Source organism: Phyllostomus hastatus, unplaced genomic scaffold (genome assembly GCF_019186645.2).
Source record: "Phyllostomus hastatus isolate PE091 unplaced genomic scaffold, TTU_PhHast_1.1 phas_contig_40, whole genome shotgun sequence".
Lineage (NCBI taxonomy): Eukaryota > Metazoa > Chordata > Mammalia > Chiroptera > Phyllostomidae > Phyllostomus > Phyllostomus hastatus.
In genome coordinates, this window is record NW_025333872.1 from 57621308 (window position 1) to 57909665 (window position 288358).

General features: G+C 38.4%; 2 protein-coding genes, 1 long non-coding RNA gene and 2 pseudogenes across 6 annotated transcripts; 4 read left to right on the plus strand and 1 right to left on the minus strand.

Annotated features, from left to right (window-relative positions):
• Positions 1-4234: 4234 nt before the first annotated feature.
• SESN1 (sestrin 1) lies at positions 4235-110968 on the minus strand. 3 transcript variants are annotated; one of them, XM_045842784.1, is made up of 10 exons: positions 110675-110968; positions 19653-19718; positions 18692-18892; positions 17880-18062; positions 15901-16143; positions 11387-11534; positions 10250-10362; positions 7752-7942; positions 6040-6184; positions 4235-5401 (listed from the first exon to the last, which is right to left on the minus strand). In XM_045842784.1, exons 1-10 carry the CDS (start codon positions 110951-110953, stop codon positions 5315-5317), a joined length of 1656 nt encoding a protein of 551 aa, XP_045698740.1. In that variant the 5' UTR covers positions 110954-110968; the 3' UTR covers positions 4235-5314. The 3 variants fall into 3 exon arrangements, with proteins under 3 accessions (XP_045698740.1, XP_045698741.1, XP_045698742.1); XM_045842785.1 differs by lacking the exon at positions 110675-110968 and adding an exon at positions 27066-27309; XM_045842786.1 differs by lacking the exon at positions 110675-110968 and adding an exon at positions 19860-19883.
• LOC123821404 lies at positions 27442-29405 on the plus strand. Its single transcript, XR_006786120.1, has 3 exons — positions 27442-27539; positions 27781-27857; positions 29286-29405. It is a non-coding gene; the product is annotated as an uncharacterized LOC123821404 (long non-coding RNA).
• Positions 110969-111239: 271 nt separating the features above from the next.
• On the plus strand, positions 111240-171247 carry CEP57L1 (centrosomal protein 57 like 1). 2 transcript variants are annotated; one of them, XM_045842789.1, is made up of 12 exons: positions 111240-111321; positions 139243-139353; positions 140306-140471; positions 141924-142103; positions 143467-143588; positions 155789-155905; positions 156936-157013; positions 157498-157584; positions 164937-165014; positions 165128-165372; positions 166478-166622; positions 168744-171247. In XM_045842789.1, the coding sequence occupies exons 3-12, from the start codon at positions 140309-140311 to the stop codon at positions 168960-168962; spliced, it is 1434 nt and encodes a 477-aa protein (XP_045698745.1). In that variant the 5' UTR covers positions 111240-111321; positions 139243-139353; positions 140306-140308; the 3' UTR covers positions 168963-171247. The 2 variants fall into 2 exon arrangements, with proteins under 2 accessions (XP_045698745.1, XP_045698744.1); XM_045842788.1 differs by lacking the exon at positions 111240-111321 and adding an exon at positions 112336-112450.
• A 31563-nt stretch (positions 171248-202810) lies between these two features.
• Positions 202811-203640, plus strand: LOC123821288 (annotated as a pseudogene).
• Positions 203641-229434: 25794 nt separating this feature from the next.
• LOC123821839 lies at positions 229435-257430 on the plus strand (annotated as a pseudogene).
• Positions 257431-288358: the final 30928 nt, after the last annotated feature.

Consider the following 288358-nt stretch of genomic DNA (forward strand, 5'->3'; position numbering starts at 1 on the left):
TTCTTGCTGCTTTTAAGATTCTCTCTTTGCCTTTAACCTTTGGCAGTTTAATTATGTTTCTTGTTGTGGACCCCTTTGGGTTCATCTTGTTTGGGACTCTCTGCTCTATCTATACTTGAGTGTCTATTTCCAGTAAAAATGGCAGAGTAGCTAAAACTCTGTGCAGCCCTGTCTTCCTCAGATGCAACCCTTCCTCCCACCTCAATTTTCACAGTCAGATGTCATGGGGATTCCTCTTCCTGGCGCTGATGCCCCCTTTGGGAGCCTGGTGAGGGGTGTGGTCCTTTGATTCTCAGGCAAGTCCTCTGCAGCAGAGATATCCTTCCCGAATCTTAATTAAATCTTAATCACCACACCATGGGTGTGAGACCTGCCCATTCAGTTTCTCCCCCCATCCTATTCAATGTGGCTGCCTCTTTATATCTTTAGTTACAGAAATTCTGTTCAGCTAGTCTGCAGGTAGCTCTTAATTTTGTTGATTTTTTCGAACAATTCTGTGTTATTTTTCCTACTGTTCTTCTATTGTCTGTTTCACTTATCTGTGCTCTAGTATTTCCTTCCTTCTGCTAGTTTGGGGTTTAGACTGTTCTTTCTCTAATTCTTTGAGGTTGTTGATTTGAGGTTTTTGTTTTTGTTTTTTTGTGAAGACCTTTTATTTTCTTTTATCATATTTTTTCCATTACCATTTTTCCCCCTTATACTCCCTTCCCCCTTTGCAGTCACCACATTGTTGTCCATGTACATGAATCCTTTATCCTTTTTGCTCAATCCCTCCACCCCCTAATATTTCCTTTTTAATATAAGGATTTATAACTGTAAAATTCCTTCTTATCATTGTTTTCACTACATCCCACAAGTGTGGGTATGTTGTTTTTAATGTTTGAAGATATTTTCCAATTCTCTTGTGATTTCTTTTTTGATTCATTTGTTGTTTAAGAATGTGTTGTTTACCACATTCTTGTGAATTGTCCAGTCTTTCTTTCTGCTGTTTATTTCTAGTTTCATTGCAACATTATTGCAAGATACTTTGCGTGATTTCAATCCTTTAAAATTTGTTAAGACTTGTTGTATGTCCTAACATGTGGTCAATCCTGGGGAATGTTCCATGCCTACTTGAGAAGTGTGTGTATTCTGCCATTGTTCAATGAAGTGTGTATGTCTAATCAGTTTAGCTAGTCTCTAATATTGTTCAAGTTCTCTGTTTCCTTATTTCTGCTGCTTGTTTTATATACTTGCTTCACATATTTAGCTCTGGTGTTTTGTACATTAATAATTGTCATATCTTCCTAATGAATTGACCTTTTTTTTCTGATACTAGCAGAGCTGCTTCTGTTCTCTTTTGGCTACCATTTGCAAGTAAATAGCTTTTGACATCCTTTTTACTTTCAGACTATGTGTCCTTGGATCTAAAGTTAGTTTCTTGTAGACAGCACATAGTTGGATCCTCTTTAAAAACAAATTTATTGATTTCTCCAATCTATATCATTTGAATGTGGAATTCAATGCACTTATTTACTGTAATTACTGATAGGGAAATATTATTGCCATTTTGTTTGTTGTTTTATGTTTCATAGCTTTTTTGCCCCTCATTTCCTCTCTTACTCCCTCCTTTGGGTTTTATTATTTTTTTTTTGTAGTGACATCCTTTTATTTTTTTCTCATTTCCTTTTTGTATAATTTCTAGAGATATTTTCTTTGGTTACCATGTGGACCATATAAAAAATTAAAATTATGACAATCTATTTTAAACTCCTATCAACTTGAATTGCATACAAAACTCCACTCCTTTATAGCTCTGCCTACCTCCACTTTGTAATTGATGTCACAAATTATACTTTATATATTTTGTACCCATCAACATAGATTCAGTTATTTTTTATGCTTTTGTCTTTCAAATTCTATACAAAAAACAAAACTGTTAATTCAGAGATCTGCATTTTTTTAATCTAAAAAAATTTATTTTTTTCAGTTACAGTTTACGTTCTGCATTTATTCGTGGTTGGTTTCTTAGGTTGGAGCCATGTTCACCTGCTTTATATGCCTTGTGTACTTTGTTGAGAATTCCATGTTTGAAAAATAGGCACTTCTTCAAGCTTTTACAGCTTTGCCCATCAGCCTGGCTAGAAGCTCTGGGACCTCCCAAACTTTTTCTGGGGATGTATCTTCTCTGAGCTTGTGTGTATACTTTCATTCCAGGATATACATCTGCTTTTAGCTGTCTCAATTTCCCTAAGAGAATTGCCTGGGTTTCTTCTCAGGAGCTCTCCGTTTGTTTCTATTGTATTCCTGTCTGTATTATTTTGCACCCTCTGCCTAAAGAACTCTTCCTCTAATGCACCTCTGTGCTCCCTTCATTTCAGGGGCCTTCAACCAGCACCCAAACCATGCCACCACTCCCACTAGCACTCCAAGTCACTTAACAATCTCGTCCCTCAAGCAGCCCTCATAGAAGCCAGAATGTTAGACACAAGTTCCACATTTTCCTTTCTTTCTGTCATAAGGGAAGAGCCTGGAATTGGGAGAGTTCTTTCAATTGTGTCACACTCTGCTGAGTAGGGGGAGGGGCTAGGATGAGCAAAATGCCACAATCTTTTCTGTGCAGTCTCCTCCTGGCTTTGTGTTCACCCCTCCTGGGTGCTGTAACTTCCCAACTCTTTTCCAAAGTTTTGTCCTTATATTGTTGTTAACTCACTGTAACCATGGGGAATGAGGACATGGAGCTGCACTGGCGATATAACTCTCTATCCACCTGATATTCACTAGTCACAAATATGCTAACAAAGCTTTCAGGGTCTCTTAATGATGAAAGATGTTTAGAAAACATAGTCATCCAATAGGTTTTATTTATCTACTTATCTACCAATGGTCTGTTATCAAAATTAATTTGAAACAGCTAAATCATTTGAAGAATAAAACTCTTAGCTTTTAAATGAATTTTAAGTTTAAAATATCACCACTGTTCATATGAAGTTAAACTTAAAAATTACAAACACAAAAGTGTTTGGAACTTAATCTCATTCTTACAGTAAGAGTGAATTAAGTTTGGCCTAATATAAAAGTTCCCCAAACCTCAGATTTTAAGAATGACATCCTGGAACCATCAACCATAATTATTTTCATGATTATTTAAGAAAAAATTTTCCTCTTGTGGGGTGAGGTTTTGAAAGCCCCCAGAGTATTTATTCTATTTCACCTTCCCTAATATTTTGGAAACTATTAGTTTCAAAGATTACAGAAACATTAGAAATCCAGTGTGTTTAGTTTTAAGCAAACATTCTCATTAACAGGAAGCACCTGTTAAATGGGAGGCACTGAAACATCAACTTTGTATCACATGCATGCCTTTATTACCTGAGGTATAAGAACACTTTTTTACTCATTAAAAATTTCATTCTGACTTGTGATTTCTTTAGTGAACTAAGGTAATGTATTCAGTTTATCTTGTTTTGTGATCAATCTCTATTAGAAATTTTATATTTTCAAAACAAGGCAGAAAGAGAATGAGTAAATATCTGTTATATTCTGATAGTTAAAGGGTAATTACCTCACTTGTTCGGTTCACCTGTATTGCTATGAGGAAATGATCAGCAGCAGACAGAAGAGATCATAGACACGATGCAACTTCAATGAGTAGGACCACGTATATGTTACTGTTAGCTAACTAAAAATGGACTTTATACATTTCTTTAAATGTAAAATGTATTGAATAATCAAATTCTGTTTAATTAGTGATAGTGTTGTCTTCTTACTAGGGTATATTTCTTTGGAGCAAATACCACCTCCATTCAAAACTGTGACTGCACTCTTACTCCCACCCCCACATTATAAATTTGTAGGCAATAGATTGAGTTCAATATGTTTTAACGAGTAAGAGTTATTAATTACAACAGGAGTTATTTCTAGTTTGTCATTTCTTATGTCATTCCCTAATAAGTTCTCATTTCTAATAATTTGTTGTAAGTCTATTTGAACTCTAACACACTCAGTTCCAACGGGACAAGGCATGGAACCATGCCAGTCATTTCCAAGATAAAAAGCCTTACTTAAGATCCTGAAGTCCACTTTTCTTTGTATACTTCAAGACATAATAACTTCAAGTCTGCTATTTAATAGCAGCCTCTCCTCTGAGACAGCTTATTTAAGTGTGAATCTACTTGGCTAATGAAAGTAAATAGAAACTCAGAATTGCTACTGACTGTGAAGTCATGGCTTTTTAAAGAGATTAAGACACAAATAAAATTGGAGAAAATTTATTCTTTATTGAAAAATACCAATAATACTGACAGACTTCAAAAGCAATTCACGCTTCCAGAATACAAAGTACTTAATACATTTTTTGAACCAGTTTGCATTTCAAAGTTACCATTTTTGTAAATCAAATTTGGTAACCTTACTAAAAATATTTTCCAGCTTTATTATTTAAGGAGTGCACAATCTTTAAAGTGGGGACAATGAGGTGGGCAGGAGCAGAATGCACCTGGAACTGTGCAGCAGTCTACAGCAACAGTTCCCGCAACTTCCGTGCTGGCAACAAAAACACTGCACAAGATAGCTGCCCTCCAGTGTCAGAGAATCTTGGGAAGCAGCGTATTAAGAGACAGCCAGCTTTTCTTATAATTTACACATTTTCACGTAAGACTGCTTTTTGAAGAAAATCTTTAAGAATGACACTATAATTCGGTGTCTTCCAATAACTGAATTTAAAAAACAACTATAATGAAAGAACTGAACTGTTACCTTCAAAATGGTCTTTGCTGAGCTATGAGTAATAATTCTATGCTTTTTTAGATGCAACAAAATTAACATATGCAAGTCTAATTTGAAACCACACGAATTATGTATGTAGGCTCAGATAGTAGCAGTGTTCACTTTTATTACTAATAGCTTAACTGAAACAGCCTCTCTATTCATTCCACCAGCAGGAATAGCAGCACCAAGATCTGAAATTCTTTATGTAAAAAAGCTTATGTCATTATCCAAGTCCCATTCTTTGCATGCTCCAATTCTTGTTATCTTATTTAACATAAAAGCAACAGGATTTGGAGTTACTATTTGCTGTATTAAAAACAGTTGTACAGCATCATATTCTTCAAAAAGCAAAATACTGTGAATGGCAACCCTTCTTCACAGCTCTAAACTTTGAAGCTGCCAAGCATTCACTGCTCGTGCCAACAGTGGTATTTCCACAGTAAAATAGCAGAAACTAAAGGAATCATGGCACAATGTATTTGAATTCTTTAATCTACCATTGGTCCTGGGGGCTTAGGACCTCCCCCTTGTAGATCATTCCATCATCTTTAATGGAGGGAAGGCATCAGGTCATATAGCGGGTAATGGCTCTCAGAGCATAAAGCAGTTCTGCTTGCATCCTAGCTTCTATAAGAAGCAGATTAACGTGAACCTGCATATAAAACACAACATCATTTAAAGCAGTGTTATAATCATTCACAATCAGTTTTTCAGTGCATCGCATAAACAAACACCAAAAATCAAGTACATTTTCAGTGTGTCACTGAATAACTTAGAAATCTTGGGTTTATTGAACAGAATACCAGTTTCTCAAAACAAAAGCTATTTGATGTTCTTTTTGAGCAGATGTTTTCAGCTTATATTTATGTTTGACCATATCTCTTCTTGGAGGTTTGTTATATTTCAGAAAATATAGACAGTCTTTATTAGAATACCAATTTCCCCTGCCAAATCATCATTCAATAATTTCTATAGAGATGAATCAAAGACCAGACCAGATATTTCTATCTAAAAACAATTTGAAAGAGATCTTATAAAACAGTCTTCTCCCTCTTAAGTAATGATAGCCATGCCACTACTTTGAAGGTGGGCTAGACCGCCTGTTCTTCCTGTCTTTACTCCTTTACTCTAGTATCATGAGGTTCTCTCCCCAGGGGCATCTGAGACAGCCATGCTGGAATGTATTCTGGATTGGCAGAGGTGATGGAAAGGTCTGAGATGCTTTAGATTAGGTGGAGACTAAGAATCACTGCTCAATTACAGAGTAAGCAAGCCACAATAAGTGCATACCTTCTCAGAGTGCTTGAACTGCCTCCAGAAGCTATCATACATTCTTTTAGTAACCTTTTCAGGAGTGCAAACAATAGTTTTGATATAAACTTTAAAGCTTCGATCCAATAGCTGGTTAATTTCACCATAGTCATAGTCATCATATCTGTTAAAAAGACAAAATGAGAATTCTATTTTCAATGTATAATCTGTTTTCTTCTTACAGAAGTACAGACATCACTAGTAAATGCTACACCCCTTCTCCTGCTTTGTGTAGGCAGCTGTCCCCCCAAGCTAACAACTTTACCACATTTAAATGTGAGTGGATGAGTATAAGGAGATAAGAAACAGAAAAGTTAGGGAGATGAACAAAAAAATTGCCAGCGCCCAAGCAACAGTACATATTTACAGTTATAAATAAATAACCATGCCAACAAACACATTCTGGAAACAGAGTTTATGAATATTGCTGAAATTAAGAAATTAATCAGATAATAATGTTTAATATTGGTACTATTACATGATATAATTTGCAGTCCACTTGTGTAAATGAAAATAATTAGAATTATTTTTCTCACTTTCCACAAAGTTCTAAGTTCAAATGAATTAAAAAACAGGGGTAAGGCATCCCAGAGGAGAGGATGGTCTACAGAGGGCCTCACAGTGTCTATCACACTTAGGAGACACTGTTCTGCTTGACCATCTTGGCTTAAAAGGCACTACTGTCTGTTCCAACCCCCTGGGTGATGATTTCTAGAACATCCAAAGGCTTAAATCTCCCATTTGGTTTTCAGTGGAAAAGGAAGAAAGTTCTTGCAAAGCTGGTCCTAACCATTGAAGGCTGAAGTCAATAGCCTGACCACTGATAAATAGAAAGACAGAGTCTGACTTTACAGCTTAAAATAATCAAAGTACTGTGGCATGGAGTTTGTGTGTTTATGTTAGAAGATGGCATACAATGGCTGCACTCCTATATAACATAATAATGTGGCTGAATACCTAACAGGACATGAAAGTTTTGCATTTTGATGAAGTATCATGGGAGTCAAGAGCAGCTTCAGAAGGAGCGTGAATATAGCCAGAGGGATACAATAAGGGTACTAAGTTCAAAGAAGGTAGAACTATCTATTAGTTGTGTCAGGAAACAGAAGATGATACATAGAGAAAAGATACCAAAGCTGTTCAATACAAACTTTATCTCTTTTCCTCTATGATTTAGGACCAGCTTGCTTGCCCGCCCTCCCTCCCTTCTCTGGAAGCATCTTGTCAATGTCCCTAACTCTCCTCCCTGCCTAGCTAGGAAACAGATCAAGCTGTAATAAATTGGTTCTCTGAAGCATAAGCATAAAATAAGTTACTGGATTTTTTTTTTACATTACCTTTTAGTCCCCTTATACCTCCTTACCACCCCCCAGCAATCACCACACTGTTGTCCATGACCATAAGTCCTTTTTCTTTTTTGCTCAATCCCTCTACCCCCTAACTACACCCCCACCACTGACTGTCATCCTGCTCTCCATCTATGAGTCTGTTCCCATTTTCCTTGTTAATTCAATCTGTTTGTCCATTAGATTCCACAATAAAGATTAAAAGTAATAAAACAATTTTTTTAAAAAGCTCCTGGAGAGGGAATTATTTCAAGTTTCTGTGTCTGCGAGCATATGTTTCCAAGCACCTGAATAATTTAGTCCAATTGAAAATACTTCTTTATAAACAGAAGAAAAGAGACTAACCTTATTCCAAACATGCAGTGAATATAGTTCCAAATAGCCCGTCTGAGCATTGAGGTATCAACATCTTTGTGCATTGCCATCGTATTATAAGTGAGATTGTAAGCAATGTGAAATTTTTCATCAATCAACTGTCCCACATCTGGATAAAGGCGATTTACCAAAGAATAACCATGGTCTTCCCAGCAATAGTCCTAAATACAGAGAAGAGAATAAATGTGAATAATTAAAATGTGGCCAAGTATAGTTTATGCCTACCACTCTGCAGGGGAGTTGGCTATCAGTTGAAATCCACTGCTGTTCTAGTACATTCCTAGCTCCCAGCTTCCAGTCTGATATTTTCAATTTCTATACTATAAAATACAAAAAATTCCTTTATAACTCAGCAAGTTTAAAAACCAATGGATTTTCTTCCCCTTACATACAGACCACCATTTTCAGCTTTCTCTCTCTGTCTCCTCACTCAGCATCCAGAGGTGACCATCTTGGAGCCCACTCTCCTTTTCCATTACTGCACCCATTTAAATAGTTCTCAATTTTTGTTTCAACACATCCATCCCTCGTTCCTTTTCCTCTTGCTCCTTCTTCTGACTCTAGCTCTATTAACCAAGTCTCCTCATTTATTTCTCCCACATTAAATCTCCCTGCTTCCTTTCTTTCTACTTCAAACGAAATTTTATAAGCCCCCACTTCTATGTTGCTTCCATATTACCTTTCCTAAAACACCTATTTGATTTATGTAATTACTCTGGTCAAAACCTACAAACCTGAGCAATTTAAACTAATTTCCCACTAGTCAGAAGTAGGAACACTGCTTAAAGCTCTCAGGAGCCCAGCCAGTTTCTTTATGATTTCCTCCCTCACTATAACCTTTAAACCTAAGCTCAATTATTGCCCTCTGTTTATGATACCCATACTTTTGGATCCTTCAACTATCTCAATTCCTAATCTCCCTTCATACAATTTCCAGCCCTCACAATTTCTTCAATTCTAATTTATTTCATGACAATTTCACTATCAAGTAGAAATATTCTATAACCTTTTGTGTCTATTTTTGTCCCCTTAAATAATCTTAGTTCCTTGAGCAAAGAAATAAAATCTTACAGTTCTCAAATATTTTCATAATTCTGGTAAAATAGTTACTACTTAACACAGGTCCTTTACAATAATTGGAAAAGCTGGTAATATTAACTCATCTGACTTCAATATTTACCTACCTAAATTAAATACTTATACCATAGATTGTTTTAAAAATACCTTTAAGCTACAGTATATTTCTAATGATGGATTCAAAGCAGTCTTACAAAACTAGAACACAATAGATAAATCCATTTGCTAATTAACTGATGACTGTCAACTTTTATTCTGTTACTAAAGCAGAGGTGTCAAACTCATCTTCACCAGGGGTCACACCAGCCTTGTGGTTGCTTTCAAAGGGCCAAAATAATTGTAGGGCTGGATAAATGTAACTACTCCTTAACTGTTAAGGAGTTGAATTACATTCAGCCCTTTGAAGGCAACTGAGAGGCTGGTGTGGCCCCTGGTGAAAAAGAGTTTGACACCCTTGTACTAAAGATTACAGCTACTGTCACTTCTGATGTGTGTTTGCAAAGCACTTAGCACAGTATCATCTGCAAAACAAAGACAGAGAAGGAGCCTGGTATCCTGGAGGACCACCAGGTCCTTAAGTGTCCATGGACTCAATGTATATAGAAATGTCCTGGGGACATTTACTGTGTATTTAAAAGTTAATAATTTGGAAGCTAAAGGAAACTGGACCCACCAACAATAATTCTATTCCCTACATCACTAACTTTATTCACTCCAAGAGACACGTGTTAAGAAATTTTGGAATAATATTTATGTGAATCCTAAGGTTTAAATTTGAAACCCTCAAAAATTCTCATAGCTTCAAATAGCATTCAGTTTGTATTTTAAAGGGAATTGGAACACTGTAATTGTCATGCTTTATTTTACTGTGATATCTGTATTTAAACCAATGTTTCACCTCTGATTTTTCTTATCCTTTTCCCTCCACCCACACATAATGCATGATACACTGAGGACATTTTTCTTGTCCCTCAGACCTGGTGCATATCAGGGCATAAATCACCTCACTTTAACACTGAGGATCAATAGGAGAAGGGTACAAAAACCAATGCTATAAATGCTAGCTACGTTCAAATACAACTATTATTTATTATTTAGTAATATTAAAACTTTAAGTGAGTTTTTAATGCATCATCTGGGAACCCAATCACCATTATCATTTTGTTTTATGGGTAAATATGTTCTGAATTCTGAGCTACTGATTTATGAACTTTAACAATACAATAAATACACCTTCAACAATACAATAAATATACCTAAGGGAACTGCCTATATATAGAAAAGTGACTTCTTTCTGCAACATTTTATAGCTCTCAAATCCAAGTGGCTCTTATTTTCAGTCAAACTGAGTTATTTCAAACCAGTCATGTGCATACAACATGTGATTTTACCTGGACTCGAAATGTTGGAACGTGCATCCCGTGTCTAGAGAAATCCTTATAGCCATAACTAGTATCCTCAAAGTGACGAGCTATATCTCTTGCTGGTGTCACTTCTTCATCATCTGAAATAATTTAAAAAGCCACTGAAAACTTTCCGAAACAGGATGCTAGTTAAAATTCGTTTTACATATGACAAATAAAAATAGAATAATCCTTTCTTTGACCCTGAGTAAGCAATATCAACTAAGATAGTCTTAAAACTATAAAGAGAAATAGCTTACTTACCAGTAAATTGAGTATAATACAAGTAGATTCTCTATTATTAAAAATACTCGTGGTTAAATTTTTTATGCTTTTCATTCAAACTCATTCTCTGTCTCCATTCCAATTTACAGATATTAGGTCCTACTTAAGTATGTACTCTAAGCATGAACACCCTTTGGATAATCTTTATGGTGATAACAAATCAGCTATGCTCTAAACTTTGGCACTTGGATTGTTTTTTTGAATGTTAATGTCCTATAATATATTATTTCTCTAACAGTTCAAAGATTGTAGAGTGGTGGCTAAAGGAAAGAGGTGTGTGTGTATCAGCATTTTTACACTGTTTCCTGCACTGTTCTAAGCCTTTCTGAACTATCTTTATATTTAGGAGTTGATGAGATTATAGTTTCAAGTAAATAGAAACAAAAACATTTCCTCAAGGAAAAACTAACATCCAACCTCCATTCAGAGACATACTTAATTGTATTGCATTTCACAGGTGTTTTTTTGTTTTATTTTGTTTTGTTTTTTTACAAATTGAGAACAAGACCCTCCACCTACAAAAGTACTGTGGCTTATGTTGTGAAGCTTGCTTTACTACAGTGGTCTGGAACAGAACCCACAATGTCTCTGAGGTTTGCCTGTATACAAATTAGATTTTTTCCAAATGTCCTTTCTCCTAGCCTAGAGCTATTTTCACTGTAACTGCCTTTTCCAGGTTGCCTGCTTTATCTGTAAGTAGGAACAGCTATGCAATAGCCTCTCCAAAAAGAAAAGAGATATTTAGATTGATGTTTAAAAAGTTTAAAATTTTCAATTAAAAAATTGGTCTATTTTTTGTAAGCTAGAGAAATTTTATTGGTATGTAACAGTTGTTTTTACCTGAAGAGAAAACAAACATGCTCTCTCTTTTTTCTATCTCAAAACGTGAAGCCATCTCTTCCTGACTTGCCTCTTCTTCATCTCGACATTCCTGTAATTGCCTCATCTTTTCCATGAGGGCTTCAACCTCAAAGAAGGAATCACTTACCTGAAGAGAAAATACAATTAATGTTACATGTCTTAAAGATGAAACTTAAGAATTTTCATTTAAGGCTACCTCATAAGAATTTGGATTTCAACAGAATGTAAGAAAAATAAATCTTATAATTTTAATATATATGAATAAATAAAAAACTGGTTTTGGCCTATTACACATAGATATGCAGATTTTAAAATATAAAAGTTATTTTTAAGAACACGGTCTGTTTTTACCTTAGAAAATAATCTCATTACTGTTAATGCTGTTTCAAAAGTTAGAATTTATTGTCAATTTAAAACAGAACCGAATATTTCAAAGTTAACTTCTACGTATGCAGTTTAAACAAGACACACAAAGTATAAGTGGTTTTGCATCAGTTGTGTACATTGTGCACATTGTCAACATATGTCTATCATCGTTAAATTACAGTGATCAGCTCTTTCTTTCCAATTTACCAATTAAGAATGAAACATGTCTTTATAGGGCTGGAGACATACACTTGACCTCTGCAAATGGGGCTGGCAGCTGTCACTTGCTGGTATGACTACAGCAGTGGCACATTTGTAATGCCAGGTCTGACATAAGATGACCTGCCAAGTGGTCCTGAACTAGCCAAACAATTTATACTTCTCTACCCTGCTGCTTCCTTACTATGAAAACTGGATCAAATCTGTGGAATTTGTATCTTATAAAATAGATATAGTAAGAAACCTTAAAATTTCAAATCATAGTTTCAAATACAAAACACTGTTTTTCCCTTTATAAACTTCTTTTGCTAGGAATGTTCTTCCCCCTCCTCTTCCACTCTCTTCCTGGCTTACACCATTAGTCCTTCAGGTGTCAGGTCAGGTTACATGCTCCTCCAGAGTCCCCAGTCCCAACCCAGCCACCCTAACTAGTCTCAAATAGCACTCTGCTCTTTCCTTCAGAAAGCCAACCACAGTTTGTGTTTGTAATTGTTATTGCATGGTACTGGTTTAATGTCTGCTTCCCTAAGACCAAACCTTTATAAGGGCAGGGGAGCTGTTTAATTTATTAGTATATATTTAGAACTTTGCATGGTGCCTGACACATAGCAGATATTCAAGAAATATCTACTGCGCCAGGATTGTATGCAACACAATCACTGTGTTACAGACTGTCAGAATAATTCTATATTAAGAGAAAAGTGTGTATTATTTGTATTTTATATTTTCACATGATCCTAACATTTACACCAAAGTGCCCTCCCTGTAACTAAGTACTTTCTTTCAAAATTTCATGGTGGGAAGTGTTTCTATGATGTACTGATGGTTTTTCTGGTGCATGCATACCTCTGTATAATTATTCCTGAGACAGCGTCAGCAGCCAAACAAAAATTAAAATGGGGCTGAAATTTAAGAGACTGACCCAGTGTTTTGTTTTTTTTTAATTTCAAGATCTCTGTCAACTCACATTATCCCTCATTATGTAAATTTACCTATTTTATTTACCCATTTTCCTCTAAAATAAACTGTCAAATTTTAAGTAATTCTTAAATTCTTAGGTGAGATAATTCTTGATAGCAATAAGAGGGAAAGGAAATAAAGTGTATTTCTTTTGCTCCTTGAAAAATCTGTTAAAGTTGTCAGTAGTGTAAAAAAAATTATTATTATTATTATTTTTACCATTTGTATCTGACATGTACCTGAAGAATAAGCTACATCAGATTACTGTCAAGTCTCATCAGTGTGGGCCATAAACCTTCCAAAAGTAGCCAATTCAACACCTGAAAATAGGAAACTTATCCAGTAGAGAAAATTTTTCTGTTCTTTCATTATTATTTAATAGAAAGATGACTAAAAACAATCAAGTACTTTTTCTTTAGTCTTGTACTATATCAAAGGTGGGGAAGGACGACAATATAATTCCAAGCATCCTAGCAACTGACATACTCTCCCTCAGATCATCTCATAATCTCTAAGCTTTGACAAGTGATCAGTGGCCACATGCAGACCTATAACATGAACCCCACTAGCTCAAGAGGGTGAAAATGATGGTCTTGGGCCTTGTCAGCACAGCGCATTGACCAACCTTGGGAAAATGATTTTCCTTCATGTGCTGATCTCATGGTAATGTAATTGCTACCTCTTATTTAGCACCTGATAAATACCAAGTGCTGTAATAGGCCTTTTACCTCTTTAGAGATATTTTCTTTTCTTTTGATGTTCAATGATCTCTGAACTTTTTAGTGGCCTCCTGACCCTCCAAAGGGTGCCCCACCTCTGCCTCTAATGCCTCAGAATTTCAGTGTTATTGACCTCAGACACCATTTTGCAGACCACAGTCCTGTGGGAGGTGGTCTTTTGGATGGTTTGTAAGGAGTGGCTGTTGTCCAGGGCGTCAACAAGATCAAAATCCTCCCCTTCTTCCAGCCTGACCTTGATGTTCAGCAGAGCCTCATTCTCCTGTGCCTGGCACTGCCCCTCTACCCAGATCTGGGCCAGCTCTGACTCCAGGTGCAGCAGGATCCCATTGAGCTGTTCCATCTGTGTGGCATAGTGTGGCTCCATCTCCTTCAGGCAGTTCTCCAAACTGGCCTTCAGATTTCTCATGAGTTCAGGTCAATCTCCAAGGACTGGACCTTATGTCTCAGCTCTGTGAGTATCCTCTCAGCAGCTCCTATCTCAGCGGTCTGTGAGGTGACCACTGTAGCACTCTCCTCAGTCTGCTAGGACCGGTACTTGTCTAGCTCCTCTCAGTTCTTCCAAGTCAGCTTGTCATACTGGGCCCGGATATCCACCATGATCTTGCTGAGGTCCTGAGATTTGGGGACATCCAACTCCATGGTCAACCCAGAGTTGGCAATCTGGTTTTATAGACCATTTACTTCCTCTTCGTGGTTCTTCATGAAGAGCAGCTCCTCCTTGAGAGCCCCAATCTCTGTCTCCAGCTGCAGCCAAGTGATATTGGTGTCATCAGTGACCTTTCAGAGCCCATTGATGTCATTCTCCAAAGACTGGTGCATGGCCAGCTCTGTCTCATACTTGACTCTGAAGTGAGCCAGATGTGCAATATCAATCCGCAGAATGATGAGGGCACTGTCCACAGAATTTGCAAAGATCTGAGCCCTCAGGTCCTTGACAGTCTTGAAATAATGCCCCCAGTTTCTGACTTAGAGTCCCTTCTTCTCCAGGTGTCCCTGGATTCTCCTTTCCAATCTCTGATTATCAGCCTCTAGGCTTCTCACCCTCTCCAGGTAGGAGGCCAGGTGGTTGTGCAGGCATTGCATAGTTTCCTTCTCGCTCTGGATGTCTGCTATGCCTACCAGATCCCCAGCCATCCCTGCAGTCCAGGCCCCAGATTCCCAGCTGCCCTGCATGCTGGTGGAGTAAAACATCAAGATCCAGGAGCCCGAGCACCCAGCATCTGCATAGATGCTGGTTGTGCTGCTGGCCGACTGGTCCCAGTGGCTGGGCCTGAAGAGCCCAGGGTCCAGTAGTTTGTAGAGAAGCTGGAGTGGGTGCTGAAGCTCATGTTCAGGGAGAAAGGCAAGAAGCCAAGACTCATGTTGAAGCTGCCTAGAGATGTTTTATTGAAACCTCACAATAACCTTGTATTGACCTTTAATTAGACATAAAAGAACAGAAGTGCATAGAGGCTAGATAACTTGCCCACAGTCAAATTTATATTAAAGGCAATTCAACCCATCCAAATCTGTTTCAAAGGAATAATACAACTGAGAAAAATCTGTGAAAAGTATGCAGAAGGCTATGATGCTGTTTCTCTGATTTCTCTTTGGAAACATAAAATAAACCTTTACACTCTCACTATTGCAAAAGAATGTAGAGGGAATTTTGACTCATTGTATATAGGAAGTAAAATTCAACTTGTTCTGAGAAAATATAAAAGCCAGAAAAAAGAAGGAATAGAGGTGAAAGCATTTTAATAAAATTACATTTGCTTTTATATTTATTTGTATCAAGTTAAACATGAATAAGAATTTTAAAAGGAGAAACTTCCAGATCAAGAATAATTAAATCTTCTAAAAGATAAGCAATTAAGAAGCCAGTCTCTTTTGTGCAAAAGGGAAGAAAGGGATGTGATTGGCATTAGGAAGTTACTGCCACCACTAGCACTATTCTCAGCCTCCCCCACTCCCAAAACAGTAGCCATCCAGTACTAGCTGGCTCTGATAGGGCATATTCTGATAGCTCCTGATCCTAAAATTACTCAAGTATAACTTCCCAGAAAGTCTTATAATTGTGTATATCCCTTAGTACTAGAATGGTGCCGGACATCTGAGAAAGTCAATAAATACATGCTGAATGAACAGATATAGTGACCAAATTAAAAAATATAAGAGCAATTATTGTGATTAGCCTTATGACAATCCTATAACAAATAAGATACTTACTGAAACATTTCCTGCTGAGTTGACCTGATTCTCTTCCACACTGTGATTGCCATTTGTAATGTCACAGATGCAGTAGTTATTAACAGAAGGAGGTCTGAATGTGTGGCCACCATCACAATGAATTTCTGGACTGATTCCACAGCCAAATGTGAACGAGGCAAGAGAATGATAGTGTGTGAGTAGAACTACTGCATGTACCAGTTCTGCAAGGGACCAGCTGTGCTCTTCAGCTTTTAAAAGTTGCTTAGGGGGGAAAAAAATGAGATATTTTTATACTGGGATATGGTGTTGGTGAAACTATATAGTTCGTCTTGGTATTTAATCTACTGAAAACAAAATTAGTCATTATACAAAACCTTATATAAAATAATTTGAGACACATAGAACCCAGAATTTCTAATTTGTATGAACATGTATTCACCAGTAGAGCTCACGTAATCTTGTAATGACACATCATCATTTTTGATTTTCTGAAATCCTGATTTAAAAATATAACAGAGTTCATTTTTCAGTAAAAGCATATTAAAAGCAGTTGCCATATTTCACATATTAGATTATGAATGGATTAACTATGTTCTTCAAAGTTTCAAGCCAAATATAATTTGTGTTTAAAGGGGAAGCTACTGTATAAAATATGCCTATGTGTGAAAATTCTTTTATTATCAGGCCTCCTCAAGAATTTTTGAGACAGTGGTCTAAACAATTTGACTCTGAATATTCCTAAATCAAATTAAATTTTCAAAATTATGACCAAGGTAAAGTCTACAATTCTTCAAAGTTTTATAATCTGTATCCCTTCTGCTTATCTATTCTTGTATAATTTTTCATTACTACACAATATAATAGATATTGTATTAATCACATTCAAATCTTATATTTTCTTGATGTTTCAATTATGTAACATTATCTAAAATGTTCTATAAAACAGATAAGACCAAAAAGATGTATTTTCAAGACTTTCTCTTGCATGGTAGATACTTTTTGAGAATGTCAACCTACTTTTATTCTATTATCTTTTTAAATAAATAGAACCAAAAGGAAGTAGTTTAAGATGGTATTGTGAAAAGATATAAAACAAGAGGCCACTTCACAGCTATCAGAATGGCTAAAATCCAAAACACTGATAACACCAAATGCTGACAAGGATGTAGAGCAACAGGAATGCTTATTAACTGCTGGTGGGAATGCAAACTGGTACAGCCACTTTGGAGGACAGTTTCTTACAAAGCTAAACATAGGCTTACCATCCAACCCAGGAATCGCATACCTAGTTATTTACCCAACTGAATTTAAAACTTAGGTCCACAAAAAAAATCTGCACATGAATGTTTGTATCAGCTTTATTCATAACTGACCCAAACTGGAAGTAACCAAGATGTCCTTCAATAGGTGAATAAATAAACAAATGGTGATACATGCACACATTAAACCATTTTCTCAGCAATAAAAATAAATGAGCTATCAAGCCATTTAAAGGCATATAGGAACCTAAAATACATACTGAGAAGTGTAAGAAGCCAGTCTGAAAAAGCTATATACTGTATGATTCCAAGTATATGTCATTCTGGAATAGGCAAAACTATAGAGACAGTAAAAAGATCAGTTGGAGGAGTTTAAAGGGAAGGGGAAAGAAATGAATGTGACCTTTAGAGCAGTGAGAGTGTTCTGTATGATACTGTTATGGTGGATACCTGACATGCATTTGTGAAAATCCATAAAACTATACAACTCAAAGAATGAACCTTAATGTAAACAATAGACTTTAGTTAATAGTAACATAATAATACTGATTCATTAATTATAAAAAATGTACCATACTAATAATGCTAGTTATTCATAATAGGAAAACTTGGCTGTGTGTGTGGGAGGGGGAGGCTAAGAAGGTAGAATATGGGAACTGCCATTTTTCTGTAAACCTAAAACTGCTCTAAAAATAATCTATTAAAAAAATTTAATGGTCCTCTAGATATATTACTTACCTCAATGTGTTCTTTGGTAATAAGCCAAGGTCTATGGGCTAACAATTTGTTGAGTTCTCCTAAATTTTGTAGTTTTTGAGGAGCATTCTCTAAGCCATTAAGCCACTTGGGGTCCCCACCAACATGAAGGAAATCATTTACATGGAGGTTCACTAAGTAGGAGCACTGATGTCTTGCTGCAGCCTTAAGAGAAAACAAAAAGATTATTCTAACTATAATGAAATCTTGAATTACAAATCCTTTTCCTTTACAATGTGCAAAACAGCTAATTAAGTTTTTGATTAGCATGTTTTCAAATTTTCCTAAACTATAGAAATGAAGTTTTCATACAAACAGTTTAAAAATTCATATACCATAGAAAGCACCTCAGAAATATTTTAAGAACAAAATATTTGATAAAAGTATTTGCACATTAGAAACCTTATTTATATACAACTTTCAGAACCTCAGATTAAGAAGAAAACTTAATTAAGGTGCCAACCATAAAATGATGGGATATTTACAAATTGAATAGGAGTAGCACTACTTATGTAATGTGAACTATTTATATTAGTGAAATAGATATTGTTCTACTTTATTCTCTTATTTACTATTACTCTATTATTATTCTCAAAAGTATGTAAATACATGTTTCTTTTTCTGTTATACTTGAGAGTATTCTTATTTATAAGAAGGAAAAACAGATACTACCTAATAGAAACCGAGGTAGCAATCACAATATAAGTATCTATCCCTGTTTTTAAAGTATTAATCATCTCTTAAAAAGATTAATAAAGTAACCAGGCAAAATTCTTCACTGAATGTTCACAAACCATTATTCCGATGTAGTGCCGGTAATGTAGGGGTAATGGCCCATCCATCTGCAGTAGATAGTGTTGAGTTTTTAAGAAACTTTCCAGATACTGTGGGTGAAAAACCATCACTAATGTAATGTTATCCAAACGACCCAAAGCAGCAAAAGAATCTGCAAATAAAGCATGCATCTGTGCGTCTTCACTCCCAACTTGAAGAATCTGTATAAAAGAGGAAAACCATGGTTATGTACTGAAAATCAGCATTAAAGAAAATATGTATGCACAGCATTGTGTCATCTAGAAGCAGACTAAATTTGTCTTGATAGAATAGAAAGGTTATAATTCTACAAATTTAACTCAACTGGGAGCAAATAGAAGAATAAACAGTCACATATTATGTCGAAGGGAATAAACAACAAAGGCTAAACATTAAAGGCCATCTAGATAGCCTGCTTGCAGACTTAGCCAGAATCCAGATAAGCAAATTTAGATTATCAAACTTGCAGTGCTTGCAAGCAGATACTAAAGCCCTTCCTTACAACAATGCCTATTCTCAATTTAAGGAGAACCAAAATTGACTAAAGCAAACAATCTGTAAACAAAGTATAAAGTATTTATATACTTAAAATTAAAGATCCAGTCAAGCATTGATGCCAACCTGTGGAGATGGTTAAGACCAAGTAACTCAGCTATGGGCACACACCTAAATAGCATCTAAATTTAATCAGACGGATTATCATTGGTCAAAACAAGTCTTGCCTTTCCTTGATTAAATATGGGTGTTAGAAATACTAAAAATCAACATGACTACAACAGCTTTCTAATCCAACAGACTCACTGCCAAAGCATGATGATTAATTGTGATCACTCTGCATAAAACATGTTTTTCACTAACAGTTATTCAGATGCCAAGATGTGGGTCAAGAAAGCTTTTCCTTAAAAACACACAGTTCACTATTTACTTTCACAAACAACATACCTCCTTTTCTGGGATAAATCTGCTTGGTCCGTGTCCTAGTGGTCGAGGAATTCTAATTCCAAGTTCCTAGAAAAGAAAATTACACCATCTCAGGCCTCTAGCAGTAAACAACATGAACTGAGGCTACAGGAACGAGGTGGGAAAACAACTAGCTGAACAGAGACACGCTTGTTTTGGTGGTTTGTTTTCACGGCCATATATACATACCAGCTCCTCTGTTTGCATCACATAGCTGACAACAGCTCACAATATGACTCTGACTAAAAACAATGAAACCTGTTTCACTTAAACCAGAGTTTTGCATAAAGCACTTGGCAAAATGTCTAGAACAGAAAGTTCAGCACATAGCAGCCAACCCTGTGGACTGTCAGTGATACAAAATCAGCCCAGTGTGTTTGTACATCCAAAATACAACCAACCAAAATATCAATTTCAGTGCATCTTGTCAGGAAATGAAAAAGCAGTAACCTCTACCTAGATATAATACTAATTATACTTCTTTCAGTTTAAGATACCTATAATCAACAGTTCACAATAATGAACTGAAATAGAAATATACTATTAACAGAAATATTATAACAGAAATATTATAACAAATAAAAAGTTGTTTAAATCTACAGAAGAGAAAGTACTCAAGGACACGTTTTCTCTGTGGTTGAAAAAACAATTTTAGAGAAATTAACTTTGTTGTGAGCCTTAAATTAAGTTTTTTTATTTATAAGATGTCATCAACCTTGCTCATATTTTAGGGAAGTTTAAGTAATTGAGAAATAAATGGTTTTCTGCTTTTTGACACAGTGCATCTAGAATTCTGTACCTGGAATCAAGAATTCTATACCTTAAGTGACACTGTAGTGTGATTACCAAAAACCAAAAAATCTACTCTTAAGACTTCCATTCCTGGTGCCACCCCCTGCCCCGCCAAATACAGTACGCTTATAGAAACAAAATCAAAATAATTCAACCTTTTTTTTTTTTTGAGACTCCTCAGCCTGGTATCTTAAAAATTCTTAGCATTTTAAGATTAACCCTTGCTTAGATACAAATTATATACAAAATTACAAATAGCATTTCTGCCCTCTCAATACTGCTTCAAAAAGTCCTTCATGATATAAACCAGACACTATCCTTTTAAAGAAAAAAAAAAGGGGGGGTGGATAAAGAAGGGCATATGGCAGCAATTCAAGAAATTTGGTCCAAGTGAATGAAAACCTTTCAAGCAGAATGGAGTTTCAAAAATTAAGCAAGCAGGATAAAATTGAAGAGAATCTTTATTAGAACTCAGGATTTAGATTCAAAGTAAGGTATATTAGACAAATGAATCTATAATACATATATATGTATTACAATACAAATATATGAAATATTATTCAAATAATCTTGTATTGGAGGTCAGTGATTTCTTAATCTGGTTATTCCACAGTTATATTGAAGTCAGTAATGTTCTAACAATCATACACTTCATTAGAGGAGGCACTCAGTTCACTAGACTATGGATGTGTCTTAATTTTAATCTTACAATAAATGCAAGAAAAAAACCCACATTCCTGCTATTCAATATATCATCTTGGTATAGCTGCAGCCATTTATATAAAATGATGACTCTATTAGCCTTTTTAACTGCTGAATTTCTGATCTAATTACACACAGCTCAAACAAAATATACTGGGTAAAACTTTAAGGCGAAAATCAGTATTTACCCCTTCTCATTCCTTTACTATCTTATTTAAACAAAATTCATTTGGAGAAAATATCCATTTCAAGAGTTTATTATTCTTTTATAATAAGAGACATTATTCTTAGGACTTTAGTATATAAAAAGGTGGCATGTCAAATGGAGCAGAGTATTCAACATATGATCTTGGGACAACTAGATAGCCACTCAGAAAAAAATGAAGTTGGAGTTCTAAATCATACTTTACTCCACAATAAATCAGAACTATGTATTTAAATAAAAAACCCACTGCAGTAGAAAACATGCATGAAATAAATAGGCCAAAGAATGTCTCAAAATCCAAGTCATAAAATATAAGATTGATAAATTTGATGGCAAAAATACTTTCACATGGGAAAAACAAGCATACAAAGTCAAAAGCAAACAGAAAATGGAGACACATATTTGCAATTCATATATCAAAGGGCTAATTTTTTTTAATACATAAAGACTCCTACAAATCAATAAGAAAACCCCAATAACCTGATAGAAAAATGAACAAAGAACACAGACAATTCAAAGAAAAGGAGATACAAATGGCTAAAAAAACTAAATAACAATGAAACAACGGCAACTTAACTATACTAAGATACCATTTTTCACCTAAAAGATAGCTTAAAATCAAAAAGTTTGATAACAGGCTATGAAGAGGGCATGGAGAAAAATATCATCCATTCCTTATACAATTCTGATGGAAGTATTTTGAAGTGTGGGAAAAAAGATAAAGAAATACATAAGGAGTATAAATGACTACAACTTCTAGGGAGGGCAATTTGCAATAATGATCAAAATGAAAAAGTCACATACCCTTTGAATCAATAATTCCATCCTAAACATTAACTTACAGTCATATAGGTTACATATGTGAAATATTATATGTAAAAGGACAATCACTGTAACATTGTTTTACTAGAACAAGATAGACAACCTAAGTGTTCATCAACAGAGGACTATTTAAATACAGTTTAGTATGACCATAGACTGAATAGCAATTTTCAGTATTTTTCGTTTCATGGCACACATAAACTAAATGCTGAAATTCTGTGGCACACAAAAAATATGTATTTTTTGCTGCTATGACAAAAAAACAGATATAATTTGGATTCATTCACACCTGATAGCTATTGTTGTGTTGACTGTTGTCTGGTATCTGACAATCTAAGGGAAAAGAGGTCAGTGCCTGTGACTATACAGTCAGGTACTGCATGTTTTAAAAATTCTTGTGGCACACCAGTGTGCCTCTTGCACACAGGTTGAAAATCAACAGACTATAAGAACATGCAGTCTTTACAAAATGAAGTGGTTCCATACAGGTTGGCTTTAAGAGATCTCCAAGATATATTATATGGGGGCAAAAAAAGCAAAGTGCATAATATGTATAATTATGTTACTCTTTGTAAGGAGAGGGCAAAAAAAACTTGCCAATTCTATTTCTAAGACATTATTCTACAAATACATTAGCAGCATGTAGATAGCATATACAAAGTTTTTTAATGAGACTAGATTGATTACACATAAGCCTTAAATAAATATGCTGAATTGTATTATTTTTGTTTTTTTATACCAAATGTATAGTTTATATAGCAAACTATTATAAAACAATAGTTTTATAATTCTAAGACAGTTCATAATGCTTGAGAAACAGAATATTTTCCTATAGGTATGGCAAGGGTCTTTCTCAATAGTCCTATGTAATTCTCAAATCCTTGTAAGTTCATTCCTACAGCTGTAGGGATTTAGTGGCCGTATCAGTATCACTATCTCCCCTCTTCCTTGCTTTCATCAGACAAATTCTTTCTTCCTGTTCCTTTAGAAATATTCTTTTATTTTTATTATTTTAAAGATTTTATTCATTTATATTTAGAGAAGAGAAGGGAGGGAGAAAAACATCAATGTGTGGTTGCCTCTCAAGTGCCCCCTACTGAGGACCTGGCCCACAATCTAGGCATGTGCCCTGACTGGGAATCAAACCCAAGACCCTTTGGTTAACAGGCCAGAATTCAATCCACTGGGCCACATCAGCGAGGGGTAGAAATACATTCTTTTAAAGTGAAAAACGGTGCATTTTAAAACAGGATATTAAGGAAAACCAAACATTTTTGGAAATGGATTATAGATCCCTATGCTAATAACCTCTTAGTGTAAGATCACATTCATTCCTTGATGAGGTACCAGTCTAGCAAGAAAGCTGAATCTATAAAAAAGAAGAATAGAAAAACTGGGAGGGGAGGGGGAGTAAAGGAGTCTCTGACATGATTTCATGTTTTACCTAAGGCTAGTTCTAAGTAAAATAGAATTTTACCCAAGCTCACCCTTAAGCTACCAGGGTCAATTTCCCACTGAGTTGAAGAGGTTGTGAGATGTTTGTGCCATTCTGTAAAAGCAGAAAGGGAAATGATAGGAGAGAAGAGAGGAAGTGAAAGAAAAGATGGGGGAGGGGTAGGAGATGGACAGAGTTTTAAAGAGCAAGTACTTTCAAAAAGAAAGGGTCAATATCAAGATTAATGTAATGGGGAATATAGCAACTGCTGTTCTAGACCTCACACAACTTGTTCTCCTATATTTGGAGGCAGGATTCAAAAGATAACCTTTCTCTCTCTCTTAGTTAATAGACTAGGTATATAAGAAGGATACAAGAACATATGATCTTTTTTTACTTAATTTCATGCCCAAGAGAGACAGAGGGTTGACCTGGGGTGCTCTTGATGAGCCATGAGATTGCATCACAATTTATCCCAGTCCAGATACTAGCAGGAAGCAGATCACTGATTTCATCTAGCCTCTCATTACACACAAATTAAGTTCTAACTTCTGGGGAAAGCAAGCAGGTGACAATTATCTTGAAAACAGCCAAGAAGTCTGATTTTAGAGGTAGTGTTTTTTTGACCCTTAGGTTTTCTGATACCTTAAAGGTCCTTTTAGTTACCATTATTAAACAATAGTATTCTAGGTTTCTAAAAGGTTAAAAGTTTCAATTTTCTGAAAATCTTACTTTTGAAACACTGCTTTTGCTAGTCACAGGACAAATTAGTTAGTATCCTATTTCATAACAGGTGTTTATAAAAAAAAGGCACTGAAGGTTTTCAATGGGGTTATCATAAACCAAACTAAGTGGATTTCATAACTTCCTCAAGTTTACTTCAATAATGACTTCATCTATATCTGTAAGCAACTGACTTACACACTATGATCAAATTTTGACCAATCTAGATTCTAGGAAGCAGAACTGACAACACAAAGTAGCCTTTTTGAAAAGCAGATGTAGATGTTAATCACAGCATAAACGTCATTGGCTCTTGGTGAAGGTGTGGCTGGAAAACACTAACATGGGAACTAACAGTCCTCTTTCAACAATCCTCCTAATCAGCATTTTTGAAAGAAATAGCAACAGCTTCCACTATCAGAACATTGCTGCAAATCTCTGACATAGTATCATTATTGTATAATACTAACACACTAACTTTCACACTGTGAAAATTCTTAGCCAATGTTGACGGTGCCACAGAAAGACTACAATTCACTGTATGTATCACTGTATGAAAGTACTGTTCTAATGAGATTTTAGACATTTGTTAAACATATTTATGAATCTATATAAATATCTGTAAGTGAAAGAATGAACAATTTACCACAAATGCAATATGAAAGCATTTGTTGGTTTATGGCATCTACCTACTTGCAAAGCTACTTAAAAAGTAAAAACACTCATATCATTTGAATCATATTTTTCTCACTGCAGCTGGTACATTTTAAAGCTGTGCAGATGTTTTAATACTGATAACTACAACACTGATATTAATTAGAATATGTGTTTTTTGAAGCATTTCAAGAAGGAATGATATACTGTGTAAAAGTGAAAGTTCCGTCCCACTCCTCCTCAAGAAGAATCATTGACTATAAATGGGTGCTAGCCTTCTGATATTCAAAAATTTTATATAGAAATAAAGAAATCCAGAGTGTTATAAAGAAATATTCCTACTGTAAGAAAATATACCAGTATTGCCTTTAAAATTGTCATTAACTCAACTAAGGAATTTAGAAAGTTCAGGTGCCTCATTTTTTAGTATGTGGTCTTTTATGAAACTATATTCTAGAAAAATAAACACTCACGACCTCAAAGTACAATACTAGATTTGTAAGGCTGACTTTGGTCCTAAATGTGCCCTATATTTTAGTGAGGAGTTTCATTCCAGTAAAGTGTTAATATAAAAGCATTATGGAAGTTTACCATTTGAAAGAGTTCTTTTGTAAAGTAAATTGTCCCTATAAAGCATGGCTTCCCAATTTATCTTCTCACATGTTAGGTGTGTTAAAAATTAAATACAACTATACAAAGCTTCCTGGTTTCCTGAACACAGTCCCAAGGGCACAATCCCATGGGTAATCAATGTGCAAGCTAAAATGTATCTCTCTACCTTCCACTTTACATGGCTATATTTAGAGAGTCTAGACCTGGGCAAGAACCGGGATTCTGCAACACAAATATAACCAGAAATAACAAATCTATTCAGGTACAATATTTGGGGTTCACTTCTTAAAATGAAAAAAGATCTGTATGGCTGCAAACAGAAACTGTAAATGATATTTCAACATCTTCACAGTGTTTTTCTTTAGTCAAGTTTCCAAAGCAAGTTATAAGAGACTTCTTTTAAGGTTGTTGTATTAATTGCAAACAAGGAGCGTATTATATATCCATGAGTGTTAAAATCTAGAAAAAAGTATTTGCTGTTACACAACCTTCAAGACAAACTGTCTTCATTTAAGTTTCTATGAATATACAAGTATTCTCATAATGTATATCCCATTTAAAATACTATGAATGCTAAAACTGAGCCATGTTAGTGGGCAAAGCTTCAAAGAAATTACTTCGTATTTTGATTTCTTGAACTAAGGCAATACAGCATTCTGATTTCAAATTTTAATGACTATTTCTCTACTTCGGTCCTTGTTACTTTCTGAATCAAAGCCTTTCAAAGGTTCAAAATTTAAAAATTATATTAGTAACACTCAAATGGTTCCCTATTTGCAACTACTTAGTAAACATACAAAATGTTACAGTTAGCTCTTTCTGAAGGCCAATTCAGATACAAAAGGGAAGGTAATAAACAAGAGAAAATGTGCGTAATGTCACGGAGGTGGCAGAACATACCTATTCTAGGCAACAGCATCTTTTAACGGACTCAAATGTATTTTTTCTTTCTCTTTTTTAAGTAGGAGGCAAAGGAAGTGAGGGTCACTGAATAATCTGGTTTGACAAGACTCTGAGGAGAAAAAAAATCCAGTCTGTTCTACCGTGAGACTAGAGCTTTGTAAGGTTTCTGACTTGTGGAGACTTGTTCAGAAGGCAACGTTATTTATGTTTTGGAGACTTCCATTTAAATGACCGAGACAGCTGTTTCCTCTAGCCTCAGCAGTTTCTGCTCAGGGACTCGCGGTGGAAAACGTCTCCCCACCCATCCATCACAGGCCGTCCCTTCACCTGAGCGGACGCAAGCCAGCAGGAGATGCCCCTGCCGGGCAGTCGCTTCAGGGGGCTCCCTCCTAGAGGGGCATTCTCCGAAGCTGTCAGGGTGAGACGGTGGGGAGCAGCACGGCCACCAGGCAGTTGCCGGCAAATGGACCAGGTACCAACCTACCAACCGCCTGCCCGGCCCCTCCCCGGAGGCATCCGCCCGCCCGCCGGACCCTCGCCAGGGTACCTCTTCCTGGCCGTGGCCCCCGCCACACTGCTTGCAGCCAAGCAGCTCCGAGACGGCTAGTGAGGCTGTGTAAGCCTCGTCTGCGGCGGTGGCCAAGCGCATGTCCGACGCGGAAAGGGCAGCGGTCGCGGAGAGTAGCAGCGCCGTTCGGAGGAGGATAACGCTGAGCAGCCTGCCGGGTTTTGGGGTTTTGGGCTTTAGCGCCTCAGTCAGCGCGAACAGCGGGGACTGAGCAGCTCGGAGGGGGCGGGGCGAACAAACAAGCCGCACAGCCGAGCCTTACGGTCACTCGGTTGGGTCCGAGGCCACTCACACCAATCAGAAACCGCGGCGCCCGGAGCCCCGCCCCCTTGGCGCGGAGGGGCGGGCATTGGAGAGCGGTTCTGACGCGGACACAGCGAAAACAACCTCTAGAGGCCCAGCTCCCTAAAACAGCTGATTCTCAGGTCCAGAACAGGCTCTGTCGGTTGGGAGGTGAGCTAGCTCTGCAGCGCCGGCGGGCCCTCGGGGCTCCATAGAAAGGCGATTGTGTCCCTGCCCCCTTCCCCCACCCCCAGAATACCAGCAGCAGATGGCCTGCCTTCTCTCCACCGGCTGGGGTCCATTCACCTAGACTCTAGGTCCTAGAGCCAGACAGCAACCAACACACTACCAGGAGGAATCAAGTTCGTTTTACATTTTATAAACTATTGAAATTTCCCATCTTCCTTCCTAGTAATGCCCAAACGACGCAGAATGGGCCGCAGGATGCAGGAACATGGCCTGCCTATATTCAATGTAAAGTTATTTTGGGTAAGCTACATAGAAACTATAAATATCACTCTTACAAAAATAAGTTTTGGTAGCAGATTTCTGAATTTTCTTTTTTCAAGTATATTCGAAGGATTTAAAATGTCTAATGTTCCCTCATAAGTGCCTTGGGTTCTAAAGAAAGAATTTCTCTCTGAAATCTGATGAGGAACTTGAGAAAATATAGGTTATAAAGGACCAGAAATAAATGACATTGCTGGATACAGAATGTAGATCTCTCAAATCCTGTGTCAACACTATTTCCTTACATGGCTCCATTAACTTTTTAAAAATCAACTCCTAAATTAGATCTTTTTGCATGTTTGCCCTTGTGTTTTCAAAAGCTTCTGTGCTCACGTTAAAAAAAAAAAGCTGAAACATTCTCTCTGAATGAAACAAGTGGAGTTTAAATCAATAAATTCTGACAGGCACAGAGCCAGGACTTAAAAATGAAAATAAGTTTCGGTCTTAGAATTGAAGTTACAATGTCTCAGATAAGACTAAGTTACTCTTTTGCTCAAACTCATTTTAAAAGTAGCAAGTAAAAATGGTTATTTTTTACTTATGTTTCCAGATAAAAATGTTTGCTCTCATACACTACTTTTATAAGTTGTTAAAACATCCAAAATATTTTCAGTGGTCAAGAAAAGCAATTTTGAGCTAATAAAATGGAAGAAAAGTCTATAGAGGCTTCCAAGCTCTCTCCCTGAGTATACAGCCACAACAACATACATTATCAGATGCCCACTCAGCCACAAATAGACAAGAAGGACAATGACAAAAACAACATGTAAATCATCCTATTTGCAATACAATATACCCTCCAAGATAAACTGATCGTAGATGAATATTGGAAATAAATGGTCTTGTTGTATGGGGTCGTGAGCTATAAAGCCAGTTAGATAATGAAGGAAATATGTGAAAAATGATAGCTGGTTCTAGAAATGCTGGTCTGTGATTTTACTTTCTGGAAGGAATAAAATACTAGGGTTAGTTATCTAGTATGGTGTATTCTTGTTTGTGACATTAAAATTATGTCATTTGCAACATGGAGAATGCTTACCATCCTATTTTTTTAATGAGAGGCATTGGAGAACCATGCATTTAGCTAACCCCAAAATGGTTTAAAATAATTAAATGCAAATGAAAACTGCAAAACTATACATATAAGTAATGTTTGATACTTAGTGCTTAATAAATATTTATTGAAGAACCATACATTGTATAGGGATCTCCAATTAAGATTCTTTTTTAAAAAAAAGTTTCAGCTTATTTTGGAGCTGCCTTAAGTAAAAAGAAAAAAAATAACATTCTAATTCAATGATTTACTGAGGGCTTTCTAGCCATTAAATGACAAGATTCTTTTATAGTGGCTATAAAGACTGACTTAAGTTCTTCAAAGAATGCTAATTTCTGCTCTTTTTGATACAGCACTACTGTGAATTCATCACTCTATTCTCCAACATAGAAAAGTTGCCTCCAAATAAATCTATAGTAACCAAGAATTCCAACAAATGTATCGACCTAAAAATACCACTGTGTCAATTTCACTTCTGGAAAGGTTTTGTTCCAAATCATTCAATAAAAAGTGTGTCTTTTCCAAAGGTTTCACTTTTTGAGTAGTCCAGATGTCCTGCTGGTGCTTCTCCTACCTATCCCCCAAGTGCTAGGCATGTGACAGGCACACAACAAACATCTGCTGAAAAGATGAACATCCTGGGTACAGAACAGTAACTGAAAAGAATTAAGCTTTTAATATTTACCAGAGGTTATCAATACAGGCTGGCAGGTATTTTATAAAATCTGCTATTTACCTGGCTGGCATAGCTCAGTGGATTGAGCTCGGGCTGCGAACCAAAGTGTTGCAGGTTCGATTCCCAGTCAGGGCACATGCCTGAGTTGCAGGCCACGGCCCCCAGCAACTGCACATTGATGTTTCTCTCTCTCTCTTTCTCCCTCCCTTCCCTCTCTAAAACTAAATTTAAAAAATCTTTTAAAAAATCTATTTAAGCATTTCAAAATTTTATTTTTTCTAAGAATTCTGACATGTTATACAAGATGTAATATCCTAAAATACTTCCTTTCCTCCAACAATGTTTTGATAAACATAGCTGTACCAAAGTGAGGTTTCTGCATCTGTCATCAGCAGTAACGGTCTCAACTCTAACCTTCTCAAGTACAAGCTGATATACCCACTGAAAGCAGAATGATGTTATTTTGAGCAGAGAACTATAAACCATTAGAGAGTCCAGATTTGAAGTGGTAGCTCAAGGTAGGCTTCTTGAAGGAAGAAACATCTGAGCTGGGGCTTAGGGAATTGGAAGAGAGGCCTTAGCAAAAATATTATGTGTGGGGGCAGGGGGACAAGGGGTGGGGGGCATGGAGTAAGACAGAGTTCTAAGCAAAAAACAAACAAAAACCCAACAGCATGTGCAAAGGCCCAGAAGTGGGGAAGTGAGAGTGGTCCATTAGGGAAGCAGAATAAAGGAAGTTCATTCCCTCTGGAGCAGAGGGTATTGAGAGTAATGGATGGAGTTTAAGTAAAAGAAATAGTAAGGGGAGACCTTGTTAAAGAGTTAAGGAAAATAAGTTTCATTCTTAAGTGTACTGAGGATCAAATGACATCAGATTTACATTTCAGGAAAGGTTTATAAAAATATATCGGAAAAGGCAAAGCTGGAGGCAGGAAGACGAGTTAAGGGTGTCTCAACACAATTTTGGCAAAGCAAGAGGGTGGTTTAAAGAACAGTGTGAATGAAGCAAAGGATAAGAAAGAATGAAGGTGGATTTTGTTTCTTCAGCAGAAGTTTCTAGAGAAAGGAAATCATGCCTCATTCCCTTGTTTTTGAAATTTAGGAGATAAGTCTCAAATTATCTGCTCTCCTGAACAGGTGGCTTCCTCTATTCATTTGATTTAAAGAAATACGGCCAATTCATAGAAAAAGAATACATATGTTTTAGTAGAAAAAATTCTTACCAATCAGGCCAAAAGTCATAACCATGCCTTCATGAACCACATTTTAAACCTTAAATTGTCCTATTAACCCAAGTAATTACTTTAAAGTACTATAGGTTTGTAGATCTATTTATTAGAGTAGGAATTGTATTTAATAATTGATTAGAAAACACAAATAGCAATGTTTTCAGCCATTAAACCAAAGAGCTTTAAGAGTAGATTAGTTTATGTGGTTTAAGCATTCAAGAAAAATGCCCTATTGTCATTTAAATATTTAATTAGAATGAATACTGGTTTGTAAGATTACTTCTGCTTACTAATTTTGTCAAGATATTTCTCCTCTAGCTGATATCTTCCTGTTTTTGTATATATAGCTTGTCTGCTAAGCACTTTTTTCCTCTCAATACCATGTTTTGAGTACATTGAGATCCTTTTAGCACTGAACTTCAATTTTACATTGTTCTTATTGTCCTCTACTTTTTTCACTTCTTCAATTTAATTTTTAGAATTATATGACTTATAAGGGAGCAAGAATGTTGACAAATCTTTGCTCTCTTTCCTTTAGGATTTCCTCATTTATTTATTTCTTTTTAGGATTCCTTTTATTTATTTTTAATTCAGGTGTAATTGACAAACAGCATTATATTGGGTTAGCCAAAAGTTCAGTTGTTTTTTCCCCGTATGATGGCTCTAATAGAGCTTAATTGTCTTTAACTTCATTTGGAACAATTTTGTTAGATTGTATTGTGACAGCTGTCATATCACCATGCATTTAAAAAACAACGTATCAAAATTGGTGAATTCTTGTGTAGCCATTTTAATATTAAGATAGAAGAAAATATGCAATATTTTTGGCATATTATGCTTTATTATTACAAGAAAGGTACGAATGCAGCTGAAACTCAAAAATAGATTTGTGCAGTGTATGGAGAAGGTGCTGTGACTGATCAAACATGTCAAAAGTGAAGTTTCATGCTGGAGATTTCTCTCTGGATGATGCTCAACAGTCAAGTAGACCAGTTGAAGTTGATTGTGATTAAATCGAGACATTAACTGAGAACAATCAATGTTATACCACGTGGGAGAGAGCTGACATACTGAAAATATCCAAATCAATAAAGTTATTGGTAAAAATGAAAAATGTGCCTAACATGATTCGATGTTTGTATATATTGTAAAATGATCGCCATAATAAATCTGGGTAACATCTGTCATCATAGTTTTTTTTCCTTGTGATGAGAACTTCTAAGATTTACTCTATTAGCACAGGGTTTTTTCTTTTAGAGATGAAGTTTTAAATCTCCACATAGGCTTTCACAAAAAATAGGCCATCCATAACCCATATTGTAAATAAGCAGTATTCTAAACAATGTCAGTGGTTGTAAATTAGAAAATCACTTTCCCCCAAGAATAAGTGTGTTCAGCCATGGTCAGGTTTTCCAAGCTAACAGTAACAAGACTAGTAACTTATGATTTCTTACATATCAAACACTAAGCACACACCCATAATGCAGACAGGTAAATTCATAAAGTATGGGTAACTTGTCTAAGGTTACAAAAGTAGTAAAATGCAGCCTGAGATTATAACCAGATCTGTCTGAATCCAAAGCAGAAGCTGGGCTGCTTCTTTTAAGGCATATTTTCAAAATTTTGATAACTGCATAGCCTCAGTTCTTGACTGTGAGGACAAGCAAAGAGGACAGGAAGAAAAAAAAAACTCAGCTTCCTTGTTTATACTCAGGGTAAGATCTGCTAGGTTAAAAAAAAAAAGATGGAAATCATGGAATGAGTGGTCTTGGTCTTTGAGAGCTTCTCTTCTTTATTTCTCTATCCTCATCACTCTTCTGTGTCTCTTCTGAGGTGTTTGGTGACTTTATGCTACCCAAAGCTTCTTCAATAAGGAACACACCTGAATCTACCCAACCTCTTAAATGCTCCTCTCATTATCCCAATTCCTCTTAGAATAACTGATAGGTGTTAAAAAGAAAACAGGGCTCTTAAACTAACAATGGTTATTGTATGAAGGCTGGTGTCTCATACTAATTTATTTAGTCTGTCTCAATAAATATAAGCTCCATTAAATCAGAATGTTTGTCTTTTGTTCACTGCTATATTTCCATTGCCCTAATGCCAGCACACAGTGCTGAATGAATGAACTCTGCAGAGATGTTTCCATTAAAAGAAGAAAAAAAAAGGCCTAACTCAATTGAAAGTTAAATAATGAATTTCAGGTTCAATATTCAGTTTATAAAAGATGTGGGCCATCTACACAAACATTTTTGAAGGCTTTGGGACCACTATGTAAGCAGGCAGGTTCTCATGGGAATCAGATTGGGTTTAGGTTCAATTCTGCTAAGCAGCTTCTATTTTTCATAGTCTCTTCCCACCTTCTTGGGAACCCAGAGACACTCCCAAGCTTCTTTAATCTTTTCTGTGCCTGCTCTCTGTCACAACACCAAGACAGCAGATATATAGGTCAGACACTGCCCGTATACATACCATTGTTTGGCAAGATTCATAAACATTTTGTAAACTAGATTGGCTTTAAACACCCTCCAGCCTATCTAAGGTGAAATGACAGGAAAGTGTCTGTTGAGATACCAAAATTAAATGGGAGAATTAATTCAGAAATATTGTAATTTTTAGAGGCAAATTACTTTTAGCATCATTATTGAGTTAAATAAGGGGAAATAGGTTTAATTTGGAATAAAATAAGGTACAAAAAAAGGTGAATGTAGTAGGAAATTGAAAGTGCTTTTTCCATATTTTCTGAGGAGCTACTGAAGGTTTTAAAGGAGAAAAAGGAAATGATACAAACTAAAAAAATAAGGCATTTCTCAGACTATGCATATATACTAAATATGTTGTATAATTTTAAAAATAATAATCAAGGGGCTGCATTTCATCTATATCTAAAAACATGTGAAACTATTTTTTAAACTATCAAAGTTCTGCTAGTGGGCACAAGAAAGAACTAGTTTTAATAAAACATATACTTTTAAATATATAAGGAATATATTAGTCTAGCATAATATTAAAAAATTATCTTTTCAAAATAGGTTAAAACCAAACCTAATATCTTCAACTTATCCTGAGTCCACAGACTTGATAGAACTGAACATCAAAGTATGTTTCCTTTATAAAATTGAATTTACCCATGATTAATTTGTTTAGGCAAAATGTATATTAATGAATCCTTTGGCTTAATCATATCTAAATTTTTAATGTTTTATTCATATAAAGATAATTTTGATTCAAATAACAAAATCCCAATGATGGTATCCTAAAATCTTTTAATCAAGTTATTTTGTATTTATAACAGCTATCCTGACCTCCCTACCCATGACCCCCCGCCGTGATTATTACTGCCAAGCAGTGAATAGGCTTCTATAATATGTGCTTTTCTTACAGAGCTCAAAGAACCACCACTAAGTTCCTTTGTGATAATCTTTAGTTATAGGTTCTTTAATCCTTTAAATCACCTTATTTTTCTGCCTCCTTCTTAGATCTTGCTTTACAAGAGGGTATTACGTTGTAGATCCTTATTCTGGTCACAAAGTACAAGGCCATATCTGGAGGCTACTTGCCTGTCATTAAGCATCTTAGAAATAAAATGCCATCACTGAACTTTCCCATCTGTTCTGCCTTTCAAATCCTCAATACATCTCTGTGAGCCATTTTCCTCTTTGCCCAAAAGGTGTGGGTAAATTCAGGGCACTGTAGTTCAACAAATAAAGAAACTTACTTTTGCTTATCACTACTATCCTTTTGTTTAGCTAACCATACTAAAAAAAGAGAAATAATGCTACTTTTAAAATTACATTTTTTACATGAGCTTAAGTTTGAATAGAGTTCAAAATCATTTCATTTGTAGTATTAGGAAATCTGATTTTCCTAATTTTTGGCAAATAATTGAGAAATATTAAAATAGGATTTTATTTAGATATTACAAACTAGAGAAGATAGCATTCTTCCTTAATTTGTTATAACTCTAATTTAAAAAATATATTTGGCATAGGTTTATGTACAGATACCAACTATTATTTTACCAATGAATAGAAATCTTAGTACTATATAATGACTTAACATTCAATTATGATTATTTTTTAGGAAATACAAATTATATGCATTTAATTTCTTGAATCCTATGAACAAGGAGTAATATCTTAATTTGAGATTAGGCTTTTTTATTTAGACTTAAACCTCTCAAGTCATAGAGATTAGGACTCTGTTAGAGAGCATTACATGGGAAGTCATCTAGTTTATTGCTCCAATAGGCAAAACAACAAAAATCCCCCCAAAACCAAAAATCCAAACCCAGTCTGGAAATCTCTTAACAACCCTTCTAGTTTTAGTTCTTTCAAATGTAAAATGATGGGCAACAGAAATTCATAATATCTCAAACTTTATTTCAGCTCTAAAGTGCTATCTCTTACAATAATTGCTGATTTTATCAAGAGTTATATGCTTTAAACTAACTAGAACCTGGCCTCCTCCTATACCAGGCTTCTTTGTACATTTCAAATAGTTTGTTAGGACCCATTTCTTACAAGTACTTTAGAGATATTATAAAGTATTAGATTTGAGCTTTTTTAAAGGTGACCTACAAATGTCTATAAATATTAAATACATTAAAACCAACAAAATAATAATTTGTTGCCACTAATAATTCAGCTATCATACTAAATAAAGCTTCTTCCACCATTTCTGTGAACACATACTTGAATATTCTTGGAATTGTGTCAGTGACTAAGAAGAGTATAGCTGGTGTATTCTATCTAGCCTTTAAAAAAATTCATGCTTGTCTGTATTTGCTGGAGTAGAACTATACTAGTGAATGGACTGCTACAGCATAGAATGCAGATTTCTTTGATGTTATGCATACAAGAAAAAAATCAGAAATAATAATTATAATCCAGTATTATCATTATAACCCTTTAACTTCAAGTTTGTTTAAAACATAACATAGCCTCACTCTTCTCACCAATTGACTCAATAAATAGTTTAACTTTATTTATTTGAACTCCTGGGCATAAATAGAATGCCAGTTTTAGATATTGTGTATATCAGAATTCTGATTATTGTTTGACTACTAACAAAAAATGTAGTAACATACTTGAATATCACTGCTATATATATGTGCCACATCTCTTGATCTGTACACTAGAACCATAACAGTAGGCTTGAAGCATCCACACTAGTCTGTAGCTCCCTACATTATTCACCCAAGGCTTGCATCAAGCTTTTTAAGGTTCAGGAATGCTCTAAGGATTTTGTCTGGCTTTAGCAGAGTGCTAGGGAAATCTGATTCCCGTCAATGCCAAATAGAGTCTTAAGAGAGGAGAGGCTCTTAGAATCACAAAGTTTCACAATGGTATACTGAATTACAGACCAAACTTGCCCTCCAATAGAACTTTGATTTAGCCTACCCTGGATCTGGTCTATAGCTGAAAGGATTATCAAGTTTTCTATCCCTTCCCCAGAAAACATAAGGAAAATCAATTTTATCCTTCAGGGATATACATGACAATATGATCAATTAATAGCTTTTATCCAGGATCACAAAAAAATTGACCTAATAAATTTTTCAGTGAAGTAACTTGGAATTGTTTTTTAATAAAACCAAGGATATTATTGATAGCCAAATAATCTTTTGTGTTTGTAACAGGTAGGTTTTGAGATAATGTATTTGTTCTCTACAATTAGAACTTGGTTTATGTCAAAAAATTCAACTTTCAAGTACTCAACTAGATTATAAAAATTAAACCACAGTACTTTAATTTGTAAATTAGAAATTATAAAATTAAAACTTTAAAATATTGCACACTAACTTTATAAATTAGTAGTTTAAAAAATCTAAGCTTCAAAAGTAACAGAAAAAAGTATGTGGATCAGGAGAAAGGGCAAAGCAGAGTTGAAAGCAGCAGGATGTAGTTCAAATAGGTCACACTCAACTTTTAACTTTCCCTAAGAAGAAAAAAAACAAGCTTAGCAACAGCTTTCAGCCAATCATAAAGCAGACAAACCGGTAAGGACTCAACTGCTCCAGATACCAATGAGGTCCAACCCTCATTCAGTGTTTTTTTTTTTTAAATTTTATAGTGTTAGAGCAGAACAGAAGTTATAAAACACAATGACTGTACTAGGTTAAAAGTAACAAAGATAAAATCTCTTCACCAACCCTTATCAAAATATATCAGATTTTAATAACACACTGATAATCCTATTTTCATCCTTACTGTGTCACATACTATATACATTAAAGTTATGTTTAAAATATTAGTGTATTTCTAATAAAATATAGAATTTTGTGGGAAATTTTCTTTCTTGTTTGTGGATAGAAGGTAAGGGTGGGAATATCTATTTTAAAAGATTCTTCACTTTTTAATTCCCTAATATTCAATTTCTAAAATCCATGAAGGGGAGATCCCCCCAAAAATGCTACAGTCTGAATCAAAAAATATAAAATATGAGTAAAAACAACCACATATAAATACAACCTTCAATACAAGCAAGCAAACTGTACAAATTGCATAGTGTCATTCTATGCAATTTTTCCTATTTAATTTTTTAATATATTTTATTGATTATGCTATTACAGTTGTCCCATTTGCCCCCTTCACACCCCTCCACCCTGTACACCCTCTCCTACCCACTTCCCCCCCTTTAGTTCATGTCCATGGGTCATACTTATAAGTTCTTTAGCTTCTACATTTCTCATACTATTCTTACCCTCCCCCTGTCTATTTTCTACCTACAATCTATGCTACTTATTCTCTGTTCCTTTTCCCCCTCTCTCCTCCTCCCACTCCCCTGTTGATAACCCTCCATGTGATCTCCATTTCTGTGGTTCTGTTCCTGTTCTAGTTGTTTGCTTAGTTTCTTTTGGTTTTGATTTAGGTGTGGTTGTTAATAATTGTGAGTTTGCTGTCCTTTTACTATACATGTTTTTTTAAAATCTTTTCTTAGATAAGTCCCTTTAACATTTCATCTAATAAGGGCTTGGTGATGATGAACTCCTTTAACTTGACCTTATCTGAGAAGCACTTTATCTGCCCTTCCATTCTAAATGAAAGCTTTGCTGGATAAAGCCATCTGGGATATAGGTCCTTATCTTTCATGACTTGGAATACTTCTTTCCAGCCCCTTCTTGCCTGCAAGGTGTCTTTTGAGAAATCAGCTGACAGTCTGATGGGAACTCCTTTGTAGGTGACTGTCCCCTTATCTCTTGCTGCTTCTAGGATTCTCTCCTGCATTTTTAGCTTGGCTAATGTAATTATGATGTGCCTTGGTGTGTTTCTTCTTGGGTCCAACTTCTTTGGGACTCTCTGAGCTTCCTGGACTTCCTAGAAGTCTATTTCCTTTGTCAGAATGAGGAAGTTCTCCTTTATTATTTGTTCAAATACGTTTTCAATCTGTTGCTCTTCCTCTTCCCCTTCTGGTACCCCTATAATTCGGATGTTGGAACGTTTAAAGATGTCCTGGGGGTTCCTAAGCTTCTCCTCACTTTTTTGAATTCTTATTTCTCCATTCTTTCCTATTTGGTTTTCTTTCTTTCTTTCTTCTGGTCCACTCTATTGTTTTGAGTCCCAGTTTCCTTCCCATCACTATTGGTTCCCTAAGCATTTTTCTTCATTTCTTTTATTGTACCCTGCATTTGTTCATCTAATTTGTGACCAAAATCAACCAATTCTGTGAGCTTCCTAATCACCATTGTTTTGAACTGTGCATCTGATAGGTTGGCTATCTCTCAGTTGCTCAAAAGGATGAGTTCTGGGGCATTGATTTGTTCTTCTGTTTGAGCCATCTCTCTTTTTTTTTTTGTCTTGTTGTGCCTGTTATGTATGAGGGGTGGAGCCTTAGGTGTTCACCAGGGCTGGGCACCCTAGTCGCTAGATTGTGATGCTGTATGTGAGGGCAAGGTCAAGAGGGAACAATGGCGGTAGTTCCGTTCTCCATGGGACCTCGGTCCCTTCCCTGAGATCCTGGATTGTGTGCTCTGCCCTGCTCCACAATCACTGCCTCACTGGGTCTGCCAGCTGCCGCTTGTGTACTCAGGGTCCACCTGCTGCGATCTTGTGTACCCCAGATGCCTTATACGCCCAACTCTGCCTGTTCTCGGCGCCGCAACCCCCGCCTGGCTGCTCGTCTCTGCCCCTCCTACTGGTCTGGATGAACAGGTCTATTTTAACTTCTTGATTGTCCAACTTCCATTCAGATCAATTTTCTATCAGTTCTGGGTGTGATTCTGCCTCTAAATTGTTGTTGTTTCAATCTTGGTTGTGCATGGAGGTATGGTGCGTCCACCTATGCCTCCATCTTGGCCAGAACTGCTATTTATTTTTAACACTCAATACATATCCTTCTTCTTTGAGAGAAGAAAGTTTTCTGAGACTGTAGAAAGGGTTTTCAAAGAGTTACAGCTTTCATCCATCCATTGTTTAATGCAGCTCTCAGTATTTGCTTACACTGACAGTGTTACTTGCAAGAAAGACACAAAAACACTGTAAAACAAGTTAACAATTTTCTTCATTTTGCTTTTGGCTTGACAAATTTATAAAGTGTTCTAAGGCAGTTTCCAATATTTTTGTAAAGATCTTTAAGAACCACCTTTTATTTTTTCTTTAAGTACTGCTTAAACCATTTGCTGCTTTTACTTCCTCAAAAACTAACTATTTTAAGTAGATCACCTTGATTTGTTATATCATCGATTATCTCCTGAACTCAGTATGTAGTATTAAACACAGATTTGCTACTAATACTGTAGGATGCTGTCAGTATTTTTTTGTATTCCATATACCCCAAGGAAGGTGGGGGGAAATTAAATAATGTTTAGAGACTAGTTTTAGGTTTTATTTATTGGTGATAACCTTACTTCATTATTTTCCTCTATCCTCAGTTGTCACAGATAACTAAACTATGGTGAATCAAGGAAAAGGTAGATTCAATACATGATTTTGAAAAGAGATACTGTATATCATGCTCATGTTTCCCTTGGGCTCTTAAGCCTTCATAGTTTACAACCTTTACTGAAAGTTTCATCAAATTGCACATACCTGAACGCTATGGGTTTGTGCAATATGTTTCTGCTAAATTTATGGATTTATATTTATATTTATATTTATGGATTTATCCATATTTACATGGATATAAATATATCCTCTATATTCATGGATAGAGTGAACCTATTCATTCAGCATTCATTCAACCAATATTAATTAAGCATCTACTATTAGCCAGTAATTTTTTCTTCCTAGTCTGTCATTGAGAACAATATCCATATCTTCTTCCTTTCTCCTCCCTCTTCTTCCTTCTAATTTCCTCCAACTATTGTCCACCCACTGCAGTCATTTTGCTGCTCCTAAAAGGGTATCTGGACTGAAAAATGCCTTAAAAATACAATGGCAAAGAGGTACGATGCACTTGGAGAGCAGAATTCTGTGTTATGCTGAACATCTGATTGTATTGTAGTAGTTACATAATCCAGTGTCAGTTGATGGAGAGCTTTAAAATAACTAAGATTTTAGTCTAACTTTTGATTCTGTAAGTAGATATTCCACTTCATAGTTTCAAATTTGACATTATTAATATAATAGCTAACATATAGTTAGTCTGTGGCTTGTCTTCCTTTTGGTAACTGTATATTTTAAAGATCTTAATTGTTTTATTTTGATAAGGTCCAATCTATTGATTTTTTCCTTTAATGTTTTAGGCATGTGTATTCTAAGAAATCTTGCCTAACCTAAGGTCACAAATTTTTTTTCCTGTTTTCTTCTAGAAGTTTTACAGCTTAGGTTTTACATATTTAATAAATAGATCATATAAATTTTATTACATCTGAAAACCAAACTGTTAAAGTGTTTCTCTGCACAGGATGGGATTATGAGTGGGTGCTATCACTTTCTTATGTATCTATTATATCGGACTATCTTCTTACTATAATGATGAAAAACTCCACAGTACAGAGAACCTTTTAGGTGGGGGCAGAATGGAAGGGAAAAGTGTATTTCTAACAACAAACAGGGCTAACTTTGTTTTCTTTTCTAGGGACCAAATCTGACCCTCACATCTGCTGGTATCATGCATGGATGTAGTTAAATTAAGTATTTTGTGGTGATTTTCTAGTACATTAACTCCACAGAGCAAAAAGTGAAGTGGTCTTTCTTCCACAGACCAGAACAGGCAAAAGTACTGGAGTAAGAAAGGGTTAAACAACACGGTTTCACTTCTAGTAGTCTTGGATCATTAAAAAAAACAAAAACAAAAAACATTTCTTAAAAGTATTATTAGCTGGTGCCACATGGAAACCTGGGCAGCACACACCATAAAGACAAAGAGAGTCCACTATCTAAAATGACTCCCCCATCCCAGGACCTGGCACAGAAATGAACTGGGCCATGGAAGCAGTGCTTGGACAAGGAGATCCTTTTAAAAAGCTTCCTAAATCATGGCTCTATGTATCAGAAGATAACAACCCCTGAAACATTCCAAAATATCTACAGCTGAAGAAATAAAAAAACAGCACCAGATCACACAATGGTGCATATTGGTGACATGAAAGGTGTTTTGAACTGGGTTTGAAGACGACCTTGAAAAAGGTGTACAGTGTCTCATATAGATTTAGAGTCTAAATTGTTCACTTGTTAATAATCTAAAATTCTTAAGTTTAATGCGTACTTTGAAACAGAGCTTTAGTGTATAAAGATAATGATTTTGGGATACTTTTCTACCCTCTCTGATTAAGTAAATTATTATTTTTTAAGAAAATTATTTACAATAGAAATTTGAAATAATGTCAGCAGTAAATGGGGAACTCAAGTAGAAAGAATGGTCCTAAATATCTACAAGCAATTTCAGAGAGTTGCTAGTTAAGGATTATAGAGCTTAATGGCCTAGAAAGACTTTTTACTAGCAACTGATGACTAAAAGACCCTACTAGGAACAATGGAAACATAGTTTAAAGCACAGTAATTGTACCAAAAAGGTGGTCTCCAGAATAAATGCACTTGATTCAGGGCATGTTTAGCATTCAGAACAATTCTTATGAGTAGCAGGGATGATTTTGCTTTATTAAATCTTTTTTCTTGAGTGAGATTTCCTAAAATGCTGTGAATATTGAAGTTAAAATGTTGCTACCTTTCTAACACCTTCCCTTCCTCAATCTTCTCCTTTCCCCCAATAACAAGCATGTTTGCCTACTCTGTATTTTCTTAGCGAGGAAGGAGATGTCTTTTATTTTCCTATATAAATTGGTATTTAAATAAAGCCTGTTTTGCTGAGCTTCTTCAACACCTCAGTAAGGTTGTTAAATTGAGTCAAAAACTGACTGACAATGTAAGTGCTTAGATATTAAGGTAACCAATCCTTGGAATGTTGGTCTATCTCCTCTCTCTATTGTAAGCAGTAGGTAAAAATTAATAAAATGGCCTTTTAACTTGGCAACAGCTTTTCCTGAAACTTGGGACTTAGAGGCATGTGTCTGCTTCCTCTGATTCTCCGTTTTGCAGTCCTGCATTAGCATGAACAAGATGTCCACCTCTGGAACCCTCAGAATCTGAGCTCTAGTACTTGATAAGAAGTCATTGCTAGGACCCTCTGCTCTGAGAATCTGGTCTAAGGAGAAGTATGAAAATCAAGAATAAGAAGAATGGGTTCTGGAGAAGCAAGGGTATCAGAAAAACTGCTTAGAACTCTGAATGCCCATTAAGGAATGAAGGGCATTTATGTACTGCAGTAATATGTTCTTATGCATGCAGAGTACACTGTGGGAGAAAGATAGTGGGAAATGTGTTCAGTGTATCAACAGATTAGGCAACTAAATTTTTTCATGTCTCAAAATATTTCCTCAGCTGCCTAAAATGATTTCAATCAGAAGTTTGAGGATAGGGTAGGAACAGGTGAAACAGAGGAAGAATAAAAATAACTAGGGCCTGGCCCTGGCTGGTGTGGCTCAGTGGATTGAGTACTGGCCTGTGAACCAAAAGGTCACCAGTTTGATTCCTGGTCAGAGCATATGCCTGGGTTGCAGGCCAGATCCCCAGTTGGGAGCATGCAAGAGGCAGCCAATCAATGTTTCTCTCACACTTTGATGTTTTTCTCCCTCTCTTTCTCCCTCCTTTCCCTTCTCTCTAAAAATAAATCTTAAAATAAAAAATAACCAGGACCTGGATTAGAGAAAAATGTCTCAAAGAAAAAAATGTCTGAAATTCTCAAGATCCTAAGATCCTGGAAGGAACCATGAAAATTTCACATTATATAATAAATATGACTCTACATAGGAACTGTGGAACAAAATGTAAAATGTATATAGAGCTTTACAAGCCCACAAATTTTACACAGGATGACTTGTGTAATTTCTCACAACAACCTTGTGAGATGAATCTCATTATTCCTGCATTACCCAAGAAGAAACCTGTCGTGCAACTGGTAAGTGGCAGAGCTACAAGTCAAATGCAGGTCTGTCTGACTTCAGGTCCACTGCCTTTTCCTTTCCTCAACAGTTTAACATGCATCTTCAGATCCAGCCCTCAGGGAGCTTACAACCCAATTGATCATAAAATACTCAGAAACAGTCAAAGGACAACACTAAGCGATGTGTAATTTTGTGTTAAATCGAATGCCATAAACTGCAAATATCCAGGGATAGAGAACCAGTAACGACTTGAAAGATGGGTAGAGGGAAATAGCACAGAGGAGAAAATAAGCTGGATGAACTCGAGACTGTATGGAGATTGCTGTGGCTCTGGCAGAGGGATGCGAGTTAGTAAGTAGTGGGAAATAGGTCAGGGTCAGTTTTAGGGAACCTAGAAAACCAGTGAAAGAGGAGACTGGACAAAACAGGCAATAATGGAGCCCTAAAATATTTCTTAGTAGCATAAAGTAATAAAAGCAGTGACTTTCACAAGTGTGCAAGATGAGCTCAGGCAAAGGAAATCTTTGTATATTAAAGAAGAGAGAGTGAGACTTACCACTCCCCTTCATTTACAGCCTCACGATGTTACTGGACTTCACAGTCCACCCACAGACACCATTCCTGGACATGCGTAAATGCTCTTCCCTTTCATTACAAGTCAGTGCCCTCTAATCCTGGCTCTCTTCTCACCTTCAGTTTGAAGTTAGAAGTCACTGCCTTGGAGAAGCCTTCCCTGACCCCTTCCTACCTGGGTTAGATAGCCCCTTAGCTTACTTCCCATGCTATAGCACTTACCTCTCTACACTAATTCCTAGGGGGCTAGCCAGTTTCCCTTATTAAACTGAAAGCTCCAAGGGTAACAAATGGCCTGATTTTCCAGCAACGAATCCCTTGGCAAATAATGGGTAAATGAGACAAAGTAAAGAGGGGTATAAGATGAAGAAATAGATTTAGGTGTTATTTTCCCTAAGATTATATGAACCAGGAAACAAGATAGATACATATACAGGCATGCTAAAATGGGGAATGACATCATTTGGAAGGTGGCCTCAATCTCAGGGAAAGAGTTATTCCAAGCTCTTTAATGAAGAGGAGGGTTGGATCAGGGCCATGGCAAAGGTAGGAAAAAGATATACTTTTTATAACCACTGCTTGAGGATAATAGGCTGTAATTTTTTAGACCGCGTTTTGGCCTTAAATGCAGCAAAGAATTTAACAACTTTCATTTAACACCTATCTACAGAAAGCACAGTACTTTGCAAGAACCCACACAAGGTATTTCAGAGTATACAGAGATGAAAGAAACATAACTGAAGCCCAAGAAGGCTTATAATCCAATAAAGAACCCCATATGGTGAAATTATTTTAAAGGTACAAGCAGTGCTATGGATTCAGATGAAGGAAAAAAGTCAAGGGATCATTAAAAACGTTTCAAGCAAGGAAGCTATGTGAATGAGCTTTGATTTTTAGAAGATTAGGAGAGACCTCTAGGATGGTCTGATTTGTGGGGAGAACCTAAAGGCAGTTAGACTTTAGCTTTAAGGTAGTGCAATGGTCTAGTTAAGAGGTAACTAAAGTATAAACCACGGTGATGATGGTAAAAATGAAATGCAGGGGACATATTCAATAATTTAAGAAAGTAAACCCTTAAAATTGATAACTAATTATAAGAAGAAATTTTACTTCCCAAAAAGCCTTTTGTTTCTTTCCACTTCACACATAAACAAACATAAAGCAGAAGTGGTGTCATCAAAGACCGTGTGATGGAGCTGCTTATTGACAGGATACTGAGGTTACTTTTATTTGTAACTGGACACTTGTGGATAGATGCCTCCAGCAGTTTTTATTCCATAATGCCCATCTGCACCTATCTTTAGAGCTTAAAGCAGCATAATTAAGTAAAATGAGAGTTACTTTATGGGATTGTTGTAAGGATAAAAAGTGATAATATGAAAACTGTTAGAAACAAGTAAGTTACTATACTGATGGTGCCAACTTTTTGGCCCTTTCATACTATCAGGTTGCCATATGGACAGGAGAAATAGTCATGATAAAAAAAAACATTCAGTTGGCACTATCTTTCAAGTGATTCTAGCTGTGTTTCTATGTAGATTTAAGATGATAATCAGACAGACTATACTATTAAACATTTATAAAGAAGAAACAGTAAAGTATAATGGCATTGGAATTAGGTCCAAGCACCCTGGGTTCCAAGGATAAATAATCTTTCTGAACCTTGATGTTCTCACCTGTACAATGGGAATGCTAATATAGTGAGTGACCATAAAGGATCACAGGATTACAAGAAATCATGCACAGTGACTGTACTAATAACTGGTCAGTAAATAGTAAGTTGTCAGTAATAGTAGCAGTGGGAGATACATTAGAGCTATAATACATTCAACTGGCAACCCTGTTTTACTTGGAATATAAATTAAACAACTCTTCAGCATAGCATTTGTGGAATACTCAATTTTTTTCCCTCCTTATGGTGTTTTGGGTTTGAACAATGTGTATTTAGAATAAAAATGATTAGGTATTGGTGCACTTTTTAAAATGTAGTATCCATACTGCTATAATTCTTCTAATTATAATATTTACTAAGTATCTGCAAATAATGTAATGTTAAACATAACCTAGCAATGGTGTTACAAATTATAATAGAATCTACATTTTAAAACCAATATTGAATATTTTTCTAGTTCAACAATTCTTTGACTACCCTTTTATCACTGATAGTTTTCCAAGAAAACCCACTGGTCAGTGTTGTAGAGATGACTAGTTGTCCTAGCATCTGTTCTCTGCTTCTTCTACAGTTAAAAAATTCCCAAATTGTTAGCTGGACACACTTCTTTGCAGCTAGGTGTTACCAAATTAGTACACTTTGGCCAATGTGATTATAAAAGGAAATGTCCTGTGCATAGTAAATGTCAGTAGAATGAGGATGTATATGTTCATTCTTCTAGTAAATTCTTTCTCTCTCTGGAATGTGGATATGATTCTAGAGCTGAAGCAACCATCCTAGACATCTACCTTAGAGATAAGAGCTGCATCTTGAGGCTACTGGAAAAGCAGAAGGGACTTGGGTACTATAGAGTCCCTAAATCAGTCCTGGGCTGCCTTCATTTATACGAGAGTGAAACTTTCCTGCATAAAAACGCATATTGGATTTTCTCTCACTGGCAGCCTAATTTAATCTAATCTAAAAAACACAAACAGAATGAAAGACAAATTTTAAGTTCACTCGTTAATAAATTTGTTTTGAACTTATATATGCCTGGTCTTTTTATGCCCCTTTTCTTCTTATTTCTTCTTATTTCCACTTCTTATATAGGTTTCTGGGCCCCTGTAGATATAACCTTTGATTCATTTCTATGGTATTAAGTGAAGGAGAGAAAAGGGATGAGTTCATTCAACTGTTCTACCACTAACAGTTCCCATCATATTCTTAACTTATCCTTTAGTCTACCTCCACCCACTCTAGGGTCCACTTTTCCCTTCATTCTAAAATTTCTTTCTTTTTTTTTTTTAGCCTCACCCTAGGAATTGTTTTTATTAGTTTTAGAGAGAGAGGAAGAGAAGAAAGGAAGGAGTGAGTGAGGGAGAGGGGGAGAGAGAAAGAAACATTGATGTGAGAGAGAAACATCCATCAACTGCCTCATGTACATGCCTCAACTGAGCATCTACAACCTAGGTATGTGCCCTGACCAGGAATCAAACCCACAACCTTTTGGTGCATGGATGATGCTCCAACTGAGCCATCTTGTCAGGACTCCTTCATCTTAGAATTTCAATTTCATAAAATAAGTAAAAATAAAAAATAAAAAACTGTTCTCAAAAACAGCATTCATTTGTTAATCAATCACTCAACAAATTTTGTTGAGTGACTACCACATGCTAGATATCGTTAGATGATAAATAAAACAAACCCTGTCTTCAGAGAGCTAAGTCAGGCCACATTTTAAAATGTAAATGGGATTGTATATTATTACTTGTGCACTATACTACTGTATTCTCAAATTTTCCTATTGGATAAGAGTAAAAGATACATGAATGTTAAAGATGGGGAGAAAAGCAGATATATGGAGAGGGAGTAGGAAGTAAGGACGTATGGAGGGGGACTTTTAGGGTCAAAGGCAAAGATATAACAAAGGAAGAAGGGAGAAAGAAAAAAACATATTCATTGAGTTTTACTGGACTTCATATATCCTCACCTCTTTCATTTATTAAGATTAATAAGGACAAGCTTACTGTTAAACTTCTGGAACTTATACAGCATAGCAACTGACCTCATTATTATACCTACCTTTGCAATGCTAAAAGCAAAGACCTTCAGAAACCCTCAAAAGGCTCCCCACTATTCCTTCCCAATTTTAGCTCCCATTCACATTTCTGTGCCTTCCCACCTCTCACTGAAACCTTCTTCTCCCAGTGTCTCCTGAAAGAGATTGATTCAGTAGAATGCAGAAGGAGTGTGTTGAAATCCCTAGTAAAAATTTAGTTTTAATCTTCTTATAGAAGTACTGCTAAAATAGAATGTAAAAATCATGTATGCTACTAACTCTATAGTTCAACAACTTCATGCAGTTAAAATTAACTGGGTTGTCAATGGATTTGCCAAAGTGAGAAAATAAGTTCCTAGTTTCAAACAATTAATATGAATTTAACTGGACTGTGTACCCTTTGTGAGACAGAGAAAACCTGAAGATTATTCTTTACCTAAAATGTAAATATGTAATTCTATTGCTAGACATAATGGCTCCAGAAGAATGGGAAAAAAACAAACAAACAAACAACTCAGCTACTGATTTTGGGATTAGGTGTTTTTTGTTTTTTGTTTTTTAATCTTAGGTAAGGGAAAGTATATTTAATAAATATTACTAAACCAATTTGTGACATTTAGTTCTTAATACTACACAATATGACATTATGAAAAGTTTTTTTCTTAGATTGTGGTTTTAACACTTCACAAATAGTTTCTTTTCCTGTTAACTTTCAGACAACTGCTGAAGCCTGAGCTAAATACCTGGAGGAAGTGCTACCGCAAGTTTAGCTTTCTTATTTCCATTTGAGCAATACTACTCTCAGCTTTTCTCTATGAGGAAAGTAGCATGTGTTCACTTACAGTTTTTTCTAAACTAATAAAATGCTCTTACATTAATTATAGTAAAATAATAAAACAATTAAAAACCCGAGACAAAGAAAAAGAGGAATATTGCCTCACCAGTACTAGCCAAAAGGCTTAAAAACTTTCTTTGGCTTTTGTTCAACACCTGAAGTCAGGAAACTGATCATGATCAAGGTCCCTTGTCTTTTTCTACAAGGTCCCTGCCCATAACATGCAGCCAAAATGTAGCTTTTGTTACATTCCTGATACAGCATAGAAGGGCACAAACACATTCTAAGCGATAAAGACAATCTTGCCCTCCCCAATGGGCCATAAGTCCAGAAAAACAAGTTACCTCATTTATGAACCATGCTATTTTAAGACTCTATGATGCAACAATATTGCATTACTTTTTTCTATAAAAATGTATTCTGTCAATCAAAACCATAGCTCAAATGTTGTCCAGCAAAGATTCTAAAAATCTAGATTTTTTTCTTCTCTTATTCTTTCAAACTGAATTTAGAGCAAAGAAAACAGTATTTTCATTTCATACAGTAAACAGTCCCTAGAAACTATAAATCTCTACTAATTGGTATCTTTGCTTAATAATAATTATGAAAACCTTAATGCATAGGGATAACTTTGAAGTACTGTAAGATGTTTAAATACCCTCTAATTAAATGATGCAATTATACTCAGTTCATATCTGATGCAATAACCATAGAATTTCAGAGCTAAAATATTATTAAAATAAACTAAGTGGAACTAGAATAGGAATTTGGAGAATGTCTAAAAGCACTGGTACTTAGACATTGAGAACTAACTTGACTTGGGGCATTGAACACACATACAATATACAGATGAGGTATAGAATTGTACCCCTGAGACCTATATAATTTTATTAACCAATGTCACCCCAGTAAATTCAATAAAAAGTTAAATTAAACTTTTCCAATGCAAAAAATTGAGAACCAGAGGTGAAATATATTGTTTTAATTTTGATATATTTACCATATTATAGTTTTGAGAAACTTAAGTAATCTGTGTATAAAATCAGGCCTGCCTTAGGATTTCATAGAATAAGTAATTGCTTATTTGGTATAATATTAGAAGTGCTATAATTTTTTTCAAATCCACATAAAAATTTGTCACCCAAATTCTTCCTCAGAGATGAAAATGGTAAAATGATACCTAGTTGTCTTTCTTTTATATATTTAGCTGAAGTTCAATTATGCCTAGACTTCTATAATCAAATTCCATTATTTTCAGTTAAACTGTAAATACCCTATAAAAGAGAAACTCATTAAACTATGTAATGGAGTCAAACTTTACATAGTCACGTAAAGTGAAAATCATTTAGAAACATTGTCCTTGAAAATCTCTTTGGAAGTTACCAGACGAGACTGACAAGCCACTTCTTAGTAAGTCCAAAGCAGTCATTTTATCATCCAGCGTTAGAGCAGATGACTGTTTATTTGGTTCAGCACTAGTTGGGGTAATTGGCTTGTGTTTAGGAGCCTTGGATAAACAAGCACATGTCTAACACCTGAAATTCCCTCGGAACGGTGAGATGCTCACTCTATGAGAACCAAGCAGGAATTCAGAGCAGTGGAGAACAGAGTAGATTTGTTTCTTATTGCATACTCACTTGGGAGCATATGTTCTCTGAGTGAGATGTTGGGCAGAACTGCCTATGATATTTGCATTAAAAATAGTTTCTGCCTCACATTTAAAAATGTTTGATGAGCAAGCATAGTTACATTTGCAAAAGTTAAATGTATGAATGGTGCAACCCCATTATAGGGATCTTTTCCCTAACAGTGGGTTGTGGGCACATTAAGGCAGAAGAAGGAAGAACAGACTCTGTGCCTTTCAGCAAGGAAGGGCTCCATGGGGTGAGAAAAGACCATGGCCAAAGTTAAGTTTTGCCCACTTCAAAAATTTGTCTAGAGAGTGAGTGTGTGTGTGTGTGTGTGTGTGTGTGTGTGTGTGTGTGTGCGCGTGCGCGCTGCATAAAACTTTAAGCCATAATGGCTTATTAAACATAACCTCCTACATTCTCAACCTGGCAGATTACTGATAATTTACTGTAGTTTCCCTTCACTTTTGCAAACAGTAACTATTAGTGTCAAAGTGTCATCTCTTATTTTTCTATTTTCAGTTCAAGATGAGATTCAATTTAAAGTAACTTAGAGACGAGGACATCAAATTTGCAAATCAGAAAGCTGTCTTGTGACTTCTTTTACTGAGTACTGCCAGCAAGTGCTGGCTATCTTTATCTTGATAAGCACTGCTAAAACATCTCAAGTGGAGGGGTCATAGTCCTATCACTACTATTAAAAATCCTAAATCATCAAATTATATAAAGATAATTTACATTTACAGATTCTAAATTGGTCGACCCAAATGTCAAAATAAAGTTGCTACAAATAGGAACAAGTGCTGTCATGAATTTACAACATAAGTATCTATTAAAAGTTCTTTTCCATGAATTCAGTTTTCATATTGAATATGTTTTCATATTGAATATGAAAACTTGTTGATATTTCCTTTTTTTAATGAGGGTCTTATTCATGCACAAAAAAGGTTATTCAAGAGAATTATTGTGGCTTCAAATCTAAAAAAGAGGCACAGATGGGAGAGAGGAGAAAGCCCAGCTGAGGTGGGTTATTTCATGGCCACATACTGCACCACAGCTGTGCCTGGGGCTTAACAAATGTGTACATACCTCAGTCCAAGGGAGGACTGAGCAAGAATATGGATGGCTGAGCTCACTTAGGAATCATGACTGGGAATATAACTAAGTGGAAACACATGGCCTGTTGATACCAAAGTATTATCTTTAGCATGAAAACCCCAGTAATGGGATCAGAGATTATTATTGAATTATTAGTCTTCAGCTATAGAACTAATGAAGGTTTATGTAAACAACAACAAAGCAACTCTTCTTTCATGAAAAAAAATTAGTTTTTCAGGTCTCCTCTCATTTATATTGTCCTTTTTCATTATATTGAAATATACTTCTTTAAATATACTCCTTTATATGACATCTCTTTTTATTATATTTAAATATACTTCTTTATGAATCAGACTAAAAGTTTTTGTGGGGGCCAGTAATGGGGATTGAGAAAGAATGAAAGGGTTATATTTAATGTTTAGTCTTTTGATTTCTCTGTCAACTTAGTTGTTAAATGTGGGAAAGTTATAAATTTATCATTTTAGTTGTACCACTCCATTCTTTGAGTAAACATTTGTTCAAGGACTCTTGGGGCAATGCCTGAAAATTACATCAGGTGCTTTTGATCAGGTGCTACAATGATTAAATTAAAACAGGACTCCTTGGGATCACTTCCTTGATTTTATTTTAATGTCTGAAAATCAAATAAATGTCAGCCATGCATGTGGCAAGCTAGTATAAATTTTAATGACATTCCTCAGTTTGCAGAGTGTGCATCATTTTAAATTGAAATATAAAAACAGCCAACATTTTACCATTTCTTCTCTCCAAGAAGAACTCAGCATTTACCTACACAAATACTTGTGCCACTAACATGTAACCATTGAGCCAAAGAGGGGATTTTAAGTGCAATGAAAAAGGGGTAAAAGTTTCCATAACATAAGGAATCAAAGTTCAATCACAAAAATTCTTCATGTCATAGGACAACAATAGGCATAATCAATGTGAATAATACAAAATTTCCATAATGTAGCAGTGGTCAATTTATAATTGATTGTTTAAGAATTGTGGTATCTCTCCTCTCTAAAACCATGTCATAATTCCTGAAATATTTAAAAATTTCATTAAAAAATTTCAAAATAGCACTGAGAAATGATCTTTTAAATGGTAGCAGTAAGAAAAAGGCATAAGTCCTGGGGTATAAATTAATCAAATTAGGACAATATAGTAGATGATTTTCCAAGCATCTAACATTCTTATGCTCAAGAGCTTATGCAGACCATTCAGGATACTGATGATGATTATATGAATGCTTAGGTAGGTAAATACTCAAATATTTCTAGTTTCCCCTGAAAAAGGGGAAGATGATGGTGCGTAAGATCTATTTTATTAAACATGCATACATAGTAGATAGGAAATCTACCACAGATGATATATGTGCAAGTATTTAAATTAAGACTTATTTGGAAAGGATTTTTTTCTAACATGTTTAAATCAATTATTACAGACAAGAAACATAAAAGCCTGCTAAAGGACCAGGAAAGGGACAGCCTAGCAAGACAAAACATTTTTTAACAATAGTCAGTACTGCAATCAAACACTACCACCATCACTACCATCACCACCAAACTGTGGCTCTGTTCCACTCACACTAGAAAGGGCTAAATGGAGAGATTAGACTTCTACCCTTGCCAGGCCAGAACAAGGTACCCTAAACTGCCTGCCAGGGTAGTGTGAGAGAAGGCTGAGTAGGGAGCTAGGACTTTTATTTCCACTGGACAGTAATGCTCCTCACCCTCCAGCGCTGGCACTGTTAGTGGAGGACATGACCTGGACGTCCAGTCACACCACAATAAGAATCCCTCCTTCCCTGCTTCAGTGGTGTTGGAAGAGGCCTAGGGGACAGTCAGGACTTTCAATGTAGCCCATACATTAACAAAGAGGAAATTTTTTAAACATTAAGTTTCTACCCTCAAAAATCTAGAGACAGAAAAGCAATATAAACTGAGATGCAAGAAAAAAGAAAAGAATAACATTAAAGGCTAAATTCAATGAAATTGAAAACAGAATAACAATAGAAAAAAATTCTTAAAACTAAGTGCTGGCTCTGTGAAAAGAAAAAAAAATAAAATAAAAAACCTCTAGCAATGCCCTGACCAGTGTGGCTCAGTTGGTTGAACATCATCCTGCAAAGTGAAAGGTCGGACAGTACACATGCCTGGGTTGTGGGTTTGGTCCCTGGAGGGAGTGTAGGAAAGGCAGCTAACTGACTGATATTTTTATCACATCGATGTTTTTCTCCCTCTGTTTCTCCCTCCCTCCCCATCTCTCTAAAAATAAATAAATAAAATCTTTCATAAACAAAAAAATGCTAGCAAGACTAACAAAGAAAAAAATAGGGAAGACACAAATTGGCAATATCAGGAATGAGACAGATGAAAATTATCATTAAAGAATCTGCAGAAACCAAAAGATAATAAGGGAATACTATTGTATAAACACTTACACTCATAAATTCGATAATTTAGATGAAATGAATAAATTCCCACCACAACTCTTGCTATGAAATAGACTACCTGAATAGTCCTGTAACTATTATGAAAATTCATTGTGATTTTTTTAACTGCCAAATAGACATTTCCAAGTCCAGGTGATTTCACTAGACAATTCTACTACTAACAATTTTTAAAAAATTAATACCAATTTTACAGTCTCTTCCAAAAAATAAAAGAGGAGGGGAGGAGCACTTCCCAATTCATTTTATGAAGCAAGTATTAAATACCAAAACCAAACAAAGACAATACAAAAGAAAAAAAAGGAAAAGTACAGCCCTCATGACTATGAATGCAAAAATCCTTAACAAAATATAAGCAAATATAATTCAGTAGTATTTTAAAAGCATTATATACCATGACTCAGTGGAATTATTCCAGGAATGTAGTAGAGCTGGATCAATATCTGAAAAGCAATTGGTATGCCCACCATATTTACAGTCTAAAGAAGAGAAACCAGATGATCATATTAATTGATGTAAAAAAGTATTTGAGTAAATTGAACCCTGAATCATAATTTAAAAATCTTTCAGAAAAGTAGGAACAGAGGAGAGTTTCTTCAACTTAATGAAGAGCATTTATAAAAAAAACCCTATAGCTGATTTTATACTTAGTGGTGGAAGACTGAATGCTTTCCTCCTAAGACTGGAAAAAAGACAAGGATGTCTCTTCTCACCATTTAGGAATAGTAGTACTAATAGTTCTAGTTAGTATAATAACATAAAAAAATGAAATAAAAGTCATAACAATCAAAAAGTAAAAAATAAAACTGTTCCTATTTGCAGGTGACATGACTTTCTATACAGAAAATCCCAAGCAATTTACAAAAAAAAAGGATACAAAATTGATATAACAGTCAACTGCTTTCCTATATATCAATAATAAACTATTAAATTTGAAATTAAAATGTTATAATAGCATAAAAAATAAAATGGTTATAAATCTAACAAAATAGCAAATAGCAATTGGCTATAAATCTAACAAAACAGGATCTAAATGCCTAAAACTACAAAACTCTGATGAAAGAGATCAAAGATCTAAATAAATGGAGAAATACTCCATGTTCATGGATTACAAAATGCAATACTGTCAACAAGTCAGTTTTTCCCATCTTAATCAATAGGTTCAATGCAATTCCAATCAAAATCTTGGCAAGCTATTTTGTACATATCAACAAACTGGTTCTAAAGTTTATATGAAAAGGCAAAAGGCCTAGAATAGCCAACACAGCACTGAAGAACAGTCATATTACCTGATTTCAAGACTAAATATAAACCAACAGTAATCAAGAGAGCATGGTATCAGTGAAAGAATAGAAGATACATCAATGGAACATAGTACAGAGCCCAGAAATAGACCCACACAAATAGTCAACTGATCATTGGCAAAGGAGCAAACGTAATTCAATGAGGAAAGGGTATCCCTTCCAACAAATGATGCTGGAACAACTGGACATCCATATGCAAATTTTTAAAAGGCCAAAAGAAGACAACTTAGACACAGACCTAATAATACTTTTCACAAAATTAACTCAAAATGGATCATATATCTAAATGTAACACACAAAACTATAAAAAAAAATTCTACAAGAAAATCTAGAACATGAGATGAGTTTGGATTTTGCAATGACTTTAGATTCAACACCAAAATCATGATCGATTAAAGAAAAAATTGATATTAGACTTTATTAAGATTAAAACTTTGTTTTAGGAAAGGTACACTAAAGAGAATGAAAAGACAAGCACAGAATGGGAGAAAATATTTGCAAAACACATAGTCATTTGCTGCATAACAATGTTTTGGTCAATGATGGACCACATATACAATGGGAGTCCCATAAGATTATAATGGAGCTGAATTTCCTGTAAGAAATGGAAGGATATGCAGTTCAAGAGCAAGTTTTTCTCTGATGGAGCAATATTTCTGAGGCTTGGCAATAGATTTTCTCTCACTCACAGCACCTCAACTTAAGAGTGCACAGATTATATCCCAGTCAGTCAGCCACTAACCTGTTTTTCAGCACAGGAGCCTGGCCCCCCAGTGCTATATATTCATATGGTCCCTACACCCCTCTCAGATCTAGTTTCACAGTCTTCAGAGTACATTTCTATACATTTTTTGTTGAGATCCTAAGATCCTGTCAAGGACACAGGTCCACAGAAGCTACCTTAACAAGTATCAAGTGCCATTGCCATTGTAGTAAAACTTTCTGTGGTAGTGTGGAGCCAGCCTGTCCCTGACTTTGGAAATATTTTCAAACTGTAATGATGTAAAGCATAAATAAGTTTTATTTCTTCCATTAATTCAGTGCCAGAGAAACCATTCTGCCAGATGGGGTCAATGGGACCAAAACCAAATGTCTAACATCAACATATTGAGTCCTCAGTTGTGCACCTCTGCATGTTAAAACACCCCCTTTTTTTAAATGAATATCAACCACAAAGTTTCTTATCTGACCACTGCCCCAACGTGCAATAGCCAGAACCACATTGCCATGACAATCCCCTATGTTCCTTTGTTTCTCCATCATGATTTGTTATTCCCACCAACCTTTAGGCCAACTTGCACTTGCTCCTGACCATCACTATTATGGTGATCTATGCCTCACTCAGCCAGTTTCTCTTTGCAGTCAATCCGGCCCACAACCAGTTCAGGCAACAGCATTGACAGCTTCAATGTTCTATTTCTGACCCTGTTGGATGGAAGGCGGGGGGATGGATTGTGAAACAGTGTTTCTAAATTGACAGTAGTGTACAGCAATGTCCTAGGCCTTCACATTCACTCTCCATTCACCCGCTGACTCACCTAGAGCAACTTCCAGTCCTGCAAGTTTCATTCCTGGTAAGTGCCCTATACAGGTGTACCATGTTTTATCTTTTTATTAAAAAAAGATTTTATTTATTTATTTTCAGAGAGAGAGGAACGGAGGGAGAAAGAGAGGGAGAGAAGCATCAATTGGTCACCTCTCACATGCCCTCAACCAGGGACTTGGCTTGCAACCCAGGCATGTGCCCTGATGCAGAATGGAAACAGCAACCCCTTGATCCAGGGATGATACCCAACCAACTGAGCCACACCAGTCAGGGCCCATTTTTTAGCTCTTATACTTATTTTTACAGTATTTTTACTATACCTTTTCTAGGTTTAGATATGTTTCCATGTTTAGATACACAAACACTTGCCATTGTGTTACAACTGCCTCCAGTATTCAGTAGAGTAACATGCTATACAAGTTTGCAGCCCAGGAGCAATAGGTTGTCTCATATAGCCTAGGTATGTAGTAGGCTATATCTAAGTTTGTGTAAGTGTACTCTATGATGTTCACCCAATGATGAAGCTGCATAATGATGCATTTCTCATTACATATCCCTGTCGCTAAGACATACATGACTATAGTTGATAAAAGACATATCTAAAAAATATATTAAAAAAACTCTTATTAAAGCTCAAGAATAAGAAAACAAACAATCCAATTTAAAAAATGGACAAAAGACCTAACATACACCTTACTAAGGAAGATAAAGAGATGGCAAAAAGCATGTGAAAAAATGCTCATCATTTGTCATGAAGGAATTGCAAATTTAAAGAGCAGTGACATATCATTATATACCTATTAGAGTGACTAAAAATTTTTTTAAAATTTGCCAATTCCAAATATAGGTGAGGATGTGGAACAATAGAAATTCATTCTTTGTTGGTGGGAATGCAAAATGGTACAGCCACTTTGAAAGACAGTTTCTTAGTTCTTACAAAGGTAAAGATAATCTTACCTTATGATAATCATGTGCCTTGGCTTTTATGCAGCTGATTTAAAAACCTGCACATGAATGTTTATAGCAGCTTTATCCTTAATTGCCAAACACTGGAAGCAACCAAGATGTCCTTCAATGGGTGAATGGATAAACTAAACTGCAGTACAACTATCAATGAAATATTAAGTGATGAAAAGAAAGTGATCAAGACACAGAAGGGCACAGAAGAACCCTAAATGTAAATTGCCAAGTAAAAAGAGCCAGTCTGCAATGGCTACACTGTATGATTCCAGTTGTATGACACTCTGGAAAGGTAAAACTAGAGAGACAGTGCAAAGAGCAGTAGATGACAGGGGTTTGTAGGAAGAGGATGAGGTTGAATAGGTAAAGCAGGATGGTGAAATTATTCTGTATAATACTGCAATGGGAGCTATATAACATTATGCATTTGTAAAAACCCAAAGAACTTTACAGCACAAAAAGTAAAACTCAATACAAATTTCATAAAATCATTTAGAAGGTTCGGAGATCCCAGGAAGGAATGCAAACTATGACAAGAGAATCTAACAGAATTACAAATGTGTGAAACCACCTCACTTAAGGGAATAGAGGAAAATGTGCTGACCTAATTAACTTTGAAAATGAGTCTATAAAACTAAAGCAAAACTAAAGCAAGAACTGCATGCAAGCACTGTACTCCTATTGATAAAGTTTCCCGCAGGGGTATGGGTTAACAGTTTGACTACTGCTATACATGTGTACTGAAATTGAGTAAGTAAAAGAATGGTGGGTGGTGTGAGCCATATTCCTCAGTATTGAAGTGGGAATTTACAGATAAGTAAGTAGAGGACTCTAGAATGATCCATGTGGACATGGATTAGAAGTAGAAATATCAATACAAACTCATAATGAGCGTAATATAGAAGTGGTTACATATAGAAATATTTATATGTAACCACATATAAATAAAGTAAAGTCTACAGAAAGTGATCATTGGAGATAGATTCTTTGAGCTCTTACATATTGATAACGGTTTCTTATTTACACTTGAAAGTTAGAAAATCCTTGGCTCAAACTTTCTTGCAGCATGTTAAACATGTTGCTCTGGTTTCTTCTGCTATTGTTATTGAAAAGTCTAATGATTTAATTTTTTCCTTTGTAAGTTAATATGACTGTGTCTTGGTAATGTCATTTGGGGTCAACATTCTTTGGTACATGTTATATTCTTTCCATATGTAGTTTTCTATTTTTTAATTTCAGGAAAGCTTCCTTGAAGTGTAGTTTTTAGTATTTATTCAACATCATTCATTATATAGGAGCTTCTCTGCTTGCCCTTAATATGTCTCTTCTCATAAATCCTTTTGAATGTTTTCTTCATTTCTTTTCTATTTTAAAAGTTTTCTTCTCTGCCCCCCGCACCCGACACCTTGTATTTTTCTTAATGCATTACTTATTTGGCCCTGTGTTCCTTCTAGCTTAATTCATTTCTTGAAATGATTTTTTTCTTTCACCTGTATTTCAAACATGCTTTCATTTTCTGTAGAGATATTATTTAACTCATTCTCTTTTTTCTTATCATAACTTTGTATATTGCTCATTTTTATGTGAGATTGGCTTTCTTGAACTTTTTGAATGAGATACGGTCAGGACAGATTTTCTAACGTCACAAAATTTCTTTTTCTGGTTTTTTTTTGTTGTTGTTGTTTAATAGTGTTCAAAACTATGGCAGCTTGCTTCCTGCAGTTCTTTGGGCTCTATTCTCCTCTCCCATAAACTTTCTTTTCCTTTCATCTATGTTGTCCCCATTCTGCTCAATTTTTATTCATGCTCAGCAACTTTCCCTCAATATGGAACACTGACCTAGAAAGAAGATACTGAAAAGTTGGTTTTGTAAGTTCATAAAAGCTATATTGCTCCAACCTCTTTGGGTCTTCTTACAGTGAACCCCTTATACTCAACTGCTTTTAGAATGAACAAAATTCCTCCCAATTTCAACTACTTTTTGCACATTGGCATGTCATATTTTCAATGAATATCTGTTGGCTATTTCAGCCTTTTCCTCTTCTTGGGTCTATCAGACACTGCTCCACTGCTTCCTTCTTTTACCTCCAGCCCAGAGTCTTGACTTAACTTCATTCTCTTCTCCCACAATTGACAATGTTGATCACTCCTTTTCTGCAATCTATCCTACCTTAGTAACTGGGATAATATCTGCTTTCTGGTTTCATCCTCTGTTTCTGCCCACTCAATATCAGTCTCCTGTATGGATTCGTCTTTCTCTATTTGTTTTAAGTAGATGCTCTCCCATGTTCCATCCATCATCAGCCTTCTTACTGTACATCTTCTCCCTGGGTGATCTCACTCTTGCATAACTTCAACAATGAACAATGATCAAGGCTGTAATTACATCTCAGTCCCTTTTTCTGAATTTGAGGCCCATTTATCCAACTACCTAATATATTACACTTTGATATCTAGTAGCCATCTCAAATTCAACACATTAAAAGCCAAACTCATCACCTTCCCCCTACCCATCCCTTTATATTACCTCTAATATTCTCTGTCTCCATGAAGGCCTCACCATATATCTGGTTGTTCAATGCAGAAACCTGCAAGTCCTTTTCTAGACTCCTCTGACTCCCTTATTAATCTCTTGTCAAGTTCTGAATATTCTACATCCTAAAAACTGTCAAATTTATCCCCTTATCAACCCAACCTTGTCACTTTGCTCCCTGTCCTGATCTCTACTGGATTATATCAACATTGTCTGTGCCACCTCCTAGCTAGCCTATTCTCCACACTGTAGCAATCTTTCTAAATTGTGGGTCTGAAGACATTACAATCCTTCACAGGCTCCCTCTAACTTTCAAATTAAACTTAGATTCTTCACAGGGCATACAATTCCCTTCTGGATCTCCTCTCTGCCTACCTCTCCAATCATACTGAGTTCAACTTACAGTTTCTCAAACATGGTACCTCTCATGACTCTGTGCTTCTACACATTCTAATCTCTTTGATGAGAGCACCTTAACTCCCACCTCTTCAACTGGCTACTCCTCAGTCAGGCTTCAGGAGCCAGTTGAGGCTATACTTTTCTCTGCAGTCTTCCAAGACCATTCCCTTTGTGTGGCCTCTCATTTCCAACCATCCAAAGCCCTCTGCACAACCTTATTCAGAGCACTTATTACTATGTAGTACAACAGCCTGTTTACCTGTTAATTTTTTCTCCACCCACCTGTCTGTGAGCTCCTTGAGAGTAAGGCCTTTGCCTGTGGAAGAACTCTAAATGAAAATAAGAATTTGATTTTGAATCTGTATAGATTGAAAAAAGTGTATTGTATCCTTTGTTCTAAAAGAAAAACCAATGCCTTGACATTCAATAATTTACACACTGTGGTACATAGGAGTAAAAAATGTATTTACAAGGTTTAAAAAGCTTGATGCAATATTTTTGCTCTCAACATTTACTAACAAAATGACAAGAAGAATGTCCTTCAAAAATGGACCTCTCACAGGGATGTAAAGTACAGCACAGGGAATACAGTCAACAATATTGCAATAACTGTGTATGGTGTCAGCTGGGTACAAGACTTGAGCTGTCGCTTTGTAAGATATATAAATGTCCAATCACTATGTTGTACACCTGGATCTAATATAATAGTATGCCAACTTAACTGAAAAATAAATTAAAATAAATAAATAAAAGAAAAAAGGAAAACGGGCCCTTTTCTCCTGGACAAAAGGCCCCACTTCTCAGACTTGGGCTGAAATAAGGAGGGCTGCTTCAGGGGTCAAGAGACTGGGGTAAGAGGCCTGCAGACACCGGACTTCTGGCCCCTTTCTTTGCTCTCTATCATTCATGGGGCCCTTCAACATAAAACCTGAGATAGTTTTAATCAAAAGAGGGAAAAGTAAAACCCATAGTTCTAGTTCCAAACAAAACAAAAATTAGTGTCCTTCATTGTATGTTCAGTCATGTTTAAAAGAAAAAAAAACTGTGCAGTTTGTAATTTGACAGTGCAAGCTCCCAGAAGAGCAAATAAGCTTTTTAAAAAATGTTTAAATTATTCAAAAGGGAGGAGGAGGACATCATTTAATCTTTTGTCTTCCAAGATCAACATATCTCTACAACATTTTGAAAATTTGGCACATCAGGGTAAGAAAAGTTGGTATTAAAAAAAAGAGAGTGAATATTTATTACTTATGTTAACATATTACATATTAATATATATTGATACATACATATATTGCAGTCACTTGTATATTATATTAATATAGATATTTTAACAACATGGAACTAAAAGGAAGTTAACTTACATAAAACTTAATTTTTTAAAATTTAATCTTTATTGTATTTTTACCATTACCATTTAATCCCTTTATACCCCCTCCCCAAAGGCTCCCTTTAACTCCCCTCACCCCCCGGCAATCATCATACTGTTGTCCATGTCCATGAGTCCCTTCAAAATTTTTTTTCCAACAAGAAAATTGCAGCACAGGAATTAAATGTTAAAACAAACATAAATACCCAGAGAAGAAGTAATATATAAAACTGTGTGTCTGACTTTCATAAATGAAAGAGTTGTAAAATATAACAAACAAAAACAAGAATAAAGGAAAGGTGGTAAGTATAGGAAAAACTGATTTTTTAAACTCTGTGTACCTGAAGTAAAAATATTGGCCAATTCAATGAAAAAGCCAAACTGGTTATCAAGCATCTGATTTAACTACTTTTTTAATATTTAACTGGTTGTATGGCATGTCACAACCTTGCTCTAATCACATGACAGCCAGTGAAGGGTGCAACTTCAGATCTAAAAGTGCTCAAATAGAGCAATAACTGGCCCAACTGGGAGCCGTTCATGGACTGACTGGCTGTGCTATCAACTGAGTGGTGTCTGTCTGCAGCAGCATCTATTAGACAGCAGTGAACACGCTCCCAACCTAGACAAGACACATGGAATATTTTTTATAATGAAAAAAGTCATTCCAGTTTATAGTGAGTCACATTTACCATCTTGCTAATTATAGAGACATTATGGCAAGTCTTTAAATATTTAAAATAGATTTTAAATATATAAATATTATTGCAAAAGGAATAAAATTATTTGGAATTGTCTAAAAGGTTGATAAAATTAGCTTCCTAAGAGAGGCAGACAAATATGAAAGTAGTCTCCAATGTTCAAACAACCTGTCCATAAAAATGGGCAAACAGAACTTCTCTCCCATCTCCCAAATTATACTACCACTCTCACACAATCCTTAACTCAGGTTTCTAAGCCTAAGGCCAAGTGCTGTTTTCTAATTTTGACCATAGAGTAATTTTCCAAGAGAGCTATCTTCCTTTAATAAGTATGCAAAATTACTAAAATACTGGTGCCAACAGTCACCACTAGCCTTCCTTCCTTTCCATACCCACTTTCCATTCTCTGAACCGCAGTCTAGAATGGGAAGGCAAGAAGGAAAACAACACAGCTTTTACTGCTTAGACAGGGGAGATGTGGTCCTTAAAATACACATAGGAATTTTCATAGGAATAATATTACAAATAGTAGCATGTTATGGTCAGAAAGGGCTGAATGATATCCACTTCCAACCCCGAAGCTGATCCTTGAAGCTAATCAACAAGTATTTTTAAATATATTTTATTGATAATGCTATTGCAGTTGTCCCATTTCCCCCTTTTTATTCCCCTCTGACCTGCACACCTGCTCCTACCTGCATCCCTCCCCCGCTTTAGTTCATGTCCATGAGTTATACATATAAGTTTCTATATTTCTACATTTCTATACTATTCTTCTACTATGACTTCTACATTTCTGTATTTCTATACTGTTATTCTACTATGGCTTCTACATTTTTATACTATTCTTAACCCCCCCCCATCTATTTCTACCTACCATTTATGCTACTTATTCTCTGTCCCTTTCCCCCCTCTCATGATAACCCTTCATGTGATCTCCATTTCTGTGATTCTGTTCCTGTTCTAGTTGTTTGCTTAGTTTGTTTTCTTGTGTATTTTTTTTTAGATTCATTTGTCAATAGCTATGAGTTTGTTGTCGTTTTACTGTTCATATTTTTTATCTTCTTTTTCTTAGCTAAGTCCCTTTAACATTTCATATAATAAGGGCTGTGTAATGATGAATTCCTTATCTGCTCTTCCATTCTAAATGATAGCTTTGCTGGATAGAGTAATCTTGGATGTAGGTCCTTGCCTTTCATGACTTTGAATACTTCTTTCCAGTCCATTATTGCCTGTAAGGTTTCTTTTGAGAAATCAGCTGATAGTCTTATGGGAGCTCCTTTGTAGGTAACTGTCTCCTTTTCTCTTGCTGCTTTTAAGATTCTCTCTTTAATCTTGGAGAGCTTAATGATGATGTGCCTTGGTGTATTCCTCCTTGGGTCCAACTTCTTTGGGACTCTCTGGGCTTCCTGGGCTTCCTGGACTTCCTGGTAGTCTATTTCTTTCACCAGATTGGGGAAGTTTTCCTTCATTATTTGTTCAAATAAGTTTTCAATTTCTTGCTATTGTTCTTCTCCTTCTGGCACCCCTATGATTCAGATGTTGGAAAGTTTAAAGATGTCCTGGAGGTTCCTAAGCCTCTCCTAATTTTTTTTGAATTCTTGTTTCTTCATTGTGTTCTGGTTGAATATTTCTTTCTTCCTTCTGCTCCAAATTGTTGATTTGAGTCCTGGTTTCCTTCCCATCACTGTTGCTTCCCTGTAGATTTTTCTTTATTTCATATAATGCAACCTTCACTGCTACCCTGGGTCTTTTTTATACTATTGAAGTACCCAGGGACTTCCTAGAGCATCTTCATAACCAGTGTTTTGAACTGTGCATCTGATAGGTTGGCTATCTCTTTGTTGCTTAGTTGTATTTTTTCTGGAGCTTTGAACTGTTCTTTCATTTGGTCCATTTTTTTGTTTGTTTGTTTTGGGGCACCTGTTTCATAGTAGGGGCAGAGCCTTAGGTGTTCACCAGGGTGGGGCAACCCACGTCACTGTGTTGTGACACTGTATGGGGAGGGGTCCAAGAGGGAACAGTGCCACTTGCTCCGCTCTCTGCTGGTTTTCAGTCACTTCTCCTGCTTTCCACAATCAAATTCGGCCCTTCTGGTGCTGATTCCCAGGTGGGTGGGTTTGTGTACGTTCTAGGACCCTGTAGGTCTCTCCAACGAACTCTCCTGTGAGGCTGAGAGTTTCTCTCACTGCCACCTCAACCGCCACAGATGTTTCCAGTCACAGGCTTTGAGGTTTTATTTCCCTGAGCTGGAGCCCTGGGTTGCACAGTCTGTCTCTCTTCCCAGTTGTTCCTCCCAGTTTATCTGCACTCGAGTTTGAGATCTCCCAGTTGGCCAGCCACTGCCTCACCCAATCTGCCAGCTACTGCCTTGCCTCAAGTCCTCTCCACCCCACTGCCCATCTCTGTCCCTCCTGCTGGTCTGGGTGAATATTTCTTCTTTAACTCCTTGGTTGTCAGACTTCCATACAGTTTGATTTTCTGTCAGTTCTGGTTGTTTTTTGTTTTTAAATTTCTTGTTGTCCTTTTCGTTGTGTGAGGAAGCACAGTGTATCTACTTACACATCCATCTTGGCCAAAAGTCCAACAAGTATTAATACTTGTTCTATGTGTACAGGAATATAACCTGAGTCCTAAACAACTGATTTACAAACTAAGTTCTATTAAGAAACAGAGGAACTCACTTCAGAGACCAGTTTCACAATGGTTTAAAAGTTCTTTTGAATTAATGGCTTTCAAGTTGGTTTTCTAAACTAGCAGTGTTCTATGAAGTTTTAGAGAAACAGGATCATTTTAAAGAGTCATTTATTAGAAAGATTGAAAAGTTTTATTTACTTAATATGTGAACTGAGTGGGACTTTAGTGGTGCTACTTTAGTGATAATACAACAAATAAGCTGATTATTTTTAACATTAAGGGAGCTGGACCAGCTGCAATATTATATGAGAAACACTATCTGAATTGACTCTTTGAAAGGGAAAATGTAATCCTTTAGGAATGTTTAAATTGAGTCCCCCTTATCACCTTTACCCTGGACTATTAAGTCAAAGAGGATTTAAGGTATAAAACATGAGTTGGGTTGAAGAACTGCAAACAGTTTAGAAACTGCAGTTATTGGTTTTCTTTTTCCAGTAACTAACAGAAGATGAAAAGGAGAAAGCACTAATGTGACAAAATGGTTTTTAGGAAAGATGTGGAAGAGGAGTTTCAAACCAAAGACACACAGGTAGCTGCAATATACCAGAATGGCAATTCCAGAAAAACAGGGATTTTTGCTATTTTATTATAGCCTCATTCTGTGGACAGCTGCTCAATAAATACTTGTAGAATAAATGAATGAATGAATGAAAAGTATCCCCCCATACATTTCAGAAATATTTAAGAAAGTTTTAAGAATAATTTCTGTGGACTTCCAGTTAAGATGGCAGCATAGGCAGACATTACTCACCTCTTTGCACAACCACTTCAAAATTATAACTAAAATATAGAACCATCACTCAGAACCATCAGTAATTGAATTGAATGGAAGTCTGACAACTACAGAATTAGAGAAAGCATGACCATCCAGACTGGTAGGAGGGGCACAGACATGGAACTGGCTACACCTACACCCATGTGTGCTGGATAAAAATTCAGGAACGATATCTCTGGAGCAAGGAGTCCCAGTCCCCCACTACGCCCCCCAACCCAGGGTTCCAGTGCCAGGAAGGTAAGTCCCCACAACTGGCTATAAAACAGAGTGGGGATGGAGTCAGTAGAAGAAATTGCTGGAGCCTCAAGCAGAAACTCTTCAAGAATCCACATATGGACTCACCTGCTCAGACTCACTCCCTCGTAGCTCTAGCACCAGGGTTGCAGCTTGAAAGGCACCAACAGCATACTGGGACAAGCTGAGGTATCTGGCATCAAGGCAAGCAGAGACCATTGTCTCTTTTCTAAACCCTCCCCACACAGAGCCACAGAGCCACAGAGCCAGCAAACTAGTACCATATCTGAGATTCCATCAACCTGGCTAACACTATTTGACCTACCACAGAGATCCCCAGGTACTCAGCTCCATTCAATTTATGGGCCCACCCAAATTCCTTTTCCATATGAATGGCTGGTATTGGCAAATGCTACGCAACTTCCTAAATCCTCTCAAACAAGCAACAGCTGCCCTCAGTAAGCCCCAGGCCCATCAATAGCAGCAGCCAGCCTAGATTCAGTTTGGCTTTGCCTGGGAACCTCCAAGCCCAGCACAGGTAGCAGCCATCTCAGATTGCTTTATAGTTCAGGCAGGATGGCCCTGGGAAAAACACAGCTGGGGTCTGACCTTGGTCTGCACCACCCAGGAAACCCCAGGGCCAGTGCATCCAGTGGATAGCTACAGACCATGTCAGAGCACCACCATCCTGCCCCTGCACAACTGATCCTCCATGGGGGCAGAGGTTTGTGGTAAATGGTCACAGCCAATCCTTGCAAATGACTGGCCTGGGTAAACCCCTCCCATTGATCTGCCAACAGCAACCAAGTTTCAACTACAAGAGTAGTTGAGTACAACTACAAGAACCTTGAGTACCCGGCTTGGGTGACAGAGGAAGCTGTGCCACTGGACCTTTACATAACACCTACTACATTAAGTCATACTACAAAGACATGGAGTCAAAGCTACTCTACCTAATACAAAAATGCAAACACAGGGAGGCTGCCAAAATGAGGAGACAAAGAAACATGGTTCAAATGAAAGAACAGATCATAACTCCAGAAAAAAACTAAACAAAATGAAGATCAGCAATCTATCAGATGCAGAGTTCAAAACCTCAAAGAACTTAGTGAGGACTCAGCAGCATAAAACAGATCCAGTCAAAATTAAGGAAAAACTAATGGAAATAAAGAACAATTTGCAGGGAAACAACAGGAGAGCAGATAAAGCCAAGAATCAAATCAATGATTTGGAAGATAAAGAAGCAAAAATCAATCAATCAGAACAAGAAGAAGAATAAAGAGCCCCAAAACATGAGGTTAGTATAAGCAAGCGGTGGGACTACTTCAGGCAGTCCAACAATCATATTATAGGGATACCAGAAGGAGGAAAGAAAGAGCAAGAAATTGGAAGTTTATTTTAAAAAACAATGAAAGAAAACTTCCCTAATTTGGTGAAGGAAATAAACATGCTAGGCCAAAAAGCACAGTGAGTCTCAAACTAGATGGATGCGAATAGGCCCAGTCTAAGATATATCATAATTAAAATGCCAAAGATTAAAGATAAAGAGAAAATCTTAAAAGCAGCAAGGGAAGAACAGTTAGTTACCTATAAAGGGGTTCCCATAGGACTGTCAACTGATTTCTCAAAAGAAACTTTGCAGGCTATAAGGGATTGACAAGACATATTCAAAGTCATGAAAAGCAGACACCTATAGCCAAGATTGCTCTACCCAGCAAAGTTATCATTTAGAATCAAAGAGCAGATAAAGAGCTTCCCAGACAAGAACAAACTAAAGGAGTTTATCCTCAACAAACCATTATTATGTGAAATGTTAAAGGGACTTATTTAAGAAAAAGAAGTTCAAAACTGTGAACAACAAAATAGCAAAAATACATATATATCAACAATTGAATCTAAAAAACAAATGAAGCAAACAAGAACAGAGACAGAATCATGGACACTGAGAGTGTTTTGAATGTTGCCAGATGGGAGGGAGTTTGGGGGGATGGGTGAAGAAGTGAGGGGATTAAGAAGTACAAGTAGGTAGTTACAGAATAGTTATGGGGATGTAAAGTACAGTATAGGAAATGGAATAGCCAAAGAACTTATACACAGGACTCATGGACATGAACAGCAGTGAGGGATTGACTGAGGAAATAGGAGGTACTCGGTGGAAGGGGCCAAAGGGGAAAAATTGGAACAACTGTAATAACATAATCAATGAAATATAATTTAAAAATATTTTTGTTAAAAATCTTGGTTTAAGAAAGTAAAAAAATTATACCTATAAATACAAATATAAAGTTATTAGAATTAATCATAATTTTACTACTCAGAGAAAGCCAACACTAACATCAATAGAATTACTTCCAGTTCTTTATCTCATGGATATTTTTACATAGTTGAAATCAAACAGTACTTAAAATAATCTGTCTAGTCTTCATTGTACACTTAAGTTATTTGTGTTAAACTTTTCCAAGTTATTGAAAGCAAGGGTCTTCTTTAAAGCCTATGAAATATTATATTCAAAAATTCAAAAAGACCTAAAAACAATTTTTAGTGACAAATAAGTTTCATATAAGGTACTGATACTAGAGTACTCACTAGTTATTGGCATTGAATTTGTGATTTATAGGCTTGGAGGCAAGACTATCCTATAGGAAACATCATTACTATCAAGTATGTTGTTTTGATAGGAGATAGTATACTTCTGGTTCATTCATTTGTTCATCTACTCAACAAATATTTATTATTGGTGTACTGTGGGCTAAGTACTGAGGATATGGGAAGAAAAACTACAGAATTGCTAATCCCATAGAGTTTATAATCTAGTCCAGGGAGACAGACATAAGTTGACCAATCAAGAAAAAAATGAATTTAAAATCACAACTGTAGTAAAGTTGTAAATGTCAGGAATAAGAGGCATCTGTTAATGTCACTATACAATAAAAGGAACTGGTCTAGGCTGTTTGGTAGTAGGAATTGGGGTTAGAAGGTAAATTGGAAATAATTTTATCTAACATTTACCGAGTACAACATTCAGTGCTAGTCAGGTCTTGTATTGGGTGCTTTACATGGTCTATCTCATTTTCTCATTTAATTATCATAGTACCTTCATGAGTCAAAATTATTTCCATCCATTTTACAGATAAAGAATTTGAGGCTCAGAGAGAAATCAAATAATTTACTTAAGATCAAACAGCTAGTAAATAACAAGCCATGGGGGTAAGTCAGATAATAAAACAGCTAATCTAAAGTTATATGTGACATATCCCACTTCTGAGCATAATTAAGATTTATACTGACATATCAGAAGGTGTTAATAAAGCATGAAGAGGGGTAGGCAGAGTACAGGGGCAGTACATTCCAGGTAGACTGAGAGGCATGAAAAAGGATCTGAGATGGACAGACTTCCCAGGAATCAAAGAGAGAACAATAACAAAGGCAGTAGTAAACTAAGCAGGAACACAGGGAATAAGGGGACACGGGAATGAGACTGGAGGAAGAGGCAGAACAAAGGCAGTGAAAAAGCCATCATAGGCCACATTAAGGATGTTGGCTTCAATCGTAAGTGCAATGAAAAGGCACAAGACACTTTTACTGCTTCTATTTGAAATTCAAAAACAAGAGGAAGAAAATTCACAAAGGTTGGATTCAATGAAGCAAGAAATAGAAGGATGAATATTTGCTCAGCTTTGAATATATTTTCTGGAACCTATCATATCTATGTCTAAGTCTGAACACTCTAAGAATAAAAAGTTGCAGGATTTAAATACCTTTTAAAACAAAGTCAAATGTAGATAAATTCAAGAGATTTGGTTTTATTCTTTATGGGTCTAATGTACAACTACAGAAGAAGGTTCTATACAGTTCTGGAAAATGGCTTTGGGCAAGGTTTGTAAAAGTATGGGTTAATTAGCTGATATTTAATACGAAGGTATGTGGAAGCCTCAGGGCTGAGCAAGAAACAGGGAAAGTTGACAAAAATTTCAGACATAGCAGTAGTCTAGGAAGGAGGGTATCACAAAGGTATGAAAATAGAAACAGTCAGCATACCATTGAGAATAAGCTGGAAAAACCTGGGCTCTTCATGACACTGTGGGAGATGGGTATACCGGGACTACAATGCAGTCCTAAAACATCCTCCCTATATGCCAACAATCACAAGACTGTATGTCATGTAGACACTGTGTTATTTTCAGTGTATTGGACCTTTGGATAACAAATCCCTTGTAATCTCTGTTAACATACAGATCAGTAGCTATATATTCACTTATGCAGTCCTTTGAATCTCATAGGTTTAGAATGTGTGACTCTGTATTTCTTAATTATACGTAATTAAGCCAATAATAAATTTCATCTAGAATGTATTTTCTGAGGCAACTGAATTCTATGATCAATTATCTATACAATGTAACTACATTATAATCAGTTTTTTTCCATTTTCAGTTTCCTCAAATTATTTTCATTAAAATAAATTCTTTCCCCATAAATTTTATAATAAAGATTTGATTTATCCATCAGGTTTTTCTCTGTATCAAATTTGATCAATGATGGGTTCTGCCATTGTGAGTCTTTTTGTGGCTATTCTGTATTTTGTGGCTGCTATTTTTACCAAGCCTAATTTTCTCAAAGAAAATTTGATTTGCTTTTCTTTTTAATTGGTAAACTTACTTTGTTCAGTTTTAGTAGTTTTCATCTTTATTTGGGGATTATTTATTGCCCAAATTTTCTCCTTGTCAACTTGTAATGTTGCCAGCAAAATGCTTCTTTTCTTTACTGTTGGGTTGGTTGGTTTGTTTGTTTTTATTTTGAGGAGGGGTCTGGCTAAAATTCCATGAACAGAGTTCTAAGTTATTATTAATTTAATTTTCTGTTGATTATTCATATTAATGATGAACCACAAATTCACCAAAGTATAGAACCAAGATTAACTTTAAGAGTTATACTTGGCAAATAAAATGTAAATGTTATAAATCTTAGGAATGTGAAATAGTATTTGACTGCCAAAAACAGGATAGAAGAGAAAGGAATAGTGTATTTATTAATTTTCTCAGTTTAATAGAAGAGAGTACAGTGTAAAGTTCAAACATACAGTTTTAACAGATTTTTTTATATCTTATTTTTATAATCTTTAAAAAGACAGCTAAAGCATTCCATTAGAGATTTACAGTGAATATTTTTTTCTAAGTGCAATGACAATTACAAAGGTATGAAAAATTATAAGTTACATCAATTTACATGTAATGTATCCTGACCTACTTGAGGAATCTCTTTTTAAAAACCTCCAGTATAGTGGGCAAAAAAATATCACTTAAAAAATTTCTTCTATTATTGTGAAGTTTACCTTGTAGCACATTTGTTGGCAATTTTTGCTTATTTGTAACTTATCTATTTTTGTGTTTTGCTTTTCCTTATTGATTTTTAAGAGCTTTTAGTAAGTTAAGAATGTTAATGTTTTTTGTACCTGATACAACTTTCGTTTCCAATCTGTGGTTTATATTTTAATTTTATGGTATTTTTTGATGTACTTAATTTTTAAAAAATATTTTATTTATTTTTAGAAAGGGGAAGGGAGGGAGAGAGAGAGAGAGAGAGAGAAACATCAATGTGTGGTTGCTGGGGGCTGTGGCCTGCAACCCAGGAATGTGCCCTGACTGGGAATCGAACCTGCGATGCTTTGGTTCGCAGCCTGCGCTCAATCCACTGAGCTATGCCAGCCAGGGCAGTTGATGTACTTAATTTTTTTATGCAATCAAAGCTATCTTTTCTGTGAAGTTTCTTCCCTTGTCTGTATTCTCTAAAAGACCTTCCCTAACTCAAGGTCAAATTAAATATCAGTTATATTTGCTGGTGTGAGGTAGGTTCAAACTCTATAATTTTCCTCAAGAAGTTGAACAGTTAGTTGTTCTAGCACATTTATGGAACAAGCCTCCTTTCCCAGTGGGATATATTTTTGATGCTCTAGGTACCAGTCCTCACCTCTGCATGTCAGTGGCTACATGGTGCCTCTTGCTCTTCAGCTTTATTTACAGCAGAGAGAACTCTTTTCCTATCCAGTATCTGGGTAGAAAGGAGAGTGAGGGGTAAGATAGTCTGGTCCTAATCTCCCTTTAATTTATTTTTTGCATCCAACTTTCTCCACTTTCCTCTCCAGTCCCTCTTAGGTCCTCAGTTTATATCAGATTTTACTCTCATGTTTTCTAGTTATATGGTATTTTTCAAAAATGTAATTTAATACTGACTACTAAAATAACATGGGAAACAAATATGGTTATAAATCATAAAGTGAAAAAGTGCCTGGTAGGGATTCTTTCAAATTTTATAAAAAATGTATAAGTTACTAATCTAATTACATAGGACATATGATATCAATAGAACATACCCATAACTGTTTATTATAGTTTAAAAAACTATTTTTAGGTCTAAAAATATAAATATTGAGTGAAGTTTCAAATTTTAGAATATTTTTTTGCAAATAGTATAAAAGAATACAGAGAAAAAAATAACCCAAAATTTCTGCATAGTGAACCACCTTGTGATTCATAATTAAGTAAACTTCAGATATTTTCTAGTATTTAGACACCAGTAAGAGCTTTGTTTCTATAACAACTAGAGCAGGGGTATCAAACTCATTTTCATCGGGGGCCACATCAACCTCACGGTTGCTTTCAAAGGGCTGAATGTAATTTCAACTCCTTAACAGTTAAGGAGTAGTTACATTTATATGGTCCTAAAATTATTTTGGCTCTTTGAAGGCAACTACAAGGCTGGTGTGGCCCCTGATGAAAATGAGTTTGACACCCCTGAACTAGAGGAATCACTGCATTTTAAAAAATTAATTCTGTCATTATGGTGATGTTAGATTTACTACTGTGATCCTTTTGCAATACATACAAATTTTGAATCCTTATTTTGTATACTGGAAACTAATATAATGTTGAATGTCAATTATTTCTCAATTGAATTTTTTTAAATTTAAGGGCTCCTCTTAATCATACTACTATTGATTAGATCTCCCAGAGAGCTAAATGTTACCCTAAGAATAGCTAATACACACAAATTAAAATTAGTTACATCATCAAATACCTTGGTAGTGGCAGACAATGGACATTGGGGAAAAACTCCATTTCCCACAGCCTTCTCCCCTGCATGTCTCTATGACAGAAGCTGTAAAAGCTAAGCACTTGACTTCTGAGCCTCCTTTGAGAGGCCACATTACACAGTTCTGGCCAATGAGAAACAAACAGAAGTCTGTTAGCATTGTCTCTTTTCTCTTCTACTGACAGACACATATTTGTGATGTACAAGGGGTGGACCCAAAAAAAGCCCTGGAATTATCTTCTGGAGGGCAGGCTCCTTGTAGTATAGGTTTCTCCCACCAGGTGAGTATTCTAGGAACCCATTAATATCAGTATACCAGCTGGCTTTGTTGTGAGAGGCTGCATTCGACTTCAATGAATTTGTTTTGAAGACTCTTTCAATGCATTTGCCGATTTCATGATGGGTGATCTACAAGCACACATGGTCCACACTGTACTGAGTGTTTATTAGTCTTTGACCAAAAACGGCATGACCCCTGTGCCCCACCCTCCCTATTCACCCAGTCTCTGAGTGACTGTGTATTTCCCTGGATGTAAAAGTCCTCAAAGAAGAATGTTTTGCTGATGTGGAAGAGGTGAAACAAAAAATGGCAAAAGCACTAAAAGGCACCAAGATCGACAAGTTCAAAAACTGTTTTGAGCAATGGAAAAAACTTCTCAATAGGTGTATTGCATCAAATGGAGAGTACTTTGAAGGTGACTGAAGTTTAAACAAGTAGGAAGAAACACACAACTTTTTATAAATAAATTCCATTTCTTAGGTCCCCCCTAGTACAGTAGGAAGCCTCCAAGATGGCCCCAGTGACCCCTGCCTCCCATTATTCACACCTTTGGGTAGTCCCCTCCCATATTGTATCAGGGTGTATAACAGTATAATATAGCAGGGTGTGTATCAGTATAATATAGCAGAAGTGATGATATCATACTTCCAAGATAAAAGACTACTTTCCCACTGCCCCTTTGGACCATTTGTAATGAGGAAAGCCCACTTCCATGTCATGAGGACCCCTATGTGGTAAGGAACTAAAGCCTTCAGCCAATAGTCATGTGAATTAGCTTAGAAGTAGATCTCCAGTTCAACCAAGCCTTTATTGGACTACAGTTCCAGCTGTTATTTTGACTAAACCTCATGAGAGACGTGAGATAGAACCTCCCAGCTGAACCACTCTTAATTTACAACCCTCAGAAACTTTGGAGATAATAAATGTTTGTTTTCATTGATATGTTTTGGAGTAATTTGCTATTCATCAATAGATAACAAATACAGTGATGCCTGAAGGTATAAGAGCCACTTGGTGACCATGAGAATGAGAACCACACTCTAAGGGTGATTATTAATATACTTGAACATTACCATCAGCTCTGGAGTACCTAAATTAAGGTTTCTTATAGAGGGAGACCTCTATCTAATTTAAGTCACATAGTAAAGTTTTCTGTTATTTGCAGTCAAACACATTCCTAACTAACACATTCAATAATTCCAAAGAGAGGTTCCTTTTACTCAAAGATCTGCCTCTGCTCAGAAGTTCGTATTTCTCTTATCTTCTGGAACCCAGCTATTCATTTCCGGACCCAGAAAAAAATGCCCAGGCTGTCCTGCAGGCACTCCTGGTATTTAAAGGCAATGGCTTAGATTATTCCCTTCACTCAGCTAGCAATTACATTTTTTTTCAGTAGAATACCTACTTCTTAAAATATGTCTCCCTCTGACATATTCTTTTAAAAATTAATTTGGTTAATGACTTGAGGTGGTCATTTATTACCACTGCTAAAACCATACAGATTATTGGTTTATCCCAGGAAAAGGGCATTTGTTCTGTTTGTAGGCAAATAGTCATTCAGGATCAAAGTGTATTAGCAGGATAGTGTTCAGACCTGTTCAGGTAGAACTTGGGGAATACCATGAAATACTTGCATAATGAATTCAATTACATGAACTGAGCAATTTACTAATGAAAATGTTGTATATATGGAGGTCAGTTTTTTAAAAGCTGAGAAAAATTTAGTAGAGAAAATCCTTCCCATTAATTTTCTTTTCTGGGTGAAAAATAACCCAAACATTTTTTTTTTTTGGTAGCTCCATAGGTTCAAGATTTTGGGAACCATTTCTATTAGGGTATTGAACAGATCAGCCCCATTTGTGTAGAAATGCCCTCATCATTTAAGAAAAGAAGAAAATGTTACGTGTTATCTCTTCAGCTTGATTGTGGGCACTTCTAGAGCATGGACCATGTCATACTCATCTTTGCATCCCTGACACAGTGCATGAGACATCATAAATACTTAATAAATGTGGTTGAATGGATGATGATTAGTGTTATTTATGGATTAGGAAAGCATGTATCTATTTAAGTAAGCTATACAAAACTATTAAATATTTACTATAAATATATGTTAACATAAAAAAATAACTCAGAAGGTCTGTGTGTCCCTGGTATATTATCATCTTTATGAAAACCCATTTTGGTTTCTGTTGAGGGATTAGAAAACTGAAAAAAAATGGATTATCTTAAGAATTTGAAGAAGGTGTTCTTTCTGTGTTGTCACTTTGTTCAACAAAATTTTATTTTCAGCGTTCCTGCTCTGCAATTTTTACATTTTTGAGGATTTTAAAAAATCACCTACAATCTGTAAAGAATGTATATATTCTCTTCAGCATCTCAGTTTTGAAAGACATACAGTTGAACTCGACCTTTTGATAATCACTCTTGTAGGTCATTATCTGTTCTAACAGTAAATTGTAAACATGTGCATCATGGATATGTGGGTCCCAGTCATCAGTTTGTCCTATGGTATTTATTGAATGTCCATGTACTAATGGTGCACAGAGATTTTTTTCTCTAAATCTTTTGACTGTTCTGTAATTCATTCTTAAGGTTTAACTTGAAAATACCAGGGTTGCTGGCATTTTATGTATAGAAATAGAAATAAATAAATGAGTACCAGCATTCTAAAAAATAAAAATTAAAAAATTAATTTGGCTATATCTCAAAACACAGAGAATTCAGAAATGGATTCTAAACTGCTAAATTATATAATCCATAGGATTCTAGAATATGTTTCAGCCAAAAAGCAGGAACTGGCTGTGTCTACCCTGACTGAAATACAGGAAAATGGGAGGCTTCAGCCCCCAAAAATCTCCTCTTAAAAACCCCACATCCCCCCTCCTAACTGCAAATCTCTCTCTAGATGCCAAAAGATGCCAAAACTGTAACACATAACAGAAGGAAAGTTTAATTTGGCACAGAAGTAAAAGTAATTTAGATCCAGTGACCTTGCTTTGTTTTTTCATTCCAAGTGTACAGTTGCTCAGAGATAGAGGCAACATGGCCCAGAAGAGGAAGAAAAATTACAGGAAATCCTGATCCACACTTGTCCAAAATCATTAAACAATCTAGGCAACTGATATTCACTCATATGATAGCTTTTAAGTTGTCAGCAATTCCTGGCAAATACAAGAATAGAAAATAACTTCAGCAACTCTGAGCTCTAAAAGGCTTAGCGTTCTCATGGGTCTTTTGCCCTTAGGAAAGCGGGTGGGGTGGGGAGAACATAAGTAAAAGGACATTTAGCTAGAAAAATAAACCTTCTGCTCTAAAGGATTACATGAACCAAGATACCAGGAATACTGTATTTCAGGAAATAACAAATTGAATATAGAGTTTTCCAAAATGTATGTGAATATGTGTGTGTGTGTGTGTGTGTGTACACATAAACATATAGATAACTTCTTCACATTTAACCAACCCAAGGAAGCCAGTTCTTAAAATTTCTAGGATCTGAAGCCAGCTGAAGTATACTCCTAGATTCCAAGAGTAGCTTAATCATACATAGTCAAACAGGCACAAAATGGTATTTCATAGAAATGTGATAGGTACTATTCCAATAATCAGTAACTAGATTTGCTTATAATATTTAACCAGTTGCCTATGTTCAAAACAAACTGACATGAATTGATGAACCTGGAAGAGCTCCTTCACTCTACAACATGGTCACTTCTACAGCAACTCTGCATATAAAAAAGCAGAACAGGCAAGCAAATTTTGAAACATTAGTTCCCATTTCACAGAGATCTACACAGCACTTCTTATGTTATACTTAGAGAAGGTATCGTATTTATGCATAATTTTACATGGAATTTAGGATTAAATTCAGTTCTAATTTTTATTCTACATTTTGCTGCCCTACCAACCCTCCTGATAACAGACTATATCTTACTGTTTTAAAATGTTACTTATGGTATTATTCCCCAGACTTTTCTGCAATTTGAGTATTTCTTCCATTCAAAGGAAGACAGGCATAGCCCCTAACAATGAAAGTGAACTCCACCAGAGGCAAGACAATGTGAGTAAGCTCAGGGACTTCCCCTTTGCTGCACCATGGTACTCTTTGACCTACTTTGGTCAAATCACCCCTTTAATTCTCAGCCTGAAAGCACCAAAGCTAGGCCACTGTTAAGCATTGTGCATTTAAAGCACCAAAACAAGACCTCTGTTAAGCATTGTGCATTAATAAACAGTAATAACAACATGCATATACATTTATATTAAAGAGTAAACATCACCTAATCTGTAGAAAAAGTCACATTACTAAATAAAACATTAAAAAGGGTAATTTGTTGTATATTTTTTCCTGAAATAGATTCTAAAACTATAAAATGATACTTCTAAGAGAGGTATTATAAGAAATGTTGTAATAGCATTTTTAAACTAATGCTTCATGTGTGCATCCTTGATCCATAAATCCCATCTATGCTTAAACTCTTTTACTGAAAGAGACTGTTTATAAAACTTTACAATTTCTAATTGGAGTGGGAGAGATCTGACCTGCCAAATCTTCTTTCCTATGAAAGAAGATGCAGTATACCTTCTCTATGGATTAGTTCAGTACTGTGGAGTTTCACAAAGATCCTAGAAAAGTAATATGGAAATAAATTGCAATGACAGCAAATGAATCTCTTTTACAGGGAAAACCCCTTAAAGCCAAAGACAATTCCCTCCTTCATTTACCTTTTTAGGTCAGAAAAAGTAGGCCATTAATAACTATAATTAGTACAGCATCTGTAGGATGCTCCATTCTAACTACATAGGATGATTTAATATTATTGAAATTATGATTAAATGTGATCAGAACTGATTGTGTCATGGAGCAACTAGTAAGCCTCAGAAAATTTGTCACTGGAAAGAAGCAATTTTCTCACCAAGACAAGTGACCAACAAAACCAGAAATAATCACATGTTTTTCCTATCTCTCCCTCTTTAAATTTATGCCTTTCGGTATCTCAAGAGGGAAAGTATACACTACTCTTTCTACCTTCCCTCTCAATCTTTCTGTCAGGATAGGCTAACTTATAATCAAATTAATTTAAATGATTAATTCAACAAATGGATATGAGCATTGATTCAATTTGTGATTAAAACTGCTATAACAAAAGTTAACATTTTCTTTAAAAATGCATTCAATTCACAAAAATATCTTATACATATTACTCACAACTTAGATGTATCTATCTGATTTTAAAATATGCATAATCTAAAATTAAAACAGCAATAATTTTTTTCTAATTTAAAGTTCCCTTAGAAGGAAAGAATAATGAGCTAACTAATATAGAGATTTGTGAACCACATGTGAGTCCACAGATTGTACTGAAATAAAAGAGAGGCATGTTAAATAAGAAAAAAGTAGCCTTGACGAAAAAAATTTTTTCAATAAATTTACTGTCTTGGAACCTTTTATTATTTGTATAATATAAAATAAAAAAATCTGAAATTTTATGTACTTTCAATTACAAATATAAATGTATTATTTATTCTGAACAATAATAAGACATATCAGAATTGACTTCACATAAATATTTTGGGTTATGCAGTAAACTTGATCTTTATCTTCATCTTTTAAATGAATTATCTAGCAAATATTTATTTAGCTTTTACTAGGTACCTACTGATTGGAGAAATAAATGATGAAAAAACCTGACATGGCCTCTACTTACAATGGAGCCTCACTCTAATGGAGGAGAGACATCAACCCAAGAGTGATCTAAATGTGGTACAGTGCTCTGAGAAATAATGACAGAGAGAATGGATCTAGTCCAGAGAGTCTGAGAAGGCTTACCTGAGGAGGTTACAACTGAGATCTGAAAGAGTAGGAGTTTATTAGGTGAAAGAGAGAGAAGAAAAGCTCTGTCCAGGGAGAAGGACAGGCATATATCAAGACTGTCTAAGATTAAGCACTAAGAAGCACAGAACACTTGAAAAAGGAACTGCAGACAGATTGTGAATCTGGGACATACAGAGCAAGAAAGAATACACTGCAAGGCAAGACTACAGTGGTAAGCAAAAACCAGACCATGTAAGACCTTATAGGGAAGGTGTCTATTCCGCCTGGTTTACCCTTGTTGACCTGGCATAATCAAACTGTCCCAGTTTGAATGATAAATTTTGTGATGCCATGTACAGAATTTTGTGCTTGACCAAAACACCAATGGAAATTATATGTAAGAATTTTGAAGTTGTGTGTATGTATGTGAGAAATGACAGAGCAACCAAAAATAACATTATAACATGAATCTAAACATGAAGGTAAATATACAATTGCTAGAGATCCCTTCACCTGAAAAGTCTGAAATGCACTTCACAGCCAGTCTCAGGGAATACAAGATGTCTGAAATTGTACCAAATGAATGAGCATTAGAACCTTTCTGCAGACTGAAGCAGCCCTTGGGTGCTTGGTCACTGCCTTGTTTGAGTCCCAGTTTCCAGCTACTCTACAGGGGTTGGGTGGACTTCTGGCCTGAAGGTGGGGGCAGGGATACAAGGTCTGTCAGGAAAAAGTCCAGCCATTGTTAATATAATGAGAATGGTTTGCCTGACATCAATGTAACCTGGCAGCCAAGGAGAGTGGACTGGAATGTGCATGTGTGAACAATGATGACCTCGCTGTATTAGTCAGTGTGGGTGGTAGATGCCACTGAGTGAGGATATGTGCTGTGTGGTGGTCTCATTCAAGATGACTAAATGAGTGGAGCAACGAATCTGCATCAAATTTTGCACATTAAGCTTCAACATTCCTCCACGGAAATTATTTGGATAATTCAGAAAGCTGCAGCTATGGGCAACTGGTGATTGGCAGCTTCATCACGACAATATGTCCACTCATGCATCACATCTCGTGTAGAGTTTTCTGACAAAACATCAAATCACCCAGGTGACTCAGCCTCCCTATAGCCCAGAATTGGCACCCTGTGACTTCTGCCTTTTCCCAAAACTAAAATCACCTTTGAAGGGGAAGAGATTTCAGACCATCAGTGAGATTCAGGAAAATACGACAGGGCAGCTGATGGCGACTGGGAGAGCTGTGTGAGGTCCCAAGGTGCCTACTTTGAAGAGGACAGAGGCATCATTATCCTATGTACAATGTTTCTTGTATCTTGTATCTTCTTCAATAAATGCCTCTATTTTTCTTACTACATGGCTGGATACCTTCTGGACAGAGCTCTTATGTCTGTCAGCAGGTGGGGAGAAAGACATATGAGATAGAGGAGGAGGAGGCTGCCAGGACAGGCCCAGGAATAAGTGTTTAAAGTCTGTTCATCCCAAATTCCCCACGGGCCTTCCCCAGGGACCAGTTCAATGACAATGATGGATAGGAGGAGATGAAGATAATGAGTAAATGTTCATGAGGGAGATGAATGTAACCAAGGGAAAGTTTGGGGTACTATCGCTGAGGAACTCACTATCATGACATTTGTCTAAATCCTTGAATCCTGATGTCTCCCCTAAGATTAACACTGTGACCACTGCTGTTTTCCCTTCACATTTTTCTGGTGTACCTTGGCTGATTTAACTTTTTGATGATACTTTGTATAATGTGCATCTTGTATTACATCTTCTAATCTGATTATTTTGCCACTGGTTTATAAATTCCTCAGTAAGGGAATTGGCAGTAGTTTTCCCATTTGCATAGAAAGATATTCATTGTACACTGTGAATTTAATAAAGCATTTTAACTAGGCATCAGCATTCAATAAGGCATTGACTACACAATTATAGCTCTGTTTTTTTGCTCTTAAAATAAAGAATCAGACTTAATGGATAAAAATTAAAGCATTTTAAGGAGGGGGAGAAACTTCACAAGTCATCTGCTATCTAAAAATATCTGAATATAGTTGTACTTTTAAAGAGAAAAAAACTCTTAATAACCTAAAAAATTTAGGTTTTCTTCAATTTCACCCCAACTTTCAGCCTTTTACTTTACTCATGTCAATGCTAAATTAAATAGTAGAAATAAAATTGAGCCATGTGTATAATTCTGGATCCAAAGAATTCAAATTCATGACATGGAAATCAATAATAAATAGTAAAATAACCATGAAATAGTCTTAGAATCTTAGTGAACTAATATTTAGCTTTGCCACTAAACTGGCTTGATATCTGACAATTTCTAGGGGTCTGCCACCCCATCATCTATTTCCCATGGGCTATGATTATTCCAAATCCTATAACAGCTATACCTGTATATTCTTGAATTATATGCCAAGATAATATACAAAGCTTATGGATGACCACAGAGTTAACTCAGAGTCAGTGAATGTAAAGGTGACTCAGGCCACATGCCAGGCTATAATTGGAGGTCGTACACTTGACCCCAAAGTATCATGGATTCAGCTCCATAGATGTTCCATGATGTACTAATTGACAACAACATAGAAAATGATTTAAGGACAGGATATACTTGAGAACAAAACAAGATCTGAAAGTCACATTCATCATCAATCACCAAATCAAAACATGGGTCATAATCAGTTTTTTAAAATAGATTAGGGAATATCAAATATTAGAAAGAAAAAAAAGAGAAAACTACAGAGAGTGTATCAAATGTAAACAAATCTACATCACTGATAATATACTTTAATGTTGGCAAAGCTGTGTGGTGTTAAACTAGTAACACTTCAGCAATCACTACATGTGTAAGGAGGCAAAATAACAACAAAGAGCCCTTTAACTTCCACTTTCTACATCTACCAGTCTATAAACCTTGAGACTGCCAAACATGCTGTGACAATTTAAAAAGTTACCAATAATACTAGTGTGTACTCTTAGTTTTTTCATCTAGTGCAACATATATATATCCTTTCACATAAGAAATTGTGTTACTTGAATAAGACACATGAAATAACTGGGGTACTTATTTACCTTAATATTTACCCCAACCCCTCCTGCTATGGGACAAAACTCTTATCAGCCAAACTTAAAACTTTACAGTTATTTTCAATATCTCTCTCCTCCAGTCTCCAAATTTAATAGCTCATAGAATCTTTATAATTCTATTTTCTTATTACTTCTTATATTCACATCTGTTACCTTAACTTTTATAAGGTTGTATTTTCCTTAACTATAGGCATATTTGAGAATTCTTATCATCATTGGTGTTCTTATAGATTTATAAAAATATTATTTTCCCCTAATGCTGTTACTATTATTTATTATGATGCTTCTTAGCTTTATAAGAATGAATGCTATTATTTAGTTTTTCCTTTTCCTACTTCCATTCACCCATTCAATCTTCAGGGATCTGTTTCTTTTTATTATTCAATTTTGAAAGAAAGAATAATCCACTGTGCTTTAAAAAAGTAAAACATAACTAATTTAGTTTTTAAAATCATTTCATTACCCTTCTCACACCTTCCAATCTATTTGATTGTGAAGACATGGGGAGGAAACTGTAAAACAGTGCTGTTCTTCTTTCTAAAGTAGCTTCAAAGATGGAATGAGATGACTAGAGGATTTAAAAAATAAAAGAAGATTATCGTGCCTCACATAAACAAGGCTACAAGCCAAGAAAATAAAATACATGTGTACTCAGGTGTAGAAAAGGCTTTGGATCACACACTTGTCTTTCAGGCATTTGTGGACATAGTGATAGTAATATTCTCAGCATCACAAAATACTGCCCATTTATTAAAGACAAAAAAGTACAAAATTTTATAAATTATTTTCTTTAAAATGTAGTAATATATTTTACCTATTATAACACAAAATTCTATAATAATTATAGTCTAAAACCAACACATTGAAGGCTTTTTACAGAGATTGGAACTTCTTTTAGTCTAATGTAAGGTAAGAACCTGAAGTAGCTAAGAATGAGAATTGTCCCCGAAATTTTGAAAGACACACCAATGGAGGGTAAAGTTATGAAACTAATATAAAACTCTAGAAATCCTGGTTTTACATTCAAATTAATTCTCTCAAACTAATATTCATATTGACAGGTAATCCTTTCTTAAATCCCATATCTTGATTTTTGGCTTAATAATATATCTATAAACTAATTATAAAAAGACACAAACCTACAATTCCTATCCACATCCCTTTCTCCCTAGAGCCTTAGGTCTAGCTTCCTAATAGTGGGAGAAGCAAGCACAAGCCTGTTTAGAAAGCATAGATTTAAGTCACCAAGATATTTTTTTCCTTATGGGGTAGGAGTTACAATCTCTCTTTTTTTTCTACAGTGAAGGTAAGGGAGGCGTGTCAATCCTTCTGGAATAGGATGAAAAAGATAGTAGGTAGGACTCACATAGGAGTCTAGTCTATTTCCCTTAGGAAAATTTGAGTAACTAAAATCTGGACATGTTATAATAGTACTGATATTATCTGATGGTGTTTAAATTTAACAAAAGATGAAACCAAAGAAGCCAACTAGATCATCTATTTTCAGGAAGGTGTGATACAAAGTGAAGAAAAGGCTCTCTGCCTGGAGGAGACTATGAAGGAACCACTGATGAAAAATAACAGCAAAGTACTTAAATCACAGCAAAGTGAAAACCCCCAGAATTTGCCAAATACTAATTTAATTTTAGGGAGGAAAAGCCAACGGGATTTTAGGAATATGATGGAATACATTAAATGCTTTTTCTTATGAAATCTATCCAGAACAATCAAACCCTCAGATTCAATGAAAAGAAGACCCAAAACCTAACAAGATAAAGTAAATGGTTATTCTTAGAAAATCTATCTAGAACAACCAAACCATCAGTATCAATGAAAAGAAAACCCAAAAGCTAACAAGACAAAATTAAGAACAGGATACAACTCTAAATTGATTAACTTAAGTCTAAGGAACAAGTATTAAAACCACCAAAGGGGAAAAGAGGCTGCAAGGGGATCATGGAGACAGGTAAAAAGGTAGAAACTCCTAAACCACTTGAATAACAAAAAGATATAAATATTTTAAAATATAAAAGAAGAAATAATCGCTGCCCCCAAAACAAATATATTGCAATAGTGAAAGTATTAAACTTAAAAGTTTGAGAGCCCATGCAGAGAAAAATTGATTTGCCCAAGTCAAGTGTCAATGAAGACTTGCAGTACAGCAAAAGTCACATTTGACATATTGTAGCAAAGAGATGCCAGAACACAAAATACACATGCAGCTCTGGACAAAGGATGTAAAAGCCTATCATCATCCCATTAACTCATTGGATATGATTATTCTGGTGCAATATTAACAAAATTAATTATGTTTCCTAAGACAGGTTTATTTAAAATACATTTGTTTTAACCTTCATTTGAATACCATTTAATTTAGTTGCCTGACTGATGAATAAAAGATCATATAGCTTCAAGAGCCTGAAGTCTGGATGCCCCCGTGTCCTGCAGCCTTTCTTACTCAGCAAAATAAATTGAATGCCAGTATCTCCCCACTTATCACTCCCCCCATCCTAAAGATCTAGCCTATCTGGGCACAAGGGAATTGTGTCACTGCTGGTTCCTCCACACTGTACACACTTCCTTGAGCTTCCGTGGCAGTCTCCCTGCACAAAGCCCTCTCCACTGTCATTTTCCAAAGCCATCACTAATATGTAGCCAAGTGTAAAAGTCTTGTGGATATTTTGGATGTAAGTCTTGTGGATGTTTTACCTCCAATATGGGGAGAGAAAAAACCCTAAACTGGATGCTAAATATGACTGTCCTCCAAATTAAAAGAAAATAAGAACAAATGTACACACTTCAAAGGAATCCATTTCATTGGCAGACCCTCATTCCAAGGGCTCTATCCCTATCTTATTATCATTCCTCTCTCTAGACTTCTCCATCTCACTTCCCTTGTTTCTGAGTCCTCAACTCTTGACTCTCCCCCAACCCCTTGACTGCTCTCGTTTTGACTCTTCACCAGAACAATTTATTTTTGCAGCTGCCTAAAGTGCTATTAGCCAATTAGCCTAAAGTGCTATTCTTCTCACATCTCTAATCCACCCACGAAGATGTATTCCTAAATAGCATGAAATAGGCACAAGAGAGGTATGCTAAATATTCTCTACTTGCCTCCTCAATTTGTCTCTTTGACCTATTCTTTGTTTTGTGCTTCAAAATGCTTACCCCTGTGGACACTATCATTGGAGTTCCCTTGCCATCTGGCTTATAATTAGGTCCTTCTAATGGGAGGCACTAACAGACTGAAGGACAGGAGGAAGAAGGTCAGGATACTATTCCTCCACTTCCTTTCCAGCAAGGCTGAGGGCTAGCAGTGAGTATATTCCTCTATTGAAGGCCACAGCTCCTATTGGGCAGGCAACCTTCTCCTACAGCTGTAATTTCATTGGCTTCAGAAACTACTTCCAAACCTTGCCTCTTGAGATTTACAGCTGTTACTATTTTAAAATGCTTTTTATCCTTGGTTGGTTTTCTCTCAACTCCACCCACACCTTCATTAAGTCTCTTCAGGCACCCCAATTTAAGTATGCATCCATTTCCTGCAGGACCCTGGCTGGTTCAACAGGGAGGGAAAAAAACCTAATTAAAAATTATATTGAGCTTCTTGAACTACAGAGAATAACATACTCATAATACAAGTATCAGTTGTTCTGAGAAAGGAACAATCAGAGAATAAGAGTTCTTGCAAATTAAAAACATGACTGCTGAATAAACATGTAAATAGAAGCACTATATAATGGAACCAGGGTGAAGAGCAAATTTGTAATTTGAAAGATAAATTCAGGACACTCTCCAAGACATAGAGTAAAAAGAAAAAAATGAAAGGACATATGGGTGATGATTAAGATGGAGGTTTAAACACTTATATAACAACAGATGGACAGATATAACAGTGATAATGGAGGAAAAGAAGTAACAGAAGAATAAGTTGAGATTCAAATCTTTATATTGAAAGAGCCCAAGTGTAAAGGATTAATAATAAAAAGTAGATGGGGAGAGACATGCCCTGACATATACCAATAAAATTTCAAAACTCTAAGAATAAAAAGATCTTAAACTCCCAGACTGTCCTCATTCTTAACAAATACATAATAAAGTATTTAGGGGGGAAGTGTTTATAACTTTCAAGTGGTCAGCAAAAGGAAAGAAAAAAATTAGAGAAAGCTATTATGACAAAATGTTAGTATGTGAATCTAGGTAAAGAATATACGGTATTTACTATATTATTCTTTGAACTGTTCAAGAGGTTAAAAAAACTGTAGAACAACAACAAAACCCACAAGCCTCCCAGAGAGGTAAAAATAAAACAAACAAAAACAAATTTTATTAAGAAAAAAAAGAATGAGATTCAGAGTGTCATAAGACTTCTCACTATGAACACTAGATACTAGAAAATGTAACAATGTCTTTACATTTCTGAGAGAAAATGATTATAACTTAGAATTCTAGTGAACTATAATGAAACCTGAGGGCAAAATAAAAATACTTTTAAATATTCAAGGACCAGAAGACTTAATTCCCACATAATTTTTAGGGGAAAAAATACTTAGTTTATGCAACCTAAACAACATAGAAGTGAAACACAAATGGAAAACTAGTTGAAATTGTATCTTTGTTACTATTATGCTAGTCCAAGCATTGTATCAATCACTGCTGAAACACTGCAATAGCCTTTTAACTGGGTGTCCACTGTTGTACCCCTCCTATACATTCCCACGCAGAAGCCAGTGTGATTTTATGTCATTATAATTTAATGTCTCATTGTATTTATTTATTTTATATAGCTAATATATTCATGTTGAACAATACACATTCAATGATTTTAAACAGAAGGTGCAAAAGGCAGTACATCCCTGAGACCCAGACAATGGGGTCCCTGAACATTAAGAGGGCCCACTGTAGGCCTCTTCCAGTTGTCTCTTAAATGGGTGAAGAGTCCACAGAGTCTAGAGCATGCACCCATCCAGACCATATACTTGAACCCTAGGAATCTCTGTCTAAATGGGCTAAGCCCACTCCCAGGGCCTCCACTTGGGTTGTCCTCCCTTTGGCCAAATACAGGGACAACTGACCCACCAGTAAGTCCAGGAAATGGGCAAGAGGTAGCTACAGGTAGTGTGTGCACAGAGTCCCAGAGTGAGAGCAGGGTGTCCATTCTTCATTAACAGGTCTGAGAGAGGTTTGGGCTAAGCTGGGAGAACACGGTGAAGGGCCACATGCTGTCCAGAGTCCACCCTACCAGAGTGGGCCTGGGAAAAACCTCAGTCCCATCTCTGTCCCCAGCCAAAAGCTTTCTCTTTCCAGAGACGACTACTGTTTCTAGCACAAAAGTGATCATTTAAAACCACTGATAATGTAATTTCTAACCTAAAATATTTTAGTGGCTCTCCATTACTGTTAGGATAAAATCCTTAAAATGGCCATTGTGGTGCTGCTCAGACTATAATGTATGCTAGTCACCTGGGGATTCAAGTCTGATTCAGTAGGACTGGGGTGAGGACTGAGATTCTGCATTTCTAACAACCTCCTATGTGATACAGATGCTGCTGGGTCTGCAGGTCGACTCTGCTTGAGTAGAGAGGGCCTGTGAGATTAACATGCCTTTTGAAGCTATGATTTCAGCTATTCCAGCTAGGAAAAGAGACTTTCCTCTTGGCCTCCCCATCTCATTTAAAAAGCTGTAGCAGCTGGTCTAAGGTAGATTGGAGTAGTGGTAGGGGGTTGGGGGGAGGAGAGGAGTTGTAATCAGAAATTGCGAAGTAATAATAATAGCTAACATTTATTAATTCATTTAACAAATATTTGTTGGATATCTGTTTGTATCACTAGTACTGGTCTAGAAAGCCCAACAATGAATGAACAGGAAAAAGTCTTCATCGTTATGGAGCAGAGAGAATCAAAAGTAAATAACACTATCAGGTAGTATTTGGGGCTAAGAAGAAAATCAAGATAAGGAACTAAAAGCTAAGAAGTGTATATTTCAGACAACTGAGACATAGGTAAGGAAAGATTTAAGGTTTTTTGCCATAAGTACTAAGGCAGGCATTGTACTGAGAACCTTACAGAGAGTGACATTATTATCTCATTGATATGAGGTACAACTGACTTATTTTACAGGTGATAAAACTGAAGCTTAGAGATGTTAAGTAATTTGCCCAAGGTCAGACAGCTAAGCAGAACAAGAATATGCACCCTGGTAGTCTGGCTAGTACCAATTTCTATATTAATTTTATTTTGCTGAGGAAAAAACACAACCCTAATGTCTCGGTGGCCCACAGGTGTATAGTGATCACATTAACACGAGGGTTGGAGCTCTGCTGTGCTTCAGCTGAGCTCTGTGTCTTCACATTCTTGATGCAAGATTTGAACTTTTAACCTCTAAAAGTGGATTTGACAGTTTATGATAAATATCATAAATACTTCAAGTACCAATATCACCCGGCACACCACAAAAAGATCAGCAGGACAAGAAAGATAAGCTAATGTTGAATCAACAAAATTTTCCCTTTGTTGGTTTAAAATTCCCAAATTTCAATCACTAAACTTTTCTTGAAAGTTTACGGAAAATAATATGCAGTAGGTCATTCTAGTTTTAGGAGTGGTTCTTAATATTTTAGGGTTACAATCTCTTTTAAAGTCTGATAAAACTTGGGCTCTCTCCCAAGAAAAATGCTCTAAGTCTACACAGTTTTGCAGCCACCTTAGGAGCACACAGGCTCCTAGAAAAGCCATAATCCTCAACCTGAGAAAACTTACATTATAGCATCTGCCAAAATAAATTTCTCCTCCAAAAACCTCCTTCTATTCCCTGGTGAACAGAGTGATCTTCTTTTACTAATTATTTCATTTAATTAAAAGACAGTTAACTCTAATTATTAGCATAGTAAAAACATACTTTTGTTATCTAAAATAGTTCTGTAGCAAAAAAAGAATAAGGCCTAGACTAGCTGGCTGTTAAGAACTATTTATTTCAGCTTCCTTGAAGGCAAGTTATTTATTGATTACCTATGTATGAATTAGTCATCAATATTTTTAAGTGGCTGGTTTCCCCTCTGTACTCAGTAGCTTAGAACAAGTATGCTATTGAATACAATTCTGACTCTTGAGAGATACAAGTATAAATATATATGTTTAAGATCATTTATAATTATATATACTTGTACTTCTCAAGAACCAGAATTATGTAAGTCATAAAATTCATATATGCATTTTAGAGTAAGGTAGATTTGCTCCCTCCTCCCCCAAATTATGAAACATATTCCTAGACTACTATGAAATGATTTAAGGGTCTGGGTAATTTTCCAGTTACATAGGGTATTGTTGGCCTTACTCTATTTTTTATAAATGGTACAGTACTACTAAAATGTAAAATGACATAGTGTAGGAAGTGAAAGTAAAAGCAAGTAAAACAGTAACTTTTGATACTTGATTCCCATGTTTCATTATACAACAACTGAATCACAATCTGGTAGAGTTCTCATTAACACAACATATCCAAATTACTACATGGCTAATACAAGGGCTATAAGGATGATTAAATGTACTTGAACAAGGCCAGCTATGTTTGTACTTAATCTACATTATCTTAGAAGAGCTAAGACAATATGCTAGTTGACTACAGAATCATTTTTTAAAAGCACTTTATTTATATAGTATTTTTTCAATAAAAATGGGAATATTTAAATTGAAGAGATCTAAGAACAATTATAAATAGGTGAATTTATATTATTTACATTCAACAGAATCAATAATAAAATATTCTTTAGTTTGAGAGGTAATATAGTGTTGAGATCACTAGAACTCCAAAGACCAAATGCCTGAGTTTAAATCCCAGCCCTTCCACCTACAATTAGCTAGGTGAACAGGGACAAGTTAGATAACCTCTCTGTGCTTCAGCTTCCTCTTATTAAATGGGTGAGTTAATGGATAAGTGCAAGTATGAGCTTAGAATGGCACCTGGAAAAAAATCCAAGCATTGGAATGTAAGCTTTATGAGGGTAGAGATTTTTATCTCTTTGCCCACTGATGTATGCAGTGCCTACAATGCCTAAATATATATAGTGGGTGCATGATAAATAGTGGGGGATTGAATGACTAATATCATTATCATTAATATGGACCATGGTTTATGCTTTTCTCCCAAAGAAAAGTGATTTCAGTATAGATGGAAAAATTGAACCAGTTAAGCTCTGCTATTTAAACTTGGAAATTTCCCCTTTCTCCCCAAACTTCTTCCTTTAAGACAAAAATGGGAACATAAGCATTTATAAGTTGCACCCTCAATTCTTCTATGGCCCATAGCACCAAAATATGATTGATAAACTAGATTTCAGTTGAGCAAGAGTGCCATCTAGTGCTCACAAAAGCTATAACAAGCTGAGAATTCGAAGTAAATTTTCATCCAGTGTGAAGTCAAAGAAAAAAGAAATGAAATTCATTAGGAAAGAAATCTGCTCTATCAACAGCCAAAGCCTTGAAAGAAAGGCATTTCATAAATAAAGAATTTCAGCTTTTAAAATCATATACTGTATTAGAAGAAATTTATTTTACAGAGTATACTGAAGTTCTACTTAAGATAAGTCATTCTATGAAAAGAAAGTGGTGTATTGTGCTGACTTTCTTTTTCTCTGGACTTTTATTTCTCTCATTTTTTAAAGATTTTATTATTTATTTTTAAAGAGAGGGAAAGAGAAAGAGAGAGAGAGGGAGAGAAACATCAGTGTGTGGTTGCCTCTTGAACAGCCCCTACTGGGGACCTGGCCCACAACTCAGGCACGTGCCCTGACTGGGAGCCCACTGGCAACCCTTTGGTTCACATGCTGGTGCTCAGTCCGCTGAGCCACACCAGTCAGGGCCAGTACTTATTTTCTTTTTAATAACATGGTATGGTCTTATTAGGAAAGATAGAGGTACCCATTATGAAAATTTTGGGAAAATTCAGAAAAGCATAAACCATGATCCAGAGATTAATAGTTATCATTTGGAGATTATATGTATTTTCTAGATTTAAAATATGTGTGGGAAAAAATAATTTAATTTTTATGAAATATTTGGCCAACATATTAAAAACAAAATACACGAACATAAATTATATACAAGGTATACTGAGGTCTGCCCAGAAAGTATCCATCCATGTAATAAGGAAAATAGACACATTTACTGAAGAAGAAACAATGACACCTCAGACCCCTTCAAAGTAGGCACCTTGGGACTCCACACAGGTCTCCTCTCTTTTCTACTGTTCAAAACACTCTGCAAAAATTCTTTGTTGGAATCACTATCTGCTGCCCCATCATACCATCCTGAATCTCGATGGTCTGAATCTTTTCCCTTTCAAAGGTGACTTTAGTTTGGAGAAAAGCCAGAAGTCACAGGGTGCCAAATCCGGGTGGTAGGGAGGCTCAGTTACCTGGACGACTTGATGTTTCACAAAAAAACTCTGCAGGTGACCCGATGCATGAGTGGGCATGTTGTTGTGATGAAGTTGCCAATTACCAGTTGTCCCTAGCTGCAGCCATTTTTGTCATGTTGTATCTTTCAACCAACGAAGAATACTGAAGTAGTACTCCTTATTAACTGTTTGGCCTGGAGGGGCATACTTGTAATGGACAACACCTTCCCAATAAAAAAAACAACAACACAGTTATGGTCTTGATCTTGCTGCAACTTTGCCACATCTTCTTCGGTCATAGAGAACCAGTCAACTTCCACTGGAGATAATTGAGCCTTTGTTTCTGGATCATAGCTGTAGACTCACCATTCATTTCCAGTTATGACCTTCTTTAGGAAATCTGGTTCATTGGTAGCAGTTTGAGTCAGGTCATTAACAATGTTCCTTCCGCTCTGGTAGCAGAAGCCACAGAACAAATTTTGCCATGACACATTTCATGCCAAGAACCTGCATCAAAATCTTGGACACAGTAGTTTTTGAACCCCCAGATCAGCTTCTAGTTCTCACACTGTCAGTCACTGATCTTTGTTGACTGCAGTCTGTACACATTCAACATTCTCAGGTGTTCTGTTTGTTGCAGGCCTTCCGGAATGTGAATCACTTTCAACAGATTCTCAACCACCTTTGAAGTGTTTGTGCCACTTTTATTTGTGCTACTCTAATTATTGCATCATCCCTGAAAGTCTTCTGAATCATCTGAATAGTTTCTGTGGAGGAATGTTCAAGCTTAACACAAAATTTGATGCAGATTTGTTGCTCTACTTGCTTAGTCATTTTGAATGTGATGACCACACAGTACACATGCTCACTCAATGGTGTCTACTGACCCCACTGACTAGTACAGTGAAGTCATCATTGTTCACATGTGTGCATTCCAGTCCACTCTCCTTGGCTGCCAGGTCACATTGATATAACTGTTCTCATTATAATAGCTGGACTTTTTCTAGAAATATATATATATATTTCTAGATATATATATATCTAAATATATCTATATCTATAATATCTATATAATAATATATATTATATATATATATAGTGTGTGTGTGTGTGTATCTTGGTTCTTTATACATAGTTCTTGATATAATGTTCTTGATAGATAGATATATATCTATCAAGAACTTTCCTAGCCTCAACTTAACACTGCATTCAGTGTGGTAAAATTTTTAAAAATTGCTATCAGATATGTAATCACTTTGGTCTGGGTCTACAATAGCCAAAATTCATAAAGATTGGAGCTTATAAAATGAAAAAACATATAAATTATTTCATCTGTTCCCATTCAGATACTACTATATTGATAGTAAAGTATACCAACTTGAGTTGGGAAATTTGAATAAAAATTTCGATTTGCAATAATGTTTTTGAAATTTTTTAGTTCTTTTTTTAAGTATTTTTAATTGATTATGCTATTACAGTTTTCCCAATTTTCCCCCCTTTATCCCCCCTCCACCCTGCCCCCCACCCCTCCAGCATCCCCCCCTTAGTTCATGTCCATGGGTTGTACATAAAGTTCTTTGAGTCCTGTTTTCTATACCATTTTCTTTATCTATCCCCATTTATTTTATGCCTATTAATCATGCATCTTCTTCCCTGTACCTTTTCCCCCTATGTCTCCCTTCCCCTTCCCCACTGAAGTCCTTCCATGTGATGTCCCTTTCTCTGATTCTGTTCCTGTTCTAGTTGTTTGCTTAGTTTTTGTTTTCATTATTTTTTTTTAGGTTCAGTTGTTGATAGTTGCAAGTTTGTTGTCATTTTACTGTTCATATTTTTGACCTTCTTTTTCTTAGGTAAGTCCCTTTAACATTTCATATAAAATGGCTTGGTGATAATGTACTCCTTTAACTTGACCTTATCAGAGAAGTGCTTTATCTACCCTCCCATTCTAAATGAAAGCTTTGCTGGATAGAGTAACCTGGGATGTAGGTCCTTGCCTTTCATGACTTGAATACTTGTTTCCAGCCCCTTCTTGCCTGCAAAGTATCTTTTGAGAAATCAGCTGACAGTCTTACAGGAACTCCTTTGTAGGTAACCCTCTCCTTTCCTCTTGCTGTTTTTAAGATTCTCTCTTTATCTTTAATCTTGGGTAACTTAATGATGATGGCCCTTGGTGTGTTCCTCTTTGCGTCCAACTTCTTTGGGACTCTCTGGGTTTCCTGGACTTCCTGGAAGTCTATTTCCTTCATCAGATTAGGGGAGTTTTCCTTCATTATTTGTTCAAGTAAGTTTTCCATTTCTTACTCTTGTTCTTCTCTGGCACCCCACAATTAGGATATTGGAACATTTCAGATTGTCCCAGAGGTTCCTAAGCCTCTCTTCACTTTTTTGAATTCTTGTTTCATCATTCTGTTCTGGTTGGATGTTTATTTTTCCCTTTTGTTCCAAATCGTTGCTTTGACTCCTGGTTTCCTTCCTGTCATTGTTGGTTCCCTGAATAGTTTGCTTTATTTCACTTTGGGTATCTTTCATTTTTCGACCAAGCTCAATCAGTTCTGTAAGCATTTTGATTACCAGGGCTTTAAATTCTCCATCAGATAGGTTGACTATCTCATCGCTTAAGTCTCTTTCAGAAGTTTTGCTCTGTTCCCTCATTTGTGCCATATTTCTTGGTCTTGGCTTCCCTGATAAGTTGTAAGGGGGTGGGGCCTTCAGTATTTACCAGGGCAGGGCAACCCTCCTTGGTGCGCTGCAGTGCTGCCTGTGAGGGAGGGGCCAGAGAGGAAACAATGCAGTTCACCTGCTGGGCTCTAGCCTTACTTTCCAATGGACTGTCATGTGAGACTGGGAGTTTCTCCCACCTCAGCAACCCCCGCCGTAGTCCACAGTCAGCTCTGAGTCTCAGTTTTCTGTTCAGCCAGCCCTGCCCGCACAGTCCACCACCTCTCCATAGTTTTTCTCAGCCCGCCCCACCCACACAGCCTTGCTGCAGGTTCTTACCAGTCTGGTTGTTCTGGTTTTTTTCTTTAATTCCTTCATTGTTGGAGTTCCATTCAGTTTGATTTTCTAGCACTTCTGGTTGTTTATTCATTTTAGATTGCTTGTTATCCTCCTTTTGGTTGTGGGAAGAAGTGAAGGGTTTCTACTTACACTTCCATCTTGGCCAGAACTTCTGGATTTGCAATAATGTTAATCTCATTCATTATTCATTTTGAAAATGCTCATAAAAGTTTTGGGATTTCTTTTTAATATGCTTTTCCCTCAAATTATAGAGCTGCTGTGATTTGATTCACAGCTCATTAGATAACAATTGTATAATGAAAAGAAAGCTGTTGACCATCTCTTATCTTTTAAACAAATGCTATTTTACTGTTAATACAAGAATGGGAAGCAGGAAATTTGCTAGGGTCACACAGGAATAATAGGGAACAGAAGGGTCATGGGGGAAGGTAGAAAAGAAAGAGAGAGGGTCAAGAAGCTGCTATAGGCAGGTGGGCTGGCCTCTCCAACTGAGCCTTGATTGGCCCCAGACAGTGAGGCAGCAGGACCTGGGAAAGGGCATCCATTGGCCAGGCTAATGTAAGGTTCCTTTATATGGAGATTGGTTGCAAGGTGGGGAAGGAACAGAACTTGGGTTCATACTGTCACTTGCTGGACCACAGTCCCTTCTAGACATTAATTAGGGTCCTGGGCACATACCCTAAATCACAACTCTCTTCACAATCGGCAATGAAACCCACTCTACCGAACCTCTAGCTTCAGGAGATATGTTGTGGCAGGCTGCCTTTAAAATGGTTCCCAATGATCCCTACCTCCTGGTGTTTATTCCATGTGTAATATGCTCCCCTTGAGTAGGGGCTGGACCCAGTGACTTGCTGCTAATGAACAGACTAAGGCAAAAGTGATGGCATGTCTCTTCCAAGATTAGATTATAAAAGACTAACTTTTGTCTTACTGGCACTCTTTAGTCTCTGGCTCTTCTCAGGTGCTTTCTCTGGAAAAGCAAGTACAGAAGCCCACATGACAAGGAACTGAGAGCAGCCTCCAGTTAACGACCAGCAGGGAATTAAGGATCTCAGTTCAACAACCCACAAGAAATTGAATCCTGCCAACAACTACATGAGTTTGAAAGCAAACCCTTCCCCATTTGAGCCCTCACATGAGACCACAATCCAGCCTTCCATTTTAATCGCAGCTTCATGAGAGACTCTGAAGCAGAGGTCCTAGCTAAGTTATAGCCATATTCATGCTGCACAGAAATTGTAGGATAACAAATGCGTATTGTTTTAAACCATCAAATTTGTCATGAAGCAACAGATGATTGATTCAATTCTTAAACAAAGAAAAGCTGCTTAAGCCCACCCCAGAGACTGTATTTCCTGAGGGTCCTTCTGTTTCTGGCTTGTGGCAGACTCCCCAGTTACCACCAGGCCTGGATCCTGGGCACAACTGGGCACTTCTTTTGTGGATTTACAGATTGTGTTCTCCTCAGTTCACTTGCCTGATCTCTCTCTCCCATCCAAAAGCTTCTGTACCTCAACCTCTGAAGTAAGTAACAAGGTGGAGAAACTTCCTAGCTCCGTGCTTCAGTGACCAGACCAATTTGGAACCTAAGTGCCTATGTGATTTCTAAGATAAACCATTCATCTCAACTATGTATTATTAATTTTATTGCTTTTGAAGTTTCTATTTACCATATGCCAGCTGGTATGAAACTACTTCAATATTTTTACATGAATTGCTGTGCCTATAAATACTGGCTGAACACCAGCCCTACTTTATGCTAAGGTTAATTCATCATACAGACTCAAGATCCTACCTAGCTCTACCTCATTTCAATGAGCTTTAAAATGTAATTAATGTAAATTTTACAACTTCTTTTAGCCCTCTCAATCTTTAAATTATGATGGTGTTAGCACATGGGAACCACCAAGCTGGAATTGTTTTATTTATAATGCCCAACACTGTAGTGAGAAGAAGCTTTGATAAAAGTCATAGTTACATGTTCACACATGCACTGACAGACGGTGAAAGAAAAATAAAAGAGGGCCACAAAAAGGAAACAAAGATGAGGCCAAAACTTAGTCTGCAGGAAAGTACAAAAGAGCATTAATTACTTCCAGCCAGTTGTCTGAGGTTTGGTTTGGGCATGTTGGGATAGAAACAGTGTATACTTGCATAAACACATAGCTGAAAAAGGAAAGTTATTTATTACATTAAAACTTATTTGCTCCATTAAGCTGCCTTCATTGTCCTGATGCTTCCTGACCTTCCCTTGCTTTGAATTACTGTAACACTCCATGTATCATATTTTTCCACATTGATTTTTAAGTCATTTTCAAAAATAAAACAAGTATATGACCCAAAACAAAACAAAGAGGCTACTACAGGAAAACAGATTAGTGATTAAGAACATAGCATTAGCAGTCAGACATGCATCCTGACTTCCAGTATTCACTACTTGAGTTGAGTTACTTATGTTTTCCTCACCTATAAAATGTAAAACTTACCTCACAGAATTGCTGTAGGTAAAAAATAAGTATTATAGGTAAATGGGCCTTCAAAGAAAATACATAGTTTGGAAAAATTCTTCCACAACATGGATGTAAACCCTCCAAATACTAAGAACTGTGTTTTGCAGATCTGGCATGACCCAGGCAATGTCACCAATAGTTGCAACCCCTTTTAGGAGACTTGAGGGCCAAGGAAAGATGCACACTCGGGCTCGCTGCAAGTGCTTCTTCTGAATGAGAAAGATTAGGTGTTGAGAAGTTCCTATTTCTTTGGCTAAATAAACCAAAAACTTACAGTGAGTGCTTGCATTCATATTTGTGTATTTGTTTTGTTTTGGGAAGACAGCTTCCACAAAACCCACTTAAAATTTCACAAATGTTATATATAAAATGCTTTTAATAATGCCTGGCATATAGTAAGGACTCAATAAAATTAATATTTAGTCGTAATTATTATTATAAAAATAAAAATTTGAATCTCTAGTAATTCTATCTCTAAAAGAGAATTATGGTTAATATTTTGGTGAATGTAGGTTTCCTGACTTTTTTACCCTCTCTATAAAAATATATATAGTTGGCATATTGCTTTAAAAGTTGCTTTTCCATTTACATATATAACTTTTTATTTTCTTATAAATATATTTTAAAACCAGTTGTAATAACTGTATAAATAGTCCTTTATACAGATGTACCATAATTTAATTGATCCATAATTTACATTGGGTGTTTAGATGATTATACACTTATATAAAAAATGCATACAGATAATACATTTATATTATAAATAGTATAATTATCATCATATATAAATCATTTCAGAAGATTTCCTAAATGTAAAATTACTATGTATACACTCCTCCACCAACAGTTACACTATTGTCAACTTATTGCCATAAAATTTAACATTTCTAGTCACAATCTTAATTTGCTCTTAAAGTTTTTCCTCTAAGTCATTGCAAAAGTCTTAAGGGCAGTGGTTGTCTCTACTTCTTTTTATATCCCTCACAATGCCAGAACAGTGTCAGGCACAAAGAAAAATTTTAAATAAATTCTTACTTTAAAAAGCTATACTCATTTTAGTCTTAGATGTAGAGGGAAGTCAGCTGGTGGTGCTGTGGGATTTGGGGAAAAAATACACCCATTATTAAATATTTTAACGAAGGGAAAAAAGTAACCATAACTTAGTTGCATTCCCATCAACAAAAAACATTTAATATAAATATAAAGTATCAAAATGACAGAATATTTAATCTCAAGGTTTGACTCTTAACATTTTACTACACACTTTCTTCCAAATTCAAAGAGTGATCCATCAAAGACAAAAGATGATTAGAATTAGACATCTCTCAGTCTGAATAATTACCACTAAGGAGATAATAAAATGCACTAAAAGAAATAAAAAAATAAAAGGAAGACTAAAATACCCACTGACTGGTGAAAAATCCAAATACATCTCTAGCTTGTGGGTCAATTTTTTGTTTAGAAAGTTATTTTTATACATTAAACTGAAAAAAAGAAAGAAAAGAGCTTGCCTGACATTCATACTCAATTACTTAGTACAGACCCAATTGTGCAAGATTTGCTGACATCAGCATCTGAGAAAGATGAACTAAGCTTTTAATGCAGAATTTAGGAAAAAAGCAAATGCAAAAGCATTTGCAGAAATTGTCACTAATGAAGGAAGTATAGAATTAAATTTTTCATTCCTTGATAAGGTTTGTTGTCAAAATCACTGTTTCATCATGCTATTCAATGCACATGCCATAGATATCAAAACTCTGAAACTAACAAATGGTATGCAAGCATACAAACTGGCACTTACTATTATGAGTTTGAAAATATTTTCTATTTAACAGTGTAGTTATAACAGGATTTACAATTAGAAAATATCAGTGCAGTACTATAAAACACCTCAACAATTGTTAGTTTAAGTACAGTTTTAAAATTGGGTAATTTATTTAAATTGTTATATAACTTGTTACTTCACAATTTAAGGAAATCAAAATTAAAATATTCAAATTTGATCAGATAAATGTTGAATTACAGGAAGAAGAAAAAAGTACTTTTCTACACAGTTTAAATGCAATTTATGGCTCTAATGTTAATTTTCCACAATAAGTGAATAAAGAATCCAAAAACTTTAAAGTATGCACAGTAATGACATGCAAATGGAAAAATGATTTCTATATGAGCTCAATGTATGACAGACTCCAGGGTTGATTTCTGAAGACAGTTGAGGCCCCTTTTCTTTTTAGCTGTAAACAACTTGCTGTATGACATGTAATGCAATACCATATTTTGGGAAATTTCAAACACTCATAATCCACAGGAAAAATACTCGACACTCCTACACTATTTTTTTAAGACCACAATAGTGCAGTCTTTCAGCTACAAAGCCAGAAGCCAGTTATAAAACCAGTACTTTTCCACTAGAGTTACTGGTAGGGCAGGGAAGGGGATGTTCAGCATTGCAAACGTTAGGGTCTAAAATAAGATCATTGCAAGGAGTTACTACAACACTCACCCTGCCAGCACTGTCATGGCAACAATGAACGAGCTGGGAGAATGCTCTTTTAACATTCAAAGCTAATCTTGACTCTATTACTCATGGAAATATACCAAATTTTCTTTTAGGCAGTTCACTAAAGAAATCATCTTACTTGATAATCTCTTAAAAGATAAGCCTTTTGTATACCATACTTCTAAGATTACAGTGCGGAGCCGCCTCACAATCGGGTGAAATTTATAATGACAACATAATGAAAATTAACACACCACAGTGAAAGGTGAAGATTTGACAGGGTTCAAATGCAATTTCAAGATGTATGAGGGTCTGAATAAGAATTTGATGTGCAATTTAATAACATCTGAGAATGTGGTTTCCCCTTGAAAGATTAAAGTTTTACATTTCACTCTGAAGGAAAAATAACTTAGAAAAGAAAGTAATACATATTTTCACTGTTAGGAGCCTTAATATTAAATTTTTATCCAGATAGTGCAATATAATGGTGAAACTTGCAGACTGTGGAGTCCCATAGCTTAGGTTTGAAATCTGGCTCCTTTTCCTAGCAATGATACCTTGGGCAAGTTATTTAACCTATCTGAGCCTTGATTTTTTTTTCCTGATATATAAAATGGAGATAATAATACCTATTTTTATGGTGGTATTGTGAAGACTGAATTAATGTGTGAAAAGAGCTAAAACTAGGCTTTACAGTACATACAGAATGCCTATTCTTATTACATTCAAAAGTATACATTCTGCAAAATAGAAAGATTAAGAGATTGCTGAAGACAATTTAGAATAACCTGGTTCCATTGTCATGGCAGATTATAATGGGGGCAGTCATACAAGCTCAGGAGGAGTCCCAAAGACACCTGTCCCACAATCAAACAAATTCAAGAAATTATCTCTGGCTGGTATGGTTCAGTGGATTGAGCACAAGCTTGTGAACTGAAAGGTCACTGGTTGGATTCCCAGTCATGGCACATGCCTGGGTTGCGGGCCAGGTCCCCAGTTAGGGGCATGTAAAAGGCAACCGATCACTGATGTCTTACACATTGATGTTTTTCTCCCTCTCCTCCCTCCCTTCCCCTCTCTCTAAAAATAAATAAATAAAATCTTTAAAAAAAGAAATTGAACATGGCACAATCTCTCTTTAAACCCTGTTACCTCTTCTGGGTTATTTTTTTGACAATGTAATTTTTGCTTACTTTGTTCTTAATCATACCAAGCTGTCTAGGCTGGGCCAGTTATTTGGCAAGAGAGAAAGGACTGTTTTGGGGCTTTCTGCTTAATATGTCATTTACCCAGTTGGGGGAAGCAGAGTAGGACCAATGATAGCACAGCTCTAATCTCCTCATTAGATCTTCAAGGCAAGCAGTCTTCATGGCAGATAACTTGCCTGATATATCAGACACAAATTAATCAGGCACAGAGGATTCAGTTGCTTACTGACGACACTGGCATCCAAGCCATCCATCATTTTCTTTCCTATATGAAGTGTCCCTGAAGGTTATTTCAAAGTCCAATGTTCACAAATGGAATAATAGACTAACATGATGTCAAGGGAGAAATCCAGTTCCCAGAGAACTGCAACAAATGTTTATAAAATACTTAATTTGGTTCCTAGAGGTGTCATTTCCTCTAGAGTGCTATTCCCTAGAGTCAGGGAATCTGGAAAGTAGGTGAAAACTTTCCCAGTTGTCCAGAGATTCAAGGTACCCTAAAAATCATATGAGTTTTGTGCCATTGTACTGTGTGGGCAGAACATAATACTAACAGTTAACATTTGTTGAGTGCTTACTTGGTTCCAGTAAGTATTACACATGTCACCTCATTTAATACTCACAAATTCTGTGAGGGAACTGAGACTGAAGGAGGTTATATAACTTGCCCAAGGTCACAGTTTGGCAGAGCAGGATTTAAAGCCAAGTCTGACTAACTCCAGAGCCTATGGTCTTGACCATTATCCTCCAGTGGTGTCCATGTACTGAAGCACAGGCCTTGGCCATGGACCTCTCCATGTGCACCCAACCACTTGGATGGCATATGTGGCTGCCTGATTACAACCCCTCCCTGCTGCTGCCATGCTCACATACCAGAATGGTGTTGGACTCCAAGAAGGGTATAGATGCTATATACGTACCACTGCTGGGTAGAACAGATAGCAAACCAAGGCAGGAAGGAGGGAGACATGTCCCACCCACTAGCTCAGCAGTCCTAAGCCTGGTCTGATTATATTGCCAGATGTTACAACATCACAAGAAACACCATGCTAACACAGGAGGAAAGCAGACCTTGAAATTCTATGTATCGTCTCCACCACCTGGGAAAGAAAGCCTTTGAAACTGTGCTTTCTTCCCAAGTTCTGAAAGGAGGAAAAGGGCCCACAGTGCCCAAAGGAAGAAGCCCATAAACACCTTTGTGTATTCACACACCCCCACCACCAGGAAAGCTGGCACCATCTTCATCTGTCAATCAATATATAACTTCTTCACCTCCATCCCACCTACTATATAAGTCCTCAGAACAAAGGACCTGGAGCTCTTGTCACCCTGGGATATTACCACCCCTTCTCTTGCCTTTCTCCCCCACCTCGACAAGGCCTATTCTGTTCCATGAGAACATATCACAAATATATCCTGCTTGCACACTAACAGACTTGCTGATCTGTACTTCTTTACTGCGCTGGCAAGAAGAACCAAGTTTCTCCTGTAACACCACCAATTCTCAGGCAAAGCTCTGAGCAAGTCCAACACTTACCCTGGGGTGATGGCTGGTTGGAAGAACCCTATGATAAAGTTGGACATCCTCATTAATCAGCTAACATATGCAAATTTAGTGTACAAACAGCAAATTTAGTGTTAATACATGGAGATACAAAGTGTGCCATGTATGAAAATCAATTACATAAAAATCTGAAAGTAATGTTAGTTTGGAGTTTGACTCTTTAGCTTAATGAGCTAGATCATGTTCAACATCCTCTTCATCATCACCAATATTAGTGAGCACTTCCTATGCACCAGGCCCAATTCTACATGCTTTTCATGTTATTTGATTCTCAAAACTACCCTGTGAGATTAGTATTATTATCCTGATTGTACAGATAAGAAAAAGTTCCAAAGAGTCTATTCATAATTAAGTCTGTACAGTATATTGAAGTTTACAAAATGCTTTATCAATATGATCTCCTTTAATTTTTATAATCACATCACAAGGTAGATAGAAAAGAAAATGCTTCTTTTTTTAAGTAGAATAATTATTAAAATTAAGCAAAACTTACATCCTTTCCTTGGGCATGTCAAAAGACAGATAAGCACAGTGTAGGCATACATAATAGGACACAACACACACCTAATGAATGGAATGGTAAAAAATAATTCTCTAGGTTCAATGGTAAAATCTACACTGATTCAATACAATTTTAATTATTTCTTATATTCATGAGCTCTGTCATCAAAAAACAGAGTAAATTTTGGTTATATTTAATAATCTAAATCTGCAAATACATATATTAGTTGTTGAGAAAGTAGGCACACCTTAATTTGGTGAGGTGTAATCACTATCGGTGACTTCAGGAGACCTATTTTGTGAGAAAACCTGTCTCCCTCTCATGTTTTACTTTTGAAAGCCTTCTCCTAAATATGTCCTTCAGTACCACTGAACATATCACTCTAACACTATTTTGCAAGACTTGGTCTTTACCACATGATCGGAATAATTTCTTGCTGTGTTTAGGCTATGAATAGCATTTGAAAAATTACTCAGTTATAATTATAGACAGCTAACACCTGCCAACTTGCTAGAAAATGAAATCATGTAAAATTTAAAGATGTGTATGCAATCTTGTCAAACACTGAAGTATCAAAACAGTAAATGCTCACTTTTAGTGGGGAAACTAAGATTCTAATTAGACTTTACTGAATATTACACACAGAACTGACAAATTAGCTAATTTCTTAAAAAGCATATATATGTGTGTATATATACTTGACAAGATTATATATGTAAATAAGTATATATAAGTATATACATAAGTATAAGTATATACATACATGTGTAAGTATATACAAGATTAAACAAGTTAAAAAACTAAGTGAATACTATTCATTTAATGAATACTTAAATATGAAAGTTGATTTAGGTAATATGACTCACAAAACTCATATCAAATTTTATTTCCATTTAGTATAATTTAAAAAGCTTAGGAAGTTGTTTTAAGGTAATTTTATAAGTAATAATTTATAAACCCATTTTAAAAAATCTTCCCCTTTTAAAATTAAAAATAGGGTAAGATTTAAATAAAATGTGAAACTAAAAGGAGTTTCATTTTTCTAAGGTAATTCCATATTTCACTGCAATCTAATCAGATTTTTCTATAAGTAGTTATATAAAAGAGATTAGAGCATAAGAAGACAGATAATTCTTGTGTTGCCAAATTTCACGAGTTTTTTTATTAACTGAGATATCACAAATTGTGACAGTCTACCAGTAATACAGACATTTAACAATAAAAATGCCAACTGGGAAAATCCAATAAATGATCCTAATAGTTATCTTACAAAAACTCCCTAAAACCTTCTCATTTATAAACCAAACAACTATGTTAGAAAACTATTTTTTAAAGTAATCATTCCGGGTTCTTTTTCATGCTAGACACTATTTGAATAACATGAATAAAATATTTAAAATATGAAAACTTAAAAAAAAATACCGTTAGTGCCAATCTTTTTGAAAAGTCAGAACAAAGGAGGAGGACAGGCTGTATTTATGTTATAAAGAAGATACTCAGGGTAGATAGTGCAGATATGATTCATCTTGTAAGCCAATAGGTTTTTTAAAAAAGAGGCTCTTTACTTGTTCTCAAACCAGAGAAACTAAAGTTAAAGATTTACCTTCCATTTCTTTACATCTTCCATTTAAAGAAGCCCACACAAGCTGCAGGTAAATAGCATTCTCTTCTGAGCTCAAAAGCAAGAAAAGACAGTGGTCAAAGAGGAATGAGAGGAAGCACTGAGTACAGAGGTAAGCCCAGAGTTCTCAGTGTACCAATAAATTAAGAAAGGCCAGAATATAGTGGATATAGAAAACAGAAGTTTAGTGTAAATACTGAAAGAGGAATCTCATATTTACTGTGATCCCAGAGTCAGCAGTGAATATTTGAATGCACTACCTTAAATTGTGGGATTTGACTAAACATGGTAGTAAAAAAGAAATAAAAAACAAGCATTTTAAAAGGTCAAATCTACCTCCAGAATGTCCCTAATATGTAATATTTTATAGCATCATTATAGATTATTTCTTATCAAGTAGAATCAAGATTATAACTAGACCAAAACAATATATTATCTAGTTAGATATAAGAACAGTTTTAATTGCAGCCTCTGGCTAAACCTTCTTCCTCACCAACAGAAATTCTTTGTTCAAGTGATAGGGTTCTCCCTGGCTCTTAGGGGCTGAATTTGGATTAGTCTGAACCAAAAGTAGAAATGCTCAATTTCCTTGCCAATGCCTGTCTTAGAAAAGGGCATGGGACCCAATCCTAGTCAAGAGAAACTGAGAGGAAGTCTGCTGGAGAGTTTCTGGGAAAAGCTTTTCTTCCCTAATAGATACATGGGAAGAAATTCTTCTTAGCTGCAGATAGTCATGCTGCCTGTATCCATTGTGGCAATCTTGCAACCCTGAGCAGAGACAGTACTTGCTGTGTTGAGGAAAGGAGACAAAAAAATGGAAGCAAAAAGGTAATGTAGTTCAGTTAATGAATCAATTGCCCAACCTCCAGACTTATTGGGTTAGTCAAAAATTTCATTGGTTTTTCCTGTACAATGGCTCTAGTAACACTTAGTTGTCTTTAACTTCATTCAAAACAATTGTTAGATTGTATTGTGACAGCTGACATATCAGCATGCATTAAAAAAATCTAAATTGGTGAATTTTTGAGTAGCCATTTTAATACTGAAGATGGAAAAAATACTCTACATTTTTGGCATATTATTTTTTTTTCAAGGAAGGTAAAAACACAACTAAAACACATAAAAAGATTTGTGCAGTGTATGGAAAAGGTGCTGTGACTGATCAAACATGTCAAAAGCGGTCTGTGAATTTTCATGCTGGAGATTTCTTGCAGGATGATGCTCCATGGTTGTTGGGTTGATGTGTTGAAGTTAATAGTGATCAAATTGAGACATTAATTGAGAACAATCAATGTTATACCACACTGCAGATAGCCAACACTCTTAAAATACACAAATGAAGAAAGTTATTCATGAAAATGAGAAACGTGTCTTTTATTTTATGGAAAAAACCATACGGACTTTTTGGCCAACCTAATATTATGTAAAAGAATAATGCTCTTACTGTTAAACCTACATACTATATATTCCCCAACTGAATACCAACTGGATACTCCAACTGCAACTCTAACAACTGTAAATGTACACCATACTTGACAGCTTAAGTTTCATTTCTCACTGGGGTGTAACAATCACTTCACTGAAGGAAAGCCTCCTCCATCACACTTAAATACTTTGTTACTTGGTCTTAATTTTCTTTTAAACCAAATTACTTTCAAATGAAAATTATCAAATGACCATTCTTGGAAACATACTTGGCTATTTTTACTACTCCTCATAATTTTTTTTAAATCCTCACCTGAGGATATGTTTAGTGATGTGAGAGAAAGAAACATCAATTGGTTGCCTCCCATATGTGCCTCAACCAGGGATTGAACCAGCAATCTTTTGGTGTATGAGACAATGCTCCAACCAACTGAGCCACCAGGCCAGGGCATAATATTCTGATGTATACACATACACTCACATTTCCCCCTAATTACATGTAAGGGGGAATATACATGTAATATAAGACTATAGTTTACCAATAGGCTTATCAGTGTATTGGGCCAACGTATTAATTCTGTTCATTTGTTTAGGGAATCAAGCATATCAAAAGGTATTATGGAGTTAAATTTTTAAAGAATAAAATAAAATAAAGCCTCTTATGAGAATAGAAGACTTTTGTCAAAAACAGAAAACAAATCTTACTGATCTTCCAGTCCTGAGTACAATGCCTGGCACAGAATAATTCTCAAAAATGTGTCAAACAGACTTAAATATGTTGACGTGAAATCAATAAATTCAGAACAGGAATAAAAACAGAAAATGCTATCTCCTAGTGTGTGTATATGTGTGTGTATTTCACAGGTTTAGCTATTTTAAGTTGAATCCACCCTACCTTTGCCCTACCATCCCTCTCTTCCTAACTACAGTCATCTGAGCTGGTATAAAGAAGTAAGGGTCTTCGGGAATACCTGCGGCAATTGCAAAGGCAGTTCATCCTTTTCTGCTTTACTAACAAATAGGAAAAAGCATTATGGAATACTACTTTGAATTATTTGGTTTCCCATGTGAGTCTGAGAGTAGTGGGTGGTGAGGCTAGGATGGTAAGTGGAAGCCAGAAGATGCTAGAATTCTTAAGAAGTTTATATTCTGTCCTATTTTAGAAGATTTTAGGGAGGAAAGTAACATGGTCAGATTTTCATTTTAGATAAAAGGCTCTGCAGTTACATGAAGGATATAAAGGTAGAGGATGGGTTAAGTCTGGAGAAATGAGAGATAATGGCAGAAGTAGAACAGTAATAGCAGGGGCAGAATCCCTTTGTGAGCTATTTCTAACAGGCTGTAACATAGGCAATATAATCTCAACATGTCTAAAACAGAACTCATCATTCCCCCTAAGCTGACCCGCTACTGCTCTTCTGTCTCAGGAAATGATTTAACTATTCACCAAGTAGGTAAAGCCAGAAACTTTCAAGCTGTCCTTGATTTTGTTATTTTCCTCACCTCCTATATCCAATTACACATTATATCCTAGCCCCTTTTTCTTTTTCCACTATGTCCTACTCCACCACCATTTTTGCTTTGGGATAGTGGATAAACTCTTAACTGATGTTGCACATCCACTTTTAGACCCCTGAAGTACATTTGGGATACATTCTTCCAAAGCAATCCTTCTAATACACAATGGATCATGCCACCATCTTGCTCAAAACCCCTCAGTGGCTTCCCATTGTCCCTAGGATAAAGTCCACATACTTCAACATAGCTTACAAGATCCTCTGTTATCTGGTTGTCTAAGGTGAGAGGTGGGGGAGCTGAGGTTGGGGGGAGTGGTGAGGGGAAAATGGAGATGACTGTACTTGAACAATAAAAAAATAAATCTCAACAAAAAAAGAAAAAAGAGACTGGAGGCAAGGGTGGAGTCAAGTTGTGAGCAAATAAAATATTTTTATTTTGCAAATAAATTGAATTAAGCATTTTCAAAAAAAAAAACAACAAAACATAGGAATCCTAGCATTACTGAGTGTTTATGTGGTAGGCACTGTGCTATGTTTTGCAAGCTTTTATTCTCATTGTGAGGCAGAACTACTATATTAGCATTATCCTCAATTTGCAGATAAGAAAAATGCGATGATGAGAGATTATGTAAGGCTGCAGAGCTATTTATTAGCTCTGTTGGAGCCAGGTCTGACTCCAGAGGATGAGTTTAAGCTTTCACACACCCATCAAACTGTATGCTCCAACCACAGTGCATTACTTTCAGTTACTAGAACTCATCTGCTCTTTCTGGCCATGAGGCCTCGACACATATTGTTCCCTATGTCTGTAATGCCTCCTCAAAAAATCTTGTTTTTGCCAGGATAATATTTATTCATTTATCAAATCTCTGCTTAAATTGTCTTCCTTTACTATCTAAAATTATATTATTTGTTTATTTCTTTTCAATAGAATGTCAAAGTTGCTCACCACTGGTTCTCATTCTTAGAAATGGCATTCACCTGGGGTTCCATAAACACTCTTTGAATGAAGGCATGATTGAATGATGGATGTGGGGGTGGAAACTCCCTAGTTTGGGACTTCAAATATTCAGACTGATAAGAAACAAAAAGAAGCCAAATATAAATTTGTTCACCCACTGGATATTTATTTAGTAGCTTCCAAATCCCAGCCAATAATCTTGAGAACTCATAGCTTTCCCTGGAGGAGACAGACACACAAACATGATTATAGCATGATATAAGTAAAGTGTCTGTTAAAATTGTGGCAGGAATAAAGTACAATAGATACAGAGATGAAAAAGAGTATGAAACCTAGGCAGTCGAGGAGATTCTTGAATCATTTTTTAGGATGAATGAGTCTTGAAATATACTATATCACATAGTCTATACATGTTACTTAGGAAAGTGGAGAGAAAAATCCACTACATAGTGGGACACTTTACATCACATTAATTCACACAACAGCTCTATGTTATTGTTCCCATTTTACAGATGTGGAAAACCAAGCTGAAACAAGTCATTTGACTTACTTGTGCAAGGTTACGTGGTACAATAATAAAGGAGATAATTTGAGCACAATCTGTCTGACTCCAGTATCCATTTACTCACCATTATATTACAGTCTTCTGGTCCTGTACTCCCCAGAGCCTAATTACTTTTGTTTTCACTGTAACTCTTAACAAAATTGGTTGTTTTCCCATTTTAACACAAATAAGTGGCAAAATAAAAGGTTAAAGAAGAAACCAAAGTGAAGTATACTGATAGCAAGGGATAGAACTGAACACAAAAATTCAAAAAACATGGATCATATAGTCTTATATACTCATCCTTAACTATGCAACAGCACTTAATGTACATAATGATGACCCAATTACAAAAAAAGGTTGTTGTAGTCACTATAGTCTATGAGATAAGTAACTGAAGCTTAAAAGGGCAAATTTCAGGTATATAGAAAATAAATTACTTTCTGGTAACTCTAGATAAATGAATTTTAATGATTATTGTGAAAGTGTTTGTAAGAAGAAATATCACAAGATAGTGAAGAGTCTTCATTTTATGAACATGATTGTTTTTTCTATTGCTTTAAACTAAATTCAAGCCAGAATAGAAAAACTGTCAATCTTGACTTCCATATTTACCTAATTATAAATTTTAAAAACTACTCACACTGTGACTTTAAACAACACATGTGGATTGAGTAATTTGGACTGACAAGTATAGAGGATTATGAGCATTCTTAATATCTAAAGACAACCTCTCTTTTTTTTTTAAGAAAAAGAACACTTTTAATAAATCTAATAAAGTAGGATAAATTGATTATGTACAAAACAGGAGGAAAACTATAACGTTTAACCTGTTGCATTCACAATTTAAATAGGTATGCATGTGAAAATGAAAAGAAACAATTTAAGCAAACACAGAGAAAGTTGGTTGAGTAATTTACCATACAAGTGTTTCTACCATACACTCCATCTGGGCCCAAATTTTAAATCTGAAGATGTCAGCTTTGATAACATAAAGCTTTTATTATTTTGTGTCTTTTTTAAAAAAAAAATAAAGGTTACATTTAGAGAACAAACCCTGGATTTTTTGTTTTGTTTTTAGGAACAAGAGAAAATTGTTCTACCGATTATCTTGAACAAGCTGACGAGGAAACATTTGATATCCTTTATCATTTTAGAGACTTTCAAATGTGAAAAGATTCCACACAGAACAGTTTGTAACAATGTGAATAGCATACTGGCTACACTTTCCAACAACATGTAAAAATGAATATAAGGAAAAGCGAGTCTTTATTTGCAATCAAGTGTAATTTTCATGTGCTTTTTCCAGGAGGAATGCAGTTTCTGCTACAAATCTCTAGAAAGATAATACTTGTTTACTCATATTTGAAAAATTTCTTTTACTGTAGCTCATCTTGTGCAATTTTGGTCCCACATTCAATTTTTTACAGAACACTCTAAATTTAAGATATAGAATGAATTCATAATAGGAGTTCATATAACAGCCTATCAGAAGTAAATACAAAGTGAATTTAAGTGCACGTAAAATTTCACTACACTTTATAAATGATTGTAATAATAATACTCTTCCTTACCTGGACGCTCTTCAAAATAAATTCACTTTTCTCTCTTACATCTTTAAAGGGACACCTTTTAGAGAGCATCAGCAGATGAGCAAGAAGCTTATTCAACCCATCCAAAGAAACGGCATTTGAAAGCCCGTCCGATGGACGATAAGGTGTCTCTTTCACCGAACGAAGATACTCAGTTTTTCTCAAAATGATTTGCCTAATGTTTTCCAGTGCTGTCTCTCTAGTAGTTGAATCCCTACTGCACAGTCCATCCCATCTCACTTCATTCTCTCCTTCAGCCATGACAACTGGAGAATTTTCTTTGCAGTCTTCAGTTGCCTTTTAGCATGTCCCCAAAAGCACTTTGTATTTTTAATACGAGAAATGTAAGAATAAAATCAGAGAAATCGAATCTTCATGAGAACACACGTCTGGGTGACACTTGGAACCAGAGTGTCTTTTATATTGATGTCTTTGAAACGATCTATAAGGTAGAACTCACCCTCTCCCATACGAAGGGGCGGGCTTCTGATCAGACTGAAAAAAAAGTTGGAAAGTTGAAACCTTACAATGTTGGCTTTGCAGGACAGGGAAGTGTTTGCCTCCGTCTTGCAGGATCAGCGGATATCCTCACGTTGTGGAGCTGTCAAATCCGAGCTCTGCCCCAAAAGGTTGGTAACAGTTGAATGCCCTCCAGCCATTCGGGGTTTTGGTTTTTTTTGGGGGGGTTTGTCTTGCAGCCACCCAGTTCTCCCGAGCGTTCCCACCCCGCCCCTCCCCGGCACCAGTCCCCGCCCTCCGCAGCTCCTCCCTGCGCCTAGGCGGCGGGTTGGACGCTGACTGGGAAAGCTCGCCCAACCCTGGTTCACTGGCCGCCGCAGCCTAAGATCGAGGCGCTCCCGAGGGCGGCAGCTTCTAGCTGTCGATGTCTCCGCAGCGACGTGTAAGGAAAGCGTCACCTGCCCGGTCGGTTCCAGACCCTGGAGCAGATACTATTTCTTTTCCGAGCTCTGCGTCCTTGTCCACCGCCCACTAAACCAGAAGACCATCGGGCTGCCCCGCAATCCTCGAGTGCGGGGTTGGGCCTCCGCGCAGGGAAAGCCGCTGGGCCCGAGGCGTAGAGCCCGCCCCTTCGCCCAGCCCGACGGTGGGGCTCGTCCCACAGGGCGGGGGCAAGGAGGGGAGATGGGGTCCTCACCCCCAGCCCCTCCCCTTTCCCCGCCCGGCACTACTAGGAGCCGTCGCTGCCCTAGCGCCCTCTTCCCCGCCCAGGCAGACGCGACCCGCTGAGGCAAAGCCATTAGAAAAAACCCCGCCCTCCGCAAGCTACCTCTGGACCCCGTCCGCGCACAACCGCCACGGGTTGCCGGCTACTACGCATGCGTGATGGTGAGCGGGGCGCATGCGCTTTAAAAGACAGCCTGCGCCTTGGGGCGTTTTCTATACCTTGAAGTTTGGATTCTGTGGACTGGAGGAGAAAGAAAAGTAAGGATGAGTTGAAGTACTGTAACTTTCCCAGATAAGGCAATCACAGCAAAGAGGGCAAAGACACACTCCCGGAAGAAACTTAACCTAATTTTAAGATTAGCCTAGAAATACTGACGGTCTCTTTATTAACCCAAACCCCTAATTTAAGAAGGTAGGGCGTCATCTCATTGACTTCTGGGAAATGTAGTTTTGAGGCTGCTGGCGCCTTCTGTTTGCGAAAGAAACTACAGGCACCAGGAGCTCCAGCAACGTTTTAAGTGACGGCCTTCTAGTCAACGGTTAACGCACACTGAGATTGAGAGCGTCGGCTGGGTGAGAGAACTGTAGGCTTGGCTGCCACTCTTCCCTTGATAGGATTTTCCCCACCTCCATTCCCTCTGGGATTTTGGAAACGAAACCACCTAGGGCTGTCCTCCTTAGTCCAGGGACTTTTTCCAGTAATTTGCGTGGAAGGACTGGTCCGGGTACCCAAGCCCGAGGGCGTGTAGGCGCAGATGTAGAAAAGGTGGCTATCTGCAGGTTCAGGGGAAGCAGCAAGGGCCAGGCCAGCGGGATGCTGCCTCTGCTTCTGCTCTTTCTGGTGGACTCGTGCCGGGTGAATGAGGGCACCCTAGTGCAATTGCACCTTTGACATTGCATGAGGGGTGTTCTGTGTTTGATTTGCTCAGTGAAATGACATCCCAAGCAGGGCTTGGAAATTGAGTTGTTAAATCCTTTGTGCATAACACCCAGCATTCCCTGGCATGAATTTTCCCAGGGTTTAAGGTTACTTTGAAAAGAAGATCAGTAAAAAATCTATTTTACTTAAAGGATTCAACCATTTGTCTACAAAGTAGTTGGTTTTTTCAATCACTCCTTTTAAGAAATTTGTGGTTGTGAAAGATCATCAGTAAACTGATAACCAAATTAGATTTTAATTCTTCATGTTGCAGGACAGATGTGTTTAAAAAAATTAGCTTTGTTAGGTACTGAGTATACAACAGTGAAAAAGACACTACCCCACCTATCTAAGAGAAACGAATGGTTAAACATATAATTACAGTACTGCATGATATCATTGGGATGGCTAAAAAGATCGCTTAGCCCAGTATTGGAAAGTCAGGGAAATTCTCATGTCAGGCAAGCGAGGGCAAAAAGAACAGCATATAGTGAGACCCAGAAATGAGAGAGAGGTGGTATTTTCAGGAAACTATAGCCCAATCATGTATATTTGGGCGGGGGGGTACCTTTTGGTGTATTAATGTACTTTGAAGCTGCAAAGAGACAGGTACTATCAATTTTCCACATGGATGCTGAAAGTGACCTATTGATGCAGACACCGGCCCGCAGTGTCCGTGTCATTATGGATGACATGAGACATTCACACGGACTACTGAGTCTGGTGGAGGAAAAGGGACAGCATGGATTTTCTCTCAAGGGGAGCAAAACCCTCAACCCTTGTTCCAATGAGCTTTTATTGTCTTACTGGGCACATTACAGGAAGATCCTCATTAACTATGCACAGGTTTGCTTTAGGTGGTTACCTTTTACAGAAAACAAAGGAGCCAATCCACTAATCACATCACAGAAAAGAGATATTTGCAAATGAAAAGGCAAAAGCAGTTGAACGCATTACACTCATCCTTGGAAGGTTTAGCGTGGATTTTTAGGAAGTTACTTTGCAGTAAATGTCCTCAATTCAGGGTGAGGGAGTTTTAGCAAAAAGCAAGACTCATAGTGGCCTAGGTACATCGCAGGCCTGATTCCCCACAGGAGAATCTATCCATGTGTGTGGGTCCTGTGCATCTCCAAGTGGGAGCAGGGCCCACACCATGCAGAACAGTCTACTACAACCTATCCTTTTTTTTTCTTTTTTAAAATTTTATTTGTTTTTAGAGAGATGGAAAGAGAAGGAGAAAGAGACAGAGAGAAACATCAATGTGTGGTTGCTTCTTGCATGCCCCCCACTAGGGACCTGGCCCACTACCCAGAGATGTGCCGTGACTGGGAATCAATTGGTGACTGGTTTGCAGGCCAGCATTCAATTCACTGAGCCACACCAGCCAAGGCCAAAGTGACCTATTGAACAGATTTATAATTTCAAAGAATTGGTCTTATTTGGAAAACCTTGCTGCATTCTAATGCTACCAGTTTAAAATAGAATTTAAAAATGTGAACTTCTTATGATTTCATAAAACAGATAAGCATAAAAGCCATTCCATTCTTGTTGTGGGTTCATCATCTTTTGCCCAACCCACAAAAGGTAGGGTAGCTTTTTGAGTCTAAGTCTGTTTTTCACTGTGTAGTTGAATCTGATCTCATCCATACCCATGCTTTCATCACCATCCATGACAATTAACTATAGTTCCATCCAGCTTCCCTTTCTGCCTTCAAATATCTATCTACTTGATATTTCTTCTTAAATATCTCAAAAAGCCTGCAAATTCAAATGCCTAAAACCAAATGCAAGCATCTCCTATGAATCTGATACTTTTTTGTGTTTCAGTTAAGGACACTTCCATCCATTTGTGGTCATTTGAAACCTAAGCCTTATTGATTTCTTCCTGTCCTTCATCTATAGCCAAATTAATTCTGTAGTCAAATTATTATGCCCTATCAAATCTTACCTCCCAAATACCCCTCAAATTCATCCCTATCCCTCCATCTACGTGAGCTCTGAGAACTGCTGCAGTAGAGCTTTACTTGCCTCCATTTTTGCCTGAGATGTTTTTTTCTCTTTTTTCATTCCTGACAAATCTTTTTGATGAAAATATTCTTTCTTTAAATATGTTAAAACATGTATATTATAGCCTAGTTTGTGGTCTGAGCCATTCTATGTCTATAAGCTAACTTTGCATATATCTGATCTGGGCCATTATACGAGTATACTGCTTTATAGTTTAGTTCTCAGAGGATAATCTTATTTCCAAGTTTTTCTAGGTCCCACATCATATGGAGTACATTGATCTGAGCTCAGCAATGAAGTCTGAACAAGAGATATATCTTTGGAAACAGCCTATTGGAATATTTTGTTTTCAATATTTTGTTTTGTTTTGCTTTCATGTTACTATGCCTAAGTGCTTACTGTGTTTCAGGTACTTTGTTAAATGCTTTGCATATACTTTTATCTTTACCTAGCTTAAAAAAAAAAGGTAGAATTGATCCAAAGCTAACTCTTAACCGCTGTTGGCTATGGAGACTATGGAGAGAATAAGAAAAAAGCCAGGTAGTCTGAAATTAACCAGAGAAGGACAGTAACCAGGAGATGGGCAACCAAAGGATTTGAAAACTTCAAGAACGAATGGCTAGTAAATACACCGAATGCCAACAGCATGTCTAGAAAGCTGAAGTTTCTAGATGGTTTGATATTAGTAGTTCCTATTGCAGTGTAATATATATGCATCTGGCATATATTCCCATATAAACATTGAATTGCTATGCTATATTGAGATAAAGATTGATTGGTTTGGGGTGGCCTGTAGGGTAAAACCATGATGATGCCTGAGGATTGGAGAGTCTTTCCTAATGGCCAGGCATTTCTCTTGTTCAACCTTTACCAAGAAAAGTAGGTTCCAGGTCAGGAAGCTATGACTTGGATAAGCAGATTTAAGTGGGGATGGATAGATGTCAGGATCTCTCTGAGCTTCTCTGTCCTAGTCTTAGTCTCTAAGGAAGGAATGAGATGGGAGCTTAAGTAGTGCTCAGCAGTTAAAAGTAGATCAGGAGCTGGGATAGAATGGGGTCTAAATGCCCCAGAGACAAAATCCTGACTTTTCAGATTCACTGCCTGGTTTCCTTTTGGTGTCTTCTCTTTTCTTATCCTCTAGCCTTGCTAAAGTCTTATTTAAGTATTATAGCTTTATCTTTGCTGTATCAAGACATAAAGGAAAGAGTCATATAATTATAAGGCAAGAGCATTTTAAACTAATGGATTTAACTTGTAAGTTCTGCATGTGGATATTCTTCCATTGTCGACCTCAGAGAATCTGAGTTTTAATAGGGAAAGCAATGCAATTTTCCTATTAGAAATTCATCAAGGACCTTTTTCATGGCACTTGCAGGGGAATGGAGGGATGGGAGCTAGATATTTGCATTCTTTGTGTGCAGTATTGGAAAGCTATTATGGACAAGTTCTGTGATTGACACTAAGTATACAGCAGCATACATAAGAAGCTGCCCTTGAGAACTACCCTTAAGGAGAATACAGTGTGGATTATTGGCCATTTTTTTTTAAATTTAGCTTAACAGTAAGGGATAGAGATAGCATAGTAGCTAAAGGTCTATATGAGAGAATGAGAGAAGGAGGTAGAATCAACAGGATTCAGTGACTATTTGGATGTGGGAGATAAAAAATGAAAATGCCTGGGGTGAGTACTTATCAGATGAAGAGTAACTCCTTCCATTAATCAGAATAGGAACTATACTGAGTATACCAGGCTGGGGATGGAAAGATACTAAGTCCAGGTTTCAACATGTTCATCATGTTTAATACTGCTGGACAGCTTCTGCACATGAAACCCCAGCTGTTGTGAAATGTTGCCAGAAGTTCAAATTATGAGAAGACTATGGATCTCTGAGTCAGAAACTTGGGTTTGAATTCCAACTGCATCCATACTAGCAGTGTGAATTCGGTCAATTGTTTCAACTCACTAATTTTGGATGTGGGAGATGAGATAGTCTTAGTTTTCTTACCTGAAAAGGGGGATAGTACTTGCCTTCCCAGGACTGGTGTGAAGATTTAATCAGATAATATTTGTAAAGATTTTAGATTAGCATTTGGCATAAATTGGCTCTCAGGAAATAGTATTTTTTTAAAATGAGCATCTTTATATAAGATAGTATGTCCTTCAATTTGATTGAGATTAAAGAAATATTTATAAAATGCTTTATAGTTGAACAGAAAAATGCTATTGTTGTTAGCATTCACTAAGGTTTGATAATAAGATTCTTTTAGTTTTCACCCTGGCTGGTATAGCTCAGTGGATTGAGCACGGGCTGCAAACCAAAGCATTGCAGGTTCGACTCCCAGTCAGAGCACATGCCTGGGTTGCAGGCCACGGCCCCCAGCAACCACACATTGATGTTTCTCTCTCTCTCTCTCTTTCTCCCTTCCTTCCCTCTCTAAAAAAATAAATAAATAAAATCTTTTAAAAAAAGATTCTTTTAGTTTTCTCAAGCTTGCAACTTAGCTTTAACAATGTTTTGCATTTTAAGGTTTAATTGGGGGAAGTTACTATAAATAAAAATATGACAATTAGGATTTTTCTCCTAAAACAGCAGCATAAGAGATTATATTTCTGAGCAAGGACTCTGTACTCAGCTTTGTTATAGAAATTATTAAAAACACCATAAACACCATATATCACACCTATATGATATTAAAAGAATGTGTAGTTTAGGGACATTTAATTAACCAATCACATAACATTTTGTTTACTGTAATATAGTCTTACACTTTTGGACTTAGAGTTCTTATTTTTTTTAAAGATTGTATTTATTTTATTTTTTAGAGAGAGGAAGGGAGGGAAAAAGAGAGAGAGAGAGAAGCATCAATGTGTGGGTGCCTCTTGCACGCCCCCCACATCAGGTACCTGACCTCCAACCCAGGCAAGTGCCTTAGAATGGGAGTTGAACCAGTGACCCTCTGGTTCATAGGCCAGCACTCAATCCACTGAGCCACACCAGCCAGGGCTAGAGTTCTGATTTTAATAATGTCTGCCTTACTTTTGCTGCAACAAATAAAGTAATAGATGTTACAGAATTTTGAAGAACTTCTTTAGGTTGGTAAATTTTCATAAGTACATTTATTTTATTATTTGCAATCTTGAGGAGAAATACATAAGGAAGTAGAACAGTTGTAACTATGATTTTTTAAATTTTTAACTTATTTTTCAATTACAGTTGACATACAATATTATATTAGTTTCAGGTGTACAACATTGCAATTAGACATTTATCATAAGTTCATTTGGGAAACAGGATTTTTCCATGGCTGAGAACAGGTTAAGATGTTTTGCTAACTTTGAGGAGAAGCAACATAGCATTTCCATGAGACCATTGACTTTGGAGTTAGACCTTCAAATCTGTGCCTCTGCCATTTACCTTATAGATTGCTAACCTTTCTAAAACCCCATTTTCTTCATTTTATTCCTTTTCCTTTTCCTTTTCCTTTTCCTTTCCCTCACCCCAGGACATGCTTATTGATTTGAGAGAGAGAGAAAGAGGGAGAGAGAGAAACATCAGTGTAAGAGAGCAACATAGATCAGTTGCCTCCATATGTGCTCCAGCCAGGGATCAAATGGGCAACCTTTTGGAGTCTGGAATGATGCTCACACCAGGGCTCTTCAGCTTTAAATTACAGTATATATTATTATCCATTGTTATATCTGCAATCTTTGAGTGTACCAAATTTAAGATCTTTGCGTGTGCTGAGCTCTTTTTTTCTACTCACGGTAGTGTTACCTAAGATTTTCACGTGATTATCTTCCTCACTGTTTTGGACTCATCTCAAAATCCCTATCCTCAGAGATGTCTTACCTAACCATTCTAGCTAAAATAGAACACCTATTACACTTTATAATCTTTTCAAAGCAATTCAGTTATCCACTTAAGTGTATTTATATGTTCCATGTTTATTATGTGTTTTTCCACATGAGGATATAAGCTCCTTGAGAGCAAGGACTTTGTCTTTTTTTTACCACTAGATTCCCAAGGCCTCAGTGATTCACACATAGCAGATGTTCCCCAAATACTTAACTCACTGGCTGACTATCTCATAAAATAATGTATTTTTTAAGAAGACTCCATAAAATAATGTATATAATGCACTTAAGTGGTTGGCACCATTTCTTCTGTTTGTGTGTTTGTTTCTTTGTTTTCCTATATCCTATCTGATTTGAAAGTTTTGGGACCTCTGTTCAACACACACACACACACACACAATCTAATAGTTATTATTACTAATGATTAATATGCACGGTGTGTTTACTCTGTGCCTGTATTATGCCATGATCTATGTGGATTTTTTTAAAGCCTCATAATAACCCTATGAAGTAGATATTTTTATCCCCATTTTCACAAGTAAGGAAATTGAGGGCCAGAGAGTTTAAACAACTTTCACCAAAACACATAGCTGCTTAAATGGAAGAATCGGGATGGGGAAAACATCCCTCCTAACAAAGCTTGTGTTTATTCCTTATTTGCCCTATCAGTTCTTCAGAAACAGGGTGGGTATGCAGTAAATGGGAGATATTAGTGTAGTAGTTTTTTTCTCATTACAGGTTTTTTTTGTACCAAGTATAGAGCTCCAATACCAAGTTATAGAGTTCAAATGTTCATTCTTTTGCCTTCCCTGAAGACAGGCTTTCTGCTTCTTGTGGTGCCATTTCATCAGTTCCAGTCGCCTAGCTTCTTCTTTACATTTGTTTTTAAAATGAAGAATCAACTTAAGCTGAATTCTTTAGTATTATTCCTTTATTGTGTTTAATGTGTCGTAGTATCAGAGAATCTCAACAGTCTTAACTTTTAATGGTCGTCCACCTCAAGCATTAACAAGGCTAACATAACTCCTGACATCCATCACAGCCCTATTTGCAAACTTTATCCATAATAACTGGTTGCTTATACTCTGAGCTCGTCTTCTTCTGTGTAACTTTTGGCAAATCTCTTGATCTTTCTGTGGCTCAGAGTTTTCATCTGTGAAATAAGGTGAATTGGACTAGATTTTTTTCTTTTTCCTAACTAAAGTCCGTAATTTGTATTAGGGGTCACCCTCGTGTTGTACATTCTATATGTTTTGACAAATGCATGCCATGTATCCACCATTGCAGTGCAGTATTATGCAAAGTTGTTTTACCGCCCTCAAGTCCCCTGTGTTTCATGTATTCATGCGTTTCTCCCTTTTCCTGAATCCCTGGGATACACTGATCTTTTTAATGTCTCCATAGTTTTGCCTTTTCCATAATGTCATATGGTTGCAGTCATACAGTATATAGCCTTTCAGACTGTCTTCTTTCATTTCACAATACACATTTAAGGTTCATCCATGTTTGTTCATGGCTTGATAGCTTATTTCTTTTTTGTCACTGAGTAATATTCCATTGTATGCATGTAGCACAGTTTATTCACTTTTTGCAGCATATCTTGGTTACTTTCAGTTTTGGGGCATTTATAAATAAAGTTGCCATAAACATTTATGTCCCAGTTTTGCATGGACCTAAAGTTTCAACTTATTTGGATAAATAAATAAGTGCACAATTGCTAGATCATATGGTGATCATATGTTTAGCCTTCTAAGAAGTTCCCAGCTGTCTTCCAAAGTGGCTGTACTATTTTGAATTCCCACCAGCAATGAATGAGAGTTCCTGTTGCTCCACAACCTCATCATCATTTGGCGTTGTCAGTGTTTTGGATTTTAGTCATTGTAGTAGGTAAATAATGGTGTTTTATTTTAATTTGCAATTCCCTAATGACATATAATGTTGAACATTCTTTCATATGCCTATTTGGTGAGGTATCTATTCAGATATTTTGCTCATTTTAAAATTGGTTCATTTTCTTATTGTTGAATTTTAAGAGTTCTTTGTATATTTCAGACACAAGTTCTTTATCAGATATATGTGTTTTACAAATATTTTTCTTTGAGTGTATGGCTTATTTTGTCATTCTCTTGACCAAGCTTTCACAAAGCAGTTTTTCTATTTTAATGAAGGCAAACTTATCAGTTTTACTTTCATGAATTGTGCTTTTGGTCTTACACCTGAAAAGTCATTACCAAGCCCAAGGTCACCTAGATCTTTTCCTATGTTACTGTCTAGAAGTTTTATGGTTTGCATTATAAGTTTATGATTCCTTTTGAATTATTTTTATGAAAAATATAAGGCCCATGCCTAAATTTATTTATATTTGATTCAAGTTTCAGCTGAATCTGAAATTATTATTTTGATCAATAATACTGAAAGGTTAAAAAAAACAGTTTATCGAATCTTTACAACTATTTAAGCATTGTTCTTCAAAACTACTCCTTGGAAAAGAGGCCTGAAATCAGCCAAAGATGGGGCCAAGGTGAGCTTTATCTGGAACACATCAGGCTAGATCATATGGTGACAATATGTTAACAATATGTCAGCAGTGCTTTACATATTGTTAACATAGACATGCAAATTGTTAGGGAGACTTCCTACAATTAGGAATATTTTCTTCAATTGAAACACCCTGTTATTTATCCACATTGCCTTTTCTTTGCTACTTTTCTGCCTAGTCATACAGGTTTGCAAAAATCTACCTTTGGCTTCTCTCCAATAGTTTTACCCTTTTATACTGTGAAACACTGAAGCCAGTGTTATATAATGCCTGGCTTCAATTTAGTTTTTAAAGGAAAATTTCCTAATTGTCTACCATTTAGTAACATTGACTGATTGCCTCCAAATGCTTACTACTTGGTTTCTCTTATTTTGGCTTGTTTTTCTAACAGCTTGTCAACCAAGTATTGGGTTGGCCAAAAAAGTTCGTGTGTTTTTTCCAGAAAATAAAAGATGTTTTTCATTTTCAACAATAACTTTTTTGATTTGGATATTTTTGAGTATGTCAGCTATCTCCCTCATAGTATAATGTTGATTATTCTTAATTAATGTCTCTATTCGATTGCTCTCAACTTCAGCTGTTCTACCCAACCAAGAAGCATTGTCCAGCAAGAAATTGCAAGCACAAAACTTCAGAAACCACTTTCCATACACTGCACAAATCTTTTGTTGCATTTCAGGTGTATTTTTACATTTCTTGAAATAATAAAGGATAATATGCTGAAAATGTGTACTTTCTTCCGTCTTCATTATCAAAATGGCTACACAAAAATTCACCCATTTTGGTCAGTTTTTTTTTTAAAACGCATGCTGCTATGACAGCTATTACAATGCAGTCTAACAAAATTGTTTCTAATGAAGTTAAAAACAACTAAGTGCTACTAGAGCCATCTTACAGAAAAAACAAAAAACCCAAACTTTTTGACCAATCCAATATTGTGTGTGTGCCTTAGTGTGGATGTATGTATTGCCCAGATGAATCATAAAGGCTTTTAAATTTGATTCTTTACATTTTATTTTAAGATGTTCTTAACAAAATTGATTTGAATTCATCCTCTCACAAAATTGATTTCAATTGTGTTCTTTTCAGTCTTTAAGAGATCTACTTTCTAAAACACCATCATACATTCTATTCACAGAATACAGTCTTTCTCCTTTTTTCATGTTATTTGCTCTGTCTTTCATGAAAACACCACTTAAATCAAGTTTATTTATAATATTCTCTCCAGTTCTTCCATCTTTGGTGTATCCATATTTACTGGAATGTGCTTAGAATGTCTAAACCAACAGTATTTCTTCATATTTCTCAATATTTTTTAAAACAATAAAATTAGTTAATCTAGTTTGTCCTTATTGATAGATTTGTGAGCCAACTCTAGCATATATACACAATTTATGCCATAAATGCTATTAGCCAGTCTCACTGCTATCTTCATTCTTATTTTCCTTCTCTTGTTTTCCTTATCCACATTATTTATATGAATATATATAGAAGATAGTAAAATTTTGTGTAGTTTTTTAAAAAATGTTAAATATTTTAAGCAGAAAGAAAAATAAGGATATAAAAAACAGCCTTTTACCTACCCCTGGAATGAACAAATGTTACCATTTTGCCTTATTTGGTATGTTTTTAATGCAATAAAAAATTACGTGTGTGGAAGTGCCCTTGGTACCATAATATGGTCTTCGTGTTTTAAAAGAATTTTATATAAAAGACATCTATGATACCTATCATTCTATAATTTGTTTTTTTTTTTACTTGACAGTATAATTTCAAAGCTTATCTGTGTTGCTAAATGTAAGTTTTCTTTATTTTAGCTGGCATATGGTGTTTCATTTTATGAATATGACACAATTTATGCATTCCCCTGTTAAGTTACTTTTTCTTTATTTTTTTGGTTGCACAAAGGAAGGCCTACAATGAAGATCACTGTACAAGGGGAGATTATCTTTCAGAGGGTGGGCCCCTTGTAGTACAGGCTTCCCCCACTGGGTGAGTGTTCTAGGAATTCATCTGTACCAGTGCACCAGCTGGCATTGTTGTGAGAGGCTGCATTCTGCTTCAGTGAATTACTTTTGAAGACTCTTTACCTGTGTTTGCCCGGTTCATGATAGATGATTTACAAGCACACCTGCCCACCTTGTTGAGCATTGAGCAGTTTTTGACCAAAAATGGCATGATCCCCATGCTGCACCCATTATATTCACCAGATCTGGCCCTAACAACTTTGTTTTTGTTTCCCTGGATGAAAAAAAGTCCTCAAAGGGAAGCATTTTGCTGATGTGGAAGAGGTGAAACAAAAATAGCAGAAGCAATAAAAGTTACCAAAATCCATGAGTGGAAAAAATGTCTCAGGTGTATTGCATCAAATGGAGAGTATTTTGAAGGTTATGGAAGTTTAAATATGTAAGAATAAATACATAATTTTAAATAAATTCTGGGTTTGGGGGGTCCCTAAATTAACATGTGCCATGTTCTCTAGGGTTCATTCATAAATACTAAAAAGTGGAATTTCTGAGTTACAGGGTATATACAGCATCACAGTTTTAAAGTTGTCTTCCAAAATTTTTCACAAGTTTACACTCCCACCATCAGTTAATGAAAGTTTTTATCTCCCCACATTCTCGCAAAATATTGACAGGTTTTTAAAAAAGTTTTTGTCAACTAGTAGGTGTGAGACAGTTTTCCATTGTTGTTTTAACTTGCATTTTCCTGATTACTTTGCATTTCCTGAAGTTGCATATCTTTTCGATTTTTCGTTATTTATATTTTCTCATCTGTTAGCTACTGTTCATGTCTTTTGTTCTTTTACTAATTGAGCTGTTTGTCCTTTTCTTAATGATTTGTAGAATAGGAGTTGTTTCTGTAACTTGGATACTAAGCTTTTGTTACCTATGTTGATTTTTAAAATGAACTTTGTCAATGGTGTCTTTTATTGTATATAATTTTAATTTTAAGATTGTTTTATCACTTTCCCTTTTCCTGTTTTTACCATTGTCTTATTTAGTACAAAACCTTACCCAATACTTTACATTTTCTTCTAGAACAGTTAAATATTTGCTGTTTATATGTAGGTATTCATTTATTTTTGTGTTTGGCATGGGGTAGAGATATATGTTTGTTTGTTTTTTTCATTATAAATTGTGAATAGTTTATCCTTTCCCCCATGAAAATGCCCTCCTTTTCATTCACCAAATTCCCATTTATATCAGTGTCAGTTTCTAGACTCTTCTGGCCCATTAGTCCCTTTGTCTTACCTTGTGCCAGTACCTCTATTTTAATTACTACATCGGTATAATAAATCTTAGTAGCTGGAAGAGCAGTCCCTTCCCCTTGTTCTTTTCACAAAGATCTTCCAAATTTTTATTTGAGATTATCACCATGGTTCTTTTGGCTTCTGATTATTGTGTGAATATGTTTTAAAATTACATTTTTTAGATAGATTACCAGATTATCTTGGATTTTCTGTGTAGATAATCATACTCCCTACAAATAACAATTTATTTCTTCCTTTTAAATTCTTAACCATTTTTTTTCTGTTTTATTGCTTTGACAAGATTTCCAGTTCAGTATTGAATAGTACTGTAACAGGGTGCAGCCAAGAGGGGGGACCCCAAATAGGGATTTGGAATGGAGTCCAGAACTCAAGGTATTCAGGAAATATTAGGATGTCCTCACCGCCCCCCACTCCTGCCCACAGGTGTGGGTTGGGGGAAGGGACAAATGGAGCAGGGCCTTTGAGAGCTGTTTTGCATAGCAACAGCTTTGCAACTAACTCTGGCATGGTCATTTACCATATCTATAACCTTTAACTGATTACATAGATATGTTAAATAGCTGTGGTCATGCTCTGAGCAAGGGGAGTGGAAGAACTTCCCCACCAAGATGTAACTGGGGGGGCAGGTCCCCTGAGTTACAGCGCCTGTGTGGGAGCTTGGAGAAGATTGGCTCCATGACATGGGGCCACACCTGCCCAGACTTACGATGGCAGCCCAGTAAAGCTGGAAGGCTTTGAGAGTCCTGGCAGGTGTAACTGACTGTAGGAGGAGTTGGAAATGGGGCTGCAGAGGAAGATTGGTGTAGGGATTTAAACCCAGACGTGGCAGCCATTGCCGGGAGAACCACACTGCTTTGGCAGAGTGGAGTGGCGACCCCCCTCCTCACAGCCATTGAGGAGGGAGAACCATGCGGCTTTGGCAGAGTGGAGATTCCTGCGGCCATTTTGCAGAGAGGACCGTGCGGCTGGGGCAGTAGAGGGAGAACCTCGCAGCTTTAGAAGGGGGAACCACCACCCAGCTTTAGCAGAGATCCTGGCAACACAGCTGATGGTGCCGGGAACCGAGGGAGGCCTACCAGCCGAGACGGATTACTGGGAAGAACTGGGGGCTGCCTCAGCCACGGACTTCTCTTTCTTTCCCTGAGATACGGTACCCCAGAGTGGGCAAAGGGGGAAGGAAGGACTGTGTGTTTGTGGGTGTTTTAAGGGACTCTGGAATTTTGATGAAGACATTAGGTCACTATTTTAAGTTGGTATAGCATTAAATAAACATTTTCTTTCCTTTTTACGAATCTCTGACATTGAGCGATGTCTTTCCTATAGGCAGCGGACATAACGAACCTGGGGGGGTTCCTTTTGACTAATAGTATATCACCCTTAGGCCCCCCTTCACCCCCCCTTTGTTCTGTAACAGTACTGATAATGAGCATCTGTTTCAAATGGTATTTTTGGTATCTCAGGTGGACTTTTGTTCTTGAAAAATAATACTTTGAGTTTGTTTTAATTAATGTTCTATTAAAGCTCTAATTTTGTAAGTTTAGTGTTTCCCAAACCTTTGAGTTTAAGCAAGTAGTTTTGGCATGGAAATAAGGTCTTTGATTTTTTCCTTTGATTAGTATTAGGTTAATTAGTTAATGTAGCAGATTAACTTTTTTAAACATGTAATAGCTTTTATAAATTTTAATTACTTCTGCATTCCAAACTACATTTCTCAATTTAACCTATCATGTTTTCTGAAATACTTTAAACAGCTATGAAGACAGACCTTCAATTCTAATAAGTAACATCTTCCTAAGATGATTATGCAGCTTAAGGTGATTATGCAGCTTTTCTAAATCTAATAAATTAGATTTATACATTTAATAAATCTTATTTCTAAAATTAAAAACCCAGCTCCCATTTACCACTGTGGTTTCAGTGTTGTCCTTTTTATTTATTTATTTTTTTGCATCTGGATATTTCCTTTTTTTGCATTTGAGCTTGGCTATATATTTTTTTAATGTTGTGTATCATTCAGTATTTTTGTATTTAGGTTGGAGGGGAAGTTTTCTATTTTACGTTAATTAAATATTTTGACCAGAATTTTTATATTTTATTTTACCTTTTATTGTACTATTATTTAATAAGTTACTTAAGTCTTTTTAGTATAAGACTGTTGTGAATAAGTAACTGCTGAAATAATTAAAAACATGTGTTCCTTCAATTTCTAAAATCTTCACTGAGGCTGTCTAAGTAAGATCAAGTATTCATAAGAGTATGTATTCACTGTAAAGACAGAACTACTGTTATTATCCGAAGTTTATAACTCAAGAGTTATGGCAGAAGCTTCAATAAAATTTCTTGTTTCCCTTTCTTTTAGTAGAATTTTAGAAATAGATGAAAACTTGAAGATTACTTAAGTCAACCCTTTTACTTTATATAGAGAGAAAGTTATGGGGATGTTAAGGCACTAATTAGAATAACTTTGCAGAACTAATCAGAGCTCGCTTATCACCACTACACCAGTGAATTCAAATGTAATGCCCCACCAATAAGCAGTAGTGCTTGGGAGGATTCTCTGACACCAGGCATTACTTGATGGTCCTCACTTATTTTGGTTCAGCTTAGTTGCATTTTCTTAAATTCCTCTGTTCAGGGAGGGACAGATGATGGCTGTGAGACCTTCTGTTGTGGTATGTTTTATTTTCAGACCCGATTCATTTAAAACACATGAGACAAATTCTATTTCTTGCTCCAAAATAATTTCATGCCAGTTGTTTGAATTCTGTTGCTCAATTTTACTCTTTAATGAACCATCTTTATTTCATATGTTAATGAGAAACTATTACAGTATCTACTGAATAATGTGGCTATATTTTATAGATTCTATTAGGCACTTTTGAAGATATACTACAATTCTTTTGTGCCATTTAATCAGATTTACCAGAGTGGTTATCTGTAACACTAAATCAAGTGAGTTTATTTTCTGCTTTTCTATGCTGTTTAAGTTTTGTTGCCTGTCCATGTGTTAATAGGAGTTTCTGAATAATGGGATTATTAGGCACTTTTAAAATATTTTAGTTAAGTATTATATAGTACACAAACTGAACTAACAAATTTCATTCCAAGAGTTACTGAGTAGATTGACACTGACATTCAGATTTTTCCACACATCCACATAGAAACCATATTTTTATAACATGGTTAGAATAGCAGTGGCACTATAAAACCATTATTTCCTTGTTTCTATGGGAAAGTGAATATGAAATTATAGGTATGTGGGAAACTTCACTTTCTATAGTCTTAGAAAATCCCTATACTCACATACATACATACATACATACATGTATACGTTCGCTCCTGGGATGGGAAGAATCTTCCCTGAGTGAAAGAAGTGCTCTGCCAGGGAGTGGCAAGAGTGGGAATCAGGTTGAGTTCTTACATCAATTGCTCTAGATGGGACAATGCTGTGAGAGGGACTTGAACACACCCACTCCAAGCAGGGAGAAGCTAGCAGCGGTTGGTTGTATAACTGGTTTATTTCTAAATTTGAATTATGGAACTCTCCACAGTGATCAGTTGGTGCTTATTTTCACTCTAAAGCCATTTTAGGCCTCTAATGATCTATTTGGATGATGTGCTTACTATATAATGATACTGCAGTTTTATATGATCCTAGAACAGCTGTGGTGTGTTATTTGTGCAGTGTTTGTATTATTAACCTTGGAAAAGATGGAAAAATGCATGTCTGCACTAGGAATACATTGCCTTACTGGAAAATTATGAAAGTGCTAAAATAATTTTTTCATGGTGGAATTGTTGAAAAAGTGTTAAGTTTACTCACAAAGAAACAATACTCTAAATATCATAAAAACATTAAGTTAGTACGGTTGTGGCCTGTGAGTGAAAGAAGGAACACAGAGTATTGGTCTGGGATTGTACATCATCATCCTGAAAAGGAGCCAAGTTTGCTCTTCCCCTGATGTGTCTGGATAGTTACCAGGGCCTGTGTTCAATTTTGCAATCTACTTTGCTAAGTCCCAGAGAATATTGAAGTATTTACATAAACTCTGGGGTACAAGTGGTCTGATCCCAATTTGGCGGGTTATTTTTGTTTTGTGTTTTTATCAGTGACACTTTATATTTACAAGAATTATTAAACAATAGATGTGATGGGGAGGAAAAGTGTTTTTAATAATCTGCCTTTAATTCATAGTTATTTTAAAAAACAAATCAACATCTATATGAGATTATGTGTGAATACATTTTAGAACCAGAAAATGGCCTTCCCACCCCAAGTGTCTAGGCGTTCAGAATTGCTTGGTGTACCTTCAGTTTACTGTATTTCACTGATTCTAAGACTTTTTTTTCCACATTTAAAAAATTTTTCTAAAGTAGGGATACATTTTGTAATCTTTATTGGCCTGGATTGAAGTCAGAGTACCTCAGAGAGGATTTGCATTTGCCTCTACCAGTCATTTGCACTACTAGCAAACTGAGACCATTTTCAGTGGGAGGGTTGTTTTTTGTTTTTGTGTTCACCCCACTGGTAATGTGAATTCAGATTACGAAGCTATGTAAGAACTGTCTTCTAGTTAAAATTCGCTCTACCCAGTGCCCAGCACTTGAAAGATACTTTCATGTTTTCTTGTTTCCTTCTGCATGGTGGTTTTATTTTCCATTGATCCTCCAGTGCATGTTGTTCCAGCTTTATATGAGAGGTCTCCTATTTTTTTTTCTTGTGATACATAAAAGAATAACTCAACTTGTAGTAGTGGCTTAGATTTGCTAAAAGACCCACCAGACACTTCCTTAGGCTCTTACCATCCTTCTTCAGAACTTGTTTACTCTTGTTGTAGAAACATTTCCAATAAACTCAAAGTCATTGTTACACATTTTCTCGCTCCTTCCTTATCAGTGATTAGTCTTTAATTTTCATAAGAATCAATTGGGGAGTTAAACTCTGTATTTCTGGGACTTATCTCCAAAGATTCTATTTCTGTGGACCTGGGTAATGCCCCAAAATATACACTTTTAATAAATACACTCAAGGTATTGGTACCTAAGTGATTGAAGGACCATACTTAGAGAATAACTGCACAGTCTGTGTCTAAGTGAATACTCATGGCTTCAGCAGCCAGCTCTGTATACTGGTGACTTCCAAATCCTTGTCTTTATTCTTCTTGGATGCCAAACTCATCTGCACAATTGCCATGCCTCTGTTAAAGGCAGAATACAGTCACCATACATATGCTGCAATGAACAAAGGGTACATATATCCTTAAGAATAAACATTTTGAAGTATTTTGGGTAGATACCCAGAAGAGAGTTGCTGAGTCATATGGCAACCCTATTCTTTTTTGTTTTTTTCCTGGTCCTGCATGTTCATTTATTTTGTTTTTTAGATTCAATTGCTGACAAATATGTATTTATTACATTTTGTTATTCACATTTTTTATCTTTTTTTCTTATTAAAGAAGAACTTTTAATATTTTATGTAATATTGGCTTGGTAGTGATGAACTTCTTTAGCTTTTTCTTGTCTGAGAAGCTCTTTATCTGTCTTTGGATTCTAAATAGCTCTGCTGGGAAAGCGGAGCAAGCGTCATTGTTCCCTCTCGGACCTTGCCTCCACGTACAGCATCACAACCCAGTGACTGGGCTGACCCGCCTTGGTGAACACCTAAAACTCTGCCCCTCATACGTAACAGGTGAGACATGACAAAAAAAAAAAAAAATGGCCCAAATGGAAGAACCGATCAAAGCCCCAGAGCAAATACATTTAAGCAACGAAGAGATAGCCAACCTATCAGATGCACAGTTCAAAGCACTGGTGATCAGGATGCTCACAGAATTGGTTGATTTTGGTTGCAAATTAGATGAAAAAATGAAGGCTATGCTAAATGAAATGAAGGAAAACGCACAGGGAACCAATAGTGATGGGAAGAAAACTGGGACTCAAAACAATAGAGTGGACCAGAAAGAAGAAAGAAACAACCAAACAGAAAAGAATGAAACAAGAATTCAAAAAAAATGAGGAGAGGCTGAGGAACCTCCAGGACATCTTTAAATGTTCCAACGTCCGAATTATAGGGGTACAGAAGAGGAAGAGCAACAAGTGGGAAAGTTATTTGAACAAATAATAAAGGAGAACTTCCCCAATCTGGCAAAGGAAATAGACTTCCAGGAAGCTCAGAGAGTCCCAAAGAAGTTGGACTCAAGGAGGAACACACCAAGGCACATCATAATGACATTACCCAAGATAAAAATGAAGGAGAGAATTCTAGAAGCAGCAAGAGATAAGGGGATGGTCACCTACAAAGAAGCTCCCCTCAGACTGTCAGCTGATTTCTCAAGAGAGACCTTACAGGCAAGAAGGGGCTGGAAAGAAGTATTCCAAGTCATGAAAAGCAAGGACCTACATCCCAGATTGCTCTATCCAGCAAAGCTTTCATTCAGAATGGAAGGGCAGATAAAGTGCTTCTCCGATAAGGTCAAGTTAAGAGAGTACATCATCACCAATCCTTTATTATATAAAATGTTAAAGGGATTTATCTAAGAAAAGAAGATAAAAAACACATGTAGAGTAAAAGGACAGCAAACTCACAATTATTAACAACCACACCTAAAGCAAAACCAAAAACAAACTAAGCAAACAACTGGAACAGGAGCAAAACCACAGAAATGGAGGATTAGCAACAGGGGAGTGGGAGGAGGAGAGAGGGGGGGAAAAGGTACAGAGAATAAATAGCATAAATGGTAGGTAGGACATAGACAGGGGGAGGGCAAGAATAGTATGGGAAACGTAGAAGCTAAAGAGGTTATAAGTATGGCACCTAGACATGAACTAAAGCAGGGGAATGTGGGTTGGAGGGGGTGTGTAGGGTGGAGGAGAATGAAGTGGGGAAAATGGGACAACTGTAATAGCATAATAAATAAAATAAAAAATAATTACAAAATAAAATTAAAAAAGAAAAACTTTTCTGGGTAGAGTAATCTTGGTTGTAGGTCCTTGCTTTTCATCACTTTGAATATTTCTTGCCACTCCCTTCTGGTCTGCAAAGTTCCTATTGAGAAATCATCTGACAGTCTTATGAGAGCTCCCTTGTAGGGAACTAAGTGCTTTTCTCTTGCTGCTTTTAAGGTTCTCTTTGTCTCTAACCTTTGGCAGTTTAATTATGATTTGTCTTGGTTTGGGCCTCTTTGGGGTCATCTTGTTTGGAGCTCTCTATGCTTCCTGGACTTAGATATCTGTCTACTTCCTTCACCAGGTTAGGGAAGGTTTTGTCATTTTTTTCAAATAGGTTTTCAATTTTTTGCTCTCTTCTCCTTCTTGCACCTCCCTGATACAAATGTTGTTATGCTTGAAACTGTCCCAGAGGCTTCTTACACTATCCTCATTTTCTTTTTTCTTCTTGTTGTTCAATTGGGTGGTTTTTGCTTCCTTATATTCTGACTCACTGATTTGATCCTTGGCTTCATCCACTCTACTGTTAATTCCCTGTAAATTTTTCTTTGTTTCAGTTAGTGTGTCCTTCATTTCTGACTGGTTCTTTTTTTGGTTTCCATGTCCTTTTTTATGCTGTTGAAGTTCACTCTGAGTTCATCTCCTCCTTCCCTGAGTTCATCAAGCATCCTTATTACCAGTGTTTTGAACTCTGCATCTAGTAGATTGTTTGCTTCCATTTTGTTTAGTTCCTTTCCTGGAGTTTTGTTTTGTTTAATTTGGAACATGTTTCTTTATCTCATCTTGGTAGCCTCACTGTGTTTGTTTCCATGTATTAGGTAGAGCTGCTTTGACTCCATGTCTTGGTAGTGTGGTCTAATGTAGTGGGTGTTCTGTAGGGCCCAGTGGCACAGCCTTCCTGGGCACTCCCTTGGGCATCACCCAAGCTGGGCATTCCAAATGCACCCTCCACACCAACTCTGTGTGAGCTATGTATACCCTCCTATTGTACTTGAGCTGTTTTTGCTGTTGGCTCATCAATAGGAGGGATTTACCCCCAGGCTGATCAGCTGCAAGGACTGGCTGTGACTACTGTGGAAGATCAACCCACAAAGCAGGACTTACTTTGGCCAGGCTCTGGCATGCTCGGTGGTTGAGTGGTGGACTGGAGCTGTCCACTGGGTGTGCTAGCTCTGGGGCCTTTCAGGAGGTGCAGGCCAAGGTCAGCTGCCTCCTCAGTTCTGCCTGGGGCCACCTGGCATGAGTTACAAAGCTATTTCCAGATGGCTGCTACTTGTGCTGGGCTTGGAGGAGCCCAGGCCAGGCCAAGCTGCAAACCAAGGCCAGCTGCCACTAATGCCAAGTCTGGGGCCCCTTAGCAAGAGGTACAGGGCATGCCAGAACCAGATGCTGCTTGTTCGAGAGACTTTGAGAAAGTCTGAAACATGAGCCAAGGCAGGCCATTTGTATGGATAAGCCACTGGAAACAGCCTGCATGGGCCTGCAGGCTGGGTGAGGTAGTGTCTCAGGGACTTACCAGAGCAGGGCAAACAGTGATAGCCAAGTTAATGGAAACTCAGATACGGCACCCAACTGCTGGCTCTGTGTGGAGAGGGCTCAGAAAAGGAACAATGGCTTCTGCCAGCACTTTCGTCTGGCAGAATGCTGCCCTTCCAGCTCTCACCCTAATACCAGGCAGTTCAATTCCTTCCCATATGTCCCTGGTTCCTTTCAAGATGCTGCCCCAGCACTGGAACTCAGAAGGAGTGAATCCGAGTAAGTCCGTGCATGAGCCCTTTTAGAGGAACTGGCTGAGACTCCAGAATCGCTGTCTCCCTCAGCCACGATCTTCACTGGTTTTTATAGCCAGAAGTTATAGACACTTCTCTTCCTGGCACTAGAACCCTCAGCTAGGGGGGCCTGGTGTGGGGCTGGGACTCCTGTCTTTTAGGGGGGGGACCTCCACAGCAGAAATATCCCTCCCAATTTGCATCATCTACAGAGGAATGTGGGGACCTGCCCATTCCATGTCTCCACCAGTCTCAGTGTAACTTCTTTATATCGTTAGTTATAGGGCCTCAGTTCAGATAGATTTCAGGTGGTTTGGAATGATAATTGTTCTATAATTCAGTTGTAATTTTGATGTGGCTGTGGGAGGATTCAAGTACTGCATTTACCTATGTTGCCATCTTGACCAGAAGACTTTATTCCCACTTCTGTTGCTTTGGTTCAGGTCTTTATTGCCCCTCACATAGAGTTCTGGAATAGCCTCCTACCTGGACTTCTAGCCTCTAGTTGTTTTTCTCCTTTCTAATCTCACAGACATCTTTATCAAAGGTAATGTGATCCTGCTGCTTTTCAGCTGGATGGCTCTTATTGCCTATGGGATAAAATCCAAACACCTATGCCTGGCAGACAAGGTTCCTCAGATCTGGTTTCTGCCTCCTCCTCTGCAATACTCATGCACACTTGCAATCTTTCTGCTTTATACATTACTTGTAGTAACTTGCCTAAAACACCAGATCTTCTCTTGCTTTCATAACTTTGTATAAATGAGCAATATAGCATAGTGGTTAAAAGTGTGAGCTTTAGAGCAGGGGTCCCCAACCTCTGGGCCACAGGTCCGCACTGGTCCGGGCCTGTTAGGAACTGGGCCACACAACAGGAGGTGAGCTTGAATGTAATGCACTTGAATCATCCTCAAACCAACCCCCCACTCCCTCCGTGGAAAAATTATCTTCCACGAAACCAGTCCCTAATGCCAAAAAGGTTGAGGACCACTGCTTTAGAGCGTACTGCCTGAGTTCAAATCTAACTTTGCCAGTTAACTAGTTGTGTGTCTTTGGGCAAAATATGGTTTCTCTGTGCCACGGTTTCCTCATTTCTAAAATGGAAATAATTGTGTTTCATAGAGTTGTCATCGGGACTTTAATATGTTAATTCACATAATAAGTGTCCAGTAAATGTGAAGTATCATTATTACCATGCTATTTCTTTTGCTGTACACTTGATCTACTTCCCTACCCATTCTTGCACTTTCTTTGGCCTGTATTTTTCATCTCTGAATGGCTAATGAGTGAAACTTGATTGTTTTTGTTGTTTCTTATTTGCTATAAATTGGGAAACCAATTAGAAAGGGGAGGGATGTTCTACTGTAGACAAGTAAACAGACAGCTCAGTTAGCAGCCTGAAAGGGAAGAGAGCAAGAGGTGAAAAGGTGACAGAAAACAAAGTCTGTAACAGTCTGGAACTTAACAGTGAAGGAGCAAACAATCCAAGTATCAGTGTGGCTCTCTAAGTATCATTCATTGTACCTGATTAAAATACTGTGATGGAATCCTTAAGTCATCCCAAAGGTTAAATTGTGTTGAGTGTATACTGCCTAAAAGGAAGGAAAGTAGGTTAAATATTACAGAAATAGTTCTCTTAAAACTAGTTGAAATACATTTTGACAGTTAAACAGGTAAACGTCAGTTATTTGTCATTGTCCAACAGCCCATTCCTTTTGCGCTGCCTGAATGATCAATACACTCCCCTCATGAATTCTAGCTATTAAGTGTACTCAGTCTGTGGGTGAAGAACAGGTAAAGGCCAGGGAGGAGGATTTGTAGCAACTGTTAACAGTTAGCTGTTAATCTGAGCACTGTTAACTTTAATTCATTATTTGATAAATTTCTGAATCCTTTCTATATTTAATGTCTGCCATCAGCCATTCTAAAGAGAAATTGTTAGAAGCAGAGTGAAAGACTCTGCTCAGAGTCCTGAACTCAGTTAAGTACAACAGGTAAATGTAGTAAACATTAGAAGAATGTTGAAACCCTTTCAAAATCACAGGAAGTTAGACCTTTCTGATGACAGAAAGGTACCAGTACCAGTAGTGCCAGTAATATTTTAAAATTTTAATAACTAGCATTTACTTAAATAATACATTAAATTACAACACTGTATACAAAGATACAGACCATGGTATAATATGTGATATTTTTATAACTTAGGACAGTATTTATAAAATTGTTGGGTTTAACCATAACAAACATTAGCATAGGGGAGGGAGGAAGAAAAAAGTTGTTCACCTAAGATATTGGTTTCAGGGGATTCATTTTACAATTTTGTTTTTTTGGGGGGGGATTAGGCCCAGAGGATACAATACCTCTTTGCAGAGCATAGCAGCGTGGACTGTAAGCACTTATTGAAGAAATGAACACAATTGCCCCCCCTGAGTTTATATCGATATAGGAGGCATAAGGCCCTTAAAAATGAAAAGATATAAGTGCCCCAACAAATATCCATATAAGTTTTTGATACCATACATCTTTAGCTGTTTTCTACCTCTGCAAAAACCTAGATAAGAGGAAACTAGTTTAGTACATTTTTGTTCCTTATTATAAAACTAATATATTTATTATAGAGAATGGTTAAGATGTAGAAATAAGAAAATGAAAATCTGTTCTTCATCAATTAACATTTTAATACCTTTAGTCTTTTGTCTAGGCTTATCTTTGTCCTTTTCTAAAGTTGGGCTATAATTATGTACCTTTATATTCTTCTGTATTCACTTTGTGTTAAACCAGGAGCATTTTCTCATGAACTGTAGTTTATTCAAGATAAACTATAGTTAAAGATGATGGGGAGTCTAATAATTTAAGTAATATCAGGTATTTTAAAGTTTTAAACCTACTGGGTTCAAGTTCAATAAGAAAAATTCAACTTTCTAATTATTAGATATAATGTTTATAAGTCTATTCAGGATGATTTTTCTTTAATTTAGTTGTAATTCCAGTTTGGTCCTGGGAGGAGGTCAGTGTAGCCATCTTGGGTCCAGTGTTTATAAGTCTAATTACTTTAAATTCAGCAATTGATAAGCTTGCTTGGAAATTAGGTAGCTTGGTAGCATGCACTGAGTTGAATTAACTGTACACATAATATGCTATATTATAATTTATACAACATTAGTTAAAAATGGCTTTACTTTGTACTGTTTAAAAACTAGGTATTGTACTCATGTAATCACATTCTATTCAGACTCATTTAAGATAATGAGTTTGAAGGATGCTCAATAAAAATTTAGTAGTTATGAAATAAGATAACCAGTTTTATTGGATATACTGCTGAGTCACCCCCTATGTCCTTTTCTCCCCTCTCATTGCCTCCTTTTAGTCATTTTTCAGTTGAGATTGCAAACTACATGACAGCAGAAGCCAGACCCTGTGTGTTTCTTATTTCTAAAAGGCATAGCATATAGGCTATAGATATTAAATAATTACTTCTTGTTCTCACTTTGACTCTTTTGTTACTGCCTTCTGTTTTTTCCTCCCAGCTCTCTGATCATTCTTTTTGATATCTATTGAGGGTTTTTATTCCTTCATTTGCCTTGTAAATGCTAGTGGTATGGTCTTTAGCATTCTGCATTCAACCCTCTTTTCTCCTAAATCTGTAATTCTGAACCTTTTAAAACCTTGCCTTAACAGGTCTAAGGGGCATCATGATGACTGGACAAAATATAGCTAGCTCTCTAATGGTCAAAGGCATTGAATGTCAGCACCCTGAAAATTCTGATCTTTCCAGAGGTGTCCAGCCTTTTGGCATCTCTGGGCCACAGTGGAAGAAGAAAAGTTGTCTTGGGCCACACATTAAATACATTGCGACATGTAATCACAAAAAAATCTCACAATATTTTAAGTAAATTTATGGTTTTGTGTTGGGCTGCATTCATAGCCATCCTGGGCTGAATTTAACATTCATGCTTCCTGCCTACATCAGTCTTTATAATGATAGCTGCAAAGTGATTATTTTTTTGAATCTAGCAAGAACTGTATTTAAAAGCAATTATGAATTATGTTAAATAGGTCAGTTTGAATGTCAAATGACAATATATTAAATGCAAATTTTGCTTCTAGTATTAATACATTATGCATGATCAGTCACTGAAGCATAATGATTAAACTGCTTATAAATTTCTTGAATTTAATTATAGTACTCCTATAAAGTCATTGCATAGTTTTAAAAGTTGACTGTATAGTATGCTATTGCAGTTTCAAGCAATATGGCATACTGAACGTTCAAAGAAATCTTTTCTAGTAAAGAACACAATAGTGCTCTATAAAATGCTTGCAACATCTTTTTTAAAGTATGGCTGAGGTAGCAGCAAAGTAAGGGGCAAATATTGAGACTGTACATGAGAAAGCCCAATTTCATAGGGATAAATGAACCAGAGAATCTCTTTTATCCCAGAGAGCCCCTGCTGTTTCCTCCAGGCCTCCTACCTGGGCCTTTAAGATGGCATTCCTGATTGCGTGGGGCAAAAGACAAATCTGTGCCTAGACACGGTGAGTGATAAGCTTAGACACTGCAGTGTAAAGTTGGGATCCCCAAAAGGTTCAACCTTGTGTGAATGACAGGAAAATAACCTGCCCTTCAGAATGACCCTGCCCTTCTGGATGGCAACATTGGAACGTAGAAGACATAATACCCTGTCATATGCTAAAGGAAAACAATTGGTGATCCAGCACTACACATCCAGCAAAATTATCTTGTAAGAAAAAGAGTGAAAAGAGAGACATTTTAATAAGGCAAACAAAACTAAGAAAACTTACTACAAACATACTCATTGAAAGAGCCTGTAAAATATAATTGCAGAATGAAAGCCTTATGAAAAAAGGTTTGGTAATAATTGCAGGTTCAGCTGATTCTGAGGCAGAGATTAGCATACACATTTATTAGAGAGTATTCTTGGGATCAGTACCTGTGGAAGGGAGGGGAAAGAGAGCAGTGTTAGGCAGAGAGAGAGGCTAAGCTGAAATGAAGACACAACAAAGGTTTCACTGGTGCCACAGATGTTTAGGAGATGGGCAATCCTTTAGAATTGTCTTGAGTTGGGGGAAGAGGGTCAGGCCTTTAACCCCCATTGGATGTGGGCTGCCCTGTGAAGAAGTCTTGATCTTGGATGAGGTAATGTTCTTTAGGCAAAGCAATCCCAAAGAGAGCTCTAGCCAAGGGCTTCCTTCTGGCTGCACTCCTAGCAGCTGTCAGAAGAGTCCACATTCCTGAAAGGAAATCCTAGCAGTCCATCATAGTGTCCACAATGAGCAAAGAATACTTGTAGGTGGACATAAACATTAACCTTATAAATTAAAACAATATTGTCTCATTTGTGTGGTTAAAATAAAAATAGAGCCAACAATCCCAGACATCCATAGCTTCATGAGTCTGGAAAAGACTGATTGGAATTAATGCATTCTAAGATTTGTGTTATATAGTAGAATAATATACAGCAATGAAAATGAATACCATACAACTTCATGTACCAACATAAATGCCAATTCATACTTTGAATGAAAAATATGATTTTGTTTATATAAAGTTTAAAAACCACCAACAGTAAACAATATTTTGTTAAGGATACATAGATGTAGGGTAAAACAACAGGCATTAGAATGAGCAGCACAAAGTTTAAAGCAAGAGATAGGAAAAGGCACACAGAAGGTTTGCACAGAACAGGGTGGTACTCTCTTAAGTTAGGTGTGGATACACGGAAACTATTTTATTATAATTCCTTAAACTATACATGTGTGTACTATATATATGGTAAGTTATTTAAAAAACAAGTTCTTAAGGTATTAAGAGGGAAGAAATCTACTGGTATTGGTGATTAGTCAGTAGACACATGCTGAAGCTATCTCCTAATTAGTATTCAGCTGTCCTGATCTGGATCTACTCAAGTCCACTGAGGTTTAATAAGAAATTAACTATCATTGATTTTATGATTGAGTCATTTCTGTTTGATTTCTCCATTTTGCCCTTAATCAGGGGATGGGATTTCATAAGTCTTTTACATGCATTTCAGATGCTGTGAATGATGAAATTTGAAGTTTGAAAATGATTCTAAATTTTGCAGCAAGATTTTACTAGATAAATCCGATACGTAGAGCAAATATTTAATTCAGCATCTACATCAGTAAGTATAGAAGTTATTTTTATTTCCTTCCAAATCTGTTAAATTCATAAAAATCATAGAAGGAAGCTTTTGGATTCAGCCTGAAGACAGTGAGCTCTGTCTTTCTGGAGAGGACCAGCAGAGCTTAGGTGACTGTGCAGGAGTGCGTGAGGGCAAGTCGATGTTGAAAGGAAGGGTGAGAACAGATGGCCTCTAAGAGCCTCCTAGACTTTAGTAAGATTACATGATTCTGGGTTTTAATTCAGTGTATCTTACTTCCCTTTTCTCTGACCATGAGGACAATTGGGTAAAAATTTACCCGCTAAAATGATTAAAAGAGCTCTCTTACAAACAAACAACCAAATAAGACTCCCCCCAAAAGCCCAGAATGACCAAAAAAAAAACTATTTTAGAGTCTTCAGATTTGAAAACTTCCTAAACTAGATGATTGGAATGCTAATACATTAAACGGGTTAGATTTACAGATTGATGTATCCAAAATTCTCTCAGAAATCCCTTCGGAAGCCAGTACATTGAAGCTCAATCATAGAGAATTCAATTATGTGGGTGGCTTGTTTTAAAAGCTGTGTTGTATTTTAGAATATATACTTTCTCTTGGAACCCTAGAGTCACTCTTTTTATAGAGAGGTGCTCAGACAATGAGACATATATGGACTAATGATACACTGAGAAACCAGAAAATTCATACCACCCATGCAGTGCTCACTCCAGGGCATATGCTCATTGCAAATCAGGTAGAATTGTTCACACTGTTTACACAGTAAATCATCATTTTTTTTTGTTAAGCTTATATTATTATAGTTGAATTTGTGACAATTGAGTTCATAAAGATATTTCACAGTATATGAGTTTGTATTTATGTTAAAGTTTCACCTGGATATTTGTCTAATGTTTTTATGATCCAAATAAGAATGAATGATGCTATACTATATAATTTCTTTATTCTGTACAGATAATGGATTCCGAATTAATGCACAGTATAGTAGGAAGCTATCTTAAACCTCCAGAAAGAGCGTTTGTTCCACCGTTCACCCAGAATGATGAATTATCTCAGAATCACCACTCTGGGAACTTTGAAGCTGCCTCTTCTAAAATGCTTCGTAGTCCAAATAGCCAAGGTAATATTAATACAAAAATCTTACTTAAAATTAGGGGAATGGTACAGAGTATGTTATATAAATCTTTTCATTTTTATGTGAAAAGAATATAATTGCATTTTTAACTAAATCTTAATTAAACTAATTTTGAATCTGTTATTAAAAGTTTCAGTAAACTTAGGCCAGTTATTTAACATTTTTTATTCTGGTTTCAGCTGTAAGGTGACATATATTATAAAATATGACATTCATTATAAAAAATGTCATAAGAAAATCGAAAAATTCTATGAAGAATAAAAGGTCAGATTTCGAGTCCTTCTAACTAGATTATTGCAATGCTAGTGAATTAAGTAGAGTTGTGTCTTATTCAAGGATTAAATTCAGAAATTGCCAAAATTACCTTGAAAATTTCTCATGAAGCCAGTATGTTAGAGTAACTATAAAATATAAATATTGTCACTTTTAAAGTGTAAATTTAGAAGGATCTTAAAACTGAATTAGGAAAATATTTATGACTTAGTCATACCTTGTACAATACAAATTACTTTCCAAGATGCTGAATATTACTTTGATTTTTAATATTCTGATAGTGGTTGCTAATAATAAATAGACTAGCCTTAGGGAGTAAAGCAACTGCAAGAAATAATCCAAACCAGTGAGCCAGGCACAGATACTATATAAAGAGAAATAAATATAATTTCTTTATCTCATTTGTTAAAAAAAAGATAATCTCTAGCTAACATCTTTCTAATTGAATATATAGAACATATATATTCTAAAAGACAACAAAGCTTTATGAAATATAACATTTACTTGTATTCTATTCATCTCTAGTTTTATAGTTTGAAGTAACAGCTCAATAGAAAGTATAAGATAATATAAATCTGAACTTATCTGAATTATGAAGATATTAACGTAGCTAAAAAAAATGTTAGTGGTTCAGGTGTACTACTTATAATCTTTCTAGCCTGATAACAGGTAAACCACTAGGATCTAATTTTTTCCAGTGGAGGAAACTGTGTTCTCCCTCTTATGTCCTGATTATTAACACTGTATCTTGGACAAAGGAATAATAAATGTTTGTGGTTTGATTGAACCTGAACACATCAATAACTGAGAAAAACCTTTACCTTTAAACCTAAATTTCCACATTAGTGGATACTGTATTTTAATTTTCTTTTCAGACTCAGATTCTTATGCCTCCTAGACTGTATGTTATCTTTAAGTCTTTGATCATTAGCTTTCTCAAACCTAGAAAATCACTAAGTACAATCATAAATATATTGTTTTTATAAGATATGTTAGAGAAAATGTGTTCCTTTTTAGACTTTTAGGTATTATTTTCCATTTTTATGAGAAATATATATTACACATTTTTCTGATTCACTAACAAAAATATACTGCTGTCTTCCATATGATTATAAGTATTCAAAAATTCTCATTTATACTATCAAGCAAATTTTTTTTCGACAGCTCTTATTTTAGCCCTAAAAACTCTTCAGGAAAAGATTCATCGTTTAGAGTTAGAGAGAACACAGGCTGAAGATAACCTCAACATTCTTTCCAGAGAAGCAGCAGAGTATAAAAAGGCCTTGGAAAATGAAACTAATGAGAGAAATCTGGTACACCAGGAACTGATAAAGCAGAAAAAAGGTAAGAAAGTTCAATAGTTCTCAGAAACAAAAAGTTACTAAAGTTTACAGTTTGAAAATAAGCCCAGTTTAAGCAGATTTACTCAAATATATTTGTTCTTATATATACATTTAAACTCCTAAGCATTTTTCTCAAACATTTTGATATTTGCAGGAAATGGATGTAACTTTGAACTTATTTTTATTATATCTGTTTTATCCCAGTTCATATGTTTTTGAGATTTAAAGAAAAATTAAGTTTTTAGCCCTGGCTGGCGTAGCACAGTGGATTGAGCGCGGACTGGGAACCAAAGTGTCCCAGGTTCGATTCCCAGCCCGGGTACATGCCTGGGTTGCAGGCCATGACCCCCAGCAACTGCACATTGATGTTTCTCTCTCTCTCTGTCTATCTCCCTCCCTTCCCCTCTAAAAATAAACAAATAAAATCTTAAAAAATTAAGTTTTTAGATAAACTATATTTAGAAATTAGAATATCTTCAGAATTCCAACAAAATCCAGTTTAACCTATATATAATTGGGATACTTCATAGTTTCAAATATCATGGTTTTAAAATTTTAAAATGCAACACTAGTAATTAAATAATATAAACACCATAAAATGAATAAAAAGGAATTTTATTTAACTTGGGAGGTTAATTAGATGAAATGGATACAAAGGTGGAAGTTCTGTGGAAATTATGAAAAAGATACCTAGACACAGGTTTTAGAGATTTAGAACATGGGTACTTTATATAATTTCACATCAAAACATGTGGCTTTGTTTTGATCCTCACCCTCACCCTTAAAAACAGTTTCAAGTTTGTATTTCAACTTATAAATAGGATGAAGAAATGGGGAGGAATATAATATTTTTTCTGAAGTAATTGGACAGAGGTGGAAGAAAGAGCTTGAGGAAAGTAAGAAATTAAAGGTTTAGAAAGAAGTTGTTTACACATTATAAGTTGAACTGTGCTGCCATAGTCAAGAGCAAAGGAAAATGGAAATGGTAGAATGCATATATCTGAGTTTCTTGAAAGAGAAGAAATGCATTGATGGAGGACTTTGGGTCCTCTGTTTTCCAGTTAGTGCCATTTCCCAGGGACAGCCGGGATTTTTATCATCCCACAAGTCACTGATATTTTCCCCTTTCAGATGTATGCCTTCTGTGTCTCTAGCGGGAGATCATGTTAAGCCAGTTATATATCATTAATGAAATATTCACAAAATGGGTATTTATAACTGGGAGAGTCAATACATTGGAATAAAGAAGGCTTGAACTTTTAATTCTTGATTGAATTCATATAATGTATTTCTTCTGATAACCAAATGTCTGGTCTTGTGATAAATCAACTAATTTACTTTTCATTGCTTTTTCTTTTTCATAGATATAAGTATACAATTAAGCTCAGCTCAGTCTCGCTGTATTCTCTTAGAGAAGCAACTAGAATATACGAAGAGAATGGTGCTCAATGTAGAGCGAGAGAAGAATATGATCCTAGAACAACAGGTGAATATATTTTTCTGTAATTTAATATGTTTTTGAAGAATATTTAATGTTTGGTGACACGGTACTAGACTTATTGAGGTGATTGTTTCACAGTGTGTATACAAAGATGGAATGACTATATTGTACACCTGGAACTAATAAAACATTGTATGTTAATTATACCTCAGTAAAAAAAAGGTAAGATGTAAACTAAATGACACAAATTAAATATACAATAACAGCTGGTAAATTTGCCCCATGAAAAAAGAATATTTAATGTCATGGGAAGATTGTTATATTATAATCTTAAAGAAAAATTAAGATATAAAGCTGTATATACGTTTTCACTTAGAGTGATGCAGACTAGGTCATTTGGGCCAACCTTTCTATAGAGGAAAACAAGGAAAACTGTACAGAATATTAAAAAGAGAGATAGAATAAAAGAGGAGAAAGAAAAAAATACACAATGGCATTGGAGAATTAACTAGTTGATTAAAAATCACCAGTTCAAAATCTGTGTGTAGACTTAATTCCAGAGAAGTAGGCCAGATATTTCAGGCTCCTTCTGAGGGCTGATTCCAGAACTGTCCATTGAGAGGCTAAATAATGCTTTTAACAGCCATCCTTTTGGGGCCAAGGAAATTAAAGTTAGAATCCAGAGCCTATCAAGAATAGGAATGCTAGTAAATCCTCTGGGCAGAGTACTTTGAAAGGGTGAGCTGTAGGGGGAAAAAAACAGATTACAACTCTGCTCTGGGTTATCAGAGTAACTCAGAAAATCTTGGTCCCTGAAATTGAATTAAAGTGATTCTGGACTGCTAATATTCTCAGGTACCCCAAATTATTTGTACAAACATTTGTTTGACACAGCAAGAAACTTTCAATCAAAGTAAGTGGGCAGAAGGAGATAAGACACTAGGAACAAGATACAGCATACTTAATAGACTATATATATAAACATTTTCACAAGTTAGCTCCAGCTATGTACTGGCCCTAACAAACACAGACTGTAAAATTATTATGCTTGCTATAATCAAGGAAGTAAAAGGAAGGATTGAAATTTTCAGCAGAACATTGGAGAGCATAAAAAATGTCAACACATCTGAAAAAGAACCATATAAAAATTATAGAACTGAAAAGTATAATAACTGGAATTTAGAACTCAATGGATGGATCTAATAGCAGACATGAAGAGATAATTAGTGAATTGGAAGTGAAACCATCTAGATCAATGAAGAAACAAAATAAAAGTAGTTTCAAAAAAGAGTGGGAGAAATAAGTTTAGAGTGAAAATGTCAAAATTTATGTGGAAAAGCAAGGGTCCAAGAATAGCCAAACCATTCTCAAGAAGAATAAGGTGAGACTTTGCTCTCTCCCACTGGTAATTGGAGGTCCGAAAGGAAAGGAGAGGGAGAATGGGATGGAAGGAGTATAAAGAGATAATGGCATAGATTTTTCCAAAACTGATTAGAAAAACATTGCACCACAGATTCAAGAAGCCCCATAAAACCAAAACAGGATTAATAAAGAATCTAGACACCTTGGAATAAAATAAATAATGGAGCATGCAAAAAATCTTAAAAGCTTCCTGGCACGGGGGTGGGGAGGTGGACTACTTTCAAAGGGACAATAAAATGATAGCTGCTTTCTCAACTAAAATTACTGAGTCCAGAAGACAATAGATTAATACACTTATGATATAAAAGAAAATAACTGCTGATTGAGAATCATGACTGGGAATAATATCCTTTAGAAATAAAGGTGTAATAATGACATTTAAAACTAACAAAGACTGGAGTAATTTGTTACTAGGAAATTCATCCTGTAGGAAATACTAAAGGATATTATTCAAATAGAAGGAAAATTATTTCAGATGGAAGGTCAGAGATTCAGGAAGGAATGAAGAACAAAAAAGGTGGTAAATATATGGGTAAATGAATATTTATTATATTAGACAACAATAATAATGTTCTGCCTGGTCTAAATGTTACAGAACAGACTGGGGTGGGGGGCAATTATTGGCCCACCCAGGGACAGCAAAAACTGTTAACCAAACAAAGGGGCCAAGGAGGATGAGGACAATATACTATCACTGAAAGAAACCCCCCAGGTTCGTTATGTCCATTGCCTTATAGGAAAAACAGCTCTCAATGCCAGAGATTTATGAAAAGGAAAGGAAATGTTTATTTAATGCTATACAGACTTAAAGTAGTGACCTAATGTCTTCATTTAAATATCAAAGTTCTTTAGGATACCCACAGACGCCCACAGTGCTTCCTTCTCCCCCTGCCCTAACTCAGGGTACCGTAACTCCAGATTCAGGCCGCTGGCACCATCATCTCTGTTGCCATTCAGGTAGGATCTCCAATTAATCGAAAGCCATGTGGCACCTTCTCATGGCCCATTGGCAAGAGTTCTTTCACCCTTCTTCCAGGCAAAGTCTCTCCTGCTTCCCAGGCCACGTGGCCAAAGGGAGCACCCCAAAGCCGCGCGGTCCTCTTCTACCAAAGCTGCAGGGGTCTGCACTCTGGCAAAACCACGTGGATCTCTCCACAAAGCTGCAGGGAGCAGGGGTCGCCACTCTGGCCAAAGCCGAGTGGCAATTCTCTGCTAAAGCCGCAAGGTGGTTCCCCCTACTAAAGCTGCAGGGGTCCCCAATCTGGCAAAACCACGTGGCTTTCTCTGCACTGCCACAGCCACGTGGTCCTCTCTCCAATGGCTGCCGTGTCTGGGTTTAAATCCTCATGCCAATCTTCCTCTGCAGCCCCATTTCTGACTCCTCCCACAATCAGCTACACTTGCCAGCACTCCCATATCCTTCCAGCTTTACTTGATTGCCATAGTAGGTCTGGGCAAGCGTGGCCCCATGGTGTGGAGCCAGTCATCTCCAAGCTCTCACACAGGCGCTGTAACTAGGGGGAGTTGTCTCCCAGTTACATCTTGGGGGGAAGTTACTTCCATCCCCCTGGCTCAGAGCATGGCCACAGCTATTTAACATATCCATGCAACCAGTTAAAGGTTAGAGATATGCTAAATGGCCGTGCCATGGATTAGCTGCAAAGCTGTTGCTGTACAAAACAGCTCTCAATGGCCCTGGTCCATGTGTCCCTTTCCCCAACTCACACCTGTGGGGGGAAGAGGCTAGGACATCCTAATATTTCCCGGACACTTTGAGTTCTGGGCCCCATTCCAAATCCCTATTTGGGGCCCCCCTCTTGGCTGCACACTGTTTCATAAATATAGATAAAGGGTTAAAATTAGTGAAAGTAATAGCTTATAAATTAGGAAGGGATAAATGTAGTTTAAAGTGTTCTAGGGTCTCTACATTGTCTTGGAAATGGGCAAAAGTACTATAAATATTGGGTTTTAATCAGTTAAGTATTTAGTAGATTTCTCAGGGAACTAGAAAAGTTGAGTCTAAAATTTATGTGGAGGACTTACGGCCAAGATGGAAGCATAGGTAGATACACAACCGAAAGAAGAACAACAACAAATTTAAAAACAAAAAACAGCCAGAACTGCTGGAAAGTCAAACTGTATGGAAGTCTGACAACCAAGGAATTAAAGAAGAAACATTCATCCAGATGGGTAGGAAGGGCAGAGACAGGCAGCCAGGGCAGAGAGGACACGTGGCAAGGCAGAGCCTGAAGGACTAGGAGAGCAAGGCAACTGGGTAGTGAAACAGACTACATAACCTAGGGTTCCAGAGCAGGGAAATAAAGCTTTGAAACCTCTGGCTTTAAAAACCTGTGGGGATTGTCACAGCAGGAGAAACTCCCAGCCTCACAGGAGTTTGTTGGAGGGACCCACAGGCTCCTAAAATGTACACAAGCCCATCCACCTGGGAATCAGCACCAGAAGAGCCCAATTTGCTTGTGGGTAGCCAGGGAAGTGACTGAATGCCTGTGGAAAGCGGAGCAAGCAGTTTGTTCCCTCTCAGACCCCTCTCCCTCATACAGTGCTACAGCTCAGCAATGTGGGTTGCCCCACCCTGATGCACCAGGGTAACATCTGGAACAGCACAAATGGCACATGGGGAGAAGGGGAGAAAGTAAAGTGACTGACAAAAGAGTGAGAACCGGGAGACAGCTTCTTCCTGGGCATCTCCAGAGGCCAGACAGTAGCATTGCCCCCTTCCTGAGCTTTACCCCACAAAGAACCACAGAGTGGTGAAACAAGTTGTCCCACCCTGGTGATTACCTAAGGCTCCACCCCACACAATTTACAGGTGACTTTTCTATAATAGGCCATGCTGCTAAGACAGAGTCAAAGCAGCTCTACCTAGTACACAGAAACAAACACAAGGGAGGCTGCCACATCAAGGAGACAAATATGGCCCAAATGAAAGAACAGTTCAAAGCTCCAGAAAAGATATAACTATGTGACAAAGAGATAGCCAATCTATCAGACGCACAGTTCAAAACACTGGTAATCAGGATAATCACAGAAATGGTTGAGTGTGGTTGCAAAATAGAGGAAGAAGTAAAGGCTATGCAAAGTGAAATAAAGAAAAATATACAGGGAACTAACAGTGGCGGGAAAGCAACCGGGACTCAAATCAACAGTTTGGAGCAGAAGGAAAAAATAAACATTTAACCAGAACAGAATGAAGAAACAAGAATTCAGAAAAAAATGAGGCTTAGGAACCTCCAGGACATCTTTAAATGTTCTGACATCTGGATCATAGGGGTGCCAGAAGGAGAAGAGGAAGAGCAAGAAATGGAAAACTTATTTAAAAGAATAATGGAGAATTTCCCTAATCTGGCAAAGGAAATAGACTTCCAGGAAATCCAGGAAACTCAGAGAGTCCCAAAGAAGTTGGACCCAAGGAAGCACACACCAAGGCACATCTTACCCAAGATGAAAGATGAGAGAATTTTAACAGCAGCAAGAAAAAAGAAGACAGTTACCTACAAAGAAGTTCCCATAAGACCGTAAGCTGATTTCTCATAAGAAATCTTACAGGAAAGAAGGGGCTGGGAAGAAGCTTTCAAAGTCATGAAAGGCAAGGACCTACATTCAAAATTACTCTTTGCAGCAAAGCTATTATTTAGAATCAAAGGGCAGATAAAGTGCTTCCCAAATAAGGTCAAGTCCAAGGAGTTCATCATCACCAAGCTCTTATTATATGCAATGTTAAAGGGTCTTATCTAAGAAAAAGAAGATCGAAACTATGAACAGTAAATGACAATAAACTCACAACTATCAACAACTGAACGTAAAAACAAAAATAAACTAAACAAACAACTAGAAAAGGAACAGAATTAGAGAAATGGAGAGCACATGAAGGGTTATCAGTGGGGAGAGGGAGGATGGGGAAAAAGGCACAGGGATTAAGAAGCATAAATGGTAAGTACAAAATAGACAGGGGGAGGCTAAGAATAGTATAGGAAATGGAGAAGCCAGTGAACTCATATATACAACCCATGGACATGAACTAAGTAGGGGGCAGAATGCTGGTGGGGATGGTGCGGGGCAGAGGGGAATAAAGGAGAGGAAAAAAATGGGACAACTGTAATGGCATAATCAATAAAATATACTTTAAAAAAATAAATAAGATTTACATGGAAAAGCAAGGGTCCGAGAATAACCAAACTATTTTGAAGAAGAATAAGGTGAGGCCTTGCTCTACTATATACTGAGAGAAACTATAATGTTATCAAAATTAACATGATATTTGTATGGATGGACGACAGAATAAAGGAGTAGAATGTAGTCAGAAACAGACCCACTTATATGGAAATTCAATATATGACAAGGTTACCATTGCAGATCATTGGGGAAAAGATAGATTTCAATAAATGTTCCTGGAAAAATTTATTATCCATATGAGGGGAAAAAATGAAATTGGATCCCCACCTCATACCATATACAAAAATCTGTTCCGGAGGGATTAAAGGTGGAAACACAAAAGGCAAAACTTTGAAATTTTTAGAAGCAAATGCAGAACAATGTCTATATGATCCTGGGGTAGAGAGGAATAAACACAACAAAATGACAAAGACAAAAGGACAGAGTTGTAATGAAACATTTTTCAGAAAAAAAAAGGAATCACAAATGGACATACATCTGTAGAAAAAATGATCAACCTCATTAGTAACCTGGGAAATGCAAATTAAAAACACAGTAAGATACTACTTTACATCTACCTGATTGGAAAAATTTAAAAGTCTGACAGTTCTATGAGTAAAGGAGGACACAACCCCAGGAGAGCAACCACTTTATCTTGCAAAGTTCAGCATGCACATTTCCAATAACCTAGAAATTCCTATGCTAGCTAAATATTGTAGACCACTGACTTATAACAGTTTTTAAAATGTTTTATTGACATATAATTTATATGTAGTGAAATGTATATACAGTTCAGTGATTACAGATAAATATATATTCTTGTGTAACCACAGTCCTATCAAATAATGGAACATTTTCATCAGAAATCATTTTATATTTCTTCCAAGTTACTCTCTGGTCTTTCCCCACCTCCAAACAAGACGACTGCTACTCGGACTTATTTTACCTTAGATTAATTTTGCCAATCCTAGAACTTTTATATAAATTGAATCACAGAAAATGTACTCTCTTGTATCTGGTTCTTTTTTTTAGCATAAAGTTTTTGAGATCCATGCTGTTGTATGTATCAGTAGTTCATTCCTTTTTATTGCTATGTAGAAGTCATTATATAGAGATGCCACAATTTCGTTGTCCACTTTCCTGTTGATGGACATTTGCCTTGTTTCCCAAGTTTGTGGGTATTATAAATAAAGCTATTATGACCATGTGGGTATTATAAATAAAGCTATTATGACCATGCCTATACAAATCTTATTTGTGGACATATGCTTTCATTTGTCTTGGTTAAATATGTAGCGGTAGAATTGCCGAGCCGCAGGGTAGGTATATGTTTGACTTTAAAAGAAACAACAAAACTGTTTGCTAGAATATTTTCTTTTAGAAGCTTTTTATCTTCATTTTTTAGGCCTGTGATCCACCTAGAATTAATTTTTGTGTGGTAAGATAAAATGTTCACGATTAAAATTTTTGTCATGTGGATTTCCATTTGTCCCAGCACTATTTTGTTAAAGACTTCTCTTTCACCAATTGAATTGTTTGGTACCTTTGTCAACAATCAATTGACTGTATAGATAAGGTCTATTTCTGAGACTCTGTCTTCTCTATTGTGATTGTTATAGATCCCTTGCACTTCTACTTAAATTTTATAATCAATGTGGCATTTTCTACCAAAAGTCTTCAGGGATTTTGACTGGCATCTTGTTAAATTTATACAGAGTGGGGGAAAAGTAGGTTTACAGTTGTGGGTACACAAAACGTAGAGTTTATTCCTGTATTATTATTCATTCATTATTGTGTTATTTTCCAGATGAACAGCTGCAAACCTACATCTCAGTCTTCTTTACTTTCTCTTCCCAGTGGTTTGTAATTTTAATGAGAAATCTTGCACATCTCATGTTAAATGTATCTCTTAAGAATTTTATGTTTTCTAGTGAGCAGTATTGGATTTTTCCACTTTTCTGATACTAGTACATAAAATATATTGGTTTTGTATGACTGTGTCTTTTGGCTTTGCTAAGTTTATTACTTCTAGTAGTTTTCATATTTTCTAAGGATTTTCTGATGTATTTTTGTGACTGTTTTTCATGAGGGATCTTGGTTAGTAATTTTCTTTTAATGTCTGGTTTTGGTGTCATTGTTTTACTGGCCTCATAAAATTAGGTGGAGAAGATTTCCTCCTCCTTCTGTTTTCCGAGAGACCTTGTACAGTACTAGTGTTATTTCCTTCTTACACGTTTGCTAGCTTCTATCAAATTTAAATTCTGAGACCGGTGTTTTCTTTGTGGAATGTTTTTAAATTGTGAATTCAGTTTATTTAACAGATATAAGGCTACTCGGATTTTCAGTTTCTTGTGGCTCTAGTCCCTCTTTTATTCCTGATATTAATAATTTTGCATTTTTACTTTTTAAAATTACTAATTTGCAATATCATTTTATCAATTTTATTGATCTTTTTACAAAGAAGTTTTTATTTTTTAATTTTGTTTCATTAATTTTCACTTTATTATTTCCTTTCTTCTACTTACATAGAATTTAATTTGCTCTTTTTTTCCTTAGCTTTATATGTTGGAAGCTTAGATTATTGATTTCAAAACTTTTTTGTTTCTCTTTATATAATATATTTTCTCAGGAAAGCTACCAATTTCCCCCTAAACAGGGTTTTACCAGAATCCCAAAACTTTTGATGTTTTGTATTTTTATTGTCATTCAGTTAAAAATATTTTCTAACTTCTCTATAGAGATTTCTTTTAAAATTGTATTGACTTCTATTCCTCTTCCTGGCCTCCCTTCTTCTTCTTCATTTTAGTAGCTGCTCTAGGGTTAAAATATATATTCTTAACCACAGTCTACCATGAATTAGTGTTAAAACACTTCACATGTAATGTAAGATCCTTGAGATAATGTACTTCCACTTATCCCTTTGGCTTTACAGTTTTCATACATTTATTTCTATATATGTTAGAAACCACGTTATTATTTCTGCTTTAAATGGTTAAATTCGGTTCACGGACCCAGTTTCCATGTGTGTGGGTGGGAGGCTTAAAAGGGTGTCCAGAATTCAACTCAGTTTTAACAGTACCCAGAGATAGCATCAGATTCCACAGGTCAAAGGTTCAGCCCTGCAAGACGTGCTGCCCCCATTCGTCAAACTTCAGACTGCCATCACAAATTCAGACTGTTACACGAACTTCTGACTGACTCTCTGTGAATCAGAGGTTCGCTTGACCCCCCACACAGGTTCAATTAATTTGCCAGAATGAATCTCGGAACTCAGAAAAACATTTTACTTACTAGATTACTGGTGTATTACAAAAGGATATAACTCAGGAACAGCCAGATGGAAGAGATGCATAGGGAGAGGCATAGAGTCCCCATGCCCTGTCCAGGCACCACCCCTCTATCTGGATGTGGATCTGTCCTTCAGCCTGGAAGTTCTTTAAGCCCCACCCTTTTTAGGTTTTGTGGAGGTATCATTACACAGGTATGGCTGATTGAATCTTTTGCCACTGGCATTTGATTCAACTTCCAGCCTCTCTTGCCTGCAAAGGAGGGGGTTGGGACTGAAAGTTCCCACCCTGTAATCACTTGATTGGATCTTCTGGTGACCAGTCCCCATCCTTAGGTGCTTTCCAAAAGTCCTCCTAGTAACAAAACAAAAGATACCTTTACTGCTCTCAACACTGGAAATTCCAAGAGTTTTAGGAGCTGTGATTTGGGAACTGGATGAAAACCAAATATCTTACAAATCTCATTATCATAACAATCAATTATTCTTTAAAGGAAATTAAGAAACAAGAAAATATGTATTTACCTGTATTTTTACCTTTTGCAGTGCTTTTTATTTATATAGATTTGATTTCTATCTGGTATCATTTTTGTTTAGTCTGAAATACTTCCTTTATAACAAGTTTGCTGGAAATTCTTTCAGTATACATTTGTCAGAAAAAAAGTCTTTATTTTTCCATCATTGGTGAAAGATATTTTCACTGGATGTAGAATTCTAGGTGACAGCTTTTTTTGAATCAGTTCATTAAAGATGCTGTCTCAGTTGTCTTCTGGCTTTCATGGTCTTTAATGAGAATTATCTTTACTCCTCTATGCATAATTCCTCTATGCACATTCTCAGGTTCTTTTAAGATTTTCTGTTTACCAGTGGCTTTCAACAGTTTAATAATGATGTACTCAAATATGGTGTTCTGTTTATCTGCTTGAGTTTGTTTTGGGATTCTTCAATGTCAATATTTTCATCAAATTTGGAATATTTGGGCCATTATTCTTCAAATAACTAACTCTTATTTGACCTCACTCTCCTGTGACTCCAACTGAATGTTAGACTATAGGTCACCAAGACTGTTGATTGATTGTTTCAGTTTTTTAAAATATTTCATTGTTGATGCTATTACAGTTATCCCAATTTTTCTCCCTTTGCCCCTCTCCATTCAGCCCACCTCCCCATTTCCATAGGCAAACCCTACGACATTGTCCATGTCCACGGGTCCTTCATATATTCTCCAACTAATCCCTTCACCTCCTTTCCATCAGCCCCGGCTTCTCCTCTCCCCTCTTACAGTTGTCAGTCTCTTCTATGATTTCATGCCTCTGGTTCTATTTTCCTTATTAGTTTATTTTGTTCATTAGATTCTTCTTAAAAGTGAGATCAAATGGTACTTGTCTTTCACCAACCTGCTTATTTCACTTAGCATAATGGTCTCCAGTTCCATCCATGCTGTTGCAAAAGGTAGGAATACCTTCTTTCTTTCTTCTGCGTAGTATTCCATTGTGTAAATGCACCACAGTTTTTTATCCACTTATCTACTGATGGGTACTTAGGTTGTTTCCAACACTTGGTTACTATAAATTGTACTGCTATGAACATGGGGGTGCATAATTTCTTTTGAATTGGTGTTTCAGAATTCTTTGGGTACATTCCCAGTAGTGGAATTGCTGGGTCAAAAGGCAGTTCCATTTTTAGTTTTTTGAGGAAATTCCATACTGTTTTCCACCGTGGCTGCAGCAGTCTGCATTCCCACCAGCAGTGCACTAGAGTTCCCTTTCCTCCACAACCTCACCAGCACTTGTTTTTTTATTTATTAATGATACTCATTTTGGTGAGGTAATACCTCATTGCAGTTTTAATTTGCATCTCTCTGATAGCTAGTGAGATTGAGCATTTTTTCATGTGTCTATTGGCCAACTGTATGTCCTCTTTGGAGAAATGTCTATTTGGGTCCTTTGCTCATTTTTAAATTGTATTGTTTGTCTTCCTGGTGTTGAGTTTTATAAGCTCTTTATATATTTTGGAGATTAAACCCTTATCTGATGAAAGAAATTGAGGAAAATACAAATAAGTGGAAACATATACCATGTTTATGAATTGGAAGAATAACATTAAAATGTCCATACTACCCAAAGCAATCTATAGATTCAGTGCAATTCCTATCAAGACACCAATGGCATATTTCACAGAATTAGAACAAATATCCAAAAATTTATATGGAACCTAAAAAGACCCCAAATATCCTCAGCAATCTTGAGAAAAAAAAAGAACGAAGTTGAAGAGATCACAGTACTTGGTATCAAACTATACTACTGGCCATTGTAATCAAAACAGCCTGGTACTGGCACAGACAGTGGCAATAGACACATAGATCAGTGGAACAGAATAGAGAGCCCAGAAATAAACCCACATTTTAATGGTCAATTAATATTTAACAAAGGGGGCAAGAGTGTACAATGGAATAATGACAGTCTCTTCAATAAATGATGTTGGGAGAACTAGACTACCCACTTACACCATAAACCAGAATAAACTTAAAATGGATAAAAGATTTAAATACAGGTTGTGATACCATAAAAATGCTAGTGGAAAACATAGGCAGTAACATTTCAGATATCTTGCATTGCAGTGTTTTTGCTGATATTATCCCCTAGGACAAGGGAGAAAAGAAAAAAAATAAACAAATGGGACTAGATCAAATTAAAAGCTTCTGCATAGCTAAAGAAACCATCTCAACTGCATGGGAGAACACCTTTGCCAACAATGCATTGGACAAGAGTTTTATGTTTTTTAATAGACTTTATTTTTCAGAGCAGTTTTAAGTTTCTAGAAAATTGAGTGGATAGTACAGAGAGTTCTCATATACCCATTGCCCCTCACAGTTGCCTTTATTATTACCATCTTGCCTTAGTGTGGTAATAAATACCATTATAAAACAGTACCCTGTACCTAGGTTTGCATATGTATGTGTAACTTTCCTTTTCTCTATGTTCTCTGTATGCTATTCCTCTGATAGCTGCTTTTCTTTTTTGTAGAGAGAGGGTAAGTCAATGAGTAGGCTCAGTCACCCTGTGTACAACACTGTATTGAATACAGGTTTCACTGATGGTGGTTTCCTTAGTTGAAATGTTATATAAAGATGCAAAGAAGCATTTGTTCCATTGGTATTGATATAGCACAACTTTTTGCACATTTTAGTTCTTTAAAAATATTTTATTTTCTTGGCTTTTGCTCATAAGCACCTAAAGTAGGTGCATGTATGTACATGTTTCTTATGACAGATTTATATTGTGCTTTGAGTCCTCTGAAATTGTATTATTCTTGAACCACTGGCAGCACTTACCAAATTCAGGCTTGTTTTTATCCTTTCCAGGCCCAGCTTCAAAGGGAAAAAGAACAAGATCAGATGAAACTTCAAGCAAAACTTGAAAAGCTTGATGTCTTAGAAAAAGAATGTTTTAAACTTACAACAACTCAGAAAACTGCTGAGGTAAGCTCCCATTTATTTTTTGAAGTGGTGATGCCAGGAATGAATCTTTAGTGTTAGGCATAATTGGCTCTGTATGTGAATATACAGTAAATCTTAGATTTATAAAACTACTTTAACAACCTTTAGTAATCCAGACATGAATTCCTGCCTATGAAGGTGAAAAGTTAATATATTCTGTCACAGCATGAATGAGCTTGCCTGTTGATGTGAAATTGTAATTTTGGCTGCTTCTGAGGTGGCAGAACATTTTCATTTCAGATGATTTACCTAAAGGGTATTAAGAATATTGTCTTTCACCACTTGCAGTTCACTTAAGCCTATCCTAGATCCTGTCCTGAACTGCTCTCTCCTTCTTCCAGCCAAATCCTATTCATTCCATACGACTTTCTCCAGATCCTGCTACCTCAATGAAGCTGTCCTTGAGTTCTCTGACACTCAGGAAACTCTTCCTTTGAAATAGCACTGTCCTCCTAGTCTGAACCACACCAAGGATATAAGATGAAATACTTACATGTATAAGTATATACATGGTCTGGGCCAAATCACGTTCATTTCTCTGTTGTTTGTTCCGTGTTTATTACTTTTTATTTCCTAAATGTAAGATAAGCTCTTAAATAACAAGGACCATATCTTAACACTTCTAATGTCTTCCTATCCCTTCCCTGCTCCAACTGTTCACATGATGGACATTTATTGTGATTTGTCTGTGTTTTTAATGAAACATGGATACCCAAAACTATAATTGCTTGACCTTCTAGACCTTTAACACATACCCCGTCCCCGCAAAGTTTTGTTCCTGAAAGAGAATAATGCCTATGCATGTACATTCTTTGCTTTCCCTTTGTTCTTATGTGTAATAGCAGGGAAAGGAGCATAGGTAGACAGCCAAGAAAAACCTTAGCGTCTTTTGCCATTCCTTCTCCTTACTTTCTGCTTTAATTTGCTACACCATTAATAACCCAGGCTCCAAGGACTCTATTTGGAAAAGGAACAAAGGATATTTGGCTCTAGTGGTTTTATTCTTTTGCAGGACAAGATTAAACATTTAGAGGAAAAACTTAAGGAAGAAGAGCATCAGCGTAAGCTATTTCAAGACAAAGCTTCTGAGGTAAGTAGAGCACTATATCATGTATCACAGTAAAACACATATGTTTTATTCTACTTCAGTTTCTTAACTGAAGTTTATATTCTAAACTCTAGTTTCTGCCTCCTAGCTTGTTAGTTTGGTCTTTTTATGCTATAAAAATGGACTTCTCAGTAAGTCATCCAGTACATTCATATACTTCAATGCATTGCCAAGAGGTCTTCTGGTGTTTTGAAAGTTTAACATAATAAATACACACACACATATATATAAAAACTCCTGCTTATAGATTATTTTCAGTTTGGTTGATATATACATTAAATTATTCATTCTCTTATAAACAGAAAATGACTGTAATTACCAATAGATTTAGTGACTTTCACACACATAAAAATAGTATTTTGGGTTTCCTTTGTTTTTTTCAAAAAGTATTTTTATCTTTATAAACCGAGACTTGATCTTTCATTATAAAAATCAATGTTATAAAGTTTTATCTTAAATATTGTAGCTTCAAACTGGACTTGAAGTCAATAGAATTTTAATGTCTTCAGTATCAAATCCAAAACAATCTAAGGAAAAGAAGAAATCTTCAAAGGTATGCAAACACTTTATTTTTATTTGCTAATATTTACCTATTCACTCTTAACATTTATACCTATCCATTTCCAAAAATAATTTGAAGTGATTTATAATAAAAGACATGCAATGCTGCTATGAAATGAAGATAAAAATATGAATCAAGTGATGATGGGTTGGGGTGTAAGGACAGAAAATTTCGTAAATTTTCTCCACAAAACGTCCACAGCATTTGAGCGCACAACTTAGTGGAGTTTGCCTGACAAGGAAAGCAAATAGAGCATATAATGGGCAGTGTGTGTGTCTTTGTGAAATAACAATAAGCATTCTGTTTTTTCTAGAAAGATAAACATTTTCCTAGTACTCAACTCTCAAAGTAATGTATTTTGTGACACTTTATATTATAAAAGAGTCAATTAAGCAACACAATAGATGCAAACAACACAGTAAATCCTGGCAGCAGTTTTATAGAATAGATGCACAATAAAAACAGTAAGCCATATAGTATTAAATTATAGACCTGTGAAGTAATTTCTCTAGAGAATTTATTATTATGTTCTTTTTACGCTTGTATCCTTTGGTGTTGCCTAAAAATAAGAAATGGGAAGTTAGTTTATAGATTGACCAATATTTTATTTAGATTAGTTGGTGTTTTGGATAAATTGTATTAAACCTTCTTTAATATCTGTAATGGTAAGAAATTATAATCCCTTTTAATCTTACGAGTCTGAAATTATAGTTTTGATGACCATTATTACTGTTTGTTCAATATACATGTAATGAGTATTTCTGTGTGCCATTTGCTGTGGGAGCAGAGACACTTTCTGAGAATTCTGGCCACTGCCATGGGTTCCCCTATGGATACGGTAATGGAGAGAACTTTATACTTAACTTTGACTGCTCTTCTATCGCATAGATAAGAGTTACTGTGCAATAATAGTCTGGTTGTGCTTTTCATAATTTTTTCTTTCAGAGAATTTGCAAACTATAATAATGAAAAACAATTTTCCTAGTGAAACTTTACTTTGATTTTTTTCATTTCACTTTTTCTTTTGCTTATTTTCTTCCTTAAATATTTGATCTGTATCTTGTTTGTAAAATGAGATTAGAAGCTGCAAAGCCAAAATCACTCTAAGTAATTTGCCAGTGGAAAAATAATGAAATATTTTTATATTTGTTTTATGGCATCCTTTGATGAATTAGTGGAAATTTTTAAACATTTTTCTATTCAGTGTAAAAGTAACAAAAGTAGAGGGAGAAAAAAGGTAAAAGAAATGAAGGAAAGAAAAGGTAGCTCCTAGAAAAGAAAAAAAATACTAATTAACAGCAAAATCACTTTATAAAAGTAGTTAGTTCCAATCCCAAATTCATAGGGCCCATGAGAATTAATGCTTCCCTTTAATAGAACGGCAGGAACAACATTGTTGAAGGTGGAATCGTATCTTAGGAGACCTGTGTGTGAGTCCTGCTTATCTCACTGGCACTTTTTCCATATCCTGCATGGAGTTCATTCAACCCATGCGTCTTGATTTGCATAGACTGCTGTCTCTAGGTGGTAAAGATAAATGAGACAGGAATTTATAGAAGCAGATAAATATACAAATATTAGAGTAAAATAAAAACAACAGTGGTGTAAACACAGTGTTGTGATTCTGTACAAGGAATATGTGAAGGGGTCATACAAGAAGCAGCATTAAAGGCAGCCTTGGAGAATTAATAGGCATTGATAGAGATGAGAAGTGTATTATGGTCTGAGGACATAGTTGGTTTTTCCTCAAACTCATAGATAATTGTCCAGTACTGAGGATGAGGTGGTGTCATGGTGAGAATTAAAATGGAAAATATAGCTTGAGATGAAATTATGGCTGACCTTCAGTGCCATATTAATAATTATAACTTTTATTCTGTAAGCAGTTGGGAAACATTAAAGGCTTTTGGGATGAGTAAAGACATGGTCAGAGTTGTACTTCTAGATGGTAGCTGCAGCAATGTGAAGGTGAGTGTGGAAGCAGTCAGTCTGAATATTATAAGCAATGATGGAAAACTTTGCTATGAAGTTTTCATTCTTTTCTTAAAAGGTTAGATTGTAATCAACCAGAGATCTCATTCAGTGTGGTGAATAGAAGAATTAACCTAAAATTCTTTTGCTCTTAATTATAACTGCTTGAAATAGCCTTAGATGAGGCCATTATTTCTCATTACTTGAAATTCCTATTACTAAGATACAGAGCTTGAATGATTGATTGCCCAAGGTCACCAAGCAACTCTTAAGTGAATAAGAACTGACTCAAAACTGTTGTGATTTATCTACCTCTAAGTCATTTTTATTTCTTTAATTCTTTTTTTAAAAAGTGAATGCTTATAATATTTATGATGTCTAAATTTCCACCTAGAACTGGGAATTTTTTTTTCATTGTGGAATATGGTCATTTTGTTGATTATAGTCTCTTGCTGAAGTGCTAACTAAAGTTGGCTAATTCACCCCAGTTTTCCTTAGACTTTCCTTGTGTTCTATGAGCTCCCTCGTCATGGACAAATCGAGAAGAATGGTCACCCTAGTTCAATCCCTCCAACAAAAATAGTGAAATAATGTAAATTATTCCTAAGAACTTACAAATTAGTTTAGCAGTATGTTTTTTAATGTTTTATGAAAGAGTATATGTAACAAAAAAATGTCTGCTTGAAAGATAACAGTAAAATTAATGCTGGTATACTCACCACCTAGCTTAAGAAATACAACATTATCAGCACTATTGAGCTGTAAACCAAAATTAATTTTAGATTGTAATAAAGGATAAAAAGGATTTATTTGAAGCAAGAAGGAGCTGCAGCCTGGGAGACACAGATTCAGGTAGCAACCTAAACTGTGTGCCCACAGAAACAAAGGAGAGGCTGTCTTTTATAGTAGAAATTCCTGCCCATATTCACAATTAGGTTCATTTTATGTAAATAAGGTATCCAAATCATGTAGTTCTGATTGGACAGGGCAAGTATCAGCAGAAAGATGAAACCAGCGTTTCCATGCAGTGACTGAATTATCAGCATTCCCCAAGCTTTCTGCTGCTCACCTCCTCCTGTGGAGGGGGCGATGGGGTGAGGGGGGTGGAGACGGGAGGTGGAGCTCAGGCTAGCTTTGCTCTGCCCCTTAATACAGGCCAAGGTAGCCGAGACCAGAAGGTTGGGATAGATGGCATAAACAAAAAGGTTGTAGTATGGAAAATGAGAGTTCAGGCTATGGTTCTTTTTTTTTTCTTTTTTAATTTATTTTTAGAGAGAGGTGAAGGGAGGGGGAAAGAGGAGAGAAACATTGATATGTGAGAGACACATTGATCAGTTGCCTCTTGCACACCCCCAACTGGGGACCCAGCATGTGCCCTGACCTGGAATGGAACTAGTGACCTTTCAGTTCACAGGCTGGCATTGAGTCCAGTGAGCCACACCAGACAGGGCAGTCTACACATCTTTCTGGCATACAAAGTATGTGAGAAGCCCATCAGCAAATGGCTGCTAGACTTTTATTATTTATAAAATTTCGGCCCTCAGTTAACTGTATGGAGTCTCTTTCAGGAGATGAATTTCTTCTTGGGGTTCACATCAAATGAATCTTTACAGGGTCCACAAAGCCCAGCATATTCCCCTCCTAAATTATATCCTCTCTCTCCCTTCCTAGGGCTAAACACAATTCTGATTTTATGTTTATCATTCACTGGCATTTATTAAGATAAATCACTTTGTAAAATAGGTATTTCCAAAAGATATAGTTTTATTTTTTAATTATATTTTATTGATTATGCTATTACAGTTGTCCTGATTTTTCCCACTTTGCCCCCCTTTACCCAGCACCCCTCACTCCCTCAGGCAATCCCCCCACCTTTGTTCATGTCCATGGGTCATGTGTATAAGTTCTTGGGCTACTCCATTTCCTATCAGGTACTTTACATCCCATGGCTATTCTGTAACTACTTAGTTGTACTTCTTGATCCTCTCACCTCTTCACCCATTCTCCCACACCCTGCTCCCATGTCTTTTTCTTTAACCTTTGGCATTTTAATTTTGACGTGTCTTGTGTGGGACTCTTTGTGCTTCCTCAGCTTACATGTCTATTTCCTTTACCAAATTAAGGAAGTTTTCTTTCATTATAAAAAATACAATGTTGAGAGTTCGGCCAAGATGGAGGCGTAGGTAGAGACCCTTTGCTTCCTTGCACAACCAAAAGGAGGATAACAACCAATCTGAAATCAATAAATAATCAAAAGTGCCATAAAATCAAACTGCATGAAACTCTGACAACAAAGGAATTAAAGAAAAAGTCAACCAAAACAACCAGACCAGTAACACAGCGAACCACGTAGGCCGACTCAGAAAAAATGCAGCTACCTGGGGACCTTGGGAGCAGGCTGGCTGCCAAGCTCCACGGACTGCATGGGAGGGGCTGACTTAAGGGGACTCAGAGATGGCTGTGGGCTACGCCTGGGGGTGCCATGGTTGGAGAAACTCCCAGTCTCACAGGAGAGTCTGAGAGACTGTTGAAAAGTGCACTAGAGATGAGCAGGCTATCCACACTGTTCCCTCTCTGGCCCTTCCCCCCAGGCAGCACTGCAGCCCTAGTGAATACCTAAGGCCCTGCCCCCTACAACCTATCAGCTGCACCAAGACAAAGAAATATGGCCCAAATGAAAGAACAGAGCATAACCTCAGAAAGACAGCTAAGGGAGAAGGAGATTGCCAACCTATCTGATGTGGAATTTAAAGCCCTAGTAATCAAAATGCTGACCGATCTGACTGAGCTTGGACGAAAAATGAAAAAACAAATGAAGGATACCCAAAGTGAAATAAAACAAAATGTTCAGGGAATAACAGTGACAGGAAGGAAACCAAGAGTCAAAGCAACTATTTGGAACAAAAGGGAAAAATAAACATCCATTCAGATCAAAATGAAGAAACAAGAATTCAAAAGAGTGAAGAGACTCTTGCAAACCTCTGGGACAACCTGAAACATTCCAATATCCAAATTATAGGCGTGCCAGTAGGAGAAGAGGAAGACCAAGAAATTGAAAACTTATTTAAAGGAATAATGAAGGAGAACTTCCCCAATCTGGCAAGGGAAGTAGACTTCTAGGAAGTCCAGGAAGCCCAGAGAGTCCCAAGAAAATTTGGACCCAAAGAGGAATTCACCAAGGCACATCTACATTAAGTTACCCAAGATTAAAAATAAGGAGAAAATCTTAAAATCTGCAAGAGAAAAAGAAAGAGTTACCTACAAAGAATTCCCATTAGACTATCAGCTGATTTCTCAAAAGAAACCTTGCAGGCAAGAAGGAGCTGGGAAGAAGTATTTGAAGTCATGAAGGGTAAGGATTTATATCCAAGATTACTCTATCTGGCAAAGCTTTCACTTAGAATGGAAGGTCAGATAAAGTGCTTCCCAGACAAGGTCAAGTTAAAGGAGTTCATCATCACCAAGCCAGTATTACATGAAATATAAAGGGATTTATCTAAGAAAAAGAAGATCAGAAATATGAACAGTAAAATGACAACAAACCTACAACTATCAACAAATGAACCTAAAAGAAAAGAAAAAGAACAAAAACAAAAACTAAGCAAACAACCAGAACAGGAACAGAATCAGAGAAATGGACATCACATGGAAGGATTTCAGGGGGTGGGGAGAGTTACAGGGAAGAAGCATGGTTAGTAAGCATAGGGTAGACAGGGAGAGATAATAAATGGTATAGGAAACAGAGGACTCAAAGAACTTATATGTACAACCCACGGACGTAGACTAAGGAGGGGTAATGCTGGAGGGTTGGAGGGTCAGGGCAGAAGGAGCATAGAGGGGGGAAAATTGGGAAAACTGTAATAGCATAATCAATAAAAATATTAAAATATATATAATAATAGGTTTACATAACTTCAAACTTTATATAAATAGTCTTCATTTTGTTTCTGTTCTTCAGCAATTTGCTCTTTGCACTCAGCATTAAGTTTATGAGATCCATCCAATTGATTCATATACCTATGATTCATTGCATTTTATGACTCTAAAAGCTTTATTCTTCCTCCTTTCAATGATCATGTGGATTGTTTCTCATTTTTTGTTATTATAAACAACACTGTCATGAACATTTTGTCCGCCTCCTGGTACATATTTACAGGAGTTTCTCTTAGATACTGGGCCATAAGAGTCGTGCATCATTAACTTTACAAGATAATGTCCAAAGTGATTGGACCAATTTGTGTTTTCACCAACATTTATTATTGTTCTATGTCCTTATCATGTACTTTTTGTTTCCTTTGTTTTTACTTTTTACTTTGAAATAGTTATAGAATCCCAGGAGATTACAAAAATACATGTAGGGAGCTGCCCTCTATCTTTAACCAGTTTTTCACAATGGTAATATCTGGCATAAATATAGTATAGAATAGTATAGTATAGTACCCAGGGAATTGACATTGGTGCAGTACACAGAACTTATTCAGATTTCACCAGTTTTATATTCACTTATTTGTGTATGCAGATGTATGTGTGTGTGAGTTTGTATAGTTTTATCACATGTGTAGATTCATGTAACCATCACCACAACTGATAACAGAACTATTAGACCACCATAAGGCTCTTTCCACAATCCTTTTACAGCTATACATGCCCCTCCCTAATCCTTGGCAACTTCTGATCTGTTCACCATCTCTATAATTTTATTACAAGGATATTATATAAAGGGAATCATACAGCATGTAACCTTTTGAGATTAGCTTTTTCACTCAGCCAATTCCCTTGATAGCCATCCAAATATTAACACAGTCTTTTTATTTCTTTGTGGTAGCCCATGTCATAGATGTAACACAGTTGAATCATTTACCTATTGAAGGAGAGCTGGGTTGTTTTCAGTTTGGGGTTATCACAAATAAAGCTGTTATGAACATTTGTGTGCAGTTTTGTATGTAAAAATAAGTATTTTTCTGGGAGAAATGTTGAGGAGTGCAATTGCTGGGTCATAATGATAAGTATATATTTAGTTTTACAAGAAGCTTCCAAAGTTGCCATATTATTTTGTATTCCCACCAACTCTGTGTGAGCAATTCAGTTCCTTCACATCCTTGCCAGTATTTGGTGTCATCAGTAGTTTTTATTTTATTTTAGTTTTTATTCTGATAGGTGTATAGTGCAATTTCCCAACGACTAATGATAGTGCATCTGTTTATCTGTTTATTTGCCATCTTTATGTTATCTTCAGAGAAATCTCTGCTTTTTGCCTATTTTCTCTTCAGATTATTTACTATTTGAGACTTCTGTTTGAGGCTTGAGACTAGTTCATGTCCTAAATGTCTTTTAAAATATTTTTGTTTACTTTTTCTCTTCTCAATATTTAGAAAACTAAGTGTTTAAAAAGAGAGCCACCTCAGCAAATTTATTCGAAGTTTGGATCACTGCCTATTGTGGCTGAGAAGGTGAGAGGGGGGAAAATGAAGATACTCGTTCAAAAAAAATTCCTGCTTTTACGTTGTATTTAATTGCCATCAGTCACTTGAAATTGTTCTCAGCTATTTGTTTTCCCCTAAAGTCTGCTGGTGCCCGCCATTCTGTAAATGCAAGTATGCAAAACCTCCTGCGGATGATGCAACATTACGCGCCACGTATTCTTCAGAAACCTGCTGAAGCCACTGAGCCTAGATGTCTCTACAGGCCCACAAGGACAACTTCCCAGTGTAAAGCAGTACCTCTTGACTCAGAAAAATCTGTTTCCATTTGCGACAATTTGTCTGAACTTTTGATGGCAATGCAAGATGAACTGGACCAAATGAGTATGTAAGTATTTTTATTCTTTATCCAAAGAAGCAGCAAAATATTTTGGAACTTTTTTCCTTCTTAGTCTTAAGAACAGTGCCACTTATAAATTCTTAGTGGCCTTACTTAGCCATTTGGACTTATTTCAATCTGCACATTTTTGTCACTGATTTTTCATTGTATTTATTGATACCACTGGATTTAAATTTTCATCTCTGTGTAATTATACCTGTTTCAGTCTAAGGAGTCTCTGTATTCCCAAGATCTGAATATATACACCAATATTACCAACAGTCAAAAAAATGGGGTCTGGTGATCTTAAATTATAACTCATAAAAGCTTTTATGAGAAAGATTTTGTTTTTTATAATCTTTTAGTTAAGTAAATGATTTCACTTGATAAGTAGGAATGCAATTTCTTCTTTTAGACACTGTCTGGTCTGCATTACAAGTTGAAGCATCCATAGTAAACAAGATTCTGAATGAGATACGTATTTTAAGTCCCAGGTTTAAATATATATTTAACAAAATTTCAGAAAATATGTGATTTGACTAGCCAGCTAATTGAACTAAGAGCAATGTAGAATCTGTAACTAGTTCTGTTGACATTATTTTCCTGAGTAGGCTATCACCTAATTTGGAGATTTATCTGGCAAATATTTCCATGGCTGGAATTCTTCCAAAGATCCTACATTAATAATTCCAAAGTTAGAACTAAAGAGAGTACTCTAATGCCTCTTGCTAAGGACATCAGAATATTTTACTACATTTAGCTATAAATGTCAAGAATTCAGACTTTTTTTTTAAGGTTAAGAACCTGAGTCTAAGATATTTCTAAATGTATGTAATCTCACATCCCAGGAACCTGTTTATATTTACCATAGATTTAATTAGATATCCCTAATTATAGAAAGAGACTGTCTTTGAAGATTAATATTTAACTGACTAAAATTTATCATTGAATTTTATTGTTTATTTAATTAGATAGCCCTAATTATAGAAAGAGACTGTCTTTGAAGATTAATATTTAACTGACTAAAATTTATCATTGAATTTTATTGTTTAATTATGGCAAAGACATATACCATAAACTATAACAGGACCTAATACTGGTTTTTCTTTCACAGAGAGCACCAAGAACTACTGAATCAAATGAAGGAAACTGAAAGCCAGTCAGTCTGTGAAGACATAGAATGTGAACTGGAGCATTTAATTAAAAAAATGGAAATTAAAGGAGAACAGATTTCCAAACTGATGAAGCATCAAGACAATGTAAGAAGGCTTTAGTAAAAGATTCCAATAAAACTGTAATATTCCTGGATGCAGTGTTATATCTCTGTATGACCTTCCAAATTTAAGGTCTGTATGTATGACTTAGCGAAAAGATAGTAAACAGGAGTCATTTAGGCCTATTATAGAATAGATCCATCTGACCTATTAGAATAACATATTCTCCTGAACATAACTCTCCAAGACAAGATAGCAAAAAGGGAGAAAGAAAGTTAGTTATGTATCCAGAATATCTTCGGGAAAATTGTGAGGTATGCTGAAAATTCTTTGCAGGCGTCCCAGTTACCTTTGTAGCATTTCCCCCTTCTCCTTCCCTCCCCTCCTGCCTTAGTGAAGCCCCTTATGGCGACAGGTCTCTAACTCAGTCCCACACACAAACCTGGCTCCTTAAGCAATAGCCAATTCTAAAGCCACCATTTTTCCTTTCCCAGAGGAAGCTCTGCTGTGTTGCATTCCCTGAGGACCTGTGCTCAGCTAGCTGTAGTGAGGCGGTGAGGGGGACCCTACCCATCCTTGCATGTGAACTCTTAATAACTAAGAGTGGCATAACAATTTTAACAGAGGAATCATGGAATATTAGAATATTTTATGCCAAGACAATGACTTCATAGGTTGGATTATTAGCACCATTACACTTTTGGAGCAGAAAGCAGATGGAATCTTTCCAGGAGCCCTAAAGGCACATTGTGTAGTCATCTGCCTATGTAATAATCAGCATTTGTACAAGTTGGTGATGTATTAACTCCACAGTTGAGCCTCTCTCACTTTATGGGACAGTAATAAAGGATACAGAATTTTACTGCTTTTATTCTTTTATAGTCATTAAAGAAAGGAAGAGGGTACCCTGGCTGGCATAACTCAGTGGATTGAGTGCGGGCTGGGAACCAAAGTGTCCCAGGTTCGATTCCCAGCCAGGGTACATTCCTGGGTTGCAGGCCAGAACCCCCAGCAACCACACATTGATGTTTCTCTCTCTCTCTCTCTCTCTCTCTCTCTCTCTCTCTCTCTCTCTCTCTCTCTCTCTCTCCCCCCCCCCACTCCCTTCCCTCTCTAAAAATAAATAAATTAAATCTTAAAAAAAAAAAAGAAAGGAAGAGGGAAATGAATGTTTTTGAAACAAATGTTTTCACTTTAGTAGCTTTTAAGGCTACAGTAAGTAAAAAATTTTGTGTGGTTTGTGCTAGGGTGAAAATTATATTACTTAGAAGAAACTTGAATGGGATAGGAAAGTAGTCATTTTTTTTAAATTTAGGCAATCTGTTCATAAATTATATTTTGAAAATACTATGTTTTCAAGTATTTCATCATGATAAATTTAATGGCTGTAATTAAAATGTTCTATTTGTCTAAGGCGATTAAAATGGCCTTAGACAAACAGAACATCAGATACTTCACCTGCGTCTGGATCAGCTCCACAAATTAAGCCTATGTGTAAGTGAAATAGACTGAGTAATAGACTGGACTTGGAAGAAATGGGTTTTGACTGGTTGAAAGGTTTTGTCTTGTATAATTCTGTCGATCCAGCCATTACCAGATACTCCTCAGTGAGATAAGGTTTATTCCCTTGACGATGTTGTTGTTGTTACTGGCATTCAGGGCTGCTTTAAATTCAGGAATACTTTTATGTAATATACATATATTTGACTCTATAAACTTGACACTCATTCCTAGCACTAGATCTTTGCTGCTATATCACTTGAAAGGTCCTCTCTCCTCTGTTTTATATTTTTTACCCACTTCATATTCTCGTAAACCTTCCTCTCAGCTTCTCCACTCCACATTGATTTCGTCCCACTTTGTCCTTCTCAGATACACAGTTTCTGTCCTACTCCAAGTTACCCCAGCTTGAATTATTCTCTAGCTGTCATGTATATGCTTTTCTTTCATTAATAAGAATAGTAAGCTTCTTGAGAGCAAGGATTGTTTTATTTATTACATTTCTACCTGACTAGCACAGTACTAGGTATCAAATAGGTATTCAATAAATAAAAGCTTAATGAGCTTTTTAATTTTATGTAATTTTTAAACCATCAATCCAATCCATCTATTATAGGGTATATTTTTAATGTTTTTGACTAAAATGTTAGATTTTTTTCTCTCCAGGTTTGTAAACTTCAGCAAAAAGTTCAAAACTCAAAGATGAATGAATCTTCAAGTATTCAACGAGAAGATAGAAACCCTAAAGGATCAAAGAACATAAAAAATAGCCCCAGAAAATGTTTGCTAAATAACTCTCTTCAGAAGAACAGCAGCTTTCATCCAATACAAGTCCATAATCTTCAAATGAAATTGAGGAGAGATGATATCATGTGGGAACAGTAGCACTAGCAAAACTATCACCTTAAGTGAACTCTGTCAATGAGATCTTAAATTGTCTAAAGTGGTTGTAATTTAATATAACTTTATGAAATTTTGAATTATGTTTCTAGCCTCTATAAAGTGTCAAGTTGTAGTATTTTTTTAATTAATGCCCAATGACCTCCTAAGAATCCCAAATAGTAATAAATGATTGGGTTTTTTTATTGACTGAAATACTAATCTCACCATATTTTAGAACAGTGTTCACTTTTCAGATATCTCAAGCTAAATTTAAGAAATTATACTAGATCGATGCAACTTAGTTAAATTTGAAATACCATGTCAGGTACCATTCCTCCTTTTCACTGGGTGGGCCTGTGACCCTAAGAAGCAATATAAAATGAACAGAGTATGGAAAGGTCTTGTAACTCTCCTAGTGCCTCCTCCCTATCTTGTTTTAGAGCTGTGAAATGTTTTTCTTTTTTTGGAAATAAAAAACCTTTGTGAAGAGGCCTTTAGCCCAAGTTTCTAGGACAATTACAAATAAGAACCCATAGTTACTTCATTTTTAGATGACAACTGAACTGCAGAAGCTTTCCTCTACCATTCTCATTCTCTTTTACAAATCTAGTTTTATAACTACAACTTTTGATGACTTTTAGTTTTGCATTATATATAATATTCATCAATATAAATCAAGAATGTGAATTTCCAGGACCCACAAAACTGGCAAATTTTTAATTTTTTTATAGGAAAGTATAGGAAGAAGTTGTACATTTTATTACTTTACTAGCAAAAATTGGGGGAAATATGCTACATTCTTATTTTTTATATTTTTAAATCAGTGCTATAAAGAGATTTCTGTGTATACTTTAGCCTATGGAAACTAGTATGACTTCTGAACTTTTTTTGGTTTCTTACTGAAATCCTTTGGGACAACAGGAGAATCGAAGACATTAATTGAAATAAAACTGAAGCCTGACAGAAAAGGCATACTGGAAGGGAGGAACTCAGAAAGCTGGCCAACAGCTTAAGGAGTGGGGACTCCAAAGGGACAGAGTTGGAGGTACATCCGTACTGAATCCATAGCTGGGAAATGTTCAAGCTATGGGTAGAATTTTTGGTCAGGATGTCAGGGAGCTAGGAAAACTGATTTCAAAAGACAGTCTTTACATCCTCCTAGGAAATTCCCAGAAGTGCATGTAAGTGAAGGGGATACTTCTTCCGGGGAGAACTAGGATTCATTCTCCGTGAGAGGAGATGTACAATACTATGTTAGAAGGCCTTTCCATACCTGAAGTGGGGAGATGACTGAAAATGGGCAGATACCTGGAATGGTCCTTGAAAATAATTAATGGCAGAGATAAACGTTTCTCTCCCTCTGGTTTAAATAGGCACATGTGTCCCCTGCTTTCATTCCCTCTCCATCAGCTCCTTCAGCCCCAGAGATGTTCCACAGAGCATATCATCTAAACTTAGTTTTGTCACCTTACCTGTTTTTCTACTTTGCCTTTCATCCTCAATAATGTGATTTCTGTAATTTAGACTTAGCAAACACACACACACACACACACACACACACACACACACACAAAACACCACCAGCAACAACAAAAAAACCCTCACCCAGACCACAATGGAGCCCTCCCTTTCTGTGCCTTTTCTTTTCTATGCACTTAGGAAGGTGGCTGGATATATTTCATTTATCAGTAATCATTACTTATGAAAATTTATTTCTAAAATAAAATACCATAAAAAATTTTAAGTCATTTTAAGGAATGCTTGAATATTTAAATTTAGAATTTTCTTACAAAATTAGTGAAGTGTGGTAGAAAAAAGCAGGATTTCAGAATTAGGAGACAGGTTCAAATTGTGAGTCCAACATCTAGTAGCTCGGACATCAAATACATTTTTGGACCCTCATTTCTCATTTGTAAAGTGGGGATGTATTGTGAAGAGTAGATGAAGTAACATGTTAAAGCACCCAGCAAAAGGGTTGGCACTGAGTACGAACTCAATAAATGTTAAATCTGAGTGGAGGAAAAAATGTCAAGAACCTAAGTGTGTATGGCTTAAATCCTGAAAGCAAGAGCCAAAGGGCATTCTTCATAAAAATGGGAATATTCTAATTTACTGGAGGTTTTTGTTGGGGGGGTGCGGTGCGCGTAAAGGGAGGTCTTTGTTTTCCGTGTTTGTTTTTTAATTTTTCTGTGTGCCTGGGAGGACATTGCTTTGGCTTGTACCCTAGCTCAGGTTTCTAGTAGGAGGGGGTAAAGAATACAGAAATAAAGAATCACACAGCAATTTGGTCTGGAGTCTGTTCTGCTTGTGGGGTGACATTTCTTACTGAGAGACAATAAAGAATGGCCTCTTGTTCCTCCATCACACCTGCTGGACTGAAAGTGTGTCTCCACTCACTGACTGCTGCTTGCCAGAGCCTTGGACTCCTCAGGGGGTGGAGCAAAGATTTCCTTCCTGGAAGGGGCAAGCTGTGGTCTGTGTACAAGAGTTGCTATAGCAACCCTGCAGCTGTGCTCTCTGCTCAGAAACTTGGTAAGATTATCACCAATTGTGTTCACTTAAGTGAAAAACAGGCTTGTTTGTTTTTTACTTACCAGAAATTAAAAAAGTAAAATTGGAACTTTCTAGCCCAGGCAGGTCTCAACTTTGAAACTGCGAAACTAAAAAGTTCGAATGTTTAAAGCAACAGGTATTGTGACTGTTTTAATCCTGGAAATAGGGATTGGAATCTTGAACTAACTGTTCTTATTTGGGCCATTGGCAACCCCACCATTTTTATTAAGTTGTAGCTAAAGATGCAAGAATCAAAGGGAAATGCTGGATTTTCAGCAGAAGATTAAAAGAGGGTAAAATAGTGGGGTAGCTGGCTGGGATGATGGATGCCAAAATTATTTTTCAGCTTTTTGTATATCCTTTAAAAATACGATTTTAGCTGTAAAGTGTTATTCTTAGCTTTTGATGAAAGAAAAATTAAAATTTGACTTGTGAGAAATCAAACTAAGGAAAAAGGTCTGTAGGTCATGCACAATCCGAGGAGCGCACACCGTGCCCCAGCTGCCGTTGTTGGTGTGAACAGTCGAACTCCCGCAGGAGCGTCCCGGAACGCTACTGAGCCATCACGAAAGCTGTACCCACCGAGAACATTTAACTGCATGTGAGGTTTATTTTAGATAAGTTCGTAAGACGTAACAGCACCTGCAAGGTTTTAAAAAAAATGTCTATGGATGCCATGGCACCTTTTAATTAAAGCACAGTGAGGGAAACAAAAACAGTACTAACTGTCACTGATCTGAAAATAAATTTCCTTCTTGGTAATTCCGTAGGCTTTGCCCAGGCCTCCGCAGTTATCTTTGTTAACCTACGCACTTGTTTTCATGTACCTTTCCTCCTCTGATTCGTCTTTAGTGTTTTCTTGTGTAAGGAAAATTAGATATAATCAAATTATGAAATTACAGTTTTCAAATACTGTCTAGGCCAGAGTTTGTTTTTATTGTAGCCACAGGTGAATTATTTAAAGGATTAGGTGGACTTGGTTTTCCTGGTGCATGTTTATTATATATGTCCATGTTCCACTGTATACCCATGTGTTCAGCAATTTTAGCAGAAAACAGCAGACAATCAAATCGCTCTCTTGTTACTTCATGCTGTGAAGCAGTTTTGTCCAGTGTAAGGCTTGTTCATGACCAGTTCAACAGTCTGTAATGTTGAGAGGCCAGATCTGGGGTTGGTAGTTGGAGGAGGAGTATTGGGCATTATGAATTAGCAAAGGAAGGTAAAAGTTCTGTGAAGAATATAATGAGCTTTCCAGATTCTTTTAAAATAAGAGTGAAGTTACCCACCATATTTTCTGCCTAGATTTTCCTGCCTAGATCTTGCTCATCTAGCTTTCCCTCATTGTTCAGATCTCAATTTATTGCTTCTAAGAACCCTTCTTTAAGCCTCCCCCTCACATCCTTGCCTTATCCGAAATCTGACTTAGCTGCCTCTTCGATTTATTGTTCCTGTCTCTGCACTTACCATACTTTCTTGTTATTGTTTGTCTTCCCTATGGACTGAAAGCTCCCTGAGAACTCTTGCCCAGCACTGTAGCCCAGCACCTAGCACAATCCCAGGCCATAAGTAGCCTCTCAATAAGTATTTGGCAATCGATATCATGAAGTTACACTAACTTTATTTGGTGGTCTCATCTAAGTGAGCAGACTGGGTCAGGTGGTGCTGTTTCAGGCACCAGTTTAGCTGTTCAGCTGTTTCCCCTTTCAAGGATAGGTGATTATATTTTATATAACCCCTGGTTAAGATTATTCCAATATTTTATTGGTTTATTTGGGGCCACAGACAGTGGGCACTCAAAATGATGCTTTTTCTTTGATATTACAATGCTAAGAGGAAGAAGTTTGAGAGCCAAGGTAGTTCTTTATTTGTATATTGGTATGTTTGACTTGTTCATTTGACAAGTATTTATCTCTAATCAACTATTTATTAATCTCAAGATACTGTGCTAGATGCTACAGGAGATTCAAAGAAATTGTGCATGGATTGTCTTCCAGTGGCTTGTAATTTAATGTGGGAGGTAAGACATACTTAAGTATAATCCAAGGGAGAAAATAATATGTGACATAGAGTAGGTGTGCAACAAATATTTGTCTACTAGATCTTTGTTCTCGTTTATTGATAAAGTTAGCTTGATGCTATTTCTTCATTCTCTATTTTAACATAAAAGTTTTTATCTGGTGGCAGTATTGATCTAGAATTCTTAATCTTCTATAGGGTTGTTAGTTGAAGATACCAGTTCACCTGGTGAGTTTAATACTGTCCACGTAAGCAGTATCAAATTCAAAGGCATGAGTAGAAAAACTGGGTATGAAATATTAAAGTGAACCGTAAGGATGTGAAGAGAAAGGGGAGCAGAAATCAAGCAAGAATGAGCTAGACCAGGGGTCCTCAACCCCCGGGCCACAGACCAGTAGCGGTCTGTGGGCTGTTAAGGAACCCGGCCACACAGCAGAAGGTGAGCAGTGGGCCGGTGAGTGAAGCTTCATCTGTATTTACAGTCGTGTTACTGCCTGAACTCTGCCTCCTGTCAGATCAGTGGCAGCATTAGATTCTCATAGGAGCATGAACCCTACTGTCAACTGCGTTTGCAAAGAATGTGGGTTGTGTGCTCCCTTTGAAAATCTAATGCCTGATGATCTGAGGTGGAGCTGAGGCAGTGATACTAGCACTGGGGAGCAGCTGCACATACAGATTGTCATTAACAGGGAGGTTTGACTGCAGAGACCATAATAAATCAATTGCTTACAGACTCATATCAAAACCCTATCAGTGAGTGGCAAGTAATAATTAAGCAGCATCTGGTGGCAGGCTTTAAGTCAGAATCTGACACTTGTTTTAGTCTGCATGTGGCCTGCCCATTATTCTTTGTTTACCACTTCCATCCGTGCCTCTTTCCCACACTGCTCACTTGTCTCAGTCACAATTTTGGTAAGCCCACACACTAACCCTAGCATATGGTGAGTTGTATAATTATTTCATTATATATTACAATGTAATAATAATAGAAATAAAGTGCACAATGAATGTAATGCACTTGAATCATCCTATAACCATTTCTCCTGCCTCCCCACCCCCACTGGTGCCAAAAAGATTGGGGACTGCTAAATTAGACTAATGTAAATAATCTACAGAAAAGTTACATTCTGGAGGCCAATTATTGACTTGCACAGAATATGCAAACGATTACCATTCATTTTCCTTATGAATTTAAGCCACTCAGTTTCCTCATACTTCCGTCTTTTTCATCTGTTGGACCACGTCAGTGTTTTTCCAACTTCAGGTCATATCCTATTAAAGGTTGTGAAATCAATTAAGTGGGTCACCGCCAACATTTTTAAATGATGTAGAATAGCATTAAAAATATCAGAGTGCATCACACATAGAGAAGGTAGTCAGTCAGTGTTTTGTGAAACTCCATGAGTACTGAGTTATAATTTAAAATGTAGTACTAAATGTTATTTGGAAAAAGCTGGCTCTTAGTAAATGTTCAAAGGGAATGAATTCAAAAGATGTTGTGGAAGAAAGTGAAGTAGTCAGTTTAAAATAGGAATAGTCCCAAATCTCCTACTATGGTTTGTGGCAATCCTTTTAATCCAGAAATACTAGTCCAAATCTGTTTTTGTAAGTTTTATAGACGGAAGCCCTATTCTAACAAATACCAGTACATATCCTTGTCTATATAGAATACTCTTTTCAACCACTAGCCAACCTACATTAGAAAAACTTTGCCTTTCGAATGTGAACACAGTATGTTCACTGTGAATCCCTTAACAAATGACCTCACTGTTCCTCAGCCATTTTTGCAGTTTGGTCGCTGCCTCTGTGCAGAGGCTAACCAAGTACAGGCCTAAGGGTTAGGCCAATTGTTGTGCAGGTGCTTGAGACAGTTTTAAAATTTGTAAATATTTGAGATTTGTGGGGGAAACTCTGTGCATGGCTTGAATCTGAAATGAACAAAGCTGTGTCCCTTGACAAACCCTATATATCTGAGCATCAACAGTCAACAGCACTAAAAAAAAAAATAGAAACCTGATAGACCACCAATGTGGTGCTCTTTAAAAACATGTCATTTTACTGAACAGTGATCTGATTGAATATTTTTTAATGAATGAAAAATGTAAATATCTTACCTAAAAATAAAATAACTACTAGCTTACAGGCTGTGTTTCTGTTACTTTGGATATCTTGTTCAACATATATTTTTGTGTCCGCGTCAGCCCTGAGCTACAGTCAGAATACAGGAAGAAATGCCATAAGGGAGTGAGCATTACAAGGATGATAGTAATGGAATTCTTCCCACCTGTAAAAGTTTTCACCATTGCAAATTGTTCAAGTTGTTTAAATAGTTAAAGAAATTTCATTCTTTATAAAAAGAGGACTGTGAAGTGAGCCAGACCTTCTAGTCGTAGCTAAAATAATATACTTTTGAACAAATTTTTCTAATTGCAAAATTTGCTAATATGCAAAATTAAGTAAATTTTAGGATAACTTCTGGAAAACCTTGTAAGGTATTTTTTTGTTAGTTCTCTTAAAATTAAATGTATATTGACATTTGTAGGTATTTCTTAGAAGAATTTATTACTGAACTAGTACAGAATGTGAAATATTTCTTGCCTGAATATATGATTAATGTTTACAGGGCAGTCATCCAGAATCTCCTTGCTGAATTGGAAAGTATTTCACTTCTCATCACTGTAGGTTCTTTTAACTTTGCAAATGTGTTATTTAAAACATAAATCACATTGTACACAGGAAACCCATTTAAAATTAAATTTAAAGATTCTCCTGAGCATTCCGTGGAACACTAATGATTTTATAGCTCATACTTTCTAGCAAAAGTACCCTTAGTACCTTAAAAATAATTTTTCAGAGATAGCTAAATCCAAAATATGTAATACATGTGAAAGAATACTATTAATATCTTAAATATTGAATGTTTGAACACAGCATAAAAGGCATTGTTACCTCCATTTTTTCAAAAATAAGCATAAATTTGAAGCTCGGAAATTCAGCACCAGAGTTGAAAGAATTCATTTCCAAGTTATGAATTGTGTGCCTTTGGTATTTGGGTAGGATATTTGCCTGTAATTTCTAATTCTCAGAGCTACTTCTGAGCATTCCTATGGATATGCTACAAAAGCAGAGTTTGATTCTCTTAACAAGTCTACTAAAATACTATTGATTCAAACTAGCACCTGCTGAACTAAAACCGAACCCACTCAGAGACTGAAGCATTTGGAAAAGGAAAGGTGTTTATAAGCAAAGGTAATTTACAAGAGAATCCTAGCTTTAGAAGGATAGCCTTATCAAATTTCTTCCAGGTAGAAGACAGCGGTTTTTGCATATAAATGTCATATCCGAAGAAGTCATATATCTTTAGATACCGACATTTCCAAATCAGGGAAATAGTTGTTTTCTTTTTTTAGAAAAGACTCTAAGGTTTCATTTACTTGGCAGGAACAAGAACTAGCTAGACAGGGTGACTTTTCGCTGTTACTTTATCTCAGGGTTGTAAAGTGTGTTTTCAGGGGCCCCCTTTGGGTTCAAAGATTCATTAAAGGGACACAAAGAACTCAGAAAAGCTGATATATGCATGGTTATAGTGTTTACCGTGAAAAGATGCAAATTGAAATCAGCACCTGAGAAAGGGACATAGGGCAAAATTCAGGAGACACCAGGCATGAGCTTCCAATTGTCCTCTTCCTGCTAGGTCACGCAGACAGCACTAAATTCTCATTGCGTTGATTGATATGTGATGACATACTTGGAGTATTGCCTGCCATCCAGGGAAGCTCCCTCAAGCCATGGTGTCCAATTTAAAGCCACGGCCCCTGGCCGACCTTTAGTCTCCAGCCCCTCTACAGTTCAAGCTGGCACCTCATGGCCCAAGGGCTCCCCCCGTAAAGCCTGTCGTTAGCACAGACTGGCAAGGCCTAGGTTCCCCAGGGAAACAAAAACATCCTTATTGGGCAGGATATTTCGGGGGCATAGCAGTTATCTCCCAGGAGCTGAGCAAGGGCCAAACCTTTCTTTGGGATAGGAAAGGTTTATACAACCGGAACATGCTGGGTTAACCCTTTACTGCACAGTGTGATTTTGTGTTCTGACTCCGGAGTGTGATAGGCATTGTTGACCCTTCTGGTTAAGGTGTCAATTTTGCCTCCAAATTTCCTCCTGAGGCATGGCTTTGACCACATAATATTTGCTTATGCAGTATCACTATTTTGATGTTTTGTTTTATCTGATCTAGTTTTATTTTATGTAAATGTGATAAAAGGTGTTGCTTAGTGCACAAAGACTTTCTTATAATCTGGTTAATAAAACTAGAGCCATGTGATACTAAAATTGAAGAGTTAACATTGGAAGCTTTGTAAAGTTCATAAGGTTGTCATTACTTTTATATGTAAGATATGGCTCTTATCAGCCCATATACTGAACCATCTCATTCATTTCGACCAAGTTGTTTGGACCTTGTTTAACAATGAGCTTGCCAGGCCTACTTTAATGAGATTTGAGGCAGGTCCATGGCCACATAAGTCATTTTTTAATTACTGCCTTGTAGAAAGGAGAACAGATTTTATTGAACCTATGCAAAATAGCTACATGGCTATGAAAAGTAAAGGAATTTTGTATAATATTTGACCTTTTTTTTTAGCATTTGTGGGTACTTTTGTATTTTTGTCAACTTTTCCAGAATTACTATTTTTATGTTTTTCTGACAATGTGTTTCTCTAAGCTATATTAAGAATTTTCAGAATTCATGTGAAGAATGTGACGTGGAAGAGCAATGTTAGGGTGGGGTGTGGGGTCAATATATGGCTCTCCCACCACTCATGTCAAGGGCGGTTACAGATGTGATTCATGTTAATGGCCATGATATTGTCCTGGCAGCCTTTTCCACATCTTATAATGCATCCCTGGGTTTGCAGTTTGTGTCTGTGACATGCTTGTCATTGCCAGTGTTTCCACTGGGAGACTCTAAGAGCAGAAGTCTCTGGATTCCACTTGGACACCAGTTTCTGATGGATGAGTGCCTAAGCCCAGGCCAGGTTGCTGTGCTGGCTCATCCTCCTTAGAAAAATATGCCACCTCTAGTGAGTTTCCTGGAGATACAGTTCATCAAACTTCATCAAAACACACCTGCTCGCAGATGAGGCCATGCCTTTCATCCACAGGCTGCGGTTCCTGAGGATGATGGCCGGATACCGCCTCACCAAAATTGCCATGGACACCGCTGCTGGGCCGTGTCAGAATCACACTGTAGTTTTTCCTGGAATCAGGGAAGGGAATCATCTGGAAGTTCTTGGCCAGAATAGGAAACAGTAGTTTCCTAAACAACAGCCTTTTCCTGGAGGAGATGAGTGTTTACAACCCTGAAAAGTGCAGCTACGATGGAGTAGGAGACAAGAGGATGATGGGTTGCAACTGGACGAAGCAGGCAACTCTCTGTATGTTGCATTCTGCACCTGTGTGATAAAGGTTCCCCTTAGCCAGTGCGAACAGCATGGGAAGTGTTAAAAAAAAAAAAACACCTGTATTGCCTTCAGGGACCCATATTGCAGGTGGTAAAGGAAGGTGATTCCTGCACCCATCTTGTCACCCAGTAGCAGGCTTAACTTTTGAACAGGGCACAGAGCATGGCAATACAGAGGGCTTTGGAGACTCACAATTCCTTTGTGGCATTGAATGACATTTCAACTCTACCAGACCGTGAAATGTCTTAGAACACAGTTTATGGTCATTTATGGAAATCTGTGTTTGAACAAGTCCTTTAAATGCTTCTGAGGCACACTAAAGTTTAAGGACCACCGTTTTAGGTAACTACCAAAAGAAATACAGGCTTAATTAAAAACCTAATAGAAGAGGCAAAATATTGACTAACCCAAACTAATAAAGGAAAGAGAGAATAAAGGAACAAATAATAGATAGAACAAATAGAAAATCAAATAATATGAATAAAAGGCACAGTAAGATTGTGCACTTAAATCCAACTATAACAGTAATACCATTAAATGTAAATGAACTAAAAGACTTTCAGACTGAATTCAAGAGACAGGAAGACACAGACAACTTAAAAGGGTTAAAAAGATATACCATGTAAACACTAGCACCCAAAACAAAAACACTGTGTGACTATAATACGAACACGTAAATTTGACTTTAAAGAGTATTATTTTAAATGAAGAGGGACATGTCATAATGATAAAAAGTTCAACGAAAAGCCACTTAACAATCCTGTTATTCTGTTTGTATATAGCTAATAATATAGCTTCAAATATATAAAACTAAAGTGTCAGAGCTAAATGGAGAAATAAACATCCATAATAATTGTCAAAGATTTTAATATACCTATCTCAATATCTCATGAAAATCAGAAAAAAATCAGTAAAAATGTAAAAGATTTGAACATTATGAACCAATTCCATCTAACTGACCTATAAAGAACACTATTTCCAACAACTACAGAATATATGTTCTCATCAAGTGTATATGGAATGTTTACCAAATAGACCATATGTTGACCCATAAAGCAACCTTTAAATGTTTTTAAGAAGTGAAAGTATGCAGAGTATGCTCTTATGCCACAGTGGAATCATACTAGAAACTAAGAACAGAAAAGTAGAACCACTTGTAAATAGCTTATCAGTTAAATATAGGTCGAAGAAGTAATCACAATGGAGCCTTTTCCCTAAGGCCTCTGCCAGGGCTGGAGGGGACTACCTGACCTCCTGTCACGTGCAGGATTACTTGAAAGTAGGGCATCCTTGGCCCTCCTGAAGAGAGAAAATTAGTGACAGGGGACAATCTATGGGGTTTTCAGATCCTTTCACCTAAGTGAGAAACCTGCCTCCTTCAGGACCTCAGATGTCTGACAGGCAGCCCTGTGTGGCAGTAATACCATTAAATGTAAATGAACTAAAAGATAAGTAATCTCAAGACCCATAAATACTACTCCTGATATTAAAAGCTTATGCCAGGACTTCCAGTTAAAATGGAGGCATAATATGGCTCACCTCCCCACACAACCATAGCAAAAATTACAACTAAAATACAAAACAACTACCACCCAGAATTATCAGAACATCAAGCTGTATGGAAATCCAACAATCAGGGAATTAAAGAAGTCACATTCACCCAGATGGGTAGGAGGGATAGAGACAGAGACACAAGATGCAGAATGTGTGGTGGATAAAAATCAGGAGGATACCTTGGAAGCTAGGAATTCCAGCCCCACACCAGACCACTGAGCCCAGGGTTCCAGTGCCAGGAAGATAAGTCTCCATAACTTTTGGCTGTAAATACCAGTGAGGGTTGGGGTGGAGGAAGAAACTGCAGGATTCTCAGGAATCTCCTCTTAAAGGGCCCAAAATGGATTTAGGATTATACAGACTCCCTCTGGGCTCTAGCACCAGGGCAGCAGCTGGAGGGGCACCAGTAGCATACAGGGAGAAACTGAAGTATCTGGCATCAGGGCACATGCCAGGGGACAGCTTCCTCTTGGACAAAACCCTAGAGGCCAGGCAGTGACCATGGTCACTTTTCTGAGCCCTCCTCCACACAGAACCACAGAGCAGCAACACCATATCTGAGACGCCATCAACATGGTTCACACGGGTTTCCCTGCCCAGGTAATTACCTAAGGCTCCACCCCATCCAACTTACAGGTGTACATTTCTACTTTAGGCCATGCTAATAAGATAGGGAGTCAAAGCAGCTCTACCTAATACATAGAAGCAAACACAAGGAGGCTGCCAAAATGAGGAGACAAAGAAATATGGCCTAAATGTACAGAACAAAACTCTAGAAAAAGAAATAAATAAAATGGAGATAAGCAATCTATCAGATGCAGAATTCAAAACACAGGTTATTAGAATTCTCAAGGAACTCATTGGGCACTTCAAAAATATAAAAAATACCCAGGCAGAAATGAAGTTTACACTAAGTGGAATAAAGAAAAATTTGCATGGAATAAACAATGGAGTAAATGAAGCCAATAATAAAATCAGTGATTTGGAACACAAGGGAAAAAAAAGTGAAGTAAAAAAAAAGAGGATAGGCTAAGGATCTTCTGGGACAACTTCAAACGTATCAACGTTCAAATCATAAGGTTGCTGGGAGGAGAAAAGAAAGAGCAAGAAATTGAAAACTTGTTTGAAAAAATAATGAAAGAATTATTTTTTGGTGAAGGAAATAGACATACAAATCTAGGAAGCACAGAGAATCCCAAACAAGATGTACCCAAAGAGAACCATACCAAGACATATCATAATTGAAATGCCAAAGGATAAAGATAAAGAGAGAATCTTAAAAGCAGCAAGAGAAAAACAGATAGTTACCTACAAAGGAGTTCCCATAAGACTGTCAGCTGATTTCTCAAAAGAAATCTTACAGGCTAGAAGGGACTGGCAAGAAGTATTCAAAGTCATGAAAAGCAAGGACCTACAACCTAGATTACTCTGTCCAGCAAAGCTATCATTTAGAATGGAAAGGCAGATAAAGTGCTTACCAGACAAGGTAAAGCTAAAGGAGTTTGTCACCAAGCCATTATTATATAAAATGCAGAGGGACTTATTTAAGAAAAAGAAAATCAAAACTATGAATATTAAAATGGCAACAAATTCACAACTACCAACAATTGAGTCCAAATAACAAACTAAGCAAACAAGCAGAACAGAAACAGAATAATAGATTTAGAGATCATTTGGAGGGTTATCAGTTGGGAGGGGAAAGGGGGATAATGGGAGGAAAGGTTCAGAGATTAAGAAGCCTAATTGGTAGATTCAGAGTAGAAAGGGGGATGTTAAGAACAGTATAGAAAATGGAGTAGCCAAAGAACTTCCATGCATGACACACTGACATGAACTAAGGGGGGGCATTGCCAGAGGGAATGGGGGGTACCAGGTGGTGGGGGGGCAGAGGGGGATAATGGGGACAACTGCAATAACATAATCAATAATATATATATAAAAGAAAAATTGATGCCAGACTCAAAAAAAGAATCACAATGGAAATTAGAAAGAATCACAATGGAAATTAGAAAATGTTTAAATGAGAAGTAACAAAAATACAACACCCAAAATGGCAATGCAGCTAAAACACTGCATAGAAGGAAATTTATAGCTTCACATGCATGCATTAGAAAAGGTTAAAATTATTGATCCAAACTTTCTTCTCAAAAGCTAGAAAAGAGAGCAAATTAAATCCAAAGTAATAAAAGGAATGGTATAATATATAATACATATATAAATAATAAATGATAATAAGTGACTAGTAATTCTATACATTTGGTATAATTGAATTAATTAATTGATATAATGAGTGAATAAGTGAGCAGAAATCAATAACAGAGAAGACAGACAAATTAGAATAAATACAATAAAACTAAATATGGGCCATTTGAAAAGGTTACCATATTTTGAGGACTATAAGACACACTGTCTCCCCCAAATTTGGGAGGAATAATGGTTGTTAATGCTGCTGTTGAGTTCTGTTTACATTTACATTGGTGAAATATTATGTTATTTATCTTATTAAATATTTTACCATCTTTTTTTGCTTCAAAATTTTTTCACTATTTTTCTCTTCTAAAACCTAGGTGCATCTTATGGTCCAAAAAATACACTAATAAAATTATTAAATCCCTAATAAAACTGAATAAGATAAAATAGCAAGTACAGCCCTGGCTGGTATGGCTCAGTGGATTGAGTGTCATCTGGTGAACTGAAAAGTCACTGGTTTGATTCCCAGTCAGGGCATATGCCTGGGTTCAGGTCCCCAGTTTGGGGCATGTAGGAGGCAACCAATACATGTGTCTCTTACACATCAAAGTTTTCCTCCCTCTTGTTCTCCCTCCCTTCCCCTCTCTCTAAAAGTAAATAAATAAAATATTTTTTTAAATAGCAAGTATACAAATTACCAATATCAGGAATGTAAAAGAAGACAGCACAACACATTCTATAGACATTAAAAAGATAAAAGGTTTCAAAGTAGAACATGAAGAAAGTGAAAAGACCCACAGAATGGAAGAAAATATTTGCAAATCATATGTCTGATAAAGGACATGTATCAAGATTATATATTAAAAACTCTTACAATTCATCATTAAAAAAACAAAAACTGGTCAAATAATCTGAATAAAGGTTTTTCCAACGAATGTATACAAATGACCAATAAGTACATGAAAAGATGCTCAACATCATTAGCCATTAGGAAAATGCAAGTCAAAACCACAGTGAGATACCACTTCATATCCACTAAGATGGCTAAAATTAAAAAGAATAGATAAGTGCTGACAAAGATGTAGAGAAACCAAAATTCTCATACATTGCTGGTGGGAATGTAAAATGGTACAGCTGTTTTGGAAAACAGTCTGGCAAAAACTTTACATGAATGTTCATAGCAGCATTATTCATAATAACCAAAAATGGAAACAACCCAAATTTTCATTAAATGATGAATAAATAAACAAAAGCCATACAATGAAATACTATTTGACCATAAAAATGAATGATATATTGATACATGCTAAAACATGAATGAACCTTGAAAACATGCAAAGTGAAGGCAATCACAAAAGACCACATATTACATGATTCCATTTATATAAAATTTCTGGGATGGGCAAATCTACAGAGATAGAGAGCAGATTAGTGGTTGCCTATTGCTGAGGGCGGGGAGGGGCTTAGAGAAAGGTGGAAAGTGACTGCTGTAGGATATGGGGTGTTTTGGGTTGTACAGTCTGTGAATACAGTAAAATCACTGAGTTGTATGCTCTAAGTGGGTTAATTGTATATCAACAAAGCTGTTAAAATATTAAAGGATATTGTGAATAAAACCTTACATCAAAAAAATTTTCTACTTAGATGAAATGTTCTTTTAAACGATTTTAATTAAGTGGACACAAAAAGAAATAGCAGATATGAATAATGATTACCTGTTAAAGATATTGAGTATGTAATTAAAAACCCCTCCAGAGACAAAATTTCAGGCGGATATGTCTCACAGGTGAATTAATTTAAACATTTAAGGAAGAAATAATACCAATCTTAAACTTTTTTAGAAAATAGAGGAAGGAGCACTTCACAACTCTTTTTAAAGAGGGCAGTATAATCTTGATGCCCAAGCATGAGCATTATAAGAAAATGCAGACCAATTTTCCTCATGTACATAAATGCAAAGCTTCTAAACAACATAGTAGCAAATTGAGTCTACCTTTTCCTTTTAAAAAGATCAATAATGACCAAGTGGGGTTTCTTCCAAGAAAGCAGTTTTGGATTGACAATAGAAGATCTGTTCAATTCACCACATCAACTAATAAATGAGGAAAATCACATTATCTCAATAGATGCGGAGAAAGGATTTGATACAATTTAATACCCATTCAAGAAAATAAACCAAAACTCTCAGGAAACTAGAGGTAAAACCAGGTTATTGAGTTCAGACCATCAAATCCATGTTCTATATCCCCTCACCCAACCAAAGGTCATGTTCTATAGCCACCGCGAGGAGAAAGCACGAATGTGTCGGTCTGAACACTGCCTAGGCCTAGGGCATGGTGGAGCTGATTCCGAAGGAACCTGGGTCCTTGGATACCTGAGAGGAGCAGAGCTGCTTTGTACCCCTGCGCCATCCACGTTAGCGTCATTACATTAGCTGCAGTTAAACAATTTTGTTCCTTACGCCACTGATGACTGTGTCATTTTGTTGAAACAGCTTAGCCTTACTCCTACTGATCCAGAAGATGGTCTGTAATGCAAAGAAGGAGAAGCTTTATTTGCACACAGGAAGAACATTTGATGATCAGAGATGACCAAGCACCAAACACGTTTACCCAGGGAGGTTACAGGGCATCTATCAATGCAGATGTTCGTGAGGAAGATGGGCGATGTGGGGCCAGCTTGCCTGTCCATTTAAATCCTGGCATTTGCTGGAATAAAACTTGTTTTATTTTGTGCACATCGCAGTACCAATTACCTGTGTGCAAATAAAGTTTCTCCTTCTTTACATGACACACCATTTTCTGGATCAGTAGGAGTAAGGCTAAGTTGTTTTAACAATTTTAAAAATGCTTGAAGCTGTGTTGATTCATGTATTTGATAGATGGACTAACTACATTTATTGCAATTACTGATATATTTTAATCTACTTCTACCATGCTTCTTTTTGTTTGTTTTTTCCTCTTTTTTTCCTGCCTTCTATTGGATTTAGAATAAAAGACCTAGTCTTACCTCTTAATCCCACCTGTTTTGAAAGGTCTAGGTTGCATTTCTACTCCCTTAGTAGTCACTTTCAAGTTTTTGATGTGCATTATATTTTCTAGCTGAGTCTAAAATTACTCAGTATGTATTTGTCTTCTAAGTATGCCAGCTTTAACCCCATTAAAGCCCATTTTAACCACCCAGAGAACACCCAGTGAACACCCTTCAACCCTGCTCAAGCTTAATCTTATTATCTTTTTCTTTGAGCTTAGATTTTACCACTTTTAAGACACATAAAAGGTTTTTTGTTTGTTTACAACCAATAGTTATTAAATGTACTTATTTATTAAAAACACTATTAAGCAATTCTTGAGAATCTCTTTTCAGAGATTTTAAGTGTCTGACCCAGAGTATGTGCCCAATAAATAAAACCTCCCCACCCCCATCCCAAAATAAACAGTTGTTTGTTTCTTTAATGCTAGAGGTGAATGTTCAGCAGGCATGGATTCCTCTGGGTTAGATCCACTTCACCCACGGTTGTCAAAGACTGACTTCTCACTGTGTTAATTTTGTGGATACTGTGCTTGACTGTGAAGTAAACTAAACGGCGCAGGATTAAATGTTCTCATTTCTGAGCTGTGAAGTGTTGAAACTGATCAGGAAATGAAGGCAGAATGTCCATCCTTTGGGAGAAGAATCAGCCAGTCTGTGTGGCTGCCGCACTTGGCTGCTGGTTGGAATGCAGCTGTTAAGGCAGCTGTTAAACTGTTTGCCCAACTTGAAAGGACACTGCCAAGTGGCAAATATTTTTCATAACAACATTTCGCTTTTGCTGAGAATAACAACAGTGCATTTTATTGAGCCCCAGCAGTGTGCCAAACATGACAGATTTACTGCTCAGCAGGTTCGCAGCCTGGGCTCAACATTCATGCTCATTTCCATTTTTAATCTTTATTAAAAGAACAAATAGGCTCCCAAAGGAAGCTTTTACAAATCCCTGCATCTTAACAATTTGTTGAAATAGCAGCAAATTAACTTGAGAAAATGGGATATCTCTGAAGGGAACACTAAAAATCCTAGAAATATCAAAGGAAAAAGGGGAAATTTGAATAAATATTTTAAACCTCTTTAAAGCCTAAGAGTGACTTTGCCCCAACCTGTCCAGGACAGAGTAGGGCAGCAGTGGCATGGAGCACAACCCATCTACTTAATCCCCGGCAATCCTGTGTCCCATTCTGGGTCATGTAGTTAATCTGTCATTACCAGAATGTTGACACTTAGTAAACAATTGTGTTCAATTGGACAGGTTGTGAACTGGGTGTGGAAGGGGTTCTCAACTGTTCCATTTAATGGTAAAAGCAGTATGACAAATGTAAGCATTCACAATGAAGAAAACACATTCAAATGGATGAGTGTGATTTTCTTCCAGACCCTAAAATGCACTGATCATGATTTTGTTAGGTAACCCTCCATCCTTGGTCTATTCTCCCTGGTCAGAGAAGCTCATACCTTCAGAAAGGCTTCTGGAGAAAAATTCTAGGCACGTAGAGGGCTTTTGTACACAGCGATTGCTCGTCCCAGTGGAAGCGACGTTAGAAATCCACAGTGACCACCATTCACAGCATTTAGTATGTAATCCCCACAACCTCTATGAAGACGACAGGGGTCGGACCAAGGGATTTATTTTCACTTAATAAACCTGCACAGTGAAAGCTGGAGCAGATGGGTTTCTGAAGGTAAACTGAGCTGAACAAACCTGTGGTCAATGGAGATTCTCTGCTGCTTACTGAATGATAATTAAATCCTAAAGGACAACAGTCTAGCCCAGCTATTTCTTCAAATCACAAAGGCATACATTTCCACAAACTTGACGTGATTTCTTGAACAAAGTCCCACATGGCCATGGAGGAAGTCAGCCACAAGCTCTGTGCTCTTGTTTCTCAGGGATTCAGACAAACAGTAGGTGCAAACCATGGATGAAATTTATAAGATGACTTCCACAGAAAGGATCCAGATGTTGGAGAAAGAACTGGCCGTGCAATGACTAAACTGAAGTCTGAGAAGAATAGAGTACTCTTCTGGGAACAGCTCATCGAGCTCACAGACAAATGGTGGCAGTGAGAAGGCGTGGTCTCTAGCGTCTTTAACCCCCACTATCACCCCATAATCTCCATTATCCTCTTCTTTATTTGGACAGTTGGCGTTATCTCAAGCTCAGGCTTGACTGCTGTCCTTAAGGTTTTCCTGTATACTAGAATTGTCAAGGTGTTTAGATCTATGTCCTACCGAAGAAAGTGGGCAAGTGCACTTACATTTCACAAATGCCATTGTCTGAAAGTGTCAGAAGCTACTATACAAATCATACTCAATGAGAAGAGATCTCATTTCCTCCAATAATATTTTAATTAAACTTGACCTTGATTTGATGAGAAATTTCAAAACTGAAATAATGTTAGGTATTTGGTAGTAAATTTTGCAAAATGATGTTTTATTAGGAACTATTCTATAGGTAAATGCTGCCAATGATAGCAATTTTATTCTTTTAGAGAAACAAGGTAGCCAGATCAGCCCCTGAGTAGTAAGTCTCATGGGCCCAAGACCATCATCTACCTCTGTTTCTGTTCCTGCCACAGCTGAACAAGAGGAACAATTATGAGGACTCTGCTAGGTTGAGGGGCTGAGTAAACACAATGTAGATGAGGAGGGTTGGGGAGGGGAAATCTGGAGAAGAAGCAGTAAGTAGGTGCATTCATATCTGTTTCCAGAGATGATTCTGAACACCCAGTATTTAGTGTGGTTTATTTGGTAGTTAAATGCTTGGTGAATATATGAGTGAATCCCTTTGTGGGCTGACATACAGAGCACTTAATGTTCACCAGTCTCTTTCAGGTCACTCACAGACACTTTGAGATTAACTGAGAGGAAGGAGGTGATCTGAGTAAAAAAGGGTTGGGGCAGCTACACCCAGGACCCCACCCAATTTCCCAGTGTGCCAAAGAATTAGAAGACAAGAGGGCAGGGAGGGGGTGGGTTTCTTCTCTTTCTCTGACTGCCTGTGTAGTAACAGTTCCTGTTCCCTTTGGTTACTGCTTCTCCCTCTCCATGAAGCTGCAGCCAGGACTCAAGTACCCAGTCATCACAGAAGTCACACCTTTGACTTATTAACGCTTTTACTTTCAAGGTCCTTTCAAAACTTGCCTTGTTTTTGTTTCTTTTTTTCCATCAAAGCCTAGATATGAGGAGACAGGGGAGGCATGACCTCCAGCTCAGCTGGAAATTTGGGGTAAGTTACTCAGGAGGCCGCTTAGTCTCTCATGGCTGAGGGGCCCCCTGGCTGTCAGCCTGGTGCTCTTTTCAAGGGACCGCGGCCTCCTAGGGGGCACTGCTGGCAAGTGCACAAACTAACAGCCCATATTCATCTGCCTGGAAACTCTTCCATGGGTTCTGATAGGGTCACATGAACAACATTAACCTAAACTGTACTACCTACAATCCCCCTCAGATGTTGAGGTGGTTTCTCAAGTGTGCTCAGGAACTACCTGCTGTGGTTCCCTTGCCGATGTTCTTAAGGGCCATCCCCATCCTAAGAAAGTAACAGTGCACCAGGGTTGCTGTCTCCTGATGTTCCCACAGCTGCCAAGCCTTGGGGTATGTCTGACACCAGATGGGGAGAGCTCCTTTCTTCTCAACACAGGGTCCCCCCTCTGATTGCCCCCAGACCCCTCGCAGTGCTGCTTGTGCCTCCACTGTCAGAGCCCACGGCACAAACAGCCCTCCCCTGATGTGGCTTGGGCAGCTATCGGTGAGGCTGCTGAAGCAGGCACTCCTGCTAAGGTTTTTCCTAGGGATAAATAATTTTTCTGAAGCAGGATGTTTGGTTAAGGTAATTTCCAAAGTATTTCATGTTGGATATTTAAGGGGGTCATTTTCAATTTCAGGTAATTGAGCAAGAACTTAAAATCAAGAACATTTTGTATAAATTATCAGATACTGGTTTTATCTGTCATCTAGGGTGAAATATAGGTCTGGTAAGCACAGTAGTTGTTGGAGATTAAGTTACTGGAAGAAATACAGGCAGAAGATAGAAGAATCCTCACCAGCGTGCCTCTCTCTGTCCTCTGGAATTGGAGACGGGGAGGGAAAGCAGGGGTAGAAGGAAAGACTGTTTGTGTGAGAAAAACTGGCCCAGGGAAAGGTTTAGCAAACACGAGGTGTACACAGAGAGATTCTGACTAAGTTGGAAGCACGTGGCATTTACATGGCTCCAAACATCCAATATTATATGATATATTTATTTTAAAAAGTTGTGAAAAGCTACCGATTAATCAGGGCCTGCGTATGATCTAATCTATTACAGCTTATAAATTTATGGTTTCTAGTGCATCTACCTTTCTGCAGCTCTGTTCGAATACCAAAGGACATTTCTTACTACAGAAGAGAAAGAGAACTGGCCCTAAAGAAAACTTACAGGTGAGGAGAGCAGGCTATTTCAGTACAACAATAAGTTAGATTTTGTTAACTCACTGGAAACTCTTTCCAGAAAAAGAATTCATTTCTGCATGCCAAGAGCTGACGTTACTGACAGTGGTTACAAGTACAAAGCAGCTCCATACGCAGCTCACTGCTCGGTCAGATCAGGCCCCTTTGGATATATCTGATTTTTGTGATGGTTCCTTGATTTGTGATGTTAAAATCAGTTATTTAGAAACTTAGGTGACAGCATAATGCGTTGTGTAAAAGCGGTCAGAAACTGCATGTCATTTTCTGCCATACACACTGATAGTTTTATTTCCCTATTTCCCTTCGTTTGCCTGCTTTGTTGACCCCTGGGTTCAGGTGGCGGAGTCAAAGGAACTTGTTATTCAAGCAGATTTCCTGCAGAGGGAGCCAGAGAGCTGTCTAAGAAGAGTTTACACTCCTGAAAATCGACCTTTGCTTCTCTTGCAGGTGAGTCATTTTGTGATTTGAAAAACAGATACGGAATTTAGCAGAAATGTGTGAATAAAGTTGGCTTTCTGGTATATCCTCTGGCCAGATAGGATTTTCTCTACATGTGTGGCTTGCAGAAATTGGTCAGTGTAAATGTTCCTCTTTGTTAGAGACTCCTGCCATAGTTAAGTTCAGTCACTAACCAATTGACTAAGTTTCTACTAATTACTCCTTGTGCTGGTATTATGAGGCAATACCACATTGACTAAGATAGTTTCGGTCCTCAACAAGCTGTTTGCTGACCTAGGGAAGATATTTCTGGAACTTTGTTTTAGGAAAATAACTCACGGTGTGGGGAAAAACATTTTCCATGAAGATCACTATTGCAACATTATACTAATTAAAGTGGGAAAATGTCCAAATGTCCAGTAGTAGGAGAAAGAGTTAAGAAAGGAGCGTGATACTTCATAGAATATTGATTGTTCTGCCATTAAACATTTTTTGCATAAGGAATATTTATGTTATTATGTAAGATTAGTAAAATGTGTGTGTGATAGTAATGGTCATGTAATATATAGATAAATCACTTAAAGGACATAGACCAAAATTTTAGCAATCACTGCCTTTGGATGGCAGAATAATAAATTTACTCATTTTATTTTCTAAGTTTTCTGTTTTTCTTTTTCATCGACTTTATAAGGGTGACACTGGTCAACCTAAATTTTCTTTAATAAGCATGTATTGTTTTGATTTTTAAAGTTTTTTTATTTACTTTTGCATTATATGTTAGAGCCTCACTATGCATACGAATTAGTTCATTAACAACTAGTTAGTAATTAATAAATGCCTCACGAAGAAACAAAAAATGGCAAGATTCTATTTGCAAGTCGAACTTTTGTCATTATCTTCATCAAAGATTTTCTTCACCTGCCCTTTCTGGCACTCTGCTCCACTGTGAATATCAGTGCTTCTCACTGGGGAGAAGGAAAGAGTGAGGATGGGGACATGTGTCAATGGCTGAAGACATTCTTGTCTGTCACAGTTTGGGGAGGGGAGTAGGTTGCTACTGACATGTAGTGAGTAAAGGTCAGGAATGCTGCTGAACTTCATAGACAGAACAACCTCCACTGCAAAGAACCATTCAGACCCAAATGTGAATAGTGCTGAGGCTGAGAAACCTTGGTAGCATCTAAATTTCTATATGGAGTCATTAATCTTCTGCCTAAAGAACTTACTTAAACATTTCTTGTACTGCAGATCTTCCAGAAACAAATTCTCTCCACCTTTATTTTTTTTATTTTTGTTTGCCTTCTTTTTAGAAAAGTATTGTAATTGAGTATTTTAATATAGAATTATATGTTGATAATGGTTCTGTTTTATCACTTACAAGAAGCTGTTCCATTGTCTTCTGCTTACATCACTTTCATTTTCTAACATGTATGTCCGTGTGTTCTCTGGTGCTTTCAAGATTTTCTGTTAGTGGTTGAAGCTATTGGGTTATGATAGCCTTCAATGAGGTTTTCTTTGTGTTTATCTTCCTTGGAGTGGGCTCGTATCTTGGATTGTGATCTTATCATTTTCATCAACTTTTTTTAAGTTCAACCATTATTTCTTCAAATATACTTTCTCTCCCCATCCCTCATTCTGGGGCTCTAATTACACAGATGTTAAATCACTTTATATTGTTCCCTAAGTCACTGAGGCTCTGTTAGTACATTTTCAGTCTCTTGTTTCATCAGAAGTTCATTTTGTAGTTTTTATTGCTACCTCCAAGTTCCTTTACCTTATCTTCTTCACTAGCCAACCTGCTGTCAATTCCAATAATACCTTTTTCATTTCATATATTGTAGTCTTCCTTTCTAGAAGTTCTATTTGATTTCTTAATATTTTTTATTTTTCTCCTCATGCTCACATTTTCCTTTCAGTCCTTGAACATACTGAGCATATTAATAACAGCTCTTTTAAAATATTCTTTTTTTTTTTTTGCTAATTTCATCACTGGTGCCATTTCTGGATCCGTTTTGCTTCATTAGTTTTTCCTCTGCTCATGGGTCATGTGTCATTTTCCTACTTTTTTGCAAGTCTAGTAATTTTTTTGATACTACACATTACAGTTTTACATTATATGATAGAATGCTGATTTAAAAAAAATTCCTTTAAAGAGTGTTGTACTTTATTCTGGCAGATCATAAAGTTGTAGATCAGCTTTAAACTTCCAAAGCTTGATTTTAAGCTTTGTTAGAACAGTTTTAGAGTAAGTTTTACTCTAGGGATGATTTATTTTATCATTAAATTGTGAGCCCTCAGCTGTCTCTCCTGAATGCCTCAGGTTTCCTCACTCGTCTGATTGGCACTTGAACATTTCCTAGCCTAATATGAACTTTGTAAACTGTTCAGTTTACAATTCTTTTTTTTTAAGATTTTATTTATTTATTTTTAGAGAGGGAAGGGAGGAGGAAAGAGAGAGAGACATCAATGTGCGGTTGCTGGGTGTCATGGCCTGCAACCCAGGCATGTACCCTGAATGGGAATCGAACCTGCGACACTTTGGTTCGCAGCCCGCACTCGATCCACTGAGCTACGCCAGCCAGGACGGAGTTTACAATTCTTTAATCAGTTATTCTCTGTACTGCCTCAGGGAGTTTCACCCTCTGTATTCATGGCTTCACAGCATACAACCAAAGGATTTCTACGCAGATTTCTGGAGCTCTTTCTCTCTATAACTTCCTCTTCTTCAGTCCTCAGCCCCATGAACTCTGACTGACTCTGCTTCCCACACTTTCACTTCTCTCCTTAACTCAGAGAAACCGTTGCGCTGTGCTTAAGATTCCCTTTCTTTCTTCATGGTTCGGAAATTTTCTTCTTCAGGCAGGAAATCAAGGTTATTGTGGAGCTTGTCTCATTTGTTTCTTTCAGAAACCATAGTCCTGCATTGCTTGTTGCCCCATATCAGAAAGCAGTTGCCTTGGGTATTTTGTCCAATTTTCTAGGTGTTCATGATGGAAGTGTAAGGCTGGTCCAACTTATTTCTTCATAGCCATTCTCATTTTTATTATCATAAATTAAACATTTAAAAAAAGAGTTGGCTTATTTGACTACTTTTAAATGTAAATAAAATTTTTGGTCTAAGGTTAAAAGCTCTAATATTACCTGTAGTATGCTTTGTATTTTAGATTCATAACTTCAGTTTTTAAGAAATATTAAGCTCAGCTTTAGACAAATTTACAAACTTTTATGTGACTGCTAAAATTGTTCACTGACTGATAAATGAAACTAGAATCTGTTGGATTGATAACAGACCATGTATTTAGAAATGCCTACTTGCTTTATTTAAATTTGAATGATATCTTGAGCCAGGTTTTTAAAAATTCTATTTTGTTGATTATGCTATTATAATTGTCTTGATTTTTCCCACTTTGCCTCCTCTATCTGCAACCCCCACTCCCTCAGGCAATGCCTCCACTCTTATTCTTGTCCTTGGGTCATACATATAAGTTCTTTAGCTACTCCCTTTCCTATACTGTACTTTACATCCCCATGGCTTTTCTATGACTACCTGTTTCTACTTCTTAATCCCCTCATGCATTCTCCCACACACACCCTCCCATTTCTTTATCTTTAACCTTTGGCATTTTAATTATGATGTGTCTTGGAGTGAGCCTCTTCGCATCCATTTTGTGTGGGACTCTTTGTGCTTCCTGGACTAGCATGTCTATTCCCTTCACCAAATTAGGGAATTTTTCTTTCATTGTTTTTTCAAATAGATTTCCAATTTCTTCCTCTTTCTGTTCTCCTTCTGGCACCCCTATGATGTGAATGTTGGATTGCTTAAAGTTGTCCCACATACTGCTTACACTGTCTTTGTTTGTTTGGATTCTCTTTTCTTCTTGTTGTTCTGATTGGTTGTTTTGTGCTTCCTTATGTTCCAAATCATTGATCTGATTCTCAGTTTCATCCACTCTACTGTTGTTTCCCTATAAATTGTTCTTTATTTCAATTAGGGTATTTTTTTTTTGTTTCTGACTAGATGTTTTTTATGCTATTATGGTTCTCACTAAGTTCCTTGAGCATCCTTATAACCAATCTTTTGAACACTGCATCTGATAGATTGCTTATCTCCATTTCATTTAGCTCTTTTTCTAGAGTTTTGATCTGTTCTTTCATTTGGGCCATGTTTCTTTGTCTCCTGATTTTGGCAGCCCCTCTGTGTTTGTTTCTAGGTACTAGATAGAGCTGCTTTGACTCTGTATCTTGGTAGTGTGGCCTAATGTACTAGGTGTTCTGTAGGGTCCAGTGGCACAGCCTCTCCTATTACCCAAGCTGGGTACTTGAGATATGCCCTTCATGTGGGCTGAGTACAACCTCCTCTTGTAGTTGAGCTTTGGTTGCTGTTGGCAGATCAATGGGAGGGATTTACTCAGGCCAGTCAGCTGCAAGGACTGGCTGTGACCACTGACTACAAATCTCCACCCTCCATGGAGGATGGGCTGTGCAGGGGCAGGGTGGTGGTGCTCTTATGTGGTCTATAGCTGTCCACTGGGTGTGCTGGCCCTGGGGTTTCCCGGGTTGTGCAGGCCAAGATCAGCCCCCATCTGTGTTTTGCCTGTGGCCACTTTGTCCGAGTTATAAAGCAATCTGAGATGGCTGCTACTTGTGCTAGGCTTGGAGATTTCCCAGTGAAGCCAAGCTGTGAATCTAGGCTGCTAGTTCCAGGCCCGGGGCTTGCTGAGGCCAGCTGGTTATTTGAGAGGATTTAGGAAGTTGTGAAGCACGAGCCAAGACCATTCATATGAAAAAACAGGTTGGGTGGGCCCATAAGTTGGTTGAAGCAATCTCTGAGGATCTCCAAAGCGGGTCAAATAGTGTTAGCCAGGTTGATGGAATCTTAGATACCACATAAGTCCACAGGAGGACCCAGAAAAAAGACAATGGCCTCTGCTTTCCTTGATGCCAGATATCTTAGCCTCTGCCTGCACTCCAGTGGTGCACCTCAAGCTGCCACCCTGTTGCTGGAGCCCACAGGGAGTGAGTCTGAGTAGGTGAGTCTGTGTGTGGATTCTTTAAGAGGAAGTGCTTGGGGCTCTAGCATTTTTTTTTCCCACAGGCTCAATCCCCACTGATTTTTGCAGCCAGAAGTTGTGGGGACTTATCTTCCTGGCACTGGAACCTTGGGCTGAGGGGCCTGGTGAAAGGATGGGCCTTCTCCCTCCTGAGATATCCCTCCCGAATTTTTTAAAGATTATTTATTTATTTATCTTTAGGCAGAGGGAAAAGGAAGGAGAAAGACTAGGAGAGAAACATCAGTGTGTGATTGCCTTTCCTGCACCCCCTACTGCAGACCTGGCCCACAACCCAGGCATGTGCCCTGACAGGGAAGCGAACCAGTGACCCTTTGGTTCTCAGGCTGGTGCTCAATCTACTGAGCCACACCAGCCAGGGCTCCCTCCTGAATTTTTATTCACCACATATGGATGTGGGACCAACACATTCTATATCTTCACCCCTCCTACCAGTCTGGATGGATGCGGTTTCTTTAATTCTGTAATTGTCAGACTTTCATTCAACTTGATTTCAGTTGGTTCTGAGTGATGGTGGTTCTATATTTTAGTTGTACTTTTGATGTGGTTGTGCTAAGAGGCGAGCCATGTCTGCCTATGCCACCATCATGACAGGAAGTGAGCCAGGTTTATTAATCTTATTATCTTCATTTAGAAAAATCTATATTTCCAAAATAGCCTGAGACTAATTTTTCTACTGCTAGTGTTCTTAAGATTTAATTCAGTCTTCTTATTGTAATTGTATTCTGTTATTTTTTAAATTGAATTTATTGAGGTGACATTGGTTAATAAAATTATACAGGTTTCAGTAGTACAGTTCTATAATATATCATCTGTATATTGTATTGTGTGTTCACCACCCCCAGTTAAGTTTTTAAGTATTAATTTTGTTGTTGTTAAAGTATTATACAGAGAGAATTACCCAGCTGGCCTTGAGTAAATATTTACAAATGCTTAGGTGGAAGAGGTTTTGCTGGCACAGTAAGATCATGAAGCAACTTTTTCCTCTTTACGAGGTAGGAAGCTCATGGATAGAACCTGTGGGCTATTTTTCATATGAAAAGAAATGGCTTATCAATATATTATTATTAAGTATAGTCATAATGCCTGTACATTAGATCTCTAAACTTATTCATCTTATATAACTGCAAATTTGTACCCTTTGGCTGATATCCCCCCATTTACACACACATGTACACACACACACATATGTGTGTGTATGTATGTGTGTGTGTGTTTGTGTGTATGAATTTTTAAAATCCATTCACCCATCAATGGAGTTTTTGGTTGTTTCCATATCTTGGCTATTGTGAATAATGAGATGGGAATATAGATATCTATTTAAGATACTGATTTTGTTGCCTTCATATATATTCCCATATATTTTTAATATGTTGAGGAATCTCCATACTGTTTTTCATAATAGCTGTACAAATTTACATTCTCATCAACAGTGTAACTTAATCAATTTTTTCAAAGTCATGCTAAAGATGGGAAAGGGACTAATTGATGTCTGTTCTGCCTGTGGCAGAAGACATTGGTATCTATTTTTATAAATAAGATTTGAAGGAAGTTGTATATGATAGAAAATAAAATTTACTTCATCGACTTATCTTCTTCTACTATAGGTAAGAAGCTAAGAAGCCAGCTCCAGTTTTCAAATGTCCTTATGCATTGACTTTTCACTGGCGTCTCTCTCCTTCAAAGTCTGAAGATTGTGACCACTGCCCTTGTCAGGCAAATTCATAGTATAAAAGAATTTTGATATTCCAAGAGCCCCTTATTTGGCCTCCAAATAGTACTGCCCTATCCTTGGAAGCAAGTGACACAAGAGAATAAGGCTTGCAAATAACCAAGTTCTGTCTTTGAATCTCTCTTAAACAGAACCAAGTTGCCTATATTATGCAGGAGTACAGCATAGAAGCTGATAGATTGTCTGTTGAACGAGAAAGCTTTCTTATGGGAAAAAACAATCCTCCTAACTTAGTGATGCAGGTAGACCTGACTATTTATACAAAGTTGTTAGTGTGTCACCTATACTCACTCAGGACCACTCACCACTACCTGCAGGTACATAAAGCATAGTTGCATGATGACAACGTACCCTCCCAGGATGGCCAGCACAATGCTTTCTCACACCTGTCACTGAGCTTTGGACTGTCAGTGTTTGTATTCCACCTGCCCTACAAATGACAGGAAAATAATGGGTCACTACCTCTTTCCTTTGAAACCTTTGAAATATTTTTCTTTTAGAACCATTAAGTTAGCCCTCTTAAAGATGTCTCTATTGTATTATTTCATATTACTCTGTTGGTTCTTGTTTTCATCACCTTGTTTAAGATTTATGCTCTTGAATGTAAATCCACTTTTTAATTCAATAATATCTAATGAGGGTCTAATATACGCCAGGTACATGTCCTGGGCCATGTAGGGAAGATACAGTTTTTGCTGAAAAGTAACTGGCTCCCAGGATGGTAGGGAAATGGGCAAGTATATAGCCAAGTGAAATACAATGTGATAAGAAAGAACAGAGTAAGTGTAAGTACAGAGTAGAAAGAGTCACAGAGAGGCCCTAACCTAGGCTAGAGGCATCAAAAGGAGTGATGTGATCATGCCACCTAAATCTCTACCTATTCCTCTATGCCTTATCTCAGTGATACCACTAACCACAGTTACCCAAACCAGAAACCTGACCATCACCTTGACCTTAACCCTTCCCAGTTGGTCACTGTGGGGTCTACCTCTGAATCATCTCTCCCCAGTCACATGGTATAATAATGATCCACTTCTAAGTCTGGGTCTTCCCACTAACCTGTGAACTCTTTGAGGTTCCATGCCTTATTCTTTATTGTATCCCCACCATCTCACCCAGTACATTGTCCATTATGGGTGCTTGATCGATGTAGACCTGCCTAGAGGTTACAGTCACTTAGAGTTGGTGAAAGCACTGGACTGGGCCTCCCAGCTCCAGATTTTGCCTCTCATGGTTGGGCAGGTTACTGAGGCCCGCCTCTACTTCCCCCTCCTCTACCAAAGTAAAGGGCTGCTCCTGAACCAAAATCTGGGAGCTTCTATGAGAACTGAGTTGGTGTGCGGTCTCTTGGTCGTGCCCTCTGTAGTCCCGCCAGTATTTGTCCGTCTCCAACGTGCTGAGTGTAGCTGTTGACAAAGTGCCTGAGGTTGGTCAGGAAAATGAAAATGTCCATATCAATGACATCAGTCCTGACATCCAGGGCTCTGCGTCTCCACGCCCTACGGATACCAGCATTCCAGGTAAGAATTAGTCTTCTTTCCCCTAGAGTAGTGTGGAAAAAGGGAGGTTGTGACTTTCCACATGTGCCGTGCATGTACTGTTTTGTCTCATGATCCTGCTTGACATTTTTCTATACACCAGAAGTTATATATTCTTAATAAATATGTGTGTTTGATATTTTATGGTAGAAAAAATAACAAACACTTCTCTTAGACACCATTATCTCCATCTTTATAATTAGCAAATTAAGAGAGGGGGTGGGAAAGCAATGAATTTGAAGTCCGGAGTACTGAGCTCAACACCTAGTTCTCTTGTGGTCTCTCTCCACCTGCTAGTTTAGTTCATTTTCCATCCTTGGCCCTCAATTTACTCATCTCCAAAATAAACCTTTCAGCTCAACTGATCTCTAAGATTTCTTTCATTTTTTCACATTACATGATTTTAAAAGACTTTCCTTATCTGACTCAGTAGTCTTCCTGCCCTTACTTTGTGTTACAGATGACTAAAAAACCTGGTCAGGTTTCTACCTGAGTGACATATTTGCTTAAAGTATGAATGTGGTGCATCTGGAGAGGCAGCCAGCCTGGCGTGGAATCAGGATGGTATCTCAAAGGAGCAGAGTCCAAAGTGGGTACTTGTAGAGATGAGCAGGAGAGAGCCAGGTGAAAGGAGGTAAAAGCTCTCACCTTCTTCTAATTTGTTAGTTAGTTTATAAATCATACTCTTCGTTTACCACGAAAGACCATAGGTAGTTCTGTTTCCACTAAGTCATTCCCCAAAGAGTCTGTTCTGTTTCTCTTGCAGGCAGTGAGAAGTGGAGCAGAGGGCCCTGGCTACCTCACTCAGGAAGCCAGAACTAAGAGTTCGCCAGATAGGCCTGGCCCAGGTGGTGCACGCTGTAAATCATGGCAGAGAAGGTTAGGCCAGGAGCAGAACGGCCCTCCTTGACAGCAGGGCAGACCCTGCCTCCGGTTATCGCAAAGGACTCTGCCATTTCTCTTCCTGTTGGTGTTCATTGGTCTTAATGCTCTTGATTTTGGATTTTTTTTCAGGGCCAGCGAGAACTGAAGCTGCTTTCGTCCTGCCCCAGCACATGACAGAAAGAGAGAACTGAAACCTCAGCTGAGGCTCCTCCTCTCCCATTTCAACATCCCATATGACGTGGAGGAGCTAAGGGACGCTGCTAAGGAAACAGGACTTTTTCCCTTGGCACTTGATGTCCTTTTCTCAATACAAATATAGGTGTTCACAAAAGAAAACACTAGCATTTGCCACAAGATTGGATATTTATACTACCATGACTGTTTTTAGAGTGATAAAATATAATAGTAGTAGGTTAGATTTAGCTTACAGTTGGACTTGCTCTCTGTAAAAGTAATGGCACCCTTGAATATCTAATCCAGAGAGTTTGTAGAATTTATTTTTCTGCAGGATTCAAAGGGAAAGGCTATAGTCCCAAAGGTTAAAGTTATAGTCCACGGTAGATGATATAAATGTAGCCAAGATTTGGCAAATTTACATGGTGGAGTTTTCCAGTGTCTAAAAGCCCTTTGAGTCTCAGAATGTATTGTAGTAACTTTCCTATCGGCAAAATGCTTTATATTCAATAGAGTATATATTGTGTACTGATTTTTTTAAGAAATAGAACATTATATTTCAATACACAATTTCTATATAATCAAAAAAATAAAACACCACAGTAAAGTGATCACAAAAAACATGGTATTTCATTTGCAGTACAACAAGAAATAACATCTCTAGTCATAAATGAGCTCTTAGAAACCAGTAACAAAGACACTAATATTCCAAGGGAAATGGAAACAAATGAATAATATGAATGACTATAAAAGATTAAGGATATTATGAAGATGACTGAGCTGACCAACGACAGAAGAATGATCCTTTGCGACCTTGCACTGTCGGAAACACCGACACACAGGGTTCGCACAGTTCTGTGCGCAGGGACTGTCAGCCACACAGCCCACTCTGCCGCGCCGCAGTCTTGCACATCTGCAAAGAACTCATATTATCAGAGGCCCTGTTAAAATTTGTTTCAAAGGGGAAAATAAGATTATGTTAGAGAGCTTCAAACTTAAAGTTTTAGCCAAAGTTTCAAAAATAAAGACATTTTTCTAGCTCTGGGAGTATAATATTTGAAAACACATATATTTGGTAGATAAAAAATAGTAGACTGATTAATTCAAACAGGAAAAATTAAAATCTGAATGTTTTAGAATGTTCTTCATGTAGAAAGGAGACACTGTCTCCTCTATCACTGTTTGCCTTGACCTTGAGGTTTTACTTCCATTTGTATTTGTTCCAGCATTATTTTACTGGGACTATTTCTTTTAGTTCGTAATGCAGACTCCAAGCTGCCTGGGACCAGAGGTATCACGTGTCCTCTGTTCCTCTGAAAGTGTTGATGTTTCACTTTTGTCTTTCTTTTCCCATCCTCAGCAGCACCACCTTCAGCAGAACACGTCTATAGGAGTGTCCTTACCCTCATTCTTGCCGAGTATTACAATAGACAAAAGCCAGAATTGGAATAAGATGTTTAAAAAGAATCAAAATAAATAAAAAATACATTTTTAGTTTTAGACTATTGTCCATGATAACGAAAGACATGAAGGAGGCTGCTGAGCAGTCTGTTCCCAAAGAACAGCTTGTCTCCTTCATACAATAACGGTTTCCACTTTCGATTCTCTTATAACATATTAGGTGCAATACTAACTGTGCTCCCAAAATAATTGATTATATTACAACAATTTCTTTGTGTATGAAGAGTTCCTATATTTGGGTACTGTTATTCTGTCTAACACCCTAGAGCAGGGTCAGCAAACCTTGCAACGCACCACCCATTTTTTAAAAATAAAGTTTTATTGGAATATAGCCATTCCATCCATTTGTGTATTATCTATGGTTGTTTTCCCACTATAAAAGTAGAGCTGAGTAGTTGCAACAGAGACCGGTATGGTCTACAATAGCTAAAATATTTACTATTTGGCTCTTTAAGAAAAATTGATAAAGAACTTATAAAATTCATTACCAAAAATGCAAACAATCCAATTAAAAAGTGTGCAAAGGACCTGAATAGACATTTCTCTAAACAGGGCATATAGATGGCCAGTAGATATATAAAAAGGTGCTCAACATCACTAATCATCAGAAAAATGCAATTAAAACCAAAATTACACCTGTCAGAATGACAGGTATAATTATTACCTTACACCCATCAGAATGGTTATCAACAATAAATCAACAAACATCAAGTGCTGGCGAGGATGTGGAAAAAAGAGAACCTTTGTGCACTATTGGTGGGAATGCAGACTGGTGCAGCCACTGTGGAAAGCAGTCTGGAGTTATCTCAAAAAAATTAAAGATGGAACTGCCTTATGACCCAGAGATTCCACTGCTGGGAATATATCTGAAGAAACCCAAAACACTGATTCGAAAGAATACATTCACCACTTTGCTCATTGTAGCATTGTTTACAATTGCCAAGCCATGGAAGCAGCTCAAGTGCCCATCAATAGATGTGTGGATAAAAAAAGCTGTGGTATATTTACACAATGGAATACCACAAGGCCATAACAAAGAAGGAAATCTTACATTTTGTGACAGCATGGATGGAACTGGACAGGATTATGCTCAGTGAAATAAGCCAGTCAGAGGAAGACAAGTACCATATGACTTCAATTATATGTGGAATCTAATGAACAAAACAGAGTCCAGCTGGGTCGGCCAGATGTGGGTGGAGCTGGGGGTAGGTGCAGAGGCTGACCCAACCATGGACAGGACCCATCCCTGCTCCTTGCCACCTTCATCGTTGGGATTAAGGTACTTCTCTTGGCCCTGAAGAACATGAACTCAAGGAGGAAACATCTTATCACCTTACAGAGCCCTGAAATGAAATACCTACTGCCCGTGGTTGAGAAAGAGCAAATCAGCCACAACACCAGGAGGTTCCTCTTTGGACTGCCCTCACCAGACCACGTTTTAGGACTTCCTGTAGGTAACTATGTCCTTCTCTTGGCCAACATTGATGGTGCTCTGGTGATCAGGCCATACACACCCATGTCCAGTGATGATGATCAAGGCTTTGTGGACTTAATTATAAAGATCTACTTCAAAAATGCACACCCTAATTATCCAGGTGGAGGGGAGATGACCCAGTACTTGAAGAACATGAAAATTGGGGACACCATTCTTTTCCAAGGGCCAGCTGGGGACCTGTTCTATCATGGGCCAGGGAAGTTTTCAGTCAAAGAGCACAAAACAAGTAAGCCTGAAGAAAAACCAGCCAGTCAACTGGGAATGATTGCTCGAGGCACAGGGGTCGCACTCATGCTGTAGCTCATTCGCCACATCACCAAGAACCCCAGAGACAGGACCAGGGTATCCCTCATCTTTGCCAACCAGACAGAAGAAGATATCTTGATGAGAAAGGAGCTTGAAGAAGTTGCCAGAACTCACCCAGATCAGCTCAACCTGTGGTACACCCTGGACAGGCCTCCTGTTGGCTGGAAGTACAGCTCAGGCTTCTTACCACCGACATGACCCAGGAGCACCTCCCTGCTCCTGGGAAGTCCACACTCATCCTGGTGTGTGGCCCGCCACCCCTGACCCAGACAGCCACTCACCCCAACCTGGAGAAACTGGGGTATCCCAAGAACATGATTTTCACCTACTAACGCCTTCTTTGCTTCAGCAAACTTCCCTAGTCCCTTACATCTGTTTCAATGTAAGTTCAGTGTCACCTCATTCAGAAGTGCCTCCTCACGTGTTCTTGGGCATGCCGGTGCTCCTCTCTTTTGAGTTGGCCCAAGAGGAGTTTATGGGGCTGGAGACAAAGTTGCTTCTGGAATCTTCTTGCTTGGGGAAGCCTGAAGGAGCTTCATTTTAGTATCTTTCCCTTGGTCTAGTGAAATAAACTTCAGTACAAAACAACAACAACAACAGAATAAACTAAGAAACAAAACAGAAACAGACTCACAGATACAGAGAACAGACTGACTGATGTCAGAGGGGAGGGAGGTTGGGCGGCTGGGTAAAAAGGGTGAAGGAATGAAGCAAAAAAGAAAAAAACCTCATAGACGCAGACAACAGTGTGGTGATTACGAGAGAAAAAGAGCATGGGGGGGCGGGTATGAGAGGGTAAAAGGGGGATAAATGGTGATGAAGGGTGGTAAATGGCTTGGAGTGGTGAACACACAATATATAATATTCGATACACAGCTGATGTGTTATACAACAGAATTGTACACCTGAAACCTATATAATTTCATTAACCAATGTCACCCCAATAAAGTCAATAAAAAGAAAAACTTTGCCACCCCAGCCCTAGGCTGGCACTGGCTCACGGAACTGCCTGCACTGATGGACATGATCTGCATCCAGCCTGTCGAATGTGTTAGCTGCTAGTCCCGTGCAGTGCCTGAGTGCTTGAACTGTGGGCAGTGCAACCGAGGAGCTAAATTTTAAACTTTATTTCATTTTAATTTATATTTAAATGTTAAACAGCCGCACACGGCTAGGAGCAACAGTGTTGGATAGGCCTGCCTGGGACGTACCAGCATTAACTGGAGGCATCTTTAGCTCTGTGGTTCACGGAACTCTCTCTGTTATTCCAGAAACCTTTGTCGAAGCCCTAGGATGTGCCAGCACTGTGGTAGATTCAGTGTGTGTGTGTGTGTGTGTGTGTGTGTGAGATGAAATATACATAACAAAAGACGTTAACCATTTCTAAGTGTGCAGTTCAGAAGTATTAGGTACATTCCCACTGTTGTTCAGCCATCACCATGTGGTAAGTTCTTGAGAGTCATAGCCTGTGCCCTGAAGGAGCTTGCTGTGTTGCGAGGAAATGACGATACAGTGTGGCCAGTGTGATAATGAAGGCTCTACCACAAGCTCTGCTGGCCTGGGCCCACTCTGGAGAAGGGAGGAAGAAGTGTTGTCCATTCTGGCAGTAGGAGGCCATGTCACAGAAAGCACTGGCAGCCTCATTCTGAAAATGAGAGGTGAAGGGATTGGCTGAGGCACCTGAAAGAATTTTAACGGGTCCTAATACCTGGGCCCTTTTCTCTGGCAACATCCTGGTCAGGGTTCTGGAAGCAGGATTTATCTAACCCTTAGATTTTTCTAGTTTACCAGGTGGCCAGGAAAAGTGAGTGTATTTCCAAATCCAGACCCCCTTTTAGGGTCTGGCTCAAAATACATACAAAGAAATGAATTACATGATTTCCAGTCTTTGGAGCAGATATTCCGAACAAATAAAACACATGCAGTTCCAGCAATGGGCTGCCTGGATGCATGGGACTCAGTGGCGCACACAGCGAAGGCCCTGTTGTGGACAGAGTCCTGCTTTTACAAATCAGTTTGCCTCCAAAACTGTTACAAAGGCAGTCAGGAGCTGTTTTTGAAATTGCCTACATTCTGACACATTTTTCTGGTTTCTACTCTCTCAATCCTGCTTAGGTTTACTAAAAATTTCAGAACATCTTCCCAGAGCAACAGAGAATGCAAACGTTTCCAGACTATGATGTTGGGAAAGCTAAAGTGGAGAGACTGGGTTTGGCAGGACCTAGGATGACCTTGAAAAAGAGAGCCAGCTGGGTTTCCTTCATAAAGGTAAGACCCACGGTGATGGGGGCCTGACTCTCAGTGATGTCAGCAGTGTTACCAAGTACCCTCCAAGTGGGCCAGGTGACTGGCGGCACCAGGCCCGTCAGGTCCCTGCTGTCCCCTCTCCTCACTCCCTCAGCAAACTGTCCCCTAGGACAAAGAGTAGGAGCCTCCCTGTCCTCAGGAGAATCCGGCCTTGGCTCCAGGATCTCCCAGCTCCTTCCTGCCTCGGGCCTACGAGGGCATTAGCCATGCTGATCTGCCTTCTCCGGAAGTGGCCCGTACAGCACCCCTCCCTGTTGGGTCAAAACTCCCTTTCTGTCATTAGTGATCTAGCCTACTTGGCAAGAACAAAGGATAACACTTGAAGTGTAGTTAACTTGTATAAACCCAGCTTTTCAGTCCAAAACTATTTATCAACTACATACTGTGTGTCAGGCATGGTCCTTGGTGCTGAAGATACAGAATTCACAAGGAATAAACAAATTAGCAGATTAAATTAGATGATTTTCATTATTCAGGGTAATTATATTCTATAAAGTTGCTACAAACACTGAATTAATACTGAACCCCTTGCTCATAGGGAAATACAGGGTTAGGTTCATCAACTGATCGATACATGCCCTCATTTTATGTGGGTTTCTGTGTAAAAACAGTAGTTTAATGGGTTGCTGATTCATTAAGATTGAACTTGCGGCCAACAACACTATAACTGATGCCTGAATGAAGTTTACTAAAACATGTATTTCTCCGACAAGACACATCTTGTGTACTTAGGGACACTATGTGGAACCTCAGTGCTATGCTTGGGGCCATTCTAAACAGTGCAGCCACCAACAAAAAGCACAAAAGTATAAAAACAGGGCACTAAGTAGGTCACGATAAGGACACTTGTTTATAGTACAAGTACTGACATAAGAAGGCAGAGTGTTGCCTGGTCTGACCTCACCTGGAAATGTGGAGTTGAGCAACTGGAATTTTCACCGTCCCGTGCACATCCATGAGGGACCAGGAAAGGTCTGCCAGTATTGATTTCAGGGTGGCAAATAAATTTTAGTGAGTAGGCAAGTTTACAAATATGAACTCCATGCATCATGAGGTTTATGTACTCATATAGAATGTATTATGAAGAAAGAAGTCTTATGTGATAAAGAGGGATGGAAGGGAAGGAGAAAAATCATGACTGTTAAGCCTGGGGCTTAAGCAAATAGGTGGTTGGTGTAGGGGAGGCCAGCCCCTCTCGTTTAGATCATTACACTTGCCACCTAAGTACAGGTATTAAGGGGATAGTTGGATAGAGCAGGCCAGAGCTTAGAGATATATATACATTTAGAGAGTTGTCCATATATTACTGTATTTATTTAATCACAGAACTAACTTTTGAAATACAATCTGTAATGTGAAAGGTGAAGTTTCACCTGCAGGGTCACATGTCTTTGTGAGTGAACGTCCCTTGTCCCACACATTGAGTACAAAGCCCAACACTGATGGCCTCAGGGTCCCATCTGTTCATGGATGGGGCTGTGACATCTCAGGTGGAGCTACTGCGTCTCGCAGACCAGGCGCCAACCATCTGCTTCCACAGGTCTGTGAATCCACACAGGCCCAAGGCTTCCTGTGCCCAGTAGGCTTTCTAGCGTGGAGGCCAGATCCCATTTCAGGTCTTTGAATCCCTGTGCTTGCAACTTTACCTGATAACCATTCTGTTGTGTTGTAACTTGGTGTGAACATGTTTATCCACTAGATTAAGCCAAAATGTGATCCTTGGCAAAAGAAGCCTTTGACCAAACTAAAAGAATGGAGAGTAGATGTATTAATGCAACTCCAAGCAAAGTTTTGAAGGTAAGAAAAGAACCACGTTCCCTTGTAGATAAAATTCTTACTGAAATTGTTCTCAGAAAATTCAATTTTCTCTTTCTTTTGAAAAATGTTAGCAATAAATTCACTATGAGGGCTTTGTTTGGAACTTTCTAATCTAATTGCAAAACTTTTGTAATCCTGTTAGCTTTCAGGAGAGAGTAGCAATTGTCAAGAGTTGGATATTAGTCCAGCTTTAGCACTAAGTCTCTGTGTGATGTTGGTCTAGTTATATAACCTCCTTGAGTTTTACTTTCTTCATCTATGAAACAAAAATATTAGACTGAATTGTCTTACTTTTACTGTGGTAAAAAAACACTTAGCATAAAATTTATTATCTTAGTCATTCTAAGTGCACAGTTCAGTAGTGTTCAGCATATTCATATCCCTGTAAAACAGGCCTCCAGAATTTATTTACTTTGTAAACCTGAAACTCTATGCCCCCTATTGAACTAATGCTGGTATAGCCATACCATGGAATAGCAGGCACCTATAATAAGGAACAAAGCAGTGATATCCTCAAGAACAGGGATGCCTCTCTAAAGAACTACACAGGTAAAGTAAATACTGTAAAGACTCTATGATTTCATTGATACAACACTCTTGGGATGACAAAACTATAGAAATGGAAAACAGAGTCATGAATTCGAGGGGGTAAGGAGAGGTGGTGGGGAAGGGAAAGGAATATGACTTCAAAAGGGTAACAGGAAAGATTTTTGTGCTGGTGGGTCTGTTCTGTGTGTTGATTGTATCAAAGTCAGTGCCCAGGTTGTGACGCTGTAGTTTTGCAAGATGTTAACATTGAAGGAAACAAAGTGAAGGGTGCATGATCTCGCTTTACATTATTTTTCCTCTTTTCTTAAATTGTGGTAAAATATACATAACATGAAATTTACTATTTTAACCATTTTGAAGCATGCAGTTCAATGGTATCAAGTTCATCCATATTGTTGTGCAACTATCACCACCATCCATCTCCAAAACTTTTTCATCTGGCAAAACGGAAACTATACACCCATTAAACAGTAACTCTGCATTCCTCCCTCCCCCTAATCTCTGGTACCACCATTCTGCCTTTGCCTCTGTGAGTTTGACTATGCTAGGTGCTACGTATTAGTGGAATCATACAATATTTGTCTTTTTGTTTATTGATTGGTTCATTTTACCCACCATAATGTCCTCAAGGTTCATCCATGTTGTTGGATATGTCAGAATTTCCTTCCTTTTTAACGCTGAAACACATCTGCTTATCTATTCATTTGTTAGTGGACATCTTTGTTGCTTCCACCTGACCATTGAGAATAATGCTGCTATGAACATGGGTACACGACTATCTCTTTAACAGCCTACTTTCAACATATACCCAGAAATGGAACTGCTGGATCATAAGACAATTCTGTTTTCAATTTTTTGAGAAAGGTTCATACTATTTTCCATAGCATATGCAGAATTTTACAATCTCATCAACAGTTTTCAAGCATTCCAATTTTTCTGCATTCTTTATTATTTCACTCATTATTTCTTCCTTTATTTAATATTAGTCATCCTAACAGGTATGAAGTGGTGTCTTAATGTGGTTTCGCTTTGCATTTCCCTGATTATTAGTAATTTTGAACATGTTTTCATGTGTTTATTGAATGTATTGTATACATCTTTGAAGAAATGTCTATTGAAGTCCTTTGTTCATTTTTAAATTGGGTTATTTGAGTTTTTGTTGTTAAGTTGTAAGAGTTACGTATATGTTCTGGATCTTAACCCCAGATACATCACTGAGATATATAATTTACAAATATGTTCTCTCATTTTATGGGTTTCTTTTTTACTCTGTTAATTGTATGCTTTGATGCACAGAAGTTTTAAGTTGAATGTAGCCACATTTGTGTGTTTTTGCTTTTTTTTTTCGGCCTATGCTTTTAGTGTCATATCCAAGAAATCATTGCCAAGTTCAATATCATAAAGATTTTCCCTTGTTTTCTACTAAGAGTTTTATAGTTTTAGGTCTTATGTTTAAATCTTTAATCCATTTTGAGTCAATTTTTGTATATGGTGTAAGATAAGGGTCTAACTTCATTATTTTGCATGTTGCTCCAGTTTTTCCCAGCACCATTTGTTGAAGAGACTGTACCTTCTCCACTGAGTGGTCTTAGCACCCTTATCTTTTGATCATTTGATCATTTGGTCATTTGAGGGTTTATTTCTAGTTTCTCTGTTCTCATCCATTGGTCTGTTGGTCTAACTTATTCCAGTAACACATCATTTTTGATCATTGTAGCTTTGTAATATGTTTTAAAATTAGGAAGTGTGAGTAATCCAATGTTTTCTCTTTTTTTTTCCAACATGATTTTGGCTATTTGGGGTCCCTTGAGATTCCATATAAATTTTAGGGTAAATTTTTCTATTCCATTAAAAAATGCCATTGAGATTTCGATAGAGATTCCACTAAGTGATCTCTGAGGTTTCTTGTGATATTAAAATGATTAAATTGTTATGTATATTGATGAAGTAGAAGTTCAGCTCTGGAACTATTTCAATTTTTTGCCTCCAGAAGAAGAGAAGGGACATTTATTCAGCACATGCTACATGCCAGGCATTTTTGCAGCAATCTTGGGAGAGACATCATTAGCATTCTTGTTAGGGTAGCTTGTCCTGCTCTGCATGGAAAGCCAGGATTCCAGCAAGGATCTAAGCCCAGGTCTATGCCCTTACAATGCACTAAGGGCCCCCTCCTGCATCTCCTGATGGCTTCCTAACTGCAGACAGAGGTTGTACCAAAAACTGATGGGTGTTTATCTTTTCACTGGTGCCACAGCACTTGTAGGGGTTCTACCTGCTATTGTACTTAGGAGGTCATAACAGAATATTCAGTTTTCTATGTTTATTTGAATATGTACAGTGTTGAATGGATGAACTACATAAGGGAATCATGATTTAAATTTTATTTTTTAATTGAATAAAGTCCCACCTGGGGCTTCTTTCTTATTCATATGTATATAACCAATTCTTGCTATGGAGAAGTGAATAACCCTTCTCCCAACCTTTTCTTCTCCTCTGTGTTCTCAAGATTTCCAGCCCTGGGTGAGTAATGCAAGTGCTCCAGGATCACACTGCAAAGACAGACTTGCTGGATCCATCTAATCCAGCTTTCGTGGCTTCCCAGAGTTTGCATCCATGCAACTATGACCGAATCAGGGAGAATATTTATAGCAACATCCACCTCTACCAGGTACCACAGGGAGAAATAACTAATATGTCTTTCTGTTCAACTCACCACCTGTGTGTAGATCTTAGAAATTTACTTTGGTAGTTTTTCAGAGACCCTCCCCCTCAAAGCTCTATTACCTAACCGGGCTTGTTTTTATTATAAAAAAATTAAAGGCTAATTAAAAAGAGGACTATAAAGAGGTGCTATATAAGATACTGTTGCAGCCAGAACATGTACTCAACTGATAAATACCAGTGTAAAGCTGCAAACTTTGGTGCTAAATACCAGGAGAGGTGGACAGTCGTTAGTGTTCAAACAGAAAGTGGTCCCCACAGGGTTGGTTCTATTAAGAAAAACTTTTGAAGGAGGAAGAAATTGAGCTGGACTTGAAGAAAGAATAGGGCTTAAGGAGGAGGTGTTGCAGAGGGAAGGAGGGAGCTCATTCCAGGAGGGAAACATGAACGACAATGCAGAGGAGAAACTATGCATACGGTGTTCAAGTTTAATTAAGCTGAAGACTCATGGGGAAATGTAGTGAAGAGAAGTTTTTTCAGAGAGGGGAGGAGAGGGCAGGTTGTAGATGTCTGTGAATTCCAGACTAAGGAATTTGTGCTTTATCCTGTATGGTAAGTGCTATATGCAAAGCTGCATTTTTTTTTTTTAGGAAGACTAATGTGGCCACAGGGTGTTAGTTGGATTGGAAGAGTGAGAAATTGCAGGCAGGGATGCTAGTTAGGTTGCTACAACATAGGATAGACATGAAATTTGGCAATGAATGGGAGTTTCTACACAAGGTAGTGGGTATTTGTCTTTACACTGGTACTATAGCATTTTTGAAGCTATGACCTACTATTGTTTGTTGCTCTAAGAGAAGACTTTTGTTTCACCTGCTTATTTAAGATGAGAAGACTCGAGTTTATTTATAGTCTGGGGTGAAGGAGCAGTAAAGGACAAGAGATGGGAGGGGAGTTTGAGAAACAGACGACCCTGGGGAAAGAGGAGGAGACAGGATGAGAAAACCAGGTAGAAGAGTAATTTTGAGAAAGGGAGAATGGCATCACTTCCCTTGAGGTGAATGAGGCACATAGAATTTTCAAGTGCAAAATGACAAGATGCGTGGGCCCGTGGATGCCCCGGCTGTGTAAGAGAGGGAGAGGAAGAGAAAGATGTGTGTGTTAGTGAGGTAGAAGGTGAGCATGGCATGTGAGCAGGTATCACTATGGGGGAGGCCACCAATGACAGGAGAATATAAGGATGACCATTAGCTAAGAGGGCCCAGGTGGCACAGGAGAGCATGAATTTGCAGTGAACCCATCTGTATAATAATTCTATTACTTTCACCCCTAAAGGCAACTGTAGAGTGAATAAAAATTACACATAAAGCCAAGGGTATGGGGAAGTTTAGGAGTAGAATCCTAGAAAGAGAAGCACTGTCATGATCCACCATCCCAGGTTGGCTATGGAGGAAAAGAGCAACCTGAATTGGGTCTAGCAAGTTACAGATTATCTGCAAGGAAACACACAGGTGCAAGTACACACACGCACACACACCACAATTTCTATAACTTTTGTACCTGTTTAGACAAGTATCTAGAAAAATGAGTTGGCCACACGGATGAGGAGCAGATGCCGCATGTCGCAGCACCGAGCTTCCTGGCCCTGGAATGCCCTGACAGTGTACCTGCCAGTGGCACTCTCCTCAGCTAGCATCCTGCAAGAGTTGAGAAAATAGCCAGGTTTTTCTTATCCTATTGTCATTTCACAGTACAGTTTATGTCTCCATTCAGGAAGACCTTTTATGTTCTAACGAGGAGACATTTAAAAACTTCTGGCTCTTCTGCTTCTTGAACCAAACTGAGAGGAAAGAGGGTTGGGAGTTGGGAGTAGGGACTGAGGGGGATGGGCAAAAGCAGAGTCGGCCCAGGCATCTCTGAACAACACCTCTCTCTGCTCCTAGCATCCTGGACAGTCTATTTCTTGATGCCGACGTAATCTTTTATCTGTGAAACTCTGGTATTCATATCTGGGGGCCATCACCACAAATCTGTTTTCCTCCTTGGCTGAGAGAATAGGGAGAATTAAACTCCTGGTGACTAAACGGGGGTGAAGGGAGGCGCCTATGAGTGAGGGAGAGGTGCGGGGCAAAGGAAGACAGAGTCAGAGATGGAGAGTTTTATGTTGGAAATCATGGCTGTGACTGGACCAGCAGGGCTCAGAGTTGCAGCAGTGCCCAGGAGTACTGAGGGGACAAAGGAGGTTTCCTCTGTGGGACCACTGTGTCGGTGAAAAGCAGGCAGAAGGCACATAGTGAGAGCAGGAGGTGATAGCTCGGGTAAGCACAGAGAGACAGAAAGAACTAAGTTAGAGCAAGTGTGAGGAGCCCAGCCACGCAGTAGGGGGAACTTCTGCTTCTCTGCTACTGCTTCCCTCCATTTGCACAGGAGATGGAAAGTCAGGGTACTGATAAAATTCAGTCTGTGCTTTCACTAAAATCTGTTTTTAATGCAGTTGCCCAAATGTTAAAGGGAGAAAGAAAGCAAAGAAAGAGAACCACTTCCTTTGGCTATTTACTGACTTATAAAAGTTGTTCTTGGAATTGAGCAAAGGGAGAAGAATGTGAGCACTGTATTTTCAAGTTGGTCCATGGTGAAGAGATCCTGAGGAGACTTAGGATGCCTATAGATTCTAGAGGGGGAGCATGAGGGAGACATAACATACACACACAAATCCCCCTCCACACTAGTGTCATGCACATTTGTTCCCGGTTTCTCTCTCTCTCATTCATTCATTCATTCATTCACTTAGTGATTATTACATAATGCTGCATTTGTGCCAGGAATCGTGCTGGGCTCAGGAAATGAAACACATAATAAATGAGTGAACAAAGAAGTGAATCTACATCTCTAACTGTGGGTGCCATGACGAAATCCACAGAAGTAGAGGGCAATGGGGCTGAGAAGAGCACTTACTGACAGAGAGATCGGCCAAGACCTTCCAGAGTCAGGGGCATCTGAGCTGGAATTTGATGAATGAGAAGGAGTCAACCAGGCAAACAGGCTGAAGAAGAGTTTTCCAAACAGGGAACAGAAAATAGCACGGGTTTAAGAAAGGAAATTCTAAGACAGTAACCAATAGTTTTTCACTTTCCTTCACATTTTCCTATGGGTGTGACTTGGTGACCTCCTGAAGTAGTTCTTCCACATTGGTCAAGAGTCATGTTATAACCTTGGCTGGTGCGGCTCAGTGAATTGAGCGCCAGCCTGTGAACCAAAAGTTTGCTTGTTTGATTCCCGGTCAGGGCACATGCCTGGGTTACAGGCCAGGTCCCCATTTGGGGGTGTGAGAGAGGCAACTGATCAATATTTCTCTCACAGGTCCATGTTTATCTTTCCCCCTCCTTTCCCTTCTCTCTAAAAATTCATAAATAAAATCTGTTAAAAAAGAGTCACTTTACACAGTAACAATGGTGGCATGTTGCCATTCTGAATGTTGAATACTAGTCATGTGAGGGTTAAGATTAAGTAAAAGGTGGCAGCTGGGAGAAGTCACAAGAATGTGGGGATGAATTTTAAAGCTCTGTTACTATTTTGCAAGCACGTAGCAGTCAAGTATGAATTTTAATATCTGTGTGCTGGGGAGCAGCCTGATTCTGAAAGTGGCAAATGACAACCAATCTCACATGAAAACTAACTTTCTTAAGGGACTTCTGCATGAAGGACAGCAAACCTCATAGGACTGTCTGTTTTGACAGTTCTGTGTTCCACTTGAGAGAAAGTAGGCACTGCTTGTAATGCAACCTCAGAACACTTTTTGATCAATTCTCAGTGGATACTGTGCACCAACAACCTTTCTTTAGGGGGTTTTTAAAAATAATCAAACGTTTTATTTTGGAATAGTTTTAGATTTAAAGAAAAGTTGTGAAGATACTACAAAGAGTTCCCAGGGATTCCTTAACCCACTTTCTCCTATGATTAACATCTTGTATTTCTATGGCACATTTGTCACACCTAAGGAACCAGCATTGGTACATTACTGTTAACTAAACTAGACTTTATTTGCAATTCACTGGTTTTTCCATTAGCGTCCTGTTTGTGCTCCAGGATCCCTCCCAGGGACCACATTGCGTTCATCTGCCGTGTCTCCCCAGGATCCTCAGGTCTGAGCCAGTGTCCAGTCTTTCCTTGTTTATCATGACCTTGGCAATCTTCAGGAGTACTGGCCAGGCCACCTGTAGAATGGTCCCTGTTTTGAACTTGTGTGATGTTTTTCCCCTGGTTACACTGAGGTTATAGGTTTAGTGGAAGAACACCCTACAGGTGAAGTGACCTCGTCACATCATTTTGGGGCAGATGCTATCAGCGTAAGTTGCCACTGGGGGTGTTGATCTTGGTCACATGGTTGCCAGGTTCTCCCCTGCAGAGTTACTATTTTTTTCTTTAAGGAGTTTGTTTAAAAATGATTTTTAAACTACAGAAGTAATAAACAAATGTAAAATAATTTTTCTCTTCATACAAAATTGAACCATCACTGAAAAGGCAATGCTTTAATGGTGACTCTAATACTGGTCCCCATTCCACTTCCTCAGAGGTCGACACTGTTATTACTTAGAGCCTTTTCAATGCACTTACATCCATACTTATGTCCCCATAAAAATATAAATGGTATAATTTAGTTTTCTAGATTGACAATCTGCCATACCCTGTGATAGCAATTTTCAAACTTTTTCATCTTTTGGCACACCAAAAAATTCTGCATATCTGACAAAAATAAGCATAATTTTGATTCACTCACACTGGACAGCTATTGTTGTATTGGCTGTTGTCATTTTTTAACTTGACAATCTAAGGGAAAAGAGGTCAATGCCCGTGTTTTTAAAATTCACCTCTTTAAAATAGTCAGGTATGGTGTGTTTTAAAAATTCTTTCAGTGTTCCAGTGTGCCATAACACACTGTTGAAAATCACTGCCCTAAGGATATTTTTCTGCAAGTTGCTTTTTTCACTCAACAGTACGTCTTAGAGAGTTGTTTCTACTGTTCTCTTTCAAGGCTGCATTATATGCTGTTGTATACTACAGATCGCATAGCCAGCCCCCTGTGGATATTTGTTGCTATTCCCCCCCCATTAGAAACTGTGCCTACTAGATTTCCTTGTGCGTGCCTCCTTATGCATGCGTGGGTTTCGTTAGAGCCAATATTTAGAAATGGATTTGCTGATTCACAGAATGTGCACATTCAAGATTTTTCATAGATCCCATTGATGTGGTATACCATTCTCCTCTGACTAGCGACTTATGAAAGAACCTGTTTTCCCACAACCATTTTAACACTGTATGTTTTGCTAACCATTAATAATGTTTGCAATGTTTCTATCACTGTTTGAATTGGCCATTACTTACCATTTGCATCAAAGGCTGGCCACTCTTTTCTCTGTTTGCAGTTCTAGTTCAGATTCACTTAAAGATCTGGGTGATAAAAAGAAAACCATTGAATTTTCTTACAATTGTTATTGATGATAATGTATTACTTAAAAGAGAGAATTCTGGTCCAAAAGAACTGTATTTTTTGGATATTCTTTTGAAAAAAAACTTTAAAATAATTTGAGTCCTGAACAAGGGAGAAATGAGCTAGCTAGCCCTGCATGGATCCTTTGGAACTTGTAATTCTGTTACATCGTTATTTGTGTCCAATGTCATTCCCCAAGAAAAGACCTGTTTATTAAAATGTTTATTTAATGTACAAACATTAAATACTACTATTGACCATTGTATGTCTAAAGACATGGTTAAAATTGGTTGCTTTGACTTTATGGACCAATGAAGTAGCAGAAAATACTCTATCCTCTGCCTCTTCTTTCCCTTTTTCCCACTGGCCACACCGAGGAGAAGCAGGGGACAGCCATTTTCCGTCTGTGTTATGCTCCCCTCTGCCTCCAGAGGCAGTGCGGTATAGTGAGCAGCGCATGGCACGCCTCCCAGAAGTGCTGCTGTGTGCAGTAGCTCCAGTGTGCAAGACGTTCAGGGAAACACAATACACCATTTTCCTGGTTTCCATCATCACATTTAATAGGACATTTAAAAAAAACAAACATTTTTTAGGATAATAAAGTCATGCATTTATCATAGAAAATTTGTGAAATATAGAAAAGTTCAAGAAAGAAAATTAAAGTCGCCCATTATTCTACCGCCCAAATACAACAACACTATTGTTAACACTCGGTATGTATCCTTCTAGTCTTTTTATTTTGTAGATATACACAAGCTGTAGAGACATTTTGGGGAGGGATAGGGAATATGTAATAGAATGACTTTTACCCTAGTTATTCCTCCAACTCCATTGCCACTGCTTATTTCCCAGAAGAAAATGAGATTTGCAATCAGTGGCAATCTCAGAACTGTCAAAACATGTGAACTCAGCCATGCTGATGAAGACCCAATCACAAGGTAGAGTGTCAGAGGACTTACCTACCCAGGAAGACAGAATGAACGCAGGTAGTTTCTGGTCAGCCTTGCTGCCAGTCTGCACTGCAGTCCAGTTGTCTTAGGGGAATAGACTCATGGACTTCAGCATTTCCTGAGCAGTTTCTTTCTGTGGGCTGTGGTTGCTTCTCTTTACCCAGAAGATGTTGGGCTTTGGTCACCCTAGCCTGCTGTGCCTCCTTCCTTTCTTCCTGGAAATCTACCAGCCCAGCAGTACTTTTGTGGTTTGTTCAGTCTTTCCTTCCAGTGACTTTCACTGTAACTGATGTCATTTTCTGTTCTTCCTGTGTAATTCTGAGTAATTTTAGAGACAGCTGAAAGTGTCACCATGCTGTCAGAGAGTCTGTGGCTCTGAGCTGGCCCTGTGGAGTCACATTGGGCAACACTGAGCTGCAACACAAGAGTACCTAGGCCCAGAACACCAAGGGCTTCTTGAGAATGCCTCTCCCCCAAAAATCTGGGCCAAATAGCAAGTGTCAAAATTTAATTCCCTTCATGGAATATGTGCTTTCCTATGCATTGTTTAAAAATTTTAGAGGTTCTCTTTATTTTGGGATAATGAGCTTGTGTTTCTGTATTAAAGAATAGGAGTACATCACGTCACCTTCCAAGGTCTTTTCCGGTCCCAGGGTTGTGGGACATTTACATGGAAATAACCTGTGTGTACACTAACCTGAAACAGATAGGACCTTCTGCCCACAGGCAGAATGGGAAGCCACTTAATGACACCTGATTAGACAACTTTGTCTGTCACCTACTCTTTCTAATATCCCTGTCCAAAATTTTCTCCCCACTGCCTGTCATAAAGACTGGTAGTCTATCTTTAGAGTCTTGGTAGCTGTATTATTTAAGACTAGGTTTGGCTTTGGTCATAGTTAGACACAAAATAACAGGATTAAAAGAGATGGAAATTTCTCTGGCTTCCTCAAGTTAACATCCAGAAGTAGGAAGTACAGAGCTGGTGTGACAACTCTGCTGCATGGAGTCCTCAGGGACCCATGCTCCCTCTACCCTGGAGTTCCAACAAATGTAACCTCCATACCCGAGATCAAGCCCTGGTCTGAGATGGAGCTCCAGCCACTACACTCATGTTCTATGCAGGAAGAGGGAATATGGGGGTGGGGAAGCTGCCACTTCAGGGAAATGCCCAGAAGAAGCCACATGGCATTTTTACGTGGCATTTTCACATTCATCTCGTTGTTCAGAACTTAGTCACATAACTACACACCTAGCTGCAAGAGAGTCTTGGACAAGTCATCTTTATCTGGCTGGCCATGTGCCAAGATAGATATTACATTGCTATGGGAAAAGAGGAAAATGAATATTAGGAAACAACCAGTAGTTTCCACCATTTTTGGAAAATTCCAACGATGGAATTTAAGTAACCCAAAGAGGGGGCGTCCCAACTAGCCATTGCCTCTCAGGGTTCTCATGGGGATTGGTGTCAGTATGAAAGACTGTGGCTTACGGGAACAGGGTGTATGCCCAGGGACAGACAGAGAGTGGCTGCCCAGAAGGCCAGGGGCAGGACCATACATCAGTATCTCCTTCTTTTCAGTTTTTCCTAGGGTCCCTGGAGGGGTATGACCTCATCCTTCTCCACAACAGGAAAGATGAGTGTAGAAATAAGTGTAAACCAGGAATCCTGTGATAGGTCCCACAGGGCTGACTGACTACGATAACCCACGGCCAGGAGAGAACTAGCCTGCCCTGCACATCTATAAGGTGCCAGTTGCCAAGCTTGTATCCATCCTGTCATTTAATTCTCATAGCAGCTTATTCTCTATTTATCATGCCATTTTACAAATGTGAGATGGATTAAGGGCTATAAATTCTTAAAATAGGATTAAGACTTTAAGTTTTAGAGCATACGGCTAAAAAGTAGAAAGAAGAGTTTAATTCCCTGATCTCTTTCTAGTCTGGAGCAACACTAGAGTCAAGGTTCAGGTTTCAGACATTTACTAGAAAAGTGAGTACCGACTCTTCTTGATAATGAAAGTTCGCATGAACCATGGAAAAGCGGGGGTGCAGTAATGAGGCTGCTCACATTTGAAAGCTGTGAATTGTTTTGTAAAACAAAAACTAAATAATAGTAAAATGGTGACCTCTTGTTTAGAAATAGATTTTCATGTCAAGTTGAAATGGATGAAGATGTTTTTCTACTATACTTCTTCATCTAAATATGCCTTGGGTCATGAGATTTAATTTTGCAATGACCCAACTGTGAATTTGTTAGTAACATTGCAAATGTCTTTGTAATTTAACTAATGCCACTTTTTTGATAGAATGAAAATATGGAGAAAGATGACCTTTCAATGGAACAAAATGAAAATAACCCAGCACAAATAAGCCTTAGTCAACATGCTGGGGAGCCCGTCAAGCAGAAAGAAGACGCAGGGTAAAATTAAATCATTGTATTGTTGATGCACGGATATGGCTTAAACACAGAGGGGAAAACTGAGTGACTGATTAATATAGAGGTTATATGTTAACTCAAAAAATATTTGAAGCTGAAGTAAAAACAAGACTGTTAAAGCAGGTCAGACAAATAAATTAATGTTTCACTGTAGGACTGGATTTTTAATGAGAGTATTTGCTGAGAGAAATTACTTTTTATATTTATACATATAGAGTAATTATTTTATCTTCAGTGAATTTTTTAAAGTGTGGCTTTTCTCAAACTCCCTTATGTTAAATAAAATGACTTCAGTTTGGTGTGTATGAATTTTCCAGACCACTTTGAGGTGAAAGGCATTTACTCTACATTTCCTGCCTGCTACAGGTACAGCTACATAAGGGCCCTACGACTGCTAGGCCTGGATGACGGGGTGGGGCCTGGTGATAGGTAGGGACCCTGTCCTAATGAGAGGGACCTACTGCAGCCAGGAGCTGCAGGTAGCGGAGGGCCTGGCAGTCCGGTCTCAGCAATCTGGAATGTTTGGTCATCTAGAAAGGGGGCTTTCCTGCCATTCCAGTAGCAACACATTTTTACACTTTGTTCTCTGTTCTGATTTTACCAGGAAATTAGTACGATTGACCTGCCAACCTGCAGGGCCCCAATAAGCTTTTCTCTAAGTGTGGCCAGCGAAGGGCCTGGTCCTGACCCTATTCTTTCTTTGTTTCAGCGCATCCACTTAGTAATTCTGAACTACTTCAGATCCGTTGAGTGAACACTGATGATCAATACTTCAGGCCTTACCTTGCTTGCAGGGAGCCTGGTCCACACCGTACAAGAGAGTTCCTGGGTAAATATGGCAACAGGAGGCTTGGGCATGTTGCAAGGCCTGGGAGTTCATCACTGTGTCCATGGGACATCTGCTGAGCACAAGGTATTCTGCTACAATTTCTTCTTCTTCCTTTACCCTGTCTCCCGAGTCACCTTCTTCCAGGCACCTGGAACCAGTTAACATGATGGAGTAACAAGTGGGAGTTCCTTAGGGAAATGGCTTTCTTTAAAAAATGTGGTGAAAACCACAGTAAAATGCTGGGTCCTCTTGAGAGCAGGACGCAAGCAGAGAGCACTCTAACGGCAGCCCTGGGCCCACAATTGGCGGCAGGCCTTTCAGTGGCTGGTTTGTCAACTTAATGGTGAACGGAGCGTGCGAGGCCCTTGCTGTTATCCTTGCCCGAAACCCTCAGGTCCTCACAGAGCAGCTCTCGCATGACCCTCCTTGACATGGCTGGGGGTACCTTTTGGCCTCTTTTCTGTTTTCCAAGCCCTAAATTAAAAAATAGATTAAAAAAAAAACAAAGTTTGGGGGGGAATCGAAAGAGCTGAAATAAAAAAATCTTTTATCTTTCCAAAAACCTGTTTGCCCCTTGGTGCTTTTAATAGCTCTTGAGTACATTTTATGTAGTCTACAAAGTTCATATTAAATCCCTTCCTTTGGCAGTAAAGTTGAAAATGCCTACATTTTCTTAAACTATTGTAAACATTCTTGTGCTATTTTCATCTCAATCTCTAGAAAGTTTATTCCTGAAGGTAGGATTCACTATGAATTAAATCTTTTATCTTCTCAAAAAAAATACTAGGTTGACAAGTGTGAAAAATTAAATCTCACCATCAAACAAACCATGTTCTAAGCTCATATGGCCTCTGATTTGTGCTTGGCACGTCCGTAAGGGTATGAAATCTTACAATCCCCTTTCATTAATATGCAGAGTCTACAGTAGCACTGCCAGTGGAAATACAACACAAGCCACATAATATAATTTAATCTTTTCTAGCAGACTCATTTCAAAAAGTATTAAAAAAATAAATTTAATTTAAAATATATAATCTATTTAACCCATTGTACCTAAAATATTATCATTTTAACATATAACCAGTATAAAGAAATCACTTATGAGACATACATTTTTGGTACTAAATTTGAAGGTCTGGTGTGTACATCATATGTACAGCTCATCTCAACTCAGACGAGCCCCATTTGGAGTGCTCAGTAGCCACTTGTGGTTAGAGGCTATTGTATGGAACAGTTCAGCTCTAGATATCGAAGGACACTTTTTTATTTTTTCCATCCAGTTACCTAGAGTCCAACCTTAACTCAGTATCCAGAAGACTCCACTCTTTGGTCTCCTTCCCTAACAAGCTCCTCCCGCCCAGGCCCCTCACCCTGCACAGGCTTCATTCCCTAGAAACGAAGGAGAGGGAGACAAATCCAATCCTGCCCTATTGTTGACTGGAGGAGGAGCTTCTTAAGGGTAATGCAACACTTCCTTCTGGTGCTCTCATACGTGATAGAAATAGCAGCATCTTTAGAAGAAGTCAGCTGCTACTACTTTAGCATAAGACACTCAAGAAAGTGACCTTCTTTACAGGATTTTTAATAGGATGGTGAGATTTAGCTGCACTCCATGTGTGTGGCCTTGTCAGCATTTAAACTGGAATGTCCAGACCTAACTATGTGATCCTTCTCCATGTAGGGGATGGGAGGCACGGACGCTAATTTGTTGGGTTGGTCTCACCAGGCCCAGGGCCGAGGCTACGGGGAGCAAAATCATTGGGCTTACCAGTCCAGGGAGCTGACATTAGAAAAGCCCCTGTGATAGAGACCTCTTCCCTGGGCCCACTGTGTCTATCCCATGGGGATAGTCTTGGGCTAGTATTAACACATGTTCACTCAGTGACACTACCAGGAAAGAAAATTACCTATGTCCCACCATGGACACTTTGTCATTTTATGAGCCTACCTTAGGCCTATAGCAGAGTAGAAAGAGCCCCAGACAGGCAGTGGGCTTTCCTAGCTGTTTGGCCTTGAGTGTGTCTCTTTAGGCGCAAAGGCCTGGCACCCCCATGGCGTGTTCAAGATCTGCCTGGACTTGACATGCTAGTAGCAGAGGCTGTTGTGAGCAAGAGGTGGGAGATGAGCTGCAGAAAAAAGCAGGCCAGACCACAAAGGGCTGGGCTCTCCTTAGGAGAGGGACTAATTCTAAGGTTGATGAGGAACAGAAAATTTCAAATAAGAGAATGGCTCTCCTCATTGCTTTGTAAATGCTATAGACCTTGCCCAAATGTGATCACCTTTGTTATTTTACTTGTGCATGAGTTTTCTGCTTCTCACAAGGTAAAGGTGAAGGTTCTTGGTGATATTTACAAGGCTGAGCACAATTTGACCCCTGCTACTCTCTTGGACCTCATTGCTCTCCACTGTCCCCATTCTTCCATCTTTATGGGGCTGGGACTGGTCCTCTTCTGAACAAGCACAATTGTTCATGCCACTGGGCCTTGTACATACTCACAAGTCCATGCCTTACCTCCTCTTTCATCAGTAAATGCCTAGTATACTCAAGAGTCCATTCAAATATCACCTCTCAAGGAAATATTTCTTACATCACTATGCAGAGCCGAGTGCTTCCACCCATGACTTCTCTACATCCATTATAACACTCAGGTCATAGACATGATAGACTGTTGGCTTACCTACTCCCACAGGCTGTGAGCCTGTCATTCATTCATTCATTCCACACATGTTCTGACCAATAAAGATTTGGCAAAGGGAATACAGCAGTAAACAAAACTGACATGAATGCCTGCCATTATGGGACTATTTAGTGGAAAGAGACAGACATTAAATAAGTACATAAACATATATAGAATGTCAGATGGCTTGGCACCAAAGCTTCCCAGACTTCCTAGCCCCTTACAGTGGAGCTTAATGATGAGCTTTGGCCAGCGGGCTGTGAGGAGTAATGACATGTGTCATTTCCAGTCCAAAGCATTCAGGAGCTGGTTTGTGACCCTCCAGCTCTATTTCCATCCTGCAGCCATGGAAGGCATGTGTCAGGCTACAAAACAGAAGCATCCTTGGTCCCTTGGGTCAGTGCTGGAAGATACCTGTCTAGAAAGCATCTAGTCCCGCAGTGGGATCTGCATGAATGAGAAATTAATTGTAATTGTAGGCCATTGAGCTTTTGGGTTGTTTATCACAGAGTAACCTAGCCTTTGTGGACCATCAGAAATGGTGTTAGATGCTACAGAAAAAACTTGAAGAGAAAAGAGGGATAAAGAGCGGTGGAGGCTGGTGATGGGATGCTCCAGCTGTATGTAGGGTAATCGTGGGGAAGGCCTTCCTGAGAAGGTACTATTGTAGTAAAGACCTGAAGGAAATCAGGAAGCCAGCCATGTGACTGACAGGGAGAAGAGTGCCAGGTAGAGGGGAGAGTCTATGCAAAGGCTCTGAGGCAGAACCGTGTCTGGCAGCATTGCAGTAACAGCACGTTCAGAGCAGCTAGAGTGGATGAGGGGGAAATTGGAAGGCAATATGGTTACAGAGGTTGAAGGGGTGGAAAACAAGTGATGTAGGGCCTGGTGGAGCAGTGTGAGGACTTTGACTTTAACTTTGAATGAGAATGGGAGCACTTTGTGAGTTCCAAGCAGGAGAGTGATGTGATTTGACTTACATATTAATATTCATGCTGCTATCTTGGGAATAGACTGACAGTACATGAGGGCTGAAGCAGAAACTAGTTAGGAGGTTATTACATTGACCAAACTAGAGACAGCATGTCTGAGAAGACAGCAGGGTGAGAAATGGTTGGACTCTGGATATATTTGAAGGTACAGCCAATATGATTTCCAGCAAGAAGAGATGTGGAATGCAAGAGAAAGAGAAGTAAAAATTGATTCAAAAGGTTAGGTCTGAGCATCTGGGTGTTTGGAGGAGCCACCATCTGACATGTGGTTGGAGCAGGTTCATTGGAAACATCAGGATCTCGGTTTAGGACATGAAAACATTGAGTTGCTTACTAAATGTTCAGGTGGCAAAAGGAAGTCCAGTAAGTCCTCACTTAATATCACCAACAGGTTCTGTGACTTGAAGCAAAACAAGGTAAAATGAAACTAATTTACCACAGGCTAACTGATAAAAACAAGAGTTAAGTTCCTATGACATCTCATCAACATTATAACAAAACCATGTTATCTAAAGACCTGCTATATATTTTTTTCACACACTAGCTATGTAATAACTGTTTGCTGGACAAAAACAAAAGGCTGTGTCCATAACAGACTAATTTTGATATCTCAAAAAGACATTGTACATAAGAGTGTTTTGCCAAGTATATCATGCTGTTCAAATGAAAACCAGTTAGCTGTGATGATATTGTAATATCATACTCTGCAGGTGAGGCAGGTAGTAAAAGATATTTTTATTTTCTTTTCAAAATATTTGAGATTGTAGCCAATGGATCAAGTCATTCACCTAACAAATGTTGGTGAAATTCTTGGATAAGACTACTATTAGCTGAAATTAATGCAAAGATGCTTTAGAAATAGGTGAGCTAGTCAGAGAAATAGTGTCTACATTGTCAAAATCTAAAACTCACATTAATAAATGATGACAGTAACCAATAGAGTGAAAAGAATGAATGATGGACCATGAATTGTCCTAGAGTTAATGTACTCAAATAGTTATCTTGGCATCAGTTATTTTGCAGACTTAAAAAACATGAATCATTGCAAAGGTCAGATCACTTCTTAACCAAACAGGTAATTATTGTCTTCCCCTTCCTGCCACTCCTCTAAGCATAATATTGAACAATCAATTTTCTAGACCACAAAAACTTTATAGGGGGGAAGGTCTTTCACATGGCCAAGGAGGACATTAAAATTAAAAGAAAATATTATAATAACTGAGTCATAACCCTTTATGAAATAATTTGGCCATCTGGTCTTCAGAGTTCCTCACCATCGAACATAAGCATACATTTCAGGGACAGGAACTGAGGCAGGGAAGGAGAAGGAACATGCGTGGCTGTTAAGGGCTTAAACAGTGAGCTGGGGATGGGAGAGTGGAAAAGGAGACCTGTGTTACAGTCAGCGATTTAACATTGCAATCATTTTCCATCAGCTTCAGAACTTAATACAACAGCCATTTCATTACATCTTATAAAATTCCCCCCTGCAAGAATTTAGGAAATGTCTTTTTCAGTAAAGTAGATAATGCATACATTTTTCTGGAAGGAGAGCTCATTTCACATAACAAGTGATAGGTGCTAAATGCCAACAGAAACCAATATGCTAGTTTATAAATCTAAGCAAGCTGTTTAATTTTTGTATGTGGCATGCCATTTCTCAGCCTCTCTTCTGTTTTTCAATGATGCCTATAATTTTTAAAAATTATATTTTATTGCTTATGCTATTACAGTTGTCCCAATTTTTTCCCCTTTGCATCCTTCCACCTAGCCCCTCTACATGCATACTCCCTCAGGCAATCCCCTCACCGTTGTCTGGTCCATGGGTCATGCATCCATGTTCTTTGGCTGCTCCCTTCACCTTCTTTCATCCAGTCCCCGTCACCCTCACCTGCCCAGCATCTATCATTTTATAAGAAGCAATACTTTGATCTTTGGAACTCCTAGCCAAAATGAACTCCTAGCCAAAGTAAATTCCTAATTTAAAAAAATTTTATATCTAAAGAATGGTCAAAATCAAAGTAAAACAAAATGACAACCTACTAGAGGAATGCTTAACTATGAAATATCTTCTTTATGGAATATTATGAACCACTGATATTATTTAGACATGCTCATACTCTTACTTATTAGAAGATTTCTAAGTTTCTGCTTGAATAATTAAGAACCTATCATTGAATGGGCATTTCATTGAAGAGTAGCCTCTTCAGGGTAATTAAGTGTATTACCATCTAGTGTGCTTATAACAGCACATTAAATTAATTATAGTAGCATGGGACTGAAAGGACCCAGAGACTACCTCTCGTCCACCTTTCTGATGTTGACGACAAGCCATCCAAGCTGATGGTAGTCTGCCCCGGAATAGTCTGCCTTGGGAAGGTTGCAGAGAAGTTCCTGTAGTTACACAATAGGCAACACCACAAACACAAACCAGTTGGCAGGTCTACTGAAAGATAGGATATGACTGCTTCAAATTTATAAATCAATGGATTCTACCCAATAACTGAGTACGTAACTTAGCACAATTTTTATGTTATAAGAATGAATGGATGGGGGATAAAATGTGGGAAGCCATTGGTTCTATAGGTTAAATGGCTCATAAATAACAACTTAGAATATCAGAGCGTATACATGATATAATAACACATGTTGGAGAGGATGTGTACCATTGGTGGGAACGTAAAATGGTGCAGCCACTTCTGTGAAAGTGTATGGTGGGTCCTCAAAAACTTAAAAATAGAATTACCATAAGATCCAGCAATTCCACTTCTAGGTATATATCCAAAAGAATTAAAATCAGGATCTCAAAAAATATTTGTATACCTATGTTTATAACAGCATTATTCACAATAGCCCAAAGGCGGGAGCACCCCAGGTGTCCCCTGAGGGATAAACAAATATGGTATGTACATGTACAATGGAATCTTAGTCAGCCTTAAAATGAAAGGGAAATCTGACACATGCTACAACATGGACAAACCTTAGGAGCATTATGTTAAGTGAAATAAGCCACTCAGAGATGACAAATACTGTATGATTCCACTTATATGTGGTACTTAGAGCAGTCAAATTCATTGAGACAATAAGTAGGATGGTGGTTCCAGGGGCTGGGGGAAGGGGAAGTGGGGAGTTACTGTTTAATGGATACAAAGCTTCAGGTTTGCAGATGCAGAGTCCTGGAGATGGATGGTGTTGATGGGTGCACATAAAGTGAGTGTATTTAATACAGCCCTAACTGTCCACCTCAAAGTGGCTCCAATGGTACCTATGTATATTTTATCACTTAAAAATATATACTATGGCCCTGGCTGGTGTGGTTCAGTGGACTGAGTGCCAGACCAAGAGCCAAAGTGTTGCCAGTTCGATTCCCAGTCATGGCACATGCCTAGGTTGCAGGCCAGGTCCCCAGGACAGGGCGCTTGAGAAGCAACCACACATTAATGTTTCTCACCCTCTTTCTCCCTCCCTTCCTCTCTGTAAAAATAAGTAAATAAAATCCTTTAAAATATATATAATATGAAAAACAAGGCCAATGTTTCTTAACCTGTTTTTCATTATTGCTCCCCCCACAGGACTCTTTTTTGACACCTTTCCCCTGATGGTCTGTCTCCAAAAAAATGTCAAAACCAGAGATGTGTCACGTATCTGTACAGTATGTGTGTCTGCACTTTACACAGTAACACAGTAAGATTTTTTTTCCTCCCAAGAACTACTTTCCACCCTCACTGAGACGCATGTATTAGGGCATAATGTCATGAGATGAAAATCTGTAAGGGCAAAACACACTATTTTTGACTGATATATGTTGAAAGTACAGGTAAGGATCCTAAGATGAGAGACCAAAAGAAATCTATGTGCAAAAAATATCAAAAACCATTCATCTATTCATCTGTCCTTTTATTTAAATATTGTCTAAGCCCCTATTATGTGTTAGGCCCTGTGCTAAACTTAAGAATACACAAATAAACAAAAATAGACATGTTTCTTACCCTCATAGTACTAATAATTCAGTGGATGAGATTCATATCAGTCAATGATCACACCAATAAGTGTGAAACAGCAACCTTAGGAGGTGCCTCAGAAGAGAGTTAACTTGGTGCTGTATTGTGGCCGCAAGGAGTTCTGTGTGAGAGTGAGGATAAGCTGAGGTTGAAAGGTGAAAGGGCTGCAGCTAGTCAAGGAAGTCCTTTCCATGGAGAGGGGATGGCCTGTGCAAAGGGCCTGTGGCCAGAGGGAGCATGAACCCAATAGAAACCAAAAGAAGACATGTGTGGCTGGGACACAACAATCCTCATGGAAAGCAAAACAAGATGACACCAGCCCAAGGTTCCTCAACCTTGTCTGTGTTGGCATGTTGAGCTTGATAATTCTTTGTTAGGGGAGGCTGCCCTGTGCATTCTGGGATTTTTAGTAGCATTCCTGGTCTCTAACTCCTAGATGCCAGGAGCACTTCTCCCCAAGCATGATAACCAAAAATGTCTCCAGACGCCACCAAATGTCCTCTGGGGACCAAAATCACATTTGGATGAGAACCACTGGAGAGAAGTAGGCAGAGGCTAGACTCTATAGGCCTTGTTCAGGTGGTTGCTTTATCCTGTGAGCAACGAGGTACCTTTAGGGAAGTTGAAGGGGAGGAGGAAGGACAATCAAAAATGCATTTCTCAAAGTTCTTCTGCCAGCAGTGAGTAAGAGGGAGAGGAAGGAAAGCCAGAGGGACTGTGGATAGAACAATTAGAGGTTAAACCAGTTTAGGAGCTCCTAGACTAATCCTGGTGAAAGATAATAACAGCTTGGACCATGGTGGTGGGTGGTGGGACTGAGAGAACTAGATGGATTTGAGAGATAGGAAGTGAAATCAACAGAACTTGGCACGAAATCGGACATGTAGGGTGAGGTGGAATGAGACATGGGAATGATTCATGCTAGAGGGAGTGGATGGGTGATGGTGCTACTACAAAAATGGGGCAGCTGGGGATGGCCTAGGCTTGTGGGGGAAGGTCACACAATTTGATCGTGTTAAATCTGAAGGGCCTTTGAGATGCCCAGAACAGACGCAGAATAGGGAATTGGATATGTGGGTCTGGAGCTCTAGGAGTCTGGATTGGAGACATAAATTGGGGAGCACATAGTCTAAAGAAGGTACTCTCAGCCATGACCATGGACTATCTCCCTAGGAAGGAATATAGGAGGAGAAAATGAGGTCCTAGGATGAAGGCTTGAGTGTGGCCACCATTTAATGAGCTGATAGAGAAAAATGCACCTCAAGCATCAGAGAAGGGACAGCTGGGAAGTCGGTAAGATCAAGGATAGTGTGGAGTCCTGGGAGGCCAGGGAAGAAGGTGGGTCAAGAAGCAGGGAGTGCTAAATTGTGTGAGATGCTCCTGAGAGATTTCAGAAACTAAGAAGAAAGCCTGATGGGTGTGAAGGAAAGGCCGCTGTCAGTCATAGTGAAAGTGGCCCGATGGAGATGCACCAGATGGCAGTGGGTGAGGCTAGGAGGGGAGCGAATGGAGACGGTGAGTACGGATGACATCTTATAGGGGGATGGACCTTGAAGAGGAAGACAGATATGAGGTGGAACCTGGGAAGGGTGTGAGGTTATAAAATGAGAGAAACATGAGCATTATTCAGTGTCACCTGGGAAATATCTGGTTGAGAGGAATTGGATACCCAAGGGGAAGGGATACCTCAGAGGTGGGGATCCAAAGCACAGGAAGGGAATGGCCTGGGAGAATGGGAGGGGAATCGTCCAGCACAGTGCAGAAGGAAGTGGGAGAGGAGGGCTATGAGTGCTCTGGGCGTGTGTGTGTGAGTGGAGAGGTGGGGTGGGGGGGGTGGGGCTTCTGCTGAGACTGAGGGAGGCTGGGCCTAGGGGAGGGGTGGGGAGTGAATTCAGAGGCTTAGAAAGAATGGAGAGGTTTGAAGTTATGAGAATTATTATTAGAATGATTCTCAGAAAGCAACAGATCCTCAATCATCTAAGAAAAGTAAAGTTATGATTGCAATACTCACATTGTTTACAAGTATTAGTTTCCTAGGGCCACCATAACAATGCACTACAAAATGGGTGGCTCACAACAACTGAGAGAGAAATTTATTCTCTCACCATCCTGGAGGCTACAAGTCCAAAATCAAGGTGTCAGCAGGATTGTGCTCTCTGTGAAGGCTTCCAGAGAGAATCCCTCTTTGCCTCTTCTAGCTTCTGGTAGTTGCCAGCCATCCTGGATGTCCCTTGGCACTCCATGGCTTGTAGATGCATCACTACAACCTCTGCCTCTCTCTTCATGTGGCCTCCCCCGCTATGTATCTGTCTCCAAATTTTCATCCTTTTATAAGAACCTCAGTCATTGGATTAGGGCGCATCCCAATCCAGTGTGGCCTCATCCTAACTTGTGTACATCTGCAAAGACTCTTTCCAAATAAGGCAGCATTCACAGGTTTCAGGTAGACATGCATTTTCAAGGGACACTATTCAACCCAGTGTATTACAAAGGCATGAGGCTATATTAATGCACTTAGAAGTGTTTAAAAGATTAAAACAAAATATCTTAGCAACTAACATATATAGATCTCAAGTGCCTCCTGTGCACAGTGTCACATACTCCCTACTACTGCTGTCATGTCTCTACCACCCCCGTGTCAGATGAGGAAACAGAGGCTAAGGGTAGCTGAGTGACTTGTCCAAGGTGAGATCCTGGCAGAGCCAGGACCTGAATGCGGGCATCATGACCTCAGAGGCCACCTTTAACCCTCAGTTGGCTCTATTGTCTTTTTCCAGGTCATCCTGAGTTGGTCAGGAAAATTTAATCAGCTAGTTACCTAGCTCAGAAACTACCCTTTCCTGCCAACATTATTTGCTCACATCTTTTTCTCTACATACAGCTCCTCATACATTCAGCATGTCTACAGTTCTGTGCATGGGAGAATAAGCCTTCCGCTTGTCATTTCAGCTGGTAACACACAGCCCTCCCTCCTCTGGTAACTTCCAGGCGTGGCTTTGTTTCCCTAGGTCCACAGCACCCAGTTCATGGAGTTCTCAGAACTCCCCCGGGACCAGTATGGGGTGCATGTCATGTGTGATGAAGCCTTGAAGCAGTGACCTGAAGGAGCTGGGGACAGACTGCTGCTTGTGGCCAGCCATTACATTGAGAAAGGAAAGGTCAGAAGTCAGATTTTTAAAAGTCAACCAACTAAAACAAAAAAATACCAAGGGCTTGGTTTAACACCTCCCATCTCAAAATATAAATGTGTATCCAGTGGTTCCTGAGAATTCAGTAAGTACAGACACCCCACCCAACACACACCCGCATTAGAAATGATACAGCTCTATCTCCAGCCTAAGCGCCCTGTTTGTTGGAGACTGACGATGCTCTCAGGGCTTGGTTATAATTTTTACTGTGGTTTAGACTGTACAGGCTCCCCAGTGGCATTTGTGCAACACCCACTGAATGCAGAGAGTGTCACACAGGGCCCTGAGGGAAGCAAAGTAAGCAAGGGAAATCAACGATTTTTTTTTCTAAGTGACAAAAAAGTGATTGACCTTGGGAAAGGGCAGTTAGAAGCAGAGACACCCCTGGGTTCCTAACAGAAAACCACCAGGTGCAAGATCTGGCTAGGAAAATGCAAGACAAGCCCCAGAGGGAGAAATTCTTACTCTGGGTAATCAAATAACCCACAATCTGTATTCACTCTTCCCTCTGGCACGACTCGAATTTATCCAATTTTAGAAATAGGTGAGGTAAGAATATTTATTTTGAAATCATATGACAGCATTAGCATTACATTAGGAAAGAATTTAGGGTTTCTAGGTATCTCATAACACCTGAAGGGAAATATAGCAAGGGTTTATGCTGTTTTGTAATGTATTAGACTATAATAAAGGACAATCCATAGTCATATTGTTATAAAATTCCGCTTGAAGAATGTTTGACAGCTACCCTTTCAGATCCTGGACAGAATTCATTTAATACTGGACTGAACTCATTGTCCTGCCTCTGCCGCAGGCCGTCTGGGACCTGCCTCACGGGAGACCGCGAGGGCACCCAGCATCCCCGGCACTGAACCTCCGCTCTTAGCTTTTATCCTTAGTGGTTCTCCTTACAGTAATGCAGCGTTCTTGTTGACTGAGAATAACTTATAATACAATGCAAATACTTCCAGCTGCTAAGAATTTAATTTGCTCGAAACACGTAGCAGTCGTTTACCCACGTGAGCACCTCTCAGCGGAGCTGGTAGGAGTGTAGCCATTCACTGCGGAAGGACTTCGCAGCTGCTGCCAGAGGAGGTCCCGGTCAAAGCCTTTCTCTTCTGCTCAGCATCCCTCGCTCACTCGGTAATCATTGACCTCCGCCTTCAGCCCCTGGAAAGTTCTTACCTGTTAATGTTTCATTCTGAAATAGAATGCTTAAACATTTAAAGCAATAATAATATTGATAGTGAAAACTAACATTAATATAGTGGGAAAATGTTTGAGCTGAATGATGACAATGATTACGTTTATTTACTTAGATTAGTGATTACCATGGTTAAAGACTACCTTCAAAACATCTCTGAAAGCGTTTGATTTGTCTAGCATCAATTGAAATAGCAGGTTAAACTGGGTTTGTTTTTAAACCACCTGGTTTTAGAGAAGGAAAAATGTATGCTTTGCCTTTAAATTATAGGTTTAAGAACATTTTAGTAAAGCTTTTATGTTGAGTGAACTTGGTTATATTTCTGAAATTGGTTTTTAAAACTTAAATTATAAAGTAAAAACAAAAACCCTAGTTGACTTAATAGTCAACAAGTATGAGCTTAGGGCTTTGTCTTTGCTGATGGCTGTGTAGCTGATTTAGGATTCCCATTGCAGATTCCATGTTTTCATTCCTGAGAAGGAGCAGCCGAAGGTGCATTTCTAAGAGGAACAGCTTCGTGGAGAGAGGCCTGGCTCTGGTTGTTGCCAGCACTTCTCTTCCGGGTCACAGAGAGAGCAGCAAGCCAAGCACTGGCCAGGACTGGAGCTGGGCCCGTGTGGGCGTGGACATATTTGCTGTGCTGTGTGACCTGTGGACTTGGGAAGCAGCTCTTCTAGAAAACAAGCACCAGGTATTCTTCTTGCCTAGAAAACAAAATTCAGCTAAACATTCTTGTGAAACTCAATATTTTAAAAAAATTCAGTAGCTCGTTTAGGGCAGCTCCCTTTTAAGTGAGAATGAAAGATGACTCCATCCACATTCCTTGCCCCCTTGGAATAACCCTCAGCCTACTAAACAGACAAACTGACTGACCTCACTGTGGCCTTGCGGAGTGTGTGCCACATGTCGGTGGCGGAGAGCAGCTGGGCAGGGAGTGCTTGGTGCAACAAGTTACCAAGGTAGATTTAAAGCAATAAAACAGTGAGTTACTAAAACATCATCCTGTTGTTAATGGTTCATATCCCAGCAATAAATGAAAAACTACTCTTCATTTGTGTCCTTAGCGTGGAGTATGGCTCTTCTGATAATCACTGACTGCTGGGAGTTTATTCATCAAACATTAAGTGTCCACTCTGTACCAGGTACTATTCCAGGCATTGGGAACACACAGATATATAAGAGAATATCTTTAAGGAATTTCTAGCCTATAAACATTGATCCGATCTCTCAACAAAACTTATAACCCGGGGGCACGTGCAAGAGCCATAGGGACCCCAGTGTGGGGAGGGATTGGCCCCATGGGGGCTGTCGGAGTAAAGGAAATGTTCGCCAGTCTTCCCAGAGGAATAGGTATTTATTCTTGTTACTAAAAGATGAGTAAGATCTCATCTGTCAGAGGAAGAAAGATTCGTAAGCAAAGGAAACAGCATTAGCAACATCAGGAGGCATAAAATGGGGATGGTGAGTTTGGAGAATGTCAGGAAGACTGCTCTGGCTCAGATGTGAAGGCATGCTGGGAAACAAGGTGGACGTGTGGTTTGTGCGCAGCCTGTGAAGGGCCTGGAGCCCTTGCTACATTTAGAAGGTATCTTATAAGCAAAGGGCAGCCATTGGTGAGTTTCAGTAAGGGGGAAGAGACCTGATTCTAGCTTTGTTTTCATATCACAGCTGGGTGGGTGTCAGCGTGGAGAATGGATTGGAATAGAAAGCTCCTGGAGAAAAGTGCAGTTATTAGTAAACAGGTACCCAAAGAGTTGGGAGGGGCCCGCTCCAAAGATGTAATCGTGGGGATGGGAAGGAACAGCAGGCCTGAGAGCACTGTGCAGAGGTGGAAATGGCAGGCTTGAAGACTGGAGCGTGTGAGTACAGGTGAAATTAAAATGACTTCCTCAGGGTCGGGGAGGAGGCTCTCAACTGAAACAGAAAGCAGGAGGAGGGGCACTTGAGAGGGACGTAGCAGAGTCTCGGAGGGAAGGCATGCGAGGGACTTTTCTAAAAGCCCAGGTGTGAATGTTTTGTGAGTGCTATAATTTTGAAACTCAGGAGCAGGTATGAGCTGAGGTATGAATGTGAAAATTGAACCACAGTAATGAGTCAAAATGACTCAGAAAAGCCACAGATGTCTGAAATGGGTCCCGGGGTAATGCTTACTTTTAAGGGTAAGATCATGGGACAAGAATCCATGAGAGGAACAAGGAGTAGCCGAAGAGATGGGAGAAAAAGGAAGGAATGGTGTTCTGAAAGCCAGTGGAAAGGAGTGTGTTTTACCTAGGAGAGGATGGGTGCTAGTGTAGGATGCAGTGAACATCCAGAAGGACGACCCCTAAAAGAGGTTTCAGCCGTCGGGCGGTCATGGCCAGCGTTGCAGGGCTCTTCCAAGGGTCCCGGGGATGGATGCCGGGTGACAGTGCCCTGTGATGTGGTCAGAAGATGGGGAAATGGCTGTATTTTCTTCGCATTGTTTTTCTCGTAGAATACATGGTTTACCATTTCATCTACTCTCTGGTCCGTTACTCGTGGAGATGTAGGTGACCCAGTTTTTAAAAGAAACTGGCTGGGCTTAAAGGGTGCAAGTCCCAGGCTTTGAAAGCTGGTCTTCTTTTTGAAGATAACTGGTCTCTGCAGAGTTTGCACGTATCTGCCGGTCAGAACTGTAAGGGCAGCTGAGTAAATGAGACAGTTGGACTCATGGTGTAGTAAATGGAAAGGCTGCGTTAATTGTAAGACAGAACCCTCAAACTTGACAAGTTTATTGGTCCAGACACGAGTTCTGAAGAGGCCCCTTTTCTGTACTCTCTCTCCCCACTTTGCTTCTCAGGGCTTCTAAGGCCTCCTGTGGAGGCTCCAGGCGGACCCAATGGCAGAGAAGGACAGAAGGGCAGAGTGGACAGAACAACAAACCACTGTCCTCACACTCCAACTTCAAGTTCAGTCTGTGCTAAGCTACTAGCCACTAGTTTCTTCTATGGGACATGAAATTATTTCAACATAAAACAATCATTGCAAATACCTCCTTCCTTTCTACCCTGAGAACAAGTTCCCCATGGAAACATAGATGTGCCAAAACTGTAAAACGTGGCCTTCTAAATCAGAAATTCTGTTGAAAGAGCCTATTTTTAATGGATAAACCACATTTTTATCTAGAATGGAGCTGATTTCCCCCAGCACTGGTTCTGCTGCCAAGTTTCCTCAGCTGCGTTTGATTGTTGAATATATTGGAATTACTAGCTTATTAAGAATTGCTCAAGCACATTGGATTGTCTTAAATCCTTAAAGTAACTATATTATGTATAAATGCTCATAAAATTAGAGCTGGCACGAATTTAGGTAATTAAGGGACTCTGAGAGAAGCCAGTCATCAGCTGTACCCACTCCTGAGTGACACTTGCACCAACAGCTAGTTCTCCCTGCAGCCACCAGAGGACACATTTTCAGCTGAATTAATGTTTGGAGCATTTAAAAAAAAATTCTGTTGACAGGTTGCATCTAGCATTGATTTTCTATTTTGCATTTTCATTTGACCTGAAATAGTATCTTTAAAAATGTCTTAAATCCTAGAAATAAAAAAAAACAAGTTTAAGCTAAGAATAATATAAACAAAGTAAGTTTGGAGAGCATTCTGTCCACTTTTCTATTTTCTCTAATATTCTAGGCCTGCCATCGGTTGCGCCACGTATTGTTTTGCCTGGGAGTTGGCCCTTGACACACACACACACGTGACGTTTGACAGGCGAGGAAGACTTCTTAGACAAATACCCGCCTGGAGTTTGAATGGAAATGGGCCGTTTAGCAAACAGATAATAAATAGAACCTGTGAGGTGGAAAGATCACGGCCCTACCCCTGTGGGGAAAGAATTTATAATAAAATCATGCAAGGCTCCATCTGAGAGCTTCCCAAGAGTAAAGCCAAAGCTTGAAGAGGCCTTATCAATTTAAAAAGAGAGCCACATTTTCCTTCTTAATAACTAGGGTTGCCAGGTAACATACGACAATATTTGGGACATATTTAGACTAAAAAAAGGATTCGTTGTATATCAGAAATTGAAATTTCACTCAATGACCTGTGTCTTTATTCACTAAATCTGCCAGTCCTATCAACAACAAAAGTGAGCATGGCTGTTGAGCACTAGCCCCTGCAACCTGCTGTTACTGGATCTGAGTCACTAGCAAGAACCCTCCCAGACTTCTCCTGACAAATAACCAAACAATAGGGCTCTTTGTGCAGAAACAGGTCAAGGCAATACAAATGCAACAAACTAACTCCTGGGATTGCCCTGGCCCAGCAAAATGATTCAAGTTAGTCCAGTATGATTAGGGGCATAATTGTTTCTTTCCTAATTCCCCCTAGGCTGTATTGACTCCCAACTAGTCACTTCTTTGTTTCTGCTTTATCTTCTGCTGTTTGATAATTGAATGTTATTCTAGAGTAGAACTCTGTGGACAGAACAAGGTAATTTAGGTCACCCTTCAAGGCAAGGGGATCTCCACCTTCCTTCATTTCACATCTCAAGATATGGAGCGTCTAACCTGGGGAGCACATCCTGTGTCCTGAACTTTTAGCCTCCTTCCGTTGACCCAAAGTCCCTTAGACCATTTCCCAAAGGAGATCCTGAAAAACCCAGAAGCTAAATACAGTGCCCCAGGCCCTCCCTCCTTGAGCTTTTAGCATTGAAACCCTCAGTTATGGATGTCTATTAATAAGGCCTGGGTTCCTCCGCTGCTATTAATTCCCAAGTGTTCACCTTCCCCGGGAGCCTCAGAAGCCATGATTGGCAAGAAGGAGACAGTCCTGATTTTCCTGCCCATGGTTCCTTTATCCCCTTGCCCTCTATGCAGTTGCCTCCTATACTCAAGAAGTGCTTACACTTTCTCGATTCTTTGTGTTTTGCATTCTTAGCTATTACACACAATGAGAGGGGTTCACCCCCTGTTAGAAAATTTTTTAGTTTTTTTACAAACAGGGCTGACTTTCTGACCTCAAACTGCCAGGTAGACTAACTCCCAAGAAAGCAAAACATACCCTTTCTCTAATGTATCTCAAGGTGTGCTAGGATGTTGGCTTGGTAGAAACTGCAACCTCAACAACTCACACCTTGCTGTCCATTAAGTGCATACATACACCGGGAAAGCCAGGTGATATGGCTGCCATAGGAGCTGAGGCCTCTCAGAAGAGTGAAACCTCCATGAGAAGAGCTGGTCAAAGAAGACTGGTTCAGAAGGGACAACATGAGCTGAAACCCCATGGGAGGAAGTGTTGGATTGGCTTAGCAGAGGGAAGGAATGTGTTCCATTGTAAAACCAGTAGGAATGAAAGTTCAGAAGCTTCTAGTCAGAGCCAGTTTATCCATCAGGCAATATAGACTGAGAGTCTAGGATCTAATTGCTTTTAGGGACCACTGAAAATGTTTGAGATCTGATGAAAAAAGAAAAAAAAACATGCATTACTCCAAAGAAAAGAAAATACAAAATAGATGTCAATAAATGCTTAACTTCATGTCTATAAAATGTAAAAACTTTGTTAACTGAGCACTTATAAATTTCTCACTACATCTGAAAACAATTTATGGATTTCCTCACTTCATAAGAATCCCCAGCTATGTACTGCCCAGAAACCATAGGCAATCATTAATGAAATGTATTGCCCAAGGCCAAATAATTTGAAAAGCAAAATAATACATATCATTTAACATTTTTACAGAAAAAATGTTAGATTGGGATGTAAGTACATTTTATTTTTTATCTTTTTATTAAATTTACTGAGGTGACACTGGTCAAAAAATTATACAAGTTTCAGGTGCACGATTCACAACACAGTATCTGTGCACTGTAGTGTGTGCTCACCACCCCCAGTCAAGTCTCCTCCCATCACCATTTATCCCCCTACAACCACCTCCCACTTCTCCCAAACCTCCTTTCCCTCTGGCAGTCACCACATTGTTGTCTGTGTCTATGAGGTTTATTTTCTTTTGTGCTTAATCCCTTCACCTTTTTCACCCAGTCCCGCAACCCTCCTCCCCTCTGACAGCTGTCGTCTGTTCTCTCTATCTATGAGTCTGTTTCTATTTTGTTAGTTAGTTTATTTTGTTCATTAGATCCCACATATAAAATCATATGAAATCATATGATACTTGTCTTCCTCTGACTGGTTTATGTCACTTAGCATAATACTGTCCAAGTCCAGCCATGCTATCGCAAGATTTCCTTCTTTTTGTGGCCGAGTAGTATTCCATTGTGTAAATGTACCACAGCTTTTGAATCCACTCATCTACTGATGAGCACTTGGGTTGTTTCCATAGTTTGGCTATTGTAAATAATGCTGCAATGAACATAGGGGAATCTCTGGGTCATAAGGCAGTTCCATCTTTAATTATTGTAGGTATCTCCATACTGCTTTCCACAGTGGCTGCACCAGTCTGCATTCCCACCAAAAGTGCACAAGGGTTCCCTTTTCTCCACATCCTCACCACCAACACTTGTTTGTTGATTTATTGATGATAGCCATTCTAACAGTTGGAGGTGATATCTCATTGTGGTTTTAGTTTGCATTTCTCTGATGATTAGTGACATTGAGCATCTTTTCATATGTCTGTATGTCCTCTTTGGAAAAGTGTCTATTAAGATCCTTTGCCCATTTTTCAATTGGATTGTTTGATTTTTTGGTGTTGAGTTTTATAAGTTCTTTATAAATTTTGGATATTCACCTTTTATCAGGTATATTGGCAAATATGTTCTCGCATTCAGTAGGTTGTCTTTTCATCTTGTTGCTGGTTTTCTTTGCTGTGCAAACACTTTTTAGTTGATATAGTCCTATTTGTTTATTTTTTTCTTTTGTTTCCCTTGCCCAAGGAGCTATATCAGAAAAAATATTGCTACAAGCAATGTCTGAAACTTTACTGCCTATGTTTTCTTCCAGGATTTTTATGGTCTTTAATCTAACACTTAAGTCTTTTTATTATATTTTATTGATTATGCTGCTATAGTTGTCCTGACTTATCCCCTGTTGTCCCCCTCCACCTAATGACCTCTACTCCCTCAGGCAATGCCCCTACCATTGTTCATGTCCATGAGTCATGAGTATAAATTCTTTGGCTACTCCATTTCCTATACTGTACTTGACATCCCCATAGCTATTCTGTAATTACTTATTTGTGCTTCTCAATCCCCACACCTCTTCACCCATCTTCCCCCTCACCAGCCCCCCAATCTGGCAAACTTCCAGTAACTGACTTCCTTTCTCTTGGTTTTAGAGTCTCTCTTTCTCTTTAACCTTTGGCCTTTTAATAATGATGTGTCTTGGAGTGGGCCTCTGCATGCATCATATTTGAGATTATCTGTGTTTCCTAGACTTGCATGTCTATTTCCTTCACCAAATTAAGGAAGTTTTCTTTCACTATTTTTTCAGATAGATTTACAATTTATTGCTCTCTCTCTTCTCCTGGCACCCCTATGCCACGAATGTTGGATTGCTTAAAGTTGTCCCAGAAGCTGTTTATACTATCCTTATTTTGGGGGGGGGGATCCTTTTTTCTTCTTGTTCTGTGCAGTTGTTTTTTGTTTCCTTATGTTCCAAATCATCAATTTGTTTCTCAGCTTCATTCATTCTACTGTTGTTTCCCTGTGCATTGTTGTTTATTTTAATTAGTGTATACTTTGTTTCTGATTAGGTCTTTTTCATGCTGCTTAGGACCTCAATAAGTTTCTTGAACATTCTTATAAACAGTGAAGGATCAGCTGTGCAGGGGCAGTGGTGATGGTACTCCAACGTGGTCTGTAACTGTCTGCTGGGTATGCTGGCCCTGGGGTTTCCTGGGGGTACAGGCCAAGGTCAGCCCCCACCTACAACATTTAAGTCTTTAATCCATTTTGAGTTTATTCTGGTGTATGATGTAAAAAGGTGGTCTAGTTTTATTTTTTACACACATCTGTCCAGTTTTCCCAAAACCATTTATTGAAGGGATTATCTTCACCCCATTGAATGTTTTTGCCTCTTCTGTCAAATATTAATTGACTATAAAGTTGTGGACTTATTTCTGGACTCTCTATTCTGTTCAATTGACCTATGTGTCTGTTTTTATGCCAGTACCAAACTGTTTTGATTACTATGGCCTTGTACAATAGTATAGTTTGACATCAGGTAGCATGATTTCTCCAACTTTGTTCTTTCTCGAGACTTCCGTGGCTATTTGAGGTCCTTTGTGGTTCCATATAAATTTTTGGAATATTTGTGCCAGGTCTGTGAAATATGCCATTGGTATCTTGGTAGGAATTGTATAGAATCTATAGATTGCTTTTGGTAGTATACACAGTTTAATGATGTTAATTCTCCCAATCCATGGACACAGTACATGCTTCTACTTATTTCTATCTTTTTCAATTTTATTTCTTCAGTGTCATAGAATTTTCCAAGTACAGGTCCTTTATATCCTTGGTTAAATTTATTTCTAGGTATTTTTTTGAAGAAGTAGTAAATGGGATTGTTTTCTTAGTTTCCCTTTCTGAGAGTTCATATTGGTGTATAAAAATGCAACTGATACTAGATATTTATTTGGTATCCAGCTATTTCACTGAATTCATTTATCAGTTGTAGTCATTATTTTGGTGGAATGTTTAGGGTTCTCTATACACAGTATCGTATCATCTGCAAATAATGAGTTTTACTTCTTCCTTTCCAATTTGGATGCCTTCTATTTCTTCTTCTTGTCTGATTGCTGTGGCTAGGATTTCCAGTACTATATTGAATAAGAGATGAAAGTGGACATTCCTGTCTTGTTCCCAACCTGAAGAGAAACACTAGTAGTTTTTGCCCATTGAAGATGATGTTGGCTGTGGGTTTGTCATATATGACCTTTACTATGTTGAGGTATGTTCCCTCTATTCCCACTTTACTGAGAGTTTGTGTCATAAATGGGTGCTGGATTTTATCAATGCTTTTTTTTGCCTCTATTGATGTGATCATGGGGTTTTTATCCTTCATTTTGTTTTTGTGGTGTATCACATTTATTGATTTGCAGATATTGCACCAACCTTGCATCCCCAGAATAAATCCCACTCATCATGGCTTCTGATCTTTTTAATGTATTGCTGGATCCAGTTTGCTAAGCCTTTCTGAGAATTTTAGCATCTATGTTCATCAAGGATATTGACCTATAATCTCCTTTCTTTATCTGGTTTTGGAATTAGGAGAATGTGAGTACATTTTAATGTGTTTGATATAATGTGGGACAGGATCTCCAAAAGTAAGAGTGTCTAAGGCCAATGAGGGTTTTAAAACAACTCTAAAACAGTAATTACATTATTCAGAACTACTTACTTACCTTGCCCTTAGGTTCCTATTTGGGATTCCAGTCCAGTGATCTCTGAAAAGCTTATTCTGGTTAGTACCATGACTAACTACACACAAATAAAATTTATACACAGAACAAAAATTCCTTAAGCTCATAGACAAATGTAAAAACTAAGTAAAGAGCACCTCTCTCTGAATTCCCACACTAAGAATGATTAGTGTGTAAAAGCTTTCTTTGGTTTTTAGAAAAGGCTTGTGAACATCACAAGAAAAGGAGCTTCCATAATGCTTTTGAGAGTTCTCTACCCCAGACCCTTCATGGTGGAGTCCAGTCTGGAATAAATACCTTTGTATTTGGGGGGACCTTCACTCTCAGCCTTCCATTCTACCATGCCCCCCATCATTCCTGCATAGGTGAAATGTGGGTAGACTATTAAAGAGAAGGGATGAGAAATGGGACTGAGGGGAGGGGCCACCTGCTTACATTTGGTGATGGAGTACAAGGGAGTGGGGAATGGGGCTGTGGAGAAAGGTGTAGAAGGTAAATATATTTAATGAAGTGATTGTGAATGCACTGTGATTGGAGCTTATGATGATTAGGTGTGATGTTATTCATTATATAACTCCCTTTTATCTGGGGAGAGCAGGGAAAAAGGAGACAGAGTGTTCTTTCCCTTGCCCTCCCTAAGTCTGTCTGCAAGTTTAATGATTGCTCTGCATTGCATTGATGCTGAAGCTGCTAGCACCAGGCCTGTACCTGGAGGTTCAGCACTGTCTGTCTTCTGCCTGTACCCAGGGTCTTTCCAAGGCATGGAGTGGGTGGTGCCTCACCTCTTTGCTGGGCCCTAGGACTGCCTCAGTAGAGAGCAGGAGCAATAAAGTGGCATTGGTTTGGTGAAGATAGTATAAAGTATATAAAACAAAATGGAGTCACTCATGTCAACCAAGATGGCTGCCAGTCAGTCATGACACTTTGGTTCAAGAGAGAAACTACCTAAATCACACTAGACACATATGGCAAGGAGACACACCTGAGATATCTGCACACATGACCAGAAAAGCTGTGTCTGCAGAGCAGGACCACCCACAGATGGGCTCCTGGGGAAACTCCACCCTTGGTATCAGGGGTGCCAAGACATCTATCAAGAGATCCAGAAGGGTGGAGTATACCACTTTCAAGATATAACTGTAGCAGGCTTCAGACAACTTCTAGACAGCTGAGCTCACTCCACATACCAGAGTGCCACTCCATGCTACACTGGTCTCAGATGCTCTGCTCTGCTGGACTGAGGACTTCATCTGCTCTGCTGCCTACCTGAATCTGGAGATCCTTCCTTGCAAGATGCTGACAACTCCCTTGACTACTGTGCTGTCTCCTAGACTTGTAGACTGAGACTCTGGGACTTGGGTTCTTTATTACCCATTGATTGCTGTGTGTGTATGTGTTATACTTCTCTTAGAGTGTTAGAGTGTGAGTAATATATTCATGTGTGGTGATGTTCTACTTTGAGTGAACCTGCATTTACTAAAAGCTGAGTGAATAGCATAGTTACCTCTTGTGACTCTTGTCTATTCCTTGGTGCCGGGTTGCTCTTGCCCAGCCAAGCAGTTGCCCAGCTGACTTATGAAAAAGACTATATCACAAACATATGCTCACAACAGCCTCCGCTGTTCCCTATCAACCTTGTTTGCAGCTTCTTGACTCCTACTTTGAAGCCTACCAGCACATGTTGTACCCTGAGGAGTGGTTTGCCTCAGCACAAGTGCTCACTGATACCATGCACAGGTGCCCAAGGTTTGACCTCAGCCACCCTTACTTCAGTAAGACCTACCAAGATGAATGCATCTGCCTGAGGCTTCACCTGCAGTTAGTGAGGAGCATCCTCAATGAGCACGTAAGTACAGTTGGCTTTTAAAATAGTGCATGTGAGAAGGTGGAGAATGTGACCAGAACTGAAGACCGTGTTTTCTTTTCATTGTGGGCCCAGAATCTGTGTTTTCTAGGGCAACATGTACCACATGCTTATTTGTAAGCTCATTTGCATTGTTGAATTCCAAGCATAACCACAGTCTTAGAGAGCCGTTTTTAACCCTAACTGCATATAATGGTCCACAACAAATGGATTATAGAGTTTATTGGTAATGGAGGAAGTACTAACCATACCCCTTTATACAACATTGATGTATACAATTATGTTTATTATTTTTAATGTTGTGACTATTTATTTTTAGGACACTAAAGGGAACAAACATGGTGTCTGTCCTCTGGGGGGAAAGCTAGTGGCAGGAAGTAACAGGCGATAAAGATTGTTCCTGTACATTTATCTCCCTTAGGCCTAGGTGGAATTGTTTCCTTGTAGTCAATTATTTGACAAAAAAATTTTCTTGTGCTTCCTAAGACTCAGTGAAGTTGGCTGCCTTTGCTTTTCTTGGCTGACCCTTGGCTCAGACTGAGAGACCAGCATGTTCTCATATGGGAGGATCCTCAAAATTATGTCTGCCTGAAAATGGGTCAAACAATGAAGAGATGCAAAGGGCTGATGTTTTTCTCATGCCAAGGCTCATAACTCACATCCATGGGAAAGTTTAACTCTTCTAATTTTAACCTTTATGCTACATTTCTAGATAGAATGTCAGCAGGAGTATGTCCTGAGGCTTTGGCAAGAAGGCCAGCCAGAGGATAGAAATAATTTTGGACTCCCCCTAACATAATTTGCAAACAACTTAATTCCATCAACAATAGCTGGTAAGCTGGTGTTGTCTTTAGATATTTGACATTTAATCTTCTAGATAAGTTAAGAATATGACATTAAATCCAAATACTATTCTATAAAGCACCTCTCAAGTATTTTGGAAGATGAGAGGACTAGAAATAAAAGCCACCGAAGGGGGATTCCCTTGCATCCTCAATATCGTTTGCTTTGTAAGTAGTAAGCAATAGAAGGTCGACTTTAAACTCATGCCACTGAGTGCTGAATCTTTACATCCTGAGAAGACCTAAAACAAGCAGTGGCACTTGAAATGCCATCAGAGAAAGTAATCAGAGCTTCCACATAGCTGACGTGTATGAAACTTGGATGTGCTTAAAGCTTTCTCAAAAAGAAATTTCTTTTTTTCTGGCAAATGCCACCAAACAGGTTCCTACTGATGCCCCACCCCTTGAAGGAATACATTCAATTTCCTGAGACCACTCAGAGGGGTTACATATTTTGTCACCCCCCTGGCATGTAGTATGACCTCTCCCTGCTTTCCCTGACAGCGTTTGAGGGTGGAGGAAGAACAGAGAAGTGGGTGACCAGCCCTAGGTTGTCTGTGTGGTTCAAGATTGCAGTTTCTCTGTTGCGTTCAGATGGGTGGAAACATTGTCCAATGCCTTTCACATCCAACAAGTGTTTGTCGAGCACTTATATGTACTGGGCAGGACGCTAGGCGTGTGCTGTTCACACACATGTGAATGACAGAAGCATGGTCCTATGCTCCTGTGAAGTATACAGTGTTCCACAGGACAGACAGACTTTCAGTGGGAAACTGCCACAGTGGTTATGGTGTCATCTTGGGGACCAAGTGGGTGCCATGAGACTTCATAGCTGTCTCTGGAGAAGAGCCCTTGGAGCCTCAGGCACAGGACTGCATTTCCTCCGCAGACATTTCTCTGGACTGATTTCTTCACCAGCCCTGAGAAAAGTCTGCGGAGGAAATGCAGTCCTGTGGAAGTGCAGTCTTATTACCAGTCCTCAAGGCAATAAGCTTGAGACACCAGCTGTGTATGTGCAACTTGCTGTGGCAAGAATCTACTGTTTAGAAAATGAGTTTTTTGGCAGAATATGCTAGGCCTATATGGATGCTAAGTCCTGTCAGCAGAGTCTCAAGAGCAAATGTTATTTGCTGGTTGAGATTCTTTGCACGCCCAAGGATTCCTTGTATTTTTTAAGAACTAGGAGTAGGGAATTCTATTTGCATAGGTTTAAGAAGTATTCTATTGTTTAGTTCCACGCAGGCATAGAAAGGACCTTGGCTTCTGCTGTGTCCTCCATTTGCAAAGGAATACCCACAGAGAGCGTTTGGTCATCTCTGCCTCACTCATAAAATACCACATCCTTACGGCAAACACAAATGATTCTGTGTTTGTCACCCCCTTGGTGCATGGTGTGGTCTCTCCCCCCTTTCCCTTACAGCCTTTGTATACAGGATTTAAAAGTTGTTTTTGTCCATTAATGTTTTGGAGGGGGGAGTGGATAAAGATTTTGGGGAAATGGTGAAAATAGAAACTAACCATGGAAACTATTTGTTTAATATTTAGTCACTTTTAAGTTGCTACATTTCCAAATATTTGACTATATATTGATTACTGGCATGTTGACTGGTTTGCTAGATACAGTCAAAGAATCTTACTCTTATTGTACTTTTAGAATAAACTCCTATATCTCCCCATTTTAAAAGGGTTCACATAAAAGCAAACAGCATGTTGCGCTCTATCTGATGCATTCCCTGGATGGCCTCTGAGGACGTTCCTGGTTTTTAAAAAGTAATGTCCTGGTTTAAAGGAGCTGTTTTATTGGTCTTTACAATTTTTAACTTCAAATATCTTTGGAGACAGATTAAATTCTTCATTGTGTAAAATTGTCACTAGTTGCTCCCCTTTTTAAGCCCAGCTTTGAAAAATATGTATTTGCTGGGGTTCTACCCTTCCCTGGGCCTGGCCTCCCTGATCCCCGGGGCCCTCAAGCACCTCTTCCAGGAGGCCCACCACACCTACAGGCCTCGCTGAAGATACGCGTGCTGCAGCTGGCGCTGGATGTGTGGCCCGCCTGGGCCAAGCCCGAGTCCTAGGGCAGCGCACAGATCCAGGAAGACGTAGGTTTGCAGAAGGGGGGAGGTGGGTCCTTGGCAAAGAGAATGTTTCCTCCCAGATGTTCCTACTTAGCTTTGTTTTTCTGTTTGGCTCTATTCCTCCCCTGTTTGGCCAGAAACAGACCATAGTCCTAGGCCTTGCCAACATTTTTATGTGATTTTTTTTTCATTTTTGTTCAAAGTTTCTGGTTTATGCAGATGCTGCTACAATGAAAGTTGAAAGGGAGATGTATATAGGTATGTGGAAAATGTTTTCTGGTTGATTATTCATATTTTACCAATATACATTTATGAATAGAAGTTATATATTTTCTTTCCACTAAGACCCTTTCTAAAGCTCCCTCCTTTTGTCCTGAGCTGAGAGCTGGTGGAGAAGAGAGAGGACCAGATGTGGGGTCAGGAACCTGGACTCAAGTTCGGCCCTGCCATTGACTTCTGTGTGACCGTGAGCCGGTCCCAGCCTCTCTGAGCCTCACTTTCCTATTTGGTAACATTGTGTTTGTGTATTTGAAGGGGAGTGGTGGTGAGTGAGACCGATGATCTCTAAAGACCCTTCCAGCTCTAACAATCCATTGTTCAAACTGTGGCCTGATGATGTGCATGGTGTTTCAGTTGGATCTTAATTCTTTTATTTAAAACCGTTGAGCCTGGGTTTCCAGTGTGACCGTACTCTGCGTGGGTGTTTGCTGTAAATAAAGGAATTTTCAAGGGCTCAGCTGCTAAAAATATGTTTCACGTGTCTGGCTCGGCTTCCTATCCCCTCCTGCCCAAACTAACATTTTACTATCAATTAACTTTAAGTTGGTCAAAATAATAAAATACAGAATTTTAGCAAAGGAGGAAAGCAAAACAAATTATCCTAAATATGACCACTCATATGCATTCATGATCATTTTTCTGAATTCAAGTATTCATTTGCATGTTTTACATAGTTATACACTTCATGCAATGCCATCTCTGGTTTTCCTCAGTTAACGTTACATTGTGTATTTTTCTATATTACTAACTAGTCTTTATGCTCGCTTGTATAACTGCATCGTTCTCTTAAGTGATGATCATAACTTCTCCAACCATTTCCCTGTCAATAGGCATTCAAGTACATTTCTAATTGTTCATTATTATTAAAAATGCTTTAAGGTACATCTCCATGCTTACAGATTTTTCCATATTTTGAATCAATTCCTTTTGATAAATTCTTGGAAGTGAAACTGCTGAAACAAAATTTAAGTCTTTGGACAACATGTTGGCAGACGGCTTGTCAAGAGTTGTGCCGGTTGGGGTGGCGAACACACATTACAATATACAGATGATGTGTTATAGAAACTTATATAACTTTATTAACAAGTGTCACTTCAATAAATTCAATACAAATTTTTAAAAAGGATTTCTGCCAAGGTATGATGCCACCAGTTATGTTGAAGAGTGCCAGTCCTGTTGCACCACAGTCTCAGGGGTCAGCGTAGATCGTCTGTGCCAATATTCTCATATACAGAGAAGGTGGAGCTGTAAGTTCCTATTCTCTTGCTATTTGCTGAAATTAAATATTCTTCTAAATGTCTTGTTACGAACTGTATTAGTTGCGTGAATTTTCTGTTCTTTCCCTTTGTTTATTTATCTTTTGGAATCCTAATGTTGTTCTTACCCACATACATGAGTTCTTCCTAAATAAAGAATTTAATCCCCTGGCTGGCATAGCTCAGTGGATTGAGCGCGGGCTGGGAACCAAAGTGTCCCAGGTTCGATTCCCAGCCAGGGTACATTCCTGGGTTGCAGGCCAGAACCCCCAGCATCCGCACATTGATGTTTCTCTCTCTCTCTCTTTCTCTCTCTCTCCCCCTTCTCTCTCTAAAAATAAATAAGTAAAATCTTTTAAAAAAAAAGAAGAATTTAATCCTTTCATCATATTTTCTGCAAATATTTCTCCCAAATTGTTTTTTTAATTGTTAACAGAAACTTATTTTTATATAGTAAAATCTGTTGATCTTATCCTTTGTGATTTCTTCTATATTCCTAAATCCAGAAAGTAAATATTCCTCTAGATGTTTAATATTTCTTATTTTATTCTAATGTCTTGAAATTTTCATTTCATTTAAAAAGTATTTAACCCCTTTAGTATCCCACCTGGAATGTGCATGTGTGTGTGTGTGTGTGTGTGTGTGTTGTGAGGTAGGGCTCACAACTGAATTTTCCCCAAAATTACCAGTCATGTATCCTTATAATTTACTGAGGATTCTTTTCACTTTGTATTGCAGTACCAGATATTTAAAATGTATTTTAAATTATTTTATAAATCATAGTAAATATCTGAGATACCTATCTAGGCTCCCATTGATACCACACAGTTTCAACAATTATTATTTTTGAATTGTGTTCAAATTCAGATCTAGAATTGATAAATATGTAAATTAAACTTTTGTATTAGGCCAGAAAAGTGGGCACATATTATCTTCAGAAGACATGTAGGAATTAGTTTAATAAATTTCTTTGGAGAGTATAAGGGAACTAATTGGTAATGGAGAAAATACATTAAAGATTAAATTAATAAAAATAAATTTCTTTATCACTTCAGAAGACTTCAAGAGCATAGAAACTGCATCCTTGCGTAGACCAGGTTTTTTGCATACAGATAGATAAGGGACTCCGTGTGTGCTTAGGGAGCCCAACCCTCCTTAGGGAGGCAGAGCAGGGGGTTGCTGGGACTGGTATATTACAGGGCAGCAATGACGTCAGAGCAGAGGAGCCGACTGTGACAGGGGGGCACTGAAGAAGGGTGTGGCTGCTTCGCCAGTGGTTCAGGGCTGGTTCTGTAAAGCAGTTTAGTTCTTATAAATCCACTGAACTCAGAATTAGGAAACCTAAATGTACCCTTGTGTTGCTGTGTGACACTTAGGAAGTTCCGGCATTGCTTCAGAGCCCTCCCCAGTCAAAGGGAACTAACAGTGTCTGCAGTGCCCACTTTATGGTGTATTGTGAAAGTAAATGAGTTAAGGGACACAAAAATACTTGGAGTTTGTGAAAATGCAAGTAGAGGGGCTTATAAGAAATTGTTATTATTATTAGCCACTAAAATACTTGATAAATATCAGGGACTTCTATTTCTGTTTAGTTAGATTGTCTTTGTTGTTTTTATTCTTTATTTTCCCTTAAAACATTATAATAATGATTGCAACAAATACTATGTACCAGGCATTTTTGCAGCTATTAACTCACTTAACCCTCTTAATGACATTACTCGGTAATTATTAGTGCTTATTATCTGCTGTTATTATCCTTCCTTTACAGACGAGACTAAGAGATGGTGAAGTTGAATAAATTGCCCCAAGTCTCACAGGCTGCAAGTGACAGAATCAGGATTTGAGGCCAGAAAATCTGCATCCAGAGTCCGTGCCACTAACAGTATTTTTCTTAATATATGATATTTCTTTTTCTATATTTTAAAAAGGACTTTGTTTTCTTCTGGCTGTTTTCAGCTAAAGTGATGAGAGACCCCTTTCTGGTGGGGGTGAGAGGCCTGCTTGCGCTCTGGTCTGCAGCAGCTGAAAGACAGAACCAGAGCCAGGATTCTCACATGCTGCTCCTGGAGACGTTTTCCAAACTTCTGGAACTCGTGACCCTCCGCTGCCGGCTGACAGAGATGAGTCTGGCGAGTGTACGCTTAGCTCGGTCAGTAGGGGACTGCCGGTCTGCTTGCCTATAAGCCTGGCCTCCTGTGTGCCCCCAGAACAGCTGGAGTAAACCTTCTAAATCACTGAAACAGTCCCCTGGCCCCCTTGCTTGCTCCTTCTCTCACCCAGGCCTCCCAGGTGCCTCTCTGACCACTTAGCTAGGCTAGAGCCTAGCACCTGGCCCTCCTCTCCATTCAGCACGTTGCCTTGTAAGGAGAGGCTTAATATTGGTTTATGGTTTTCCTCCAGTGGAAGCTCCCTGAATGCAAAATCCCCGTGCATGTTGTTTTCCACAGTATTCTGTCACCTGGGGTCAGGTGTGACCAGCACCCAGCCCTCAGTGAAGATTGATTGGCTTTTTCTCTTGAATGTAGTGAGGTTGAAAAGCAGCAGAGCAGAAGCAGCAGCAGGCGTAGACAAAGGCAAGGCTGAGGCAGTGACAGCATTCAGGCCTGCAGAGGTGCGGGAGGCTCAGCAGGTAGGGGGAGGGAAAGAGTAATGAGTGAAGTTTTAGGTATGAGTGTGAGGTGATAGTACGACATCCGAGTGGACATGTTCCACAAGAAGGAAAAATGAGACTGGAGGGTTTGTCGCCAACCTCTGTGAGTTCTAGTGCGGTCTGATCCCCGTGAGAGGCCCCGTAGCACGAAGGGTCCAGTCATCCACCACCGGCCATTTTCGAGGGCCTTTTGCAGCCTCGGTCTGTACTGGGAACTTTACGTGCATTAGTTCTTTTAATTCTCAGAATATCCTTATGAGGTAGCTGGCAAACATTTCACCAGTAAGGAAGTAGGGGCTCAGAAAAGTTAAATAATATGCCTAAGATTGCAAAACTAGAAAGTACAGTAAAAAAAAATACAAATTTAAACCATGAGTCAGTTTGTTAACCTCTATAACCTCCCTCTACTACCTCCCCATAATTTCTCATCCTTGGTCTTTGGGAGCTCACAATATACTAGTAACCCCAATACAGTTCGATACGATACTTTAGCCTATGAACAGTGTGCTGCAGGAGCACAGAAATGGAGTATTTATTTCCTTCTTTTTAAGTGGATCAGGGAAGGCTTTCTAGAAGAGGGACTGCTATGGGCTGAATTGTATCCCCCTCAAACTTGAAATATTTAAGTCCTAACCCCCAGTACCACAGCATGTGAGTTGGTTTGGAGATAGCGTCTTTACAGGAGTAATCAAGTTAAAATGAAGTTATTTAGGTGGCTCTATTTCAGCATGGCATGACTAGTGTGTCCTTATGAGAAGAGGAGAGTTGGACACAGACAGACAGAGAGGGAAGACAGTGTGAAGACCCAGGAGAAGACAGCCAGCTATAAGCCAAGGAGAGAGGCCTGGAAGAGACCCTCCCTCACGGCTCTCAGGAGGAACCAACCCTGCTGACACCTTGATCTCAGACTTCTGGCCTTCAGGACTGTGAGACCGGTTTCCGTTGTGAAAGCCACCCAGTTTATGGTACTTTGTGACAGCAGCCTAGCAAATATATATTATAGGTGCCATTTGAACTCAGCCTTAAAGCACCAATTTCTCAGGAGGGGTTAGAATGGGGGTGAAAGAGGAGGAGGAGGAGGTGGAGGTGCTCTAGACACATAAGTCTGAATTGCCAGAGGGACACCTGAACGGGGCCTCACTGCAAGCTGCGGAAACTCCGGAGTAGAGCTCCGAGTTGAGGCAGGACAGAAGTGGGGGTCACAGATTCTTACACTGGAGAGGATTGTTCCTGCATGCGGTTGGAAGGCAGATGCCCCCAGGAAAGGATGGAGAAGATGGGAAGAGGACTGGGTTTGGGACCTCGGGAACACCAGGATTTGAAAACAAAGAGAAGGAAAAGCCAGTGAAGACAGAGGGCGCGGTCACAAGGCAGGAGCACGGACAGCCTGGGTCCAGGAGAACGAAGATGTTCCCTAAGGCGGGGACAGAGGCCAGCCGTGAAGAGTTGCAAGAGAAGATGGTGAACCTTGTACTGAGGGCAATGCTGGTGACCTGGTGAGGGCTCTGGGACAGAAGCCAGCCTGCAGGAAATGAGAGCTGAGAAAGTGCCCAAGCACATCTCCTCCTACTTCACTACTATTTTCAGCTGTCAGAGCAGAGGGCAGATACCAGACCTTTGTGACTCATGCACTTCCTACCCCACTCGGCTTACCTTGTTTTGCCTTTTGCTTTTGTGCTTATTCTGATGTTTTGGTTTTCTTACCACTTACTTTCCTTTTAGGGGAAATAATAGCAAATGTCGTTGGCTCTTTTCCCCCCTCTTTCAGTCTCTATAAGGAAATGGCATGGGAGGTAGGTTTTGAAGAGTTCCATTTGTATCTGAGGCCTGTTAGCTTTGAATTTGCATCCCACAAGGACAAGGTGAATGATCCACCTTCTATCTTGACCACCTCTCTGCTGGAGGAGAGTGATCGCGTTGACAGGGGAGCCTTAAGAGGGTCAATGTAAAAGTAATGTAATGGTAGAATGAATGACCAGTGAAAGATCGTTTCTACCCCCACTGGACACACAAATGCAAGTGTATTTCTAAATTCATTCCCTTATGTTCTACCTGCCATAATACTACTTCTTTTTTCTTTTCTTTCTTTCTTTTTTAACAAGAGGGGAAAATAAGATCTCAGTTATAGAGAATAATTGAATTTAAAAACATCAGGTAACTAAGAAATGGGAGAATCAGATCAGAGAGTTCAAATGAGAGGGAATCATGGGCTCAGTCAACTCCTCGCATGGATTGTGTGCCCCTGGGTAGAAAGGGGCTGAAGGTTCATCTCATGGGGCAAGAACCATAGATCGGAAGTCCAGGTCCCTTCTCTCACTTTCCCTGGGACCAGGAAGAAGTCAGTCAAGTGTTTTGAGCACCGTTTCCTCAAAACTCTAACACAATGTACAAATCTAACACGTATGGCAAAGTCTTGGTCAGGTTCTTTAGTTGATCTGTGACAGAAGCTGACTCAAACCACTGAAACCTTTTTCATGGCCTACAAGTTCAGCCTATTGGCAGAAAGAAAGCACTCTTAGCAGGAATAGATCATGAATCTATCCAATCAGGGGAAGGAATCTTTTTCTCCTCACAGGGTCAGCCATTGATATGTGCTTGGAAGAAACTTCTGTCTTTTTCTTTCCTTCCCTTGTAGTCTGCTTTCCCCTAAGGGGGACCCAGCTCTACATTTGGAGATTTCTATTCCTGGCCCCACCTACCCCAGGGAAGGCAAAGAGGACTCCAAAAGGGAGAGTCACCTTTGTTTTGCTCATGTGGATCACTGCTCAAAATATAATTTGGATATGTTAATACGTTAAAGGACTCACCTTTCCCAGAGAGAGCATGGGTTAGAATGCAGGGGTTAGGATAATGCATACAGTATCCCAGAATTTCTCAATCTTGGCACTTTTGAAACTGGGGGCTGGGTGACTCTTTCTTGTAGGGGCTTTGTATCAGGGGCTGTTTAGCATCACCCCTGACCACTACCTACCAGGTGCTAGTAGGACCCCTTCTTCCCATTCGTGACAATCAAAAATGTCTCCAGACATTGCCAAATGTCCCCTGCAGGCAAAATGTTCCCCCGCTCTATCCTATCACGATAGCTAAACCAAAAAGAGGATTTGTTGTGAGGGCACAGAGATACTTCACAGAAGCTGAAGGCAGGCAGCACAGTCGGGCCTCAGTCAAGGCTGAGTCTCCACCCTAGAGCCCAGCTATTCTCTGTGTCTCCAACAGCCTCCTTCTGGAGCTGGTGTTTTTCACTGCTATAAAATCGGACATGTGTTTTGTTCAGTGGGAATCAACAAAATAGCAAAAATTGCCCAAGTGCTCTGTGTCCTGGCCAGGCAAGGAATGGTCCTCCCAGGGATGACCCAGCGGTCCTGTAGGATCTGGAGAGCCTTCTGAATTACTAGAGGAAGGTTTATGCATCCAAGGAATTTGTGTCTTAAGTCTGCATTTATTTTGTGTATGTTAATTTCTTAAAGTTGCCACTTTGGAGTTCCACTGTAACAACAACGTATATCAAACATACACATAGTGACTTACATTTTAAAAAGCACATTCATGCTAATTATTCCAATTAATATTTGTCATAACCATGTATAAGTGATATCCCATTTACAGATGAAGAAACCAAAATTCATGGATTTAATTACTCAGCAAAGTCTCATAGTTATGGACAAAGGACAATGCCCCAAGGCAGACATGTTGGTTACAGAGAATATTTAGATGACAGTGAGGACAACACGAGAGAGTTAAAACTGGACAACTTTTAATGAGTGGACAGAGAAGTCTGAGTCAGTGAAGGGCCTGAGTTTACACAAGGTTGCAGAGAGGAAGAAACTTTCCTATATCTACCCTTCTAGGTTCTTTCAGCTGGTCTAATAATAAAATAGAAATGAGACAGATGAATAAGACAAAATGACCAAATTTAATTATACATGTATATATGGGAACCCCCACACATGGGAGGTTTGAAGTGGGAGGGGGGGAGGAAAAATGGCCCTGGCCAGTGTGGCTCAGTTGGTTGGAGCGTCACCCCATAAACTCAGAAGCAGCAAGTTTGATTCCCAGTCAGGCACATGCTTAAATCATGGGTTCCATCCCCCATCTGGGTGCATACAAGAGGCAACTTATTGAGGTTTCTCCCTCACATCGATGTTTCTCTCTCACAGTGATGTTTCTCTCTCTTTTTCTCCTTCCCTTCCCCTCTAAGCATGTCCTCAGGTGAGGATTTAAAAAAAAAAAAAAGGAAAAATGTGGTAATAACTCTCTGAGCTAAGGAATTGGGTAAGGCCCCTGGGGCTTCAGAGAGGAGGAAGATCATTTGCAGGATAACAAGTGCAGATGCACAGCGATTGGAAGTTTGCGCTGTCCTACACATAAGTCATAAAAAGTTATTTCTGGTGATAACTCCTTTTACAGAAAGGCCCTTAATTTAAATTCTTTCAGAAAAAGGTAAACATTTCTCATAAGCCCGCAGGCTCTCAATTGCCTTCAGCACAAAGCAATCCACATGCCAAAGTATGGAGGACTCTTCTGAACTCCTTCAAGGACAAGAAGGCAAGAGGAAAAACAGGAGAAAACAGTGGAATGGCGGTCAAGAGACAAGAAGCTCAAACGCTCCAGGGTAGTTGTTCACCACAGCCAAACTACAGGGAGATCCAGTCCAATAAGGATTGAAAAGACCCCAGAGCCCTTCAGTCTTTGGGTGGAAATACCAAGTCTTGCACAGCCTGCACTTGCTGTTACTACTGATGTCCCAGAGCTGATCACAGGCCGCTCTGTCCCGTCATAATGCGGGAGGCAGGAGACAGTCAGGAAGGAGGAAACTCCGGAAGTGCCCCAGGGCTAAGATAAAGGACATCCTTACAAGACAAAGACCCTCTAAGACTGGTTGTTACTGCTTTCTGGAAAAGGGCTGAATCATGGCAACTCATGAAGGTACCTGTGCAGAAGATGCTACATGACCCTGCTTCATTATAATAGCATCATTACAAATTAACATTGTGCGACCTCCTCCTCCAGTGGCCAGTCAAGAAAAATCATGGGAAACCACATTCACAGTAGCTTTGAAATGCAACTACTTGTACACGTGCAATAAAAGCCCGCCAAAAACTAGCCAGGAAGGTTCTGCCCTATAAGAATAGAATCCTTCCATCCACGAGGTCAATCTCTGCTCAGAGTTGGCCCTCTTCCATGTTCTGTGGAGTGTACTATCGCTTAATAAATCTGCTCTCTCTATTTATGGTATAAGCTCCATGTGTTTGGTTCAATTCTTTGTCCGAGATCACCAAGAACCTGGTTACCTGTGCCCACCTGTGGCCTGGGCAGCTCTGGACTAATGGCGTGGCACACCGAAACCAGGTCATGTTGCTTCTTACAGATGTTTTCCTTCTACTCTTGTCTTGGCCATCTGAGGTGGATGATAACCAAGCTGGAAAATTTAGTTTTTATACAAAGGAAACCATCCTTAAAGTAAAGTATTTTAATTCTTTTTCTTTTTAAACTAAATTGTATTTAAAAATACAATTGTATTTAAAAATACAATTTGTATTAACTAAACTAAACTAAATTGTATTTAAAAATACAATTTAAAAATACAATTTGCTCCTAAACAATAAAACAAAGAAACAAGCAAAATATAGTCAAAGACACTGAAATAGAGGACAGGCTGACAGTGACCAGAGGGGAAAGAAGAGGGAATTTCAGGGGAGAATGGGAAGGGTTTATAGGAACAACTATAAAGGACACATGGACAAAACTAGGGGGGTGGTAATGGGAGGGAAGTGGGGAGGGATGGGTGGGTGGGCTGGAATGAGAGTAAAAGGCAGAAAACTGTACTTGAACAATGATTAAAATAAAATAAATTAAATAAATTAAAAGATACACTCTAAAAAATACAATTTGCTCATGTATTTCTTTAAAATCATAATGTTTAATTTATATATGATTGGCTCTCACATATAAGAAAGCTTCCATCTTCATAAGTAATGATAATGACCTTGCCTTTTTTGATGTGCACATTGGCCTGGTTTGAACTACAGAGACTGTAACATCTGTTGCAATAACTTCTGTTCGATGTTGAAAAGAAGCACTTGTAGTGAACCGTCTTTGTATCAAGCTTTTAAAGTATACACTTGTTATTGAAGTTTTTATCTGACCTTTTTAAACCTGATGCTGTTTTTTCCCTGCCACCCAGATTTCTTTGTTTCCGTGTGTGTGTGTGTGTGTGTGTGTGTGTGTGTGTGTGTGTGTTAAACATAAATCTAATTTTGGCAGTTTTACAAGAGCCTGCCCCTGAGCATATGTTTGCTAGTTCATCAGAGCCTGCTCATCCTTTTCTGACATTTGGGGAAACTTGATGGTGTCCAGCTACAGAGCAAGTCGAGCTTGGGGGCTGCTTTTATGGATGAAATGTTGCTCAGGGAGAGAGAGATCCAGGCTTGTGACTGAGGAGCAAGGATCTCAGCTCATCCTGCAGTCTGATTTATGTAGATACATGCTGAATAAGTGGTGACCTCATCCCTCAACTTTACTTTTTTCTGTATGAGAGAAATTCCTAATACCTTTCATATTTTCTTGTTGTAGCTCTTGTTCCACTCAGTGGAAAATATGCAAGTAACCCTTGCATGTCAAGCTCTTCAGAAAAATGCTTTGATGGTGGCTGCCCAGCATGCCTTCTTCTATCATACTCCCCGAGGGGCTGCCCTGCTGGTGGCGAGGTCAGCCTGTAAGGTTGAGGAGCCTGGGCAGACTACCACTTCCAGCAGCTGCCCCTTTCTTCCCTACTACCCTTCCTACGACTGCCTCTGCCCCCTCACTTCTCCTCCCCCTTTCCCTCCTTCACATTCTCTCTGTTTTCCTTCTTTTTATCTTCTTCCCTTCCCCATTTCCCTTTCTTCCTTCTTTCCTGAAGTGATTGAACATAGGACCAACTCTTTACTGGATCTTTTAATTTTCAGTAATTTGCTAACAACTTTTTCTTTATATCTAAGTCTATAATATTGACTAGCTAGAATAAAAAACAAAACCTTTTCCTTCACCCCTGACCTTTGTAGATAAATGATTCCATTGTTTTATGTTTTATACTTCCTGTATTTCTTTTTACAAAAGTAAGCACATACATTTGTCCCTTCTTTTATCCACAAAAGTTAACATACAATATATACTCTCTCTTTTTCTGGATTTATTTTATTGTTACTGAGGTATAATTTATATTACATAAAATTTACTCCTTTTCAGTGTTTAATTCAGAAGATTATGCAACCATCACCACTATCTAATTCAAGAACATTTCATCATGCTCAAAAGAATGTATTCATTAGCAGTCACTCCTATTCCTCCCTTCCCCGGCCCCTAGCAACCAGAAATGTGCTTCTTGTCTCTACAGACTTGCCTATTCTGGACATTTTATATAAATGGAATCATAACACATGTCTTTTTAGGTCTGGATATTTTTTTTTACTTAGTGTTATGTTTTCAAGTTTTATCCATGTTTTAGCATGTATCAGTACTTCATTCCCTTTTACTGATGAGTAATATCTTATGGATATACCACATACTGTTTATCCATTCATCAGTTGACAGACATTGGCTTGATTTTACTTTTTGGCTGTTATGAATAATGCTGCTATGAACATTCAAGTACCAGCTTTTGTAAAGATGTATGTTTTAGTTTTGCTAACACTTGTTATTTTCTCTCTTTTTTATTTTAGCCATCCTAGTGTGAGTAACATGATATCTCACTGTGGTTTTGATTTGCATTTCTACAGTTACTAATGATGCTGAGCATCTTTTCATGTGCTTATTGGCCATTTGTATATCTTTGTTAGAGAAATATCTATTCAAATCCTTTGTGCTTTTACAGATTTAGATTTTTTTGTCTTTTTATTATTGAATTGTAAAAGTTCTTCATATGTTCTGAAAACATGTCTATGATTTGCAAATATTTTCTCCCATTCTGAAAGCCATCTTCTCACTTTTTTTATGGTGTCCTTTGAAACCAAAGTGTTTCATTTTGATGAGTCCAATTTACAAATCCTTTCTTTTGTCATTTATTCTTTTGGTATCATATTTACATAATCATTGCCTAATCCGAAGTCACAAAGACTTACTCCTATGTTTTCTTCTAAGATTTTTGTAGTGTTAGCTCTTTCATTTAGGTCTAAAATCTATTCATGGTTGATTTTGGTACGTAGTGTAAAGTAGGGGTGCAACTTCATTCTTTTGTGTGTGGTTCCAGCTGTCCCAGCACCATTTGTTGACCCTTTGGTTTGCAGGCCAGCACTCAATCCACTGAGCCACACCAGCCAGGGTGTTTTGTTGAAAAGATTCATCTTTCTGCACCGAATTGTCCTGGCACCGGCATCAAAAATCAATTCACTATAAAACATAAGAGTATATTTCTGGACTCAAAATGTTACTTCATTGATCTATGTCTACTTCTATACTATTACCATTATGCTTTGATTACTGTAGAGTAGTGTTAAGTTTTGAAATTAAGAAGTATGTGTCCTTCAAGTTTCTTCTTTTTTAAGATTGCTTTAGCTGTATTGGGTCCCTTGCATTTTCATATGAATTTTAGAATCAGCTTGCCAATTTCTGTTTTTTAAAAAAAGCCATTTAGGATTTTGAGAAGGATTACGTTGGTTATTTTGGGTACTATTTGGGTTAGTTTGGGTACTATTGACATCTGACAATATTAAATCTTCTGATACAGGAACACAAGATGACTTCATTTATTTAGGTCTTCTTTATTTTTTTAACAGTATTTCATAGTTTTCAAGGTATAAGCCTTGTACTTCTTTTGTTAAATTAATTCAAAAGTATTTTATTCTTTTTGATATTATTATAAGTGAAATTACTTTCTTAACTTCATTTTCAGAGTGTTTATTACTGGTCTCTAGCAATACAGTTGAATTTTGTATACCCAGCAATTTTGCTAAGCTCATTTATTCATTCTAATAGTTTACCTGTGTTTATGTGTATATATTCCTTGAGATTTTTTATATACAAGATCATGTCATCTGCAAATAGAGATAATTTTACTAATTACTTTCCAAACTGGATTTTTTCCCTTGCCTAATTGGCCTAGCTAGACCTTCTAGAACAACATTGAGTAGAAATGGGGATATTATTGTCTTATTCTTTTTTTTATCCTGGCCTGAGGGCATGCTTTTTGATTTTAGAGAGAGGAGAAGGGGGATTTTTCAGAAATGCATTTTACCAGGTTGAGGATATTTTCTTCAATTCCTATTTTTTTAATGATTTTATCATGATGTTTGGATTTTATCCATATATACGGGGTGGGGCAAAAGTAGGTTTACAGTTCTAGGGATGTTAAATAGTTTATTCTTGTATTATTATTATTTACTAATTATTGTATTACTTTCCATATGAACAACTGTAAACCTACCTTTGCCCCACCCTGTGTATACTCCTTTGTACTTGGTTTTCTCACTTAGCAATATATCCTGGAAATCACTCCTAATCAGTTCACAGATATTTCCCCCCATTTCTCTTGTGTGTGTGCACTGGTGAATGCAACTTAAGTATAAAAATTAAATATTTTATACTTAAACATTCTTTAAGCCTTATGGACTCTGTATAGCTCATCACATTTATCCCTTATCATATTTATCTACCTCTATTTATCTATTTCTAATCTTCACCTTAACAGGAGATTACAAATTCATAAGTATGTGAAGAATACTTAATCTGAAGCCAAGGGCAAATCTCCATTTCTGCCAAACATTAATTCTTATAGGAATCAGATACTGAAGTAGCAAACAGGGATAGAGTAAATTGTTTTTAAAAATTCAACCACCAAAATGTTAATTCAGTACCTGCTATAAGTTGGGCTCATCAAGTAACACTGAGGTACAATCCATGCTCCTGGGGAACTTACAGACCAGTGTGGGAAAGGAAGACAGGCCAGCAAGTAGTTCAAGTACAATGCATAAAAGAGGTCCAACAAGCTACAGAAGGAATTCAAAGAAAAAAAGAGGTCACATCTTGGAACCAGGAAGACTAGCCCAGAGAGGGGGCATTTGGGAAGACCTGAGGATGAGCTTTTTGGCAGGCAGGGGTGGCCATGTGAGCATTCTGAGAAAGACCCTTCAGATGCTCAGGTGTGAGAGTGAGGACAGATGGAGGCTGGGAAAAAATGAGCCCCACTTAGCCACCAGTTATGGCTTTCATGCAAAGTTGACATATACATTCTTTTACTTAATTAAGTTAATCTTATGATGAATACTAATAATCAAACAGCTATAACTGGAGTTGTTCTGATTGCAGTGGAGGTTGAGAGGCTTATGAGTCACTCCCTGAGATCCACCCAGGGAGCAGACATTGAAAGTCACTAGATAGGAACACAGGGTGGGTGAGAAGAGGCATTAAGAGGAAGAACCTGAAAAGACCTGCAGCATGGGGAGGGGTAAAGAGGCATTAGGGTAAAAAAAATATATATGTGTGTGTATGTATATATATGTGTGTGTTTATATGCTTTCCTACAAGTGTGGGGCAGGAAGAGGGCTAATGATATAATAAGGAGAAATAAATGATGAACAGAGTGAAAGGGAAGAAGAGGAAGGGAAGGACGGGGAGGAAAAAAAAAAGAGAGACAGAGAATACAATTGCATGCACTGCTACCAAAGCCAAAAGAAGGAAGTGTGTCAAGAAGTGAATCATGACATCAAACTGAATTACAAGACCACTGTAATCAAAACAGTCTGGTACTGGCAAAAGAACAGACACATAGATCAATGGAACAGAATACAAAGCCCAGAAATAAACCCATGTGTCTATGGTCAATTCATATTCAACAAAGGGGGCAGAAGCACAAAATAGAATAAAAATAACCTCTTCAACAAATGGTATTGGGAGATCTGGACAGCTATATGTGAAAAAAGAAAAAGGAAACTTGACCACCAACTTACACCATACACAAAAATAAACTCAAGATGGATAAAAGACTTAAATATAAGCCATGACACCATAAAAGTTCTAGAGGAGAACATAGGCATGAAAATCTTAGATATTCCATGCAGCAATATTTTCACTGATATGTCCCCTAGAGCAAGGGACATAAAGGAAAGAATAAACAAATGGGACTTCATCAAAATAAAAAGCTTCTGCATGGCTAAAGAAAACATCAGCAAAATGAAAAGGGAACCAACTGTATGGGAAAATACATTTGCCAATGACAGCTTGAACAAGGGTTTGATCTCCAAAATGTATAAAGAACTCAGATGTCTCCACTCCAGGAAGACAAATAATCCAATTAAAAACTGGGCAAAGGACCTGAACAGACACTTCTCTAAAAAGGACATACAGAGGGCCCAGAGACATATGAAAGGATGCTCAGCATCACTAGCCATCAGAGAGATGCAAATTAAAACCACAATGAGATATCACTTCACATCATTCAGAATGGCCATCATAAACAAATCAACAAATGATATGTGCTGGCATGGTTGTAGAGAAAAGGGAACCCTAGTGCACTGTTGGTGGGAATGCAGACTGGTGCAGCCACTGTGGAAAACAGTATGAAATTTTCTCAGAAAATTAAAAATGGAACTACCTTTTGACCCAGCAATTCCACTGCTGGGATTATACCCTAAGAACCCTGAAACATCAACCCAAAAGAACCTATGCACCCCAATGTTTATAGCAGCAAAATTTACAATAACCAAGTCCTGGAAGCAACCTAAGTGCCATTGGTAAATGAGTGGATCAACAAACTATGGTACATTTACACAATGAAATACTACACAATGGAAAGAAAGAAGGAGCTTCTACCCTTTGCAACAGCATGGATGGAACTGGAGAGCATTATGCTAAGTGAAACAAGCCAGGTGGTGAAAGACAAATACCATATGATCTCACCTATAAGTGGAACCTAATCAACAAAACAAACAAACTAACTAAATATAACCAGAGACATTGAAATAAGAACAAACAGACAGTAACCAGATGGGAGGGAGGAGGGGGATAACATGGGAAAGAAGGGGAAGGGTCATCAAAAAACATGTAAAAGGACCCATGGACAAGGGTCGAGAGTGGGAGGTGAGGGTTGTTGGGGCAGGGGAAAGTGGTGGTGGGAAAACAGAGACAACTGTACTTGAACAACAGTAAAAAGAAGAAGTGAGTCATTTCAGAAGATGTACAGATGACAAGAAAGCACATGAAAAGGTTTTCAACACCATTAGTCATTGGAAAATGCAAATTAAAACCCTAGAAAAATGACAGCATAGCCATTTTAATGGTTAAAATTTAAACAACCATATTGGCAAGGATGTGAAGAATCTGGAACTCTCATATACTGCTGATGGAAATCCAAAATGGTCAATCATATTGGAAAATAGTTTTGGCACTTTCTTAAAAAGTTAAACATATACTTACCAGATGATCCAAGCATTCCACTCCTAGATATTTACCCAAGAGAAAGCACACATCCATATAAGACATATACAAATGTTTATAGCAGCTTTATTTAAAATAGCCAAAAACTGGAAAGAACAAAAATACCCATCACCAGATGAATATATAAGCAAATTGTGGTATATTCAAACAATGTAATAATACTCAACAATACAAGATACGAACTATTGATGTACACAACAATATAGATGAAGCCAGATCAAAAAAAAAAAAAGACTACATGCTTTATGACTCTACATAAAGTTCTAGGAAATGCACTCTGATCTATAGTTGCAGAAAGCAGAGCAATGGTTATTTGAGTAAAGGGGGCTGGATGGGAGGGCTAGGGGGTTTGGGGATTTTGGTTTTTGTGGGGGTTTTTTTGCAGTGATTCTTTCAGTTTGTATACATGTACTAAAAGTTATCGTATTGTACACTTTAAATACGTGCTGTTAATTGAATGTTAAATGTACCACAATAAAGCTATTATTTTTTAAAGAATAAAAAAGAATAAGAAGGTGGAAGTTAATAAAGTTAATTCTAGAGGAAAGAACCAGAGATTAAAATGAGACCATTTGACATTCTCCAAGTTCATTGCTGACTCTGAGAGAGCAGGTCTAATGAAGGTGAAAGCCAGACTGCCAGAGTTTAGGAGTGAGAAGGTGATAGAAATACAGAAGCAGTGTATATCTACTGCTCCTGTAATAGTCTGCTCAGGTTGCTGTAATGAAATACCATAGACTAAGTAGTTCAAACAACAGAAATGTATTTTCTCATAGTTCTGGAGGCTGTAACCCCAAGAACAAGGTGCCTGCATGGCCAATTTCTGGTGAGAGCTCTCTTCCTTTCTCGCATGTGTGTATCAACATGCTTACGAGCATGTGAGGGTGTTGACCCTCTCTGGCCTCACAGGCAGAGAGAGAGAGAACTCTGTGTCTTTCTCTTCTTATAAGGGCACTGGCCCTATCAGATTAGGGCCTCACCCTTATGACCTTATCTAACACTAATTACTTTCCAAAGGCCCTATCTCCAAATACCATCATATTGGGGGTCAGGGCTTCAACATAAGCAATTAGGGGGAGACACAAACATTTAGTCCATAATAGCTCTTTAAGAAGTTTGGTCAGAATTGAGGAGGAAGCTTGAGGAGGAGGGAAAGTTAAGAATAAAATAGGTGTATTTGTGGAAGGGGCTGGAAAAGAGGAGGCAATCAGGGATAGAAATGAAAGATGGGTTATGGCTGGGATGTTGAAGGCAGGTGAGGGAGTCAGAGCGTTAGCAGTTCAATTCAGCAGCTTCTGGTCCAGGCAAGGTAGTGAGCTAACGAGTGGATATGCATGGGCTCATGGAACCTCCTCAACAGCCCTGTGAGATGGGGAGTGGGGCATCTTCCCCTTTTTCTAGATGAGAAAACAGGTTCTGAAAGGTTAAGGAAAAGAGCCAAGATCACCAGCTGAGTGTCAACATTGGGACCTGATTGCAGAGTTTGTGTTTTCTCACTCTGGGCTCACTCACGGCATTTCTAAGACCTCTCAAGTATTCTGAACTGGTATGTTCTACAATGTCCAGGAGACTGGAATAACACAGGGTCTTCAGAAAAAGTCAGGATGGAAATATTACATTTTTACCAAGGATTTTTTTTTCTTTTGCGTCATTCTCCTTTAGCAATACAGAAAATAACTCCTTATTTCTTTCTTTGAAAAAGAGTGGTCTTTTCTTGAAAATTTAATATTTTTCTCTTAGTATTTTAGGAAAATTTAAAAGAATTCCATCCATCATACTTGATAGCTCCATAAGCAATAGGAATATTGGAAAATATGGATTTCCCCTTTTTTCTTCTCTATCTTCCTTTTCCTTTCCCCCACCCACCCTCCACCTCTCCCCCACTCTTCCTCCACCTCTCCCTCCTTCATCACTGCATCATGTGTGGCAGCTTAAATAGCCCACCTTCACCTGCTTCGGCTGCACCAGAGTGGGCCCCCTGAAACTCTTCCTCAGATCGGGCAGCATGGAGTCCATCAGCAGTGTTCTTTGAGAGGCCACACTGTTCGAGCACTCCAACTAGCCACCTTGTGAAACAGAGAATGTTTTGCAGAGCACTTAGGACAATTGCACTATACTCTGGAAATAGTTACACTTAGTGTCTCACCCCTTCATTCTACAAAATGGTAGCTCTCCTCCCTTCTCCCCCTTACTCTTACTTCCTTCTCCTTCTCTCCATTCCCACCCGTCCCCCTGTATCTAGTCATGCACATGTGTCTGTGGTCAGTTGTGGTGGTGAGATGACTTTATAGCCATTACCTCAGGACTTATATGTCCAAAAATTAAATTCACTTTGGTTTGAAATATTTTAGGAAAAAAGTTCAGATCTGAGAACTCAGGGTTCAACCAGAAGAAGTTCCAGAATGATAAATGGCACAGAGAGATTGCTATCAGCCCCGACTCCAAAAGTTCCAAACAACTTTATTCTTCCTTCAGTAAGATCTCAGTCTGCCAGAAGGTACTGTACTGGGGGAATAGGGGGTTAGAATAAATGTGTCCTCTTTTAAGTCCATGAAGGGCAGAGTGTTATGGGACTGAAGGATGCCTGAACTCCCAGAGTGACCAGCATGGGCTGCATTCTGAACCCTGTGTGAACACTGCGAAGGCTCATCTCCCTCCAGTATGCTCCAGTGTATGAAGGAGTTAAACAAGTTCCTAACTGCAGCCTCTTCTCTTCTGTTCTTCCTTCTTCTCCCTTCTCTTACTTTTCCCTTCCTCCCCTTCTTCCCTTTCTCTGTATTTTTCAGACTTCAAAGGAAGTAGAACAAAGAATACTGGCCTCTCCAAATTTTCCACGTCTATCTTAAAGAGAAGCACAGAACCACCCTCACTATTCTAACAAGGGTTTTGTCATTGCTTAGAATAGAATGGTGTGTTGTCAGGGAGACACGGCCTCTAAAGAGATACATCTACAAAGCAGGAATGCCCTACTATGTCTTTTTTTAAGATTTCATTCATTTATTTTTAAAGAGAGGGTGAGAAGCATTGATCGGTTGCCTCTCACATGCCCCCAACCAAGAATCTGGCCTGCAACGCAGGCATGTGTCCTGACCTGGGATTGAACTGGTGACCTTTTGGTTTGTGGGACGACACCCAACCCACTGATCATACCAGTCAGGGCTCTCCTATGTTTTGATCTCTTCTCACCATGACAGAGAAAGAGAGATATTTGTATTCTGCAATAACTGTGAATACTCTGAGTATTTTATTGGGGTCTACCAATGACACTAATTTAATTCTAGCAAATTTAGAATAAAAAATAAAACAGGCAAAGCTACTCTACTACTAAAGTTACTGTTATGGCCAGAGTTCAAGGGCCCTAAATCCACATTTCCAATGTGTGGATGGGAGATACAAGACCAATGTCTAGTCGAGCAGACCCTTGGGAGGCCACTTCAGTCCAGGTCCCCCTATAGATGAGGCCAGGAGGATACAAAGGCACCTGAACAGTACAAACACTGGGCCAGACAGTGAAGTTTGGGACTGCTGGTGCATACCTCAGGCACTTGGGGTTCCCAGGGAGGATGGTGACACATCAGCATCCCCAGTGCATAGAATCAGAAACACTGGAAGCAGCCAAGGCCATAGAGGCAGAGCCACCGCCCCCTGCTGCAAGCCCCATACACAGCCTCAGGTGTTCCTGTCCTTCAGACAATTCTGGAGTTGTCTTCTCGTTACATGTCCACTTGCCTTGGGCTCAGATGTCTCTGTTCACTTGCCAGAACTCCCGAAGCTTTTGTGTCTGTTCAGCCAGAAAAGGTGGGACTGCAGAGCGTGATGCCTTCCTCCTCAGGAAACCAACCGTGGCTGATGCAGTGGAGAGCCTCGTGAGTGCAGTCAGAAGGGCTCCCTAACACTCTCGTGGCATCTTTCACATTTGAGCAAATAAAAACTCTTAACCCGACATCTGTTGCATTCAGCCTATGTAGATAGGACCATTGAAAATATACTATAAAGAACTGAAAAGGGGAGTTCAATCAGAAATAGAAAAGAAGCAATTCAAGTTAACTGCAGTCTAGTTTTTAAAATATGTGCACTTTTCCAAGGTCACATTTTGTTTTGTCACTTTCTAAGTTGAATTGGTTTCAGCACCTGCTCTGAAACATTTGATCTTTCCTGAATGACCCACTGGTACTTAAGGTGTTTAGACAAAGTGAAAAGAGACTCTTGCCATCTAATTCACCTGCTATTTTGTTTTTTGGGCACTGCCATCATGTTCCTATTAGCCCTTCTGTTGAAAAGTGTTTAGAAAACTCAAGTCTTTAAACAGTTAAAAGTGTTGCTTAATTTTGTGAATATCATTTCACTATTTATTAATTTTGGATGAGGAAATCATTAAGCTAGTGCATCGCTATGTGAGAGAGAAATGGCAGGTTTGCAACCTCTAGGCTTTTTCCCTAATGTGACAGAAAAGGGAAGACTTACATTTACCTAATACAGTTTTACAAATGGGATGTGAGGGAAGCCGGACTTCAAGATTACTGCTGAGCAATAGTGGAGACAAAGGACTCCTTTTAATAAGTCATTGAAGTGATAAGTTACATTTTTTTACTGCAATATTCAAAATTATTGACCAAGTGGAAAATGTAATAGCCCATTAACTGCTCTTAGGATTATCCAATGCTTGTCAGACTAGAAAGGGCTCAGGCAATATACCTGCGTGTTTTGTCCAGGTCTGGGATTTTAGCCTACTTATAAGCCAGTGAGTTGACCTGTGACTGTCCTGTGGATGCTGGCAGAAGACACAAGATCCTAGGTCAGAGACAAAAGACCTTTATTATTCACAGCAGAGCAGGCAACATGAGCTTTATGTTTGTGTCAGTGCCCTTGGCCTCCCAAGTCCCAAGGGGGCAACATGGAGCAGCCTGGATGCAAGCAGTGGGTTTGTCATTGTTGAGTATTACTGAGCCTGGGGGAATCCACCTTTCTTATAGCAAGACTGCTCTTCTTCCCCAGAGGGAGACATTACCTTGTCCTTTAAGATTGCTTCCTGCAAACATGACCCCAAGTAATGGCCCAGGTAAAGAATGGTCAGGGCCTCACGTTCTTGACTCACCCAGCAAAATGTACAGGAGTAGGGGAGCCCCAGGGAGGAATGATTCCCAGCAGGTTGAACCTCAGAAGGAGTAACCAGCACACTCAAAGTGTAGCCTTTTTCTGCATTAAGTTTGCTGTGAGTTTGTAGTTGCATACTAGCTTGGGGAGTTTTTATAACCAACTGTCTCACAGAAGAACTGTCATCTTTTTCTGTTACAGGATGAAATTGGGAAAGCCAAGAGAGACATTATAGTGGAATATTGTCAGAAGTAAGTATAAGTATATGTGAACGGCACGTGCTGATTGCCCTCACTCTGAATTTAACAGCAATATTGTATAGAAATCCAGACAATGTATCAGGTGGTTTGTTTCAGGTAAGCCACAGTCCTATTGGGTAAAACCACACGAAGCTGTCCTCTGACACACAGAAGAAGGAGCCGCAAAGGGGAAGAACAGCAGGTGCCTTGAGGGGCCCATGCCTCTGTCTTCCTGCACTAGCAGCCTGACCCCGACAGAGACTTCTTTATGGTGGAGGGCCTCTGCTCTCTTTGGAAGATCCTCCAGGGAAGCAGATCCTGGAGCCTCTGTGAGAGATGGAACAACTTGGACTCACCTCCTGGCCATCATCTCTTCTGATGATTCAGGTTTAACCACTGCAGGTCTCACTATGCTCTTCAGGGTCAGATCATGACATACGGCAACAGCCTAAGAGCTCTGCAGGAAGACTTCCCAACCATCAGGGACACCTTTTTTATGGTGGGGCAACCACGAGAAAGAAGGGGTTGAGGGACTCCAAAGAGGGCCTCAAGGCTGAGCCCAGGTGAGTAATTTCCCCTAGAGCTTGTTACTACCCCTCTCCACCCCACCCCTCCCAGGGAAGAAGCATGTTAAGTCTGATGTGGAAGTCTTGCTCCCTTTACTAAATTTGACCTTGATCTTCTGGTCCAGAAGGGCAAAAGAAAGAGTTAACACTTCAAGAATAAGAGTATCCTTGTATTTGAACCCAGAAGGCGTTCTCTGTTTATGGGCTGTTTGACTGCTGCTTCAATCTATGCAGCTTTATTTTCCCCTGGAGAGCCCTAAGATTTTCATCAGTCACACCCTTTCATATAAACCAGCATCTAAAATAAGCAAACAAATAAATAGACTTGATCTTGAGCTGTCCTAGCTTCAAATATTTCACTCAATGGAATAGAAGAAATATTAATGGAAAAAATGGCATACAAGTGCCTTGGATAAATCAGTGTTTTTCCGTATTTCTCTGACTGAAAAAATATATATAAGTAGTGATACTAAGTGATGAGAGTAGAGCTGTTTCCATACTTTCTTATAGTGCTTTATCCAGTTTCCCAAATGTCCTCAGCTCAACCAACCTAGAGCTCACTCACCTGGATGAGGAGTTAGCATACCTGTGCAGTCAGTGACCACATTTCCTTTAAAAATACAAGGAGGTATTATACAGTTATGTGGTCTCTGAGGGGGAGGAAAAACAGCCTGTGGGATGAGCTTACTTCCCCCCTTACTTTTTTCCTTACTGCATGGAGTTTAGTGCTAAGTATCGGGAATAATAAATATGAACAGACAGGTGAAAGGGATCGAAGGTCCATTTGTATCTGAGCACTATTTCACTCACTTTTTATTCATGCATTGTTCAAACATTATTTGTTCAGTGCTTACTTAGTAGCAGGCACTTTGCTGTGTGCTGGAGTTACAAAGGGGATTAAACTGCTGACTCTGGCAATAAATTCAGTCTCACAGGGGAAAGTTCTATAAAGAAAAAAGTAACTTCAGAGATTTCAAAGATAACATCTTAAAGTTATGTAAAAAGTTCTGTGAGGGCATAAAGGAAGGAGTGTTTAACCCAGGGCTTCAGGGAGAAATTCAAAGAGCAGGTGACAGGGAAGTAGGAGTTTACTAAGGAAGTGGGGATGATGGGACAGGCTAGAGAATGAGAGGAGTTCTGCCCTTGGCTGACTGGCAACTGGCTATCAAAACAGCAGCCAGTCCTACCTTGATGCTGACAAGGTGCCCAATTTGTGGGTGCTGGTGTTTTGTCTCATGAGCTCCACTGTTGCTCTCACTTGGGGAGACTTCAGGGTTTACCTAATGAAAGAATGCATTTGAGGGAAGAGTAAGGCGAAGAGAGCTCAGTAGATCAACTATTTTGTATAGGGTTTGACCTATTGCCCAATGAGGCTTAAGTGTATCTTTCTGTCATGTCAAACATCACAGGATAATCCTCTAAGACTCCCCAGTTCCATTCTCTCAACCATCCCCTAGCCAAGTCAACCATTTATAATCTAAAAACTGGAGATCAAATTTTTAAAACAGTTTCCAGAAGTCTAATCATGACTTCACTACATTTGTGTTTAGGATAAAATGTATTCAGGAAGTCTATTTACAGCAGCCAGTGAGAGGGGAGAAAGGGGAAAAAAACTCTCTAACTTGTAGGTCTTGCTCTGTTCCTTTACTGTTTCTTCTGGATGAATGTGTGTTTCATTAAGATTAAGGGAAACAGCCACTCCAGAGAAAGCCTAGAGCCCTACATCATGGTCAGTTAGTATGTGGTAATTCCAGGGCAAGCATTTGGTCCGTGAAGGGTGAGCAATCAGACGGAGTCCAACTGATACAGTCAGGCAATGGGTGGGCAACTGGTAGAGATTCTGTGTTTCTCCACCGTACCCATCCCCTGCTTCCTAAACTCTCTGGATTTAACAGGTCCCTTTTCATACACTCATATAAAATGGATTATAGAGACAGGAACTTCTGTCTTCTGTGGAAGTTCAGAAAAGATATTGTGTAAAATTCTTTCTAATTCCAAAGTCTATGAGTCATTCCATAGACTAAGTAAATAAATATTGAACATAATAATAAAGCCACATAAGGGTGATGCAGACACTGGCCCACAGTGTCCAAGTCATTATGGATGAAATGAGACATTCACATGGACTACTGAGTCCTGTGGAGGAAAAGGGACAGCATGGCTTTTCTCTCAAGGGGAGCAAAAGCCTTGGCCCTTGCCATGACCAGCCTTTATTGGGTTTCTCACACATTACATGATGGTCCTCATTTACTATGCACAGGTTTGCTTTAGGTGGTTACCTTTTACAGAAAACAAAGGAGCCAATACCACTAACCACATCATAGAGGAGGGATATTTGCAAATGAAAAGGCAAAAGTAGTTGAACTGGTTACACTCTTCCTTGGAAGGTTTAGCATGAATTTTAGGAAGTTACTTTACAGTAAATGTCCTCAATTCAGAGTGAGGGAGTTTTTTAACAAGAGCAAGACTCAAAGCGGCCTAGGCACATTGCAGGCCGGATTCCCCACAGGAGAACCTATCCATGGGCATGGGTCCTGTGCATCTCCCAGTGGGAGCTGGGCCCATGCCACACAGAACAGTCTCCTACACAAAGGTACAGGGAGAAGGCCCCGGCCTGGTGTTAAAATGCATAGACTTTACCCAGCTCAGTCATCAGTTAGCCTGAGGCCTCAGGGCAAATCACTTCTCTTCAGTCTCTAGGCCTCAACTCTTCACCTAGGGAGTGAGGAAACCAAAGCATCTCCTTGAAGTTAAGTGTTGTGATTCTTAATGCTAAGGTGTCTAGAGTTCAAGTCTGAGGGATGGGACTGCTGAGGAAAGCCTTCCAGGAAAGGGGCCAGTTCAGTGGAAACTGTCTGGGGCCAAGCCGCACTAGAGATGGAGGGACAGAGCGGAGGAATGAGCGTCATGGAGGAGAGGGAACCTCACCTCACCCAGTAAACAAGGAGTTGGGTTAGATTAAAGATAAGAAATAAGTCTTGTTTTTAGTGCCAATTCCAACGATTGGAGCCTTTCTGAGGAGGACTCTAATCATCCCAAGTGTACGACAGTGTTGAAACTGACCGGGAATGTCTGCCGTGGTCAAGGAAAGGGAGGAAGCTGGCCTCTGACTCACGTTTGCTGTCCCTCAACGAGAAGAGCCCCGTGAGTTCTATAGGTTTAAAATTCTAAGGTGCTATGTAATCCCTGAGAGGATGTAATGTCTATAATGTGCTGTGTCCAGTTTTAGCAGAGAACCCCACCCCTGCCCCAAACCAGACCAGAGTCTCTGCAGAAGAGGAGCCGAGAGGAGCCCTCCTCCCTAGGAGGCTGCCCCTCGAGGCCTCCACGCCTCATGGTACCAGAGGAGTCCACAGTCTGCAGACTCAGCTGACACTTGGCCACACTCCCAGGAGCAGTGGCATTAGCTGATAGAGGAGCTAAGAAGGTACAGAGAGAGGACACTAATGCCAGTCGAACCCTTACTATGTGACAGGCAGAGTCACAGCTATCCTACATAGCTTCTTTCTGCACCTTAGAAGAAGGCACCCTTTCCCTGGGTAGGGGTAGCCCCACATCTGGGTGCAGAGTTTGGCGAGTAAAGGCTGGATCTGGGCCGCTGCTGGATGCCTCGGGGCACAACCTGAACAGCAGTAGTACACGGCAGCCTTGCTGCCAAGACCTGTACAGCAATGGGTTGGACATGGTCCTTGCCCTTGGGGCGAGGGGAAATAGAAAATTACAGCACACTGTGATGAAGAATAAAAGTATAATGAAAGCACCCACCACAAAATGTTCCATATTGTCTGGAGGATTGGGAAAGTGGGGATGAGGGGTGCAGCAGACTTCGGGGAACCCGGATCTTAGAGGATGACTGGTGTTTCAGGTGGACAAGGAAAAGAACTCGAGCTCAAGCTGGGAAACCCCCATGTGCAAAGGTACAAAGATGCGAGATGACGTGCGGATTTGTGAGGGGCTCCCACCTGGGGCAGTAAGGACGGGATCAGACATGAAACGCACAGACGGACACATGAGATCCTGAAGTCCGGCATTCGTCCTTCAACAAACAGGGCAAAGAAGAGCCACGTGACTGTCAGGGACGTTGCTCAGGAAGCTGCTGAAACCACACAGACGACAGATGTTTTGGAGGCAGAATCAGCGAGGCCAGGTGGCGGACTTACCGTGGGGCTAAGGGAAAATGAGGGCTCCAGGATGTCACCCCCAGTCTCTGGCATGGGGGAATAAAAAGGTGGCAGTGCCACTATTACGTAAGGGGTATGGGTTTCCGGTTTGGAAGATGGAAAAAAGTTCTGGGTGGTGGTGATGGGGGCACAACAATGCAAATGTCTTAATGCCGTGAACTGTACACTGAAAAATGGTTCGAACAGTAAATCTTATGTTATGTATGTTATGTATACATTATGCTATGTAAATTTTATGTTATATCTATTTAAGTACAATTTTTTAAATGGGAGAAGGGGCGGCAGTGCTACTCAGAGGAAGCAGGATGGAGAGGGAGGTGACGGGTCACAGCTCAGAAGCCTCAGCTATGAATTCCTTTTCCTAGTCTCCCAACAAGCCTCAGATGCTTCTCATTCCAGGTTTTTCTCTACACTTTCATATACATCCATTCCACCGTGCTTCTAGCACAGAGTCATGTTTGCATGTCCGACTGCGTCTGGAACGTGAGCTCCTTGAGGGCAGAGGCTGTCCGCGTTTCACATCCCGGGTGTGCACCTCTGCCCCTGACTGTGGTTGAAAGGGAGGATGCCGGGGGTGGCTGGCCCACAGGAAGTGGAGGGAGTTTGGCCAGAGTCTTTTAATTCAGTTATGAAATAGCAGAATGTGCCATCATCTGCTAAAAGCAGATCAAAGGAAAGAGAAAGGATTGTCCCAGGGCAGGGCGACACAGCTCAGGCTGCGGTTGCATCAGTGTAATTAGTGGTGTGATCCTCTCCAGCTGTGTGTGACTAGAAGCAGAAAGCAGAATAGCTGGAGGCATCCGGAGCTGGGGTTTTGCTAGGAAGGTGAGTGGGGAGCACAAAAATGCAGAGGACCGAAGCTGCCGGTGACACAGTGGTTCATGTGTCTGACTTGAGACCCTGTCTGGTAGGGAGTGAGGTCGGAGTGGAACTGGCAGAGGGAGATGGAGGGTGGGATGATGTCAAGGAGCATATTTGGTAGGGTTGAAGGGTTAGTGGGCGTGAACGAGTGAGAAAACTGGAAGAATAAAAGACTGAGCTGGAAAGTAGGATATTGAGTTTAGGACTTTGGAGGTGACATGGTCCCAGGTGATGATGAGGTCTGGAGTTGATGCTCCCAAGTGGGTGGCTGAAGGGAAATGAAAATGAAGGGCGACGACGCTGAGCATGTCAAGGAACTGTCAGGCCAAGGAGCTGATGGGACGCCCCCTTTGTGGGGCTGAGACCTGGGCTACAGTCTTGCACGGAGCAGCCAGAGCCTTCTGCTGCCCTCTCTGCCCCTCCTCAGCAGATGGCTGCTCCCTGCAGTCAGGTGTGGAAATGGCAGGGAGAAAACAGATAAGGAGTAAAGGATACCACTTAGTAGAGGGCCCTGTGGCTCCACGGACACATGTGATCTCAGAGTCCAAGGACCGGTTCAGCCTCGCTGCTGCCTGCGGCCCATGTGCTCACACACAGACCTGGTGACCTTTTATCATTGATACTCAGTGTTTCTTGGAGTACCTTTGAACACTGTGAACTGAATAATAGAGATAAAACTGGAATAAGCTAGCTTTGGTCTGCTCCAGAACAGAATAGTCTGACTTTGTGGTTGCTGAAATAAAGCCAATTCTCCAAACCTAACTCCACACTTTGTTCTGAGCTTCAAATGATCAGTTTAAAACCCTGAGACTTGAAATGTAGGTTTAAGGCCAGTGATTCACTCTATTCACAGTACAGTTTTCATGCTTTAAAATGTCTCATTTTCAGAATATTTGATATTGAAAACATTCAGTCCTCAGTTAAAATGAATCACAGTTTACTTTGATAAGTGGAAAGGGTCATCTGACTCTCTCTTAGAAACACAGAAATAATAACAACAGTCAAGAAATGCCCCTCTGGTTTTCAAAATGCCCCCAGGAGGGTAAGACCCTCCCATCCAAAGTCCTTACTTTAGGCAGTGGGAGGGGATGCACGTGTGGGAGAGAGATGGAATCAGTAGGACCTAAGGAGTGAAGGAGAAGGGGAGGGTCTCCAAACGACTCCCCAGTTTCTGGTTTGGAGGACTGAGGGGTTGTGGGTCTTTAAACATGGGAAGGGGCACAGGACTGGGATGGAAGGGGCTAAGGAGTTCAACTTTTGCCTGTCTCAATTGCGGGGGCCTGAGCAAGCAAGGTGGAACACGGGAGGGACCAGGTCTGCGAATGTGGATTCAGGAGTCTTAGGAGAATAGATGGTAGTTGCAGCCAGAAGCATGAATGGGATTGCCCAGGGGCCAGGAGACTGGGAAGAGCAGAGCAGAGGGCTGAGTGGGCCCCAGGCACACACGCAAGGCACTGTGCAGGGTGGGGACTCTGCCTCCACTGGACTCCTCCTTCTGCTGTGTGTCTGTCCGTCAGGATTCCCTGGCTAGCATAACCAAGACAGGCCCGAGATGGCACTAGCCTCTGGCCTTACCACCTAACCCTCAGTTCTAAGACATTCCTCTCGTGAGCTGGTTCAGGTCCTCACTTTATCCAATTATTCCGAGGATTCCAGTGTGCCTCTCTCCTGGGCCTCGTGCATACCTCAGCACCCACCTGCCCCTGGCCACTTTACCACATACTCACACCTTAGCATCGTAATAGCAAACTTTGTACAGCACCTCATTTATAAATGAGAACTTACAAAGTACTTTTCAAATACTTAATACTCTTTTAAATAATCATTCATTATACCAGTGCTGTGAGTTAGGGGTCTTTATCCCCATTTTATGGATAAAAGGACTCGAAAAGGATAGTCTACCTAAGGCCACACAGCTGTGGGTGACAGATGTCGGTCTCAAAGTCAGGTCCTCTGATGCCAGATCCCACATCTGACACTGCACACGGCCCCACTTTCCACACAAAATGAACACAGTTAATTAGACTTGAAGGCACTGACTGACGTTATTTAAGGGGGGAATTTAAGCAGTCCCAGTGGGCTGCCTCACCCCTGAGATGATGTAAACACCAGGTCAGGATGCCACTTCTCAGGAAGTGTAGTGGAAAGATCATGAGCTCCCCATTGAAGGTCATCAAGGTCAAAAACAGGCAAAACCCAACAAAATCTCAGAGAAAATCCAGCACTGATCAGTATAAAATTCAGGAGGGTGGTTCCTCGAGGGGCTACCAGGGAGGTTTGGGTCAAGCTTCAACAAAACTGGTGACATTCTAACTCTCAGGCTAGGTAGTGGGTACCTGGGCTGTGCCAAGTGCTTAAACCCACAGGTGTGGATTATGTGTTTGTACATAAATCACAGCAAAGAGAATGCTATACTGATGCCTAAGAGATGAAAAGGTATTCAGAAGTGGAGGAGAGCAAAGAGAGACAAGAAAAAGAGGGCCAGAGTCTGCAGAACCTGGAGAGAAACAGGGTGGGAGGGGAGGAAAACAGGCTGCTCTCTAGAGCCTGATTCTAGAACTGGACAGATATGCACTTAACTCTGAAATTCACCTGTTACAAGCTCGGTGGGCAAGATCTGGTCACCTCAGTTTTCTCATCTGTGAAACAGGAACAAAATAGGTACATCCAAGGGTTATCACAGGAATTAAGTGAGGAGATGTGTGTGGGGGAGGAAGAAACTCTCCTCTACCGTTTTAGGTCCTCCCAGCCGGTATAATAACCAAGTTGAGCTGAGACAGATTAACAAGAGAAAATAACTCAGATTAATTATACACATTCGTATAAGAACCCCACATACACGGGAGAGGCAGAGACCCCGCACTCACGACAGGTCAGAGACGGAAAGGGGAAATGAGGCGCACATGACGTCCTGACCTAAGACGGAGGTGCAGCAAGGCCTCGGCAAGGAGGAAGGCCATTGTGGGAGCTGAGAAGAGCAGATGTTCAGCAAATATGAGTTTGCCCTGTAGGTAGGTCATGAAAAGTTGTGTCTGGTTATAACTCTCGTTGTGGGCAAGGCCACAAATTTAAATTCTTTGAGGGAGAGATCAAAGTTTCTCAAGAACCCGCAAGTTGTCAATTGCTGCCACCTCAAAGCAACCACGTGCCAAAGTGGCACATCCTGGGGAGGTCTGTTCTGAACCCCTTAACCCCTTCTCCTGTGACACTCCGCGTGGTGCCAGCCACCTCCTTCACGCCCTTCCTTTCCTGTCTTTCCGCACCTCTCCCTCCCTGCGCGCCCACTCCTTCCTCCTCACAGCTCGGGCTGAAATCAGCCCAACTGCTCTTTTCCCTCTGGGGATATTTATAAGTGTGGCCGCCCAGGAGCGGCCTGCTGCCCTCAGGTTTGGGCCCCTGGGCTGGTGAGTCACCACAGTCTGGGCCGGTCTAAATAGTTCCCGCTGGAGCCGCCTCTTTTCTGAGAGAGAAATGCTGTGCTACCCACTCTTCCTTCCAATGCCGCAGGAGCTGCCAGCCCCGGCCTGGTGTTTGCTGTCTGCTGACGGGAAAGTCTTTTTCAACCTCTGGTTCATGCCTCATCCTTCCGAAGTGCTGGTTGTGTTCAGATCCCTGACAGATGAGGTTTGTGTTCCTTTGTGTGTACCAGAGTGTGAACTGGCTGGGTTTTTATATCTCACTACTAAACACATCAACTTCAGAGTACATCTCTTGTTTATTCCAGGGACATCTAATAATTGAAAACATTTCACAGCTCCTAATATTTTTATGTTATAATAATTTGTCCTAATATTATAATTTCTCTTGGGCCCCATTATTTCATGAGTCCTGTTTCTCCCTGGTCATTAATGAGCCCTAATTCAAATTTCCAACATTCCTCATTATTCCTCAATTTCCTTCCAAACCCTTCAAAATAAAACCCCACCCTGATCCCCTAAAGCTCATGAGATGTTGAGATCACATTTAAGCACGGAAATCGGCTAATTCCTGTTTTTTTGAGAGATTGCTCTGTATAGTAAGTATCTAAATTGATAGAGGATAATATTAGTAACCATTAAAAAATGGATGTAGTAATACATAAAGCATTCAAATAAGTATTTGCTAAATAAAGTACAATGTTGAAAATGGCAGTTTGGGGACATTCCAATTTTTTCTTTGTAAGTGAAAACCTGTTTGACAACCTAGCTTTCTTATACTTTCTTTTCTCCCCCAGCTTTTTTGAGGTGTAATTAACAAAGAAAATTGTTCAATGTGATGCTTTAATATGCCTATACATTGTGAAAGGACTACCACAATTGTGTTAGTTAACACATCCATCACCTCACACTGTTACCTCTTATGTGTGTGTGTGTATGTGTGGGAAGACCATTTATCTACTTTCCTAGAAAATTTTCAGTGTATGTGAAAAACAGACAGAGTTGCTTCGACATGGAATCAGAGCTGCCGTCCCCTGCACGTCTTACTCCTCCAACCTCTGGGATGTTTAGACTGGGCAAAACCCCTGTGGACTGGGCCTAGAGCAACTCTGGGTTCCAAACACTCTTTGCGAAGCTAATGGGAATGCAAATGTTCTGATTCCCGGACGAAGCGTGAAAGACTTTCTTTAGAATCAGCACCACCGTGTATAGCTAGAAAATGACTTAGTTTATTTTCACCTATAGAAATTCCATCTGTGATTTTTTTAACAGCAATAGGAATTTCTTCCTTCTCATCATGTGATCATTCCCCCATCCCTTCCTCATGATAACTCCTTGTCTTTGCCCCCTTGATCAGAACACTATTTTGGTTTCTGCCTAAATCCATGCTTCCCAAATAGCTATACTTTTGGATCTCAAATAAATGTCTGTTGCCTCTCACTTTGGCCTTTTGTTTAGGCTATACCATATACAGTACAGTATTATGAACTGCAGGCACCATGCTGTACTGATGCGGACTCCGACCAGTGGTGTCCATGGTGCTGTGGATGCAACAAACAAATTCACATGGACTGCATAAGTCCTGTGGAGAGGAGGGATGGCATGGCCACTCTCTGAGTGAGAGAGGGCCCCGACCCCTGCCTGGACAGGCTTTTATTGCTTTTCTGGGAGCATTACATCAAGGAAGGTCCTCATTCATTATGCACATGTTTGCTTTAGGTGATTAACTTCTGCAGATAACAAAGAAAAGGATGTTGCTGATTACTTCTTACAGATAACAAAGAAAAGGATGTTTCAAATACAAGGGAAAAAGTGGTTGAACTGGTTACACTCCTTTTTGGGGAAGTTTAGCACACATTTTAGGAAGTTACTTCAAAGATATGCATTAAACATTTTCTGCCTTAATTCAGGGTGAGGGAATTTTAGCAAAAGCAAGCCTCAAAGCAGCCTAGGTATAATACAGGCCTGGGTCCCTATGGGAAAGCTGATCTGTGAGCCTGGCTCCTGTGTGCCGCCTCTTGCCTGTCAGTTTTCCAAACCAGGGCTGAGCTACATTTGCCATTGCCATGTGGACCGGTTTCCTATAATGTACATTAGATCTCAGAACTTATTCATTTACAACTGAAAGTTTATAACCTTTGGCCAACACCTCCCCATTCCCCCCACCTCCTGGCAGCCACCATTCTATAAATTTGACTTTTCTCTTCTCTCTCTCTTTTTTTTAGATTTCACATGTGATTGAAATTATACAGTATGTGTTTTTCTTTGTCTGCTTATTTCTCTTAGAATAATGTTTTCTAGGTTCATTCATACTATTGTAAATGGCCAAATTTCCTTCTTTTTTTATGTGTGTGTGTGTGTGTTTGCCACATATTAAAAAATCTATTTATCCATCCACTGGATTCTCAGGCTGTTTTCTTAGGTTGGCTACTGGGACTAATGCTGCCATGCACATGGGAGTGTAGATAATCTCTTCGAGACACTGATTTTGTTTCCTTGGGTATATATCCAGAAATGGGATTGCTGGATCATATGGTAGGTCCACATACAAAAGAATGAAACTGGACCCCTGCCTTATACCTTTACACCTCTCGCAAAAATTAATTTGAAATGAATTGAAGACTTAAATGTAAAGCCAAAAACTATAAAACTCCTAGAGAAAATGAGAAAAGCTCCTTGACATTGGTCTTGGTGATGCTTTTTGGGGGATATAATACCAAAAGCGCTGTCAACAAAAGTAAAAATAAATAAGTGGGACTACATCAAACTGAAGAGGTTCTGCACAGCAGAAGAAACAGTCAACAAAATGAATAGGCAACCTATGGAATGGGAGAAAATTCACAAACCATGTATATGAATCCATACCTAAAATACGTAAGGAACTCATACAACTCAATAGCAAAAAAAAAATATTGTTTTAAAATGGACGAAGGACCTGAATAGATATCTTTCCAAAGAAGACATACAAATGGCCAACCAGTAAATGAAAAGGTGTTCAACATCACTAATTGTCAGGGAAACGCAAATCAAAACCACACCAAGATATAATCTCACACCTGATAGGAAGGTGATTATTAGAAAGACAACAGAAATCAAGTGTCGGCCAGGATGTGGAGAGAAGGGAGCACGTGTTCACTGTGGATGGGAATGTACTGCATGGCCATCATGGAAAACGGTGTGGAGATTCCTCAGACAATGAAAAATAGCACCACCCTTTCTTTCACTGAAGATCTTTTCTGAGTTTCTGTGTGTGTATTTATATATCTTTATAAAACTTTCCCCAGTTATATCATACTTTTCACTTTTCCTCACGTGAACATTAATCTCTAAGATTCAGTATTTGATTTGTTAGTTGTATGTTATCCAGGGGTGTGCAACCTGCAGCCGGTGGGCCGCATGCAGCCTAGGATGGCTATGAGTGCGGGCCAACACAAAATCGTAAATTTACTTGAAGTATTATGAGTTTTTTCTTATGATTAAATGTCACAATGTATTTAATATATGGCCCAAGACAACTCTTCTTCTTGCAGTGTGGCCCAGAGACTACAAAAGGTTGGCCACCCCTGGAACTTTGTTGATAAATATCTGTGCTTTGCTTGTAGCTATTCCCTCAGGGCAATGTTGTCTGAATTTGAGTCTCTTCTAGGACTTATTTGTGACCCTTGTAATTTCTCAATGGTCATAGAAACATTTTTTTATGTATTTGTGACCACCAATGGCTTTAAATAAAGAGAAACATACTGCTTTAAACTCCCCACCCCAAGAATCACCTAGTCCAAAGGCATATAACCCAGTTTATGAGTAGGTTTGTTGTTCTGTTTTTCAGGTGTTATCCTATAACAATTATCTTATATTATGCTATGAAAATATGTATCTAAATATGTGTGTTTAAATACATTATCTTTAATAATTGCTTATGTATTTTATATGCCTCTTACAAATGTCTTAAAACTATTTCCTTGTATTGATTTTGCCTACAGGCAGCATTCAGAGCCTTACAGGGAACTGCATAGCTGGCAGCCCCTCGCCATGACACTGTGACCTACCTCTTCAGCTTTGCTAAGCTTGGGAACCATCAGGTTTTGAATTTCCTCTAAGTCCCAACCCTTTGAGAGGTGACTGGGAGGAACTGAGGACATTGGTAAGTGATTAAAGGTAATTAAGTCACCTTCAGTGTTTAGTTAGAATTCTATAAAGCTCTCCCCCCGCACCAGCTTTACTGAAGTATAATTGACAAATAAAATTGTAAGACATTTAACATGATGATTTGATATATATATACACATTGCAAAATGCACATGTATATACATATACTTCCCTCAGTTACTAATTACTAAGAAGCTCTTAATAGTTGGAAACACAGAAGTAAAATATTTTGTCATAATTGACAGTGATAAGAGGGCAAAGGGAAAGTCCCATTACATACGGTCTCCAAACTGATTAGTTCCACATTTGCAGTTTAAACCACAAAGTACTCCAAGGCAGGAGTGAGGAAGCCTCTGCCACTCGGATACTAGAAGCTGGACACTTTCCATTCTGGGTCTCTGATTGTCCAGCTATAAAATGGGGATGAAAATACCTATCTCTTAGAGAGGATCTGCACATTGAAATCTATGTAAAAAGTATTTCATTCCTTTTCCCTCCCTGGCCTTCGTGAACTAATATGGCCAAGTCAGAGCCAAACATCCACCATCAGGAAGCCAACATACAGATGGCCCTTGGTTAGCTAACGGTGGCCCAGTGGTCCTGTAGTCAGAACGATCACGGCTTTGTTGTGTCTGTCCAGTGCTAATCTGTGAACTCTAGCTCCGCACTAGTTCTAAGATAAACACGCAAGGTAAATTAAAGATACTGAAATGCTTAAGTAAGCTGATTTTATCAGAGGCAGGGGAACATCTTGTTATTTTAATAATTTGACTCATTGAAATTATGTCATTAGTCATGTTCATTAATAGTAATATATTATAACATAGCTAAGGATTTAAAGTGATGAGAAGCACCAACAAAATGAGGTAAAATGCGTATTTAAACCTAGTGGTCTTGAAAGTCCTATAATCTGGATCTTTTCCTCTATGGTCATTGCATAAAGAAAATACATTTTTGGAGATCCTGACTGGTTTGCCGGTAGATTTGCATCGTGCTAATGGACACTGAGGGAATGTGTAAGCGTTCAGGTGGGAGACACAGGGAAGGGGGTGAGTGCTGATCCGTGAGGAAGATCCTGCCTGTGAGCACAGGCAGCACGAAGTTGGGTGAGGTGGGGACGGGGGTGCTGCCTCAGTAGAAAGCACAGAATTATTGCAGAGCTTCCGAAACTACTAGTGTCAAGAGATTAGACAAGTTCCAAAGCACTCTTAGATCCTTTCCTTTTACTAATTCAGGGACTGTTGTAAAAGAAGTTTACTCAGAAAACAAGCTAAGACTCTCTCAGGAGAGCTGCTGCATGTTTCGAGGGCATGGGGGCTGGGCTGCAGAGGAGGACAGGAGAAAAGAGGACAGGCCAGGGAAAATGCCATCCCTGCCCTTGAGATGGGGAGACAGGTGTTACATGGAGATAAGCTAGAAGCCAGAGCCACGTTCCCAAAGGAAGTCACTGCACAGGAAGTCCTGCAGGAGCTGGGCGGGCAGGCCTGCAGGGAAGGCGATATGGGGGGACTTGCCCCCACTGAATCAGTGGAGAAAAATAGGAAGGATGGTCCTGGCAAGATAAGCCAAGGTCACTGGCAAAGACAACAGGCAGGACTACATGTGGCTCGTCCAAAGAACGGTGAACCCAGCAGTGTAATACTGAGACACAATGGAAAGTGAGGCCAAATTATTGAGGACCTAGAATTCAGAAGGAAGGAAATTGGTTTCTTATGTTTATACGCTTCTGAACCAGAATCACTGAAATATGCAGGGCCCAGGCTTTCCGAGGTGTGAGATCAGGGACACATACCTTGTCCTTGTCGTGTTGTCAGTAAAAACATTTGTGCTCCAAGAGGATGTGCAATGTTTTGCATACTCTGCTTTGCTGAAAATAGATAAAGAGAAAACTGAACTACAAATAAATACTCCTCTAATATAATCTTTTTAAAAAGACTAGGCTGTTCAGTCTCCCAGAGGAGGCGAGGAGGCAAGGAGAACTAAGGAGGAAAGATGCGCTGGGTCTGTTCATATTCTCCCCCAATGCCTTGCAGTCATCTCAGAGCTATTTGGAGTCATACAAGATGACTTTGGGTACTTATATGCTTTAAACTATTTTTTAAAGGGACACTCTGGATTTCAGCATTGGTCCTCCCCATTGATGGAGGATGCAGCTCTTAAACACAGCTCTGCAAGAACAGGCCCCATGACCCCTTCCACATCCTCTCCTTCCTTGAGAACCAGGAGCTCCCCTGGAGTCAGCACGAAGCAGAGGGAGTCATCAGAATGTGGGGGTTTACACTGTGATCTCCTTGGAAAAGATTAGGAGGCCAATTAAAGCCCAGATACCATGCACCAAACTTCGTGTTTCAGGAACTCGGGAGACAAACTAGGAACACAGTGTGCTGGCTCTGAGTATTCACGTGAAGACAGGGCCACCATGATTCCTCCCGCCCCCTCTGATGTCCCACACAGGACACTACTTCAGGAAAGCAGGAGAAAAGGCTCATCAGTTTCCTGAAGTTTCCTGTGGCAGGTCTACTCCCACCCTGACTACCAGCACCACACGGCAACCATCTGTCCCTTCCTCACAGAGGGCTGCCTGCCTTGCCTGTCCTTGCCACCTTGCCTCCCACCTAGGGGAGTGGGCGCTGAACCCTACAAAGGAAAGGGAGCCTGAATGAGCATTGTCAACTCGATAAGAAACAAAGAAAGGGCATTGCACACCTCCACATCTGTATGTTAATGAAAATGCCACCTATCATAGAGAATAGCTTTCCTGGGAAGGGATCATGTAAAAGTGCACACAACAGCACTATACAAACAAGAATGGAAATAATATAAAGAGAAAAATCACCTATAATCACTGTAACAAGTGAAATATTTTTAGTTATCTTTACTCCCTGCTAGCCCCCACCCAAATACACTTTACACTTACGTTTTACAGCACTTTAATCACAGGGCATATGCAACTTCATATTCTTTTCCCCTTGTCTTCACAGAGGACTATAAACCTTTCCCCGTGGTTGCTGCTTAGCCTGACAGTGTGCTGCTTATAGAGCGAACACACTAGGCCTAGAACACAGAGGACTCGCTGACCACCCCTCCTCCCATCCACCACCAAAGTTCTTGCACAATTCTCTCTAACACGACTCCTCTTCTGGTAGAAACGTCTTTTCAGCCCAATATGACCACCAGATTTATAGGAGTCATAAAAAGTTTAATGATTAAACTGAATTCATTTGGAGCTGGAAAAATACTCAAAAAACATTTTTCTGTTGTGCATAAAACATCAAATGGATATGAAACCTGGACTGTTCCTCTTTTCCTAAAGCCAAGAGCATATATCACCAATATCAGTCCTGGTTCTACCCTGACCAGGCTCTTGTAGGGGCAGCTTTCCCCACTCCCTCAATTCCTTTGACTTCCATGCTGGAGATATGGGAAGAGACCCAGTACTGGACCAGACAGTGCAGAGACTGCTCCAGTCTGGACAAACCACTGAGATAAAGTAACTTCCAAAACCCCTGTGGGTCTTCTGTCTCACTTCTGCCTTGGGCTACACACAGGCACAGTGACCAATTTCCACTGTCTTCCCACAGCAGGGATGTGCTCTCATGTGGAAAGCTATCTCTGTCCTCACAGGAAGTTCATGAGCATTTCAGATCACCTGATGTTCTTGATCCCTGGAAGTGTGTCTCCCCACCCTACACCTGCCCCACCAATGCTCCTGGGGCTCATCATTTCCTTGCTGCACTCTCCCGTTCTGACCAGCTCCTTTCCCAGACTGTAATAGAGATGCTAGGACAGCCATCTAGACCCAGGCCAGTTTCCTCAATCCAGCAGGAAATGCCCCCAAAGGCTCCTAACTTAAATTTCCATCCAAAACACGTATAAATCTATTTATACACAGCCTCCTTTGGCAGTAAGAGTCCAGGAAGTAAGCCAATTTAGGATCTCCCACATCTACTCTTTAAATAACAAGAATCTCCTAGAAGGGCTTGTGTGTGTGTACATGTATACGTACATGCAGGCATATTTTTTGCTGGCCTTGGATGGCCTCCAGTCTTCTTTAATCCTCCAGCCAGCAACAAGATGAGCCGGCGACAGAGAAGGCTGATTTGGATGGATGGCGTGGCTCTAAGAAATGAGTGCTGGGTTATAATCTCTAATAATTTCAAGCCCCTAATACATCTACTGAGCCCTATATTTTCCTATTCCTTGTAATTTGTCTTTTTCAATCTAGGGACTGTAGCCTTATAAATTTTAATTTTAAAACTTTCTCTCAAAAGCATGTTTTTATTCTGCTGAAAAGCAAAGCCAGTTTTTATCTTCTTAAGAAGTGAATGAAAGAAGGAAGGAAGGAAAGACACATAAGATCTTGAGTTCTAGATCATAAGGCTTTGCTGGTCTTGCAAAACATGTACTTGGTATACTCACAAACAAAGTCCGTTTAGGTAAAAAGTTAGCTTGGGAGGTGAAATGATGGCTCACTGGGTTAGCTATAGTAGCCAGTATTGCGTACTGTTTACTAAAATGTTGTCCATCTTCTAGTGTCTGAGCTTCCAGGGCTGCAAAAAATGATTGACAGCCCCCGGAGCCCCCAAGACCCCACGCAGGTGTCCCAGGCACTCCTCCTCCGCAGGGAGGTCATGTTTCTGCACTTTGATGCTTCATTGAGGCACCTCATCCGGTAAGGGCTAGAGCGCTAATCCCGTCTAGTAAATTCTGCCGGGCAGGTGTTTCTGCGTGACCATGAAGGGAGGTCAGTCTGAGCAAGATTAGATCATGAGCTTAAAATAGTCAGGGGCACAGCCTGATCCAGAACACTGGGGCTGCCAAATAGACAAAGGCTGTCGGGTGGAACGTGTTCTTGCTGGACATTAATAGTCTTGATTTTATTAACTGTGATTTTAGTGCAGTTAGTTTGCATAACAACTGCTGTTTTCAATATTCAGGTTATTTTATTGGGAATGATATTTTTTATACTTCAGAAGATGATTCTTTCCAAGAGTTTTGTTTATTGTTTTCAGCCCTTAATTACCTTTCAAAAGAACAGTTTTCACTGTACTTCTGAAGCCAATAGAATGGGCTACCAGGGTTGAATTTACAAATGAATAAATTGACCTCTGGTCTTGTAGATAGCAAGCACTCTGCATACAAAAAGAATGTTTACTTGGTTAATTAATCATGACTGATGAGAAAATCAGTTTGGATTAAGAGTATAAATAGGTTTCTGGTATAAATAATACATTTTGTATAAAAATGAAAGAGATTAGTTCTGAGGGTCTCTCCTTATTCTTAAATTGCCAAAACTCATTAACTTCCTTTGATTAGTTCTCTGTGTGATATTCAGCCAATGAGGGGGACCTCAGAGGGCAGTGGGTGCTCCTACCCGTGGACTACATCGCTGCCCACCATTGGTGTGGGTGTCCATAGAGAATGGACATGTGAGGCATGTACTGAACTATATTTTCTCTTTCAACTCTGCATTTTTTTTGTTGTGAGCATCAGGGGCACTCTGGATTTAGAATGCAGATTTAGCAGGACAAACAAATCAGGCTAATTTATCCTCTTTTTATTGACAAACAGCTTTTTGAGCTATAGCTCAGTCTAATTGTCGAGGTAGTCATTAGTCCAAGTCAGAATTTGCAAGGCACTTACGTAGAGTGAAGGAATAGGTTTGTACTCCAGAAGTGCTTTGGGGAGCTCAGCTTTGTGGGGTTCAGCTTGCCACTGTTCTCCCAGCAGAACCAGTTCCTGGGGGAATTGCTCTGTGGGCCTTTCTTTGTCCCAGCTCACCCAATCCACAGGAATGGAGGGGACTGTGTCCCTGTGTCTGGTTCCCTGTGTTCAGTGTATTTTTCAGAGGACCTCATAGGAAGCCACTCTGGATGGTGCATCTCCACGAGGCCTTTCATTGAATTTCTTCTAACCTATCTTCTTCTGAGCTTTTCAGGTGTGTGCGTGTGTGTGTGTTTAGAATCACATAGCAAGTATGTGGCAGACCAGAATATGAGCCTAGGTGCCTTTGACTCCAGTACCTAAGAGCTGGGTGGTTGCCAGGCAGCGGTGTGGACTGAAAAGGCAACTCTGAAGAGAAGTCTCCTACTAACCCTGAGTAGTGGGAATCCAAAAAGAACTTCTGGGTTATAGTTCTATTTCTTTGCTCTACGTAAATTCCTCACAAATTCTGACTTGGAGTTTCAGAACCCAGAGGCAAGAGAAAAAGAGAAGTTGAATGGTAAATGCAACCCCTCCTACTGATTTTATTTAGTGCTGAACCTGCAACTGTTAATTTTATTTAGTGCTGAACCTGCAAACAAGGAAAAATCCTTAGATAATCAAAAGAGACAGGAAGCTTGTGAAGTTCCCTTGCCTTTCCCAGAGTTTACCAACTCTGAGCAAGTGTGACTGTCTGCCCCAGGGAACTTCTTGCTTATGTAAATGGAAGGCATCTCTAGAGTTTGAAAAGAAGGAACTGAACTCTAGCCTAGAAGGAGAGCCACTTGCTTCCATAGACTGGGGGGTGGCAGACAAGGATGTCACTCACGGACCATAGGACAGTGGCCCCATAGGGTCACCTATTATCTGGCTTCTGCTTCTCTGTGGCACACACTGGCTTGGGTATAAGATAGATGCATGTTTCTAAACATAAAAGTCTCACTCTGCTCCTGTTAACCTGCCCTCAACGCAGCTCAGGTGAAGACATGATGGAAATTGCTGCCATCTTCTGATGGCATTGGAATCACACTGC

Bases quoted from the DNA above. Each gene is read 5' to 3' on its own strand.
- SESN1 (XM_045842784.1), bottom strand. From the start codon at position 110,953: ATGGCTGAAGGAGAGAATGAAGTGAGATGGGATGGACTGTGCAGTAGG. The intron at 7,943-10,249 runs GTAAAATCACAT...CTCTGTATTTAG, and splicing joins TTCCAACATTTCGAGTCCAG to GACTATTGCTGGGAAGACCA. The intron at 5,402-6,039 runs GTATGCACTTAT...TTTTATATGCAG, and splicing joins AGTTCAAGCACTCTGAGAAG to GTTCACGTTAATCTGCTTCT.
- CEP57L1 (XM_045842789.1), top strand. From the start codon at position 140,309: ATGGATTCCGAATTAATGCACAGTATAGTAGGAAGCTATCTTAAACCT. The intron at 157,014-157,497 runs GTAAGTAGAGCA...TAAATATTGTAG, and splicing joins TTCAAGACAAAGCTTCTGAG to CTTCAAACTGGACTTGAAGT. The intron at 166,623-168,743 runs GTAAGAAGGCTT...TTTTCTCTCCAG, and splicing joins TGATGAAGCATCAAGACAAT to GTTTGTAAACTTCAGCAAAA.